Source organism: Pinus tabuliformis, chromosome 5_2 (assembly GCF_031772625.1).
Source record: "Pinus tabuliformis cultivar Carrire ecotype Pingquan chromosome 5_2, CPIR1, whole genome shotgun sequence".
NCBI classification, from domain to species: Eukaryota; Viridiplantae; Streptophyta; class Pinopsida; order Pinales; family Pinaceae; genus Pinus; species Pinus tabuliformis.
In genome coordinates this window covers 937183365-937471722 of record NC_142306.1, presented here as the reverse complement: position 1 = coordinate 937471722, position 288358 = coordinate 937183365, and the positions used below count along the sequence as shown (strand labels likewise).

Below are 288358 nucleotides of genomic sequence, written 5' to 3'. Positions count from 1 at the left end.
TCCTTAGCATTACAACCTCAAATACATTGGTTTTTTCATGTTTCTTTTCCTTTACAACCATTAGTAATAATTGTTTGCACGAATTTATCATTCTTTTCATCTACCCTGAGTTTATGAGAGTATAATTATTCTTGAGCTTATGAGCTCTTACAAAGTATTTGATTCCATCTTTAACAAGTAGATACTTGTTCTCAGCTCTATAGAAAATAGCTTTTCTATCATGCAAGTAAGGGCTCCCAAAAACAATTCCACATATATCCAAAGGAATTATGTCTAACTCAACCTCATCTACAAATGTTGACCCAAAAGAAAACTTGAGTTTGCATTGTCTACTCACTTGTAGTTGTGATTTATCATTCAACCATCCTAATCGGTGTGGTTTCTTGTGAGGTGTAGTTGCTAATCCCAATTTCTTTACAATTGCTTCAGAAATCAAATTTACTTGTGAGCCACTATCAAACAAAGTATCAATCTTTTGATATTTGGAAACAACTCATATATGGAACAACTCATGTCTTTTTCTCTCATGTTTTTCATCAATAATAGATTGAGCAGAATTACTAGTAGATGCTTTAAAATCCTTACCTTTTATACATGTGGCTTCAATGATTGTTTCATCTCCCGAGTCTGATCCCAAATCTTTCTGGATAGCTGCATCAGTCCTCTTCTTCTTGCCCTCGGGCTTCTTACGTCTCAGCTCTGGATGCAGAACCCAATAGTGCTCATCATCATGCCCATCCTTTTTACAGTGAGTGCATGAAGCTTTGCTTTTTTGTGCAGTGTTAGCCTTCCTATCTTTCCACTTTTGCTTTATTTTCTCCTTGCTCTTGCTTGTAGTGGGTTGGGATGGTCCCCCAACTTCTGGATTTCCATTCTTTCCTCTAGCCTCTAGATGAGTAGCTTGTACAGATACCTCATCTATACTAGTGGGATTAAACATGAGGATGGTATGCCTCATGTAGCTATGTAGACCACCAACATACTTCAAAAGATTCTCTGGTGAGTCTAATGAGATCCCTAGAATCAATGCTCTCTTTCTAAATTCTTGAGTGTACCCTTGCACACTTTTCCCTTTCAACTGCCGAAGAGTTTGCCAACTCATCATGGCTTGTTGCATGTAGGCCAATGGATAGAATTGCTTCTTGATGGCAGAAACAAATTCACTCCAGACAGAGATAGTCTTACCATGTCTTTTCATGTCAGCTTGGGTTCTGCCTTCCCACCAAACCAAGGCAGTGCCTCCTAGGCATAGGCTTGCTAGCTGAATTTTGCTCTTGTCTAAGTCGATGTTCTGCACTCTACAATACACATCAATTTGTCTAATCCAATTGTCCAAATTTTTAGCATTTAGCTCTCCATCATATATGGGCAAGTCAAATTTAACATCTAGGTTGATCAAAGATGCTTTCTTATTATGCACAGGGCTATTAGGAGGTGTGAGAAAGTTTTCCTCTTTCCATTTTCCTTTTGAGTGGTCATGGGAATGAGATTCATCTTCTTCTTTATCTTTTTTGGAGCCTGATGAATCTTCATCCTTATGCTTTCTAAAGTCCTTATACATTTCTTCTACCATAGAATTTATAGCTAGGAAACTCTTTATGAATTGGGGGTATGGCCCCATTAAACCTTCCTCTGACATTGTCTTCCGAGGATAGACTCTCCCAATTTCAGGATTAGTTTCGACCAACTCTCCATCTCTTAATTTGAGCTTTGATCTAGTGAGCATTCAACAGCTAAACCAACACAAACTTGTCTAACCTTACAGCTTAAAGATTTGATACCACTTGATCTGATAATCACCCTATGAGTGATCTCATTTAAGAATTATTAAATGGAGGTACTACAGACTCATGTGTTGGTGTGTGTTTAGGTTATTTAAGCAACAGATCGATCAGATTGCAAATACATAGACACTTGAAATGGAAAATAGCAGAGAAACACAGTAAGCAAATATAATAACACAAGAAATTAATAAGGAGTTCACCCTATCCTCCAAGGCTACATCTGTGGTCCAGCTTTCAATGGTGGCCTTCTTTTATTGTGTCTTAAAGCAGAGAATTACAAAGAAGGAGCTCAATATGAGTCTCTTGTCACATGACAGCTTGGCGGGGTGGTTCTTGGATTCCCCAGGCCACTAGAGTACACAAACTCTTATCCTTACCAGCTTTTTGACCTCTCGGGTCTACAATGGAAGGAGCCCAATGTGGTGCTCGGTCCTGATAGATCCCCTTCAGGGATGGCTCAAATTTCTCAAGCCCTCTGGTGCTCGACGCTGCCTTTGGTCAGCTCGACCCTCTGTCTTCTCACTAATTTTTGCTCTCTCTGTCTACTTTCTTTGTTCTTCTGTCGTTTCCTCTGTTGGTTTGTGCATGGCTTTAAAGCCACTCGAGCTCATGGCTATTTGATTCCTCTTCCAACTCCGTCGGATCGCCTGTTGCAGCTTCGCTTGGGGTTCCCTATCTCGGCGTCATCATCAGACTCACAAGGTGCGGCCACTTGTCCTCCTGTGAATTGTTCCAGCTTGCTTCCTCGGTTCGGTTCTTCAGTTACGTCGTGGGGTGAGTCATCCGCCACCTTGGCGGTCAAATCGGACCTCAAATTCTTTTAGATTGCGGCTTAATCCCTCATTAAGTCCGGTCTTATCGTCGAGTGCGATATCAACCGTTAGATCCGAATCCCCCAAATCCAACGCCATCTTCTCATTTCACGCGGTTGACTTGCTTGACCATTAGCGCACGATGAGCGGCGTTTTTCTCTCTCCTCTGCTTGCCACGCATCGGGCGTTGAGTGGAATCGCTACATTTTCACCGAATCTGCTTACCGATCAAGGATGCCCTAATGAATACCACCGGGTTTTTAGAGCGCAGGTCCCGCCTTAGCCTTTAGCCTTTTTCCCCACGGTTTTCCTGGCTCCCATGCGACTGAGCGCTCGAGGCCCCTCCTTTTCGATGGTTTTTGCCCAACGATGCACGATTAGCGCTAAGCACTAATCGTGCATCAAAAACTTCCTCCATTTCCCGATCTGGGCTTCCTAGGGGCTAATTTCGCCTCCTGCGTAGTCTCCATGGGCCTCGGTCAGCGCGCTTTGACCGAGGTCCTTGTCGTTCCACACTGGTTGCTAACTGCCACTGGTTTAGAGGTGTTTTTGATCGCTGCTCTTAATTCTTTGAAGTCTGTCTCGACCTGGTACAACCATGGTTCTTTTGATTATCCTTTATGGATCCAATTCGGATCAGTCATATCAAAGAAATCCTTTTTGAAGGTCTTCTCATCTTCTGTCATGTTTGTAGGTTCTCCTTCATGAGACATGATCTCTAGAGTCTCAACTGCAACTTGAGGTTGAACTGGTGTTGGAGATTGTGGCAATCTTTCTCTTCTTCCCCTTGACCCAACTTCAGGGCTTCCAACTAGCTTTCCTTCACCTCTTTTGAATTTTAACCTTGTTAGCATGACACAAAACTAGCAAACAATACTCCTTTGCACAAACAAATCTAGTAAGAAAAAACCAATGCTCTGATACAAACTTGATCTAAAATGGAGTAGATTAGTAATGTTGTTCTAATTCCCCATTCAGAATAAAACCCAAGATGCTTATCATTTGCTTATCAAGTGCTTAAGGATTCACCATTTTTACGTAATTGACTGATTCCCATGAGAGTTTCTTATGTAAATGTTATAAACAATTTAACATAAAACATATGTTGCACAATAGCAATAACAACAAATAACATCAAAATACAACACACAACACAAATATTTGATGAGGAGTTCACCCCTCCTAGGCTACGTCTCCTTGGTCCAACTTCCAATGCTTGGGCCTCTCTATTATGCTCAAAATTACAAAAAACGTGTGTTTACAATGCTTAAAAATGCCTTTGAAACCTGTCTCAATGAGTTTATAATACTCAAAAACGGTTATCTAACCTCTTTTTGCAACAAATTTGGTGGAAAACTGAAGAAGTTATGTCTTCTGCTAGTCTTTGCACAATTTCCTCCTCCAAATTTGGCTAATTTCCAGTTAAATTCATTGTCCGGAGCTAATGTTGGCAGTTCTGTCGAAATTGGCGGTCCCGCCAACTTCCCCGCCTATCTCGCAGTTAAGGCCGATTGGTCACATGGTGGTTAGGTCCGACGATTAAGGCGACAGTTTCGACAACTCCATCGCAAATTTCAATTGGCAGAGTTATTGTTGAAATGTCGCAACAAGAATATTCCAATTTAAGTTGTCCTTGAATTAAATTGTGAATTAAAATCAAATTTAGTCTTACCAACTACTTGGAAATAGTTAATTAAGCTATTTTGACTTAATTAGTTGGAGAAATTCAAGTTAGAAGTCTTTCTGAAGTCATGCAAGAGTTATCCCTTAAATTAAGGAGATAAGTTGTAAATTAAGGATATAAGATTGAGTTATATTTGAGTTGTAATTAGTTAACTCAGTTTGCTGAGTTAAGTCCAATTAAATTAGTTCCAAACTGTTTGAGGAACTAATAGAGAGTTAACAGTCAGTTGATGCATGCATGCACTCAACTAGTGTACTCCAGTTAACTGAAGATTCCCTCATCAGAAACTCATGCATGTCTATTCTGAGAAAGACCCAGTTGAGATTAAAGTCAAGGACAATGTACTATCAGTTGCATGTGTTTTCTTATAAAGAAAACTCATGCATGCAAAAAAAATCATTCCTTGAGGATTGCGCAGTTCTGACAGTGTGTGAGAGCAGTGTTCCACTTGGTGAGGTGAGAATCATCCCAGAGGAACAACACAAGGAAATAGGAGCTTGGAGGGTAGAGAGGAAGGCTTGTGAGAAGCCAAGATTTCCTGTGAGCATCTGTGAGGATTGTACTGAGAGTTGGCTAGCTGTGAGAGCTAAGGCTTTGTATAATTCCTATGTATTTCCACCTTGTATGATAATACAGATAGTGGGGTTTTTAGCTGAGGCTTTCCCCAAAGTATTTTCATGTGTATTGTGCATTGATTCTTCTTCTTCTGGTTATATGTGTTCAGCTTGATCTTTAAGCTTCCGCAAATTGATAGTAGAAGTAGGTATAGTATTTTTCTTTTGTTATATTGCATTATTGGGTTAACCTACAGTTAGATTTTCTACATGGTATCAGAGCTGGATTTGTAGAAATTTTCTACAGGATATCGGAGCTGTGAACAGTATACTAAGAAGAGAATTTTAAGTTTGAAATTCAGGGTTGCAGGTGCAAATCGAATTCATATCATACTCCAAGGTTGGCCAATGGCGTTCTATGGCTTGAGACTCGAGTATGCCTTGGAAGCTAGCTCGAATTACATAGCATGGAAAGATAGAATGGAGGCGGTATTAGAAGACAATGGCTTGAAGGATTTCATTGATCAAAAAATCCCAAAGCTAGCTTCAACTAATGCACAAGAGTTGGCTGAGTGAAAGAAGTGTGTGTGGCGAAGTTGAGACAGATCATCCTTGAGGGAGTTCGAGACCACATTGTCTCGAGTCTCCATGGGAAGGATACTCCATTTTCAATGTGGAAGACATTGAAGGACCTCTACTAGAACAGTAATGACCAGAGGAAATTGGCGCTCAAGGTTAAGCTTCGAAGAATCAAGATGGAGAAGGGCGACACTATTTCCACATGTCTGAATAAGCTCACCACCTGTGTAGATGAGCTTGGCAGTGTGGGAATAACTACTATCGATGATGATATGGTGAGCCTCGCTCTCCTTGGCCTTCCAAAGAGTGGGAATAGCTACCAGGACTCTGTGAATGGAAGGGAGAAACTACTAGATTGGGAATGACTTTGGTCAGATCTGATGCAGGAGCAGATCAGGAGGAGCACACGAGATGGTTCTTCATCCAAGGATTATGATGAAGAAAATGTGGCCTTAGCAAGTAAGGCAAGGAAAGGGAAGGGGAAGGCTTCCCATTTCAAATCAAATTCTTCTCATGGAGGGAAGAAGGGTGACATGTCTAAAGTGAGATGCTTTAATTGTCACGAGATGGGACATTATGCGACTAATTGCCCATCGAATAAGTCCAAGAAGGTATCCTCAGAAGGATCAGAAGGTGAGGCATTAGCCTCTTAGTTCGAAATGGAATTTACCCTCATTGCATGCATGGTTTCATCGATAATGGGTTGTGTCTGGTATCTTGACAGTGGAGCCTCATTCCACATGACCAATGATAAAAGTTTATTCAGTGCCTTGGAGGAGAAAGACCTCAAGATGCACATAGAAATGGGTGACGATGAAAGGTATAGTGTTTCAGGAGTGGGCATGATTTCTTTTCAGAGGGAACATGGAGCTCCTATCACCTTGACAAATCTGAAGTATGTGCCTGCACTGAAGAAGAACTTGGTATCAGTCGCGATGTTGGAGGACAAAGGCTACGATGTTGTCTTCAGTAAAGGAAAGGCATTCCTAAGACACATAGCCACGGGTCAGACCAAGAGGATAGGGATTTAGGTGAAGAATCTCTATAAACTAGAGGTAGATGATTATGTATCATTGAGTACGAAAGAAGAATTGGTACTAATCCAAGACATTGGCGAGTTGTGGCATAGGAGGTTGGGCCATTTGCATCATGGGGCTTTGAAGATAATGCAGCAGATATCTACAGGACTTCCCAATGGTTAACTTGAGCAAAGTGACACATGCAAAGGTTGTACCTTGGTAAAGTACACTAAGTCTTCCTTTCATGATCGAGAGAGTCGAGCGAAGGCTATCTTATATCAAGTTCATATTGATGTGTGTGGACCATTCTCGACGGCATCCATAATGAAGCAAAGGTATTATGTGATTTTCATTGATGATTATTCTCGTAAATGCTGGATTTATTTCATGTAGAAGAAGGACCAAAACTTCACAAAGTTTTGTGAGTTCAAAGCTTTGGTCGAGAAAGAGTCAGGGAAGAAGATCAAGGCCTTGAGAAGCAACAATGGTGGAGAATATGTCTCTCAATAGTTTAAGTACTTCTGTGCAGTGGAAGGAATTAAACGGGAGTTGACGGCACCTCATAACCCACAATAGAACGAGGTGGCCGAGAGGAAGAACAAAACTATTGTAGGGTCAACACGAGCAATGTTGCATGACCAAGGCCTACCACTTCACTTGTGGACTGAAGCATGCAACACAATGGTCTATTTGCATAATAGAAGCTTGCATCACATACTTGGGATGAAGGCACTAGAGGAAGCTTTCTTTGGTAAGAGACCAGATGTGGGTCACTTCAAGATCTTTGGCTCATCGGTATATTTCCATGTGACAAAGGATGCATGGAAGAAGCTTGAACCAACAACAGAGTTGGGGATACTTGTGGGGTACACTGATACACCTCACAACTATCGGGTGTACTTGCCTACCAGTCGGAGGACAATGGTTCACAGAGATATCAAGTTTGATGAGCAGAAGGGCATGCGAGTTTCCCTTGAGAGGGAGCTCCAACTACAGGTTGTGGAGGAACACTTGGTTCCTAAGGAGGAGGAGCCTCAAACTGATGCTGAGCAGCTGCATGCACGGGTTCTAGGAGTGGAGACATCCACTCAAGCAGAGTCTTCCAGAGATGGACGAAAGCGCACAAGAGAAGCTGACAGATTGTTGGAGGATGCGAGAGAGAATGTGGGAGCACCATTTTCTCAGCACAAACTGAGGAGGTCACCTGATAGGTACATTGGATACATGGCCCTTGTTGTGGAATGTGTTGATACCGAACCATCTTCCTTTGAGGAAGCAGTGCAACAGCCGATTTAGGTTGATGCTATGGTGGATGAGTATGACTCCATAGTTCGTAACAGTGTTTGGGATGTGGTTCCGAGACCGGATTATAAGTCAGATGTGAGTTATCGTTGGCTTTACAAGGTAAAGCAAGTTGTTGATGGTAGTGTGGATAAGCATAAGGCAATATTTGTTGCCCGTGGCTTTTCACAGGTCAAGGGGATTGACTATGATGAGACTTTTCTCCTGTCACAAGGTACTCATCTATTAGATGGACGTTGGCACTATTAGCATAGATGGGTTGGAATATCCATTAGATGGATGTGAAGACTGCATTCCTCAATGGCGAGATTGAGGAAGAGTTGTACATAGAGCAGCCGGAAGGTTTTGAGACCTTCGATCGTGAGTCGCATGTGTGCCAACTCAAGAGAGCGTTGTACAGGCTGAAGCAAGCACCTCATGCTTGGTACACCAGGATAGACAACTACTTCACCGGGTTGGGCTTCATAAAGAGTGAAGTGGATGCGAACCTGTACAACATCGTGGTGAAAGGTAAGTTGTTGATCATCGTACTTTATGTTGATGATCTCATATTAACTGGTGATGATCAATCGTTCATGTCTTGCAAGGCGAACCTTGCAAGAGATTCGAATGAAAGACATGGGTCTCATGCATTACTTCCTTGGCATGGAAGTGTGGTAGAAGGATGGGGAGTTGTTTATGTCTCAGGAAAGTATGCCAACGAGATACTCAGGATATTTCACATGGAGAAGTACAAGCCCATGCAGACTCCTATAGCTGGTAACTGGAGGAAGGAGGATGCTACTTCAGGAGAAGTAGTGGAGGCTACTGTGTATAGGCAGCTTGTGGGTTCACTGATGTACTTAGTGAACACACAACCAGATTTGTGCTATGCGGTGAACCAACTGAGTCAAGCGATGGTTCAGCCTACCAAGATGTTTTGGAAGGTGGAAAAGCATGTATTGAGATACCTCAGAGGCACATCTCAGTATGGATTATGGTACAGACGGACAGAGGGAGTGAAGCTACAGGGCTTCACTGATGCAGATTGGGTAGGGAGTCCATCAGATCGGAAGAGCACATCAAGAGGGATTTTCAACCTTGGGTCAGCGACAGTTTCTTGGTACAACAGGAAACAGAGGTTGGTTGCACTCAGCTCGACAGAGGCAGAATACATGGCTACAAGTTAGGCAGCATGTGAGGCCATTTGGATGCGGAAAATCCTACTTGGTTCACTTGATCAAAGGATGGATCCAACTATAATCTATTGTGATAATCAGAGTTGTATCAAAATCTTTGAGAATCCAGTATTTCATGATAGGTCCAAGCACATTGAAATCCGGTATCATCATCTTAGAGACTGTGTAGCGAGGAGGATCATGTTGCTACAATATATTTTGACAGAGGAGCAAGATGCTGACATTTTGACAAAGGCATTGTCAAAGTGTAAATTCGAGTTTCATAGAGACAGGATCAGGGTGGCAGATAATCCCATTCTTGTTGAGAGGGAGTGTTGAAATGTGGCGACAAGAATATTCCAATTTAGTTTGTCCTTCAATTAACTTGTGAATTAAAATTGAATTTAGTCTTACCAACTACTTGGAAATAATTAATTAAGTTATTTTGACTTAATTAGTTGGAGAAATTCAAGTTAGAAGTCTTTCTGAAGTCATGCAAGATTTATCCCTTAAATTAAGGAGATAAGATTGAGTTATATTTGAGTTGTAATTAGTTAACTCAGTTTACTAAGTTAAGTCCAGTTAAATTAGTTCCAAACTATTTGAGTAAGTAATAGAGAGTTAACAGTCAGTTGATGCATGCATGCACTCAACTAGTGTACTCCAGTTAACTGAAGATTCCCTCATCAGAAACTCATGCATGTCTATTTTGAGAAAGACCCAGTTGAGATTAAAGTTAAGGACAGTGTACTATCAGTTGCATGTGTTTTCTTATAAAGAAAACTCATGCATGCAGAAGGAATCATTCCTTGAGGATTGCGCAGTTCTGATAGTGTGTGAGAGCAGTGTTCCACTTGGTGAGGTGAGAATCATCCCAGAGGAACAACGCAAGGAAATAGGAGCTTGGAGGGCAGAGAGGAAGGCTTGTGAGAAGCCAAGATTTCCTGTGAGAATCTATGAGGATTGTACTAAGAGTTGGCTAGCTGTGAGAGCTAAGGCTTTGTATAATTCCTATGTATTTCCACCTTGTATGATAATACAAATAATGGGGTTTTTAGCTGAGGCTTTCCCCAAAGTATTTTCATGTGTATTGTGCATTAATTCTTCTTCTTCTGGTTATATTTGTTCAGCTCGATCTTTAAGCTTCCGCAAATTGATAGTAGAAGTAGGTTATAGTATTTTTCTTTGGTTATATTGCATTATCGGGTTAACCTACAGTTATGTGGGGTTATAGTCTGTGAACAAGACGGAAATGTGTGATTGCAATATTGGCGGACCCGACAGGACATTAAACTTCAACCTATAACTTATCGCATCCAGATCCTTTCGCTAATCACAATCGTGGAGTACGGACGATCTTATATATATACATGACTTTGCCTTGTTTGTGATATGCGATTGAGATATCGCATTGCAACCTGGTACTTGTCGGGGGCCGATTTTTCGTAACACTAACCCTTCATCGATATTTGATTGTGATATCGCATCACAACCTGATACCTATCGGGGCTGATTTCTGCAACGCATTCCCTGTTGCGAAGTGCGATTGTGATTTATCGCATCGCAACCCTGGCCTTGCTTAGGGCCAATTCTTTAACACGACCTACCCACGACATGTGATTTGCGATATGCGGGGGCTAATGGCAGCCTACCACTTGGCACCTCCTCATTTGCTGAAAGACCTTACCACATCATCCAATCCTGCCATGTAAGCAAGTCAAATCTGAACTTTGACTTGCTCTGACTTCTGCATACGAGATCAGATTTGAGTGTTGTTCACATTGTTGGAATCAGAATGATGAGCTCTTCGATCTGAAGCTACATTTAACGAAATTCTAACACTTTGATTTTTTAGCATAATTTTGAGCACCTAATCAATAGCACAACATGGTTAAACATAATCAACATGGTTAACCATAGCCAACTAAGGTCAAACCATGGTCAATCATTTCCATGGTTTACCATGGTCATAGTCATGGGTAACTATAGTTAACCATGATTAAAAATAGTCAACTACGGACTGTGATGGACATGGTCATGGTCAACCATAGACATGGTCAATGTAAACCATGGTTAAGCATATTCAATCATGGTCAAAATGGCCAAGATTAACCATGATCAACATAACATTGTATTATGACAAACATATCAAACCATAGCAATGTGATGAACATACCTTGAAGTCATAATGCAACATACATAACTTAACATCACAATGTAAACATAGACCAATGTCAATGAGATGGACATAACCTGGTATCATGGTGTGATAGACATAACTTGAAGCCTTAGTGTGACAAACATAATTCAATGTTGTTATGTGACGAGCATTATCCCAATGTCAAAACATGATGAATAAAACTTGACATCCAAACATTGTGATGAGCATATGCCTATGTCATAATATGAAGACCATAACCTAATGTCATACCCTAATGAATAAAATGTAATGTTATAATTTGATGACCATAACTCAACATCATGATGTGAAAAACATAACTTGACATCATAATCTGTCAAATAAAACCCAACATCACAATGTAACAAACATAACCCAACATCAAAATGTGACAATCATTTCCTAATGTCATAATGGAACATAACCCTTCACCAATCACATTGTGGTGCAATGCAACCATAGTAAACTATAGTCAATCATGGTCAACTATGTTCAACATAGTCAACCATGGTCAGCCATAGTCAAACATGGTCACTCATGGTTGTTCAACATAGTCAACCATGGTCAACCATAGTCAAACATGGTCACTCATGGTTAACCATAACCAACCATGGACACACATAGTAAACCAATTTCAATCATAGTCACCCATGGTCAACATAATCTTCCATTTTCAACCATGTTCTACCTTGGTTAACCATATTAATCCATAATCATCATGGTCAACCATAGGCAAACTTGGGAAACTAGGGTCAACATGGGAACCATGGTCACCAATGTCAAATGTTATCAATCAACCATAGCCATTTATAGCCTTTCATGAAGAACAATAGTCAACCACGGTAAAATGTGGTCATAAATGGTTAATCATAATCAACATGGTCAAATGTGGCTAACCATAGTATAACATGGTCACCATTGGTCAACCATAATCAACCATTGTCAAACATAGGCATGGTCTTTCATAGTTGACTATGGTTTACCCCAATGAACATAATCAACCATAGTCAACCTTGGAAAATCTTAAGCTACTGTGGGAAACCATAGTCAAACATGGAAAACCTCAGGCTACCTTGGGCAATGATAGTCAACCATGCTCAATCATGGTTATCATGAGCAAGATGGTCAACCATAGTATATTATAGTCTATTATACTTGAATGTAGACAAGCATAGGTAACCGTATTTAACCATGGTCATCCATAATTGACCATATTTTGACGATACTCAATCCTCATCAACCATAGGAAGCCATAGTCAGCATGGTCAACCATAGTTACATAAGTCAACCATAGTCAATTGTAAGCAACTAGTGGCAACCATGGTCACCATTCTTAGATGTTGTCAACCATGGAAAATCATAGTTAACTATAGCCTGTCATGGGAAATCATGGGAAACCATAGTCAATCATGGTCAAATGTGGCCAAAAATGTTCATACATAGCTTACAAGGTGAAATGTAGTCAACCATAGTTAACATGGTCAAATGTGGTTCACCATAATTAAACATGGTCACCATTATTCAACCATAATTAATCATAGTTACTTAAAATTTGAAATGTGTACTATGAGGATTAGTTTTTCCTTAGATTCTTGTATTTGTTAATTATTTTTTTATGCTTATGAACAATAAATAAAATATAGAAAATAGAGAATAGTGAAACAAAACTCATAAATCATAATGAACACAAGAGATGACCCGGGAAACTCTTATAGGAGAAAATCTAGATGAAAGGTGACGTTTCTTTGCTCTCTATTTCTCTAAATGGAAATGGATGCAAGAATAAAGGAGTGAGACCTGTGGCCCGTGGGATGCTATACTACACAAACCCTCTCTATTTTCTCTCTCTATATCCACTGTCAACTACTCTACTTATCTTTGGAACAAAATGCACTCCAATAGAATGGAACCCCTTTTCCTCCCAGACGCCTGATTATAACACAACCTACTAGCTTACTAGTTAAGTTTCACTCCTTCAACTCTTAACTATAGTTACAATTTCAACTCTGTTATATTCTTCTTCATCATTATCAAGTGGCTAGTCCCTTTTCCATGAATAATCTCACACGACATCCTCTTGAATCATGGTGGTCAAAATAGGAAGGTCAACTTTTGGGTGGCATAACTTTTGCATATGAACTCCAATGGAAGTGATTCTTATGTCATTGGAAAGGTGTTTGTGTGTATAATAGCGCTAGGGGGGGTTTCACTTAAGCACAATTTTTTACCCCTAAGAAACATCATTTAATGCCTAAAATTACTTTTGGAAAGTTTCAAACCCCAATTTGCCAAAATAGGACTCGCCAGTAAAAATGGTATTGTGAGTTGATTCCTCCAATTTTTCCACTCTAAAAGAGTCAACATGAATTAATAAAATCATATAATTATCCAATCCAAATCAATAGGAAACCATAATCAACCATAGTTAGTGATAGTCAACATGGGCAACATGGTCACCATTGTTAAATGTTGTCAACCATGGTCAACCATTGTAAACTATAGATTTTCACAGGAAACCATTGGAAAACTTAGTCAACCATAGTCAAACATGATCAAATATGACCATACATATCCTACATGTTAAAACTTGCTAAAAAATGGTCATACATAGTCTACATGGTAAAACATGGTTAAACATGGCCAACCCTAGTCAAGCTCACCTTTTGGTTAACCATAATCAACTTTCGATGTACATAGTCTACTATGGTCAACAAAGAGCACCCATGGTCAATATGGTCTTCCATAGTTGACCATAGTCTACTCCGTCAACCATAATCAACCATTTACCATATGCAACCATAGTTAACCATGGTCAACAAGTGAAATGTGGTTATCATTGTCATGTTACCAATCATGGCTAGCCATTGTCACTAAATTCTTTCATGGAATTCCATTGACAATCATAGTATCCATGGAACATGGTAAAAATGGTCAACCATATTCACCAATACCAAATGTGGTCAACTATAGTCAAACATGATCACTCTTGGTTAACCATAATTAACCATGGCTAGACATAGTTAACCATGGTCACTCATGGTTGACCATGGTCTATCTCAGTCAACCATATCAACCACATTGAACCATGGTCAGCCATAGGAAACCATGAGAAACCTAGCCAACCATGGTCAACCATGGGAAACCCTAGGAAACCATAGCTAACCATGGTCAACCATAGGTGACCCTAAGAAACCACAACCAACCATGGTCAAACACAGTCAATCATTGTAAACATGGGTAAGATGATCATTGTTGACGAACATTTTCAACCATGGTCAACCATAGCCAATTAAAGCCTTTTATGGGAAACTAGAGGAAACCATAGTCAATGATGGTCAAATGTGGTCAAATATAGTTAAATTCCATCAAACATAGTCAACACAATCAAACATTTTCAACCACATTAATGATGATGATGATGATTAGCATCCGTTAAGACCGATATGGTCTTCATGTTCAAGAATCTTTCCCAACCTCCTTGCTTCTATGAAATAAGTTGTTTCAATTTGTGACTTACATTTTATTTCTTCTTTTCCTATTGACAATGTAGCCTCATCTTTCTGCTCTATTATACTAGTGATTATAATATTGAAGGCTCTTTTATTACGCTCATGATCCAAATCAATTAGTGTGTTCATTTCCTCTTTAACGAGTTTAATGTCTAATTTAGTTTTTGTAATACTGAGAGCCAAGCTATTATTTAATTTTTCTTTTAACTCTTTAATTTCATTTTTTAAGGTGCAATTTTCTTCAACAACTGATTGACTTTTTATTTTCATTTCTTGTAGTCTATCTTCTAGTTTTTGCAAATGAGTTTCGAACCCTAATACTTTATTCTCTAACAATTCAAATTTTATCGAGCATTGTGGCTAATTCTATTTTACGCTTTGCTTCTCTTTCTTCTCTCCTTTTTTCTAATGAATCAATATAATCATTAAGATTTTCTAGGGTGATTTTCGTCCTCCCCTTGCTAGGTTGAGGTTTAGCATATTTAGTAAAGTGATCATAATTAAAAAAAATGTAATAAAATAGATAAAAAATAAAAAGAACATATACACCTAGATTATGAGTAGTTGAATGTATTGTTCCAAAATATATTGCCATAGACTTCTTGCAATATATTGTTGTAGAGTTCTGGCTAGTGTAACGTTGTAAACTACAAAGTATATACCTAACTAGATAAATGTTCACATCACCTTAAATATCTATTCATATAGACATTCCCTAGGATGTAGGCATCAATGCAAATGTCCATTGCAAATAGTTAATTCCCATAAATATACCATAATGTATGACTAGAGAAATTTCCTTGGATATTCACTACAAATAAAATTAATTCATATAAGGATGAATACATGTGCAAATAATTAATTTCCATAGATATGCCACAATGTACAACTAGAGAAATCTCGGCGGATATTTACTACAAATAAAATTAATTCATTGAAGGATGAATAACTACATATATATATATATATATATATATATATATATATATATAATCCATGGTCAACCATGATCAACCATAAACAACTATATTCAACCATAGTCAACTAAAGTAAACTATTATTGACATTATTCTATTTTAGTCAAGGTATAGATAGTCAAACATATGTCAGCCATATTCAACCCCATCAACCATGTTCAATTATAATCAAACATTAGCTGAACATGGTAAATTAAGATTCACTCTACTCAATCATGAACAACCATGTTATTTCTCCCTACCATGAGAGAGAAAACCGTTTCTAGATTAATTTTTTTTTCCAGCATAATCTCCAAAACTAATAACGCTTCAAACACTTTAGAAGAATTCTTGTCGAACAAAAATACAAAACCACAGTTGTGCTACGCAAGATCACCCAATAAGGCCAAGGTAAATTTTATTACTGAGAACAAAAAATTACGTGCAACACTTTATTACTGAACTCTGGACATAACTGTGACCTGACAGTAAAGATGATCTCGACATCCGAGGATGTATCCTTCCTGTAACTTCGTTCCTCAAATAAAATAGTGATCACAAACCCTTTGATCACAAACCCTGGTAGATTCCTGCTCCAATAACAATGTGATTTGAACCTCCTTAAAGCGATCCCTCAAGCCTAGGCAGGAAATTAAATTCGAACAAGGGGGTGACTAGGCCCCTTTCTAACTGCTTCGACCTCTGTTCATTCAGTTGCTACAGGAAATTATGTTGTGCATTAATCTTGACCTCCCATGCATTAATTTGGCCTTTTTTGAGTTTAATACGGTCTTCGTATTGATTCAGCTTCCCAAGAGAATGAATTAGGTCACCTAAAAGACCCCTCAACACAGGAAATAAACCAGAAATGCGTTTTTGTGAAAATTGATTTAGTTATTTACTGAAATTCAATTTTATTGAGTTGAAATGTTTATTCTACAGTATAGTATGATGTGTAACATTGTTCGTCCATCATCAAAGTTGAAATTTGGTAGTCCAGTATGATATGTAACATTATCAGTCCATCATCAATAATAATTATACAAAACATTTAAATAATATCTCTACATTAATCTTAAATCTATATTTAAAATAAATCTTAAATCTATACTATTTTTAATTTAAATACAGTTGATACGTAAATTTTGAACGACCAAGAATTTCACATAGCCCTCATTAATCTAATAAGCAATTCGGCCTGCCACAATTACATGCTACCATGAATACGTCAACCCGTCAGGCAGAACTCAACCCCTAAGCAATTAATACGGTCTCTACAGAATGAGGAACTTGGGCTTCTAATATCAATGCAGCCCAATGTATAAAACTCAACTTCTTGAATAATTTATGCCTCCCGGCAATGGAGTCCTTAGCCTCCTCAATGGGACTCGAACTCTACAATTCTTCGGCCTCTGCAAGCAGTATTTCAGCCTCCTCTACTTATTAGGGAAATTTGTCCTGCACAAATACGTCAACCTTTTAAATTCAATTCCGCCCTCCAGTTGCTGCCATGAATTTAATAGATAAATCGACCTCCTCAAATTACAAAGAACACGTACAACAAGTCGACCTCTTCCCCAGGAAAATTACATAGAAAAAATCGGCCTCAGTTGATGAACTTGGCCTCACCAGAGCAATGCAATAACAACAACAACAAAAAATAAAAAACTAGAAACCTTTGCAATAATAAACACTTCTCTTTAAACTCCCATGATCACAGTGAGACAAATTCTTCAAATGACCTCGGGTGAGGAATCTACGTGATCCCTCCTCTTTGCCTTAGATATGAATCACTATTCAGAGATAAGAAGTGATCCCTCCTCGATGACTGGATAGCGTGTGGATTTCACATCATTGAAACTACCATCAAATACGTATCTATAATGATAACACAATTATGAATGTTTTCACATAAATAAGAAGAAAACATCTTTTGTTTTATATTATGCATAGTTACCAAATTCGAATTCAAATACGGATTCGAATTCGATTCGATACGGAAAAAATTTGGTAATGTAAAATTCAATACGAGAAAAATTCGACAATATACATCTTATAAAGACTAATAATTATTTTTTTGCAAAAAATAAAAAAATGAAATGAATCTTTCCTCACTTGATACGTTGAATAATGTGGTACTTATTTCCAATATTAATCTTTTATGAATATTTAAAATTACCCAATAATGAAAAAAAAATGCATCAAACAAAATTTATTAGTATTGCAAATTTGGAAAAAGTACAAGTCAAATATAATAATATAAGTAACAAAAATTCAAACCTGATATTTAATATAAAAAATTAGATATTGAATATTAAAATTAAGTTTCAAGTTATCAACACAGATTGAGAAACTTATATCTCAATCTCTTTCTTCTTCAAATCCAAATTTATTTAATAATAAATGTGTACAAATAATCTTTATAGTAATAAAAAAAATAAACCCTTTAAATTGAATTTAAATTCCATACCAATAATTGTAATGAACCACTATTATCCAATTTACTAATAACTATCATGTAAATAAAAATGAGAAAAACCATTTAAATTTTTTTTAAATATATAACTTACTCTTCTCTTTTAACTTTTTAATACTAAAAATTTCTATCACATTATTTAATATAAAAATTATTATTTTTCAACCTAAAAAGGGCGGTGCCCTCTTCTCAGGGTCTTTGCTAATAACCACAACGACAACAAGTTGGAAGATAATAAGAACCTGCAAAAACTTTAACTATTGTAAACATAAATTTAATCCATAAACTAAAAACTCTGTAGCGTATTAAATTTACCGTATTAAAACACGAACCGAATCGTACTGACGAATTTGCGAATTTTTTGGGCCGATACGGCCGAACTTGGTAACTATAATATTATGTATAATTGAAAAACATTTTATTTTAGAATGTGAGTCTTTTAAAGACAGGAAAAGTGGAAATAGAAAAACATTTCTTTTTGGAATGTAACACTTTCAAAGACAACATGGAAAGTTATGAAGATACTAACTCTTGGGTTAATTTATCTAGCTAGAAGCTCGTACCATTTATTTTGAAATTTCACAGAAAAAAGGCAGAATACATCAAGCCAATGAAAAAGCAATCTGTCCCATAAAATATCTTTAGCCTTGTGAACAGTTAAAATAACTTCTTTCTATCTTTAACCCGGTGAACAGTTAAAATATTTTCTTTCTATTTATATAAAATACCAACTATTTAAACAAAATAATCAAAATATTATAGAAAAACAAGTTAAAAATAATCACTAAAAATTTATGTGTGAACTTAGAATGGTACCAAATTTTGTAGATTTCCTTTACAAAAATAATGAAAATAAAATCTTTACGATAGCATTATGTATTTTACACTTAATGAAATCTCTCTTTATCATTGGGTTGTTCGTAAAATATCTCCTGATTATTGCATTGTTCATAGTAAAGTTAATGCATGGTAGAGTTTGAATATAATTTTTGGATTATTTATGGGAAAATCAATATATGGTAGAGTTTGAATATAATTTACATAAGGAAAGATCAAAATATTATAAAAGTTTAATTATTTTTTAATCTGAAACAAATATTTTCAACAAATTAATTTCTATTTTTTAATAATTTTAAAAATAAATAAATTAATATACGTTAGTTTTTAGTTTTTTAATAATTATAAAAGGAAAAAATTATATTTTTGAAAATTATAACATAGTTTTTTTTCCAAAATTTATTTGATATGAATGTTTATGTGTACTATTTTTTTTTAGGTTTTTAAAAATTTATTTTTAGAATTCATTGTTAAATTTCTAAAACAAATTTTTGAATTTAGCCATTTTTGTAATAACTCTAGTAAAAAGTTTAAGTAATAAAATTTAATAAAGGCAAAATAAGATTATGGTTAAGAGACATTTATTCCAAGTTGAATGTTGGGCAAAAATATCTTAATGGGCATTATTGCATGTGTTTTTGTCTATGGAAATGGCAAAGGTAAAGGCAAAGGTATTAAAAGGCAAAAATGAATTTTTGGCACATTTATTTATGAAAATAAAAGAAATTAGGAGAAAAGTAAGGTGAAAGGTCACACATTACATATAAAAAATAATGGAAAATGAAGAAAATAGACGTCCCATTAATAAAAAGGCTTCTTAGGATCATTTGGTAATCTTTTGTCAGTTCAAGTTTTGGAGCTCTCTCATTTTTCTCTCTCTCTCACTCTTGGTCACTTAGAGTTTTCTTGGAGCACTCTAGCCTTGGATCAAGGAAAGAAAAGCAAGCAAAGGGAAAGGAAGGAAAGCAAGGATAAGGAAGGAAGAGCGGGATGAGGTAGCTTCAGCAGGAATATTTGCACGTAACATACTGCATGTGTGATTTCCTCACTAGTTTTGATATGCATGGCTTTGCATGTTGGTGTATGGTTCTCTTGTTGTCGATGGCATGGTTTTGCCAAGTTATGACAGTGATTTTTAGCCTAGCCTTCCATTTTCTAGATGTCATGGTATGTTGGGATGTTTATCTCGGTTTTGAGCTTTGGTTTGCTAGATGGATTTCAGAATCTGGGGCAGAGGTGGTCTCAAGGTTCATTCCCAAAGGCCTAGGAATCCCTTGAACGGTTTTGGCAGGATACACAGTAAAGCCTGAAGGAGAAGTCTCAGTTTGGGGCCTAGTGATCCGGGTTTGGATTACGGTAAATCCTAAGAAACTGGTCTCGGTTTAGGGCCTAATGATCCGGGATTGGATTGCGGTAAAGCCTAAGAAACAAGGAAACAGAAAATTCCTCAAGGATAACGATGGATTTCGGATGGCATTCCAAGTTCGGTTTGGTTGTGATCGGAGCATCATTTTTTGTGTGATTACGGTTTGGTGAGAGTCGAGGTAGTTTAACCTTTGGACTCCCTTGGTTGTTTTTGGATTGGTTTATCCATGGGATGCCACATTCATGCTTGGAATATGGCACAGGGGTGATTGGCTGAAAGAAAGATTTGGTTTAGCCATGTCTATGGTCAGGTGGTACGTGGAAGTCCCAAACGTGGTCAGATTTTCCTATGATTAATGAAAGCTAAGTTCTCTTTCTTTTACACTTGTTTATATTTGGATTTAATGGTTTTTGTATCTCTAATATTTACATGGTTTTATGTTGGTTATAAGCCTTGTTAATTGATTGGCTCATGTCATGGTTATTTCATGTATTTACTTGTAATTGTTGAAATGATGGATGCAAGACCTAATTGATGTTATAACAGGTCAATGGAGAAGGTAGTGATCCTTCTTATCATGTTTCATAAGACTTTTCAGTCATTCATGCTCTGTCTTGTATCCTAGACCTGTAGGTTGAATTGATGCCAAGTGTTTGATAGAATGTCAGTCTCGGTTGAGGATGGTCAGGCCTAGTCCTGAGGTTGATTTTTAGTTTAGTAGTCTTGTCATCATTTCTTTGATGGATTTTGAATGTTATAACAAGTTCTGGTTAGTGGTCGGAATTCTGGGCTGGAAAAGTTGCTTGAATTCTGTGTACGTTGGCATAGATCTGCTGGGAAAAGTCCCTGGAAATTGGCTTGCAGGCCTGTGAGAGAATCCCGAGGTCCTTGGACGTTGGCATGCCTATAGTATGAGACCGTCTAGAAGTCAAGAGGTTTAAAAGATCAGTGGGACCCAGGGGCAGGATTTCTGAGTGGTTGAGATGTCTTCCAGGGTGTTGTTGTTGATGTGGAAGAAATGGTTGATGTGTTTCGTCGATTCTATTTGCTTAAGGTCACTGAGGAGGTTGGATCTCTACATAGTGGCCTTCTCGTTGCATGTTTACCCCGGTTGGTCAGTTACTTGGGTAGATGTGGGAGGAGGGTGGTTACAAATTGGTATTAGAGCGTGGTTGCGCTCTCCTTGGGTGAATGTGTTTGTCATGCATTCATGTTGGTTGTACATGTGTCAGTCATTCTTGTGGCCTATGTGCTTGTTGCATATGCATGGTGTTGGTCACGGTTGTCGTGATATCGTCACGGGGATAAGGATGTCGTTGTATAAAGCATGTTGTCATGAGTGTATGATTGGTTACATGTTGTTATATGTTGCTTACATGTGTCATTTTGTATGCTTGGTTATATTATCGTATGTTTGGTTACATTCTTGCATGCTTGGTTACATGTATAATTTTTGTAATTTATGCTTGATCATATGTGTTCATATGTGTGTGTGGTTGATTACGCATTGCTTATACATGCTAATGTTTGCATGTGGTCAAGTATATAGTGGTGTTATGGTTGTTTTTGTCATGCATGTAGTCATGGTATGTGTGTAGTTGATATGGTCATGCATTGATGACTAGACTCTAGCTAGATTGATGGTTACATGGTTATGTTCTTATTTATCATATGTCAATATTTTCTTATGATTATGTTATACATGTATCATGCTGATTTTATAATCTTGTAGGTGAGATATCCTCCCCGAACTATGCTAAGGTACATTTGTTTATTATGATTTAGTTTAGTTGACATAGTATGCCTTGTAGGAAAGAGATCAAATGGCTACCAAGATGGTAGACTACAAAGACTCTTCCTATGAATCGGATGAGCAGTGTGTTGTTGGGTTCTCTTTTGATTTGGCAGATACATTGAGAAGCTTGAAGGAAGAAATAAGGAGTTGTAAGGCCAACAATGACAAAACCATGCAGGCACAAGAGAAACAAGTAGAGGTTAATGCAATACTACTTCAGAGTTTGTTAGAATTGCAACGACAGGGACCACTTCGGATCAACCATGAGCAGGAGGACAAAACTAATGGGGCATATGGTAGCAGGTCTTATGGTGGTCACAGGTCGGATAGAGATGACACGGTCAGAGATGGCAGGTTGTTGGACACTCCGGATAGGAGATGTGATGGACACTAATATTATTCTAGTTCTAGTTCGGACAGGCATCATGCTCGTCATCGTTATCATCCTTATAGGAGTGATAGGGGATACTTGCCAGATCAGTTTAAAAAAGCAAAGCTACCTACCTTTGATGGAGAGATTAAGAAATCACAAGATGTAGAGGCATGGTTTCTTGGTATGAGGAAATTCTTCAAATCACATGATTATTCAGAAAACATGAAAGAAAAGATAACATTAGGGGATTTTTGAGGTCTAAAATGGGCCTCCTAAGAAAATTGTACAACCAAAATAAACTTTATAAGAAATGAGATTCAAGATGATGATGTCAACCATGGGGGATGATTCACCATTTTTGGAGGTAAAAAGTAAAAAGATTAAAAAATAATAAAATAATAAAACTATTTTTTCAACTCGTATTTTCAACTTATCTCCCTAAGGTTTTACTCAAATTTCGAGCAGAAGTACTCATTGGATGCAAAATGTAATTGCTCGTCCAAAGAATACCCATGTTGCATACTTTTGATGGACCATACTACACGAAAAATGAGAAATACATGAAAAAACGTGATTGCAATCACGTTTTTTCATGTATTTCTCATTTTTCGTGTAATAGGGTCCATCAAAAGTATGAAACATGGGTACTCCTTGGATGAGGAATAAAATTTTGCATCCAACAAATGTTTCCGCTCGAAATTTGAGTTGAAAAAAAAAGTTTTTCTTTTCTCCCTATAAAATTTGATGATGTAATCTAATCTTATTTTATTATTTCCAAGATTATTTTATAATTTCCTTAGGAGACCCATTTTAGACCTCAAAATTCCCCTAATTTCACTTTCAGCTTCAAAGGTAAAGCATATATTTGGTGGAAAGATGTGAAGAATGTTAAAGGTATACATGAGGATTATTTGACTTGGCATGAGTTTGAGAGACTCTTCAAGAAGAAGTATTTGTCAGAAAGATACTTTGATGACATCGCTAAGGATTTTTATGAGTTGCAGATAGGTTCCATGACAGATGATGAGTATACTAGCAGGTTCTTGGAGTTGTTGAGATATGTGCCTTACCTCAAGGAGGAGAAGGCCAAGGTTCATAGATTCATCAGTGGACCACCAGTAGCATAAAGAGATCGGATTGAGTTTGATGAGCCTAGATCATTGAAGGAGGCAATCCAAAAGTTGAAACATTGTTATGAGCAGTGAAAGTGCAAAGTTGAGCCTAAGGATGACTTGAAAAGAAATGAGAAAGCTAAAGGAAAATGGCCGCCAAAGCGAGGAACAACTGAAGATGCAACTGAGAAATAAAATGTAGTTCCTTGCAAGAGGTTCAATACAACTGAGAAAGGACATGGAGAGCAACAGGCTAGAGGCAGGGGTAGGGAACCATTACAGTGTTGGATTTATGGTAAGGATCGTCATAAGTGGGATTATCCACGGTATCAGAGTGGTGGTAGACCCCATATCTACAGTGCTTAGGAGGTGCATACAGTTGGTGATGTTGGTCATAACATTCTTCGTATTTATGCAATTGTGGAAAATAGGCAGGTGGATCATCAGGCATCTATCATTGAGATGGACAGTAAGCTTTGTGATCAAGTTGTTTCTATTTTGATTGGTCTTGAATCTAACTGTTGAGCCCTAAAATTACCTCTCTTCTACATACTTTCCTAAACCTTTTTTCCCCTCACCAATGCCTCATAAGCTATCAAAGATCATTACATATTGATTATAAAAGTGCATTTAAGTGGTTTTCTAACTATATTTTTGTGTTTGCTATTTGATTTAAATTGTGTTCATCAGCTGCGGAATGCAGCCACTTTCCGTAGCTGACTCGTGATTCCACAACTATTTTTATTGATCTATAGGTTACAGGTGTTGGCAAGTAAAACGAGGCACGTGGGCAGTTCAGGAATGATCTGGACATGGACCAGGTCCTATCTGTTCAGCCAAATTCGTAAAGGAAAGCCTTGGTCAAACAACAGTCAAATAAGGAGTCCTACAGCAAACAGGTCTCTGTTTTCAGCACGTGAAAGATCTGAGACCGTTCCTAGATCTGTGGATCCCTTTTGACAGCTGTAGACCGTCTCCACGACGCAAATCCAACATCCACCTTTTGTAGATTGAATGATCATGGCAACCAAGACGCTAAGCTCACGGGTTCTGTCTTTTTACGTGTCCTCTGCTAAAGGTTTTTCATAGAAAAACAGTTATGTAATTTCCTCTATAAATAATGCGTTTGAAAACGCATGTAGCTAGTTTTTGAGATAGCTTCACTGTCAGTTTATACACTGTTGCCATAGCATTAGTCCTGCTATTGTAATGAGAGGATACTTCCTCTATTTTTCAGTATAAAGAATTTGTTTTTTTTATGACTGTGTGAGCGTAATTTCGAATTGACAGCGTGTTAACCAAGGTCGTGCAGAGGGCCCTTGCTAGCTGAGGTTTTGTTTCTTTATTTCTGTAAAGTCTTCATGTATTGTTTTCTTATTTTCATTGTAGATATTTCATAGATTGTCCACCTGTATATATATTTCATAATTCAATTATGGTGTTAATGTTTCATTTCTGTACATGATTTTCCAGCATTGTATATTTTTTCTAACACTGATCAATGTGTTTCAGGATAGGTTATGCTCGAGTGTTTTCATATAATTTTTGCATTAAATAGTGACATGAGATTGGCCTCTCTGCTGACTTTGTTTTTTTTTAGCTTTTCAATTTCAGTTATGCTTTGATTTCAGTCTTATTTATTTGCTGTTGTTAGTTAGTTTAGATATCAAATTCTTCATGTCATTTGACGTTATCTCCAGAGCCATGGCTTAACCCCGAAAAGCTACTTGGCGAGCTATCAGATTATGAGTGAAGTGATTTGATTTTACTTTCATTTCTGCAATTAGATATCAGGTTCTTCATGTCATTTGACGTTATCTCCTGAGCCATGGCTTAACCCCGAAAAGCTACTTGGCAATCAGATTATGAGTGAAGTGATTTGATTTTACTTTCATTTCTGCAGTTAGATATCAGGTTCTTCATGTTATTGAAATTATCTCCAGAGCCATGGCTTAACCCCGAAAAGCTACTTGGAGATCTAGCGGATTATAAGTGGAGTGACTTGATTTTACTTTCATTTGCAAGTAGGTAATTTAGATATCAATTCTTCATGATATTTGACGTTATCTCCGGAGCCATGGCTTAACCCCGAAAAGCTACTTGGCGAGCTATCAGATTATAGGTGAAGTCAATTGATCTTACTTTCATTAGTCTGCAATTTTTGGTTTGTTTGAGTGCAATAGTTTAACTTTTATTTCTGTATTTAGATGAGCAGCAGAGACATTGATTTCATGATCAATATTTCATCATTGTTTGATTTGAATAGCTGCACATTTACATTTCTGTTCAAGTACTCATTTTATCACTAGTATGTTTTGAGATCCTTTGAAGTGTTAAGCTTTGGAAGTTATCATCAGGGACATAAAACCTTGTCTTAAATCTATATCCATACTTGCCTTCTAAAGTATTCTTAAAACTTAGGAATAGGATTTCCATTGGCATTAGGAGACAAACAAAGACAGAACCCCAAAACAAAATAAAATTGAAAATAATAAAAAGTAAGAAAGAGGTTGTCTTGCACATATAGTGCGTCACACTTCATCCGTTTACGACTCCCGGATTGATAATTAATGTAGCAATTTAGGACATACTAAATTGACTAAACACTAACTATATTTATATTAATCCTGACCTGATGGATAAGTGTGGTTTGAGAAAAGAAGTGCATGCAAAATCTTGGTTAGTGCAGTTGGCTACAGGTACAAAAAAGAGAGTTCACCATTGGGTGAGAGCTCGTGAATTTGAGTTAAATGGTATGCCTATAGTAGCACATTTTAATGTACTACCATTGGGTTCATATAGTATTCTTTTGGGTATGGATTGGTTGTACCTTCACATGACTAATGTGGATTGTTTCGACAAGGCCATTGAGTGGGTGGATCATAGTGGGGAAAAGAGAACCTTGCAAGGGAAGAAGAATCCTACATCAGTGAGGATGGTTACCGCTATGCAGGCTAAGCATAGTTGCAAAAAAGGTTGTGTGATGTTTGCAGTGCACATTTCTAGTGACAGAGTTAAGGAAGTTAGGGATGCATATGTTTTGAACAGAGACTCAGTTCTACAATAGTTTCAGAATGTATTTCCTAAGGATATTACAGAGTTTCCACCTCACAGGGAGGTAGACTTCTCTATTGAGTTGGTACCAGGGGCAACTCCAACATCAAAGGCACCTTACTGGATGAGCACACATGAGTTGGTAGAGTTGAAGTTGTAGTTAAAGGAGATGCTTGACAAGGGATACATTAGGCCAAGTGTATCACCTTGGGGTGCACCAGTGTTTTTCGTAAAGAAGAAAGATGGTACTCGATGATTCTGCATTGACTACAGAAAGTTGAACAAGGTAACGATCAATAATAGGTACCCACTACCGAGGATTGATGATTTGTTTGATCAATTGAAGCGAGCAACAATGTTCTCTAAGAACAACTTGAGATCGGGATACCATCAGGTACGCATCAAGGAATAGGATATCTTTAAGACTGTATTCAGGACCATGTATGGGAATTATGAGTTTGTTGTAGTTCCATTCAGTTTGACTAATGCTCCAACTACATTCATGTGTTTGATGAATCGCGTGTTGTGTCCTTATCTGGACAAGTTTGTTATTGTATTCATTGATGACATACTGGTATATTCTAAAAATGAGGAAGAACATGTCGAGAATTTAGCAGTAGCGTTGAGATTGGTAAGAGAGCATTAGTTGTATGCGAAGCTTAGCAAGTGCAGCTTCTTTCAGACAGAGGTGCATTACATGGGACATGTCGTTTCCAAGGAAGGCATAGCAGTAGATCCAGAAAAGATAAGGACCATCATGGATTGGGAAGCTCCTAAGAATGTGGATGAGGTGAGATCATTTATGGGGTTGGAAGGCTACTATAGGAGGTTCATCAGGAAATTCTCACCCATTGCATATCCTATCACATCATTACAGAAGAAAGGTAAGAAATTTGAATGGACAGAAGAATGTGCAACTAGTTTTGAACAACTCAAGCAGTTGTTGACACATGCACCAATGCTAAAGATTGCAGATCCGAACAAGCAGTTTGTAGTGTGTACATATTCTTGCAAGAGAGGACTTGGTGGAGTTCTCATCCAAGAAGGATAGGTAGTGTGTTATGAGTCACATAAATTGAATGAGCACGAACAGAACTATCTGATGCATGATCTTGAGCTAGCAGCGATCATACATGCATTGAAGATGTGGAGGTATTATCTTCTTGGTAGGAGTTTGTTCTGATGAGTGATCACAGTGGGTTGAGGTATTTGTTTGACCAGTTGAATCTGAATGCTAGGAAAGCTAGATGGTTGGCCATCCTTAGTGAGTTTCGAGATCAGATACATCAAAGGGAAGGAGAACTGGGTTGCATATGCCCTTAGCAGGAAGGTACAGGTAAATCATATAGTAGCTATGAGCTCGTATGGGACAGAGTTACAAGATAGGATCTTGCAGGAAGGACATTAGGATGACAAGTACATGGAGATCATGCACAAGTTACAACAGAGTACAAGTACAGATGCATGTATAGATACAGGCACAGGTGTGGGTGTAGGTATAGGTACTTGCACAGGCACAGGTGCAGGTATAGGTACAGGAACAGGTGTGGGTGTACAAGTACAGGCATAGGTACAGGTACAGATATTGGTATAGGTACAGGTATAGGTGATGTGGATGCAGATTATTATCTCACGACAGAGGGTTTGGTGAGATTCAGGGATAGGATCTATGTACCAAATTGCAGTGAGCTTAAGAAGCTTATCTTGAGGGAGTTTCACGTCAAGAAGACATTGACGGTGGTGAAGAAGTTCTACTATTGGCCGAATCTAAAGAAGGAAGTGGTAGAGTTCATGGCTAGATGTTTAGATTGTTAGTAGGTAAAGGAAAAATGTAAGCATCCAGGTGGCCTACTACAAACTATTGTGATTCCAGAATGGAAATGGGACGTCATTTCCATGGATTTCATTACAGGTCTTCTGAGGACAGTGAGACAACATGATTCAATTATGGTCGTTATACTGGTCGACATGCTGAGCAAGGTAGCTCACTTCATTCCAGTGAAGACTACATATTTAGCTAGTGAGGTAGCATAGGTTTTCATCAGAGAGATAGTGATATTACATTGTGTTTTGAAGAAATTTGTGTCGGAAAGGGATGCAAAGTTCACTTCCGAGTTCTGGAAGGAGTTACTTGCAAGTTTGGGTATAGAATTGGCCTTCAGTACAACTTATCATCCATAGACAGATGGACAGAGAGAGAGGTTCAAAAGGATCTTTGAAGATATTCTGAGTATGTATGTGATGCACCAACAAAGGAGATGGGAGGAGTATCTTCCATTGGTTGAGTTTTCATACAACAATGGTTATCAAAAGTCATTGAGGATGAGTCCTTTCGAGGCATTGTATGGGAAGAGTTGTAATTCTCCCATCAGCTGGAGTGATCCAGTGAACATGGTACTTGTTGGACCAGATGTGTTGGCAGACATGGAACAAGAAATGTGGGTTATAAAGAAGAATCTAAAGGCAACACAATATAGACAGAAGAGTTATGTGGATCAACACAAGGTGTTCAAGGAGTTTCAAGTTGGGGAGCATGTATATTTGTGCATCAAGCCCAAGAAGATCTCTTTGAGGATTCGATCATGTTCCAAGTTGGCACCATGGTATTGTGGGCCTTTTGAGATCCTTGAGAGGATTGGACCAGTGGCTTATCGACTTGCACTATCTTCAACAATGAAATTCCATGATGTTTTCCATATTTCATTGCTTAAGATGTATCTAAAGGATGTTGATCATGTTATTGATTGGTTTGTATTGCAGGTGGAGTAAAAAGGAGAGTTCCAGCCGGAGCTTCAGTGCATATTGTAGTGGAAGCACCTCATGCTCAGGAATAGAGCCATAGAGTGAGTTAAAGTGCAGTGGAAGCACTTTGGGCTTGACGAAGCTACATGGGAGATGGTGGATCAGATGCGGGCCCTGTATCCTTCATTGTTTTCCGATTGAGGCAAAGCAGTTTTGGTTTGATGTTGTTATATGTTTGGCATATTTTTTGTTGATATGTATATATGTATATGGATGTAAATACTGCCATGAGCTAAGTGATAAAGCTCCAATAAGTGGTATGGTTGTTATCTTGTCACGTTGTCATGATGTTTTGCTTTTGAGCAGGTCTTTCAATGTAAATACTGCAACGAGCTAAGTTATAAAGTTCCATGGGTAGTATATTTTCTTTTCAATGGCTTTGTTGAGGCCTTGGTGTGGTTTAACACCGATGACGGTGTTCCCCAAGGGGGAGGGTTTTGTAATAGCCCTGGTGAAAAGTTCATGTAATAAAATTTAATAAAGGAAAAATAAGACAACGGTTAAAGGACACTTATTCCAAGTTGAATGTTGGGCAAATATATTCTAGTGGGCATCATTGGATGTGTTTTTGAGTAAGGAAATTTGCAAAGGAATTAAAAGGAAAAAAGGCATTTTTGGCACATTTATTTATGAAAATAAAGGAAATTGGGAGAAAAGTAGGGTGAAAGGTCACAAGTTGCATGTGAGGAGGAAAATTAAGGAAAATAATGGAAAATGAAGAAAATAGAGGTCTCATTAATAAAAATGCTTCTGAGAATCAGTTCGCAACCTTTTGTCAGTTCAAGTTTTGGAGCTCTCACATTATTCTCTCTCTCTCACTCTTGGTCACTTAGAGTTTTCTTGAAGCACTCTAGATTTGTATCGAGGAAGAAAAAGCGAGCAAAGGGAAAGGAAGGAAAGAAAGGATCAAGGAAGGAAGAGCAGGATCAGACAACTTCAACATGAATACTTCCGGGTAACATATTGCATGTGTGATTTTCTCACTAGTTTTGACATGCATGGCTTTGCATGTTGGTGTATGGTTCTCTTGTTGTCGGTGGCATGTTTTTGTTGAGTTATGACAGTGGTTTTTAGCCTAGCCTTGCCTTTTTTGAATGTCATGGTATGTTGGGATGTTTATCTCGGTTTTGAGCTTTGGTTTCCCTTATGGATTTCAGAATCCGGGGCGGAGGTGGTCTCAAGGTTCATTTCCAAAGGCCTAGGAATCCCTTAACCCGTTTTGGCGAGATACACTATAAAGCTTGAGGGAGAAGTCTCAGTTTAGGGCCTAGTGATCTGGGTTTGGATTGGAGTAATGCCTGAGAGATTGGTATCAGTTTAGGGCCTAGTGATCCGAGATTGGATTCCGGTAAAGCCTGAGAGACAAGGAGACATAAAATTCCTCAAGGATAGTGATGGATTTTAAATGACATTCCAAGTTTGGTTTGGTTGTGATCAGAGCATCGGTTTTGGTGTGATCACGGTTTGGTGAGGGTGGAGGTGGTTTAACCTCTAGATTCCCTTGGTTTTTTTTTGGATTGGTTTATCCATGAGATCTCACATTAATGCTTGAATATGGCACAGGGGTGGCTGGATGAAAGAAATATTTGGTTCAACCATGTTTACGGTTGGGTGGTACGTGGAAGTCCTGAATGTGGTCGGATTTTCCTATGATTAATGAAAGCTAAGTTCTTTTGATTTTGCATTTGTTTATATGTGGATTTAATGGTTTTGATATCTCTGATATTTACATGGTTTTACGCTAGTTATAAGCTTGGTTAATTGAATGGTTCACTTCATAAGATATTCATTGCTTGTGCACTTAGCCCTCTAATCTTCTCATCCTTATATACTTAGATCCTTTATCAATACCTTGGATCAAAACCATTTAGGACCAATACCTTGGACCAAATACCTCGGACCAAAACTTGGTTTTCCAACATGTACGCTCTTTTCCTCCTTTGGGAGTGCGTGTATACGTATACGCTCCTTTTGTTCTGTGGACCAGAATGTATACACTGTTTTGACTAAGTGGACCTATGTATACTTCTTAAACTGCTTTACATCAACCTTTTCCTTTACCTTCTTTATTCTGATCAGTAGACCTTAGTTCCATCTTCCCATTCTTATGTACCATTGCCCTGTTACCTCTGAATATACATGTTGTATTGTGAGTTGCCTTTTACCAAAACTGAATTGACCTATGAGTGAGTTGCCATCAAGGACAACACTTGTACCATAATGCCAACAATAGTTTGCGAAAATTCAAATTTAGAGTGTGTGTGCATGTGAAGTTATTTTAGGTGAGTCGCTAGTTGAAAAAGGTTTAAATACCCATCATCGGGGTCGTTGTAAGAATAAAGTTTGCTTAATAATAGAAGAGAAACAACTCCTATGTGTCAATTTTTATCTTTTATTCCTTGTTGTCGCACAAAGTGTCCAGGCACCATGACAACACTCAAAGTAAGGGTTGTCACTCTAATCCTTACTCACTCTGTTTAGACTCTCTCCTAGACAAGTTAGGAGGGGTAGTCCCTAGGGGTAAATGAATGAGGAAAACCTATGGAACATAGGCTCTAGGAGACTTAAGGTTGAATACTTAATGAAAATGAGACAAGTTCTGATGAACTGAGTTATTTATATATATCAACTGATATGAATAAGACACAACCACAAGATAGAAATGATTTTTAAACAAGTGCCTTAGATGCTCAATAAATCATGAACCTACTTGAAGAAACAAAATCAAGCTATTCAGAAGAGAATTAGAGATGAAATAGAAACAACGTCTTAGCATGCAAAATATTCTAGGAATTAAATTCTGAAAGATCTAAATACCATGAAGAGCCATGAAATTGAAATGCTATGCAATTCAAAATCCTAGAATTAAAATGATTTTTATTTAATGACCAAGATCTTGAAAAAAAAATCGTTCTCCTATAGTCAATCTTTAGAGATAATTTAAAATATTTTTTAAGTGTGCTTGACTATAGAGATAAAAATGTCAATACCACAAAATCTTCCCTTTAAATTTTACGCTTAACACAAAAAGAGGCCAAGAAGGAACTTTAGATTTTAAAATTCAATTATTCCTTAGGCAAATTTTTAATGTGTTAAGCTTATGAAACAAATTTAATGTGGTAAATGATCAATTAAATTTTTTAATGTGACAAATGTAAAAGATTAAAAATGAAAGAAAAATGGACTTAATGAATTAAATTTTTAATGGGCCAAAGGCCACATAAAAATTTAAAAATTTTAATGTGAAAGCGCAAAGTCTTTTGATTTAAATCAAAGTCATATAAAGTGAAATTGAAAAAAGTTTAAGTTTTTGGTTTTCGTTTTTTATTTTAAACAAAATCAAAAGGGCATATATATATATATATATATATATATATATAAAAAAGCATATAATATATATAAATATATGAAACAAAAAATAAAAAGTGAAAGAAAAAATGAAAACAAAAACAAAACAAAATTTTTTAGATTTTTTTTTTTTAAAGAACAAAACAAAAATAAAATAAAAAATATCAAAACCAAAGTTAAAACGAAAATTAATCTAAAAAAAAAAAAATGAATTCTGAAAACCCTATGAAACTAAAACCAAAAGTAAAACAAATGAAATTATATGGGCTTACAGTATTTTGGTTTCGCAAGCTCGATGATAGCGAAAACGAAGGAGATCGACAGTAAGCCAGTGAGGGGATAGAGGACGGAGGGATTTGCAGTGATGGAGAAGAGGAAAGGACGCAGGAGAAGGATGCAAGCTCGGGAGCGGGGATAGAAGTCGCGGAGCGTGGAGGTAGGATAAGGCATACAAAGGAAGGGAGCTCGAGGAGTGAAGAGGAATGGATGACGTGGAAGAAATGGTAGCGGGAGAGAGAAATTTCGAGGGAGTGGCTGAGGTTAGGAGCTGCAATCTGGTAGATGCATGGAGCAACAAGAGAATGACAGGGGTTAGTTGCGACTAAGGAAGGTCGTGACAGTCGTAGGGAGATGGGAGATAAGGCAGCAAAGGAGGAAAGATTGTTTCCAAACCGTTCCTTCAAAGAAAAAAATTGCAATTTTTTTGAAATTTTTAAAATGTGCCAAAGAAAAACCCTTGGAGAAATATGCTAACAAACCCCATAGATCCAGATCTTATCCTCTAGGGCCTAGATCTGGACTCTACATAAATTTTCTCCTCAGATATGCAGTTACACACTAAGAAAGAGAACACTTTAGGGGTCTCTACAATTAGACATGTCATACGCCACCATATCTATTTTTGGATAGCCAAAGAAGCTATATAGAGAAACTTTAATGAAGTATGTAGTGAGTAGTCAGGAGAGACCTCAAAACTTTCCTATTTACTCAGTGCACTCTGACATGGATTCCTTTATTCTCTATAATGCAAAAACTGATCCAGAAAATATTCCAAATGGTATAGCAGCAGAACCAAAAGAAATTAAAAAATCTAAAGATATAGCAACATAACCAAAAGAAATTGTAAAAGAAAAGTCAACTGTCCAAATTCAAGAGATATCAGATGGAAAAGAAAATCCAGATGCCTTAGCTAAAAAATATTCCACTACCTCAGATGAAAACTATGAACATGAAATTTTATGGCATTTAGAGTTTGATGGTTCAGTAAACAAACTAGGTGCAGGGGTAGGGGTATGGATATATAACTTAGAGAATGATCATGCAGAGGGACATGCCTATAGGTTAAATTTCAAATGTACAAACAATATGGCAGAATATGAAGCACTCCTGCTAGGCCTCAAGCTAGTCAAAGGATTAGGAGCTATAAGGGTATCAATCATGGGAGATTCTGAACTAATAGTTAAACAGATTAATGGAGTTTACATAACCAGAGACCCTAGATTAGGACTTTACAGAGGTACAGTTGTAGAAATCCTTAACACTTTTTTAGAAACCAAGCTTGCAACCATTCCTAGAAAACATAACATGCAAGCTCATAGCCTCGTTATGTTTTCCAGCACCTGAAATTGCCTTTTTAGTCCAACCACTAGTATACTGCTGAGGTTAGGCACATGCCAGCTATACCTAATAATCTTAAGAACTGGCAAGTTTTTGAAAACGATAAGTAGATTAATCACTTTCTGACATTAGATGAAGAATTTGCTAGCATTAATATAGATGTATGCATAGTTTCAAATTTTGATCACACTAATGAGTTAGACATTAACATATTGGAAGAAAATTCAATAAACCTGCTTCACCCTACTAAATTCATAAAAATAGATATTCAAGACTTAAAGCAAATGGATATTGATGAAATAATTGATGATGAAACTGAAGTCATAAATCTCAAATATAACCAGTTACCCAAGGCATTGACTCCTTCGGAGGACTTATTTGACTCCGATGATATTCCTAAAAAACCTAAGATGGAGCCCTTGAAAGCAGACATTGAAGAATGCAACATAGGAACTGAAGAGAATCCTAAGCTGATAAAATTGTCTAAATCATTACCCCTAGATGAAAAGATGAAATATATTGAGCTAATGAAAGAATTCCACGATGTTTTTCCCTGGAGTTACGAAGACTTAAAATCCTATGATACCAGTATTATTTAACACACTATCCCTTTGAAAGAAGATCAAAAACCTTTTAGGCAAAAGCTAAGATGAATTAATCCTGTTTTATTACCTTTCATTGAAAAGGAGATCAAACGAATGTATGAAGCAGGAATCATTGCCCCCATTAGGTTTTCAGATTGGGTGTCTAATCTTGTCCCTACAAGAAAGAAAATAGGAGAAATCAGACTGTGTGTTGACCTTAGAAATTTGAACAAAGTCTCACTCAAAGACAACTATCCCTTACCTAAAATGGATCACATACTGCAAAGGGTAGTAGGTTCTACAAGGATTTCACTTTTAGATGGATTCTCGGGTTACAACCAAATTTTAGTCCATCCTGATGACCAAGCAAAAACTGCATTCACAACACCATGGGGCACCTTCATGTATGTCAAAAATGCCCTTTGGATTGAAAAATGCAGGGGCCACCTTTCAAAGGGCAATGGATATTGCCTTTGCAAAGGAAATCCATGACTTCTTGGTTATATACCTTGATGATATTACAATGTTTTCTAAATCAGATCAACAACACCTAGATCATCTTAGGCAAGTTTTTCTTAAATGTAGAAAATATGGCATTTCTTTGAACCCAAAGAAGTCTTTATTTGGGTTGGAAGAAGGAAAACTGTTAGGCCACATTATCTCTAAAGATGGAATCTAGATTGACCCAACCAGGATTGAAGCTATCTTGCAAATACCTCACCCAAGAAACATTAAAGAACTTCAGGCAATTTTAGGAAAAATAATTTTTTTAAGAAGATTCATCTCTAGCTTAGATGAACTAATTAAATTATTGAATAATATGTTGAAAAATGATTCGTCTATTAATGGGACAGTAGAGGCTAAAAAATCATTCGAAGAAATAAAATTGGCCTTAACTCGAACACCAGTCCTTACAAGCCCAAAATTTGACAGAGACTTCATTATCTTTTCCTTTGCATCAAAACACACAATAGCTTCAGTCTTACTAGAAAAGGATGATCAAGGATGTGAAAAACCAATAGCATTTTTTAGTAAATCTCTTAGAGATGCCTCATCAAAGTATAAAATAATGGAGAAACAAGCTTTTCCTTTGGTAAAATCTATTAAGGATTTCAGAGTGTATATTTTGTATTCTCATGTAATAGCTTATGTTTCCAACGCTGTAGTCAAAGATATCCTCACACGGGATGGAGTTGATGGCAAGAGGGGAAAATGGATAGATACTATTTTAGAATATGATATAGAGATAAAACCTACCAAGTTAATTAAAGGTCAGGGGTTGGCCAAACTTATGGCAGAAACAAATTTCCAAGCCCTAGACATAAATCTCATTGCAGAACTGGATAACTAACAGGAGATGGCGACTCCACAGATCGGCCAGCCCTTTCTAGATTCCCCCTGGTATGCTGATATTATATATGTTCTACAAAACATGCAGGCTCCTCCAGGGTTATCCAGAACTAAAAGTGGGTTTTTGAAAATGAAAGCTTCGAAATTTTGCATTATGGATAATACTTTGTTTTGGAAAAATCATGAAGGTATTTTGTTGAACTGTTTATTAAAAGAAGAATCTGACAAAGTACTCCAAGAATTTCATGCAGGGGATTGTGGTAGACAACTCTACTGGAAGTCAACTGCTGACAAAATTCTAAGAGCTGGATTTTACTGGTTAACAATGTTTTCAGATGTTAAAAAATTTGTAACTTCCTGCCATAAATGCTAGATCTTCAAAGGCAAAAGAAAACTTTTACCCTTGCCTTTGAAACCTATTTCCACAGAAAAACCTTTTCAACAATGGGGTCTTGACTTCATTGGAGAAATCCATCCACCCTCTTCTACTCAGCATAAATGGATACTCACTGCAATTGATTACTTTACCAAATGGATAGAAGTTATTCCCTCTAGACATGCCACTGATATTGTAATAATAGGTTTTCTAGAGACTAATATTCTGTCTAGGTTTGGTTGTCCTAACAAAATCATCACAGATAATGTTGCAGCCTTGAAGTCAAAGAAAATGATTGATTTTTGTCACAAGTATCATATAACACTTGGTCATTCCACAGCTTACTATCCTCAAGGGAATGGACTTGCAGAATCCTCTAATAAAAGTCTAATGAATATTATCAAAAAAATATTGGAAGAAAATAAGAAAACTTGGAACAAGAAATTAACCAATGCTTTGTGGGCAGATAGGCTTACAACTAAGAAATCCATTAGAACCAGTCCCTATGAGCTAGTGTATGGAATGGAGGCAGTTTTCCCCTCATCTTTAGGAGTTCCAGTCATGAAATTACTTCAAGAAGCTCAAGTAGAACCAAATGATATACAAAGGATAATTAACCAGACTATCAATTTACAGCGAACCAGAGAGGAAGTATACAACATAACCCAAGTACTGCAAGAAAAACTTAAGAAGATTTTTGGCAAAAGGACCAAAGCAGAAGACTTCTATCTGGGAGACAACATGTTAAAGTGGGATTCAAGAAGAGAGGACAAAGGGAAACATGGGAAGTTTGACTTCCTATGGAAAGGTCCATACATAATATATGCCTTTAGAGGAAATAATTCATATTTTCTTAAAGAATTGGATGGTGCAGAGATCGAAGGAGGACCAATCAATGGTCGAATGTTAAAGCACTACATTGATCCTAGTTTCTAATCTTACCAGGTTTTTAAACTATATATATTATATCCTTTTACAGTTCAGTGTTGATTGGATGGTAAAAGTTTTGAAGTTGAAGCCCAAAGAGAAGGCCCTAAGCTTCAGAAGTATTACTGTTATACATACAAATAAAGCAACAGGGAAAAGGAGATTTGCAGAGCACAATCAAAGTCTTGCAAAGGCCATTGATCTACAGTTCTTGACTTTCCACCAGGAAAAGCCATCCCCAAGTGGAGCCACTGTTATGTTCCTATACCAATAGGTGTCATATATCATGATTGACTTGGTTTAGCTCTGAAATATGTACATATCTTTGTTTGTTGCAAATGTTTTCCATATTTGTAAAAAATTAAAAAATGTAAAGAGGGTATGTCCTAGAAAAAGAATAAAAGGACAAAAAAAATGAAAAGGTCAGAAAAAAATAAAAAATGAACCCCAAGAAAAATAAAAAGACCATGAAAGTGTGCTAGTCAAAATACCACTACTATTTCACTTTTTGTATAAATGATTGTGTGCAACTTGTTATTTGTGCCACAAGCCATGGTAACCAAACAGTTTAATCTTGGTTATTCCATGTTTTGAATTTCATGCTTAGAGATAGAGAATAAAATCTAACCAAACTATTTAATCTTGGCAGATAAGTAGATAGGTAGAGTGAATAAAAGGATGCTCAACATTTTAATATGAGCCCTTGGATGTAATAAGGTTAGACTTAGTTAAAACACTATTGTAAAAGAAAAGAAAAAGTTTTGATAAGGGTTTCCAGTTTAAGTGCACCCTAATAAAAGAAGAAAAAATGGTAGGATGTGTAGGTGGGTAAGTAGATGATTGGTTGCAGAATTATGTATGATGAATGATTATCCAAATATCAAGTCATATACTTTCATCATCAAAAGCACTTAAAGATATGGATGACAATGAAGACATTTACATCATAGACAAAAGTCAAACTAATTAACCTCCTCACTCATTTTTCCCTAAATTTTACTAATTTCCCATAAGTACTAAAGGCACCAACAACCTGAAAGATAAAGGGGCTCAGAGCATTTCTCTGACTTCTGGAGGGACCGGACCCTCGGCCCAATAACTTGTAAGGTCTAAGTGCTAAAGCCCCTTCATCAAAATTCACCCCCTTCATAATTCATTCATTCCCTTCAAATCCTTTTCCCAAAGTAAAATCACTTTTTTACTTAGGAAAAATAAAAGGTTCTTTATAACCCCCCCCCCCCAAACACATTTTAGCCTAAGTCATAATGTTGGATGATGAATGTATTTTCGGAAACATTTACTTAGCACATTTTCTTTTCCCATGGTCATATTAACTTTTAATTCTTATTATTTATTTAACCCCCGAAACAAATTATCATTTCCCGTATTATTAATAAAAATCCCAAAATGAATAAATATCTTGTCCCGATGGTTTCGAAAATAAACCATAATAAAGTTAATTAAGTTGGATTAATTAATCGAACTGCGATTAAGTAAGAGCCAAAACCCCCAAAGTGTTAAAAGGGATTAATTAGTCACTTGGATTAATTAATGGTCTCTCCTCCAATACAATCATTCCCGATATAATTAAAGTCATTTTAATTATGTTGATTATGCCATCGGGCCCCCTCCATTAACTCTCTAATACTTGTCGTTGTCAACTACCGTTCGATCTACCTTCCCTCACCCAACGACTCTTGCTTACCGCCGATGCTACGTGTCATTCAATTTGTGGCATCGCGCAACCCTCTGCCAAAACCACCAACTTCTCAAAAGTTGTGTGATGAAAACAATTACCGCTCCCGCTTACCACCTCTGCTAAACGACAAAGTGTCCCATCGGTTAGTTGACACCAACTGTCGTTTTCCCATTCACCCGCCAAAAGTCATTGACTTTATGCATAAAAACAAAAATATTCATTGTTTTCCCTTTTTACTGAGAAAAGAAACTTATGTATTCCATGCACGTACAGAGTACGTCCAGACCAGCAACTTTCTCCCAACTGCCAACCACCATCAGTTGCTGAACTCCAGGCCACTGCAGACTACTGTGTGCACCCAAAAAAGCATTCACCACAGCCATTTGTCCCTTCAGTCAACCATAACCAGGTATTTACCGCATTTCCTTCTCAGAAACCCTATTTTTGTACTAAAACCTCCACCAAATACTCTAAACTCAAGTAATCCATGACAATTAAGCTATTTCTCAGCCCCAAGGCTTCCCCAAGCACCTTGTTTATCTAAAATCCTTGAAAACCCCAACTTTCTTCCTTGAATACACAAGAACCAAGGATGGAAGCTCTTGTCTCCCTAAATGTCACGCCAATCACTACTCCCCACAGGGATTTGGATCACTTTCCCTTGGTCGATAAAGATTTTCAAATCAAGGACCTTACTTTTGATGAAACCCCCTTGAAGATATACTACAGGTATCAGGACAATTATCTGAACAATGTTGATAAAATAGGTCTTTAGGAATCAAACCTACCTAAATATCAATTCCCCACTGTCCATATTTTCCAAGATATTGTCCACCAATGCCATGTAAACTACGACCCCAATATGAGAGTTGTAATGTCCCCTGACCAGAAATTCCTTTTCACCATTAAAGATGATTCTATAAATGAAATGTTGCAATTACAGCTTGGCCAGGACCTCACTCCCCTTTCCATTGCTGATTTACTTAAAAAATCTTCAAGGTTGTCCAGTGTCGAAATTAACCAAGTCAGTCAGACTTTCATTGAAGAAAAATACAAATCAAAATACCCCCCTCCTTACATGCCATGCGCCTTTACTAGTCTGGGCAGGGATATTGTCACCATGTTTGCTTGCATTATGGGTTTTACCACTAGTGAGTATGTAGATTAAATGACCTTTACCTACATGTCTATTTTCACCCCTGGCCAACCTCCTGCAGCCAAATTGGACTATGTTGCATTCATTGCTGGTAAGATGCATGACCAATTCATGACATTAGAGAACGAGAGAGTATTTAAATATTCTTCAGTCCTGTATCATCTTTTCCTCTATTACCAAACTGATAAACTCCCTTTCTCTGTACAAAAGCTTGACACCAAAGGAACCCTAGGTCAGTCATCTTTTGGACTTCCATTTTTCACTATTCGCATTCTTCTCCCCATCCTTATACAGATTTTATTGATCAATTTTTGCATCCAGTAACTACCATGTTGAGAGGAAGCCCCCCTCCCAAAATCAATGATGATATTAAGAGAATTCTTCAGTTATCCAAGCAATACAAGGTTGGGGACTGGTACTTATACCAGAACCATACCGAGATCAGAATTTATGGGTGTGAGCTGCCTCCCTTTAAACTGCCCAAATACCTCCCCATGCGATTATTTTCCCTAGAGTACTACAGGCAAATGATCAATTCTGATGAAATCCACTTTATGAAGACTAAGAAGAAAGCTCAGCTAAGGATAAAGGATCACCTAGGCCCATTTATTTGCAACAACAGAAAATTAGGGAAAGAGGCAGAGGAAATCATTGAGAGATTGAGATTGAAAAAGAGTTTCATCTAGCCTTATGATCCTCATTGCTTCATCTGTAATAGAAGGCAGAAGCATAAACTATCCCCCTGCATCCATCATAGAATTACAGAGATAGAACAATATGCAAATCAAAATGAATGGGTGGAGGGAACACTTATAGAACAAGATAGTACACAAGTTGAAGTAGAAAATGTTATGAAAGATTTGGAAAGAATACTTGATCTGGATTCCTTTGTACAGGTGCCTGGATAATCTTCACAGAGACCAACACAGGAGCATAGTGCACAAACATCAGGACAACGAGAGACTTCAGGATAGGGAAAAGATTCAAGGTCACAAAGCATTTCTAAGGAGTTGACCCAGACTGATACAAACATGGGAAACCCTCCAATATTGCAAACCCCTCTTAATGAGGAGAGAATTCAAAAAAGAAGTAGGAATGAGGCTAGCCCCTCTACAGTGCCATTGGACTAGGTATATGTAAAGAGGCAGAGATTGAATCCTCTGTCTGAACAGGAATATGAAGAGACAAGAAGTGACACAGTGCAAACAACACTAGCAGGGGAGACACCATCTACCTCTCAAACACAAGCACTAAGCAGGCAGCCAAGTGTAGAAGTGTCATCACTAAGGACATCTCCAAAGCAGAGCTAAGATTTGAAAGAAAAGTACAAAGAAATTAAAGCTAGGAATGAGAAGCTCAAAGCTCAAACTTATGCCCAATATCTGAAAATGGCTCCTACAAATCAGACAAGGTTGATGTCAGCCTTTGACATCAAAGAGGGAAAGATGCATATGAGATTTTTGAAGCCAACAGTACAACAGCCAAAGTCCATGGCTAATTATTTAAAAACAAATTTTGAAGTTCTTGCTAAAGACATCCACCCAATTGATCAGATCGAGATCCATAAGCAAACGGGTGAGATGGTCTATTCCACATTGACCAGTAAAGCCATCACTGCACATCAGTTGTAGAATTCTCTGAGTAATACTACAACACAGTTACAGTTGGAAAAAGCCTCTTCTTAGGCTAAGGACACCAGGATAAAATCATTAGAAGACCTGGTGATTGAGTTGGGACATGATCCCAAAGATGTTAAAGCAGCTGAAAGATTGATAAAGAAAAAGAATGAGGACATTGTTGCACTCAGGAAACAACTCAAACTCCCTCCCCTCATACATCCACAAACTGCAGAAGTAATTGAGAAACAAAACGAGGAAGAACTTATGGACTTGGTCCTTAAGTTGAATGAGCAGTTGAAAGAAATAGAGCAAGAACTAGGAAAATCTTTGCAGTCCAAACAGGGCGAGCCGACCACCATTCCTCAAACTGTAATACCCATAATTTCTACAGCAGTGCCATCTACTATTGCAACATCTTTGGCACCCAACATTCCCCTAGCAACAGCTCTGCCAGTAACAACAACAGCAAGTACATCAGAAGCAGCAATAACTTCAACAAAGAAAACAGAAGATTTAATAAAGTCCATGGAGAAAATGAAAATCCAAGCAACTGAAATAAAGAAACTAAAAGAAATGGTTTCCATCTTGGAAAACAAGTATGAGCTATCACAGATTAATTACATTGAAGAAGAGAGAAATATAAAAGGATGACTGAAAGAATCAAGACATTAGAGAATGACTTAACATTGGAAAAGCCTTTGAGAGATATTAGAGAGATTTTATGGACCAATATCATTGATTCCATCAATGATATTTGGTCTTCTATTCAGATCATTTTTTAACAGACTGAGTTAGTTAAACTAGCTACAGAGGCTATACAGAAGACCAGGGAAGAATTGGGAGAGAAACCTGAAGAGGCAACCCAATTGATCAATTTCTTGAATAGCAAAAGCAAGCACCAGCTGGAACAATGGGATATCGAGGATCGAACTGGTACTATCCTCGAAATTAAGAAAGTTCTTCCTAAAAATAAATTGATTCTTAACCTGGAAAAAAGATGTCAAAGTATTCAAGAGGACATAGATGATTTTATGTTAAAATATGACATTCTAAGGGATAAAGGACTTCCAAGCCCACTGGTCATAAATGACAAGTTGATGACTCATGATGACTACATTGAGAAACCGCACAAGCAAGCCAGAAATCAGGCCAGCTCTTCCACAATGAAAGCACTACCTACAGGAAAAGTGTTGTATGATGGTTTTGAAAATCTTTTCTATATTGAGCATGAAGTGAAACACCTGTTTAACTTCCAGCCCAATTTTGCTAAGTACATTGAAGCTGACGAAATATACAGGAAATTGATCAGGATGAAGATACCAAATGAAGAATGGTGCACCAATATGACCGATATCCTATAATTTACTATGGTAACTCTAAGGTAAATAGAAAATATTTACTGAGGTAAAGTCTGGTGAACAGGTAAAGAGTATCAGTAGGGAAAAGTAAGCAAAGATCCAGCACACAATTACTAAAGCAACAACAAAAGGCAAATCCGAGTTTCAGCCTCCAGCTCATTCATAAATAAAGGGACAGCACAGTTTTCCATCTGTCTCTATCTTTTTGTAAAAGATATTTTGTATTCCATATAATAAATCTCATATGGTTATGAGATATTTTTAATGTAATACTTCTCCATTCGAAGTATTGGGGGTGGATTCTATAACATCTCTGTAAATATATGCTATCAAGCTGAGAAAGCTTTTGTACTCAAATTTGGATTTTTGCTGGAAAACGAATGAAAGTTGATGACATTTCATCAAATTCTTGTGCAGTATAATTACAAATAATTATTCTATCCTTGTGATTTTATGTGCTTTCTATGTGTTTCAATGTTTCATGTATCTTAAATTTAAATGGTAAAATAGTCAAAGTATATTAGAATTAACTTTATTGCTCTCTGCTATCAACAGTCTACCATTTCTATGTTTTCTTCTAAACTATTTCGATAAAGGAATTCTTAACTGCTCCTCTATCCTGTAGCTTTTCTCTAATAAGTCCCTGGTATAGGATTCTTAAGTGCCCTCTGCTAGTTGACCTATCTTCCTTTCCTCTTTCTAATCCTAACTTGAGGATTCTTGATTGCCCTTTAGTTTTGAGCAAAATTATCATCCATTTAAGCCCCAAAGTTTGTTTTTACTCTATTATCCTACTTATCGAGCTCATACCTCAGCAATTTGACTTAATCTAGTGAATTATCCCTAATTGACTCCATAGCCTAATGGCTTAAAATCCTAGTTTGCCCATTTGTTTCAGAACTCCACCACTCTCAAACAAAACAATCTCACTAAACATTAATACTAGCCTAAAATCTTTCCAAACATAGCTAAATCATAAAGAGAGAGCCCTCTCTGGACTTAGGTGGGCTAGCACCTGAGTCTAAAAGTTGGTTTGTAGTTACCTTGGATCCTTTCCTTATTTTAATAAATTCTAAGGAAAATCTGAGTGATAACAGGTGGAAATCGGTAAATTTGCGCAGGTCTATCGTGTCCGAGGTGCGCAATTGGGAAATTTGCACAAGTCTACCATGTCGAGGATGCGCAAATCCTATGAGGAAGCATAAAGTTAAAAATTTTGTGACCAAGTACAAAATTAATAAAACATTTTTTCAAAGGTCGTGTGGGTTGTGTGTTTTTTTACTTATAAAAAATTTGCTCGAATACGTGACCATCCATTTTAAAGAAAAGTAATTCTTATTACATGCAAAAGTAATAAAGATTTCTACAAGGATTTTGAAAGTTCTTGAAAGCCTTTAAATAAGGGTTTTTTCAAAGGTTTTGTTATAAATATTTTTTATTAGAAGGGGTTCCTAAAGGATAAAGAGGCTTTATAAAATTTCTTCTATAAAGTTTTTACATGAGTTATAAAGGGTTTTGAAGCATAGAGGTTTTAAAAGGATTTTTTATCAAATATTATAGAAAGGGTTTTGTTGAAATTTTTTTATTGGAAAAAAGAGTTTAGGGCTTAGCAAAGTCCATGAGTCTATAAAACTATTTGGTGTTTTGTTAAGCATGACAGTTTTTTGTGTGAATATTGTGCCTTACGAGGCCGCATATTAAAAATTATATTTTGTTTTTGAGGGCGATATGGAAGATAACCTCATGCAATCAAGAAAGCAGCTATAAGACATAAAAAAAACAATAGTTATGGGTCACAAAGTGTGACTGAGGAAGACTAAGAAAAGGAAACGAAAAGAAGAGGCAAAGATTGTTGTTGTATTTAGAGAGGTTCATGTCGCAACCGAGGAACTAAGAAGTCTAGAGAAGATAAAGAAGAAATCGAGGTTGATTGTTGTAGCATGGATCTACTACCACCTCCTATGTGTATTGATGCCCTAGTTGTTGGGTTGTGTTATATTCTTTCCATGACTAGCAAGGGGGTCGTGGGGGGACGGCAACCCCCTTGTCAAGGGGTATGCAGGGGTTTCGCACATGGTTTTTGGCGCGATGGTTTTCGGTCCAAGGTATTATGTGGATCCGATTAAGGGAACTACGGTTATGTTCTAATCCAGGGTTAATGGATTAGGGTTTATGGATGCTTAGGCATGTATATATATGTACTATAACATTGAGAGGAACATAATGCAAAATCAATCTGGTAGTCCTAGTTTTGGGATCCAGGGGAAAATCTCTGTGTATATGTGTTTTATGTGTTATTCTCTCGCCATTGTTTATTTTATGTTCTTAGAATTTGTATGAAGGATATTTTTGTACAGGGTTAAAACCTACACTAGCTTTGGGTCTCATTCAGCAAGCAATGGATGAAACAGTTATGTGCAAGGTAGAAAAAATTACAACTTCCAAGGAAGCATGGAAGATCTTGGAAGAAGAATTTGGTGCAAGGGGGAGTCACATGCAGCAGCAAGATGTGTCATAATTTGTTGATTCAGTCGTAGATCTGGGAGTAGATGAGCGAGACTATCAGAGGAAAACATAGCTTGGAGAATCCCACTGTTAGGTCCCTATAATACTAGTGTATCCCCTTCTTATAATTAGTGCAACCCCATTATTGTATTGTTGTGTCCATGTAGTCCCCATGTTATTATTGTGCCCCATAGAAGCCCACTATTGTTATTGTTGTGCCCCTACAATATTATTGTTATGTAGGCTCTGATTATATTGGGACCACTTAGACTCCTATATATAGAAAGGAGCTATTGTCATTTGTATCATCGAAGAATTGTTCATTTGTGTGATTTAAAGGAGGTTTTCCCCTCGAAGGGGCTGATTTTGAAGTTGTTGATCTATCTTTTCTATTTTTTTGTGAGCTAGTTTCATAATATTTGGTATCAGAGCTTTGGATTCTAGGATTTCGCTGCTCCAAATAGGTCATCATGGAATTTTCGCTATAACGTTTTCGCTACTAATTTTCAGAAGCTAAAAAAAAAAAAATTGAGCCAAAATCGTTCTGAACGTCGGGTCCGAATTTCAGATCTTGTCTTGCTATATTTTCGGAGATATGATCTTAGGAAGTTAGGGTTTTTGCAAGCTCCAGAATTCCATCGTAAACAAGTCATGGTGGAATTTTCGCTACAATTGTTTTTCTATGAAGGTTCAAACTCTGACATTAAAACCCATTTGAGCCTAAATCTTGATAAAGCTTGGGTCTGAATTTCAGATCTGTTTCGCTATATTTTTGGAGATATGATCCAAGGAAGTTGGGGTTTTTGCAAGCTCCCAGATTACATCCCAAATAGGTGACCTGGGGAAAATCATCATAACTCTCTCTAAGCATCGGATTGAAATTTCATAAGAAGTGACAGACAAAGGACGATGTTTATCTTTCTGTGTGTTGATTTCAGGTCCAAAGGTCGAAATCGTGAGATGTGGCAAGTCGTACAAGTTCGCTCTACTAAACCAGCCTATAATCAGGTCATCGCAGGAGATTTGGCATAGCTCTTTATTAAAGAATCCAATATTGATCAGAGTGGTGAAGTTAGAAAGAGGAATCAGAGGGCTAACACAAGAAGAAATTGTAGAACTTGAGGATCTGAAATTACAGAGTTACAGTAATTTAAATATAGAGATCCTAAAAGCAAGAAAAATAATGACTTGAATCAAGAAATTAGCAGAGTCGTTAAGAAGTAAGAATATGGTCGGCTTACTTCTCACTGACCTTCTACTTGATGATGGTTGTAAAGACCATAAAATTATCAGAGTCAGTAAGAAGTAATCCCACCTTCTTCACTCGGCCTATTTCTTATTGGATCTGCTGCCTCCATGGATCTTCTGATCCTTCCTCGTCTCTAACACCAATTTGTTGGAAAGAACTATCAAGTTCCAACGAGTTAGAGTTAGCCCGTCAAGAAGTCAAATTTTGTGTTAGGCTGGGAAATGTCAGTTGATAAGTTGTTTCTAAAGAATTAACATGCAACCCATAAAATATTTGAGAATGGTCATTCGGAAGAAAAAAAAAGAGCATATCTAAATGACTAAGTGAAATTTTTTTATTGGAAAGAGAGTTTAGGGATTTGTAAAGTCCTTCAATCTACAAAATTATTTGGTGTTTTTTCAAGTATGATATTTTTTTTGGTGAAGAGTTTGCCTTATGGGAGCGCGTATTAAAAAAAAAAAAATCGGGGGCGACATGAAAGATAGTCCCATGCAATCAGGCAAGTAGCTATAATACAGAGGAAGGACAGTAGTCATGGGTTGCAAAGCGTGATTGAAGAAGACTAAGAAAATGAAATGAAAAGAAGAGGTAGAGATTGTTGTCATGTCTAGAGAGGTTCAGGACACAATTGAAGAACTAATAAGTCTAGTAGAAGGCAAAGAAGAAATTGAGGTTGATTGGTGGAGCATGGATCTGCTACCACCTCCTATGTTTACTGATGCCCTAGCTTTGAGTCTCATTCAGGAATCAATGTATGAAACTGTTATGTGCAAGGTAGAAAAAACTACAACTTCCAAGGAAGCATGGAAGATCTTGGAAGAATAATTTGGTGCAAAGGGGAGTAACATGCAGCAGCAAGATGTGTCACAATTTGTTCAGTCAGTCGCAGATCTGAGAGTAGATGAGAAAGACTCTGAGAGGACAACAGAGCTTGGATAATCCCACTCAAAAGTCGATGATGGTTGTCAAGATCATAAAATTGAAACCTATTATGCAAGCATGCATATGGATGAAGAATATGCAACAAGGATTGTAGAGAGAGAAGTAGAAGCCTCTGTATGTGAAACAAAGAAAGAACATATAAATGCTCAAGGACTCCATTGTAATGTGGATGATGCAATTTGTTAGTTTCAGTCTTTCCAGCCTTCCTCCAGTGATCAAATATGCTCTTACAAAGTGGTCTTAGAGTGTCAAGGTCAAATTTTGTCATTTCAGTGAGTCTTCAAGTAAAATTTGGTCACTAGGCATTAGGTCTAGGGTTTGTTTTCACTCTTTTCAAAGTTGTCCAAATGGCAGTCCATGTCATCAGTCAGCTGAGTGTATCATCATTCAGAGGGTTGTCATCATAATGTCAAGTTCCATTGGGTCATTTTACAGCTTATTCATGCTTCAGTTGTGCCTTGGTAAGGTCCATTTCCCTCTCCTAGGGTTTTGGAGGTAATTTCTATTGGACGGTCAAATCATCGGCAAAACTTGTATCCTGATGTTCATATGCCTTCCCCTATCCTTAAAGTACCTTATCAAATGCTTCCCCTCACTGAGATTCCCCAAATTCCTCATTTTTCCACAAACCCTAGTTTCTTGCTACAACTTGGCAATTTTCTAGGTTGGGCCTGTGTTTTGCCCTTTTAGACCCCTTCCCCTCACTCGATCTCTAATATTTCACTTTCCCCTGCTTCATAACATCCCTCCCTACTTCCAAAAATTTTCCCAAGAATTTAGAAGCCCCTCATCCCCTTCATTTCGCTTCATTTCCACAAAATTCCTTGTTTCACACATCGAGATAAGTTTCACTCAAAAGATGTTTCAGAGCAATCAAAGATGAATTTTGGAAAACTGAGAGAGGTTTTTGTTCACAATAGGCCAAGGAAGAAAAACCTCCTTCACTTTTTACACAGGTGTCATGGTTTTAGAGAAATTTCAAAAATATCGTTGCCTCAGGAGAATCGAATGCACCTCTGAAGTGACCTTGGGAAAATCAAGTTTTCTCCTAGCTTGGTTGGCCAAATGACTTTCTTGATGAGTTAAATGATAACTAGACACAAATATCTTTCCAATGAGCTATCATGAGCATAATTGGGAGTTGAGGAAGGCATACCAAAGTTGACTGCAACAGCACTCTGCCTTGAGGAAGCCTCATTTGGCACATTTTGACCAGTCTTGTGAGATTTGATTTTTGACAAAGCAAATGAGCTCCAAATTGAAAAATTCAAATCTGGTTGGAAATTAGACTCAAATACCTTTCCAACGAGCTATCCTGCACTTGATTTCGACACCGGGAAGGCCTCCAAAAGCCTCCTACCAAATGCACTATGTAGCTGAGTGCGCGCTACGCATCAACAGAGGCGCGCTACGCACCCAGGGCACGCTACGCATCAGCGCGATTTTCTCAGTGTAATTTTGCTCAAACGCTACGCACCAGTGGTGCGCTACGCGTTGGGCAAGGTGCGCTACGCGTTGGGTTTTTCGCCCTGTAACTTGCCAGCAAGCACACAAATCCTCTCTTAACTCAAGCAAAATACAAGTAAGCTCCTTTTCCATGGCTGGTTTTGTTTTTTGCAAGATGAATGTGAAAGAAATATGATAAATATGCCATGAAAATTAAAAGCAAAAAACCCTAAGTTGCTGTGTGAATTTAAAGGCCAAGTTTGCTAGGGTTTCAAAGTGATATGCTGCCCAAGGTTTTCCCATTTTGATCCTTCTTTTTCCCCCCATATTCACCAGCATTTCCCTTCAAATTTCCCATAAAATTCTATAATATCCCTCCACAAAATCCCAAACCCTACTTAATCCCAAAACCTACTTCACCCCAAAACCCTACAATATCATAATTTCCTATGCCCTTTCCCTTCCATAAATTCCTTGTTTATTTTCATCGCCCCTAATTCCCTCATGTTTCCCTTTCCCTAACAATTCCCTTGTATTTATGTCCCCTTGGTAACAGCATTTGAAAAAGTCAAACGACAATCAATTGTGTGCACAGTCAGCATATACATTTCAGCCATCCGTCTTCAAAACTATGTCAGAAACCGAATCAGATTATGAGCAGAGTTATGACAGTGATTCAACACCAGAGATAGAAGTGCCAAGGAGGCATCACAAGGGTGGTAAAGGTGGTCGGCATGTCAGGGAGGAGCCCACTTCTTTGGCTCATTTGCAAGCTTGTCCACTTGCAATGAACTGTTTTCAGTACCAATCATGTTTTGGATATTGTGAGCGGATCTCACAAATTCAACATCACAGAGAACTAGCTCACTTGTTTGTCCTACATTTGTAGAATGGTCATGTGAACCTTGTAGGAGTGGACTTCACCCTATCTCCCGAGATTGTTACTCAAGCCACCGGGATACCAAATGTAGGGGAGGAATGGAATAAGCGCCAGCAGTTAGACAGATTTCACTATGAGCCATATATCAAACCCGGGTGTATGAGACACTTAACTGCTGTTTTTCCTTTCAGATTCCTAAGGGATGAGTATGCACCGTTGATGAGACTCATTATTCGCTATTTCACTTGTGAGGGCAGATTTTCACATCTCTATTCGTACCATATTCGTTTGTTGATGCATTTCACAAGGGTACGGATGATGAACATTCCTTTTTTCATGTCTCGCAATATAGAAAGGATGGTGCCCTTGGTACAAAGGAAGAGCCCAGCACAGCAGCACAAGAGTATTTATCATTATGCACTGATTAAAATCATAATGATGCATCAGTTGGCACAACAGGGTATTGCTTGGGAGGATTTCATTTCTCGCGACTTTTTCACGGTGCCACAACCACCTCTTGAGATTGTCCATGATGAGGGAGGGCTTTCACATCAGTTTGACATTCCAGAGCCCGAGCATGTCAGCACTCCAGCATGTATTACATATCAGAGAGGCCACAGGGCCTTATTTGCATCTGCACGACGAGTATTATCTCCACATCAGGTGGAAGGGGTCTCGCCTTCTTCATCAGCACATCGAGTGTTATCTCCACTTCGTGTGGAAGGGGCCTCACTTTCGACAGCAGCACATGTACAGGTACAGGACAGAGGCAAGCAACCCATGTTTGATGAGGGACCATCAAGAGATCCGGACATAGATATTATCGACCTTGACATCAGCTCTCCTAGTTCGGAGCTAAAGGAGATCATTCAGCAACAGAAGGCTGAAAATCGCTTGTTGCAACAAAAATTGGAAACGGCCAATTGGACAATCAACTACTTAGAGCAGCGTAACAAGCAGCTAGAAGATGAACACACTCTTGATGAGTTGCGGCGAATCCGAGAAGACCGAAACTTGGCAAGCAAGAGACCCGGTGATTTCACACCTATTGAGCAAGGGTCTATGCTCATTCGAGTGAACACTCATTTAGAGAAATTGTTAGCCAAGGCAAACAGAGACAAAGATATGCTCCACCATATGAAGAATCATTATTGGGCCCGCATGCATGTTTGCAAAGCGAAAATGAAGATCCTTAAGAGGCAATTGAGCAAGGCATTAAAACGGCGAAAAAGGCCCGATCCACTCCAAATTTTGGCCGAAGCCTCCTTGAAGGAGCATGGTACTTGATGATACACCCTCAGCTCAAATCTCAAAAAATTTGGAGAAGTTTTGGTCAATTTTGAAATCTTTGTATTCAAAACAGGTTTTTGCCCTCAATGCGTAGCGCGCCGCGCGCTACCCTGAAGATGGGGAGGCCCAATTCAAGAAAGGTTTGAATTTTTGGATTTGTCATGATAAAATACACCTGCTCAGCCACTGCCAAGACATTTCATCAAGTTTTGGGCCCCCAAAAGGTCAAAAAACATGCAAAAAATGACCTTCTGCCCCTTTTTGGACACACAGGAAGCAGTCTTGGGAGAATTCATTTTTGGAGGGGAAAATGGGCACGAAATTGAGAAATTCCACTTGGGTTGGAAAGTAGACATCCAGACCTTTCCAACAAGCCCACCTGAGCCTCATTTGGATGCCGGGAAGTGCCCCAAAAGTGGGCTGAAAGGCGCGATACGCGTAGAGATTTGGCGCGCTACGCATCAGGGAAATTTTCCAGTTTTTCATCTACAGCACAGGACAACGCAACTATTTGACCAGTTTTGACTTTTTATGGGATTTTTCACCCTATTTGATGTAATTAATGTAATTTTATGTTGACTTGACACTTATTTACTTATTCTAGATGATTCATTCATGAAATGGCAAAAAATTAATGAATGAATTGGTTTCCTAGCTTATAGAGGCAAGTTGTTTTGATTGCCTAGATTGTAGTGCTCAGTTTAGAATTGGTTGAAACAGCTCCTAGGATGATGAGCTCGACCCCTAGAGGCAAGGAAATGTGTTAGCTTGCCTATATTATGTATCTTCTTAGTCATTTTCATGGTTGGAATCTTGAGGGATAAGCTTAGACTATATTACACTTTGTATCTCTGCAATTTTGGCAAAGGAAAGACCAGGGTTTTGCAGCACTATTTGGGATTCCTGTGGTTATTTGTGTTGATGGTGTGTTACTCTCATGTACTTGTAAGTTTTTTATGTGTATCATTTTCCTACTATTCTCTTTTGCAAATTAAGCAAATGAAGTGTTAAGGTAGAATTCATGGTTTTCTATGCTCTGCCTTTAAGTTTGCTTAATATCTATGTTTTCATCTGTTTAAGGAGAACTCCTGAAAGTTTCTTGCTCTCCTTAGCTCCTCACCAGTCATACCTATCCATTCAATTCCTTTAAAGGCATCAAAAAAATCACCTACCTTGCCCCAAAAAGACCTCTGCAAAAACTTTGTCTCATCCCCACACCCAAAATTGCCTTGCCCTGTTGTCCAACAAAACCCTAAAAATTTGAAATCGAACTTTCCCTATCAATTTACTAGCCTAAAATCAGTATTCTTTATTGGTCATCTCAGCCCCTTTGAAGACCTTTTGCCGAGATAGACCCGGAGAGAGCCCTCTCCTGTTCTCGTAGGGCTAGCTACGAGGCTGAGCTTGGTTTGATGTTGCCTTGAGTTTTGCCTTCCTCAGCCTGAGGCAAGATTTGAGCGCTAACACAATTGATGGTGAATCCCATTGCGACAAAACATGTTATGATGACTGCAAAGTGATATGTGCATTGGTGAATCCAACCACAGCTAATGGATTTGGTGAAGTTGAAATTGTCAATAAAATTGACAATGAGCACATGTATGCTCAGATAACCCACCATAGGGTGGATGAAAATTATGTTGATATTATGTGTGGTTTCTTTTTTGAAACAAGGATTGGTTGTGGGAATGTGGTATGTGCCATGTTTGATAAGGAATTGAATGTTGAAGTAGCCACTGTAGAAGCAATATATGAAGTAGTTGGAACTTCTCATGAAGGAGTATGTGATCTAGCAGCAGCTAATGATCAAGAAGAGGATAAAGTGATTGAAAAGTTTTTGATGAGAATATCCATTGCTAAAACCATTTTTTATAAGATCATAAAATCGAAACCCATTATGTAAGCATGCATATGAATGAAGAATATGCAACAAAGAATGCAAAGGGAGAAGTAGAAGCCTCTATATGTGAAATAGAGCAAGAGCATATAAATGCTAAAGGAATCCATTGAAACGTGGATGGTGCAGATAATGGTGAATCCCACTATGACAACACTGTAACACCCTCCTCCCATATCTACTAACCGGCCAATCGAGGTAAACATGTGACGAGAAGCTACTATGATATGATTCAACCTCCTACTTGACCTTAAGGAAGTGGAATTGATAGAAACACAACAACCATACTTTCCACATCAGCAACAACACTCCCAGGATCCATCCCAACCACTAAAGTATCATGCCCCTGGATCCCACTAATTTTTTAAGTTATTAAACCTCTGGACGTTCCCATGCTATGGGCATGCCAGCATCCAGAGAGCTCTAGATGCTTCCACAAGCCTACATGCCTGCGTCCAAGGAATATTTCCAACAAACCTATGCCAGAGTCCACGGGATTTAAGGCACTTTTCAAGCCCAAAATTCCGACCACTGCGCAAAACTTGTTGTAACTTTCGAAATCAATTAAACACGTGATTAAAATACTAATAAACCAAAAACTAACTCTGGGACTAAGCCTGACCATCCCCAACTAGAATTGACATTCTTTCAAACACTTGGAATCAATACAATATATAGGTTTAGGATACAAGACAGAGCATGAATAATTAAAAACTCTTATGAGACATGACAAGAAGGATCACCACCTTCTCCTTTTAACTCTTATGACATCAATTATACCTTTGATCCATCATTTTAACAATTAAAAGTAAATACATGAAATAACTATGACATGAACCAGTTAATTAGCCATGCTTCTAACCAACATAAAACCATGAAAACAATAGCGAGATAATAGCCATTAAATCCACATATAAATAAGTACAAAAGCAAGAAAACTTAGATTTTATTAAACATAGGCAAATCCAACTAGGTTTGGGACTTCCATGTACCACCAGTCCGTAGACATGGTTGAACCAAATATTTCTTTCAGCTAGTCACCCCGGTGCGATATTCCAAGCATGAATGTGGGATCTCATGGATAAACCAATCCAAAAAAAACCACGGTAATCCAGAGGTTAAACCACCTCCACCCTCACCAAACTGTGATCACACCAAAACCGATGCTTTGAACACAAAATCGAACCGAACTTGGAATGCCATCTGGAATCCATCATTGTCCTTGAGGAATTTTTTGTCTCCTTGTCTCTCAGGCTTTACCACAATCCAATCCTGGATCACTAGGCCCTAAATTGAGACACCTCCCTCAGGATTTACCGTGTATCCCACCAAAACAGGTCTACATATTCCTAGGCCTTTTGAAATGAACCTTGAGACCACCTCTACCCAAAAATTTTGAAATCCATCCCGCAATTCCAAAGCTCAAAACTGAGATCAACATCCCAACACACCATGGGATCCAAAAAAAGGCAAGGCTAGGATGATAACGACTACCATAACCTGGCAAAACCATGCCACCGAAAGAAATAGAACCATACACTAACATGCAAAGCCATGCATGTCAAAACCAACTAGGAAATAATACATGTAATATGTTACCTGCAAGTATTCTTGTTAAAGTTGCTCGATCCTGCTCTTCCTTGCTTAATCCTTTCTTTCCTTGCTTTCCTTCCTTTCATTTTCTTGTTTTTCCTTCCTTGCTCCAAAGCTAGAGTGCTCCAAGAGAATTCTAAGTGTCCAAGAGTGAGAGAGAGAGAGAATAATGAGAGAGCTCCAAAAACAAACTGACCAAGCATTCATGGCCAAGCCTACCAACTGATCTTCAGAAGCATTTTTATCAATTAGGCCTCTATTTTCTTCATTTTCCAGTGTTTTCCTTCAATTTCCTCCTCACATGCAACATGTGACCTTTCACCTTCGTTTAATCCTAATTTATTTTATTTTCATAAATAAGTGTACCAAAATACCTTTTTTTCCTTTTTAATCCTTTTTCCATTGCCTTTGCCAATTTACTTTAGCCATAACACATCCAGTGATGCCCACTACGATATATTTTCCTAACATTCAGTTTGGAATACGTGTCCCTTAACTGTGATCTTATTTTTCTTTTATTAACTTTTATTACATGAAGTTTTCCCCAGGGCTGTTACAGAACCCTCCCCCTTGGGGAACATCGTCCTCGATGTTAAACCACATCATGACCTCAACAAAACCGATGAAAAGAAAACATACTTCCCATGGAGCTTTATACTTAGCTCGTTGCAATATTTGCAATGAAATACATGCTCAAAAGAAAAACATCATGACAACATGACAAGATAACAACCATACCGCTTACTAGAGCTTTATAACATAGCTCATTATGGTATTTACAATAACCACATATACACTTATGCACATTTTCTAGACCAACAAATAAAAGGATATGATGCATGCATCAGTAACAAGGGAATCCAAAGGCTCACACCTCCACCATCAAAGTATTATTAGGATTCACCTCCTTCTCAGGAAGTCTAGAATCCACTGGCACAGTCAAACTGCATCCAATTTCCAACATTATAATTCTATGCCACTTGTCCTCTCAACGAACGGTTATCGGCTCATTTTTCTAGGGCACACTCCCAATGTGTATTTGATTCCATCTAGAAATGTTAATGACCAAAACAAATATATCCCCGACCTTCCCTTCCCTGCTACATAGTCACTCGAGAAATCTGGTCACCCCTTCCATGTAGTCACTTATCTTCTAAGTTCCCTGACATCCCCTATCCTGAGTGATCCATCCCTTAGCAAGGCTTCCCTGCATCAGAAATTCAAACAACCAAGGCATATAGCTGCCTCAACCCATCATGTCGGTCATAGCGTGCTCATGGAAATAAATGGAAACTATTGGGTACCAGTGTCACACAATAGCCCTACTCCTGAAGTGCTTTACCAGCATATTGTCGCATGTTCCAATTCCTTTTGTCTTTGCTACTAATGGTTGCAGTCGATTTCAACCTCCCAAACGGGCATTTTTGTGCTTCTTGTACCAAGCACGTAACATCAATTAGATTAAATCAAATTTAAATAACTTCAAATCATACCTCATTGGTAGCTCGTCAATAAAGTACACTTGTAATCTTGTTTACTTCCTGTCACAACAAGTCAAACTAGCATCTTTGACCAACTCATCATGCATAAATATGTCACACCAGGTTAGCTCAAAACACAACCATCATAGGTCAAAATCATAAATCACATGTAACCATCATAAACTAGAATCATAATTCACACGCATAATAAAACTGAAATAAAATATTGATACTTATCCTTTAATCAATCCTTAGCTTCTACTTTTGTCTTTATTTCGTATGCACTCTAGATCGATTTCCACACCCGAAAAACACCCAGTGCCTTCTCCTCAACCGTATACACATACACGAAGTGTGCATCACACACATACAACCACACTTGACATACAACACCATGCAATACATACACCTACACCTAATATACAACACAACACATACATCTATACCCAATGTGTAACACTACACAATACATGTACCTACATAGAGTACAACACAACAAGTACACATGTCATGATACAATGACTACACCATGCACATACATAATACTACATGTACACAACCCAACATGTACTACATGCACATAATACTACATGTACAACATGTATACAGTACCACCTATACATAGCACCACCTGCATAATGTGTACACAAGATCATATGTACACGGAACCACCTGTACAACGTGTACACAACATCGCATGTACATTGTACCACTTGTATAGTGTGTACACAATGCTGGACATACACAACACCATATGCACAACATGTACATAGTATAACCATATGCACGACATGTATAGAACACCACCTACACACAGCATCATATGTACAACATGTACACAACACCACATGCTCACAGCACCACTTGTACAATCATGCACACAACATCTTATGTACATAGCACCACATGTATAACATGCACGCAACACCACTTGTACATAGCACTGCATATCCAACATGTACATAACATCATATGTACACAACACTACATATCCAACATACACACAACATCATATGTACACAACGTTGCATATCCAACTTGTACATAGCACCATCTATGCAATATTCACACAACACTATTTGTACCACCTTGTACATAATATTGCATAAAAACATGTACACACACTATATACACAACACCACATGTGCACAACATCACAGATGCAACATGTAAAACATATACAATATATGCACAATAGTAGTACCACACATCTATAAACATTGTCTCTACCAAGCAACCTAGCTTCCAGTGTTTCTCCATCATCCATGTTTATCCTAGCATGTCACGCATCACAATGTTTTCATTTCGCTGATGTATATATCAACAGTAGTCTATCCATAACATAAACATAGTATAATCACATAATATAAATTCATATCCACATGATACTGACTTCAGAGATCTGTCAGGCTACTTTCCCACTTGATTCCTAGTGAACTAGGAATCTCGTCATGTCATTAACCCGCATAAGCAATCATTCGTTCACAAGAATTATTCCTGATGACCCTGTCAGACAGTGACATAGATACATAGATACATACATATATATAACATTAGCAAAAAATAGTCATGATCTAGTCAGAAAATGACATACCTACATGCATACATGTATACATATATATACATCGACACAATCATGATCACAACATAATTCCCAGATATCATAAGGTCAAGGTTAAGAGAACTTCTTTTATTCGTGCAACATGTGTACAACATAAGAACAATAATTACCAACATAACTAAGGCATTTGATGCCTCAAATCTATTTACTTTACCTTTCCTGGTTACGTTTCTCATGATTGTTCCGCCATCGTCCATTTACACCAGTGGACCCAACGAATCCAACTAGTTGTTATATGCTTGCCTTCCATTTCCCTTATACATGCACTGAGCTTCATCCAAGCCTTACATCACCTGTTGGGTTTCATTCAACTCTCCCTATGCCCAATTAACTTTCATCTTTCCCAACCAATTCCCCAGACCCCAAACATAAAAGGCAAGACAAGAAACAAACAAGAAGAAAATCATGGAAAACCAACAACAATATGACGCCAAAACAAAAAGTGGCATGGCCATGCACAAGATGCAAATGAAACTGTAATCAAGCACAACATATCACCAAAATACCAAAATCAAACGACTAACAATATACATCGTGACTTAATCCCCATGGTTCCTAGTGCTTCCAAGGGAAAGCTCAAGTTGAGCCTTCTTTAAGATTCCATGGAAATTTCCTTTCCATGTAATCCCTTGCATCATACTGCCATCAACACATAGTTGGCATTTCTTAAATAAACATACCAATACATTGGTTACCTTACCTTGTTGTGCCAATAACATTGCCTTCAACTGAACACATCCATGCCATCTCTCAAAGGACTCCAATTCCCTTGACAGATCTACCTATAACTAGAGACCAACTAATATACTTGTCAAATACAAGTTCATGAATCTAGCACATATCCACATATTGTCAAACAAAATCAATGTTAAGAATACTTCCTGTATGTAAAGCACTCATTCGTTTGGAATTAGGGTTTCCAGACATAGTCAAAGGAATTCTTTCCCAATTCTTTTCTTTTACATTTTTCCTTGTTGCAATCGAGTCTTACTATGTATTTTCACATCACCCAACTATTAGTTATGTAAACATATCAATTGTTACCTTATCAAGCTAAAACCATGCATGTTTCCTACATTGTTTACACATCTCAAACACACGTTCCAAATATCAAGACAATCGTATCTATCAATTTGAAATCAACCTTTACCAAGACTAGCAATCATGTCATAATTCATAGTCAACTCATAGTCATTAGAAATAATTCTACAACTGTCACCTATTACACTAAAGTACATGTTAGCTATCTCAACACATATGTGTTAGTACAATCATCTGAAAACAAGATCGTTCATTCAGGAAATCTTACAAACACATACTCATATCATGCAAGTAATCAAACATTCAAACAACAGATAGGCGGAATAATAGACACCAAAACTCAAACACTAATTAAACGACACAATCAAACCTTCAAGCACAAAGTAGATGACATAAGAAATCTCATACCTTAATGTATCTTAGGGGATTCTATCTTGTCTGCACAATCATTTCAGATTAGCATGATATAACTTCACAACATATCAACTCAAAAATAAATAAGGTCATGATATCCATAAAAGTCACTAGCTAACATGTTCACATCATAAACTCATAAACATTTGTCATTTATGCATTGCAACCACATATGTACGATCAGTCTAGATTAGTACAACACAATCTCACAAATAAGTCAAGTCATATCTTAATGTCATAACCCTAACCATATGCATAAGCCAATCCAATTAAGATCTTAATGTAATAACCCTAATCATCAAGTTACTAGCATATAACAACAACAAGTTATATATCATGCTCATAACAACATATAACCTAATCATCAAGCTAACTATCATATAACAAGAAGAAGTTAACCTACAACATACTCATCAACAACATATAACATAATCATCAAGTTATCTAACATAAAACAACAAGAAAAATGCATACAACCACATGTTACTACCACTCATGACTATCTAACGCATGTGCATATGACTACACTAATCAGCTAGCATACATCATGTATGTAACCATAACATCAATAGACATGTACGTAAACCTAATGTATATAACCCTAATGCATATAACAATCCATTAACTAAAATACCTTCATGCCCAACATCTAAACATGTATGACGACATGCTCTTGCCTCGAGGTCCAATGCTACAACTTCACTTTAATGATATGCATCTCTAGCTCTATCTCAGCAAACACATCAACATCATAAAAACCAACAACATCATGATGACCTAATTACATACAATGACCTCACAATGCATGTTCGACCTGCCATACATGCATAAAAAATGCATATGCAATCATACACTCATGACTACACATCCCACAACAACATCCTCAACCTTTACATGGCGACATCACTACAACCATGTCATAGAAATCAAGAGAGCCATGCACTAGCACGGAAAGCCATGCATGTCAAAACCAGCTAGGAAATCACACATGAAATATGTTACCTGCAAGTATTCCTGCTAAAGCTGCTTGATCCTACTCTTCCTTGCTTGATCCTTTCCATTTGTTTTTTTTTCCTTCCTTGCTCCAAAGCTAGAGTGCTCCAAGAAAATTCTAAGTGTCCAAGAGTGAGAGAGAAAGAGAGAGAGAGAATAATGAGAGAGCTCCAAAACTGAATTGACCAAGCTTGCCAACTAATTCTTAGAAGCCTTTTTATTAATTAGGCCTCTATTTTATTCATTTTCCATTATTTTCCTTCAATTTCCTCCTCACATGCAACCCATAACCTTTCACCTTCATTTTCTCCTGATTTTTTTTATTTTCATAAACAAGTGTGCCAAAACACATTTTTGCCTTTTTAATTCCTTTTCCATTGTCTTTGCTAAATTCCTTTAGCCATAACACATCCAGTGATTCCCACTGAGATATATTTTCCCAGCATTCAGCTTGGAATACGTGTCCGTTAATCGTGGTCTTATTTTACGTTTATTAACTTTTATTACATGAGATTTTCACTAGGGCGCCATGTTTGATAAAGAATTGAATGTTGAAGTTGCCAATGTAGTAGCAAGATATGAAGCAGCTGGAATTGCTCATGAAGCGGTATGTGATCTAGCGGCAGCGAATGATCAAGAAGAGGATAAAGTGATTGAAGAGTGTTTTATGAGAATATCCTTGACAAGACCATTTTTTATAATACCATAAAATTGAAACCCATTATGCAAGCATGCATATGGACGAAGAATATGCAACAAATATTACAAAGAGAGAAGTAGAAGCCTCTATATGTGAAATAGGGCAAGAGCATATAAATGCTCAAGGAATCCACTGTAACGTGGATGGTGCAGATCATGATGAATCCCACTATGACAAAACATGTGGATGATGACAGCAAAGTGATATGTGCATTGGTGAATCCAGCCGTAGTTGATGGATTGGTGAAGTTGAAATTGTCAATGAAATTGACAATGAGCACATGCATGCTTGGATAACCCACCATAGGGTGGATGAACATTATGTTGATATTATGCGTGGTTTCATTTTTGAAACAGGGATTGATTGTGACAATATGGCAAGTTCCATGTTTGATGAAGAAATGAAGGTTGAAGATGCCATTGTAGTAGCAAGATATGAAGCAGTTGGAATTTCTCATGAAGTAGTCCATGATCTAGCAGTAGTTGATGATGAAGAAGAGGATAAAGTGGTTGAAGAGTTTTTTATGAAATTATCTACTAACAACAATAAATGGAAACGCAAAGGAAAAGAAGGCAGAAAAGGAAGAGGTAGAGAAGGAATCTCTCACTAAAGAGCATAATAAAGATGTTTTTAACATAGCTTTTGACTATGCAGGTGTTCAAAATAACATAGGAGAAAAAATTGAAAGCAGGATTGTTAATAATTTTGACGCAGATTTGAAGATCATTGAAGAATGGCTTCAGAAACCTATTGAACAAATTCATGTGAGTCTTAAAGCAACAGTTGTAATAAAAGAATTGAATGAAATGGTGAATAATAATCTTGAGTGTGCATATTACAGAAAGAAAGCAACGATACCTGATGATGAAAGTGAAGAGAATGATATGGAAGTTTCTAAAAACAGAGAAGAATGTATTAAAACCATTTTTCAACAATGGATTCAAGAAGAGATAAGATTGTTCTATCAAGAAATATAGCAGAAAGAAACACATGAATATGAAGCACAAACAAGAGGGAAGAAGATAGTTTGAAGATGCAATGTTGTGGCAGTTGTCCATGTTTGAACGAATATTTGAAAAGGAAGGTGTAGGAGACAAGATTAGATTGTGTTTCAGCACAAATTCAAGAAAAGTCAAAGAAAAATTGCCAAGTAAAGAAATATGGAGTCTATAACAAGAAAGCGCAACTAAGAATGAAGCAGTTTCGAGAATATAGAATTTGGAATCAAAGAAAAAGAAAATGCAAAATTGTCAAAGTTTTTAGTCATTGTAGGCCTAGCTGATAATTGAGTCAATTTCTATTGTGAGCGTAGGAGACATAGTCGAGTCATGTTTGAGTTATGTTGAGTCATACGGTCGTAATTAAAGGGGAATGTTAGAAATTGTAATTAATCTTACATGTAAGAATTAGCTAAATTTGGAGAGTGGTTTAACTGAGTCAAGTTGAGCGAGTTCAAGTTAAGTTATAGTTTGGGAAAACTCAAATTTAGAATGTGTACATATGAAACTATTTTAAACGAAAAAAAATTAAATACCCGTCACCGAGTTCATTATAAAAATAAAATTTGCTTAATCAATAAAAAAACAACAACGGTCAAATTTTATATTTTGCTCTCACAATATTTCCAACCGTGTCGGCCTCACAAGGCCACGTTCATTGTCATATGAATAAGACCTTTGAGTGCCCAACGATTGGATTAAACGGAGTTATTTTTTCAATTCTGCATTGTGAGAGCTCCGGTATCACAACAAACTAGCATTTTCGGGTCCCACAAAGTTTCTTGTGCGGCCCATAAAAGCCCAATTTCGGAACATCCACATCGCAACGTTCAAAATTCCAATTTGGTCTTTTGTCTGTGACAGTACAATCCTCCCTTGCTTTTTGTTGGCTCGCATTATTGCGATGAGGACAAGATGGAATTCAACCCCTTTTATATGTTTGGCACTGATAGAGATCCATTTCCACAAAGAAGAACGCAGAAACAACACTCATCAGCAATCTTCCGAACAGCCAAACACCACAAATGCAAGAGAACAGCTCGTGGGGCTGGCCTTTCGAGGTTCCGGCCACGGATTACCCAATGATCCCAAACCAAATGCAAACGCAAATTATGGGCGGGACTCCACTCCTCCTCCTCCTTCCAAGCCAACTACAAGTAGAAAGGGGAGAGTCATTCCTCCTCCTCCTCCTCCTCCTCCCAAGCCACCTACAACTACAAGTAGAAAGGGGAGAGTCATTTCGATTCCCGTTTATGATGGCAACGAATCACCATCTGTGTCTGTGAAACCAAAGGTGGCGACTACCAGGATGGACCAGGGTGTTTCTGCTGTGAAAATACAGTCCAAGTTCAGAGAGTTTTGTGTTCGGAATTCAAAGTCATTGAGAAGCTGAGCATTATAGGCCAAGTGAAGTCAGACGCTGATGAAATAGGGAGGTGTCTTACAGAATCTGCAAGATAAACTCAGTTGACACGTGGAAATGAGGACGAGTGCCTAAAACTAAAACTTGACCACCCGATCACGTCTCTGTTGCTCAATTGAGGTATTTAATTTGACTGCTTTTATGGGGCATGAAAACTTATTACACAAGATTTACCATTATGTTTAACTAAATAATATATGATTCTCATTCTCACTCTAACCGAAACGAAACAATGGTACTCTAGAATTATCAGAAAGGAAACCTCAGAAAGAAGAGGTTATGAGAAAGTCAGAGAATGAAGATAATTGCACGCCCTTGTTGTAGATTGCGAAAGGGATACCTGCAAAGAACTAAAGCACTGAAATCACTCCTCCTTGGACACAGTTCCAACGAATGAACAAATGGGAAAACATACAGTGTGATGCAGCATGTGATGGCCATGGCATATGGAAAGGACGAGCAGTGGACAAAATAGAGAATGAAACACTCGAGAAGGTGTTGCCACATCTCTGCAGGAAAGTTGAATCCGGTGATAAATTAATCAGTGATTTAAGTTAGAGTCGCTCAACTAGAATGATAGATATCCGAAAACGATGGCAAGGACACATAAAAGTAAAACTCATTCATAATTATCATCCCGGTGGTACAGCCAAAATTGTATTTCTGATTGGCATTTTCGTATACTTCCCAAAAATTGTTAATGGAATTTGAGGATTTTAAATAGAAATATAGTTTATATGGTATGAACTTTGTATTTCGATATTAATTTGAGTAATAAAATGTATTACCAATTGAAAATAAAATATTAGTTTTTTTCATTTTAATTCTAGAATAGAAGTATGAAAACAAAATAATTGTAATTAGTTTTTTCATTTTAATTCTAGGATAGAAGTATGATAGAGATTTAGATAGTTATAAATATATTTAATCATGGGTTATCTAAATATATATAATGTTTATTATTTTACATTTAGAATACAAAATAAAATTGATTACTAAATACAAATATAATTTATATGGTATGAACTTTGTATCTCAATATTAATTTTGGCGATAAAATATGTCATAAGTTGAAATCAAAATAATTAATTTTTTTTCATTTTAATTCTCGTATAAAAGTATGATACAGATTTAGATGGTTATAAATGTATTTGGAGTTGTTTATAATGTTACTTTTTAGAGATTCCGGTACGGAAGAAATTGAGGTTAAATCTTGATTTATTGCAGTTAAAATGGTTTTCTAACTGCATATTTAGATTCAGCACCCTCGAAAACCCCTGGGACGCTTTCATTGTGCAGAAACTAGCATTGTGTAGAAACTAGCGATTCAGCACCCTCGAAAACCCGTGGGACGCTTTCATTGTGCAGAAACTAGCATTGTGTAGAAACTAGCGATTCAGCACCCTCGAAAACCCCTGGGACGCTTTCATTGTGCAGAAACTAGCATTGTGCAGAAACGGAGTTGTCTATAATGCGACTTTTTGGAGATTCTGGTGACAGAATCCGGCGGAAGAAATTGAGGCTAAATCTTGATTTGTTGCAGTTAAAATGGTTTTTTAACTGCATATTTGGATTCAGCACCCTGGAAAACCCTGGGACGCTTTCATTGTGGAGAAACTAGCTATAAACTTGCGATTCCAATAAATTCCTGCTGGATTTCGACCGGAAAAACCCGCCGGAAAGACTTTCAAAAAGTCGCCTTATAGACAACTGCTGCAGAAACTAGCTATCAAACTTGCGATTCCAATAAATTCCTGCCGGATTTCAACCAGAAAAACCGCCGAAAAGACTTTCAAAAAGTCGCGTTATAGACAACTGCAATATATTTAACCATGGGTTATCTAAATATATATAACGTTAATTATTTCATTATTTTAAATTTAGGAATATAAAATAAAATTTTAATATAAATAAAATTGATTACTAATTAGAAATACAACCAGCAACTATTTTACTGATTGACAATGTAATAGTTTCCTAGCTTCTTTTGGCCTCATTTTTCTGACAAATAATAGACCCATTTCCCCATTTCCTCTACTCGCTTTTATAATATTGCTAATTGTTATAATAATATTTGTGTAATTCATAAATATATTTTTCCAAATATTAGGTTGTAGTAATTGCATATAAATTTAACAATTTAATATATAAAAATAAATAGAATTTTATTGATATGGTGAAGGAATTTCATAAAATTTATTGATAACTTTCAAGTATTTGAATAAAAATAAATTAATTTAAAAAGCTTGAGCACACTTTGATAGATTTGAGGTAAATATAGAGTTAAAATAGATTTATGCAAGTTTTGAAAAACACACTCATAAAATGTTTTAATTATAAGAATTTTTTTTCACTTATTTTATATAATATATGCACATTAAATGTCAATACAACCTTCCTTATATTTGAAAGTAGAAAACATACACCCATAACATTAGAGTCTTTTTGTTGTTAATATTTTTTAAAATGTTATATTTCTATCTATTCATACATAGAATTAGTTTTGTTATTAATATTTTTTTAAATATTACATAAAAGCAGATATTGCAACATATTCACAACTAGTTGAAGGCCTTATAGTGGGGGATTTCAATGCTAGGACTACAAGTGAGCAAGCTGGCATTCTTTGTTGTAAGATGATTGTGACTCTATTTGGGTTACAGAAGAAAGTAATCATCAGTGGGAAAGAATTTCAGAGGACAAGTGTTGCAATCTGTTTGGTGAACAATTGCTTACTCTATGTAGGGCCTTTGATTTAATCATTTGTAATGGCTTGACTAGATGGACAAAGTCTGGTAATTTCACTTGCAATACTTACAATGGAGCAAGTGTGGTAGATTATGTAATTTGATTGCATGGTTTGTGTGAGAAAATGGAGGAAGTTTTGATTGGAGATCAACTATGGGACTTGAAATTGGATCACAAGCCAATTTATTTGTGTTTCTCTTGGAATGGAAAGAAACAATTAGAGTCAAAAATTCAGCATGTCCAACAAAATCTCCCACAAGGCAGAATTCTTTTGACCCCAAAAAATTGTAATACCTTCAAAATGACGCTAGAGAGGCTCTTTGAGAAGGAGAAAATTACAATTCACAACCTTCATAGTCATGAATTACACATTTAATTCAATGCGCACTTGCAAAGAGGAAAAATTAAGAAGTTTGAAACAAATTTCTTTCCAGTTAATGCTTGGTTTGATGAGGAGTGCAAAAAGGCAAGGAGAATGTGGAAAGAGTCAAACAAGGATAACATAAAGCTAAAAGCTTACAAGCAATTATTAAGCAAGAAAAAGGCTGATTTCATGGTTTCAAAGAGGGAAGAACTAATATTCCTTGGGAAAAATAATCCCAAATTATATTGGAAGGAGCTCCAACTGAAAAAGATATAAATTGGAAATGATATTACAACTTATAAATGGTTTGACTATGTAAGACAAATCTATGAACAGGTTCCCAAGGTTGAACCTCCCCCCTTGGTCAACACTAATACTGAACTCCTCACGGTACAAGAGGAAGAGATGGGTATCAAGAAGTTAGGTGTTGGAAAAGCAAAAGACTTAGTTGAACTCCAAGCAAAATATCTAAAGTGGGGCTCAAACATTCTTGCACCTCACATTACAAAAATCTTCAACAACATCATACAACAAGGGCTCCCCACAGATTGGATAACTAGTATGGTAATACCTCTTTTCAAGAGCGATGACATCAATAATCCCTTCAATTATAGGACCATCATGATAAACCCTTTGTTTGCAAAGCTATTTGGAAGCATGCAAGAAAACAAAATTAGCAAGTGGGTAGAAGAAAGAGATTAGCGTGCTAAAGGGCAAGCAGGTTTTAGACCTAAACATTCCACAGTTGATCATTGTATAACTTTAAGCCACATCGTTGAAAAAGTTTGGGAGAAAAAGGAAGAAGTCTTTTGTTGCTTTGTTGATTCAGAAAAGTGTTTGACTCGGTTCCTAGGGATAAGCTTTGGCACAAAATCGAGGAACTTGGGGTTCCTAAACATTTGAGAGCAATTGTGCATAGGCTGTATGAAGAGGTGAAAGTCAAAATTAGAACTTCAACAAGCATTTTTGAAAGTTTTAGAAGCGATATCAGGGTCAAGCAAGGGCCCACTGTCTTCTACCATTTTTTGTTTATATATCGACAAGCTTGAGGAGTGGTTAAATTCACAAGGGGGTGATAGTATCTATTTGGGCAAGTTTGTTATAAGGTTTCTTTTGTATGCAGATGACCTTATTCTTATTTCTAAATCAACTCTTTCTTTGCAAGAGCACTTGCTATCCCTTGAGCATTTTTGTAGAAGTGTGGGGATGCAATTAAATATCAACAAAACAAAAGTAGTGATCTTCTCTAAGAAAATAAAACATAACCAGCATAAGTTCTACTTTGAAGGCAACATTCTGGAAGAAGTTGCGGATTACAAATACCTCGGAATTGACTTCAACAAAAATCTAATTTGGAATGGTTGTAGAAAGAAAAGAATTTTGGGGGGTTGGAAAGCATTTTATGATTTTCAAAATAGGTGTAGAGAGGCAGGGTTATGGGACTGGAAACCCAGTTAAACTCTTTTTGGGCTTCTAGTGATTCTGGTGATTCTGGTGATTCTCTATGGTTTTGAACTATGGGCCAACAGTACATCCGACATGCAGTGGAGAAAAATTGAGAAAACTCAAAATCATTTGATTACAAACAAATTTAAGATTAAAAGTGCAGTTCCTTATGATATCTTGTTAAGTCAAATAGGGACCACTCCTATTGAAGCAATTTCTATGGTGCGAGTCATAAGGTATTTAAAAAAAAAATAGCAAATGGAAGAGGGTAGATGGCCTAAGGTTGTCTTTAATGATAGATTGTGCAAGAGAAAAGAAAAACTTGGATGCAACAAAATAACAAATGGTTTAGTAAATGGGGTATTTGCTTGAACGTGTGTCCCATAAACAACAAAGAGATAAAATCTTTGTTTTGGAAAAGTTCCACAAGCATACTTGGGATAAGGAGCTAGGAAGAAATAAAATTACTATATTGAAGTGTTTAATCCCACTCATAGTCATCAACCAAAAGCATACATAGAGGCCAATATCTCTTGGAGAGCCAAAATTATTATTGCTCAATTAAGGACTAATTCTCATCAAGTCCGTTGTGAAACAGGGCGCTAGAAAAGGCCAAAGGAAGTGTGGGAGGAAAGAGTGAATTTTTTGTTCTTTCGGAAAAGTGGAAATAGAAAAACATTTCATTTTAGAATGTGATGCCTTCAAAGACAACAAGGAAAGTTATGCAGATATGCTAGCAGCTAGCTCTTGGGATAAACTATTTAACGAGGGGTTTGTCGAGAATCTAGGAGCATTTATTTTGAAGCTTCACAGAACAAGGACCAAATACATCAAGCAGATGAAGAATAAATTTGTCCCATAGGCTATCTTTAGCCTCATGGACGTTAAAATAATTTCTTTCTTTCTTTCTTTCTCTAAACTAGGTTTCAAAAGTTGAAAGAATGACAAGTCTCACAAGAAACAACTATTTTATTTGCTCACAATGTAATAGTTTCCTTGCCTCATCTTGTCTCCTTCCTAAATATATTTTTCTCAAATACGAGTTTGTAGTTATTGCATATAAATTTAACATAGAATTTAGGAAAACAAATATAATTTTATTGATATGGTGAAAGAATTTAATATAAATAAATTTGAAAATAATAATAATTTAATATCAATAATAGATGCGTGATTTCATATTTTTAAATAGCCAGAACTCTCCCAAGCAACTCAAGAGGGATCAAATCTCTTAGAATGCAAACTTGCTTTTGAGCTCACCTCAACAGATTTGATTCCTCTTGAGTCTTGGTAAATCTGGAGTTATGATGGATCTATGCAGGTGTTAAAAAACACACTCATAAAATGATTTAACTATAAGATTTTTTTTAATTTTTACTTATTTTATATAATATATGTATAGTTGACATTGAAATATTTTTTTAATGATTTAAATTTCGCACATTAAAATGTTAATACAAACCTCCTTATATTCTGAAATAGAAAACATACATCCATAGGATACAATCTTTTTGTTGTTAATATTTTTTTTAAAGTTACATGTTTGTCTATCCATATATAGAATTACTTTTATTATTAATATTTTCTAAAATATTACATGTCAACTTTATTTTAAACGATGAACAAATAACAAATATCCCTTGTATGAGAGTGTTTATTAATAGAATGAAATATCTCTCTCTCTCATTGGTGTTAAAATATTTTACTCAACATGCAAAATGAAATATTTGATTTATAACACACATTAAACCTTGTTCTCTATTAATATTTTTTAGATGTTATATATGGAATCCTTATTAATAGTGGAAATAAATTATACAATCTCCCTCATATTGGAAAGTCAAAATATAAGAAAACGTTAAATTTTTTTATTATTTTTTATATAGTCGACATAAACCCCCGATGGGGGTGTTAATGTGCATTTAATAGGGTCGTAAAAGGTTGCACCCTCTACCCCATAGTTCCATTAAGCATTTATGGGGGCAAGCCATGACCTCCCTTCTCATGCATGCACTTGTAGTTAACAGATAATGAAGTGTGTCTATTTAATGGCATGGATGGGTAGGACATTAGCTAATGGGGAATGGAGAGGAGCTGATGAAAACAACATTTTGAGGTTCTACTTTTTGACAACATTTGAGTATGTAATCCTATTTATATTGTGGTTGATATATGGTTTTGAAAACCTGGGAGGTGGATGTGCTTGTCTGCGTAAGCCTAGTCAAAAGACATCAAAATTCTTGGTCATTTGTTCTTGAGCTTTGTCACTATATGTTTTCTTTGGAGGACGGTCATGTTTGGTGTTATGTTTATTTTGTGGAGTGAATTATTAGGTTCTATATCAATTTCTCCTAGTCTATTTCTTATGGTGGTCAATTGTGTTTGGTCTGATAGTCTTAGGTTATGAAGCCTTGGATTTGATTAGCTCTTCGGTGGTAGTATACTTTGGAGTTTGGTATCAATTTTCTTTTAAATTTTGATCAGTGGTCCACGTCCAAGTCATAAGCCTGGGGTTGGGAGTTTTTCTTCAAAGAAATCCTCTAGTGCTTTGCATGGTTTGATACAGTCCTAGGGGGGTAGGCTCTAGTGTATCAAACTTAGTGGGTGGTTGTGCTACTTTAGTTTATGTATTGTGTTAGTCCTTGCTTTGTTATTTTTTGGTTCGATGGTAAGTGGAGAGAAATCAATGGAGGAGGTAGTTGCTCCTATTTACATTTTTTAGTCAGGATCAAGTGCCTGGAGTTATTATGACAACTTATCATGTTGGTTTCTTGGTCGTGTTGCTATTGTGTTTAATTTGGTATTATGTTCTTTTGAAGGTAGAGGCTCTCATAACAATTTTTGAAAAATTGATCTTGATTTGGTCACACCACCAAGACAGAGGGAAAGGAGAAGACAGAGGGGTGGTGGTTATGCCTAGCAGGGGAAACATGGTTCTCATCCTTTTGCCCAAAATTTGACCACCACTTTTTCGTTGCTGTTCTGCTACAAACAAGTAGAGAAATCCATAAGCTTGAGACACATGCAGGGTTGAAAGACAAGCACTGTTAGATTCAAAACTCATGGAGGACATGTTGACTTAGGTCCCTAACCGTGGGAACACTAGGGGTAGGAAGAAATAATACCTTAATTATGTGGCTCTTCGTTGGAAAATTAATACCCTTCTAGGCCCAGTATCGAGGGATAAGAAAGTGGATAAGTACAAGACTCTGAGAGAATGCTCAAGAACCAGTGGTTTTATTCAGATAGAATTAAATCTCATATAGCTCATATAGAAATCCAAATAGTGTGTGAATTTAATGAGGGGAGCTAAAGGATCCTCCTTGCTCTAGTTTAAGGGATTTGGAAAACAATTGTTCTTTTAATAATGATTAGAGACCATAGTGGGTTGAGGTACAATTTAATGGTTCTTTGCATCAACAAGGTATATATGATGTATTGTTGCAAATATTGGATGGCAAGGTAAGCCCTAAGGTATGAAGGAAATATCACCTTCATGAATGACTCATATTGCATATGAAAGTAAGTTTGAATCATGCTACTTATGATGAGATGGTGCACTTGGTATTAGACAAGTATCTTACATTCTATTAAGTCATGACGAAGCTACCTAGAAACATTGATTTTTGATATACTGGGATACTTGATATTTGGAAAGAATCTCTCATTTTAGACATGATGGATTTCCTAGATGCATTGAATTTGGTACTATTGATAGTGTTTTTATAAGCATGTTACCATGATGATAAAAGTGTAACAATAAGATTATTGCTCAATATCTCCTTGTTGACCTTGGCTTAGTAATTTTGACAATGTAGTAATCTAGATGACCTGACTTGATGGACTAAGCTATGCAAGTGATATTGTGTTCATGATCTTTGAGGTATGATGATACACCTGTCAGTTGCCCTAATCATAAGACTCTAACCCTTGATGAAATTTTGATGCCATGTTCATGTGTGATCATGAAGTAGTTGATGTTAACATGTTATGGATGTGATGGATATATGTTATAGAGCCCTATATAGTTTGATTTCTTGATCTAACAGTTATGTTGATGCATGACAGTATTATGATAGACAAATTGGTGTTTTGAATAATGATGAATGAAGAAACTTCCCATTCAGAGGGAGAAACTCTCCATTGCATCCGTGCACCTAATATAATTTGCATTAGATGTATAAACGATAATTTATTATTGAAATTTTCTAACATAAATAAACAAATATCTGACATTTTTAGTCTACATAATGTTCTGGTCTGAGAAGAGAGGATTTCCCTTAGTTTGAGCCCCAACTACATGGAAGTAATCTTATCAGTGTGGTTATAAGCCTCACAACCACACAGAAGAAGGTCTGTGGGTGTGGTTATTCCAGTAGATCATAAAAACTGAAGCCTTATGCATGAGATCAGAAGTGCACCTGAAGTATGACAGTCCTACAGACATGGAGCAGAATATCCTATGAGCAAGGAAGTTTTGACTTACTATAGAGAATGTGAATATGTTGACTAAACTTTTGTTTAGAGGGGACCAGAATATGCATATCATTATGGTATTTTGATCAGATAATTGAAGTTAGTATATGACAATATTTGATAACGATTGCAAGGGTTTGACAAGATTTGGCTTATTGGCATAGATGATTGAGGATTCTTTAGAACTTTGACTTGAAGAATTATATTCCATAAATATGTTTTGGATTATGGATTGATTGAACTCACTACGATAATAATAAAAATAAAAAATAAAATAAAATAAAATAAAATAAATAAAAATAAATAAAATAAAAATAAAAATAAATTAAAATTAAATTAAAAATTAAAAATTAAAAATTAAAAAAAAATTAAAAAATTAAAAAAAAAATTAGGGTTTTGATTTGATATCTGATGGTTTTCCTTGATGACAGTGCTATGTGGGCATACTGACTTTCAAAGATTAATGTAGACATTAACTCTATATTGACTTCATTGGAATAAGCACATTAGTTGTAGTACAAATTGTTGAAGTATGCAATGATCTCACCATGAATACCTGAAACTTATATGACTTATCCTGGGTGTATGCATTTGCATTTAGTGACAAAAATGATTCATGTTATGATCATAAGGATGGCTTGATAAAGATTGATTGGGTAGTTCTTGCTATATAAAGGTTGTTGTAACTTGATATTTGGATGTGAGCTCTACCTAATATTTTGTCACATTGATAATTCATAGAAACTCTTATAATTTTGATATTAGTTTTAATTTGGCATCTAAGGCTTGATAAGTTTACTTACTTGATTTGATTACATAGTGTTGATTTTTATGAGGCTGAGCATATTGGTTTGGTTAAGTGTTATGTTTGCAAAAAGAAAGCTCCCTGAACTTTGCATATCCGTGTTGACAGTTTCCTGGTGAAGTGAGGAAGATGTGTCAATCCAAACCTTTACTTCAAAAATGGTTTTATATAATGATGGTCTATTCTTGACAGATAATGAGCCTTTGATTATCAAAGTAAGAGGGAGTTGGCCTCTGAATTTTGAAATGAAGAATCATGGCATGATGAATTACTTTCTGAAGCTTGGAAAAGAAAAAATATATCATGAATTTATTGAAGAGTTCTTGGAAATTGGAAATGCAAATCCTTGGACACTCCAATTGAATTATGCACAGATATTGTTGGACCTGCCTTGGAAAATGACAGTTGATTGAAGCATTGATGTTTTGTGTGAACACTCGTCCGTATATTCATATGTTTTTCATCGAATCTAAGTCAATTCATGATTGAACCTCTTCATACACATTGATTTTCCATCGAGCACACTTTGAGATATTTGCATGGGATGATCAATTTTTGGTCTGGGACATTCTTCCTGTGATATGTGACTGCATGGATATATTGATGCTATTTGGAATCGTTATTGATGAGATGAGCACATCTGGGTGTTTCCTTAGTATGATATCTTCCATGATATTTTTGGATGAGAAGTTTGTAGCTTTAAGCATGGCCGAGATTGAATACGATGATGTTGGCATGGCTTAGAGCTATGAGATAGGTTGAAGAAGCTATTTGGAGAGTTGTTTGAGCAGGTTCTGGATATGACATGGATACATTATGATAATATTGAGTGGGATTTGATTGGAAAAGAAACTCGTATATAATTGTGACTAAGATATATTCAGTCGATGTTGTTGTAAGAGACAAGCATAAGCTTGTGGTTGTTGCGTCTGTGAGAGGGAGGATGAATAAGGAGACTACTGTTATAGAGACATGATGATTACCATATATGAGAACGATGATATGTTTCTGATCTATAAAGAGCAGGACTGATCGAGAACACTGAGCCAACTCTACCCCCTTGTCTGATCTCCCAGGGTGAGGAATTGATATGGAGGGCTCTTGGAGTTGATGGATCTGTCGACAATAGGGTCGTAGATGTTGCTCCCCTATCTGTCACCCATAAGGTGTGTGTGATCCTTACCTATTTTGACAAGTCGGGTATCTCCTATCTTTTTCTATGCAGAAAATACCCTAGTTGGCATCATACCCACAATTTGGGCTTGTTCAGCTTGTCCCTCCTTGTGTGGAAAAGAGGTTGAGGAGGCTTGGGGGTGTCTCATCCTTACCTTTGGTAAGTCAAGTATCTCTCCCAAGCTCAGATTATGATGTAGGTGTTATACCACATGACTCTTGAGGGTCATTGTTGGGAAGATCAGTGGTCAATAGGATGGGTTGAGATGTGCTCCCTTATATCACCTATCGCTCGATATGGGGTTGAAGATGTTTTTCTCCCCCATGATATTCTAGGTTGATATGTGCTCCCCAATGTGATTTTTGGGTTGAGATATTCTCCCCTATACAGTTCCAGGTTGATACTAAGCTCCCTGATGAGGTTTCAGGTTGAGATGTGCTCTCTAAAATGATAGAGGGTGGTAGCTTAAGCTCCCCTCCAATGTCAAATTCATATTTTAGATTCAATAATGTTCAACATATGATCATGAACAATCAAGAGATAAGAAGAAATGAGAAGATATGAGCAATGATGACTTTTGATAACAAGATACTTGAGATTGTATATGATTTGATGAAAGGATTCTTGCGATAATTACATGATGTAGTTGGAATTTCTCCCTAGTTGAGTGGGAGTTTTAATTTGTAAGTTCGGTGACAAATTCCAACCATGTGACAAGATTCCTTTTTTTGAGAGGACCAATTTTGACTATTGAAGCACTTAATTTGGACAAGGAAAAGTGTACTTTTAAATTAAATCCCACATGTGCATATTTGATCAAGTCGACTCTAAAGAAAATTGGACACCCTTGGAAGGCTATAAATACAAGTGACCTCAACCTCATTTGCAAAATTATCTTGGATTGTTCTTCTACTTAACTTCCTTGGTTTTGGCTTGCACAGGTATGACGTAGGTCCGTGGACAATGGGCTCGCACAAAGGTGAAATTGCAGGGTCTGTAGCTCGTATCTCTGTTTTTAGGGTTTTGGGTCACAACCGGAGGCATGTCACGAAGAAATATCGGTTGCAACCACATGCAAGACATCTCATCCATGCAATTGAATCCTTTCATATGCATGCACAATGCCTTCCCTATGGTTGGAAAGTAGGGTTTGTTTTTCGTCAATTGTAGCAGATGACTAAAGTTGACTACGGTCTGATGAAGTGATATCTAATCAGTACTCTTGTTGGAATCGTCTTTTGGATCTTGTTATATTTATTTTGTTGGGATCATCTTCATCGATATTGTATAGTTGTATGGATGAATATATGGATCAGTGTACTCTCATTTGTTGGATCATTCAATTACAATCTAATGAGAAGAATAATTTGAAAGGGTTTTCCCCATAGTGGGTTTTTCCCCGATCTCTGACCAATCCTGGTGTCCCTATGTGTGAATTCTTTTCTTCTATTGTTCCTTTATGTTTTGCTGCATTGATGATGATGTTTTTCTTTCTACATAATTGCATATGTTGCCGAATAATGTTGTAAAATTGAATAATGATATGATGTTATGGGGTGAATTTAATGTGTAAATGAAGAAATTCAATTATCATAGCAAAGAAAAATATATCCCTAAGAAAAATTAACACAAGATGCTTAGGAGGACATCTGGCTGACCTATGTGTTAATGTCTAGATCTCGAAGTAGGGAGGGTGGCATTGCTCATGGAGCTCCAACCTTGGATACACAACTATATCTTTGGGTTGGTGTTAGAGATTAAAACCCTGATGGCACCTAAAGTGGCTAAAGCTTGAGCACACCTTAGTCCCACCTGATTAGAGTGCCCTAGTCAAGTATCTGTTCGCTTTGCTGTATAAAAGAATCAAAAATGGATTCAAACACTCTCAAAGGCTGAAAACAAACTTATAATCATGCCAAAGGACCCATTGATGCTGTTCAAATTCTCAAATCATGGCTAAAAGTCTTCCACCGATCGAAAAAATTGCAAGGGGAAATCCCTTTGGAGGGCAGAAATACACTATCAGGAGGCGGAAATACCCCAAAAACTATGTAAAAACCAAGATTACAGGCTTAAGGCTCTGCTTCAATCTCAGTCGTTGGATCTGGCCGATCAACGGTCTAGATCGCGTCAGCATTTCGCTATCGGCGATTACAAAGGGGCAGGCTTTAACATAAATCATGTTCTGACCCGATAAGCCGGACCCGATGGCCATAAACACTCCATTTTATATCATTTCGGGTCCGCGGCAGTATCGCTATCGGCAGGGGCTTTACCATATGTTATATTGCGGGCCGACGGGCCAGACCCGATATATGCACAGTGCTCCATTTCATAACTTTTCAAATCCGCGCCCTTCACATTTTCATTGTTTTTTATGTATTTTCTTAATATAAAGAAAATACAAGGGATGCCTGGGCAGCTGCCGATTGCGATGGGTCTCGGATCCGAAAGGGTTCGGAAGTAAAATATATATATTATTCAAATCCGCCAAAGCCATTTTTCGTGATTTTGCAGCAGTTTTATGAGTATTTTCAAATATAAAGGAAACAGAGGATCGGCCAGCTTAAGATATGCATTGCAACCCAAATGACGGATCCGATAAATTATTAAGCCATGAATGAACCTTGTGGAGTCCAAGTGAAGCATTAATGGGCGGGAATGAGCAGTTTGATAGTATTTCACTGTTTAATAAGCAAAACAGTCATGATGGAGCCATTTTAATGTTCGGCGACTGCATTTAATCAACAGTATGGCCGAGGAGGAAGCGGGACGCTTCTTATCTGATCAGAGCATTCAATGGTTATGGTTCCATTGGTATTTCACACCATAAGAGGACTGCAGAGCAATAGAGAGGTCAAATCCGTTTACAGCACAGCCAGATTTGTATCAGCGGCCCATTCCTGAATGTAAATATGGTTGGTGGCCATTTATGGGCTCCTCCACACATGGTTTAATAGAGATGATTTGTATTATAACACTATATATACTCAGAACAAAAATGTAACAGGTTGATGAGTGTTTGATGAACGAGAGCTTATTGTATCCTTTTAACTTCTGGAGACTGTTAATACTATGAGACCTGCAGCTTCTGGACTTGATTTCCACTAATACAAGCTTCTTTTGCTATCACCTGCTCGCTTTTCACTTCTTCTATGTTCTAGGCTGTGCCTGCTTGTGTTTATTTGATGTGATGTGGATTTTTAATTTCAGAGGGGTTGTCATCCCACCTCTGTATTATAATTTAGTGGTTCATTGAAATTGCTTGCAGATTGCTGTTGTTTGATATCAGGGAGCTGTCACCCTGCCTGTGTGTTAAACAATAGTTTCACAGATCTTCTAGCTGGTTGCAGCTGGCCATCACAGGGTCCTGTGCATCTGCTGGTGTAATTAGTCTTCTCCATCATCACTTTTACTTTAAGCTGTGAGTTTGGGGGTCTTCACCCATGTCTGGGGTAAATCATAGTAGGAGTGGTTATCTAGCTTAAAGGTGTTGCACATCTTCCATTTATCCATCATTTTATCCAATAAAACTGTTGAATATTTAATGTTCCTGAGAATCATTGATATACAACCTAGGTGAGTTTCTTGGGGTGATAACATTAATTAACGTCGTTGCCGGGGAGAGGAGAATTGGAGCTCAAGCTTCCATGGGAGAACGACATAGTTTCAAGATTTGATGACAGACAAGGTTTGAACACAGTATTGGTTGTAATCTTCTGTCTGGCGACTCCATTGGTGGAAGACCATCCTTTGGTGACTCCACTTTGAAGTTCTAGCTCAGTTTGTGAGGCATACTAGAAGAAATTCGCACAAGTCTCCAGCTGTTCCAGTGCTTGACCCTAAAAAGATTGTTAACCCGAAGAAAACATCACAGAAAGGAGCATCAAGATCAGGTAAGCCCAAGAAATCTTATTTGTCTCTGCATGAGAAGGTTTTAGTTGAGGATACATAGTTTGAAGATTTAGAGCCTAGTATTGCTAAGGAAGAAATACCTGCAGAGATTCATAAATCTCCTTGTCCATTTAGTTCCCCTTTGAATCTTAGTCCAAAGAAAGCTTCCCATACTGTCCAAAACATCCCAATATCTTTCCCATCCATTCCATTATTTCCTACTGCTCCATCTGTTAGTATTCTTCCACATATTCCAAACATGGCAGGACAGCAAGCACCTACTAGGATTGAAAGGATTTTTGCTGCTAGATATGGACCTTTGGTCTTGCCTGCACCTTTAAATTCCATGCCTATAGGAGAATATAAAAAATATATGCCCAAATTTACTGGAACGGAGGGAGTGACAGCATAATAACATCTTGAAGCTTTTTATATTTATGCTGACAATTTGGATATCAGTGAGAATGATGTATGGATGAGATTTTTTGTCCAGAGTCTTGACGGAGAGGCTAGGAAGTGGTTTAGAGAATTACCCCAGGGATCTATAACAGATATTGAAGCATTAGATGAGGCATTTTTGAAGCAATGGGGAGATAAGAAGGACTTGTTGTATTATCATACAGATTGTGGAAACTTGAAAAGAGAAAAGGGTGAGTCTTTGCCTGACTTCAATAAAAGATTTAATAGAATGTATAGTAAGATACCAGCTGAGGTAAAGCCTACCCCCACTGCTGCTAAACTCACATATGCCAATGCTTTTGACTCTGATTTCTACTTATTGTTGAGAGAAAGACGATGTGCTACTCTGGGTGATATGCAAGAGGCAGCCTTGGAGGTCGAATCCAATATTTTGGCAGCACAGAAGTTAAAGAGTCAAGTTGATAGAAGAAATCCGAGAGGTGAGACTTCCTCTTCCCCTGCATCAACTTCAGAGCCTAAATTAGACAAAATGACTAAGATGATTGAGTCATTGGCTGCTGAAATTTCTAAGCTAAAAGTGGAGCAGACTTAAGGCAAAACAAGGCAGCAAAACACGTTTTCTCCAAGAAATCCAAGCCCATTTAGAAAAGCAAATGAGCGGCTACAAATTATGCAAAGGGGTGAAGAATCAAAAGAAGATCATAAAGTAAAAGCTCCCTTTCAGAATGCAGTCATGGAGGAGGAACAATTTGAAGAAGATGAGGATGAAATTCACTGCTTGGAGGATAAAGGCAACGCTGCGTTTTTAACATTGGCCGAATATGAAGAGTCATTACTGCAAGAGAAAAACAGTCAGAGGTGGGACAATGGTGTTGTTCTGCAATCTAGTGAGCAGCAACAAAGATATAATCTAAGATCCAATGCAAAGAATTTCAAAGAAAATGTTGCACAAGAAGCAGCTGCTCAAATAATGCCACATAATAGTAGGCAAAGAAGACCAGCAGCTGATCCTATCACCCTCAAAGCTCCAGTTCAAGAGGTAAAAACTGCTGATAAAGCATCCTCTTCTTTTAGTTTTGAGTCAGAAATTCAGAAATTGAAAATATCCATACCTCTGGTTGAGTTGGTGAAGAGTGAATTATTTAGAAAACCCATCCTTGAGGCCCTTGAACTAGAGCCTAAAAAAACCTCCATTGACTCTGTCAATTTGCAAGATGACAAGCCTGCTATTGTGTTTAGTCCCATGATTGAACCTGCTGATAATAGTTCTCCATCTTTCTATGTTTCATTAACTATCCATGATAAAATCCTCCACAATTACCTGCTAGACACAGGGGCCAGCCACAATCTAATGCCTAAAACTGTCATGGAAGAGTTAGGCCTTGATATCGCTAGACCTTATCATGATTTGTTCTCTTTTGATTCAAGGAAGGTAAAATGCCTTGGATTAATTAAGGATATGGCCATTACCTTAACCCAGTTGCCCATGAAAAGTATGATGATGGATATAGTGGTGGCGATGTTCCTCCTAAGTTTGGTATGTTGTTGTCTAGAGGGTGGATTAAGAGGCTAGGAGGGACATTGCAGAATGATTTATCTTATGCAACTGTTCCAGTGTTTGGAGGAGAAAGCAGGAGGTTGTATAGAGAAGCACAACTGGCATATATCATTAGTGATGAGAAGAATCCTACAAACCATCCCATATATGCAGTGGACACTGATTTTGGAGCTTGCATTCTCCAAATAGAAGAATCTCAGAAGGTTGCATTGCAGATCAGGAAACCAACAGCTCAGGTTGAGCATGATACAGGTGGTCAGATTTGGGAGATGTTCTTTGATGGAGCATGTACCAAAGGGACTGCAGGAGCAGGGGTGGTGCTAGTATCTCCACAACAAGAAACAATTCAATTGTCTCTGAAGCTGGTTTTTCAGGTGACAAACAACATAGCAGAATATGAAGCATTGTTGTTGGGCCTTCATGAAGCCAAAGATAGAGGAATAAAAAATCTGAAGGTGTTCGGAGATGCTGATCTAATAATTCAACAAGTAAATAAAACATTCCAAGCAAAGCACCCAAGGCTGAGAGCTTACAGAAATGAGGTATGGAGAGTCAAAGAGTTCTTTGATTTTTCCTGCATTTCATATATTCCTAGAGCCAAAAATCAACTTGCTGATTCCCTTGTTGTCTCTGCTAGTTTGTTCATCCCTCCATCGCCTCCCAAACTAGTTTATGAGGTACAAATAAAATATAGACCCTCTGTGCCTGATAATGTCCACCATTGCAAGGTTTTTGATGATGATGATGAGTTAAATAGGTTCCTTCAAGTCATTGATGAGTTCTCTGAAATGAAAATTGACCAAAATAATGATGCTTTGTTAGAAGATCCCAAGTCCCAGCTTAGAAATAAGATTGGCAAGAATAGCATAGTCCAGCTTCCTAGTAACCATATCCCTAAGGGTCTAATTCCTCTTGAGAGATTGTTTGACCACAATGATGTGCCTTACAAAGCTGCCCAAAAAGAAGATCAATCTGCAGTTTGCAAGCATAATATAGGAGGTCCAGGTCAGCCCAAAGTTATAAATCTGTCTACTAATCTATCTGCTGACCAGAGTGTTGAATACTGCAAATTAATGAGACAGTTTGCTGATGTGTTCACTTGGGAGTACAGTGATCTGAAAACATATGACAAGAATATAATTCAGCATAAAATTCCGCTTGAGAAAGACACTACTCCTTTCAAACAGAAGCTGAGACCAATGAATCCTATGCTCCTTCCTCTGGTGGAGAAAGAAATTAAAAAGTTGTTGGCTGCTAAAATAATAGTGCCTCTCAGATATTCTAAATGGGTGGCAAATCTGGTTGTTGTGAGGAAGAAGAATGGAGAAATCAGATTGTGTGTCGATTTCAGGAATCTAAATAAATGCTCCAAAAAGGATAATTATCCTCTACCAAAAATGGAGCATTTGTTGCAGCAAGTCTCAGGTGCCAAAGTAATGTCTTTTATAGATGGATTTTCAGGCTTTAATCAAATCGTTGTGCATCCAGATGATCAAGAAAAGACAGCATTTACCACTCCTTGGGGAACGTTCATGTATGCAAAAATGCCATTTGGGCTGATGAATGTTGGAGCCACCTTTCAGCGCGCTATGGATATTGCTTTTGTGGGTGAAAAGGATAAATTCGTGGTGATATATCTTGATGAGATAACTGTTTATTCTGGCAGCCATCATGATCATCTACATCATTTAAAAAGGGTGTTTTTAAAATGCAGGAAATTTGGAATTTCACTCAATCCAAAACAGTCCCAATTTGCTTTGGAAGAAGGGAAACCGGTGGGGCATGTAGTGTCTGCTGCAGGTGTTCAGATTGACCCAGAAAGAGTCAAAGCGATTCAGGCCTTGACTCTTCCAAGATCAAAGAAAGATATACAGTCGTTTCTTGGAAAAATTAACTTTGTAAGGAGGTTCATTCCTAATTTTGTTGAGCTGGTTAAGCACATAACCTCCATGTTAAAAAAGGGAGTAGAGGTGAAGTGGACTGATGCGGCTAGAAGATCTTTTGAGTCCATTAAGATGGCTATTGTAGAAGCTCCTACTTTAATAAGCCCTGATTATAGCAAGGAGTTTCATCTATTCTCATTTGCCTCTAAGGATACCATTGCAGTTGTTCTGTTGCAGCAAGACGAAGCAGATCAAGAGCATCCAGTGGCCTTTTTTAGCAAGAATTTGAGGGATGCTGAACTAAGGTATGATATTATTGAAAAGCAGGCTTATTCTCTTATCAATTCTTTAAAGGCTTTCAGAGTATACATCTTGCATTCCAAAATAGTTGCATATGTGCCTTTTGCTGCAATAAAGGATGTCTTAACATAGCCTGATGCTGATGGAAAAAGAGCAAAATGGATTGCAAAAAAGTTATAATTCAACATAGATCTGAAGCCCACCAAGCTGGTAAGAGGTCAGGGGCTTGCTAAACTGTTGGCTGAAGAAAATTGCAGGTCTTTGGACATTGATTTCTTGTTCAATGTAGCAGAAAATGGTCAGATAGAAGAGCATGAAACAGCTGAAACACAGAGAGAACAGTCAGTGGCCGAGAACCTAGCTTCATGTAGCTGGTATGTTGCAATAATTAATTTCCTGCTAAAGCTAGAAGTTCCTTCAGAATTTTCTCAAAGTCAAGAAAGAACGTTAAAGCTCAAGGCAATGAAATATTGCATCAATGGTAGCTTGCTTTATTGTAGGGATCCATCTGGAGTGCTTTTAAGATGCCTGGATAAACAGCAATCAATAGAAGTTATGCAGCAGTTCCATGACAGCATGTGTGGAGGACATCATTATTGGAGAACTACAGCCCAAAAGATTCTCAGAGCCGGGTACTATTGGCCCTCTTTATTTTCTGATGTATTTGCTTTTGTTAAATCTTGTGACAGGTGCCAGAGATTTGAAGGTAAGCAGCAGTTGAAATCCCTGCCCCTAAAGCCAATAATTGCAAAAGGACCTTTTTAGCAGTGGGGCTTAGATTTCATTGGTGAAATCAACCCACATTCCAGTGGCCAGCACAGGTGGATATTAGTTGCCACTGATTATTTTACAAAATGGATTGAAGCAATCCCAACAAGGAAGGCTAATCATAATGTGGTAATGAAATTTTTATCAGAAAATGTTTTCAGCAGATTCGGTCACCCACATAAGCTTATAACAGATAATGCAGCAACCTTCAAGGCAAAAGAGTTGGTGGAAATGTGTGATTCAATGGGCATTAAACTTCTCCATTCCACCTCCTATTACCCCCAAGGGAATGGTCTAGCAGAATCCTCTAATAAAAGTCTGATCGGGATTATTAAGAAGCTGTTAGAGGATAATAAGAAGAATTGGGATGCCAAGCTGAAGTATGCACTTTGGGCGGACAGAGTGACCATTAAGAGATCTACAGGCTGCTCTCCTTTCAAGCTGGTATATGGTACTGATGCTATTTTTCCCATTCAGCTTACCCTTCCTGTGGCAAAGCTGCTTCAGACAGCGCAGAATGAAGAAGATGATATGGCCAACAGAATCACTGATTTAACATAATTATATCATACCAGAGAGAAGCTGATTGAAAAAGCTACAGCACATAAACAAAAGGTCAAGGAAGCCTTTGACAAGAAGACAAAAAGAAACAATTTCCAGGTTGGGGATTTGGTCATGAAATGGGATGCTTTTAAAGAAAAGAAAGGCAATCATGGGAAGTTTGATGCTCTCTGGACAGGCCCTTTCATCATTTCACATATTCAAGGGAACAATACCTTCATACTGAAAAGTATTGGAGGAGAACCAGTCTTTGATGGCCCAGTTAATGAGCAGTTTCTGAAGAAATATGTGATTTAAGGTCTTTTGGCCTTAAAAGCTGTAAATATTCTGCTGTTAATAGTTTTTAGTGTAGCTGTAGTAGACTCCATGCCCAATGGAACCCTAGGAATTTTGGCTAATTTGTTTGTTACTGGAAAGGCATTGATCTGCAGGTTCTTGAGACCTCACAGGGAGGATCACATCCCCAGAAGGAGCCAGTGTTAGCTTTGCTGTACAAAAGAATCAAAAATGGATTCAAACACTCTCAAAGGCTGCAAACACACTTATAATCATGCCAAAGGACCCATTGATGCTATTCAAATTCTCAAATCATGGCTAAAAGTCTTCCACCGATCGAAAAAATTGCAAGGGGAAAGCCCTTTGGAGGGCAAAAATACACTATCGAGAGGCAGAAATACCCCAAAAACTATGTAAAAACCAAGATTACAGGCTTAAGACTCCGCTTCAATCTCAGCCGTTGGATCTGGCCGATCAACGGTCCAGATCGCGTCGGCATTTCGCTATCGGCGATTACAAAGGGGTAGGCTTTAACATAAATCATGTTCCGACCCGATAAGCCGGACCCGATGGCCATACAACACTCCATTTTATATCATTTCAGGTCCGCGGCAGTATCGCTATCGGTAGGGGTTTTACCATATGTTATGTTGCGGGTCAACGGGCCGGACCCGATATATGCACAGTGCTCCATTTCATAATTTTTCAAATCCGCGCCCTTCGCATTTTCATTGTTTTTTATGTATTTTCTTAATATAAAGAATATAAAAGGGATGCCTGGACAGCTGCCGATTGCGATGGGTCTCGGATCCGAAAAGGTTCTGAAGTAAAATATATATATTATTCAAATATGCCAAAGCCATTTTTTGTGATTTTGCAGCAGTTTTATGAGTATTTTCAAATATAAAAGAAACAGAGGATCGGCCAGCTTAAGATATGCATTGCAGCCCAAATGACGGACCCGATAAATGATTAAGCCATGAATGAACCTTGTGGAGTCCAAGTGAAGCATTAATGGGCGGGAATGAGCAGTTTGACAGTATTTCACTGTTTAATAAGCAAAACAGTCATGATGGAGCCATTTTAATGTTCGGCGACTGCATTTAATCAACAGTATGGCCGAGGAGGAAGCAGGACGTCGCTTATTTGATCAGAGCATTCAATGGTTATGGTTCCATTGGTATTTCACGCCATAAGAGGACTGCAGAGCAACAGAGAGGTCAAATCCATTTACAGCACAGCCAGATTTGTATCAGCGGCCCATTCCTGAATGTAAATATGGTTGGTGACCATTTATGGGCTCCTCCACGCATGGTTTGAAAAAGATGATTTGTATTATAACACTATATATACTCAGAACAAAAATGTAACGGGTTGATGAGTGTTTGATGAATGAGAGCTTATTGTAGCCTTTTAACTTCTGGAGATTGTTAATACTATGAGACCTACAGCTTCTAGTCTTGATTTCCACTAATACAAGCTTCTTTTGCTATCACCTGCTCGCTTTTCACTTCTTCTATGTTCTAGGCTGTGCCTGCTTGCGTTTATTTGATGTGCTGTGGATTTTTAGTATCATAGGGGCTGTCATCCCACCTCTGTATTATAATTTAGTGGTTCATTGAAATTGCTTGCAGATTGCTATTGTTTGATATCAGGGAGTTGTCACCCTACCTGTGTGTTAAACAATAGTTTCACAGATCTTCTAGCTGGTTGTAGCTGGCCATCACAGGGTCCTGTGCATCTGCTGGTGTAATTAGTATTCTCCATCATCACTTTTACTTTAAGTTGTGAGTAGTTGGTGGTTGAAAGCCTTGTAGTTTGGGGGTCTTCACCCATGTCTGGGGTAAATCATAGTAGGAGTGGTTATCTGGCTTAAAGGTGCTGCACATCTTCCATTTATCCATCATTTTATCCAACAAAACTGTTGAATTTTTAATGTTCCTGAGCATCACTGATATACAACCTAGGTGAGTTTCTTGGGGTGATAACAGTATCTAATTTGTAGCACTACGTGTGTTGTGACTCTTTATAAAGCATATCATTTTGAGATCTTTCATGTACCTCTGTATATATGTGTAATTATGAATGCCTCCCTAGTTAAGAGGGAGCGTTGAAAAATGTAACTAGTTTCGGCCTTCATAATGTAACTTAGTCATGATGTAATGTATTTGTGAAAAGAAAGAAAAAATAAATTTTGTTATAAAATAAATTGACTTATTAAAGCATGGGTTTCATGCTTTGTTCAATGGTTTTTAGATCAAAGCCTCCATTGTAGGCTCTTAGGTTTCATGTCAAGTGTCCTTGTATTTGTCAATATGTAAAAGACCCTTCTTGGGCTTCATCTATCAAGAAAGAAATTTATTTTAATGTAAAAATAGGTATTTTAGGTATCCTCCACCAAGTTGGCCTCAAGAAGGACAAGTTGGCATCATGAAGGGAATTCAGCCTCCAAATTCACTATATAAGGACAACAACTTGACCTCATTTGAAGCACATCCTCAACAAGTTTCATTTGTAACTGCTGGAGGCAAAAAAGAGTGTGAAATTCAAGGAAGAGGAAGGAAACCCTAGTGAAGGAGAAGGAAGTCTTTGTCAAGAATACAAAGTCAATTTTTTCTCTCTCTTTGTCTTACATGTGTGAATCTGTTGGGCTATTGGAAGGGCCAAAATTCTTGTGTAGTTGGGTCAAAATTCTAGAGTAGTTGAGCTGAAATTATGGATGTTGTTAGGTTGTAGCCGCTAGAAAATAATATAATATTGAAGGTTGTTGAATCATATTGGAAGGTTGACTTGGTGGATGAGGAAGGTCTATTGGTCAAGTATAAGGTCTTGGTCTATCTCAATTTGATTAGTGGAACAATTTGACGGGGTTTTCCCCTAGCGATGGGTTTTAGCCCTAGCTAAGTGCCTACATCGGGTGTTGTTGATATTCATGTTTTGATTTGATGATTGCTTGATGAAAAGAATATAAAAAGAAAATAAAAAGTATACAAGAATAACACAAGTAATTATCAACATAATAAAATCTTTCTGCCTTTATAATTTTCTAACAAGCAAAGGAGGTTAAAGAGTTGGAGAGTATGTGAGCTAATTTGAGTTGTTTATTACCTGGCACATACAAAACAGATGGGAAGCATACTTGAGGAGAAGAAGAAGAAAAAAAATATGGATGTATGTAGATTTCTAGACTAGGTAACCAACACATTGTTGTTTTCGTTATGTATCAAGGGATTGTAGTCTCCTTTCAAGTTGTAACTTGATAAATAATAGGTTGGAGTGTATTGAGGTAGGAGCCTCTTGTGAGTTGTAGCCTACAGAAAAATTATGGGATTTGGAGATTACCTACATGTTTTAGTTTGTAGAAAATTTGAGTTAGTAGCCTCTTGTAGGTTGGAACCTACAGAAAATCAAATAGGAGTTTGCCTTGCATCACAATAATAACAAAATTGTAGTTTTTGTTAATTTTTGAAACTTTGGTAAAATTCCACCTTAAACACCTCAAGTGACCAAACTAATTATTTCATTAGATTCCTCTTTTCGAGAGGACTAAAATCGACCTAAAGATCACCCAATTTTGTTAAGAAAAAGTTGAGTTATGAATTATTTTATTCATACATATATTATGGAATGGGTTGGCCCTAACCACATGAGTAACTTCTTGGGTCAGCCTTAACCCCAATTGAACCCTCAGGAAAACCTATAAGTATAAGATACCTCAAGATCATTTGGACACATCTTCTCTTCTCTTTTTTTCTTGGATTGCACAGGTTTGACGGAAGGAGTTCACTTAAGGGTCTGAAATCAGGGTTCAAACCTATAAATATAAGATACCTCAAGATCATTTGGACACATCTTCTCTTCTCTTTTTTCTTGGTTCACACAAGTTTGACGGAAGGAGTTCGCTCAAGGGTCCAAAAGCATAGGCGAAACATTCGCTCTAGGTTAGGGTCTTCCGGATCTCGGTCAATAGCACGGAACATAAGTTTTATGTCCACGGTCACAGGCACAAAGTAGACAAGAGAGCATCTCTGGATCTTTGGTCGCTCGGAGATAGTTCAGTGAGAGTGACTCTAGGTTCAGAAGTAGATCGAAAGGTTCTAATCCCTGGTCTCTCACACATAGTAGCCCTAGGAGAAATCCTGACATCTCGTTCGCTCACACAACAACGGTAAGGGAGTGACTTTGGGTTTTAGTTGTTTAGTGCCACAAATGCCTGCATCACGACCTCCTGAGAGAGACCATGCAGTCACAGTAGCTCGCATACAGTGACAGAGAGAGGGAACAAGGAGTTATAGTCACACACAGTCAATCGTGATGAGGGCGGCCATAGTTCAGATCTAAGATATGACATCTTGGATTCAGTTGACTTCAGTGATCTGGTAGATTTTGGTTTCTCTTTGTTTTCATAACAGATATGTAGATATGTAGATCTAATTTGTTAGTTTTCGCTGCAAACATATGTATTGGGCCCATTGACAGTGACAACAGTGCTCAACAGTGTTCAGCACAGTGACAGGAATAGACAATAGTTGACATTAGTTTGTGACAACACATTACAACCATCAGTATAAGGGTGAAGATTTCTAGCATGATTAGATTTGTTTCATAGATATCATTATTATTTTGTTGCATAAACAAAGTTACGGATCAATGTAATCTGTTTTTCTGCATCATTTGATGATGATCTAAGAAGAAGAATATTTCAAGGGTTTTCCCCATAGTGGCTTTTTCCCTAGTCTTGGACCAATCCTGGTGTCTCTATGTGTGTGCATGTTTTTCTTCTACAATTCCTTTTATGTTTCGTTGCATTCATGATGTTGGTGATGTTGTTTCTTTCTATGTAATTGCATATGTTGATGTATTATGGTGTAGATCTGAATAATGCAATGATGATATGGGGTGAACTTAATGTATTAATGATGAAATGCAACTATCATAGCAAAGAACAATGTCGCCCTACGAAAATTTAACATGGTATCAGAGTTGGGATGATTAAAATCCATGGAGATCACCCTAATGATGACACCATTGATGGAAGCAAGAAGAATATGGTGGAGACCTAAAAGAATTCTAGGGTTTGGAGAAAACCCTAGGTAACTTTATTATTAGGGTTTTATGGATTATATGAGGTTGGGGTTGAAGAGAAAACCTTGGTTTATGGAAATTATATGAGATATAGTATGGTCAATGAGAAGATTCTCAAGCACTTGTGGGAGATTTAATGAATCCCTATATTGGATAATCCCTAGCAGATCTATTTGGATACCTTAAGGCAACATTGGTATATGGACCATGGACATTGATGGCTCTTGAAGATTGGTTCAAGAGGGAGAGGATAACCTCTCATTGAAGATAAGTATTTCTTTACTTACGATGCTTCATACTTGTTAGACTTATGGATCTAATGATTATGTTTATTACTTCCTGCACATGTATTTGAGTATATGGATGTTTCTAACCTCCTTGATGAGATGAGATGTATAGATCCTTCTTGAGGATCATTTTGAGATGCAGATATGGAAACATATAAAGATGTACTTGATGAAAAGATGACAAAGTGCTTCAAGCATCCTATGACTAATGAGTAGGTGCTCAGGTATTTGAATACCACAAGATATGCATGGTATGTTATGTTTCAGCTATTGGATCGGTAAGCCCTAAGGTATGATGAGAATGCCTCTTTCTTTAACAGCTCATACATGCATATGAAAGTGACTTGGATATATGTCTCCTATGATGAAATCATGCACTTGGTGTTGAACATTTTGACCTTCTTGAACTCTATGAGGCTATTTAATGTTGATACATTGATACACTTGATGTTTGGCTAACATCTATGAACTATATGTTAGATATCTTGATCCTATAAAGAAGGCTAGCAGCTTGGCTCTAGAAAGTGGTACTCTTGATACTTGTCATGATGGATTTCATATAGGAGGATAGCTCATTGACTACTATACATGATGGTAATGTTTGTGATAACAATGATGAAATCATATGGAAAGAGTGATTGACACTCTTGTTGTTTTGATAAAGCTTTATTGAATGACCTAATTTGATATCATTGGTCATGAAGAGCATGATAACCTTGATGTGAGAAGTATAAGTGTCAGATTGATATTCTAGACCTTTTGCTTCTTATGTCTTGTCTTGATGGCATATGGTTAAATTGAATGTTCTAACTTGATGGAATGGCTTAATAGAAAATGCTATTGTGTTCATAATCTCTGAGATATGATGTTGCATATAAATGTTGTTTTGAGTCTAACTTTTGATGAAAGATTGATGTCATGATGTTGATAGCCATATGTTTATTATATAACAGATCTACTGTTGCATGAATCTACTAGATATAGGTTGCTTACATGAATGAAAATGAATGATGCAGATCCTCAGTCAAAGAGAGAATATATTTTCAAGATTCTTACCCATATTACTATTATTATTCTATGTTGTTGAAGCATGATTTATGTGCATCTAATAGTATTTATCTCCAGCGAAGTCTTAGATCTAAGGCCTAGACAACGCCCAGGCAGCTAAAGTCTCTCTCATGCTAACCTGAAGAGAGCGACCAGGGGTTTGACTATTGTTGACCATCATCTGAAGCTTTTTGAAGTTATCTGGACTTTGAATCATGATGTCCCTAACATATTTTGCCATTGTTAACAGATTTCTGAATTTTTTGAGTTAAATTGTTGGTCATATAATGAAGTATTGTGCAGGAAATCAAATCATCACCTAGAAGATGTCAGTACCACAAATGTATTGCGGATAACAGCAAGATCTGCTAGAAGGAAAAGCTTTAATGTTTTCCATAACATGAACATGCAGGTTGACCTTGTGTTTGCAAGTGACTGGGACATACATATAGATATGTCACTATGTTTGTGCTACAAGCGGTTGGCATGATTTGGCATTACTGGTATATATGAAAATTGTTTTGTCATGATGCTTGACAATAACTTTGAATTGACGATTGAGATGTGCTTTGACTATAAATCTCTCTAAGATAGCATTTGGACTTGACTTGATGTCTAGTGATCTGATTTGATGATTGTCAATTTTCCCTGATATTGATACTATGTGGGCATGATGACGTATGTGGAAATTGGCCTCCTTGTTCTTAGCACAATGGTTGAAGTAATGATAGTTGTGATTTGGCATGAAAAATGGAACCTGCATGATGCATCCTTGATGTATGCATTTTCACCTAGTGACAGGATGACTTGTATTATGATTATGAGAATGACTTAATCAAGTTTGGATTGATAATGCATGACTTGTTGGCATGATGAAGTCATGATTTGATATGAGCTCCACCTGTCTCCTGGTTGAAAGTATTAATACTATGATAATGATGACTTTGATAATGGTCGTGATCTGGCTTCTAAACTCTGATGAGTTGATTTTGTTGTTGATGGTACAACATTGAGTTATGTAAGGATGATTATGTTGGCTTAGCAAGACATTATGCTTAGAGCATTGCAATCCAGATATGTCTAGATTTGTTAGTTATTTGATGAAACCAGAAATATGAATTCCAAGGTATAGCTTTGATATTGATTATGGTTTTGGTTTTATATCCACTTGTGTCAGGTGATGAGCCTTTGATGATCTAAATCATAGGGATATGGCTTATGAAGCCCAAAATAATATATCATGGCATGATGAATCGATTTCTCGAATTTGGGAAAGAAATTTCATATTGCAAAGCTATTGAAAAATGTTTTTGAATAATGAAATTACAAATCCTTGGATACTCTGATCTGAAGTTCAAGATGTTGTTGAACTTGACATGGCATCTGATGGTTGAAGCATTGATGTTCCATTTTGAACATCCATCTATATATGTATGATGTACATAGAACCTGAATAAATTCATGAGTGAGTTGCTTCACCTACATAGAGTTTCCACCAAGCGTGCTTTGAAATATCTACATGAGGTATTCTATTTTGAGAATGAGATATTTCTCCTGTGATATGTATCTGCATAGATGTATTGTTGATAAGCACATTTGGATGTTGCTTTAGTATGCAATATGCCATGATATCTTAGATGAGAGGTCCATAGCATGACTGAGGTTGACCATGATGTTGCTAGCATGGCTAGCTATGAGGTAGGATACAGAAGATCCTTAGAGAGTTGTTTGAGCATGATCTGGATATGACATGGATACATTGTGATGATTTGATTGGCAATAAGTCCCATATTTATAGTTGAGACCAAGATACTCTCATATATTGAGACAGTGATGTTTGAAACAAGCTCAAGCTTGTGGTTGGCACCTCCTTGAGAGGGAGGATGATTATGGTATCCTTTTGTGATTCATATGATTATATATGATCTGACATGATATTTGATTTGATGTTCTGTATGAACAAGAAACAATTTCTATTGAGACAAGCTAATGATGAGAGCAACGTTGATCGAGGACACTGAGCAAACTCTTCCTACCCTGCTCGAGCTCCCAGGGTGAGGAATTGAGATAGAGGGATCCTGGGGTTGAGGAAACTCTGGAAAATAGGGCATTACCCTTATTTGTTACCCAAGGTTGAAGAATGCTTCTCCCCTATCATTATAGGGTCGGAGAATGTTGCTCCCCTACTTTGTCTTTGCAGAGTATACCCTATTTGGCATCATACCCTCAAGCAAGCTAGCTTTATGGGATCGCTCATCGTTTGGCCAACAATTAGAGAGTGTACTTGGGGAACCCAAGTCAATTATGATGCAGGTTTTCTACCACGTGACTATTTTGGGTCATCGATGGGAATATTAGTATGCAATAGGATGGGTTGAGATAAACTGATATGATTATGGGTTGAGGGTAATCTCCCCGATAAAATTCTAGGGTCAAGGGTGTACTCCCCTATGTGATGATTTATCCTATTGCTTTGTATGGGTATAAGCTACCACTCCTCGAAGTAGTTCCAGGTTGAGACGTGATCCTTGATGATATGCTCTCCAATGACAATTGATGATAATATTCCAGGAAGTAGCCCACCGACAGAGATTATAGATAGTAGCCTGATTGGATAAAGGGTGGTAGCTTAATCTCCCGTCCGGTAACAAATTCTTCTTCTTCTAGATCGGAGAATGTTCAACATACGAGCAGGAATAATCAAGTGACAAGCAGGAATAAGAAAAGGATAGATTGAGATGTTAAATGATGATTTGTGATGATGAGACACTTGAGATGGACATGGAACGATGACTACATGACAGAGATGATCCATGACGATATGCGACAAAACTCGAAGATTCCAGAATGGCATATTGTTCGATGGACAAATATAGGTAGGTGGAATTATCCTTATTTGAGAGGGAGTGTTAATTTTTGAAACTGTTGTAAAATTCCACCTTGGACAGCTCAAATGACCTAGATAATGATTTCACTATATTCCTCTTTTCAAGAGGACCAAAATCGCCCTAAAGATCACCCAATTTTGTTAAGCTGAAGTTGAGTTATGAATTATTTTATTCATACATATATTATGGAATGGGTCGGCCCTAACCACATGAGTAACTACTTGGGTCAGCCTTAACCCCAAGCAAACCCTCAGGAAAACCTATAAATAGAATATACCTCAAGATCATTTGGACACATCTTCTCTTTTTCTTGGTTCACACAAGTTCAACGCAAGGAGTTCGCTCAGGGGTCTAAAATCACAGGCGAACAATTCACTCTAGGTTAGGGTCTCTAGATCTCGGTCGCTGGCACTAAACAAAAGTTTTGTGTCCACAGTCGTAGGCACAGAGTAGGCAAGAGAGCGATTTTGGCTCTCTAGTTGCTCAAAGACAATTCAGTGAGAGCAACTTTGGGTTCAGAGGCAGATCAAAAGGTTTTGATGCCCATTCGCTCACACAAAGTAGCCCTGGGAGCGACCCTGACATCTCAGTCGTTCACACAACAATGGTAAGGGGGTGACTTTGGGTTTTAGTTGTTCAGTTCCATAATCACTCGCATCAATACCTCTTGAGAGCGGCCCTGCAGTCACAGTCGCTCGCATACAATGATAGAGAGAGCGAACAAGAAGCTCGAGTCGCACATAATCAGTCATGATGAGGACGACCAGATTTCAGATCTAAGATATGACATCTTGGATTTAGTTGACTTCAATGATCTGTAGATTTTGATTTCTCTTTGATGTCATAATAGATTTGTAGATCTGATTTGTTAGTTTCCGCTGCAAACATATGTATTGGGCTCATTGACAGTGACAACAGTGCTCAACAGTGTTCAGCATAGTGACAACAATATACAACAGTTGACATTAGTTTGTGGTAGCACATTACATCCATCAGTATGAGGATTCTGATTCCGAGCATGACTAGATATGTTTCATAAATATCATTATTATTTTGTTGCATAGACAAAGTTATGGATCATTGTACTCTCTTTTGCTGCATCATTTGAGGACGGTCTAAGAAGAAGAAGATTTGCAAGGGTTTTCCCCATAGTGGGTTTTGCCCTAGCCTGACTAATCCTAGTGTCTCTATATGTGTGCATTCTTTTCTTCTATTGTTCCTTTTATGTTCTGTTGTGTTGATGATGTTAGTGATGTTGTTTCTTTCTATGTAATTGCATAAGTTGATGTATTATGGTGTAGATCTAAATAATGCAACGATGATATGGGGGGAACTTAATGTATTAATGATGAAATGAAACTATCATAGAAATGAACAATGTTGCCCTAAGAAAATTTAATAGTTTTATCTCTTTATGGGTTTCCACTTATATTTGGTGTCCATATGTGTTGTTTTAATGTGCTTACGTGATGTTTTGGTTTACTTATTACTTTTTGTTTGCATACTAAATTTTTTGTTCATTATGCATTAAGTTGCTCATTTAAAAAGTTTAGTTAATGAGTTTAAAGAAAATCAAATTAATGTATTAAATTGATTCATCCCCCCCAGTTTAGTCGATTTTTCATCACCTCTCATATCTATCACTGGTGACCTTTAAACGAGAAACTTCCCACTGGTGAAGATCCATAAGGAGGAAGGGATAGTGGTTGTAGTGCAATGGGCCACACCCCATTGTTGTCACTTAGTCTAGTTTCTACCTTTTAGGTTTCTTCCTTACTAGGCCAACTAGATTTTGAGGAAACATTTTTGTCGTCGTTAGCCGGGAGGATTTGTCTCAACCTCCTCGTTATCTGAAGTTAGAGCCTCATTTTCTTGATTGGGCTTGTTCCATAGAGAAGGATAAATATGCTCACTCGGCGACTCCATTGGAATAATGAAGCCCTACTTCTTCATTGAGCTTCAATGTTTCAATGCTTGTAGGGTGAAGCAATCATCTTTAAGGCCTTTTAATGTCACCCTGGAAACTCCACATTTGGTTGTTATGCAAAACTCAAGGAGATGGCTCCTTGGGATCTACATGAAATGTACCCTACTTTGGATGTCAACAATATTCCAAGATATCCAAATCGATGGGATACAAGTGCTATGACAAATGTCCTAAAGTTCGATGGTGATCCTTCTTTAGTCGTGGATCAGGTTGCCAAACTTATCAAATATACTTTAGAGTTAAACATGGTTCATGAGGATACTCTAATGAGGTTTTTCATTAATTACTTTGGGGGTGATCAAAGAGACTGGCTTAGATGTTCTTGAAGACCTAAAAGCATCCCTTCCATTAAGGTATTCATTGAATAATTTCTCTAAGTATTTTGGACCGATGTGTCATTTTGAAGTTATCCTTCAAGGCTTGACCATATCTCTCTAAGAGAAGGGCCTCCTAAATTATGTTGAAGAAGTTTAAGAAGATATTTCCATCCAAAAAAACACTGCCCCTGAAAATCATAATTCTTCTATTGATGAAAGAAATCAGGGTTAAGTTAGAGAAAAATACCATGTGCAAAAGGAAGAATCATTTCTAGATCATCAAGATGAACTCATTGAAAGTGATCTTGAAAAGGGAGCATGGTGATGATAAAGATGACACTTTCGCAAATGAAGTTAAGGAAAGCTCCACCTTTTTCATTGATGTTAAGTTTGATGATATACTTCCTAAAAATCTTGAAAAAGGTGTTCCCATCCATTCCCTAGAGGTTAAAATTTGTGATTTCCAGCATATAAAAGGGAAGTGGGATATGAATACCTATCATTTTGACAAGGTTCCAATCTTTGATATTATGATAATGTTAACAATGACCTTGTCTTGTCTTACACTTATATAATCATGAAGACATGATTATTGATGTATTTGAGCCATCCTTAGATCTTCCTTTTGTCATCCCTCAATCATATATAGGGTGCGTAAATTTTTAACATAATGAACAAACATTGGTTGACCCTCTTGAATTTAATTGTTGTGACAAGTAGCCTAGGTGTAAAGATCTTGTCCTCCAACCATATATCTCCTCCTGTTAATCAAAGCATGTGTCTAAGGACTTTAGAGGCAATTGTATGCTTGAGAAATCTCAAGTTAAAATTCTTGAGTTTGATCATTGATATCTCCATTTTCAAGATGCAAGAAATGATCCAATGGTGCAAGTTGGACTCCTATTTTCCCACTTCATCCATAACTCTTCATGATCCATGGCCTATTTATTTTCCCACCTCCCACACTTCTAATCTGACATGTAAGTATTATAATTATTATGATTATTCTTGGGTTTATCCTATATAGGGGAAAGAGGTGTGACATTGATCTAATAATATGATGGTTGCATTGGTTATATGACTATACTTAGGTCATGCATTATATGCTAGCATAGGTTAGTTAGTTTGTTTTGCATATTGTTTTCATCCTAAAGTCATGCATTTCATTTTATGTTTCATGGTAGATTTGACTGTATTTAGAATAAATTTTATTTTTCTGTACGAATTTATGTTTTCATATAAAACACGGGTGATACCCTACACCCAATGCACATGCTCCCAAACCAGTTGATTGGTATGTGCATGTTACAAATCTGTGATCCCATGGATTGCTAGAGTTTCCAAAAACTCCTTGTTAGAGCTATTGGATCATGTGCTCTCCGGTGAGCTCATGTCCTAGAGCTATTGGATCATGTGCTCTCCGGTGAGCTCATGTCCTTGAGTTGGATCCAGATGTTACCCACGAAAATGGTTAACCCCATAAGATAACTTTTCTCCTGCATTTGAAATCCAATTGGTCAGCCAGATAGACAACAACCCCAGACATCCACCAGTAGTTGATGATATGCCATATATCTTCGCCACTTGCAACGATAATTTTCTTCTCACCCATCTGGCATAAGCACATGGATGAAGGTGGGCTTCCAATCAAAATGTATTTTGGTCATTTTGCAATCGAGATCTTATGATTCTTTGTTCTTGGGAATTTAATACAGATTATGAGCTGATTTGGAAGAATGATGGACTTTGATTGTGGTTGTGTTCTCTCACCTTACTTGGGAGGTTAATCATTTATCCTAGTCTAGTGGGATCTACCTTAAGGCCCTTTGAGTATAGGAGGGCACTACTTGGGAAGCCCTAGTTGAGATAACATAGTTCCATCTTTCCGTATGTCATACTTAACATTTTCCATCTTACATTACAAGCCCATATCTCACCTCCATTCCTCAGGTTGAAATAACCATTGGTTCTTTGGGATTTAGCACTCGTATGTGCACATACTTGGGTAGAGCCCAAAAGTTTTTCCCTGGGAGGTTGATGCAGCAAAAAGAAACAAAAAACACATATCATGGCCACATCAAAACTAAATAAAGAAAAAACAAAATAAAAATGATGGTCAGGGACATAAGATTAGCACATGGGAAAAAACCTAGCATGAGCTCTACCTCACTCATGTGGCCATCAACTGGTTCTTGGGCATTCATTGCTCCACATTGAAGGGAGGAACCCTTGCATGTCCCAATCTCACTGAGTGATAAACTAACTCATCATTAAGGGGTAATACAACTACTACATCATTCAAAGCAAGCTCTAACCCTTAAACTATAAGCAATAATACAAAGAAAAATCAAGAAGTTAAAAACACATAAGACGGGTCGATAAGCAAAGGCCTAGTTGGTAACTCATGCATCCACGAATGCTCCCTCCTCACATCTATACTCTTAGGATGTCGAAGCCCCCATAATTTGGCCCCTTCAACCATGGCACTTAGCAATGAAGTCATATCCCCTCTGTGACCACACTATCATTCACTAAATGTTGAGAAATGTAACTAGTTTTGGTCTTCATAATTGTTGTACTCATTTCAATATGTATCCTATGTAATAAACAAGAAAACTAAAAGAAAAAATATTATTATTAAAACATGGGTTTCACGCTCATTATTGATGGTGTTTTAGGTAAAAGCATGTTCTTAGTTATTCTAGGGTTTCTTAGGTCTTATGATTTATTGTCATGAGTCAGAGGAGTCAACATCATGTTTATAAGACCCTCCGAACAATTTGCAATTGCAAAAAGAATTGTTTTTTAAGTCTAGAAAGTCTTGGAATCTCCAAGAGTACAAGTCGGCCCTGGGATCCTCAAGTCAGCCTAAAGGAGGGAATTCAACCCTTTAAGAAGGCTATATAAAGAGCAACTGACTTCATTTGGGGACACTAACATACAATTTCGATCATCATCAAAGAGTTCGATCTCTAGCTAGGGAGAAGCAGAAAAGGAGAGTGAAGATTTGGAAGTTGGAAGGCCAAAACATCTTATCTTTGGGCTATATCTCTCTCACATGTGTGTAATTCTATGGTTTCTAGCTTGTAGGAATAGGTCGAAGTTGCAGGACCGAGTTGTAGTAGGACGAAGTGCAACATCTTGTAGCTGGGAGGAAGGAAACTCTGTCTATACCTCTCTAACCTTAGGAAGAGATGTCTTGCTCTTTGAAGGACCCAAAAGGAGGTTGAGTTAGGGTTTCTTCAGGAACTACAAGGCTGAAATTGCAGGGTCAAAGTTGTACGTCAAGTAGCAGTATTGTAGCTAGCAGATCGAGTTGCAATGTATAACAATCTGGTGTAAATTCAAGAAGGATTTGAGGAAGGGATGACTTGGTACTGGGATAAGGACTTGGTTTAGGGATTGGGTCTTGTATCTCATTTGAAGCAGATTCTAAGAAGAGAAGGGTTTCCAAGTATTCCCTTGGAGGGGTTTTTCCCTAGCTGAGAGCCTACATTTGTGTCCTCTTTTGTTGTTATTGCTTCTTGATATTGTTTGATGAACATGTCTAATTAAAAGAACATAAAGAAGATAACTAAGATTCATAAGCAAGTATCAAGGTCAAAGAAAATAAATTTCATAAGATGCCACATTACATTTTCTAACACTAACACCTATCAATTGAAAGGTGGACCAAGGAAATGCCACTCCCCCTTAGGGGCTGGAAACACCCAATAAGATTTACCTTTAACCACTCCTACCTAGGGAGAAAACACCATTACGAGATTAGGGTCCTAATTTTGGAAGGGGATTATTACTTGAAGTATTAAATAGCCCATGACATTCAAGTTCAGTTCACTTAGATGCACTAATGTTTTTGTCCCTGACGACTGGTTTCTTTCACTATACTTCATATGGTTTCTTGTCAGGTGGTTCAACAACCCAAGTCATGGTCACCTTCTCCATAGGTACCCAATCCATTCAGAGATGTATATTGGCACAAACAAGTGAAGCATCAAGACTCTTAGGCCTCCTATCAGTATCATCAAATGACATGTTCCATGACACCTCTTGCACCGAGGATGTTGCATCGCTTTGTACTGGATTTGATGATTCTTCAAGATTACACACATGGACCCAACATGCCCTTAGGTCGTCCTTGACACCAATTAATTGATGGCAGTTGATTCAGAGCCCAAATGACGTTGGTCTCACCTCGAGAGACCACGAAAGCTAATTGCACTTGAGAAGCCCTCAACACTAGAGTAGAGGAGGCCACTTTGAGCAACTGGAACCCATGGAGACGACTTTGTGGTTCCCTAGCTAGATCTTTGGACCCCACAAGAGGCATTGAGGTGGATTTGAGGGCCAACCCTCAAATCATGGACTTGACAGGGTTATACATTATCTTAGACACTTCATCACACTTGGACATGCCATTTGGAGCACATTTATTGCATGATGTTAGCTCTAGAGAGCTAGCGGCTCACACATGTGAGCTAATTAGGGCATATTTTTATGAAAAGCTAGTGGGTTGGCTTGTAACCCAAGGTTATGTTGTCATCAAACTTGTTTTAGGGGTGTTATTAGGCTAATTTTAGGTCCTACTCATATAAATAGAGGAGAGGCTCATTGTAGCAAATCATCATCACTTGTGACTTGAATTCAACCTCTTAAAGATTTCAGCCTTCGTCGTTTCTTGTGATGTGCTTCTATGGACCATTATTGTATATTGGAGCTATTTCTTGGCATTGGAGAAGTTATCTTAGATCAATAAAGGATTGTCCATGCATTTTGTCTTGTAAGTAAGCCTTGTATTTGATAAATTTTTAATCTTATGTCAAATGTATGGAATGTGTTCATTATCTAGGGTTTTTTTACTGTGCTATTTATTATTGAAGATCTATTGTATATAATCTAGATATCATCATTGCATGCATTACTCACGTATGGAATGTGAATGGCAACCCTCTTGGTGAAAATTTAAACTAGTTATCCCAAGTGGCCTTGATCCTTCACAAAGATAATAACTAGGGTTTTATGGCAAGGCATCAAAAATATCCTTACTCCTTTCGAAGATTTAGCACGTCTTTCACATCCATAGACTCCATCATCCCAAGGACTAGGCATCGGCCTTCTCAAATTGGTGTTCACACATAATTCATCCCCAAACTTGAATTCTTCTCCCTATTTCTAATTTCAGCACTCTCGACGACAAATGGCCAATTAGGGCTTGGCGCGAATTGACTTAGGAGAGTTGTGACTTGTGGAAAGGTTCAACATTGAGGGAAGACTTGGTTGCCTCAAAATCAACCTCCCTTGGTGGCCAATCTTTCAATTTCAAGCCCTAATTCTCTTGCCCTAAGTAGATTTGCGCTAGGAAAATCCTAATTTGCAAAGCCTCAACTTGTGGACATATTGAAGGTTCCTTGATGCATTTGTTTGTTGGTATTCTTCATTGGGAAAACTTTTCTTAGCCTATTGACTCGAGGCTAATCCACTTGGCTTGTCATCTCTCAAGCCCTAGGTCAATTGTGCCCTAATTTGGCCTTGTTAGAGGATGAGAGTTGCCATTTTTTTTATTAATGAACCTTTTCCTTAAGAAGAGTCATCCTATTGATTTTTTGGGTAGCTGCAATCGATATTCCCAGCTACTCCAAGTCCGTGCATAAAAGAAATATAAAAGAATAATTTTTGAACTACCTCCAAAAGTCAAGTCAACCCCAGCCAACAAACACACCAATTTGGGCTCATCAAATCACTATACAATGCAAATCAACTTCCTCACTTGAAGACCAATTCGGATCAATCAAATTCCTTTGTTTTTTTATCCACATGTGCAAAGGGGAGAGAGAGAGAAGACCAACAAAGTTTGACTTGCGGTGACTGAGGTTTTTTGGGTAAGTTGATCAAATTTCTACGATAGTTGCAAATGTTGAAATTCAGCCAAGTCGCAGGAGGCTAAAAATGAGGTCTATTCGACCAGGTTTGACTCATTGGATATTGAGGTTAAATAAAATTGTATCTATTGTTGAATTGGAGAATTTCTCTAAGAAAAGGTTGTTGGGTTTTTCTATAGTTAGGCTTTTCCCAGGGTAGAAAAATTTGTGTCATGTGACTATCTCTTCATGATCCTATTGTCATTATTGTTTTACTATTCAGATTTTTTAGAATTGCTTAATGGTGTATGTGACTCAAGATGAATTAATAAAGAAATCATTGGAAGTAATTATCAAATTAGAAAGTCATGAAAAATCAGTGCATCCTCTATAAATCATTTGTTACTTTGAACCTTAAACCTAGCATATCTATCATAGGTGACCTTTAAACGAAAAGCCTCTCATTGGTGAAAATTCATAAAGAGCAAGGGGGTAGTGGTTGTGGTGACAATGGGCCACACCCCATTGTTGTCACTTATTCTAATTTTTTCCTCGTAGGTTTCCCCTTAAAAGGTCTGCTATATTTTGAGGCAATGCTTTGCACATTTTAATTTAAAGTATTAAATCCAAACACTTCAATATGGATTTTTCATTTTCCCCATATAGGGCATATAATAGTGGGTGAAATGGTACATTGTTAGGGTACTCCTTTTTGCATAATGGACACCAGTTCAAAACCTCATGGGTATCACAATTGACTATCTCTTAACTAGAGGTCATTGTGTTAACAACCACCATAGATTCATCTTAAGTACAAATCAAACATGAGCCGAGAGGGATCAATTTTCTTCGCGTGCAAACTTTTTTAGAGTGCAAAAGATAATGTGTTATTTTTCATTGCTTAAATTGTATTGTTGAATGATAAATAGAGTATATATAGGACCAAAAAAAAATTAACCATAAAAACTTTTTTTCTAAATATAGATATATATGAAGTTGATATGGACATAAATTAGTTAACATAGATCTTCAAATAGTTTATTTAAATTTATTGTTGAAATATTTTTGAAGAGTGCTTCACACATTTTTTTTTTACTTCTAATTACTTTATAGCATTTTTTTTATTATACCCGACATTATTTTTCTATTTAGAACATCATTTTTATTTTTTATGTTTATTTTAAAGTACACAGGGACGGACAAACTTACACATCCCCTCATACTAGGTTGTAGAATGAGCTTCTCGGCTTAATCAGAATCGACCCCATGACACAAATATAAAACCAACCTATTTACTGATTCCTTTAGTCATTAGTATAAAAACACACATTTTTTGAAAAAAGACTCTTCAAATTGAAATTCAAATCAGTCCTTTAATTTTAACCATTAATTGATAAATCCTTGTTTGAACATCATTGCCCTAATTGATACATCCTTGTTTGAACATCATTGTGGGCATAATTCTGTACACCTGACAAATCCTTAGCTAGAGGTCATTATGTTAAGAGTCAGAATTGACCCATATCACATAAGTACAAACCCAATTTATTTACTGATCATTATGTTAAGAGTCAGAATTGACCCATGTCACATAAATACAAACCCAATTTATTTACTGATTCCTTCCGTTCAAAAAAACCAACCAACAAAAAAATACTCTTAGCTAGAGGTCATTATGTTATTTTTTTTTTTTGAGAAAAACTCTTAGCGAGAGGTCATTATGTTAAAGAGTCAGAATTGAACCATGTCACATAAATACAAACCCAATTTACTGATTCCTTCCGTCCGAAAAAACAACAAACAAAAAAATTACGAAGTTATGAATTTTTTTGAGAAAAACTATTCAAATAGAAATTCGAATCAGTCCTTCAATTTTGGCAATAATTTGCTATATCCTTTTGAACATCATTGCAGGAAGGACTCCGTCCATTTCTAAGCTTTTGTCCACATTCATAGTATTGGCAGAGCAACATACGTCATTGGATAGATTGTTATCCCAAACAATGGAACAAAATTTTAGAATTAGTTGGTTTGATTTTAATAATTTCATAATTTATGAGTTTTAATAAATATAATTAAGAAGGCATCACAGAGATGATAAGCATTTTGATTTTTAATGATCTTACAAGTTCTTTCAATTAAGAGGCATCACAGAGCCAGCAATCACAACGAAACACACAAATCACGCAGACACCTACTCTCTTGGATATATAAACAAAGAAATTAAGACAATAGTGTGATCCTCAATTTAAACGAAGTCAATGTGATGTATGATATCTGTCCTTTATTCCCAGTCCCATTTCAAGCATAAATACCTTGCTTCAGCCTCTCTGATCCATTAGTAAACTTAAATTATTCCATAGACATTCTTCAGATTGTGTTCATGCCAAAGGTGAATGAATGAGATTAATTACCCTGCAGCAGATGTTAGCATGCAATTACCGAATAAATGAAGACGTACAATACGGTAACTTGTCAGACATTAGGAGCATAATTTGCGAGAAGAATATAAGATTCAGATTACTCTTGTCAATGCAAATCAAGATTTTCCTACAAAATGGACTACAATGTTTAAATATTCACTTATAAAGTCGATCCACAAAGATTCCAGTCCATGGACCCCTTCTGGTAGAACTCTCCTTTGTATAGGAGGCAGAGATGGGGAACGAATTGAATCATGGATAATTGTGCACCAAATAACAAACGTTATTGTTGATCTGATGAAGAATAATCAGTACCTCCCATAGGCTTTAGCTTTTGTTTTGCTGAGAGATGAGATCTTCAAGCTCATGAACCACAGCATCATAGCAAAAGATGTATTGATCCTGGATGCAGTTAATCAAGATAAAGAAGAACTATCGTCGAGTGTAAAACAAATTCCTAAAATGGGAAAGTGAAATTGTAAGTAATTTAAATTACTTCTTTGTTAAAGACTTATTTACCTGGGTCTGAACCATGCCTAAGCGCTGGTTTCTGAATTGACGTATTGTTGCGCTGATATCCAGGGCAGATACATCACCTTCCAGAATTCTGTGAATGGTGTGACTTATGGTACAAAATGCACCAGTTCTTCCTATGCCAGCACTGTAAACACCGCCAAACAATCAAATTATACATCTGTCCACACGAATATGTATATAGTTAATATGCATAAGAGATTTCAGCAATAGATACTCAACCTGCAATGTACAACAAATGGACCCAACTTTGGAGGTATCAAATATAGCCTTTTAATAAGTTCACGGACTGATTGAGTAGTGTTAGGAACTCCATGGTCTGGCCAGTCAGGATACTGAAGATGAAGAACAGACAAGGGGGGCTCCTCTGACTGCATTGAGAAGAAGCAAAGCCGTTACATTTAGACAACTTTGCCAAATCAGTGGAACGTCCACGGCTGAAACTTAATGCACAATGGAATAAAATAAAACATTTAAAGGATATATTAGATAACTCAGAAGAATATAAAGGTAACTTCCCTCGTGATCCCAAGAACCTCTAAGATCCTAGTTGAGGAGAAGAAGAGTTAACAGAAAAACTTTATTATTTTAAACCTTACTGATGTATTATAACATAAATGGAATTCCCACAGTGCATTATGCCTAAAACTCGACCAAGCTACTGTGGACTTTTCTATGGAATGCTCTGACTCGTGAGCATCTGAACTTTCAGGCAAGAGCAGCTCTCCAATACTATGAGTGAAGAAATAATAAAGCAGGTTAATGTTGAGTTATTTCAGAGATCATTGGGCTTAATTCATAGCATGAGTGCATAGCTTGGGTAAACTTAGACAATCTCTCCAAGGTTAACACCCAACTAATTTTCGATAGTCTAGCTCCTTCCTGACTGGTTTCTTTAAATAATAGTGTATGGATGTTTTCCTTGTCGGTGCTTCGAAGGCAAACCTATGCATGACTCATGTATTTTTGTTCCCGAGTCTTATATTACCAAATCACAAAAACACATCATGTACAATTGAGAATTTGCTCCTTCCAACCGCCATAGAAGAGCTATTATATCAGACTGAGCCCCATGATCCGAGTCCTAAATATAGTTTCTAACATATAGTGAATCCAATTATGTAAATTGTGTTTATGGAGGATCATGTCCTTTAGCACAAAGTGGGCCCTTTAGAATGGTCATATTGCATGTGTTCTATACATATGACAATGTTCTTGAGTACGCATCATCATTGTATCATTCGAACATTTATTTATCACATTCTTTTCTTCCAACATTATGGATTTACGCCATTTTCTGTGATGGTGGAGCATTCAACTCGGTAATCGACATAAATATATATTTTTAATGATGAATGATGATCTTTACATAGAAGGGCAAGGCCCCTGGCTTATATATTGCCTCAGGTCCCTGTTGGTGAAAGGGCAAAAGGGCATGATCTTTTGATTACAACTTATTAGATTTTTACATAACATTGTTCTCCTCATGAAAAGATGCTTTGTCCTAACGAAATGCTTTTGTCTCCCAACAGGGTTTTTCAGGTTCTTCCACTTGATAACGTACTCTTTAATTATTCGAGACTGTAATTTTTTTTCCCTGGTGGTAACAATTCCTTCTGGTTCTAAAACAAACTTGCCTTCATCATCTAAATATCAGAAGCATTGTTTGTGCTGATTGGTATTTGCCCAATGCCTTTTTAAGACAAGATACACGGAAAGCATTGTGAACTCGATTATTATCTGGAAGACTTAAGTTGTATGCTACTTCGCTGATCTTTTTGTTAATCTGGTACAATCCATAAAACTTTGGCACCAATTTGTTTTTCCCTTTCCGCTTTAGGGATAATTGCTTGTAAGGCTGAAGTTTAACAAATACCCATTCTCCAACTTCAAATTCTCTCTGTGTTCTATGTTGGTCGGCTTGCTGCTTCATTTGATTTCTCGCAATACTTGATTTTCTTTTAACACTTGAAAGATTTTTGAGTTTCTTCTAACTAATCCTTGACTGCTGGAACTTTTGTCTCGGTGATGGCTAAGTCCTTCCATTTAGGAGGTTCATATCCGTACAGAGCTTGAAATGGGGTCATTTTTGCAGAAGTGTGATAAGTTGAATTGTACTACCATTCAGCGAGTTGTAACCATTGAGCCCACTTACTTTGTTTGTTTGCTGCATAACAACGAAGGTAAACTTCTAAATGTGTATTGACAGTTTCTGTTTGAGGATGATATGCAGAACTCATATTGAGGTACGTTCCGATATGTTTGAAAAACTCCTTTCAAAAATTCCCTTTACATTTAGTGTCTCTATCACTAACAATGACCTTGTGAAATCCACGTAATTTGTAGATATTTTTGCAAAATATCCCAGCAATCTCTTAAACTGAATCTGATTTCTTCATTCCAATGAAGTGTGCATATTTAGTGACTCTGTCAACTACTACGAGAATATTGTCCTTGCCATTAGACACGGGTAACCCTTCGATAAAATGCATTGATATTTCCTCCCATTTTTGATTTGGAATGTTTAAGGGATGGAGCAATCTGGGTGTCCTAATGTTTTCATTTTTATTTCTCTGGCATTTATTGCAATCTGCTACTCATTATTCATTCCCTTCCAGAAAGAAAAAAAAAAAAAAAAAAAAAAAAAAAAAAAAACTGACGTGCATTATTATAGGTTTTAAAGAACCCTACATGTCCGGTTGATAGTGAGTCATGGGACACTTTGAGAACTTTGGCTTTAAATTTAGAATTTGGACTTAGGTAAATTCTCCCCTTGTACCACAGAATATCGTTTTTCCATTCAAATCTTGAATTCTAAGGAAGTTTATTGATTATAACACTTGTTTCTGGATCTTTTGCATACTCACTTCGAATTTCATTAAGCCATTATGGGATAGCAACTGAAATTGTCAGTAATGACGATTCTTCGTCTTTTCTGGACAGAGCATCAGCTACTACGTTGTCCTTCCCTTTCTTATGTAATATATCCATGTCGAAGGTGGCAATTTTTTCGATCCACTTTTGTTGTTCTGTAGATAGTGTTTTTTGTTGGAGGAGGTGTTGAAGACTATTATGGTTTGTTCGTATTAAGAACTTACTTCCCAAGAGATATTGTCTCCACTTGGCTAATGTGTGCATAATGGCAAGCATTTCTTTGTTATATGTAGACTTGAGATATTCTTTCTTGTTGAGCTCACTGCTTTCAAACGCGATTGGGTGACCTTCCTGCATTAATACTACTCCTATGCCAAAACCTTAAGCATCACATTCAATTACAAACGGCTTTGAAAAATATGGATTTGTTAATACAAGTGCATTGGACATAATTTCCTTCAAATATTTAAAACACCCTTTTGCTTTATCATCCCATCGAAATGAGTTCTTCTTTAGAAGTTTCGTTATGGGTGCGGTTACATGGTCATAGTTTTTAATAAACCTTCGATAGTACCCAGTCAATCCTAAAAATCCTCTTAACTTGGAGATGTTAACTGGTTTGGGCCATTCTTTTATAGCCTTGATCTTATTAGGATCTACTTTTACTCCTTCCTTGGATATTATGTGTCTGAGGTACTCTACTTCTTTTCCGAAGGTGCACTTGGACATCTTTGCATAGAACTGATGTTCTTCTAATATAGTGAGAACTTGCTCCAGATGTTGTAGATGTTCCTTCCATGTTTTGCTATAGATTAGAATATCGTCAAAGAACACTAACACAAACTTCCTTAAATATGGACAAAATACCTCATTCATGGTGGCATTATTTAATCTGAAGGGAATTACCTTAAATTCTTAATGACCTTCGTGTGTTTGAAACGCAGTTTTTGCTATGTCTTCCAACCTTATCCTTATTTGGTAATACCCTGATCTCAAATCTAATTTTGAAAAGTATTTAGCTCCATGTAGTTCATCCAGCATTTCATCGATAAAAGGAATTGGAAATTTGTTCTTAATCATTATCTTGTTTAGCCCTTGATAATCTACGCATAGTCTAAATGATCCATCTTTTTTTCGAACTAATACAACTGGAGCAGCATATGGACTTCTAATTTTTGTGATAATACCACATTTTAAAAGATTTTAGACTAATCTCTCGGTTTCAATTTTTTGATGATGTGGATATTGATATGGTTTGATGTTGACGAGATTTGATCCTGATTTAACTTTTATTGTGTGCTCAATTTCTCTTTTAGGAGGCATCTTCATTGGAAGATCTTGGAACACTTTTTGTGCTTTTGAACTAGTTCTTGAACTTCAAGTGACTCTTCATTAACTAGATTTGAAGTTAGCATCTCTAATTGATGACACTACACTAAATAAGTTGGTGTTCCCTTTCGAATCATTTTCATCATCTGGGATGATGATAAAATTTGATTCTTTGAGGGTTGGAACCCATCTAACTTGTATTTCTGCCCTTCCCATTTAAATTCTATAAATTGCTTTTGATGGTTGGCAGAGTAACTGCCTACGATTTGTAAACATTGGATACCTAGGACCACATCAACTCCTAATGGTACAGTGTAGAACGGAGACTGTAGACTATAGTCTTGAATCAGTGATTTGAATTTATGGAATTTCCCTACTTTTTCAATTTTCTTACCGTCCGCTACCATAACTTTCATGTTGAGCATAAGAAACGCGAAAAAGTTGAACCTTTTCGCCATAGTTGAGTCGAAAAAGTTGTGGGTGCTACCGGTATTGATTAGAACCATTACATTGCTCTTTTTTATATGACCTTTTAACTTTAATGTATGGGGCTGAGATATACCAGTCATGGTCGATAATGACACTTGCGGAATATTCTCGTTATCTGGTTTTAGAGCAAATTGTGGAGAATCTTCAATCTCTTCTATGTCTAATTCTTCACTGTCTGAATCATTGGTTGCTTCACATGTATACAGGTTCTTGGTTTCTTTTCCTTTAGCATATCTATGCTTAGGGTCCCATTTTTTGCCACAACATTTGCACTTACCTTCTTTCATTCTTTGCATTTCCAAATTAGTTTTTTCTCCTTCACGAAGATGTGGTGGAACATATTTTGTATTATCCACGTTCGTAGTTTGGGGAAACCTTTGTCTCGAATATACTCTTTCAACTTTTGGCCATTACATCTTTCGTGCTTCTTTTCAACAACTTGTGAATTTGTCTTCTTCCTCTATAGAAGGGATTTCATGAAGCTCAAGCACCGCCTGGAGATGGGGTTTAAGTCTCGTGATGTATGATTGAATGAGACGAGTTTCTGATAATCCAGGTACTCGTGTAGCTAAGGTTTCCCATTTTTGAGTGTATTCGTCCACATTTACTTTTTGTTGTAGTCTAGTGAGTGCTGAGAAGAACTCTTCTTTCTTGACACCTTGGAACCTCTTAAAGAATGCATTTTTGAATTTCTTCCAACTGATAGAAAGCGTCGTCTTCTTCCACCACATATACCAATTATATGCTTCGCCTTCCATTTGCATGGATGCATGCTTGATCTTCTCATCATCATTGTCAATACCGTAAATCTCGAAATACTCTTCTGCTTTATTGAACCATGCAACACTGCATTTCTTGTTACCGTCAAATTTGGAGAGCTCAAGTTTTGCTCTTCATTGATATGTAGTAATTGGTGGAGTGAAGAAGGGGTATTGATTCGAGAACTGCATATTTGAGTATTGATTCCAGAGCTACATATTTTGAAAATTCGTGTTACTATTTTGTTGATTAGGTATGGAAGATGTTTTTGGAGACTCAGGGGTTTCATGTGAGTCTGATGAGTTTGATGTACTCGAAGAATTTGGATGTTGAGTACCTTCGTTATTTTGGGGTGTTTGATCAAGTGTAATTTTCAACTTGTCACAAATACAGGTCAACATCACCATTGCTTGTTCATGAGCTATTGAGGCTGCATTATGATTTCGGTCAACCTTATTTGAAAAGATCATATGATCCTTTTAAAATTTGTTATGATTTTGCTCGAGCTGACTCTCTATTCTCTTCGTTGTATCCTGGAGTTCCTCAATTTTTTCGGCATGTCCGTTGACCTTAGTTTCAAGATCTATCATTTTTTTGTTAAAATCGGCCATCGACATTGATGAAAACATTGATCGGGTTTGTGGTGGAGTATATTTATCCAGCTTAACTATTTTTTTTTACTTAACCCTCATTTTTTTATTAACTATGGTGGTAATCTTTTATATATATATATATATATATATATATATATATATATATATTATTTTTTAAATCACTTCATAAATATTAATTAATATATATGGTTATTATATATTAATAAATTATATAGTTATAAATCATATAATAAATTAATATTACAACTATATAGGCACTAATATAACTATAGCGTGACTCGTTGAATTATTATTTTTTTGAATCGGCCGAAATAGTTGATGTGTAGTTAGGCAAGCAGTTGAGCCATAGGAGGTAGGTAGGCGGCGCGTTACGGTGGATGTGTTGGCTGTCAGCGTGGACAAGGGTGGGTCAGACAGCAAGTGAAACTAGACGCGACAGACAGCGAATGAGACAGCGGGGCTAAACAGCGAGTGAGACAGCGGGGCTAGACGAAGAATATATGGACAGTGGAACAAAGGTGGCGAATCGGGAATGGCGGTCGAGAAAGAGGGGACACGAGAAAAGCAGCAGAGGAGATGAGAGCAGAGCGGTGGGGTCTGTGGTGAAATACCAGGGTAACAAGGAACAAAGACAACGACGGTTGGATGGGTGAATCAGAAAGAGTGGAATATAGCAGAGAGAAAAACAGTGACAACAACATGACTGGAGCAGCAGGTAACCGAGGAGCGACCCGCTCTAATACTAAATGGAGCATACGAGTCAGTAATAGACATAAGTATATATTTTAATTGATGAATGATGATCTTTACATAGAAGGGCCCCTACTTATATATTGCCTTGGGTTGCCTCTTGGCAAAAGGGCACGATCGAAAGCCTAATTAATCTATGATTGCAACTTACTAAATTTTTACATAACAAATGGATATGGTACTCAATTGTTTGGTTCAATACAACTGGTGTCAGAGCTAGTTCGAACCTCTCTAACCTATGGCCAAACTAGTTGTTGATGACAGCAAAACTTCACAACACTAGCCAAATTCATTAGTCATTTGACTCTTAGCCCTACAGCCCATCCTTTACTGCCAGATCGCTTGCTTATGCTCATATGAGTTAAACATTCAACTGGCTTATAGACTTTGCAACCTTCACAATTGAACAGACATATCACGACTTTCGGATCATTTGTTTATGCTCATACGCGTTAAACATTCAACTGGCTTACAGACTACGCAACCTTCACAATTAAGGATTGACAGTATAGACTTTGAATAACCTAAGAGTCCCATAACTTTAGACTCTCAAATGCACTCTTATGCACCTACGCAGGCACGCATAACTCTACCTAAGATAACCCAATGATCCGAGTTAACTCAACTCCCGGATTTAACCAAGATCTTTTACTTCCGTGATGTTGTTAGAATTGCATTTAAACGAGCATAAAAGAACATCTATGCATGTTGTAAAGAAGGAACATGACAAGAATCAACAACATAAAACACAAGATGTTGAAAATGGAGTTCGTCCAGGAGGGACTACGTCTCCAGGTGATCCAGGTGGATCTTCAGATACAATGGCATGGAAAACCTGAAAATCAAAGTGCTCAAAATGAAGTCGACCCAAGACCAAAGCGTATATCTCATCGTCCTGATTCCAACGGCGCGAACAACATTTCAATCCGAATCCGAATGATGAAGTTATCGCGAAAAGAAGGTTGCTTTGTTCCTTAGGAAAATGAGGCATTTTCCTTTAAAAATGGACTTTTAAGCTTTAAAAGGCAAAATCGCAATCGGCACATCGAAAGGGGTGGACTTAAGGAGCACAGCGGAATCCCCCGATCAGCGATCTCCAATTAGATCGGATCAACAGAATCAGTATCGGCGATATCGAGGTAATCAACATTGGCGATTGGAGGTGCGATCGGCCGATGTCGATATCGGCGATCGGGGGTGCGATCGGCCGACGCCGATATCAGTGATTGGCGATCGGAAGGTGGCAAAGTTGGCCTTGGACCTCAGCAACTTGCGATTGCGATATCGGGCCCGGACCCGATAATTTTTGAAATCCGGGTAAACAGTTTTTGGTCGGGTTTTAGTGTTTTACGGGGTTTTTAGTGTATTATCGCTTCAATGATAAAAAGACTATTTTGAAGGCTTCGTTGCACCCACCGACCCTTCCATTCAAATGGCCTCTATTTTATGCCAAACAACCCCAATTTAAGAGGGATTTGTCCTAACAGAGGCACTATAAAGTCCGATGATTGGAAAAAGCAAGTGGGGAGAGGATTTTTAGCACATTGTTTAAGGCAGGAGACCTTTCCGGTGGCCGATAGTGCATTTTGTCTGTTTTGGACAAGTTTTAGATGTTTTCAGCCCCTCTCAACGCCACAAACACATTGGTGTTGCCCACTTCTCCATCTGAGTTCTTCTGTTCTCAGCCATCTTTCAGAATGGAGGTATAAGCCTCTTTTGATGTATCAAATGATTGCATTCTCTTCTTTTTATGCCATTTAATATAAAGGCCTCCCCATTGACCGAGCAGGGCCCGAAGACGTAGTCCAAGTTGGACGAACTCCGTTATCAAGTCTTTGTGTCTTCCTTCATGCTTTTTATGCGTTTCTTCTTCTTTTCTTGTGTGCACATTATAATTCTGTGTTAAGCTGCAATTTTTACATGTGATTCTTTTCATACATCTATAAGTGAAAGTATCCTGGATCAAGTGGTATCAGAGTAGGTCTTTTTAGATGTGAATTGCATGTTTGTATGCTAACAAGAGATAGACTCCGAAGAGGCGAAGGGGAATTAGAGCCTTTCGATCCCGAAGCGGGGCGTGCACATCGAAGGAGAAACATGGCAAAAGATGAAGCTCATCTTGAAGAGGAGCGCAATTTCCGTAAGACTTTCTATTTAATGGCAGAGAATATCAGTCAGCTAGTTTTAAGGCTGGAGAAAGCAGAGGAGAGAAACCCAGAAGGACAAGGTTCAGCACATGGGAATGGTGGAGAAGAACCGCCTCCTCCTTCTGGGAGTTAAGGTTCTCCTTCCTCTCACCACCATAATCCAGTCAATATTGCTTATTCCGGTGTTTATCAGTGGTGGTATACAATTGGCTTACGCACTAACGAATATCTTTATGTTGGAGCTCTTTTCTTGCTATTTCTTTCTGTCATCTTTTTAATACCGGGTAGGTTACATCTACAACCTGAATGGAGACCAAGTCAAAGGATGCATCTAAGAAGCCTTTCTTTAAATTAGATGTTAAATTTGATCTTCCTATGTTTAATGGTGAAAGCAATGCAGAAAAGCTTAATAATTGGATTAGGCATATTGAGGTCTACTGCAGGATTCAGCAAATCGTGGAGGATGAGGCAAAGATTCAACTGGCTTCTCTACGGCTGAGTAGCACAGCTCTCGTTTGGTGGGAGAGCAGATTACAGAGCAGTAAGAATGTGGGTAAACTCTTTTCCTCATAGCTTGATTTTATTTCTGCGTTAAAGGAATAGTTTTATCCCTTAGGATACAAACAAAAAGCTTTAATGAATTGGCAGTATTTAAGGCAAGGCAAAGGTCAGGATGTTCAGAGTTTTACAGAGGAGTTTAGAAAGCAAGCATTGCAATTAGGTATTGCACTTGATACACCTGAAGTTGTAACTAAGTATATTGGCTCATTGCACAGTTATATTAGGCATTCATTGTTGTTGTTTGAACCAACCACTATTGACTCAGCCAGTGTAAAGGCAATTCATATTGAGAACAGGGGCAAAAATGAAAGAGATGATCATTCCAGAAAACCACCGTTCAAACCTCCCAATGACAAATCTAAAGTGAAATGGAAGGGAAAGGAGAAGAAAACAGCAGCAGCCAAAGAAGGAGAACGGTCGTATTGCAATCACTGCAAAAAGGAAGGCCATGATGACGATCACTATTGGAAGCAGCACCCAGAAAAGCGTCCAAAGAAGTATGGAGGAAAAGGGAAGCAGAAGACAGTGGCAACAGCGCAGCAAGACCTTGGATCGAATTCGGGAGATGAAGCATTGATCACAACAGTAGGAACAAAAGGTACTCTTACACCTCATGTCAATTCTGAATCGCATGAAGGCACCAGTTCTGTAAATGAGTCCCTTCCTAGTGACCGAAAGAGAATTGAACTGTTTCATATCAGAGTTGTAAATCATACTAAAGTTGAAACTATGTTTGATACTGGGCCCCAAGCAAACTTAATTACAAGATCCTTGGTAAAGAAACTTGGCTTCGAAACAAAACCACACCCGAAACCTTACCCGCTTGGATGGATACATGATAAAGCAAAACTGAATGTAACTAAACAATGTAAGGTCAAATTTGTAATTGCTTCTAAGCTAGTAGACGAAGTAGAACTCGATGTAATACCACTAGATATATGTGGCATGGTGTTAGGGAGCCCATACCTGTATGATAGAAACGCAGTCTTCTTTCGTCATGAAAACAAATACCAAATAACAAAAGATGGGGTAGAATATATCGTAAGGGCTCATCAAAATAAAATCAATGTCAGCCTTGTAAGCGCTAGACAAATGAAAAAACTGGTGAATTCTGGTAAAGGTTGCATGCTTATGGTTGTAAGGGAAAAAGAGGTAGAATTCAATGATGCTTTCCAAGGTTGCGATCAGGAACATAAACGGGAATTATCTGAACTAATTTCTAATTATGATGAGCTGTTTCAAAAACCTAAGGGATTACCTCCAAAGAGAGAAATCCAACATGAAATCCATTTGCAACATGACGCTCCTTTGCCAAATATTGGCATGTACAAGATGTCGACTATTGAGATGGAGGAAATCAACAAACAAGTGCAGGAATCGCTGGACCAAGGGGTCATCAGGCCGAGCACCTCTCCGTGTGTGGCTCACCGATTGTTTTAGTGCCAAAGAAAGACGACACATGGAGGATGTGCGTGGATTACCACGCGCTAAACAAAATTACGATGAAAAATCGCTACCCCCTTCCACTCATAGATGATTTATTAGATCAATTAAAAAATGTTGTTTATTTCACCAAGTTGGATTTGCGCAGTGGTTATCACCAGGTCCGAATCGTAGAACAGGACATGTGGAAAACCGCCTTCAAGACCAAACAGGGGTTGTTCGAATGGATGGTGATGCCATTCGGACTTTGCAACGCTCCAGCCACTTTTATGAGGGTCATGAATGATCTCTTTCGGCCTTTCATTGATGAATTTGTTCTTGTATATTTAGATGATATACTTATCTTTAGTAAGAGTTGGGCTGAGCATGTGTGTCATGTAAAGAAAGTGCTTGATGTACTGAAAAAAGAAAAACTCTTTGTAAAATTGTCAAAGTGTGAGTTCGGGAAAACCTCTTTGGGTTACCTAGGTCATATTGTTGGTCATGGTCAGTAAAAATTGATCCCTCTAAAGTTGAAGCAATTGTAAATTGGCCTAAGCCTACTAATGTAACCGAGGTCCGTAGCTTTTTAGGTGAAATCCAGTATTGGAGGAGATTTATTGCTAATTTCTCTGTTATTGCAGCACCTTTGCACACATTGACAAGTGTGAAACAGGGCTTCCAATGGGGAGGAAGACAGCAGAGGTCCTTCAAAACATTGAAGGAAAAGATCAGCACTGCGCCAGTCTTAGCATTACCCAATCTCCAACAGCAATTCGAGATTGAAACCGATGCTAGCGGTTATGCCATGGGAGCTGTATTGATGCAGCGAAAGAAGCCGATTTGTTACCATTCTGAGAAGTTTTCTCAAGCTGTGATAAACTATCCCACATATGACAAGGAGCTTTATGCCTTGGTGCAGAGTGTGAAAAAGTGGAAACACTACCTGATCGGAAAGGAGACCATCATCCATACGAATCATCAGCCCTTGCAGTACCTTCAGTCACAAACCAAGTGACAGCAATCTCGTATTTCAGGTGGATGGGTTTTCTTCAACAGTTTCATCTGGTAATAAAATATAAGAAGGGCACTAGCAATAAAGTGGTCGATATGCTATCTCACCCTCCTATTTCTACTTTTGTTATTTTGCATAATGCTTCATTATCTTGTGAGAGTTATGCTGAACAATATGCTAACGATGATGACTTTAAGGAAATTTATGCAAAACTAACCCATGGTCCACAGGTGGACAACTATCACTTGCAGGAGAAATTGTTGTATCACCTTGGTAAATTGTGTATTCCCACAGGGGAAAGAGTACATGTAATTCGAGAGGCCCACACCTCTCTTGTGTCTGGACACTTTGGTGACAAAAATACTTTATGTCATGTACAAAGATTTTGTTTTTGGCCTCATATGAAAAACATTGTGACTCGCTATGTAAAAGGGTGTGTGATGTGTTCTATTTCAAAGCCCTCTAATAGAAAACTCAGGCTCTACACACCACTCCCTATTCCAAGTCGTCCATGGGAAAGTGTGTCAATGGACTTTGTAGGAGGTTTACCTTTGTCTAAAAAGAGTCACGACTATTTGTATGTTGTCGTTGACCATTTTAGCAAGATGTGTATTCTTATGCCTTGTAAAAAGCAGATTACTGCAGAGCAGACTGCTTCTCTTTTCTTTCAGCATGTTTGGGTCCATTTTGGATTACCCACATCTATTGTGTCAGATTGGGACTCGCTTTCTCGGAGAGTTTTGGACCAGTTTGTGGAAGAGGATGGACACCAAATTGAAAAGAAGCATGGCATTTCATCTGCAGACTGACGGACAGACAGAGGTTGTAAACCGTACCGTGGTACACTTGTTACGAGGCTATTGTGGGAAACATCCCAAGTTGTGGGATGAACATCTCCCCTATGTACATCATTCCTACAACCGAGCAATGCATTCATCTACGTAGTGTTCACCGTTTGAGACATGCTTTGGTTACCTGCCAAAGGACCCTTTTGATATGGTCTTTGGAAGGGAAGATGGCTCCAGTGGACGTAATGATAGGGACAAAGCTCAACAGTTCATTCAACGAATCTAATTGATTCACCAAGCAGTACAAGAGCAGTTGGAGAAAAGTCAAGCCTGTTACAAGGCTCAACATGACCAACACCGAGTCAACCACCAATTCCAAGTGGGCGACAAAGTATGGTTCCACATCAGCAAGGACAGGATGAAGGGAGAAGGGAAGAAGTTGCAACCCATCCGATATAGTCCATTCACCATATTGGAAAAGATTGGAAACAATGCCTTTCATCTTGATTTGCCGGTATATATGCAGATGTACTCAGTAGTGAATGTACAAAACCTAAAGCTGTATGAACCACCATTGATCATGGACACAGATGAGGTGGGCACAGTTCCTACAGTCGATGATTTTGCACCAGAATATCTCGATGAGTTACTGGAGGACATCATCCTTAACAGAAGGACTAGGACTTCACAACGAGGAGATGTGGAATACCTTCGAGTGGGTTTTAAGGGAATGCACCCCAGCAAGGCCAAATGGCTGGAGAAGGAAAAGGTGAGGGAACAATTCCCTCACTTGCCAATTGACTAGTGAAAGCTTTTGGCGGTCCAAAAGCTCCTCAATGGGGAGGATTGATCCAGGTGGATCTTCAAATACAATGGCATGGAAAACCTCAAAATCAAAGTGCTCAAAATGAAGTCGACCCAAGACTAGAGCGTAGATCTCGTCGTCCTGATTCCAACGGTGCGAACGACACTTCAATCCGAGTCTGGATGATGAAGTTATCGCGAAAAGAAGGTTGCTTTGTTCCTTAGGAAAATGAGGCATTTTCCTTTAAAAATGGACTTTTAAGCTTTAAAAGGCAAAATCGCAATTGGCACATCCAAAGGGGCGGACTTAAGGAGAGCAGCAGAATCCTCCGATCAGCGATCTCCGATTATCGGCGATCGGATCGGCGGAATCAGTGTCGGCGATATCGGGGTAATCGGCATCGGCGATCAGAGGTGTGATCGGCCGACGCCAATATCGGCGATCGGGAGTGCGATCGGCCAACGCCGACATCGGCGACCTAATTAGTCATGGCTAATTAGAATATTCGATTTTGCTCAATTTTGCCTTCTATAGTTATTTGTAAATAAAAGCCTGAGGAAAAGGGGACATAACTCACTTTTCGAATAAAAGTCACTTCCTAGCAGCACAACGTTGTGACTTAAAGAGGAGCCAAGGGGGGCCAAAGGACCACGCAGAGATGGGGCCCACGCAGACACTTGGAGGGACTGCGTAGATGGAAAAGGAACACATGGCAAGAGGGGATTACATTGGAGAAGGTGAGCCTTGGGATTGGGAGAGGCCAATGCTATAAAGGAGAGAGGAGCCCCCTCATTTTGTCCTTCAATTATGAGCATTTGAGCTAGTCACTTGAACTTGGAGCAAGCTGGCTGTTTAGCCTGTCTGCAACACTGTTTAGTGCACTGAGTGTCTTCGTTCGGAGATCTCACCCTTAGCCCCAGGGGACTTTGAGTGCCTACTTGGGCAAGGTATTTTCAGCAGTCTTTTTGCAGTAGTTTTGATCTTTGGCATTGAGGTGGAGCTGAGCATTGGAAGACTGCGCAGTCTTGAGAGAGAGGGACGCAGTTCTTCTGGGAGCAGTTCCGGATTGAGGATTTGTGGAGGAGTTGAGCTGGGATATTGAGCAAGGGATCAGCTCTTGCATATTGGAGTGGTTTGGCAGAGTTTCAGGCAGTATTTTGGAGGATTCTACTCAGTGGCAGCGCAGGGCCTTGAGGGATTGCGTGATTCCCCAAGGGGGCGATTTTTGGGGGTCGACCATTTCAGAAAAGCTTTCTGGGTTTTTCTGGGTTTTCTGAGTAGGGGCGGATTCCAAAGTTTCAGCATTTTCTGAGGAGGGGAACAGCCCCAAATCCACATTTGATTTCCAGCAGTAGCAACAGCACGGCAGTTTTCCAGCAGCATCCACGCAGAGGCCATTCCTTTGTTATTCTGAGTGTATTTCTTCACTTGCCTGGTGCAAGTCGAGGTGCCATCCTTCTGATCACCTCTTGTACTCATTCCATTACTCAATATAATAAAATGGCTTAGCATTTCTCTCTGCATTTCTCGAGTATCTACTTATATTATTACATGTTACACCACGGTTATTTTTATCATTTTGAGTTTCCCAGTTATTATATTATTTGTGCGTATTTGGTTGGAGTTTACTGGGGTTTTGGGGAAAATCTTTGAAACGAGATATTACAAGCGAGCGGAAAAGTTCCCCGATATACAGGGCCTTGGACCTCAGCGACTTGCGATTGCGATATCGGGCCCGGACCCGATAAGTATATATGCCCAATTTAATAATTTTTAAAATCCGGGTAATCAATTTTTGGTCAGGTTTTAGTGTTTTACGGGGTTTTTAGTGTATTATCGCTTCAACGATTAAAAGACTATTTTGAAGGCTTCGTTGCACCCGCCAACCCTTCCATTCAAATGGCCTCTATTTTATGCCAAACAACCCTAATTTAAGAGGGATTTGTCCTAACAAAGGCACTATAAAGTTCGATGATTGGAAAAAGAAGGGGGAGAGAATTTTCAGCACACTGTTCGAGGAAGGAGATCTTTCAGGTGGCCGATAGTGCATTTTGTCTGTTTTGGACAAGTTTTAAATGCTTTCAGCCCCTCTCACCCACTTCTCCATCTGAGTTCTTCTATTCTCAGCCATCTTTCAGAATGGAGGTATAAGCCTCTTTTGATGTATCAGATGATTGCATTCTCTTCTTTTTATGCCATTTAATATAAAGGCCTCCCCATTGACCGAGTAGGGCCCGGAGACGTAGTCCGAGTTGGACGAACTCCGTTATCAAGTCTTTGTGTCTTCCTTCATGCTTTTTATGTGTTTCTTCTTCTTTTCTTGTGTGCACATTATAATTCTATGTTAAGCTGCAATTTTTACATGTGATTCTTTTCATACATCTATAAGCGAAAGTATCTTGGATCACCAGACCCCGGTGTCAAGATGGTGTAGGCCGCTGCATTAAGTGCTGGAAAGGGTGATGATGTACATGCATGTGTTTTCTCTATCATACAAGGAATATGCCTTCACGCAAGAGTGGCTCCAAGAGATGTTCCACTGCAGGAACTCATTTAAAAAAGGACTCCTATCAACATGACGTATGTTAATAATGAGCATCCCGCCAACATGGCATCAAAGGGATCTCAATCCAAACATACATGGCGACAACATGAGTATCCCGTCAACATGTCGACAAAGGGATCTCAATCAAAACATGAAAATAAGTACATCTCACATCAAGAACAAAACAAGATCCCACATCAAACATCAAACAGGGATCTATACAGCACAATGCATCTCAAGCAAGAAACAAAGAAGTACATGATCACACTGCATATACCTCACATCAAGGAGTTATCTAGAGAAGAGGATGATAAACTGTTGGGTCAACATTTTTTGGCATCATTTGGATCTTTTCATCACCTTATCTTTCGTCATATCAGCAATTACTCTTCAGTGCGTTTCTTGTTTGGGTGGAGACTCCATTTTTTTTCATTTATTTTTCCTAGACAAGAAGCCTCCCTCATATCTACTTGTTTGTTGCTTTTTGGATCCTAGAATTAGATTCATTGTTCAAGTGGCGACTCCACCTATTTCATCTCTTGATTTTCTTGAGCAGAGATCTCTCTCTACCATCCATTTGGTCCCTCATTATTCATCATGGATTATTCGTTTAAACCATCATCAAATAGGGATCTATACAGCACAATGCATCTCAAGCAAGAAACAAAGAAGTACATGATCACACTGCATATACCTCACATCAAGGAGTTATCTAGAGAAGAGGATGGTAAACTGTTGGGTCAACATTTTTTGGCATCATTTGGATCTTTTCATCACCTTATCTTTCGTCATATCAGCAATTACTCTTCAGTGCGTTTCTTGTTTGGGTGGCGACTCCATTTATTTTCATTTATTTTTCCTAGACAAGAAGCCTCCCTCATATCTACTTGTTTGTTGCTTTCTGGATCCTAGAATTAGATTCATTGTTCAAGTGGCGACTCCACCTATTTCATCTCTTGATTTTCTTGAGCAAAGATCTCTCTCTACCATCCATTTGGTCCCTCGTTATTCATCATGGATTATTCGTTTAAACCATGTCATTTTACTGATGATCTCCATGATTTACCGGAAGTGGCCATTTCTAATTTACCTTTGTTCTCGGGTGGTGGTTCAGTCGTTGTTAGAAGGCATTTATGGAGTTTTTATTGAATAACGGTCATGTATTGTAGACTTCCTCAATATGATCATGAAGATGTCAAAATGCATCTATTTGTCCTTTCTTTAGAGGGTGATGCTTTGAATTGTTTAATAATTGTCCTAAAGACTCTTTCACTTCTTTACAAGACATTTACAATGTTTTTAAAGATAGATATGGTGATCCAGATAGCTCGCCTTGTGCCCCTAAAATTGTGCAACAGAATGAAAGTAATCTTATAAAAGGTCCAGCTGTCGATGAAAGATTTCAAGACAATTCTTCATATCAAAATGTGCCATCCACCTGTACCATTGCAGATCAAATCCATGATAGTGGAAAAGCAAGGACAAATTACAAAATCAGTGTCGACAATGAAAAGGAAGATCAGAAGCAAATTATACAAGAACTAATGCGGCTGGTAAAAAATATGGAGATCAATCAAACTAATTACACCAATGATGTGAGAACTTTATGCACCCACCTGGAAAAACGTAATAAGGAGATGGAGATCATGCAAAATCAGCATGCTGAGGAAATTGAGGCCATGAAAACTAATCATGACACAGAAATTAGTTTTGTGCAAAGCAAGTTATTAGGCTTAGAGGAAAATATGACGACCATGAAAACTAATCATGATAGGGAAATTAATTTTATGCAAAACAAGTTATTAACTATGGATGAAGAAATGACTATCATGACATTCAATCATAATAATCAGTTGGCTACCATGCAAGCAAATCATAAGAAAGAGATAAACTCTATGCAGCATTGTTTGATGACCATAAATGAAAAGAACGATAAAGTAATAAAAGATATGGAAGAAAACCATGCCAGGGAAATCAGTGTTATGAAAGTTGAACACTCTAGCCAGATAGATGACATTACAACACAAGTACATAAATTTCAACAGCGGTTAGAGGATGAAAGAAACCAGGAAACATCAATAGATCAGGAGCCTCCTCATTTGTTGCAACAAGCTCCATCTTATTATGAGGAGGTCATTGGTTCGATTGAAAGGTGGTTAATTGAAGGTGATCCAGATAAAATTAAAAACGATAAAGATCAGATGCAAGATGAAGAAAGACATGTCATGCATATCTTACATATTTCATCTAAAGCAGAAAGTTCCACGTCATCAGTAATACAGCCTGCCACGAAGAAAAAGAGCAAGAGAAGGAAAATGAGAAGAAGATTTGACTCATCAGATGGCCGCGAGCAGCTTGATTTTCGGATAGGGAAAAGCCCTACCATATGCAGAATTGGACATGGCACATCCGACAAGCAGCCGACAGATTTGCCTGAAAGCAGGCAAATGCTCAGTATACACTACATTGAACACATCTGATGCCATGAGGCATCCTCTGTATTTCTAACCCTACTCCTTGTTTTTTCAGCGTTTTCATTTATGTTTTAGGATTAGATTTACTTTTCATGTTACTAGATAGTTAATAAATGAAGAGCTTATATATTTCATGTGGTTAATGTTATATGATGAATTTTGGATGGACGCTACTTATGTTTTATTGTGTGTTGTGTGGATGCAGATTCTGAATTCTCACATTCCTACAATGCAGCAACGTGTCCCCAAGTAGAGCCAGATGTTGACCACTATGTGTCAACTACCCATAGCAGTACACCCCCTTTTTCGCAAAAGGGATAGCGCTTGATCGATATGTCTGTGCCATTCGATTGTCATAATCAACCCAATCATGTTATGCTGTAAACCCAGTCTGCATGTGTAAATTGTAAATAATCTTAGCAGATCTGAGTCATGTATGTAAATTGCCTAGGAAAACCTAATTTTCTAGTGATAATCTACGTTCCGGAAGGTTTTTTGTCTCACCGATCCATGATCGGCAGAGTTTTCCTTCAACCTAACCCCAAAGCCCAAATGGATTTTGTCATTAGAATCTTAGGGGAATCCTAGTGTGCTAGGTCGAGTTTATGTAAAATTAATTTGGAAATAATCCTAACTATTTGGTTAGGTTATTACAAATTGCTTGATCTGCTAGATTATATTTGTGTCACAGAGCTGGGTGGTCTATGAGGGTCTATGTCAAATGGGTTTTCCCCTTTGAGATGTAAAATTGTAAAAGTCATGATGTAAAGTGTCTTGAGGGTTAGAAAATGTTTTATCCCTTCATAAGTCCTAAGTCCTAGGTCCTAGGTGATTTTTACAAAGGATCCAAAAATAAAAAATAAAAATATAAATAAAAAAAATTAAAAATAAAATAAAAAAATTAAAAATAACTAAAAGATAAAAAATAAATTTAAAAAAAAAAGTAATAAATAAAAATAATAATAATAAGAAGTCAAAGTTTTGAGAAAATAAATGCAAAGTTTTAATTTTTTTAATATATTAAAATGCATTTAAAATTTCGACGGATGAGATTAAAAGGGACTTTGATCCTCATCGACGGTCGAAATTAGTTTGACATGGATCACTCGAACTAGCCGTTGGGAAATTTTCCTTCAAATAGGGTGTTAGGGGTCATTTGAGATCAGATTAGATCTGAGATTCTGGTGCTAAAGAAAGCTCTATTGTAGTCATTTTTTGTGCAATAAAGAAAAACTTTGGGGTTGAAATCTTGCTAGTGTTACTCTTCTGGAAGTGTTGTAAGATGATTTATTTTTCTGCATAATTTAATTTTCAGCCATTGATAATAGCTTGATGAAGATTGATTTAGGCACAGGTATCTTGTATGATCTCTGGGGTTTGAATGATAGTTTAGATTCTGAAATATAATGGCGGGTATCTCCATTTGATCTAGATTTCACTATTGTTTTCTCCCTCTATGTTAATGGTTGATTTTAAGTTGTGCAAGAAATCTTAGTTTTGAGTTTACCAGGCATTAGGGGAAGTTCTCCGCTGAACCAGCCAACTCCCGGATTGCATTTTCTGAAAGAGCCCAACCAGTTTTGATCCCGGGCTTATTATTTGAAATTTTTTTTTATGAATGCATGAAGGTTTTTCTGAAGTATTCTGAAAATATCACTATGGATTATTGACAAATTTGGCTGCTTAAGAGTCGAAAATCTGTAAATATTGTAACTTTTTAGTTGGTTTTAGGGCCTTCAGTTTTGATTCTTGCACATATTGTTTCTGGGTATTTTGTTTTGCCATTGCAGGTTACAGATCTGGAGAATTTTTTGTGGGGTTTTCAACAGGCAAATCTGAAGCAAAAGGATCTAAAATTTTTTAATCAATTTTTCTAGAGAATTTTGTCATCTGTCTGCCGCTGCCTGGGGTTTCGTTTTCATTGAAAAATTTTGAATTTTTTTTAGGGCATGCAATTTTTTTGCTGCTGCCACACACGTGGCTTCCTCCTCACGCTGCCCCAGTTTCTTCTATCCTCAAGCAACGTCATAGCTGCTCAGCGCCTTCCTCCTGTCCGCGGTCTTACCTGCTCCATTCTCACACTTTTGCAACTCCGTCCTCCTGCAACCATTCTCCCCTCATTCCGCAGCCTTCTCCAGCATTTTCTACCGGCATCCTCACATAAATTTCTCCATTGTTTTATCCTCTTCTCCTTGCGTGTTGCCTCAGAACTCCATGATACTCATCGAACCTACGCAGCTCGCCTCGTCCACCTTCACGTGTTGCCTCTTCCGGTTTCTCCAAACATTGCCAACGCGTTTTCTCCCCCATTCTCACGCAGCTCTTTCCATTAAAACCCTCCTTAACCCTCACGCTGGTTCTGAAACCCATATCCCTCAGAGCTTTCCTTCAGCAAACCTGCAGTAGAACCTGCACTTCCTCCGCACGCAAGCCTCCACACTGCTCCAAACCTACACACTCATTCTTCAAAACCTTCAACCCTCTCTACCTGCGTGCATCCCTCCCATCCTCGACGTTCAGATCAACCCCGCAGCTCCATCGTTTCTCATTCACCCATTGCCATTTCTACCCTTCTCTGTCCACCTGCAAAACACACATAAAAAAAAAATCACACATTTTCAAACGCTGCTCCTTTCCGTCGTCAAATTTCATTCGTCCAGCAGCACATTAAAACATGTTTTCATCTCTTCACTTTTGTATATCAAAGTTAGGGTTAGCGTAGTTTGTTTTTCTTATTTTGATATATGCGTTTTAGTTAGGATGTATATGATTTGCTAAATTTTCAACTTAGGCTAAATTCCCCATTCATTTTAATATCAAAAAAAAAATTGTATATTTTTTTTTAGTTCATGAATTTAACTTAGGGTTTAGTTCTAGAATTAGAATTAAGTTTCATTTTGTATGGTTTTAAATCAAACCAAAATCAATAAAAAATATAAAAAATCACAAATGGTTTAAAAAAACTAAAGGTTCCTTTTCTTCTTTTTTTAAGTTTAGAATAGATTTTAGTTTTGTTTTATTTAGATTTTAGTTTTAGGAATTAAATCTTTACGTTAGCTTAGTTTAGCTTTAAACTCGTTAAATTTTTGTTTTAGTTTTTTTTAGATTTATATTAGATTTAATTTTAGGCTGGCTTTTAGTTTAATTTAGTTTAATCTTTATTTTTAATTTAGTTTTGTTTAAAAAATTTAAAATCCTAAAAAATAAAAAATAAAAATCATAAAAAGTTTTAATTTTTAGATTCTAATGGGTTGATATTTTGTTTTATTTTTTTTAGATTTATTTGATTTTAGGATTTAATTTTAATAATTTTGAGTTTCATTTAGTTTAGTTTAATTTTGTTTTATTTATATAAAAATAGAAAAATTAAAAAAAATATTTTGAAAAAGCTTAACAAAAAATTGAAAATTCATTTTTGGTGTCTTTCATGGTATCTATGTTCCACTTTTCTATAGTCAAATGCACCTAAATGTTTATTTAAAGTTAGCCATGTGAAAGTGGTAATTGGTTAGCATTTAAATTTCGTGGTTTAATGTATTCAATCTTTATAAATTTAATTACTGGATCATTGTTAAAGCATTGTACATTTATCGAATATCTTGCATTGCTTGGGTTATTTGATGATAAGTGATCGTTTTACAATGTTCATATTACTACAACATCTAACAAATAATCATTTAATCATTAACTCCATAAGGCACTGGTTTATTAATTTCTAAAATTAATCAAGTGCTAAATTGCCTTGTTGTGTCTCCCAACCCAACTAGTTCGCAGATGGTCTTCCTTTGTCCCATAGGGTCTACCCCCTTTAGCCTCGGGAGACGGCTTAAACGGAGAGATCGGGGATCAGGGTGACAGCCCCCGGTCTGAGCGTTGTCGTGACAATCTGTGCGACAACACACGCTTGCAATTCACATCCACGCAAAGGCTGCTCTAATACCAAACTTGATCAGAGTTCACTCAACTCCCAGATTTAACCAAGATCTTTTACTTTCGTGATGTTGTTAGAATTGCATTTAAAAGAGCATAAAGGAACATATATGCATGTTGTAAAGAAGAAGGAACATGACAAGAATCAGCAACATAAAACACAAAACGTTGATAACGGAGTTCGTCCTGGAGGGACTACGTCTCCAAGCCCCGGTGTTAAGATGGCGTAGGTTGTTGCATTAAGTGTTGGAAAGGGTGATGATGTACATGCATGTGTTTTCTCTACTATACAAGGAATATGCCCTCACGCAGGAGTGGCTCCAAGAAATGTTCCGCTCCAGTAACCCTCATTTAAAAAAGGACTCCTATCAGCATGACATAATTTCATGTATGTTAATAATGAGCATCCCGCCAACATGGCATCAAAAGGATCTCAATCCAAACATACATGGCGACAACATGAGTATCTCGTCAACATGGCGATAAAGGGATCTCAATGAAAACATGAAAATAAGTACATCTCACATCAAGAACAAAAAAAGATCCCACATCAAACATCAAACAAGGATCTATACAACACAATGCATCTCAAACAAGAGACAAATAAGTACATGATCACACTGCATATACCTCACATCAAGGAGTTATCTGAAGAAGAGGATGATAAACTGTTGGGTCTGGCTGCACCATCAATCTCGTGGCGTCGAATCTCATGGAAATCACTGCTCACACATTGAACGCTAACACCTGCACTCCACTTTGAAAAGTGGCCGAAAAATGGGAAAATCTGATTGCACCATCAAATTCGTGTCATCAAATAGTGTAAAATCGATTGTCAAATTTCTGAATTCTAACAAAGTGAAAATATGGGGCTACAAGAATCTTGTAGATTCCCCCTAGATTCCTCAAAGATTCCCTCCTCCGAGCCATCTGAAGATCTGCTGCTCAAATCAAAATTCTATTTGCGCCATCAAGTTCCTTACGAAATTCTGAGAAAAATGAGTATGAAGTTGGCTACATTTTGACTCTAGCGAATTTCAGCGTCCAAGGGACCTGGAAGATTCCCTTAAGATTCTTGAAGATTCTCCTCTAATGGGAATCTGCAAATCTGCTGCTCAAAAAGCAAATTCGACCTCGCCATATCGTTCCCTGCGAAAATCTGAGAAAATTAACTTTAAACTTGGTTACATTCTGATAAAATGAATTTTTACCTCCCAGGGAATCTTTTATATTCCTCTCTACATCAAGGAATATTTTGTCTCGAAATGCGTGTCAAGGTTTCGCCTCCTGGAACTGCGTCATGGTTCCACCTGGGAGTGATTCCACTACATGGAACTTTGTTTCCGTCCTCTGTTCCATCGTTCTATCCTTACATACTCCGTCGAATGAGAAAAAAAGGCATGATTTATGTTTTTTTTCTTGCGGAGTTTACCAAGGACGCAGTTTGGAACATTGGTAAAATCGTAAATTGGTTGAGGAGAGGTTGGGGGATCAAATCCCGACCCCTCCAAAAATAAGCGCGCATATATATTTTTGTAAGTCGGTTTTTGTATGACCGTTGGTGTGATGGCGCGGTGATGGGTTTGGTGTCGTTTTATGGTAACGTTTTTGTTACGTTGATGTTGTGTGGGCGCCCGAGTGGTGGGCCAACCATTCCGGCCGAGCGGGTTCAAACCCTGCCGCCCATGTTTTGTATTAACGTATGAGGTATGGTGCGGGCATGGGCCAGGTCCACTAGAGGTGGACCGCCTAACCCATAATATCATATGGTTTTTTGTGTGTTGGTTGGGGCCGGTGGGGGTCATGGCCTATCGGCCATTTTTTAAAATAAAATTTGTTATATGTTGTGGTTTGGGAGGACAGGTGGCGAGGGTCATGGCTCGCCACCAACATATATATTTTTTTTATTTTTTCTATTAAATGAGATATTTTTCGATTTTGTCTAATATAAGGGTTATTAGACAAATTAAAGAGGCAACAATCTTGCCTGCTCTCGAGAGCTAGGTTCCCACACTGGTTGATGGTGAATTTGTGGGACACTTAAACCTGGCCCACAGCGTAACTTTGACCAAAACTTTGATTGGCTCTTTCTCCCTCATACGAGCTCAGATTTGATTGTCGTCTGCACCGTTGGAATCAGGGCGATGAGCACTTCGATCTGGTGCTAGTTTGGGAGCAATCTGACCACTTTGAATTTTGACCCTTTCTGAGTCCTCTGGGACTTCTGCCTGTGTCTGGAGCCCCTAGATCACCCAAACCAGACTATTAAGAGCTTTTCTTTTGATGAAAGCAGATCACACAAGGCATAATTACAAAGCATGCACAAACTCTACACTCACTCACTCTGAATGAGGAGAATGGACTTCCTCCTTATTTATCGATCTTTGTGTTGAAGAATGTAACTAGTGTTGATCTTCATAATTATTTTTGAGTCATGATGTAATGTATTTGTCAAAAGAAAGAAAAAGAAATTTTATTAGGAAAGAAATATTATTTATTATTTTATTTCTAGGTCAAAACCTCCATTACAAGCTTCTAGGGTTTAGGTCAAGAGTCCTAGTTTTTGTCATCATTTAGTAGACCCTTCTTGGGCTTTTCGAGTCAAGAAATAAATTTATTTTTGTGTCAAATGTCATTGCCCTAAAGTAGAAAAATCGACCCCATTGAAGGAATTTGAACCCACAAACAAGAGTATAAATACAATGCAATTCAACCTATTTGCTCACTCACTCATCCAACAAGTTCCATCTAAAAGAAGAGTGAAGGAGCCTAGAAGAAAAGGAAACCTAAAGCAAAGAGGAGGGAAGCATTTGTCAAGCAGAAGTAACCGAGAATCTATTCTATTCTCCCACGTGTGAATTTCAGAAGCGCAGGCAAGGCATAGGCAGGCCAAAAATTTCAGAAGTGCAAGCAGGCCAAAATTTCTAAAGCACAAGCAGGGCAAAATTTTGTTGCTGGATAGTTGAAATTTTGTCTCTACTATAGTTTTGATGCAGTGTTGAAGCAGTGTTGTTCCAGTAACTTTTGAAGTTCAAAATTCATTGTGAAGGCTAACTTGGTGGAGTGAGGAAGTTCTTTTGGTTCATTCTAAGGTCTTGGTTTGTCTCAATTTGATTTGGATCTATTAGTGGAAGAGTTTGACCGAGTTTTCCCCTGCATAAGGGTTTTAGCCCTAGCTGAGTACCTACATCTGGTGTCATTGATCTTCATGTTTTAATTTAATGATTTCTTGATCAGAAGAAGATAAAGAAGAATATAAAGAAAGTTAATAAGAATATCACAAGTAATTGTCAACACAAGAAAATCTTTCTGCCTTTTTGATTTTCCAACATGTTTTCAGAGCCAAGCTATAGGAAGAGAAGGAAAAAGGCAAATTGAAGATCTATTTAAGGAAAGGTCAAGAAAAGTTTCAGGAAGATCATAAAGAGTAAAATAAAAAGCTATTATCTACATCTAATAAGGGAGACATTGTAAAATTTATGGCAACTTCAATGAAGACAGAAAACAAGCTAGAAGGAGACACCAACTATAGAGCATGGAAGAAGAGGATAGATCTCATCCTTGCGAAACACAAAGTATTGGATTTGGTACTAGGAAAAGTTAAGGAACCAACAGACGATGGAGTAAATGACAACCTAATCCCCTACATCCAATATAGATATTGCTCAAGGGATGTATGAAATCCTCTCCAAATTATTTACCATCAAAAACATTAGACAAGTGGCTAGTCTAAAAAATGAACTAAGAACAACAAAGATGACATTGTATCTTCATATTTTGTGAGGATCTCCCGAATATGAGATGAGCCCAAGCTATTGATGAAATCATACCAGATAAAGAACTTGTTATTGTTGCACTACTAGGTCTACCAAAATCTTGGAGTTCCTTTGCATCAGGTATTAGCAGGTGGATAGAAACTCCATCCTTTGAAGAAATGTGGAATGCATACAGTCAAGAAGAAGCTTGCATCTCATTAGCTAGTAATAAGGAAGAAGAAGAGGACAACACTTCAAATGCTTACACTGCTCACCACAAGAAGAAAGGAGGATACAAGAATTTTAAGGGACCAAAGAAGAAGATTGACCTATCCAAAATTGAATGTTTTCATGGGACATTTCAAGAATCAATGTCCTGATAATCCTAGGAACAAGAAGAGAGAAAAAGAACATGCTACAATTGCAAATGAAGCTCCAGCCAAGAAGAACAAGGTTGAAGAATCCAAAGTCAAAGACTTATTTTCTCAAGTCTTTTAGGGACACTATCCCTTGCATATCCTTCTACTTAATCTATTTTTTTTGTAAAGTTTTTCTTTTATGTTTTGATTTCTAGGGTTCATAGATCTAATATCTCTTGTGAGAAATCTTGATGAGTTGAAGGTATCCTTCAAAAAGATTAAAGTGATGTAAATTAAGAGGGAGCCTCCACCATTTTACCAAATACAAGTATCTTGTACTTTGTTTCCTATTTCATGTTTTGATTTCCTCCATACATTTAGATTTGTTTGTATTACATACTCGTAATCCTTTCTTTGTATTTTCCTTGGTAGGAAATCTTGCAAAAATATATAAGGATTACGGCTAGATTAAGAGGGAGACTTCAAAAGAAAGATTTGAATCGTGAAAGAAGCCTTGTTGCAGAGAAAGCCCTTTCAAGAAGATGATACCCTACAAGGTTTGTTAAAGAACAACTCAAGGTATGTTTTAGATTACAAGATTTGTTGCAAAATCTTCTTTATATAAGGAGGTATGATCATTCTTCATTTAAAAATTTGCTTTGTATTACTAAGTCTCTTATGTCTAGGGTTTTGAATCATCAAGATTCTTGGTTAAGCTAATTAACCTTTAGATTATATCAACCTTTGTTATACTCTCTATCTTTTACTTTAGTAAAACCCTAACCTTTAGGGTTCGCTACAAAACCCTATCCTTTTGGTTCTTAGGGTATGTTAATAATGAAACGCTAGTCTTCTTAGGGTTTAGAACTCGATGAAATCCTATTCTCTTAATGTTTGTTCATTTTGTTAAAACCCGTTTATAAAAACCCTAACCTTTTGATATTTTGGGTTTATTGTTGAAACCCTAGTCTTTTTAGGATTTGTTGTTGATGTCTAAGTTATATGATGTAACCCTATATCTTTAGGGTTTATGGCAAAACCCTTGTAATAGTCAATATAAAATCACAGGAATGAAACCCTAGGTAGTGCTTCTATACGCCTAAAACCCTTGTTTGATCAATTTATCTAACAATAACGTTTTATGCATCTAGGGTTCACAATAAAACCCTAGTAAAGATTGAAATTAGATTCTAGGGTATGATAGTAAAAACCCTAGAAGTATAATGCTTTCGATATGATTAAAATGCTAACTTGGTTATTGGTATGATTTAGTTTTGATGATGAAATCTAGTGTTTGTGACGACACTCCAGCAAATGTTGTTGCAAGAAGTCTAATGAATGTAACTATAAAACCTAACTAGGTTTAGGTCTTGAATGTCTTAAATCTGATTTATTATGCTCCTATTATAATGACATGCTAACCCTATATTGATAAAGTTAACTTCATGCTCTTGTACATATATATTTGTGTTTGGTTGTACTTGTTGATGAAGGTTTACAGGTACATAGTCTTCAAGATGATGAAGATGCTTACCTCATATTTGATGATGATGTTGAGCATGATGGAAAGAGGGAGTTGTGAGAACCTCGATGACATTAATGTTTACATTAAAGTTCAATAGATGACCTTGTTGCCATGTGAAGGAATGATGAAGTTTTGGAAGGTCTAAATTCTCCGATGAATTGTTGATGCAAAAGAAAGAGCCTATGTGACTGGAAGAATAAGATAGTTGATGGACTTGTCCCCTAGTTACTTGGATAAAGGAAAGTGTATATCTCCCTAGTTGAGAGGGAGCTTGAAGAAAAGTGAATGATTTGATGAAAAGGCCATGAGGATGTTTGAGATCGAACAAGAGCTGAAGCACTATTGATGGTTATTTGAGATTAATAAAGTTGTGAACAAGAATTCGATGTTTTTGGAAGAAGTGTTGAGGTTGAGTTTGGTGCTAATGATGGTTATTTTCAAAAGTGTAGGCAGGCTGAGATTTTAGAAGTGCAGACAGGTCGAAATTTTAGAAGTACAGGCAAGCCAAAATTATGTTGTTGGAGGGTCGAAATTATGTCTCTAATGTAGTTTTGATGCAGTATTGAAGCAGTGATGTTGCAGTAACTTTTGAAGTTTAGGAACTCATCTTGAAGGCTGACTTGGAGTGAGGAAGGTCTTTTGGTTCAGTCTAAGGTCTTGATTTGTCTCAATTTTATTTGAATCTATTAGTGAAAGAGTTTGACCGGGTTTTCCCCTACATAGGGACTTTAGCCTTGGCTCGCTGAGTGCCTACATCTGGTGTCATTGATCTTCATGTTTTGATTTGATGATTTCTTGATGAGAAGAACATAAAGAAAGCTAATAAGAATATAAGAATATCACAAGTAAATAGTCAACACAAGAAAATATTTTTGCCTTTTTGACTTTCCAACACTTCGGGGGAGTGTAAGGCATCTCCTCATATTATTACACCTTAACAAATTACACAAGAATCGTACTAAAATTAAACATCACAAATCATACTTTCTGTAGATTCTTTGAAATGTGGGTCAAACCACACCTGAAGTTGGAGAAGTGCTCCAAGCTTCAGAGAGTCGACCGGGAAAATCTTACAAAATGGATATTTTTAGGAATCCCACGAAATCTAAAGTAAAACAAAGTGGATACTCGAGAATAGGTTGGCTCCACATTAGTTGGCCAGTACGACAAGATAGTAGATACATGATTACTAGTCATCAATAAAGCAAACACACATGGCTTGTCCACATGAACATTCCTTAGGTATGTCTGAGTTACGAAAATAATCTTTTGTATGGCTGACTCGAGTACTTGGTCCTAGAAAATCTTTGTTCATGAGCTCCATCTTACTGTGTTGGATTGAATAGAGATTTTGTTAAATTATGGCATGTTCTATGCTTAAAGAAATTTACTTCAATTTCTTCTTATTAACCCAATGTCAATTCTCAGTATAGCAATCACATTAACATATAAGTAAAACGTTGACAGAACATAAATAAAATCGACAGAAGACAAGCCAAGACAAGAGACACAAGATGTGGCAGCTAGCCAGGGACAAACCCCAATGCGGGGAAATCCTTTGATCAATTCTTCTATATTCTTCAATAATTCAGCAGAGAGAGATAATACAATATCAAAAATTTGTGAATTTATATCAGCAATAATACAACAACAACCAGTGAAGTAAAAGCTGGTCAAACAACGCCAATTTGACCTTAAGTTAACCTTCAAGAACTCGGTCTTCAACAGCAAACATAGGCAGCCCAAAACAACCCTCGGTCAACAGTCAAACAGCAGTGAACGAACAGCAGCCTACGGTCAGCCCTAACCAGTGAATGTTTTGGTCAACGATGGTCAACGTGGCACCTAAAAAAGAAATGCGCAGATCATATTTGGTCAATGCATTCCTCAGCAACACGGTCAATGGTCAGCAGCCCTGCACCTTGGTCAAGCAGCGCTGAAAGTCAACACAGCCTTAAAAACAAAAATCTGTCCTCCTAGCACGTGTGAGAGATCAGTTGCTCCTACGCTTGCCCAATCAGATTAGAAGAGAGAAGATCAAAAGATGAGTGATGGTGAAATCCAAGAAAAATATCAGTTGCCATAAATAAGATGATCCACATGGAGTTTGGCCCTAGTTGCCAATTTTAACGCTCCCTCTCAACTAGGGAGAACTCCATCTGCTAATCCATCTGTTTGTCGGTACTATCTCTGCCATCAAATGCACTGCCCTGCACTACTCAGCTCTACTCTGCTTTGCTGAACTATGAAGAAGAAGAAATGATCGAGGATGTATCATACCATCCTCTACTGACCTGAATTCAGTCCCAGATAAAAGAGAGTGCTCAATAACGCTCTTACTGACCTGAAGTCGGTCCCAATGAAGAGAGTGTGCCATACCACTCTTACTTATCCCAGATCAATTCCAAAATAGAGTGAGTTATCTCACTCTCACTGACCCGAAGTCAGTTCCAATTGATCCCAGATCAATGTCATCCTAGCATGAGTACGGTAGATACACGATGCGTCATGTTGACCATTGGAGTGGAACCTAATGATTATATGAAGACTCCATGCCCAAGGATGATCCAGAGGACACCTGTACCATCAGATGTCATCAATCAACAGAGTTTATTAACTCTACTTCTATCTTCTCATCATCTTTCTTGTACTCAGATTCCACACCCTACGGGGAATTGTAATAAGTGATACTAGTAATGATGAGTTTTTTTAGTCTGTAACAAGCCTAAGATGATGGGACTCGACGAGCAAATGAGTACACCTTTGAGTGTTTTTTTTATCCGGTTAATTATCCCTTCTTTTTCAGAGGCGAATAGTTTTCTGGGTTTTGTCACTCATTTTTTACCCCAAAGCCAGGGTGACGGTTTGAAGGTTGAACCCCTAACACATCTTAGTGTCTAGAGTCGAGGTATATTAGCATACTAGATCACAAACAAAAAATTGTGGAATTTGGCTAGGTCTAAGTAGAATTTTTTAATAATTAAAAATTTCCCGCAAAACGATATTTTTTAATTATTTTCTATGTAATGGTGTAAATTAATGCCTTAGGAAATGTCTAGGGCATGTGACTACTCGAAATTCATTCTCAGAGACCTAACATTATCTTAGGACCAACTTTGGGGGTCAAAAAACAACTTATAGTCTCTCAAAAACCAATTTTCCTAATGTTAGTAGAAATAATGAGGAAAAAATTCAAAAAATGAATAATTGGAAAAATTTAGAAATTTTTCCAAAGTCAAAATAAGGCAAACAAGTGACAAGGAAAATTGAGGGGAAGTCAAATGGAAGTCAAAAGTACCACGTTGGTTGAATGAAATGTCACATATGGCTAAAAGTTCACCTTCGATAAAATTCAAATATTATGGATTACAATTTGATGGGGCATAGTCTAAGTCTAAACTTTAATAAAGTGGGTGGAGATTGGACCCCACTTCACTCCTCATATAAGCTACATAGGAGGAAATCCAAACAGCAATTACACCATGCCCATTTGAAATATTATGGATTACAATTTGATGGGGCATAGTCTACGTCTAAACTTTAATAGAGTGGGTGGAGATTGGACCCCACTTCATTCCTCATATAAGCTACATAGGAGGAAATCCAAACAGCAATACACACATGCCCATTCGAACTTCCCAGCATGAAGTCCACACTGCCATGTGACTGGTCAAAGGTTAATAAATTGAGTTTTTATTAAAGTTTATTTCCACGCTGTTTGCACATGTTATGCTGGCAGTCTCCACTTGTACATTTCAGCTGCACGCAGTCACTCCAATCAACACTTCAGCAGCACGTTGGAATCAATTTCACATGGGAATTAAACTCCACTTGTCTCAACTTATCATCAGCTTATACACACAGTCAATGAATGGACAAATTTACACGTGTTTGGAGGACTGTGGGTACGTGGGACAGCATTGATCTAATGGTTCATATGTTTCGGTTAGAAGCTCGTTGAGTGGGATATTTCTCCTACTTAGTCTAGCAGTTGTCTCATGAAAATAATAAACATATCAGTCAAGGGAACTCGCTGCCAGCAAAGAGAAGAACTTGTTGCCACTTCACAGCAGTCTACAAAAAGTATGAACAACAGTTTGTTGTTTCAAATTGCAAGGTGTCACACCATGTTTTTTTTCTTATTACAAATTCATTGGGAATGTAAGGAGTTGTCTCCCCATTCCACCAGCATTCATACACATGGCAGCAGTGAGACACACAGGTTACCAATGGATGAACGCTGATTCTCAAGGGAGATATACACAGCCAGTTAGGGAGCAGTTTACAACAGTGATCTCCAGCACTTGGACAGTTCTTGCAGCCACTTGCAAATTCGTTTTTTGCTTTGGGATCTTCACCCTTCCACTTGTCACTTGCACTCACATTGGGATTGGCTCCCATTTGCCTATTTAAATGAGCTTTGGCTCTCATCTTTGTATCTTTAGAACAAGTTGTTGGGCTTGCGGAGACTCTGCTGGATTTTGTATTCATCTTTCATATAATAAAAGAGACTTTGGGGTACTATTGTGTTGGTGTTCTCCTTCCATTTCTTGAGGTGATGTTATTTCAATTTTTGTGCTTTACATTCTACATGTATGTTGGATTATGCTAGTTATCATTTTGCCACTTGTTTGGATTAACATATGCAAGCTATCTTGTATGGTTTTTGGGTTAGAGAAATACTCTAGGAAGAGGAGCACTAGAAGATTTTTGGTGAAATCTCTAGCCTTCTCCTCCATTGTATAATCTAATCCCTTATGATTGCTGACATCTTTTTCCAAGTGTGTAGAGATCTTTAGATTTTGTTGAAGGATTTACTTGGGTGTGGGGTAGCTCTCCAATAGACGAATTAACTCCCAAGATCAAGAATAGGAGGACCCAATCAATTTGCCTCAAGGATCTCATCAAACGATTTTGAAAGAGGGAGTTGCATTTCCTCTAGCTTATTAAGATCACATAAGTTTAAATTAAATATTTTTCTTGATCAATATCTTGTGCTTTCAAGGATTTTATTGCTACCTAGAACATTGTTTTAACTAGACAAGTATGGAGTTCTACTTGCATGTCTTGATCTAGTTCTTGTACACTAATTGTAGATTATCATTTTGACTATTTCATGTCATCTTTGTCTCCATTTCAAGGTTGCTTTGCTTTCAATTTTTGAAGCATTCTACTTTTGTTTTAAGCAAAATACAATTTCATTTCTTAAAGAGCAAATACTTGGAAGGCACTGGTTGTTTATATATTTCACGCTTATCTTATGATGGTTATTGCTCATATCAGTTTTTGTTTATAAATCTTAAAGAAATAATCTATTTAACTCTAACATTTCTCCTAGAAACTCACATCTCTTTTTTCACTTAACTTTTCATTAGGGACCACCCCCCTTAGCTATCCTAGAAGATAGCTTCAACAAAGAGAGAAGGGATTCAGTGTCACAACCCCTTCTCTGAGTTCCCTGCCACCAACCACATCTTGTGCGGTTGAAGGCTTTTCTCACTGACTTGTAGGTAGGTGTAGGCGGCAGGGTCAACACGTCCATCGGTACTACTATGGTCCCTATCCTCATTTCCCTACTCATTGGCCAGATGAGAGGTACTTCCCATGAGTCCCAGACTGCATTGGTAGGATGTCTCGACAGGAGAAGGATGAATCACTCATCCTGTCTACATGTCGCCACGGGGTATCACAGGGGAAGGTTGAACCATTCACCTTGTACACAACGCACCGCTAGGGGAGGATGAGTCACCCTATGGTCGCTCATTGCTCCAAGAAGTACCCCAAGCCCCCCCGAGCTCCCAGAGCACAATGTATGCATCATACAAGACCCTCATAAGAGGGTCTCTCAACGACTCTTAGTCGTTCTCAGAAAGTCAAGAATTTGACCTTTCCCAGGGGCTTCGTCAGAATGTCAGCGACCTGCTCATCTGTACCGATATGATGGAGCCTTATTGCTCATCGTTGTACCATATCCCGAATAAAGTGGTACCTAATATCGATGTGCTTGGAGCGATCATGAAATACGGGATTCTCGGATAAACGAATCCCACTCTGGTTGTCACAAAGGATCACAGTAGTATCCAATGTATGTCCAAATAGCTCACTAAAGAGCTTCCTCAACTAGACAGCCTCATAGGAGGCCATACTCACTGCAATGTACTGTGCCTCAGCGGTGCTCAAAGCCACCGACTTCTGCTCCCTGCTCATCCAGAACATCGAGGCAAAACCCAAAGAGAAACAGCACCCAAAAGTTCTCTTTCAGTCCACCACACTGCCTGCCCAATCAACATCAGAATATCCATGTAGCCTCACATCTCTGGCAGTGTATCTCAACCCATGACTGATTATGCCCCGCATAAGATTCTTGGCACCAATCCAATGTGAATGATGAGGCTCAACCATATACTGGCTCAACGTGTTGACTGCAAAACATATATCCGGACGGGAGTTCACTAAGAACATCAATGCTCCTATTAGTTAACGATACTCGGTAGCATTTCCCAAAGCAGGTCCGGCAACACTACTGCATAACTTCTTGAAGTTAAGCTCCATCGGGGTAGTCACGGACTTGTAGTCCACCATACCAAATCTCTCCAATATCTTCACCACGTATTTTCCTTTAGATAGGAAAATCTCTCCTGGCTTCTACCAGACTTCCAGCCCTAGGAAATAGTGCATCAACCCTAGGTCCTTCATCTCAAATTCGGAAGCCAACTCCCTCTTACATTTGTGAATGAGAGGGTCTGCACTTGTCAGAAAGAGGTCGTCAACATACAGCACCAGTATGAGAGGCTTATCATCCTCAACCTTAAAGTAAAGGTTTGGATCAGCTTTACTCCTAGTAAATCCCAACTTCATTAAGTAGCTATTGATCCTCTCATACCAAGGTCGAGGTGCTTGCTTCAACCCATAGAGGGATTTCTTCAACCTGCATACGTGAGATTCCCGATTATGACTCTCAAACCCCTCGAGTTGTTCCACATAGACTTCCTCTTTGATCAAACCATGCAAGAACGCAGTTTTGACATCCATCTGATGTAGGTTCCATCCTTGCAAAGCAGCAAGGGCTATGATCGAGTGGATGGTCGTGTATCGAGCAACAGGTGCAAATATCTCATCATAGTCTATACCTTCCTTTTGAGAGAAGCCACGAGCGACAAAGCAAGCCTTATACTTTTCAGCACTCCCATCAGCTCCATGCTTTATTTTGTAAAGCCACTTCGAGGTGACAACTGTTTTGTCCTGGGGTCTGGGGACCACATCCCAGACATCGTTCTTCATGATGGACTCGTATTCCTCATTCATAGCATCCTTCCATACTTAATGCTTCACGACTTCTTCGAACGATGAAGGCTTATTTTGAATAATGGTGCTCATAATGGTCAAGCATCCCTGATACCTGGTCGGCTTCTTACTTTCACGGAAAGTCCCTCTGGGTGTAATATGTCCTTCGGCATCATCAAGTGTCCACCTAAGCCATGAGGACATCTTCCTAGAAGAGGAAGGCTCTTGTGGAGGGGGATCAATAGGATCCATTGGTTCTTCCACATCAGGCATCGTCTCATCTTCCTTCTCATCTGACTTCTTGGTGTCAGCTTCTTTATCTTTTCTCAGAATAGGAAGATTGTCAACCTTGCTAAGAGCCATATCTTCGTCAAAGGTTACATCATGACTTATCTCGACTTCCCTTTGACCAGCCACATAGATTCTATAGCCCTTAGAAGTTTCGCTATAGCCCACGAAGATTCCCTTCTTTCGAGATGCAACCAATTTGTTCCTTTTCTCTTTAGCACATGAAAATATATGGGACTTTCAAAAATTCTAAAATGAGATACATCAGGTTTCTCACCAGTGAACATCTCTTCGGGAGTCTTGGAATCCAATGCTTGATAAGGGCATCGATTTTGAACATATATGGCGGTATTCACAACTTCGGCCCATAGAAACTTTGAAAGCCTTTGATCATGGAGCATGGAACAAACAGCTTCCAAAATCGTACAGTTCTTCCTTTCCGCCACACCATTCTGCTCAAGAGTGTATGGTGTTGTGGTCTCCCTCTTAATGCCAACTTCCTTGCAAAAGTCATGAAACTCATTGGATTCATACTCGGTCCTTAAGATCTTGATCCTCTTCTTGGTTTGATTCTCGATCAAGGCTTTGAAGTGACAAAACCAAGAGAACACTTCATCCTTCTTTTTCAAGAAGTATATCCAAGTCTTGCGAGAATAATCATTTGTAAACTTGAGATAATATAAATATTCTCCCAAAGAGTTCACAGGCATCATACCAGATATGTCGGAGTGAACCAACTGCAAAATTTCGAAGGTCTTGTTGTGGCTTGAAGGGAATGGTATCCTTTTGAGTTTTCCTTCGGCACACCCCGGACATACACCTTCTTGCTCTACATTAAACTCAGGCATCCTGGTCACCATCTGTCTCACATCGAGTAGAGCCTTATAATGAAGGTGGGCAAACCTCTGATGCCATAGTTCAGACTGAAGAGTTGTGTTGCAAGACATGACTGCCAACAAACTTCCTCCAACTTGATATAAAGAGTCAACTTGAAACCCAAGAGTGAAAGCATCTTTAAAATTCTTTTTCCACACATGTACCTTGCCATTGATGAAGGCCACCTTATAGCCTTTGTCTTCCATTGCCGAAATGGACACCAAATTCTTCTTGAGATCAGGTACATATAGGACTTCTTGCAAATGAATTGTGTTACCCTGATTTAATTGAAAAGTAACATTCCCTACGCCCTTTACGGGATAGGTGGAATTCTCGCCAAGAATAATCTCCAAGTTTGTCTCCTTCTCTATCAGATTAGAGATAGCTTCCTTGTAACTATTGAAGTGCCTAGAGGCGCCACTATCAATAAGCCAATTGCCCAACGAGTCCGGAGGAGAGGTAGTGGAGAGGGCCGATATCAAATAATATTCATCTTGCTTATTGTTAACAACATTTGATTCATACCTGGAGTTCCTTGCTTTCTTGGAGGGTTGACCACTTCCTTGATTTCCGACATTCCTCATTCCTTTGCCATTGAACTCTGCCACTCCTTTGATTGTGGTTGAAGTTGCCCCAGTAGTGATTTTGATCATCGTCATGAGATGTGTCCTTCCTATTTGGACACTCCCTCGCATTGTGGCCAAATTTATTGCAAGCGAAGCATCTTCCCTTTCTTCCACCCTTCGATCTGGCCTTTCCTTTGAATTTAGACCCAGAATTATTTCTCCTTTTAGCATGAGAGGAGAAAGCAGTGGGGTTGCCTTTGAATGATGGCATTTCTTGCTCTGCCATCCTTGTCTCTTCTTGAATGCATCTCGCTATCAATTCCTCAAATCCCGAAATTCAATCATTGTTGAGAAGAGTGGTTCTAAATACATACCATTCGGATGGGAGCCCTCCAAGAGTAGTGATAGTCAGTTCCTTGTCAGCAATGACTTCTCCAATCGATAGGAGATCATTCTTGATCTTAGTGATTCTTAAGAAGTAGGATTGAATATCCTTGTCTTTGTCGTTCTTAATATCCTTCAGCTTATTCTTGAGGAACAAAACTTGATTTGCATCACTAACTTTAAACAAGCTTACCAGTCTATCGTAGATCTCCTTAGACGTGTTCAGCTCGAAAATGTAGGCCACCGGGTGCTTGTCAATAGAGTCCCGTATGATCTTCTTCACTTTGACTTCACCCTTAGTGTACTTGTTCCTGTTGGAATTTCTAAGTCTAACTGTTAGAAATCCTTTATGTACTTTCTGATTTATTTCTACCTACTTGTTCTATTTAATTAACAAGTTATTTATCATGTAAATACTGAAAATAAATACAAGTACATTCTCAACACATTACAGATCATCAACTGAAAGTAAAACAAGCACACAAGTGACACCGTTGTTTTTGGACTAATGTCCCCGAAAAAACCCAATGCGGGAAAACCAGTGCAGCTATCTGAGGGTTTTATTATTACGCAGTTTCAGAATACAATCTGGGTGCCAAACTGGCTCACCCAACAGAGAGTGATCTCGGCAATAGTACCTCTCAATCGAAGACAGATATTCCGGCTAGAACCTCGGATGAACAATCCCATAGCTCTTAGCTCCAATCTGCCCCACGAAATCTCAAGTGTCTGCCTCTAGGGACTGCGTCAGCCTCTCTGGCCCAGCGTCACCCCAACTCGCCCTGCGTTAGACTCTGGAGGCACTGCGTCAGCCTCTAGAGCCTCTGTGTCACCCATACTGGCTCTCTTTGGCACTGCGTAGTTCCTGACAGCCTTTGTGTGGGCCCTGATTGGCTCTGCATGGCCTCTAGCTGGCTCGGCATCCCTCTCTCCTGGCTTCTGCACTGATGCTCCCCGTACCCTCTTTGCCTCTCTGCTTCTGTATTCATCGCCCCTCAGCTACAACTCTGATCACTCCTCTGATTTCCTCAGTAAGCCCTGGCCCAAAAAATCGAATTCTTGATCAAGTCGGTGTGTTCTCCAAGTGACCCTCAAGCCTCCTCTTATACTTTTCTCATTGACAATTCAACAGCCGAGATTAAGTCCCTAATCAATGTTCTCCAAGTGACCCTCAAGCCTCCTCTTATACTTTTCTCATTGACAATTCAACAGCCGAGATTAAGTCCCTAATCAATGACTAAGATTAACTCTGCCTTGATCCATGACTTTTGGACCCTTCTAACACAGTTTTATAATAATTCACACTAATATTTTATTTTCCCTAAGTTTAGACTTAGGGACTCCATTAAAAATATTAATTATTTTAATATCTCCCAAACTATTTAGAATCAAACCAAACCATTTCTGGGTATTGTAGATCTCATGTGCATTAGCCTCTCCACCAATTTTTGTGGCTAGAGCACACGCTACCCCAAATCAACACTCCCTCTTAGCGAGGACTGTGCTCTAGTAATACTCCTCACCGAGCATCACCCTGATCATCCGGCATCGGTCCTTGTCAATGTTACCAAACTCGAAATCGGCAATAAATTGGCGAGGCAAAAGAGCGAACAGTTTTAATTGGATCGGCAAAAAATAGGCAAAAAATTGGCGAATTCATTAAATAAAAATATACACATATATTGAATTAAAAAAACATTTTTCATTAATAATCGGTAAAGGCATGTCCAAACAATGCATAATATCAATAGATGTCCATAATATCATGAATGAATAAGTATCTCATATATGTTGAGTCCAAACATGATCCAAAGTACTAAGTCTTGACTCCTAACCAGTGACTACATAGAACCAGAAGCATATGCTTCTAAAAGTTTACAAAAAATTGCATACTAATCAGAAACTAAGAGTCTAAGACTCTTAAGAGTGAGAACTAGAAGCGATTCCTCCGACTCCTTCGCTTGCTTGACTCTCAAAGTTCTCCAAGTCATGAAGGCTTAAAAGAGGAGCCTCCTCTAATTGGACCCAGTCTGTTGCATTTGTAGTTTGCAAATCTCTCTTCAAGGTCGATTGGTGAATGATCCAAACCTGTCATTATCATGAGACATTGAAATGTGAATTAAAGTTTCACTTTGAAGTTTGAAGTTTGAACTTTAAAGTACGAACTAGATTATGAAGCCTTCAAATTCAAGCTCTCGAGTCTCACCTAGTATTTGTTTGTTGCGAAGTCGTAGATTGCAATGGAAAAATACAAGGTCATTTAAGCATTTTTGTGTCAATCAGTTGCGCATCTTAGAATGTATTTTCTCAAACATGCTCCAATTGCACTCACAACCTGAAGCACTGCATGCTTGGTTTAAGATTCGAATGGCAAATCTCTTCAAATCTGGCGTATCACTACCAAAGTTTTGCCACCAAAGACCTAGCAAGTGGCAAGGGTTTGTGAGTAGAAGTACTAAATACTAAATAGTAAAAACTTAAAAAGACAAGAAAATTTAATAAAACATTTAACATACAAAATAAAGTTTAAACAAATTTAATGAATTGATGAAGCCTTCAAGCTGGGTACCTGGCAACATCTTAGACCTTTCTCTTATAGCACTAGTATAGGCAAACAATTTAGATGGCGCCCTATAATCTTGTAGTTGGGAAAAGACACGACTTTGAAATTTTGGATCAGGGAAGCACCTTTCCATGCATGTCATAAGTCCTCTGCCAACCTCCCCATCCTCATTAAATTTGCTCTTATCATAAAAATATTGTGAGTTTAAGAAGTACCCAACAACATGTAAGGGGGAATGCAATTGCCTATCCCAACGTGCATCTATAATGTCCCAAAGAGGCATATACTTTGTCTCACCATCCCCATATATTCTTTTGATGGCCTCCTTTGCGAGATCCATCACCTCATAAATGTAACCCATAGCGGGTTTGTCACCATCAACCATCCTGAAAGTTCAAGCATTCAAATTTAAAGAAATATGAAACATTGTAAATAAAAAGAAGCTTGAAATGAAATTTAAAAAATGAAAAAGTTAAAAGACTTTAAGTACCTGAAGCAATAATCTCTTCGGCATCTTTCCAGAAACCATCATTAAACACAAGTGCAACAATTTCAATGCCTTCAAGGGTCTTGGAATGTTTAGATGCCGTCCACTCAGGTCCCAAGAACATCCTCTTCAGATTTATCTTTTGCTCAACCACAAATTGCAAAGATATGAAATTTGTTGCAAATCTTCACTACAGGTCGAACAATTTCTTTACCTTCAGTGTATTTTCTCATCGTGTTTAGGACAATAGTGTGGTTGTATAGGTATTTGGTTATGGATTTTGCCTTCTCCACAACCTCATGTATCCAATGAAGCTTACCAACGTCCTCAAGCATTAAATCTATGCAATGGGCAGCACAAGAGGTCCAAAAAATAGTGGGGTGCCTAATCTCAAAAAGTCTACCAGCAGCCATATAATTAGTTGCATTATCGGTGACAATTTGTACAACATGTTGTTCTCCCACTTCTTGAATGACTTCCTCCATCATTTCACAGATAAGTTGGGCAATCTTAACCTTGTCTGAAGCATCCACTGATTTGAGAAACATTGTGCCCGCGGGACAAGATACAAGGAAATTTATTAAAGTTCTATTCCTCTAATATGTCCATCCATCACTCATGATGGTGCACGTTGTTTCTACCCATGATGAACAAAACTTAGCTAGCACAATCATGACATCTTCAACACTCTCTAAAAACAAATTTGTCCTAAGGGTCTCTGATGTAGGGGCTTTGAACCCTGGACCTACAACATCAACTGCATCAATCATAGCTTGCCAATAAGGACTTCTGTCACAGTGGAAAGGTATGTCAGAATAGTACCAAAAGTTAGCAATGGCCTTCCTTGCCTGACTATGGATATTTTTTTTCCAACTAGTGGCATCCAAGGTAGGTTGGGAACCGGGTTTTGTGTGGGGAGAAAAAAAGGTGTTTATGTTTCCACCTCCAGTGTTGAAGGAAGGACTCATTTGGCCTTGAGTTTGACTTGGACTTGGAGGCATGTGTGGGAAACTTGGGAACGGCATTGAGGATTCAACAAAGGGCGGTAACAAGGGGGTAGTGGAAGAAAAACCGTCAACTCCAAGAGTTCATATTTCACTATTTTTCTTTGCTTTCTTGGCATTATGCTGACGTAACATATCAATGGCCAAGGTTGCTTGGTGTTTAACATTATCGTCAACCTTGTTGCAAAGACCTATATCAAGGCCAAGGATTTGTGCAAGGTGGAACTTGAATCTATAAATGCCTCCACTACATTTCGCTTTGCAAAATTTACAAAGGAGCTTAGGGTCTCGAGGAATCTTGTCACAATAAGCCCAAGCAAAGTCCTTCTCCCTCGGCATTGTTGTTGTTTTGGACTTGTATTTAATTTGTGGCTTCTGTTAAGATTTGGAGTCGTGGCTTCTATTTAATTTGTGGCTCCTGTTAAAGACAATAAAAAATAAAATTTAAAAATGATCCAAAAATTTAAAATATGCTAGAAATCTGTCCTTCCTTCAACACTGGAAGATATGTCAGATATTTCAAAAGTAATTTCTCAAGAAGGTATGGAACATTCAGTAACACCAGAAGATATGTTAGATATTTCAAAAGTAATTTCTCAAGAAGGAAAAAAAGTATTACAAAATATGCAAAATGAAATTGACAAAATCATTGTTGACAAAAATGAAGAAGTTTCTCGACTTAAAAACCACAGTGAAAAATTACTGACGCAAATTAAGAAACTTAAGAAGGATAAGAAGTCATTAGAAAACAAGGTACAACAACTTATCGAGAAGGAAGCATCAACTGTAGGAATTCAAGTTGATGACAAACAACAAATATCGATCCAATGAATGTCACAACTCAGGAAGAAGACAAGCAAGTTGAAGAAAAGACGCGCTTGGATGTTGCAGTTCAGAAAATGAACTTCCCAAGTGAATGTTCCATAACCAACTCAACAACATCTTCGCCAAAAAATATATATATATATATAAATTGCCACATGCCCAATAAGGGAAAATCAAACCAAAAAAGTTCCCTATCGGCATCCAAATCATGAGAATAGACAACTCAACCAAGCTACGTATCGCGACCATTCAAACCAGAGACAACAAATTAATGTTTTAGAGAATAATGGCGTAAAATCAATCCCGTCTTACGCTGACAAGTCGTTACAAAATCCCAGTGATCAGAGTACTACACAAAAGATTAATCTAGGATGGTTTGATCCCTTCTCAGTGCAACAGTTTTGTTTGTCACTTAGAAGATCATATCAGCTTGTATCGACGAAGATGATTGTTCCGAGACAGAAAGACGTTCGACGCTGAAAAAAGATCAAGCCTTTTTTCGACAAGCTTTGAGGACAAAGCTTTTTGAGGAAGGCGACAATGTTACGAATAAAATATATATAAATAATGTAAAATAATGTAAACCATAATAATCATAAATAATGATTAGTTAAACTAGTAATTAGGTTGAAGAGGCATGTCTAAATGAGACATGACTCTCCATGAAGAGACACTTGCCTAATATATAAACAAGCCTCTCGTTCTCATTGTAATTCATTCTCATTCTTATTCATACATTTAATATACAATATTTGTATCCTCATGGATATCTTGATAGTCCAAGTCTTTTGGAGTAATTAATCTGAAGAAAGAACTTTGTTCGCTTCAAAATCTAAAAAATTAGATGAAATCCGTTTTTGCTTAGTTATAAGAGGGTGCTCTGTCTATATTAAAAACCAATGAGGCATTTTAATTGTTTCCTTTGTCTACTTTACATAATAGAGGGAGTTCAAAGATTATTTCCCCTAACAGTCTGTTTTATTTTTATTGTATCCAACTTCGCCAATGCTTGGTGAGGCTCCTACCACAAACCCAATCACCCTAGAGGCCACTAATATCATACACCCAATAAATCATCATCCAATTATGAACCAGTCTCAGCCTATCGCTTCTATTGCCTACCGAAGCACACTTCGACTCTTTGTCCTTTAGACCCCTAACTCAATTTCACTTCCAACTTATTAGAGGAAAAACTAGTAAGAAGTTGCCAACTTTACTTAGTAACTTGACTAGGAAGGGGTAGATCCCCCAACAGGGATGAAAACAAAGAAGCTACCCACAGAACCTATAGACCTATATCCCACTTTGAAATAGAAGTTACCTAGATAGAGCTGACGGAGGATTTTCCGCGACTTCCTGGACCGCTCAGGAAATTTCCATTTTGAAGCCCACTCCTTCGCCAAGAACCTATGTGGTGCTACATGCATGCTTCAGATAAGTTGTTTTCTCATGAAGATGGAGGATTACTAGACTAGGGCTATCCCACGGTTCACAGTGGAAACTGGAAAACCCGTCTATCAACAAAGTGAATTGCGGCTTCTTTGCCCGTCTGTCTGGAAAGCGAACTGCGGCGTCTGTCTGGAAAGCGAATTGCAGCGTCGTGGAATGTGGCTTCTCTGCAGCAGCAAAGTGAACAATGAAATCGGAAACTAGCGGCAGCGAAGTGAAAACCCAATGAAGTGACAATCCTAAACCGGTGGGACTTGGGAAAAAACGCAAAAATCAGCCCAATCGCAGACTCGCGAGTCAAACTCGCGTTAACCACTAGTCAAACTTGATCAACACGATTTGACTCGCAGAGTTTTGACTCTGCTCGTTTGAAGGCTGAGCCGATTTTAACTCGCGAGTACTCAGCGATTCCTGTTACACTGGTCCTTGTGCTCATGCTAGGCATGTTGCCCAACATCCTCTACACTGCTGCATCATGTATTGCTACCCGTGGCCCTGCCACTGCCACTGTTGCATATGTACAGCAGCTCCCTCTGCATCCGTGTTGTTGCCCATGGCCCTGCCACTGCCACTGTTGCATCTGCATTGTAATCCCTCTCATCATGTTGCATCGTGTTGCCCATAGCACTGCCACTGCTAACTGTTGCACTGCAACTCAATCACTGAGAAGTAAGCAACTTATCTCCCAACTCTAACATCTCCGTCTATTCTGCTACTCCTCTTCGGGGCTCCCGTAGCAAGGTATAATCCAAGAGGTTGGGTACCTCAAGGATCCTGCCCCTCATCACCTGTAATCTGTCTGACTACAGCTCTATGTCTCCCCACTTCCTCTCACGAGGTACATGAGCACTCATGGCATAGTCATCATCTGTCTCCACTTCTTTCTCCACCCTTGCTGGTGCAGCCTTGGTCTCAGAAGCCTCTCCCTTACTAATCTTCCTCGAACACTGGCTCGCATAATGACCCAGTTCTCCACAATGGAAGCATTTGACCTTGCAGAGGTCCTTCTTTCGTTTCTCCTGCTTTCCCTCAGATGCTAGGGCAGCGTCCTCCTCTTCCTCCTTCTTGATTCTGACCCCCTTGCCACTGCTTCCTGCCTTGGTTAGCCTTCTTATCTCTTCCTGACAAAAAGCTACCCACAGTTCCTCCCAATCTGGAAGGGTCGATCTGCCCAGTATGCTCTAGACAAATACCTCCCAGTCCTATGAAACTACGTTCAATGCGGTCCTCACCATTAATTCCTGATCCGACGTGGCCCCTATGGAAGTCAATTGATCCCGGATCTCCTTCAATCCACCGAGGAAGATCTCGATTTGTTCTCCTTTCTGCATCTGATATGACCGCAGTTGATTTTCTAGTAACATCTTCCTCTGCACGGAAGTATGTTGATACAATTTCATCAGGGCCTCCCACATTGCATTTGTCGTGTCCTTTTCGGAAATATGTGGTATTACATGGTCCTTGACCCTGTCAAGGATGATGCTCTTGGCCCTCGCCATTGCCTCCTCGTACTTATCGTTCTCAACTAGGTCAACTGGGACCGCTATCGTTTTCAAGGCGAAGTCCTTGAGACGATTCCTATCTAGAACGGGCAAGATTTTGGCCTTCCAGACTACGAAGTTTGAGGCTCCGTCCAGTCTGTCCTGATCTCTTACCCCGTTCACTGCTATTTCGCTGCTCCTCTACTTCCCTCCTGGAAGTTCTCGGTGTGACTCCCTCTAAGCCTCGATTTCCTTCCTGGAAACCCCTATGCCAATGTCAAGATGCCCCCACTCCAATCGCTATTGCAGCTGCACCACTGATCCAAATTTCTTGGCTAGAAATCCTTGGCAGCAACTCCCTCCTCCTTGGTCTTGCCCCATTAGGTACTGTTCTGACCACAGTACCCCACCACCTTCACTCCGCAACTCACCCACAGCCTCCTATGCCTCAGCAAACTGAAGGTTAGAGCTTCTAGGCTTTGTGCAATCCCGGCACCAACAAAATCCACACCTCCTGGCGTCAATCCTTCCTGACTGAGAAAGATGACTAGGGACTGCGTAGGTCAGGTCTGCTCCCTTCTACCACTACGTTGATCCTCCTGCCGACTCAAACTTGATGACACAGGGACTACGTCACCCCTTGTTGCTTCTCTGCTAGGAATAGCTTTTGTCACTCAGGACAACTATTTCTGTTGCTGCTGCTCTGCTCGGCTGATGCCCTTAGTTCTCCTATGATCTACAACCACACTCTGATACCATGTTGGAATTTCTAAGTCTAATTGTTAGAAATCCTTCATGTACTTTCTGATTTATTTCTTCCTTCTTTTCTTTAAGTAGATTTAGCTTAATGCTTCAACCTTGTAGATGCCTTTCCTTTATGAGTGTTCTTGAGTTGCCCTTTCCTTGATGTGTCACCTTAGCTCTGATACCATGTTGAAGAATCTAGGGCAATTAGGTGTATTGTGATTCTTCTTTGACTTGATAACAATTTGTGGAGTCTTCTTACTTTTCTTGTAAGCTTAATCTTCTTCTTCTTATTAATGCATGTGTGTGTACTTTATCAAACTGCTACCAAAAACATAAGAACAAGAACACAAGATGTTGGCTCTCTGCCAAGGCCAAAACCTCTCTTCTCTTGAGAGGAAAACCCTTGAGTAACTCTCTTATTGAAGCTTCTTATTGATCAATGCCAAACTCTATACCTTTGACAAGAATATCCTCCAAGCACAAGTCAAGTCCTTCCTCCTTTCTACACTTTGTTCCCCAACACTTCCTACTTTCGACACTTCGTTTCATCCTCCCATGTGGAATCTTCAGCCAGCAACTTCTTCCACTTGATGAGATACTCTAAAATTGATCGATTTCGTAGCTGTCAATTTCTTGTTTTTGTGACTGCTTCAGATTCCAATATGATTTTTCCTTCCTCGTCAAGTTCTGGCAATATTGTTTGAACTGGGGTCTTCTCACCTATAACATTCTTTAAGAATGAAACATAGAAAATTGGGTGCACTCAGGAAGATGCAGGAAGCTCCAATTTGTATGCCATAGTACCAATCTTTTGTAACACCTTGTACGGACCATAATACTTTGGTGATAATTTATTATCCTTCGTATCTTGTTTGAGGGACATTTGTTTGTATGGTTGTAGCCGTAGAAATATCCAATCACCTACACCAAAACTTCTTTCGCTACGATGTTGATATGCCTGTTGTTTCATTCTATTCTACACCAAAGTGAGGTTATCCTCTAAGAGTTTGAGAACTTGTTGTTGATGTTCAATGTGTTCTTCCACTGCTTGAACCTTAGAATTTTCTTTTAAAGATGATGTGATGGACAGAGGATGATATCCATAAAGTGCCATAAATGGGGTAATTTTTGCTGCAGTGTGGAATACCACCATTCATCCAGAGGCAACCATTTGACCCATTGTGTTTGTTTATCAGATACAAAGCAACGAAGATATCCTTCCAAACATTTGTCTACTATCTCAGTTTGCCCATTAGATTGAGGATGATAAGATGAGCTATGAGCCAACTGAGTACCCAGACAAGAAAATAATTATGTCCAAAAATTTCCAGTGAAAATGGGATCTCTGTCGCTTAATAGTTTTTGGGTTTCCATGTAGCTTTTGAATTGTTTCCATAAATGTAGTAGCAACTGTATTGGCTTTAAATGGATGAAATAATGCACAAAAGTGTGCATACTTGGTAAGTCTATCAACTACCAGTGACCACCATGATGACACACTTTCCTTCGAACTTCGGTAAACCTATGATAAAATCCATTGAAACTTCCTCCCAATGTTCACTTGGAATGGATAAAGGTTGTAACAAACATGGGGTCTTAATTGTCTCAACTTTATTTTGCTGGTAAACCAAACATTCTGCCACAAACTTTTGAATATCAGATTTGAGGCCATCCCAAAAAAACTCATTCTTAACCCTATGGTAAGTTTTTAAAGATCCTGAGTGCCCTCCTAAGGGAAAGGTGTGCAATTCTAGAAGAATCTTTTGTTTGAGTTGGAAATTCTCACAAAGGTATAAACGATCTTTGTACCATAACGAATCATTTTTCCAGTTAAATGTATTAGATCTACTGGGATCTTGCTGCAACTTTTGAATGAGTGTCCACACTTCTTCGTCACTCTTCCATTCATCCCTTGCTTCGTTTATCTAATCTAGTTGGATAATAGAAATGGCACAAAACAATGCTTCCACATCCTCATCCTTTCTTGAGAGTGCATCTGCAACAACATTTTGCTTCCCTTTTTTTTAAATGATTTCAAAGTCATAACACAACATCTTTGTGATCCATTTTTGTTGTTCTTATGAAGATAATCTTTGTTCTAAAAAGTATTTAAGACTATCATGATCCATTTTTACCTTGAAGTATCTTCCCATTAGGTAAGGTCGTCATTTCTTAAGTGCATGTAGTATTGCCAACATTTCCTTTTCATAAATAGCTTTGCGTAAATACTTTCCTTTGATTTGACGACTTTCAAAAGCAATGGGTCTTTCTTCTTGCATTAAAACAACACCAATTCCATTTCTTGAGGTATCACATTCCACAATAAAGGATTTTGTGAAGTTTAGCGTAGCTAAGACTGGTGCTTGGCACAATGCCTCTTTAACATGTTCAAAAGCCTTCATTGCTTCTGGAGTCCAAGAAAATGCATGTTTCTTTAGTAATGTTGTTAGAGGTGCTGCTATTCTCCCATAATTCTTAACAAACTTGTGATAATACCCTATCAACCCGAGAAATCCTCGCAGATGCTTTATAGATGTGGGAATTTTTCATTCCTTAATGGCTTTAATTTTGCTAGGGTCTACCTTAACACATTCATGAGATACAATATGACCCAAATATTCCACCTCTTGTACTCCAAAGAAACATTTGGAGTTTTTTGCATATAATTGTTTCTCCTCCAATAGTTTGAGCACCCTGTCAACATGTTGAACATGATCCTTCCAAGACTTGTAGATTAGTATATCATCAAAAAATACTAACACTAATTTTCTAAGGAAGGTTTTGAAGATGGAATTCATCAAACCTTGAAATGTAGAGGGTGCATTGGTAAGGCCAAAAGGCATGACCAAAAATTCATAATGACCCTCATGAGTTCTAAATGTTGTTTTTGGAATGTCTTCAGTCTTCATTCTGATTTGATGATATAAGATCCAACTTAGTGAAGTAAATTGCTCCATGTAATTCATCCAATAATTCATCAATGACAAGAATGGGAAATTTATCTTTAATAGTAAGCTTGTTGAGCTCCCTATAATCTAGACACATGTGCCATGATCCATCCTTCTTGTGTACCAATACCACTGGAGCAGAGAAAGAACTTTGACTAGGTCGAATTATACCAACCTCTAGCATTTCTGAAACCATACGTTCAATTTCACTCTTTTGGGCATATAGATATCTGTAAGGCCTGATGTTTGGGGGAACACTTCCTGGAATCAAATGAATAGCATGATCATGATCACGAATAGGTAGGAGGCCTTTGGGAGTCTCAAATACCTTGGAATGATTGTCCAAAACTTTTTGGAGATCTGGAGAATTAGATGATTTCGATGTGGGAACCTCTAGTGAACATAATTGTGCAATTACGCCCCATTGTTCTTGCTTTAGAAGTTTTGTCATGCTATTAGAGCTGATTATCCTTCCTGGTTTCCATGTGATACCCCTTAATTCAACTTCCTTTCCTTCCCAAAAAAATTTCAAGAAAAGTTCTTCAAATTTAAAAGCTATCGTACCCAAAGATTGTAGCCATTGGTCTCCTAGTACAACATCAGTGCCACCCATTGGAATGGAAAGCGTCGACCTATTCATTACATATTCTCCCTTGAATAGCTTGATATTATGGCACGTTCCAAAGCAATTTATGGTTCCTCCATTTGCAACCATCACTTGACACTTTGGTGTTGGATATAGGAAGCAATTTAATTCCTTGGCTATCTTACAATGAATAAAATTATGGGTACTACCCAAATCAATCAACACTATTACCTTTTTCTTCTTGATATGTCATCCTATCTTGAGAGTTTAAGGAGTGGTAATTCCTGCCAATGCATTACAAGATATGGTCAGATTCATTTCTTCTTTCTCTAGGGTTAGTTCCTGGTGTATATCCTCTTCTTTTGATGTTTCTTGTTCCTTTTCTTCCTCCTCTTCACAATCCATGTAGAAGCATTCATTTTCAACACACTTATGACCTTTAGTATATTTGCTATCACAACTGTAACAAAGCCCTTTTACTCTTTTTACTTCCAATTGTTGTGGTGTCAACCTTGTAGGTTGTGGAAGGCTAGGGGAAGCAACACTTCCATCTTTATAGTTTTGAGTGGTAGGCTTCCTTGTTGCCATAATTTTTCTTTCAATTTTTCTTGCCAACCTGAATTCCTTCTCCAGTGAATTAGGGTCCCAAAGGCAAACTTCATGTTGGATGTTATCTATTAAAGTCCCTATGAACACATCAATTCTATGCTCTTCTGGAATATCTTTTACCCTTATATTGAATTTTTGGAATTCCTCAATGTGCTCCACCACTGAACCCTTTTGTTTGAAATTTATCAATTGGTTAAAGAAGGTGTTGTTTTTTGTATCCTCATAATGTGCTATCATTTCCTCCATAAAAATTGACCAAGTGACAATTTGTTTACGAGAGCAAAGCCATCAATACCATAAAAACTGATTGGGTTCTAAATATAAAGTTTCAATGTGTACCTTTTGTGTGTTTTGCACATTATGAAGATCGAAATATTGCTCCATCTATAATATCCATGTTACGGGATCCTTGCCATCAAACTTTCTCATAACGATCTTTGGAACATGGTGGGTCTTCAATCCAACATTAGATTCTATGGAATCATGATTAACGTTTCTTTTGTTCTCATCATGAGTTTTCTCTACTACCTTTTTGCCATTCGGAACATTTCCTTAAGCAACTTTGACAAACCTCCTTTCAAACCTTCCATGTCTTTCTTCAAATCTTCAATGTTTACTTCTAAACCATACATCTTAGATTCCACGTCATCGATCTTAGCTTCCATGTCATTCATCTTAGCTTCCATGCCATTCATATTAGCTTCCACACTTTTCTTTAAACCATCCATCTTAGCTTTTGTTACTTTTTGTGAGAGTGAAATTTGTTGCATTTGGTCTTGTAATTTTGATATATCATGTTGCATTTATTCCTCTTCTTCATGAGTCATGGTAGAGCTTTCAGGTTGCTTACTAGGTGTTTCCATTTTCTTTCTTCGAGGCATCAATTAATTATAATTATGCTTCACTATGCCCTTTCAATTACTTCAAACTAATTTTTCAAACCAAACTTATGCAAAATTTTAAAAAGACTACACACTGTTTTTCGCTTTGTAGGAGCTCAATATTGAATCTGTTGTATCTCTGTAATTTCAGATCTCCGACGTCTGAAATTCGTCTTGTGGTAGCCCTTTGAGTCCTCTTTCCAGCCCCACAAGTCTGACCAAGATTGGATTCTCCAAGAAAGATTTATTTCAAATATCCCACAATAGCCTGATTATAGACTTGTTCAGTAGAGCGAATTTGTATGAAGTGCCACGTGTCAATGTTTCGACTTTCGGACCTAGAAACAATACACAAAAAACTACAGTCTGTCCTCTTTCTATAACTTTTTACGAAAGTGCAATCTGATGCTCAAAGAGAAAGCTATGACGATTTTCCCCAGGTCACATGTTTGAGATATAATTCGGGAGCCTGCAAAAACCCTAACTTCCTCGGATCATATCTCCGAAAATATAGTGAGACAAGATTTGAAATTTGGTCCTGAGGTTCATCAAGCTTTAGGCTCAAATGGGTTTTTATTTCATCTTTTGAAACTTGGTAGAAAAAAAAGTTATAACGCAAATGCCACGATGACCTGTTTGAAGCAGCAAAACCCTAGAATCCAAAGCTCTGATACAAAATGTTATGCAACCAACTCACAAAACAGAAGAAAAGATAGATCAACGACTTCAAAATCAGCCTCTTCCAGGGGGCCATCTCCTTTACATTACACAAATGAACAATTTTTGGATGATACAAATGACAAGACCTCCTTTCTATATATAGGAGTCTAAGAGGTCCCAATACAATCAAAGCCTACATAACAATTTTAGGGGCACAACAATAACAATAGTGGGCTTCTATGGGGCACAATAATAACAACATGGGGACTATATGGGCACAATAATACAATAAGGGGGTTGCACTAATAACAATAAGGGGTTACATTAGTAGTATAGGGACCTAACACCATTTGATTGAAACCCTAGCTTGGTCTAGGCCAAGTATATGTCTAAGGTATTAATGATGTCTGACATATGATATGCTAATGAATTCCTAGATATATGTGTTGACCTAATTGTTAATGGTCATGAGTCCTAGGGTTTGGAAACAAGCCCTAGTCAACGTTTGATGATTCTAGGATGATGATATTTGGAAATCTAGGGTTTTGGAGCTAAACCCTAGTAGTAGTTAAATTCTCTGGTATGTATGACAATCTAGAATCTATAAATTTATATAGTGATTGCTGAGAATTTGTAAATGGAAATCTAGGGTTTACATCAAACTCTAGTAGATGCTAGTCATGATGTCGATTAAGTTGTGATTGGTTTTGATTGTTGAAGCTCATGTATGAAATCTAGGATATGTATGAAATCTTAGTGAAGAGTCTAACATATGAATTTTGAAAGTTGTTAGATTCATTGATTTGATTTTCTTCTAGGGTTTGCTATATGAAGGAACTTGTCATTGAAAGAATATTGAAACCCTAGATATAATGAGCTTAATATCTTGATGAGTTGTGGATGTGATTTAGGGTTTGTAACAAAACCTGGGCAAGAAGTTGAAGTATTGAAGTATAGTCTCTTGCTAATTATGTTTGTAAATGCTTCTGTTATTATAATATTTGAATGTGGCTAACTTCATGCTTCTATAGTTGGTTGTACTTGTTATCTAAGTGGTGCAGGTACACAATCTTCAAGATGGTGAAGATGTTCGTTGATATGATAAGCATGATGTGAATAGTGATAACTCTGATGAGATGATTGGAAGCCACGAAAGATTCTTCGATGACGAAAAGAAGAAATTGATCTCCCTAAGTTAAGAGGGAGCCTGGATAGAAGAAATCTCCCTGAGTTAAGAGGGAGCCTAGATAAAAGAAATCTCCCTGGTTGGGAGGGAAAGCATAGTTTTGATTGGAGAATGAAGGAAACGTTGTTGCATGTGAAGTAGGAAAGGAAAGTGTATGATTAAGGAATATTATATCAAAGATTTGATTGACAGTCCTACTATGAAAAATTGAGAAGCAACATTAAGTTGTCAAGAAAACCCCAAAGGTTTGTATTTGATTATGTACATGTGAAAGTGTATTAATGATTGGGGTTGTGTTTGTACAGGTAAATCTCTCGAAGGATTTTGATAACGTGTTGGTTACCAATCAGTTTGATTGGGAAAGATTTGTTGTCCTTGATCGACTGGATCAAGGAGTGTTGAGGCTTTGTGAGTGAAGCATTGCCTGGGAGGACATCTGGCCAACACTTTATGTTGATGTCTAGGTCCTAAAGTTGGAAAGGTGGCGTTGGTCATTGAGCTCTGACACGCACCTGGATTTCTGGTTTGATGGTTTGCAAGTAAGCTTGATGGTACCTAGAGACGCTGAAAGCTTGAGTCCATCTTAGTCCTACCCAGATAGATTGCCCTGGTCAAGAATCTAGTCCTTGGCATTGCGGTGCCTAAATTACTGAGAGACCAATGGATAGATTGCCTTGGTCAGGAATCTAGTCCATGGCATTGCGGTGCCTAAACTTCTTCATAGATGATGTGTTGAGATCTTCCATGTACCTCCTTGATTATATGTAAATATGAATACCTCCCTAGTTAAGAGGGAGTGTTGGAAAATGTAACTAGGTTCAGTCTTCATTATTGCACTTGAAGTCAAAATGTAATTTATTTGTCAAAAGAAAGTGAAAATAATTTTATTATTAAATTGAATTGACTTATTAAAGCATGGGTTTCATGCTTGGGTCAATTATAGGTCAAGCCTCCATTGTAGGCTTTAGGTTATTGTCAAAGTCATTGTTTGACTCCTCCATCAAGTCATCCTCTTCAGCAAAGTCATCTACTCATCAAAGTCTTCAAGACAACCTCTTCAAAGTCGGCCTCAAAAGAATTATTATCAAAAGAACACATGTCGGCTCAATTCAAAGACACATCTCTTCATGATACATGTCGACTCATTTAGGATGGACGAACCACTATATATACCAGCCTAGGATCTTCATATTACACCAACTCAGAGCTCGCAATTTCAAAGAGAAATTTTGATAATCATAGAAAAGAAGTTTCGATGCATCTCAGAAGATGGCTCGGATTTCAAAGAAGCAAATTCGATGCTAGAACAGAGGATAATAAGCTCACATTTATATCTGAAGACAACTTCAGTTAATACAGTAAGAAAGATTCGCTATCACAAGAGTGAAGGCTTTCTCTTTGGATAGTTTCGGTGGCACCACAGTGAGTAGTTCGGATTACAGAGAAGGTGTCTCACTATCACAATAAGGAGCTCAAAAACGATGTTTCAGGAGCTCAGATTAGGCACAGGAATGAACTCGGTGCTACCACAGTGATGATATCTCGGTGCTACCGCAGTGATGATGACTCGGTGCTCTCACGGTTACAAGGATGACTTGATGGAGGATGTCTTGGGTCTAGATTGCAAGGGCCTTGGTCATCTCATCTTAAATCTAATGAAGGAAGAATTGTGTGACTGGGTTTTCCCTTCGAGGGGAGTTTTGCCCTGGCAACATGCCTATATCTTGTGTTCTTCTATTTGTTGCTTGGCATTAATCTTGGTGATAAGAAAATATAATTAAGAGATCTAATACTAATAATGAAAACATCACAAGTTAAAGTCATTAATAAGGGAAATTGTCTAACTGCCAACTCCTTGGATTTCCCAACAATACACCCATGTGTGGACTTCCCTCATTATTGTTGCCCTTGTACCATGGCATGTGGCTTGGACCCTCTCCCCCTAATGCCCCAATGAGTTCCATCATCATGTCACATGAAACCTGCCATTTAAAGGATGTACCATGGACCTGTCACTCCCTTGGACGCTGAAACCACCTAATGGGTTCCTTGATTAACCTTTTTCTTGCACCTAGTGACACCTGTACATTCTAAAGTTCATTATGGAAGGGCATGCCAGTATGAAGTGTCCACTTGGTTCCATGGTTTGTAAGTTCATTTCCTCAATTTCTCTAATGAACTATTGAGCAGGAAGGTGAGGAGATGAATTGGATCTTATACAGGATTGTAGGTGGGTCTTCATCTTGGGGTTTGGTCTCCCTATACGGGATCCAAGGCCTCCAGAGGATCATGATGGCATTTATAGGGTGAGTGTTGAGAGCCATGGGCTTCCTCTGCAACAGAGAGCAGATAGCCACGCCATGGGATCCTTCAGCACTACCTATTGCGTGTTCATGCCCTAGTTATTCAATGATGATGATGCATTTGGACCACATTGCCCAGTCGGCTACATACTTGCACCACACACTTGGCAGTTGATCCAAAGCCCAAATGTGGTGTTATCTCACCTAGGGAGACAAGGGAGGACTTGTGTCATCATTCCAACCCTTATTGATGCAGCATAGACGTGTTCAATCTAGTTGGTGACACACGAGACCATTCCTGTGCCCCTACATCCACTTGGGAGCACTACAAGTTGCTTGGAGATTAAGGGGCCACCACCCTTATCACTGTTATTGGAGCCCTCCTATTCTGTTTTGGCACATGAGGGACTTGATTTGGCCTTCCAACAGCCTTTCTAGCTATTGTTTTATCATTTCGGCCCTTTTGAGAGGCTAATTATCCATGATTTAGAGCCATTTGGTGGGCTTGTCACCAATTATTATTGTTATTTTGCACATTATACTATTCTAGGGGCATCATTAGGCTAAATTAGGCCATTCGAATTCCTTAGAGGATTGTATAAATATGAGAGACGCACTCTTATTCATTCATCATCACTTGAATTGGGTTTCTTCTCTCGAAAGGAATTCAAACCTACAATCGATAGGCGAATTGGATGATTCTTGATGCATTTGGATGTTTGGGTTATTGTCATCTTATCTTGGAGCTACATGTTTGCAAATGTGATGTATGGATATACTCTTTTTGTCATGTAAGTGCTTTTTCATGCAAACTTTTCTTGTGATTTAGGTCTAATGTATGGAACTCTATATCATGATTTACTTGTGCCGTAATAATTAATGCAAAATTGTCAAACACATGAAATCTTGATTCATTGCATATGTTATTCATCTTGGCAACAAGAGCAAATGTTCCTAGGGGTGGGTTATGCACCTTAGACCTTGAAACTCCATCAAACCTTGCAAATCGAAGTGTAAATTCCTCTTGTGACCTAACTAGTGCCTCTCTAGGCTAGCGAAGCTGCAAGGACTCCTTTGTAGAGCAAGAATCACAAAAATTAAATTCAATCTTGACTCCACTCATCCCAATTGGCTAGGCATTGACCCTTGTCCTTGGTCATCACTTCAAAACCTATCTTTACCTTCTTCCAAAAATTTCGGCCCTAACCCTAGACGACCTAGCTAGGGCATCTAGCGAAATCCATTTGAGTCATCCTCTTGTAGAGTGAGTTCGTGAGGAACTGCGTTAGGGTGTCTCCTACTAGCCCTCCAAGTTTGAAGCCAATCCCACAGTCAATTTGTGGGAAACACCAAGCCCTAGCTCCAAAATTGTTTTGGCTTAGGTCTTTCTTGGTTAGCATCCTTTCAAAGGGTCTAGTGTGCTTGAAAACTCAATGGAAGTTCATCTATTATTGATCCCTCCTTTCACCCTTACTTGACCTAGACATTTGGTTGAAGATCACCCTAAACCCCAGGCCTTGTTTGGGTGTCCTTGGTCTCTTTGTGGTCCCATTCATTGTATGACAAATCATCTTACAAAAACTACAATAGAGATCATTCTCCTTTCCTCGGGAAGCCTTGATCTAGGCATAGCCATCATATTGATCCATCTTTACCTACGTCTTGACATTCCCCAATTAGCCTTTCTAGGAGAGCCCTTTAACTTGATTTTGAAGCAACCAAGCTTGTTATTTGAGCCTCTCCTATGAATGGGCCTTAGGAATCACTACATATCCTATCATTCATCTCATCCTCCTTAGCGATTTCCCCCTCACTAGGACTCCTCTTGTCGATGAAAATCTAAGAAGGGGACATAGGCTGTGGTGACAATGGGCCTTTGTCCCAAATTGTTGTTGTGCCCTCTAGCTTTAGCTTATTCTCTAGGCCTGCTAGTTTGTGCGGCAACAAGGCTTTTGCCAAATTTCCAATCCCAAATAGTAATGCATAAGGCCAAGATCTTTCATCTCAAATTCAGAAATCAGCGCCCTCTTACATTGGACAATGAGAACCTCAGCTCCTGTCAGAAATAGATCATCTACATATAGTAGCAAAATTAAGGGTCACCTTCAACAACGTTGAAGTACAAATTTGGATTGGCATCCCTTTTTTTGAAACCAAGACTCAACAAATAGCGATAAATACGAAAGTACCATGCACAAGGAGGTTGCTTAAGCCCATACAAGGTTTTCTTCAATTTATAAACATGTGTCTCTCTATCATGAATCTCAAAGCCTTGAGGTTGCCCAATATAAACTTCCTCTTCAATGACTCCATACAAAAAAGTAGTCTTGACATCCATTTGATGCAATTTCCAATCTACAATAGAAGCAAGAGCAATAATGGATCTAATAAAAGAAGACCTGGCAACGGGAGCAAATGTGTCTTCAAAATCCCCTCCCTCTTTCTGGGAGAATCCACAGGCTACAAATCTTGCCTTGTACTTCTTAATGCTTCCATTAGTCGCATGCTTGATTTTGTAGATCCATTTGGAAGACAAAATATTTCCCTTCAAGCCTTGGCACAATTTCCCATACATCATTCTTCAATATGGACCAGTACCCTTTAATCATAGCATATTTCCAAACTTCATGTTCAATTGCTTCTTCAGAGGTGGATGGCTTGAATTCAATGATCTTGCTCATCAATGTTGCATAACTTGAATATTTCTTCAACCTCTTGCTTTCCCTGAAGTCCCATGAGGTGTTGCATGTCCTTCAATTTCCTTCAAATTTCTTTCAAGCTAGCATGTCTCTTTCTAGTCTCAAGTACAGTGACTCTTGGTGAGTCAACAAATTCATGTGGATCATCAAACTCTTCTTGAGGATCTTGTTCCATAGGTTCAAGTTCTTTAGATTTCGATTCCACATTCTTAGGAGCCACCTACATTTCATCATTAGAGTCCAAGTGTGATCCCTTAGACTTCCAAAAAGCAACATCCTCATAAAAAATGACATCCCTGCAAGTTTCAATAGAACGTTGTCTTGGTACATAGACCCTGAAGGCCTTTGAATTTTCATTGTAGCCAACAAAAGTTCCCTTTCTTCCCAGAAGGTTCCAACTTCGTCCTTTTCTCCTTGGGCACATGAACATAAACAGGACAACTAAAGATTCTTAAATGTTCAACATTGGGTCTCTCACCTGTGAAAACTTCTTCAGGAGTCTTATAATCCAAGATTTGGTGTGGACATCTATTTTGAACATAAACATTTTTCCTTGAAGCTTCTCCTGATACAAATATTGGCAACTCTTGATCATGAAGCATGGATTTTGCAACTTCGATAATAGTTTTGTTCTACCTTTCGACAATTCCATTTTGTTGAGGATAATAGGGAATATCAGCTCCCTATTAATTCCAACATCCCTGCAAAAAGAAATCAGCGCCTTGGATACATACTCTCCTCACTTGTCAGATATTAAAGTCTTGATCCTTCTTCCTGTAGCATTTTCAACCTGTGCCTTGAATTCTTGAAACTTTTCAAACATCTCATCCTTGGATTTCAAGAAAGAAATCCATGTTTTACAAGAGTAATCATCAATTAAAGTGACATTGTACAAATGAACACCCAAGGATTTGTTAGACATGGGCCCACAAACATCAAAATGCACAAGATCCAAGATTCCTTTGGATCTACTAACACCACTAGTACATCGTCCTTTGACATTCTTCCTAAGAGCACATCCATTGCAAACTCCATCATGTTTAATCTTGATTTCAGATACACCTTTAACAAAACCCTTCATTCTAGACAAAGCTTTATAATGAAAATAAGCATACCTTCGATGCCATAGTTCACAAAGATCAATGGTGTTGTGTATCAATGCTTGAATTGAGTGTCAAGGAGACAGTATAGGCCTCCAATTTGTACACCAATTACTTTGGTAGATTCAAAGGAGGAATCCTTCTTCCATATTAGAACTTGTCCATCAACGAATGCAATTTTATACCCTTTATCTTCAAGAGAGAAATGGACAATAAATTCTTCTTTAAACCAGGGACATATAAGATATTATTACTAGAGACATGACCTCTTGAATCCAATTGGAAGGACGATGAACCAATGCCTTTGACTTCGTACATGTCATTATCTCCAAGCTCAACCCTTTGAGTTATCTTCTTTTCAACCAATTCAGAGAAATTCTCACGACTTCCAATCATGCGCCTAAAGGCACCACTATCCACCAACCAAATTTCATAATGACCTACAATGGAACCTGTAAAAGTAGAATAAAAAGAATATTCATCATCAAAATCACTCTTTCTAGGCCTCCTCTTACGTTAGGGTACCTTAAGGTGAGATACAGAAGCATGTTGCTTCACTTTCCTTTTTCGATCATCATCCCTTTGAGGATCATTCCTTTGAGGACACCTATTTTGATAATCACCATATGCTTGGCAATGATAACATTGAACATTTGTTGTGTCTTCTTTCTTGAGAGGGAGAAGGAGGTCTTCTTTGTGGAGCAGGTCCTCTTCTTGGAGCAGGTCTTGAATTAGGTCTTCTACCTGTACTTCTTTGAAATCTTCCAAAATTTCTTCTACCTTTGTTATTCTTTGAGTGGGCTGCAAAAGCTTGAGAATCTTCACCTGGATTTGAAATCTTTCCTCTAGATAGGAGCCTTGATTCTTCTTGAGTGCAAGCAGCCCATAGCTTATCAAAGGAAGGTGGATTTTCTCTGCCACTAATACTTGTTGCAAAAGAGTCCCAAGATTTAGGCAAACCACCCATTGCCACAGCTACCAATTCTTTGTCGAATACTTGTTCATCAATAGCTTTGAGTTGATCTCTTATTTGAGATATTCTTACAAAGTATGATGCCACAGTATCATTCTTTGTCATCTTAACATCATGAAGTTGACCCCTTAGACTTATAGATTGATTGATGTTGTTGATGGTGTACAATCCAATGAGGGCATCATACATCTCCTTGGAAGATTTGTGATCAACAATATAAGGAATCAAATGATCCCTAACAAATTCCACAATGATGCTCATGGCCAAGATGTCATCTTCCTAAAACTTCTCTTTTCCTACTTCATCAACTAGTTCAGTAACTTTTCCCAAAACAATACCCAAGGCCTTATGTCTTGCAAGCACTAGGTCAACCCTAGTCTTCCATGCCTTGAAGTTTGTAACTCCTTCAAGCTTGTTCTCTGTCTTCATGAAGGAATTCATGATGAAGATGATTAATCAAAACAAAAGATGTATAATCCAAATGCTCTTCAAGGTGCACACAATGCTCTTCAAGGTGATCTCAATGCTCTTTCCTTTCACCAAAGCTCTAATACCATGTTGATTTTCTAGTGCAATCAAGACTAGTACAATTTTTCAAACTGATAACTACTTCTAATGATATAATTAGACTTCTTTGGAGCATTCCAATCATTAAGCAATTATACATGAAAAATTTTAACCATTAACTTCTTTAATAAAGCAATAGAGATCACAATAAACAATGAGACAAGAGATACCAAAATTTAGGTCAATGACCAGGGCAAAACCCACAAGGGGAAAACCTAGAAATTTTTCCTTATAAGAGAGTTCAATTCATCAAAATGCACATTAGAATATTCCAATCAAAATTCCAACTTCTAACCTCAATAAATGCAAAGTCAAACCAATCAAATGAGAGAGAAATAGTCAACGTTGATCCAAGTCAAAGTCTACAACAAAGGGGCCGAATTTCCGCCTGAGGCACCTAGTCAAAGGGTTGAATTCAGCCTGTAATACCATAGTGAAAGTTTGATCAAAACATAGAAGTTGGCCTGCGATCAACCCTCAGTCAATGAGCCAAAACAGGAGTAAAACTTCGGTCAATCAAAGAGAACGAATCACTGGAACTTTCAACCTCCAAGATTAGTCAAGAACTCGGTCAAACAAAGAAGAATGAACCAAATTCAACGTTGGTCAAACAGAAGTCAAGAGAGTTGGTCAATGCAGAAATAATCTTCTTCTTTCTCCTTCGAACGTGTGGATAGATCTCCTTATTTTAGATCAAATGGATAATGCGAGTGAGGTGCCAAATGAGGTCATTTGAACTCCATTTTATATGGTCGACTTGTGCAAATGAGGCCAACTTGGTCAACATGAAAAGTACAAATTTTCTCCTTTGATTTGCTAATGAAAATACCAACGAAAGCTGCCAATTTTCAATGTCCTAGCCCCTTCTTCCCACAATAGTGTGAGTTAAGGACCTTTTTAAGATACATGTAATAGTTAACCCTAAAGAAAGGACAACATAATGGGAGGCAATGGAATGAATATGGAAAGGATATGGGTATGTTACCCCCTTAAGGCCCCCCAATAGTACCCCTCTCCCCAAGAGTTACTATGGTGTCCACCAAGGTGAAACAAAGTAACAAGAATAACTTCCAAGCATCATGATTCATTATCTAATTTCAGCCCATGGTCCTAACTTAAATGACAAGTACTTTAAACTTAACACTTCGTATGAAACAATGGCTAAAGTACTTCATATATGTTGGGTCACCATCATCAAATGAGTGAATTGATTAGGCAAGTGGGCTAAGCATGATATATAAGAGGCATATGTAGGCTATTGTAAGTGGAGAATGTTGGTCATCATCCCTGGATCACTATCTAAAATGTGGATCATCAAAGAAAAATATCCTCTAGTTACCCTAGATGAGAGGGGATATCAACTCCATCTATGCTTGCCTACATAGATATGCCACCCTTAACCTTTCACTTCTTCCCTTTAACTCCATGCATCCACCATTCATGAAGTGTTTTCATGGAGCTATTATGGGAGTGTGGGAGGTTTATTGCAAGTGCCTGTGTTATTTAGGGAGATGGATGTTAAGATTCTAGTGCAATTAGGGTTAGCACAATATTTCTAAAATTTTGATAATTACCTTTGATGTAGATCTTTTAACTTATTCCAATATATCATTCAACAATTATACTTCAAAAATCCAACAACAAAGAATAGTAGAACAGTAGAAATCACAATGCACAAAAGAGAGACGAGATTTACCCTAGGAAAACCCACTACAGGGAAAAACCCAACAACCTTTTCAATAGAGAAATTATTCTTGTTCAATGAGAGACACACCTAAACCTATGGTCAAACCTAGTTTACTCCTCCAAGTCAAGTACCCAAACTGATCTTGCACTTTGCTCTTAATCCTGCACTTCTAGAATTTTTGCCCACTGTAATAATCAGTTGCCCCAGAATTTCAGCCCCGCAACAATTGCCCTAGTAACCCAGAAAATTTCGTCCCCCTGCAACAGTTGCCCCAAAAAATGCAGACCACAAAGAGAGAGATCACTTCACACATGCGAAATGTTAGAGAGAGAGAGAGAGAGTAGAGAGAAAACTCAACCTTCTTTTCGTCCTTCGTTCACTTGCCTAGAAATCGTCATGTGTGTGGAATGCGAAATTGTCCAAATGAGGAGGTCGAGACTCGAGTTATCTTTATATAGCAATCTGTCTAAGGTGAATGGATGTGTCCCTTGGCCACGACCGACTTGACTTGGAGGGAAGCCGACTTGTCACTTTTGGAGCCAAAAAATACATTTCAAAAAATCAAATTTACATATTTTAAAAGTCGCAATGGGGCTTGTTGCCACACAGAATGTCTAGGCACCACGACAATGGCTTAGATCGGGGGTTGTCACCCTGATCCCCAATCTCTCTGTTTAAGCTATCTCCCTAGAGCATGCTAAGGGGGGTAGACCCTATTGAAAAGTGGAATGAAGAAGAACTAGTTGAGAACCAACCAGTTCGGGAGACACAGTGAAGCGATCAAGTACCTCATTAAGATTTAGCAAGAATTATAGGATTTGATTAGATTTTAAACGATTGATACTAGTGCCTTTTGGAGTCAACGATCTTGCTAGGGAAATGAAGACCAAGTAATCGATTAGCAACTACTGCTTAGATGAATGACTATCTTATATGAAATGCAGACCCTAAAACTAATGTGAGATGTAAAAATCTTGGTTAATTTTAGTTAAATGCCTATTTAAATGTGAATCATTTAATCATTTCTATGTTGAGCCTGATTTCATAGTAATTGGTAGAGAGAAGAGAAGGAGAAGCACACTAAGGTGTGATTAACGGTACCTCTCTTGAAATTCTAACATACGTAGTGCCTTCGGCGCTGCAAAGAACTGTGGCTCTGACGACTACAAGGTCACTGTTTTAAGTACTATTAAATCAGGCTTCCCAAGCAAAGATTGATGGATACCTATCTCTCTATCGACCAAGCTTATGCTTGGAAGTAAATTTTATCTATGCAAAGTTAACTTATATGCAAATGCAGCGGAAGATGAGATGAAGTTAGACTCGAGGATGGGAAAATGCTTATGTCACAGAAACTTCCAATACCCAAATGAAATGTTCGCTTTTTTAAATGAAGACTCAAAATTAAACCCCTGAAAATATTACAATTAGAACACAAGCTTATTTCAAATCTTTCTGATACAGTTATAGCCCAAAAAGAACAAAAACTTCTTTGCAATTAATATCAACAAATGCTCAAAAATACTCAATTTATGAAACAAAAGATATGCATTTATCACAATTCCATGACAGAGTACTTAATTTTCAGAAATTAGTTTTTAGGACAGCAATAAGAAAAACTTTATGATAGCAACAATATGACAATGAAAATAGTAAGCTATCAATGATATATTTATGCCAAAAATTTACCGAAATTTTTCCAAGTTTGCCCACATGAATTATCAAAAATTTTCAACATGTTATGATGTGATTTCCGGAATTATATCAGATCTGATATACTTATTACAGTCAGCAATTAAAACATGAAATAAGCCTAATGATAAATGCCCAACTCAAGAAATTAATTCCTTAATGTATTAAACAACTTAAGAATTGATTTTCGGCTAACCCACATGAAATTTTACCATTGTTATATTTCAGACTTCAAAAACAGAATTATTCAGAGATAACAGTCACTCAAAATGTAGATCTTGGCCAAAATTTTTATACCCATCAAACATAAATGACTTATTAATGTATTTAGCAATTTTTTTAGTTAATTTCAAACCACTTAGAGGTGGTTTTTACCACTATTAGAAAGGTACATGACTGCTATAGCAAACAGTGAGGAAAAAAATGGTTTAGAGATCAAACCCTTAGGCCCTAGGCCTTGAAGATCACTTGCCCAAGTTGCTAAAAAAACTTCAATATCTGAAACACAAAATTTTACCAAATTTTCTGCAAAAACCCACCAATGATTATCTTCAGAAAATCAAATATTCAAAACAGAAATGGAGCAAAAGAATCTAGGGCCAATGAAAGCTAGCACTAGGTCAAATAGAACTAGCGTTGGGCTAGGAGAAGGCATATCTGGGCTTAGGAGCCCCAAAACTTGAAACCCTTGTTCTGAAAAAATTATTTTGCTTAAGATCTTCAGATTTATTGCAAAATCTTTAATGGATGGCCTTGTAAAAAGATTTGGGATAAGATATTGCCCTCCAGGGCCTAGATCTGTCTCAAAACCCCCAGATCTGCTTGAAAAATCTCAAATCTGAAGATTTACTTGGCTGATTTCTCAAAACTATTCCTGCAAACAATCTTTGAGCCCAGATCTTGCCCTCCAAGGTTTATATCTAGCTCAGATCTGAAGATTTTCTTGGCTGATTTCTCAGATCTATCCCTGCACAAGTGAAAAGAGAAAAACCCAATACCCAATATGTACAAAAATAGAGAAAATCTGAAAAAACCAAAGTGTTAAAATTCAAAATTATGTTACAAAATTTTAGATCTATACAAATAATTTACAGATCTATCAGATCTGAGGAGTATGAGTCCAACTCCGCCTCCAGATCTGATAATCTAAGGCTCTTAATAGCCACATCTATCAAAATTTCCACAAAATATTTAAAAACATTGAAATTTTAGAGAGGTACTAGCCCAAAAACACCCTGCAGAAAAAAGATTATCATTAGATAAATCCTGAGGCTTATATGAAGTAGGCTCTTCAGAAAATATGTGTTGAGAGTTGGCTGGTCCAACCGAGGACCATCCCAAACGCTAAATAAAAACCTGAGAGATCTTCTGCAAACACTAGATCAACCATCAAATCAAGTAGAGAAATAAAACAACAATAAAATTTTGAAAAAATAGAGATACCTGCTACTTCAATCAAAATTAAAAATGTTACCCTAGATCCAACAAACTGAATAAGATACATGTAATCAGATTATTCTAAGAGAGCTATTGATTGATAATTTTCACATAATATTAAGCAGAAATTAAAACAATGTTACCATAAATTCATGAAGAGGAACACTACAGCACGTTGAAACCCCAAAGACTTTTGCATTAATTCAAAAAAGTATACAAGAGAGCTTGAGAGCTTAGTACATGATCTAGAGATCGGATGATCTTGATTGGCAAATGACCTCCTATTTAAAGATAAATCCTCCAACGGCTAGTTCGAGTGATCCTCATCAAAGAAATCTCGACCGTTGATGAGGATCAAAATTTCTTTTAATCTCATCCGTCGAAATTTTAAATTATTGAAAAAATTCGAGTTTTTCAATTAAAAGTGTTTTAATTAATTCAAAAATTAAATTTTTGAATTAATTTCCTCAAAATTTTGACTTTGACTTAACCCCAGGGACCAAATGCTTAACATTTAGCAAAATAATTAACTTACTTTAGTCCTAAAAGAATGTTGAATGAATTAATTCAAAATGAGCAAACAGCTCAATGATAATACAGAGATATTTACAATAATAGAAACATCAGGTTTCTATGTTGAATATGGAAACACTCAGTTTCGTCTAAGAAACTGCTTAAAAGAAAAAATAGCAACATCTAAAAGACTGAGTATTAAATACTAAATAGGAATATTCTAATACCCTCCCTTAATACTCAATCTATTTACAACACCAATAGACCCTCTGAGTTTTACAAATTTATCAGGACCAAGAGGCTTGGTGAAGATGTCGGCGGGCTGCTCTGTTGTGGGAACATATTGCAACTGAACTGAGTCGTCTTCAACAAGCTGGCGAATGTAGTGGCAATGAGTTTCCACATGCTTTGTTCGTTCATGAAAGACTGGATTCTTGGCAAGTTTGAGCACTCCCTGATTATCACAAAACAAAGAAGTAGGCCCTGTCTGGGAAACATGCATATCTGCCAGCATACGTCGAAGCCAAACTGCCTCACAGGATGCCTTAACTGCTCCCCGATACTCTGCTTCTGTTGAGGAGAGAGCCACTGCCTGTTGCTTCTTACTAGTCCAAGTAACAGCACCGGATCCTAGATTAAACACATACCCAGCTGTAGATTTACGGTCATCAACCGAACCGGCCCAGTCAGAATCAGTGTAACCACTGAGTATAGGATTGGAACTTCGAGTGTATAGGAGGCCATAATCAGAATTGCCACGCACATATCGTAGCACACGCTTTGCTGCTTGCCAATGATCAGCTTTAGGAGCGGACATGAAGCGAGAAATGTAGCTTACTGCAAAACTGATGTCAGGTTTGGTAGCAGTAAGATAGATGAGACTGCCCACTAATTGCCTGAATAAAGTTTCATCCACAAGGGGAGAGGATGACTGAGCTGAAAGTTTGAGCCCTGGTTCCATAGGAGTCGTGGCCGGTTTGCAATCCTGCATTCTGAACCTATCCACAAGATTTTTGGCATACTTGGACTGAGAGAGAAAGATCTGATTTTCAGTCTGCCAAACTTCAACCCCCAGACAGTAATGAAGAAGTCCCAAGTCTGTCATCTCAAAAGTTCTGCATAAATCTTGTTTGATCCCATGGATCAAATGTGCAGAGCTGCCAGTAATGATAAGATCATCCACATAGACAACCACAAACAAGATATCATCACCAGTATGCTTGATGTACAGGTTTGCATCAGAAGGGCTCCGCTGAAAACCCTGCTCTGTCAGGTACTGATCAATTTTCATGTACCAAGCCCGAGGAGCTTGTTTCAATCCATAGATTGCTTTAGCTAACCGACACACTTTCTGTTCTTGACCAGCAACCTTGAATCCTGGAGGCTGCGTCATGTACACTTCTTCTTGGAGATTACCATTTAGGAAAGCACTTTTTATATCCATCTGATGAACTTTCCAATTGAACTGAGTTGCTAGGGCAAGGACAAGCCTTATGGTACTCATCTTGGCTGTAGGAGCAAAAGTCTCCTCATAGTCGATGCCTTCCTTCTGTGAGAACCCTCGAGCCACAAGCCGAGCTTTATACTTGTCTATGGTTCCATCAGCTTTGTATTTCACTTTATACACCCATTTGCAGCCTATGGGCTTTTTCCCTGCAGGAAGATCAGAAAGTGTCCATGTGTGATTCTTCTGAAGACTCTGGAATTCGGCTTCCATAGCCTGTTCCCACTCAGATGTACCCTTAGCCTCTGAATAGGTTTGAGGCTCAAAAATACTGTGTAAGTTAGCCATAAGAGCAAAATTGACTGTAGACTGTTGTCTGTTCTTATGTCTAGAAGTTCTACCTTCAAGGAGCTCATCATCCCGGAGATCACCAATGGTTTTAGCCCACCATTTAGGCCGAAGAGTAGAAGAACCAATATCAGGAGTAGAGGAACCAATATCAGGAGGAGGTGGAGAAGACTCAAGAGCAATAGGGGCCGCAAGAGGAGGGTTATTTTCTGGAGGAAGCTCAGATAGAGTAGTATCAAATACTGATGCTACATCATCCCTCCCATCAGGTGGACCGACCGGAAGACGAACACTGTGAGGCGGATCCTCAGAACACTGCTCAGAAGAAGAAGACTGAAAGAATCCTCTGTCTTCATCAAATACTACATCCCGACTGAAGCTAAGACGACCAGTGGCTATATCTATCAGCCTATAGGCCTTATGATGATCACTGTACCCTGTCATCATGAGTTTCTGGCTTTTGGAATCCAATTTAGAGCGCTTAGCAGCTGGAATCCAAACATATGCAACTGAGCCAAATACTTTGAGATGACTGATCTTAGGCTTACGGCCAGACCAAACCTCTTCAGGAGTCTTCCCTGTAACAGCCTGAGTGGGTGATCGGTTAAGAAGGTAAACAGCAGTAAATACTGCTTCAGCCCAGAATATGTTTGGAACACTCCTGTGTTGTAACATGGAACGAGCCATTTCAACAACCGTGCGGTTGCGACGCTCGACAACACTGTTCTGCTGGGGAGTGTAAGGTGTGGTTAATTGACGTTTGATGCCATGAATATCACAGAAGTTGGCAAAAGCTGAGGAACAAAATTCCCCCCCATTGTCGGTCCTAAGGGTCATGATATTACAACCAGATTCTTTTTCAACTAAGGTTTTAAACTTTTGAAAGGTACTAAAAGCATCAGATTTATTTTTTAGAAAATACACCCACATCTTTCTACTGAAATCATCTACAATAAGTAAAAAAATATTTGCAAGCAGTGATAGAAGTTGTATTCATAGGACCACAAATATCAGCATGAAGTAACTGAAGTACCTTAGATGCGCGCCAAGATTCTCCATCTTTGAATGAAGACCGATGTTGCTTTCCCGCTTGACAGGCGTTGCATACCCCCAACTGCTGAGTCTGAATATCAAGTAATCCTGACACAAGTCCCTCCCGAGAGAGCTGAGAGAGATACTGCATATTTAGATGCCCATATCGCTGATGCCATAGAGTGCTGATGGGAGAGACACGTGCTGCTAGAGCCACTTCTGGAGAGTCACCGGTATCAAGTAGCCTGTATAGACCATGGTCCTCTAGGCCAACAGCAACTGTTAGATTGGTCTCCCTGTCAATGATGGAGCACTTGTGTGCACTAAACACAACATCAAGCTGAGGAAAATTCCTCATAATCTGGCTGACAGATAGCAGATTAATTTCCATACCAGGAACATAGTATACATTCAGAAATATGAGTGTGCGTCCACCAGACTGAATTTGAACTGTACCTCTGCCAGCTACTGTGTACTTCTCACCTCCGCCAAATACCACAGAATCACTGAAAGGTGAGAAGTCAATAAACCAGTCACGCCTGTGAGAGAAATGGCGTGATGCACCAGAATCAATGTACCATGCAGAGGAAGGAACATGATCTGAAGACCTTTTAGCCATAAAGGCGTAAAAGGCAGACTCTGTCTGCTCGGAATGTTCTGCAACATTTGCTGTCTGATGTGGCCCTCCCTGTTTCTTCTGTTCAGAAGCAATCCTCTGTCGGCAATCTTTCTTCATGTGACCGAACCTATGACAGTAATTACACTGCACACTTTTCTTCCTAGCAGGATCAAAAGGCTGAGAAGAGCCTTTCTGCTGAAAGGACTGAGAGGACTGATATTTTGCAGCAAATGCATTTTCCGAGGACACTGATGAAGCACTACTACCAAACTGTTGTTTCCACCGATCCTGTTGCAGAAGTTTGGTACATAATTCTGGAAACTTCAGATCAACATTTGTGGTGGTAATGTTGAGTGTTTCGATGAAGTGTTCATAAGATTTCGGTAGACTTTTCAAAGTAATGACTACCATATCTTCTTCCTCCATGGTCCGACCAATGGCTTCGAGCTGATCTCGAATGTCTTTAATTTTGTTGAGATGTTCCTGTAAAGACATATGTTCGTCCATCATGATGGAGAACAACTGATTTTTGAGAAAAAAAGCTCTGCTTTTGTCCGATGTCTCGTGCAGTTCTTTCAACTGTTGCCAGATTTCGGCAGTTGTCTTGCCAGAAGGAATTTGTGGTAACTGATCATCAACGACAGAGAGCTTGAGAAGCATAACAGCCTCTCGATTTCGATCATCAAATTTATCTTGATCGGTACCAGCTGTACCGGGACGAAGCTCTTTGCCCAAAATGAGCTGATCAAGACGCCTGTATTCAAAAATGGTCAACATTCTTTGTTTCCAAATGTTATAGTTGCTGCCATTAAAGCGTTGATTTCCTTCTAACATCAGATTGGTGAGCGTGGCCATTTTCCCAAAGAAAATACAGAAGTCTGACACACAAAAAAAATGTAGCTGCCTGCTTATCCTGGTGTAAATCAAAACAGACTTTGTTCTGCTAGAAAAAATATTTACCCAGCAAAAATATATCTCCCCAGTCTAAAAAAATAGCAATAGAGCAGGTTCCACTGCTGTAGCTGTACCCTTCTTTTAAATTTTACAATAAATATTCACGATGGAAAAAAAATCCGCTGACTTGTATATGATACGGTTGTATTCAATAGATTGGAGCGATCATCTGAAATATCCCTAATTGGAAAAACTGCCGGCAGACAAGACCGTTGATGTTAAAACAAATACGTAGATTGAACCCACGTGAGCCGTCGAATGCCGTCAAGGCTTCACGTCTCTGCCAAAAAATTGCACAAGAATCTTGAAAATATAATCGAACGTCTACAATCAATGTCGAGTTCGATTCCCAATGAGCCAGCGGGAGCTTCTGTGCTTTGTCGAATCAAAGCCTGCCAAGAAATTATTTTTCGGCCCAATAAAATATGCAAGGTCATTCACGGGACAGAAAGAGTTCCAAAGTCTCCATGCCACGTCAGAAAGCCTTGATAGGACGGAAGATGAACGACGAATATCACAAATTTCCAGCGACTACTCTGAAAATCTTACAGACTCCTTTCATATCCCGATCCCTGCTTCACAGTAATTATTTATCGGTCTTCTTGCTGGATCTCTGATACAAAAACGCTGCTGCTTCACAGTAATTAATTATCGGTCTTCAATGGCAAAATGACGTATCACGATGAGACCAATAGAAAATACGAGAGCCACGATGAGATGACAGGGGTTCAAAAAACAAAATAGACTGCTGCCCATAACACGCAGAGCGTATTTTCAGACCAGACGAACCATGCAACCCGGGAATAGCGATAGCTCGATCACCAATCCAAAATAATTACACGACTCCGATTTTCAAAACAAATGAGATTTGAATGAGAAGAAACACCTGGGTCACCTTTGCCGAAGAAATAGCCGGATTCGAAATGTCGGATTTTAATTTCAAGGCGATTTCACAATTCCAAGCCGGAAAGCCAAAATGACTTTCACGATTCCGAGCAAACTGGCCCGCCAAAAAAACAAATCCCCTCCCATGAAACGGTCACAGCCACAAAGTTAATTCCTCAGAAAAATAATCATGCAGGAGAAGAATCCATTTCTGTATCGAGATGGACGACTGTAAGCTTTTATCACAGCGAGCAAAGCTGAGGCTAAGACTCAGTGAAGGCTACCTGGCTTACAGAGGGCTCGACCTTAGAAAGGACTCAAGAGATTAAGATGCAGAGACAATAACTGTTTAAGAAATCTCTTAACCTCGCTCTGATACCATAAAAGAATGTTGAATGAATTAATTCAGAATGAGCAAACAGCTCAATGATAATACAGAGATATTTACAATAATAGAAACATCAGGTTTCTATGTTGAATATGGAAACACTCAGTTTCGTCTAAGAAACTGCTTAAAAGAAAAAATAGCAACATCTAAAAGACTGAGTATTAAATACTAAATAGGAATATTCTAATAAGTCCCTATGCCTCTTAAAATTTAATTTTTAAGGACCAACGAATTTTTCCTTCGGAGAATTTAAATTTACCTAGGACCTAGAATTAATCAAATTTCTAGCTTAAGATTTTAATTAATTTTGGCCAGAAAATTTAATTAATTAACCTATGAGAGGATAAATTATTTTTCCAACCCTCAGGACACTTTACATTATGATTTTCACATTTTTTACATCACAAGGGGGAAAACCCATCTGAAAAGGACCCTCACAAACTACCCAATTCTGTGACACAAATATAATCTAACATATCAAGCAATTTGTAATAAAATAACCTAACCAAATAGTTAGGATTATTCCCAAATCACTTTTACATAAACTCGATCTAGAAAACTAGGACTCCCCTAAGATCCCAGTGACAAAATCCATTCCAGCTTTGGGGTCAGGCTGAAGGAAAACTCTGTCGACCATCCAAGAATGGATCGGTGAGACAAAAACCTCCCGAAATGTAGATCGTCACCAGAAAAGTAGGTTTACCTAGGTGATTACATACACGACACGGATCTGCTGAGATTATTTACATTACACACATGCAGAAAGGATTTACAATATAACATGATGATCAGGCTGATGATGATAATTGAACGGCACGGACAAGTCGATCAGGCGCTGTCCCTTAATTGAAAAAAGGGGGTGTATTGTTATGGGTCGTTGACACGTAGTGGTCAACAGGGCTTTGACTCAAAATCAATTTTCTTTTGACTCGAGCATTTATAAATATGATTTAAATGACCAATTTTCTTTTTCAAATTTATCATATAATTGCATCAACTGACCAAATGTACATTCTAAAGACCAACCATAATTACAAATTCAACAATGGAGGCTTTTGTTGGACACTATTTTTGGCAGTTCCACTTATTATATACATGCATGGGCTATCTCTAGAGAGATAGGAGACACTTATGGAGCCTTTCTAAGCATATTCATGAGTTATTTCTTCCCTTGGAGATGGGGTGCTTCATCTTGAGACCTTTCGGGGTTTAGTTTTGGACATTTTGCTTGGCTTCATTATTAGATATTATGCTAGTGTTGGTCTCGTCTATCTTTAGTCCACTTCTATTATTATTTCTCTCTTTCCCTATAAATCATTGTACAAGCAATGGAAGAACAAAACAGTTCTTTCTTCTTTCCCTCCTTGCTTCATTATTTCCCCTAGAGAGTTTGTGATTGAGAGTTAGCAGTAGAGTGCAAGAACTAGCTGAATAACTCTGCAGTTAAAGATGTCATTGTTTCCAACCCCATGTGATCTGGAGGAGTCGAAGAATATTGGTTTTCCTGATATTCTTGCAGAGTGACTGTTTTGTTCCTATTTATCCAGGAACCTGTTTGTTCTAGAACCCTTGGCAATCAATATCTATCAAGTACTCATTTGGCTTACCATTTTATGTGCCGTTCAATCACGCAAAGAATTCTATAGTTCAAATATTTTTATTTGTTCATGTTGCATTCTTGATAGGAAATTTAGTAGAAAACAAATAACTTTCGTTCGCCATCCTTGCTTTCATTCATTTTCAACTCCATATAAGGCATCAGTCAATTTACGTGGTTGTTTACATGCATATAGAAATATCTAAAACCCAAAAATAGCATTTAACTAGGAAAGAACAGTTTGCTATTTATCACTGTATTTACATGGAAATTATCATTTTTTCATCTTATTTGCAATTGTTTGTGTGCCTACCTTTAGTGAGCATATATTGCATCAATTTTAGTGTGTTTCCCACAGTTTTGGAATATTTTCTGCTTCTTGTCCTGCACTATTTTAGCACAGAAACACAAGTACATTTTCCTTTAGATTGATTTTAAATACATACAATAGTTTGAATAAATTAATCTGCTTTTCACAAGTTTTTACAAGACAGCAGCAATTTTTTCCTTTGGATTGATTTTAAATACAGACCATAATCTGCATCATTTTTTATGCACATTAGACTGCTGTTCACTTTTTCTGTTCACTAGTGTTTACAGGACAGAAGCATATTACTACTAGTTTGAGGTCGTACATATCCTACCTTGGAATATTTTGGGAAGCACCCATGGTAGGAAGGTACCAACTACCCACCCAAAGCAAGAAAGATTCAGAATGAGGTGACAATGGCTATGCACATATTACTTATCTGAACACCTTGACTTTTGCAGGAAAGACTTTCCAGGTTTGAATCATTTTTAGTGCAGATTAATCTGCTGTTCACAAGTTTTTACAAGACAGCAGCAATTTTTTCATTTGGATTGATTTTAAATACAGACCATAGTTTGCATCATTTTATACACTTTAGACTGCTGTCCACTTTTTCCGTTCACTAGTTTTTGCAGGACAGAAGCGTATTACTACTAGTTTGAGTTTGTACTTATCCTACCTTGGAATATTTTGGGAAGCACCCATGGTTGGAAGGTACCAACTATCAACCCAAAGCAAAAAAGATTCAGAATGAGGTGACAATGGCTCTGCACATATTACTTATCTGAACACCTTGACTTTTTGCAGGAAGGAATTTCCAGGTGATATAACAAAGAACCTTTTGAAAACATAAGAACCCTATCTTCTCCTTATATAATTAAAGGAACTCAGCTTTGCCTCCCCCTTTTTAATAAACAAGGTTTTGTCTTACAACATGGACACTTTTGACCTTGTCCAAGATCCTCAATCTCCAATTGGGTTATGGTAACCTTCCTAAAGTCCAATTTAACGAAGTCTCTGTCATAGGCTCCGCACTTCTACTTCCTCTGATAATATGTAAAATTTCATATGGTTGTATTAGTATACTACTATACATAACACAATAATGAACAAACACAATTGAAGAGAACAATAAATATGTCACATATATTAATGATGATGCAACAAGAACGTCTGCAGTAGCTTGAGGTATGCTACCCACAATACATATACACTTTCATGTAATCATTTCTCAATACATCCTTATAGTATTACATTGTAGCATACCCCATCACAACACATTATAATATTACATCATTTAATCATTACATATACTCTTAACTTCAACATTATAACATTACGTAGTTCACATGTCACTAACTTATAATGTGACCATATTATATACACCTATTTCATATTATATTCCACCAAGGAGGAGACAAGTTGTGGGCAATTTGAAAGGGTCCGGTAAGCAGTTCAGATCATCATTGAGAGACATTCAATACATCGTTATTCAGAACCCTTGGTTATGAAGGTGTAACCACCTAACCTTGACATTAGAATATTTTGCTGTTCACATGTCACTAACTTATAATGTGACCATATTACATACACTTATTTTTGCAGTATACTCTAACAAGGAGAGGCACTGTACTCAATGCCAGGTTTGGTTTTTTGTGTTAAATGGAGGAGGTAAATGGCTCATATGACCATATTGTTGCTGTTTGTAGCTTGGGCAGGTACTTCTACACAGGCCTAAGTGTCTAGGTGTGCAGAAGTCGCCCAAAGTCTCCTTCGGACACTTACTCAAGTATGAGTAAGTTGCTATTGTACCTTTAGCCTAAGTCTAACTTAGAGAGAAGCACATAATTAATTATCTTTGCTATTGAGCTAAAACACTTAGGAAAAGTAAAGTATTTACTTTAGTGATTATGTTTTAATCTCAACCATTGATCTCAAGTGAGGCGAGATCTAATCTCGATCATCAATCACTTTGGAGATTAATGTTAGGGATTTAGCTCAATGTAAAGTTATAAAAGAAAGTTTAAAGAGAGGAGAAACACGCCTGACACCAACACAAGACATTGGGACAGGCATCTCAGTGTTGAGAGGAGAATGACTTCCATTTTAGCGTGCTGGATCTAAGGAAGGCACAGGGGTGTAGCATAGGAGATCCAAATCAGCGAAGACATCAAGGATAGATCTAGGGTCTGATCAGCTGGATCAGATCCAGGGTATATTATAACTATAAATTTCTAAGTTGGGCCAGTATCTCAAGACAAGAGCCCAACTTCCAAGTAGATTTTGACTAAGTTTCAATGAAGAACTGATTTGATTGGGCAGAATTTGTATGTGTCCCATGTGACTAAGATTAGTTATAATTTTGTTTCACTTGAATAATTGTGTTAAGAACCTAATTGTGCATTTATTCAGTAGATCTGTGATAAATATGCTGGGAACTCATTGCCAGGTGCTAGGTTCAGGATATTAACACACAGGATTTTAATGTTACTATCATGTCACCATTTATAGGTTGGAGATCAAGTAATGATAATGGTGAGTGTTATAACATGCGACAAATATGAAACATCGAATGATAAGGTTACAGCTAGATGGATAAACTACCATAACTTCCTTAGAGCACCCTAAATATGTAACTTGAGATGATATATGTGAATAAATGTGATGTAAATAGGCAGCCTGCCTTGAGCTAGCCCAAAGATGTATATTTGTTGCAGCATTAATATAATGCTCTCCATTGAGTTAGTTGTGTTCATATGTATACATGTGTTGCTCTTTCAAAAATCAACAAAAAATAATCAGCAAATTCTACAAACAGTGAACAATATATAGCTCTACAACATAGCTTGTTACTTTGCATCTTTACCTCTATATATTTCACCTCCAAAAATCGTAGTGCTATTGAATTTTGACTTATCTTCAAACTTTTGTTTGCCACAAATATTCTTCCAAATATTCTAGACTCCTCCTCTGCTGGAAAGTAATCAGCACACTTTACCGTCTGTCATTGCAAGTTGTCCAGGTTAGAGAAATGGACTGTAATAAAACATCAATAATGCAAAGGAACGTTGCATAATTTATATATTTTGATCATAATCTGAGATATGAAAGTCCCTTCATTTTCTTTATCTTTCCTTTTCCCCTTTAGTATTTTTGACAAGGGAGAAATCAAACTCTAACAAAAAGTAAATTTTTCAGGTAAGTTATTCTGACATAGATGAATATAGAGAAATTCATTGTTCTTAAAAGGAGATTTACATATACTCTAACAAATATGCAAGTCTACTTTCAAATAAAGTTTTCATCCAATAACCAAGTAAAATTCCTATATATACAAATTATGCCTCCGCTGCATAAAAACCAGCATCAACTATTTATCCAAACAAAAGCAAACGTTTTTCAATGAATTTTGCACCAAGGGCCAAGAACCTCTCCACATAAATCTAGAAATAATGATCTTCGTTGTGTACTTAATCCCAACACTTTTATCATGCATTAAACACTATGTACACAAGCTATTTTGTATTTAAACTCAGTTGCGACTCAATGTAATGACATAAGGCAATTTTTTGCCATAGGGTTCCTTATTCTAACTAGGGCTTCCAACAGAATTTCATTCATTTATACACCAAGCTCCCCACCCACCAAGCTCGACCAACAAGCCAGACCACGTAATAAATCCTAGCGAGGCAGCAGTTATAATCTACAAATCAGTCACAGTAGACAGGTATGAATAATCTAGTCAACAGCAGAATGTGATTCCTCAAATCCAAAATAATTAGACTGATTGTGCAATAAACCAGGAATGAACACAGACAATACTTCACCAAATACAATACTGTCTGCAATTGTAAATAACCACATCCATTATTTAAGCCAATTTAACTGAATTATACTAACAACTATTTACCCTACTCTTCTGCACAGTACCTGGACTGTCGTTAATTTGTTGATCTGGGAGAGTAATCACAGTAAGCTTGTGTTAGTTTTTGGCAGCTCGGACAGGTGTTTTAGTCTCTATTGCTGTCTAAGACGCTAAGGAACACAGGAGGATAACTATCTCCAAGACCCCGAAAAAGTTTGTAAGGAAAATGCCTTTAATTAGATTAATTAGCCAATTATATTTTCCTAAGTGTAACTTGGGAAAACTGGTTAAATAAATCAGATTAATTGAGGTGAATCGCCTTTGGTCTAGATACTTGCAGAAAAGTCACTTGATGGGGTCAGGATGATCAGTCATTGATTGTGATTAGATCATGGCCGTTGATTCAACAATGAGAGATTATAAAAGCAAATCGATGGGTCAGTCGGAGACAAATCTAGGAGTTTGAATAACCCAGTTTGCAGTGATAGCAAGGGTGCAGTTTGAAAGAGGGAGACATGGACAGGGGTTTCGGTAGAGAGGATTTTATGAGAAATTTTTCTTAGTAATTTCCAGTTTCCGGAAAGAGGAAGGAAGGCCGTATTATTCTGCAGTGAGCCCATACCAGTGTGAATTAGCCAGTGTGCATAGCTGGGCAGCAGTTCGATTTTAGTAGCCGGAGATAGGTATTGGAGGAGGTGCAAGTTGCTCAGTTGAGTTGCAGGAGGCCAAGATCATCACCAAAACTAATTTCCGAAGGCAGTGCGGGTTCCAGAGAGGGTCATACGCATTCCATATTTTCTAGTGCAAGTTGTAGGTAAGAGGTGCGAGTTGCAAGCAAGAGGTCATGTGGTTTCGCTAAAGGGAAACTTGTGTTTCCAGATCGATTTTGCCAGTGGAGAAAATATTTGTCGAAACTCTACCAGTGAGAGGCAAGCAAATTGTAATTCTCATTTTTGCTAAAGAATAAGAATAAAACACTCATCTGCAGAACTGGTTCTCCCTTCGGGGATTTCCAGGGACAATTTGTCCAAAAATACTGGTGTCAATTATTTTGAATGCGTGCATTATTTCTCAGTTCCTGTTATTATTTGTGAAGATTGCAGTAGTGATTTAATAGTTATTTCTCGTAATTAAATTTTGAAGACAAATAATCTCTAGTAGATAGAAGATTAAATTCCATTTGGTGCAATTAAGGAAATTTCAGATGGTATCAGGGCAGCATTCCCAAGAAGTGACAATAGAGCTAGTGGTTTGCTTCAATTAATATAATCAAATATTTGTGACCCGTTGTCTACCAGATCACTCAGGGGTTATGAGTATTTCGTAACCTTCATCGATAACTTCTCCAAGAAAACTTGGATCTATTTTTGCATAACAAAGGACGAGACCTTCAGTGGCTTCCAAGAGTTCAAGGCTTTTGTGGAGAACATGATGGGAAAAAAGATCAAGGTACTTCGTACGAACAATGGAGGCAAGTACACAGATAAGGCTTGTTACCCACTACCTGTGGGTAGTGCATATAGGAGAAAAAATTTCTCTTAGATGGTCCTCAGTCGGCAACTAGCAACCCCTTGTAGGCCCCAGATAGATCGATGTGCCATTTTCTCTGCCACCAGAGCCAGCCATGTGGTCCCTCGCCCATCTGTTATGAAGGTGGGCCTCCAGACCCCCAAGGTATGGCTTTTCATTGGTATAGTTGAGTAAGTTTCCTTACTTGTCATGGGCACTTTTGGGCATGAATTGGTGGGGAGATTCGGCGGAAAGAGTGGGTTAGGCTTGTATTCTTGTCTCCACCGCCCAATTTCGTGGTTACCCTTGTAGCCTTGTCCCATGGGATCTCCTTTAATGACCATTTGGATTTTGGGTTGGCACTACATGGGAATTCCCGATTTTGGTTATGTGGTCCCACTTCCCGATACCACATACATCACTCCCGTTCCACTCATTTTAGCCCCATTCATTTAATTTCCCATCCGGGTCCACGTAGGGTTAGCCTCCCCGTCCCCCTATCCACACCTTGGGTCGGGCCTGGAACGATGCCCCAGAGGTTGATGATGCAGCTAAAAAGGAAAGAAAAAGCATAATTTGGCCACTCTTAACAGGAAATGTACCACAAAATGCAAAAGATGGTTGGGACATATAAATTTAATGCATGGGAAAAAGCCAAACATGAGCTCTACCCCTTATCCATGGCCATCACCTTGGTTCCTATGGGCCCTGTTACCCGCTATTTTGTGGATGATATCCCTAGGAGAAAAAAATTCTCCAAGATGGTCCTCAGCCGGCAACCCCTTGCAGCCACCAACTAACTTGTTGTGTCATTTCTCCGCCACCAAAGCCAGCCATGTGGTCCCTCACCCATCTGTCATGATCGTACGTTTGAAGGTGAGCTTCCCAAACCTAAAAGTATGCCTTGTCATTTGATAATTGAGTATTGTAGTTTGTTTATCATGGACACTTTTGGGCATGGATTAATGGGGGTATTCGGAGGAAAGAGTGGGCTAGGTCTATGCTCTTGACCCCTAGACCTCTTTGGGATGTTAACCTTGGACCCTAGTCCTGTGGGATCTTTATTACTGACCCTTGGGCTTTAGGGATGGTACTACATGGGAAACCCAAATTTTGGTTGTGGTCCCGCTCCCCCATCCATATATATTACTCCCCTTCCACTCATTATAACCCCATTCGTCATTTCTCCCACCTGGGTCCATATTCCTCCACGAGGTCCACATAGGGTTAGTCTTCCCCTTCCTCTCGCCCACACCTTGGGCCAGGCTTGGAATGATGCCCAGAGGTTGATGCAGCTAAAAAGAAACGTAAAAGCATAATTTGCCACATTCAACAGGAAAATGTAGCACAAAATGCAAAAGATGGTCGGGACAAACACATTTAGCATGTGGGAAAAAGCCAATACATGAGCTCTACCCCATCATGATGGCCATCACCCTAGTTCCTAAGGGCCCTAGATGAGCCTCCTTTATTATTTAGGAACCCATGATTGTCTCAACCCCTAGTGGAAAATGAACCACTATATCTCACACATCATGCTCTCACCCCTTGAGCCTCGAGCAGTCAATTAAAGAAAAATCATGAAAGGCAAAAGGCGCATAAAGAAGGGTGGAAAAATCAATATCGAGGCACCTCATGTACCACAATTGCTCCCTCCTATATATTATATACCCAAGTGTGAGCTCCCCTTGTATTAGCTACCCTTGTACCCCAGCGTGTGACCCTGGGCTGCCCCTTTCATTCCCTATTTCATTCATCTCTTTATCACATGCCACCACCTTTTAAAGGATGTACCTTGGACATACTATCCCCTTTAGAAGTGGAAACCACCTAATAGGATACTTTGTTAACCCCATTTGGAGCTTGGAGACATTAGCACATGCCAAAGCCCACTATGGAAGGGCATGCCATTATGAAGTCCCCACTTGTTCTCCATGGCTTGTAAGCTCTTTTACTCGATTTCCTTGATGACTTGTTGTACTGGAAGGTTAGGGGACATATTGGATCTTATGCAAGATTGCAAGTGGTCTTTGTTTTGGTTTTGGTCTCCTTATATGGGATCCTAACCCTCCAGAGGGCTACATTAGCACACGTAGAATGTGTGCTGAGAGCCATGGGCCTCCACAGCATTAGGCAACACTCCATGGATCCCCAGAGATGTTTAGAGATTGCTTGAGGTTCACATATTGGACGAGGAAGATGCACCTAGTTCACCTTTGCCCAGCCGACCCCACAATTTTACCATACACTTGGCAAATGACCCAGGACTTGTATGTTGATGTGGCATCACTTACTCCATCAATTGAACCCTTACAGATGGTCTACAAGCATCTTCGACTTACTTGGAGATCCATGAGGTCTCACTTGCGTGTCGTCACACCCATTGGGAGCACCATAGGTTTATTATGTGGAGAACAAGGGACCAACCCCTTGTCCATTACTTTTGGAAGTCTTATTCATCATTATGGCACTTATGGACTTGATTAGGCTTCTTAAAGGGCCCAACGATATGCATTATTGATCATTCGACATCTTGAGAGGTTTCTTATTTTGTTTATGAGCTAGTTTGGTGGGCCTGTCACCTAAAGTTAGTTATTTGCACATTATTTTTATTTTAGGGGCTAATGTAGGCTCAAGTAGCTAAATCGAACTCATTAGGAGTGTATAAATGCAAATGGTGAGAGTTATTTCTCATCATCACTTTTTGGACTTGTATCTCTCTTGAGATTTTCACTATTCCTTCTTGGTGAGCGAAATTTTGGCACATGGATGAATTTTGATGTATAAATTGTCTTTTCTTATCATGGAGTTTCATCATTGACAATTTTATTAGTGGTTGGATATATTTTCTTACATGTAAGTAGAAATTTAATGCTATTTATTCTTTTACTTTGTCACATGCATTGATGATGAGATTTTCGCTATACTAGGGCTAGTTGTTACATGCATTTACTACAAAATTGTGGAATTATGTTTCTATATAGCATATCTCCATGTATGGACCATGTATGTTGAACGAATTCACCCAGGGATAATTCTATGATTGAATTTATCTAGACAAGCCACCTCTTGCAAAACGAAGTATAAAAGCATTTAAGGTCACTCTCCTTTGCCCTAATGACAAGCGAAGTTGATCTTAGAGCCTCCTTGACCTAGAAACGAAGTCCATTTTCATATTCTTCTTGACTCCAATCTCCCCAAAGGATTAGGCACTGGTCTACCATAAGGTGATCACTTAAATAATTATTTTTCTCTGCCTCTCCTTCTTTATTCTAGGTCAAGCCACATTAGGGCTCCTAGGGCATCATTTTCCCGACAAACCATCCATAGATAAACTTTGATCTCTTGGCCTCTACTGCTGGTGTCTCTCCTAGGCCTCTTACAAATTTGAGGGAATTCCGATGTTGTGGTTGTGATATATCCCAAGCCCTAGCCTTGAGATTGGTTTTTGCCCTAAGTTTCCCTAGGCTAGTTCCTCATAGGAATCATTTTGTACCTTTGAGTGAAAATCACTTCTTAGATCCTCTTCTCCTCCTTGTTTAGGCCAAATCTATCATTGGTTGCTAGACTCCCGCTTGACCTAACCTGGGTCCACTTGGTCCTGTGTGGGTCCCATACCTTTGAAAAGCCGACTCTTCAAAAACCACTTAGGAAACCAAGTTCAACAAGGATTTTAGGGTTTTGGAAGCTACTTTACAATTCACACTCCTTAAACCTAGCCCTTAAATCCTCATCCCCTTCTCCCAGAAAGCCTTGTACCTTGCTTAAGAAGCAAGCAAGTCCCATTCTTGAGCCTCCCTTGGGGAAGGGACCCCGAGATCACTTCACACCCATCTTAGTTGATCTATCCTTCATATGTGATTCTCTATATAACGGGTCTCCTCCCATTGGTGAAAGTTCATAAAGAGTAGGAAGCTTTAGCTGTGGTGACAATGGGCTTTACCTTCATTGTTGCTCTTGACCTAGCAAGTGCCCCTCTAGGACCCCCTACTAGTTTGAGCGGTAACATTTTGGTGTCATTGTCGGGGTCACGAAGCATGTGTTTTGTTCCCCATACGACATATTGACATATCATTATTGGTGACTCCGTTGGAAGAACGAAGCCCTAGTTCTTCATTAAGCTTCAAAGTTAATGCTTGTGGGGTGAAGCAAGCATTTATCAAGGCACTTTAATTCACCCTGGCGACTCCATTTTAATCCTAATATGCAAAATCATAGAAAATGGACTATCGTAAAAGAGAGATTAATCTTGGTCCTACATTTGCAAAACTCACTGACCAAGACATTCAAGAACTGCAAAAGAATGGGGATAAATATGCAGAATCTTATCAAAATGTATTGGAAGGTATGGATATGGAACTCATGCTCAGGTTTTATAGATCACAACAAGTACAACTCGACATGATGAAGGACTCCTATGAAAGGGATCCTAGTCGCCTCTTTGACCCAACGCGCCTAACTTATGCTTTGAATATTCTAACTGACCTAATCAACAACAAATGTCATAGTCAACCAAAGGGTAATCAATTGGATGACATTGAAGAGAGCTCAAGTGCAGGTGAGGATGATGAGCAAGCATTGGTTATAGAATTGGAAGACAATGACAATGAGAAAGGGAATATCTCCTCTGATGATTGTGAAGAGTTGGATCTTGTAAGCCTTCAAATCATGCAAGAGAGAATGGATGAATATAGTAGGTCATGCAGGGGATTAGTAGGGGGATGTAATTATAGTGAAGTATTCTTCCATTTGCACGAAGAAGTAAAGCTTCATAAGATGAAAGGTTAATATAATGAGAACCCTACTAGCGCTCTCCTCCTAGAAGCATATTACAAAATCATGTGACAAATACCTTAGCCATTGTTCTTCAAGAGAAGAAGGAAAAGAAATGTCCCACTTGTCAACCAACAAAGATGAAGATAACCTTAAGGATCTCGATGATGAACAGGAAGATGAGCCCTCGTTAGGTCCGTAGGATGAGCAGGATGATTTTGAGAGCACATGTGTTGAGGAGGATGAGGCTATGGAAATAAAAGTCGAGACTGACCTTACCTTTCTCGAGGGTGTCACTCATGATAACTCTCCTTTTGAGAAAAATCTGAGTACAATCTGGATGCTTGAAACTGGCAATCCACAGCAAGAAAATATGGGCAAAAAACTGAAGGGAATTTCCCTTCTCCCACAAGTAATCTCTAGCACGACTTTCCTTCAGCAAACTGGTCGTCCAAACCCCAGCGTGAGACCTTCTGCGCTGTCTCCCACACGTGTGGCTCGAAACTACCTCTTATGAAGTCATTCTACCTCCAACTACTGAGGAAATCGTCTCTCCACCAGTCTGGAACTTTTGCCTAGCTTCTGGAACTAAGAATGATTTTTCTCACTAGTAAATCGATCTACCTTGCTGAAGCTATTGCGCAAAACCTCCGCACTGCCTCTCTAGGATAACTCAACCCTCTTGTTGTTGCCTCTCCGGATCTGGAAATCTTTCCTCCAAACTCACTGTCCCTGCCCCTCTCACACTGCTTCGATCTCTCTTCTCTCTCCGGCAACTAACTGTTGCTACTCTGGAAATCAATCTACTCAGAAATTGGATCTCTCAAGTGTCTTCTCAAGCACCACATCGACCTCCTCCTATAATCCTTTGTTGGAGCTCCAATGGCCTAGATTAAAACTTAACCAATGGCTAGGATCATCTCTAGATCGATCCATGTGAGTTTCTAGATGATTTTCGCCTTGACTTAATTAATACTGATTAATTAACCATATTCCCTAAGTTTAGACTTAGGAAATATTTAAAAACTGGTTAATAATCTAATTAAGTCATTTCTAGGTGGAATTTCTAGAAACAATTTATGGGTTTTGGAGATTTCATGTGTTCTAGCCTCTCCACAAAATTTCAAGGCTAGAACACATCTAATGCTACAAAAACTAACACTCCCTATTAGCGAAGAATGCGTTATAGTGCTACTGCACACCCTGTAGCAGGACCTTGTCTCTGCATCCTATCACGTTGTTGATATCTGGCCATACTGCCCACCAACCACTACACAACTCTGATATACACTGCATCTGTGTTGCTATTGAACTGTTGCCAACACTGCATTTGCACTGCAAGTCCCTCGCACAAATAAATAACACAGAAAATTTCAAAAATACATACACATAAACCAAAAATTTCTGCAAATCCCCAAACTAGCCAAAATTTATCAATAATATCTGTTGCGGTACAATTAGTTGCAGAAATTGCACCTGGGCTTGCACAAGGCAAGCTACAAGTACATGGTGATGAGTACGAGAAAGCCAAATGGTTGTATTAATCAACACCTCTAGAAAACTGTGTTGTTGCTCCAAAACTACACTATTGCCTGACTTCGCCCCTTGATTTGCCCACTCTAGATTGCCCAGAAAATTCCTTGCCCAAAACCCAAAAAAACGTTTCCTTAGTTCCAACATTCGAAATTTGACCCTTCACAGCTTAGCCCTCCACCAAATTCAAATTTTGCTACTGTGGCTACTCCTATCAATCTCTTCTCTTCAAACTCTAGCAATCCTCCTCAAATTGCCCTCTCAATGATTTCCCAGCACCCCAATTCCAAAGTCCCCCAGATGATGCGGCCCCAAAAGAGTCTCACTCCAATGACTGCATAGTGATGGAGGAGATGATGCAGTCCTGTGTATGATAAAGTGAGAGTTGTGTGTCGGTTGGTCCTCTTGGTTGTAACTGCCCTCCACACTCATGAAAATGATCAAAGAACAATGTAGCTTCTTCGGTCAATTCCCCAACAGCCCAACTCCACAAATAAGCAATGGATCCTCCCTCTGTGCAGTGGTGGCTCCCAGACTGCGTACTCTACTCCAGAAATGCGTGGGACCTGTAGTTGATGCCTCTTCTAGTCTCAGTGATGAAGGAAAGTCTTCCTAGGGTGGCACTCAAAGTCCACCGAAGAAAGGTTGAGCTTCTCTCCTTGGGAAGCTCTTGTGCTAAACAACACAATATTGGCTCAGTTGAACAGCTAAGGCAAATTCAATTTTCAAATAGACAAAAAACCCCTATTGCTACCTCATTCTTTCCTTTTATAATTGTTGGCCATGCAGTGCTTGTGGGTCCCTCCACCAATTCGATTTGCCTCAAGGAATTTAAATTTTCTTCCCCAAGTGTGTACTTTATGTGGGCCCCATATTCCACTATCAATTTAATCTTTCGTTTTCTCAATGTTGGTGGCCTCCATTACCCCAAAAATTAAGTGGGGACTCCCTCCACCCACATTTCCTAGGTTTACATGCCAAAATATTTCCCAACACCTAATTGCCAAATAGAAATTCATCTTAGCAAAATTAATTTAATTGGGAACATTACACATCTTTTGGCGCTACAACTGCAACATCTGCAATCGAAAAGCATCCAAAATACTGAATCCACTGTAATCAGTGTTGTCGCGCAAAGTATTTAGGCACCACAACAACGCTCAGAGTAAGGGTTGTCACTCTTAAATCCTTACTCACTCCGTTTAGACTCTCTCCTAGACAAGTCAAGGGGGAGTAATCCCTAGGTAAATGGATGAAATAACCTGTGAAACACAGGCTCTAGGAGATTTTAATGATGGACAACTTGATGAATGTAAACGAATCTCGATTGACTTAGATGAATAGATCAAGCGCTAATGTAACTAAGACACAACCACAAGATATAAATAATTATAGTCCTCCTCTCCTCATTTCTATTTATCCCTCTAATAAGCTCTTCTTCTATCAAAGCATTCAAGTTGTCCTGATGATGGATCCCATTTGGGATTTGAAACATTGGCAAAAAATGGTTCTTACTGTGGATTCTCCGGTAACTCATTCAAAAATAATAAACCACAAAGGCCTTAAATCCATAATCATGTCCCTACACGGAGGGGAGACCTGGAGTGAAATCATTTTACTCGAAAATACTAGAGCTAAGATAGCAAGAAGAGCCGTTGACCTACAGTTTCTTAAGAACTATCGTGATAACAACCTTATTCCCCCTTTCGCTCAAATTAAGCATAAATTGCATAACTGGTATAATAAAAGGGCTTTTTTCCAACTCAGCCTGTCTCTAATAAGGGCAGAAATTAAAAAGGTTAGGGCTTCTCTAGATGATCTTGGTCGCTTAGCGCTCTCAACTCACCTAAAGCTAGCCAGCATCATTAACAATAATCTCTGGTCTGTTATTGATGCTAGGGCCGCTCTAAAAAGTATTAATGAAGGGCAAGCTACTGAAAGACGACAACGCAAGAAATTGGCCAATTTACTTCATAAATCGCAGTATAAGGGCTATGATTCATCTGGAGGCTCTGACAGCGCCGAGGACAATAGAATCATTATGAATAGCGGTTTAAATTTGGGTTGTGTAACCAAAAATCTCCGGACAATTAACGCATGGAGCCTGGGCAATAATAACAATGAGGACTGCATCGATACCCAAACCAATTTTGTAAATCCTGAGCATAATCTATTAAACAACAAGCATGCGGTTGATCCATTGAAGGTTAAGCAATCAAAGGTTTCGGAAGGCTCGGACAGCGCAGGTGACAACAGCAACACAGATTCGATTTGCAGCAGATATCTGATGAACAGCGGTAGCTGGAGCAATAAACCAATCATAACGCAGATCAATAACCTTAATTCCCATAGCGCTATGAAGCCTGCGCAGAGAAAAGCTGAATATAACGGCTTGGATATCGACTTTAAAACCAGCAATCTCCAGGCGATTGACAGAACGCAGAACGCAGGTAACCCGGGAAACATTGACATTGATGACTACAACGATTCCCACATCGCTTTGATGAAACCTGCGCAGAAACGATTCGACAATCATGGCTTAGATCCAAAGAATGTTCAGCAAGTAAAGGTTTCTGAAGGCTCAGACAGCGCAGTTGGCAGCGGCATCATGAATCCGATTTGCAACGTTAATGACCTCACAAAGAACGAAGGCAGAATGTTGATAAACAACTGTAGCCTGAACAATGATCTAATTATAACGCAGGCTGAATTTAACGGTTCAAATATCGACTTTGGAACCAGCGTTCTCCGGTCAATTGATAGAACATGGTACGCAAGGAACCTGGAAACAATAACAATGAGGATACCCACAACGCTTTGATGGAACCTGCGCAGGAACGATTTAACAACAATAGCAGGTTAAATCCATTAAATGTTCAGCAATCGGAGGTTTCCGAAGACTCGGACAGCGCCGGTGGCCACAGCTCGATTTGCAGCGTTAATGACGATGCTAAGAACGTAGGCAGATATTCATTGAACAGCTGTAGCTGGAACATGGAACCGATCATAACGCAGATTGATATTCTTAACCACAGCGCTGTGAAACCTGGACATGAAAGAGCTGAATGTATCTCGATTGAAAGAAGGAAATCGCCAGAACCTGCGCAGTATCAAAGTGAATGTATGGCCCAATATGATGTTGAGAACAAGGAACCAGCGCAGACCAATAATCTTAATAATGGCAGCAAATATTCGCTAGAACCTGGGCTGAATCAAAGTGAATGTACAGAAAGCAAATATTCGCAAGTGGCTGTTGTGAGCTTGAAAGAACCTGCGCAGGAACAAAATTTAACTATCTTAAGTAACTCCGTTGGCAAAGATAGGTATGCGGTGACCGGCATTCGGAATATAGACAATCATGATGCGCACATTCAGGTGGACAGAGGTAATTCACATAACTCGGGTAAAAGCATAATTATCAGCAATCAAGAGTTTGATAGCACTGATATAATCAATATTAACAACAATTTAATGAAGGATGAAACTTCTTCGGTCAACCCCTCGGAATCAAAATTAAAAAGGAAGGTTGTAAATCTGTCTTCTCAAGATTTAGAACCCGAGATCATTAATGTCCTCAAAAAAGGCCTTGGATTTGCTGTGACTCCAAAAAACCTTCCTTTTGAGAATATGATATGCAACATTGAGGATGGGATCAGCAACCTTCCTTTGGAAGACAAGGAAGCATTAAGACAAGAGTGCTCTCTTATTATGAGAAAGGCCAAAGCCCCCAAAAGTAATTTGAGTAAAGCAGAACAAAAGGCCTTCAAATCTCTGCGTAATAATGAGAAAATTGTGGTTCTAAAGGCTGATAAGGGAGGAGCAGCTGTGATATTGGATAAAGAAGATTATATATTCAAAATGAACGAGCACCTCAGATGTGGTAGTTATAAGAAACTCAGCAAAAACCCCATACCCAAGATTATGAAAGATGTGAAAAAGGCAATTTTGGAGTCCAACCTTGAGGATAAAATAAAAAAGAAATTAATCCCCTCAAGTGAATGCATCCCCAGGATTTATGGGTTACCCAAGATTCATAAAGATGGAATTCCTCTGAGACCAATTGTCAATACCATTGGATCCCCAACCTATGAGCTTGCGAAGTATGTTGCTAAAGTCCTCAAGCCCCTCGTCGGAAATACTGATTCTTTCATCAAAGACTCCCATGACTTTGTGAATCTCATTAAGAAGGAGAAGTTAGAACGTGATGACATCCTTGTGAGCTTTGACGTGGTTTCCTTATTCACCAAGATTCCTCTTGAAGAAGCCATTCAGGTTATAAAAGAAGTTACTGATCCCGTGACTGCAAGGTTGGCCGAAATCTGCTTGCGATCAACAGTTTTCACCTTCCAAGGAACTTATTATGAGCAAACTTCCGGAGTGGCAATGGGATCCCCCCTTTCGCCGATCGTGGCCAACTTATACATGGAATTCTTTGAAAAGAAGGCACTGGAATCTTACCCCCTGAAACCAGCATGGTGGAAGCGGTTCGTCGATGATACTAATATAAAGTGGACCCATGGTAAAGCAGAGCTTGACAAGTTTTTTATTCACCTAAATTCCATCTCCTCAGAAATAAAATTCACTATGGAACTTGAAGAAAACATGAGCATTCCTTTTTTAGACATCCTCATCATAAGGAAAGAGGATGGCTCCATAGGGCATAAAGTCTTCAGAAAGTCAACCCATACAGAAAACTACCTCCACGCTGATTCCCACCATCATCCTGCCCAGAAACTTGGCGTTCTTAACACTCTTGCTGTCAGGGCCCTCCAAATCTCTGACGCTGATCATCTGAATGAAGAAAAGAAGCATTTAGTCTCAACCTTTAAGAGTATAGGCTACAAAGAAAACGAGATAAAAAGAGCAATTCAGAAAGCCGAGAAAAGGGTGTTATCTCATGAACCTAGGTCCCGGGATCAACCTGAAGGTGGTAGGGTTTTTCTACCTTACATTCATGGAGTTACAGATAAGATTGCGAAAATCCTAAGAAAGAAAAACATTAGCATGCAATTCTTAGCCCCTGGAACCATTGTTTTACAACCCGGCGGATTCAACTCGGAAACGGCCGAGTCATACAGAGCCATTAAAAAATTTTATGACCCGGCCAGCAACCCGGCTCGGGAGACCGAGTCATAGTTGACTCGGTCAACCCGGCCGGGTCCGTATTGACTCGGCCGAGTCAATGAAACGACGGCTGGGCACGTAAATCATGAAATTTATTCACTTTTTTTTGGATTTTTGGTAAAGTTAAAATCAGTTTATGGATTCCAAAGGGTTTAGGTAAATTGTTAAGTGCTTTTGGGGTCCATTTCCCCCTCCCAAACCCTATTTAAGACAGCCAAATGCTCTCATTCACTCACAGCAGTCTTATGCATTTGAGTGAGAGTCTTCTTTGAGGATTAGTGAGCAGTTCTTGAGCTTGTTTTGGAGCAGCAGTGAGGAGTCTTGGAGGAGCATTGTAGCTGGAGTGAGGAGCTTCTTGGGCAGCAATTTGGAGCAGCATTGAGGAGCTGATTTTTGGAGCAAGCTTGAGGAGGCATTTTGTGCCTGGAGGTATTTTTTTCCACCTCTATAAATCTGTTTTTGCTTAGTAAATTTTAGGTGCATATCAAGAAAGCTTAGAGAGTGTTTTTAGTCAAATAAATGAACATTGAATCAATTTTTTTATTTTTTTTTCATTTTCAGATTGTTTTCATAGTCAAAAAATGGCACCTAGAGCAAAAGATCCTGCTTGGGCATATGTTGAAATGGTTGATAGTCAGATGTGTTGCAAGTTTTGCCATAGGAAAATTAAGGCAGGTCCTGGGGGGATTAATAGGCTGAAACAACACTTGGCAGGGATTAAAGGCCAAATTACCCCATGTCCCTCTGATGAAATTGAGGAGATTAGAAAGAATTTGTTGGCCAGCTTTGAAAAATTTAAAGAAGATAAGGCTAGGCAACAAGAGATACAGGCTGAGATTGGGAGGAAGAGGGAGATACAAAGAATGATGGTTACCAACCCCCACTATGATTTTGAGGGTTCTTCCTCTATCCCTCAAACTAAGGCATCCAACCCTTTCCGTTATGTTCCTCCCTCTTTTGGCTCTGTTCAAGATAAGGGAAAGGGTAGAATGAAGGGTGATGTGACTATCAAAAGTTATTTCACTCCCTCCTCTCCATCAGATGCACATGGTCCTGAAGTTAGTAAAGGTCAAATTCAGCCCACTTTAGATGACCATTGGAAGAAAGAATTGAGGGAGACTGCTTGTGACTACATAGCTAGATGGTGGTATGATGCTGATATCCCCTTTAATGCTGCTCGTTCACCATATTATGAGCCTATGTTTGATGCCATACATGCTGCTGGAAAAGGCTTCAAAGGCCCTACTATGCAAGAGCTAAGGGGGTTTCGTTTGCAGAAAGAAATTCAATCCATTAATGAGTATTTGCAAGAGTTCAGGGACTCATGGGCAAGAACAGGGTGTACCATCATGTCAGATGGATGGACTGATCAAAGAAACCGTACCATCATAAACTTTCTTGTCTTCTGCCCACAGGGAACCATGTTTTTAAAATCAGTTGATGCATCTGATAAGGTAAAAGATGGCCACTTGTTGTTTCAGCTATTGGATGAGGTTATTGAGGATGTGGGGGTGGCTAATGTTGTTCAAATCATCACAGACAATGCCTCTAACTATGTTCTTGCTGGTAAACTGTTAGAGGAAAAACACAAGACCATCTTTTGGACCCCATGCGCTGCACATTGCATAGACCTCATGCTTGAGGATATTGGAAAACTAGATTGGGTCAAAAACATTGTAGATAATGCCAAAAGCATAACAAAATTTATCTACAATCATACACTGGTTTTGAGTCTCATGAGGAAACACACTGGAGGCAAGGATATTATTAGGCCTGCCATCACTAGATTTGCTACACATTTTTTGACATTGCAATCTATGCTTTCCCAACATAGAAACTTGCAAAAGATGTTTTCCAGTGGTGAATGGAATCAAACCAATTGGTCTAACAAACCAGAAGGTAGAGAATTGAAAAGGAAAGTCCATGATGAAACTTTTTGGAGAAAGGCAGCAGAGATTGTGAAGCTTGCTGAGCCACTAGTTAAGGTGTTGCAGTTGGTGGATGGGGAAAGGTTGGCTATGGGCTTCATTTATGAGGCTATGGATCAAACAAAGGAGCAAATAAAGACAGCATACAAGGATAGAGTGGCAAAGTATGGGCCCATTTGGGCAATCATTGATGAAAGATGGAACAATCAACTCCATCGCCCTATACATGCAGCTGGGTATTTTTTGAACCCACGGTATCATTATAGAGCTAAGGAGTCAGGAGCTTTGAGGGGGGAGGTCAGAGATGGACTGGTTGATTGCATTGAACGCATGATCCCATCGGAGTCTGATCAGCTGCAGATACATCAACAGGTCACATCCTTCTGCAATGCAACAGGTACCTTTGGGAAGAACCTAGCAAAGATTGCAAGAGAAGCAGATGAGCCAGGTAAACAAAAATTTCAATTTTCAATTTCTTAATGGTTTTACAGTTTTACTTTTTTTATTAAAGACTAAAGTTTGTTAAATCATTTATAATTTGAAAGTTAGATATAATTTGTAATTGTAATTTTGTTGAGCTTCAGCCTTCATCTAACTCATAATTCATTACACTCCTATGTTTTTTGCAGCACAATGGTGGGAGGCCTTTGGTGGCCAGTGCCCTCAATTGCAATAGTTTGCAATTCGTATTTTGAGTCAAACTTGCAGTGCATCTGGGTGTGAGCGCAATTGGTCTGTCTTTGAGAGGATTCACACAAAGAAGAGAAACCGTTTGGAGCAAAAACGGTTGAATGATCTAGTTTTTGTCCAATACAACCTTCGGCTCAGACGGAACCAATTGTTGAACAAAAGACCTGATTCAGATCCCATTGTGTTGGAAGACATTGATCCAACATCAGATTGGGTAGTGGAGAGTCGTGCACCAGAGTTTGATCCTGATGAGGATCTTGATGAACTTGAACTGGAACATCCACTTCAGCCTGTTCAGTTGAATGCAGATCCCGATCCACCAGCCTCAGTCTCACAGCCAGCAAGGACTACGAGGAGTAGGACTCCAGTTGTAGGTGCTTCCTCTGCTCAACCACGACAGAAGCGCAGCCGCATATCTACTCTATCTCAGCTTGCATCTGTTGCACAGCCTGCTAGTGGTACTGGCACCACTTCTACAGTTGCAGTTGGAGACGATGATGATGAGGAGGAGGCATGGGGCCCCTTGTCTGACTCTGATGATGATGATGAGTTTGATCCAGAGATTGGTCGAGATGATCTTGGCTCCTCTGGCAGTAGCTACTAGCCAGTAGTACTAGTATTGGAGTCTGGTCAGCATCACAGTTTACTTTTGTTGTAGAGGCCATTTCTAGCCTCCTTGGTTATTTGTATTTTGTTTTGAGTCTTTGATCATGTATGACAGTTGACTATGTATTGCCATTGGGTACCATTTTGATATAATGGATTGGTTCATGAGCCTACTTTGATCATATGTTGTCTTCCATCTATATTTTAATGCTATGTGTTTGGAAACATGAATGAAAATCTTTAAAATTATGTTTAAAATATTTAAAATTATGTTTTTTAATAATAAAAAATAAATATTTAATGTACTTTTTACAACGACCGAGTCATTGAAATCGAGTCGGCCGAGTCATTACCGAGTCGGAGTCGGAGTCGGAGTCGATCCTCGGCCGAGTCGGAGTCGGAGTCGGAGTCGTAAAACATTGCCTGGAACTATCAGACAAGGCATGAGATCTGTCAAAGATAATGTTGATAAACATCAACTTAAAGGGGTCTACAAAATTGACTGCTCATGTGGAAAAAGTTACATCGGTGAAACAGGTCGCTCCCTACAAACAAGGCTAAAGGAACATGGTGCTGACATTAAGAATGAAAGATCTCGTACTTCCGCCCTAGCTGAAAACTCCTCAAAAACTAAGCACCAGGTCTGCTTGGAAAGCGCCTCTATTATTGCTAAGGAAGAGCAACACCATAAGCGAAAGATCAGAGAAGCTCTTGAAATTATCAAACACCCGCATAATCTCAACAGAGACAACGGTATGGAAATTAGTGGTAGCTGGCTCCCCCTAATCAGAAAAATTAACCCGGTATCAGTATGATTACAAGAATATTAATAATATTAATAAATAGCTAACTCCTATTAAGCAATCTCATTCTAATTTCTTTGATTATTAGTACTAATTACTAATTATTATATGAATAATAATAATTAATGATATGATCATTTTAATTTCACTATCATTAATTATTATGTTTCGAATTAGTAATTAGTATATTAATAATAATAATTTTTAATAATATTAATATCAATTTCCATCATACTATTGGTATCTAATTAATCATTCTCAATATTATTTATTATTTGAATTATGGATTAATATAATAAATTAATATTAAGAATGATTTGATCATTTTTATATCATCTCTTTGTCATTATTATTAAATTTCTAGTTATTAATTAGTATTTTAATAATAATAATTATTATTAATATTAATAATAATATTAATAATAATAATTATGAATAATACTAATATTTATTTCTATCATACTAAAGGTATTTAATCATTCTTTATATTAATTTATTGGATTATGATCTAAGTCACCAGGTTCGAGTTCGAGTTCGAGTTCGAGGACCATGAAATTCGAATAAAGTTCGGCAACTCAAATTTTGTCGATAAAATTCGACATAAAATTCGACATATAGAAATTCGAAAAAAAAATGTATATTAAAGATAGATATATAAATCTATATAAATCTCACTTTTATATTTAAAATAAAAAGATTTTTAAAATTGAGTAAATCATTTTATTTTAACTATATAAAGGTAGAAATAAAATGATTTTTAAAATTAAATAAATCATTTTATTTTAATTTTTATTTGATTTTATTTTTGACACAAAGATAATAATTTATTTATATTTTTTTTCGCTGTTGACTTATATTAGAAGAATTGTTTTACTCTAACAATCATATTTAATATTCTAACATATATATTTTTATTTATCTATTCAAATCTAGCCCTTATATTCTAACCGTTAAAATTGATGGTCTCTACGTTGCTCTCTCTATTTAATCGTATACTCAGATCTCATTCTCCATCAATGAACCACATTAGATGGTTCAAATCTTGTTATGATGATGAATTACACTAAATGGTTCAAAAGACCTCAACAAAACATCTCCTATAGATTATTGCCAAAAAAAAATCTCAATTATTGAAATGTTTTTCATTCTCTTAATATTACAAACCTAATAAACTAATTAACATTTTAATATTTTTAAAATATTATATGTAAAATAATTATACAACATCCTTATAAAATGTTAAAAACATATAATATGCTAAAAATCTATATTGTTTTTTAATTATTTTTTATATTAAAAAATTATATAAAAATAAAGAGTGAAGTATTTAATTTATTAACGCATTGAAATGTTATTTCTATTATTCCTAACTTTTTAATTAATGAATGTGAATTTCATATTGAACATGGAAAAATACAAAATTAGGGTATAATAACAACCAAAAAAATGGATGAGTATATTGAATGATGAGAGAATATTATCATCTTACAGTGTAACCAGGACTTCCTATTCCACTCTTCGACCTGCTTATTATTCTTTCGACAAACCGTACACTCAGAGCTCTCCATGGATTCGAACAACTGTGGACACGAAAGTCACAAATGCACCTTGAAAAGTGTCACCTAAAAAATGTATATTAGAGATAGAAATATAAATCTATATAAATCTCACGCCTCTCGGCCTGGTAAACACTCAAGCGGCAAGCCTTTACGAATCACGATCCAGTCTGGAGTATTTGGAGTCAAAGGGAATCACGATGCGTCTGTAATGACCAGCGGCGGCAATGAAAGTCGAAAACAACCCGAGTCAATGAAACCTAACTAAAACCCGCGGGCGCGAAAAAAAACACGAATTTAATCAGCTGCAGGCGAATTTAAACGTATCGAAACGAATTTAATCGCGATTTTATTCGGCTGAAATTCGAATTCGTCATGAAATTCGAGTTCGCCGAATTTAATGGCGAACTCGAACGAATATGTTCGTTTGACCTTCAAATTCGCCGAATTTCGAATTTTATGCATAAAAAACGGCGAATCCGGTGACTTAGATTATGATTGGTTGTTTCTTTTTATTAATTTTTATATTAATTATAATAATTAATGATATAATCATTAGAATATCATTTTATCATTAATTATTATAATGCTAATTATTAGTTAGTATCTGAATAATAATTTAAAAAAAAAAATAATAATAATAATAATAATAATAATTAATAAATAAATAATTAAATAAATAAGTCAGCTGACTCTCATCTATTTTTTCAGAGCCGGCATTCATCCTCCTCTCCTCATTTCTATTTATCCTTCTAATAAGCTCTTCTTCTATCAAAGCATTCAAATTGTCCTGATGATGGATCCCATTTGGGATTTGAAACGTTGGCAAAAAATGGTTCTTACTGTGGATTCTCCGGTAACTCATTCAAAAATAATTATAGTGCCTTTAATATTTGAATTAACCATCAACTAAAGAAAACAAGCTATCCAGAACGATTTTCAATATGTGACGAATAGTGCAATCATAAATAATCCATATAAATGCCCAACACTGTATCACGCAAGATATTCCAGATTTAAGATGATTATCATTAATGACCAAGATCTAGAATTAATTTTCTCCAATAGTCACTATAACTTCAAAACGTTTATCGTACTTTGACCATAGGAAAATCATAAAAATGCATTTAATGAACAAATAACAATAAGGAACTTTAAGTTAAAAAAATTTAATTATTCCTTAGGAACTTAATTTAATGTGAAAAACAAATCAAAGGGTTAAAATATCGAAATTTTTAATGGGTCATGAGCCACATTAAAAATTTTGATGGCTAAGCACAAATCCTTTAATTTATTTCGTTCTTAAATTCGACACCAAAATTTTAAAATTTTTAGATTTTTTTTAATTTTTAGGATTTTGAGGATTTTTAATGTTTTTAGGATTTTTAAAATTTTTAATTTTTAGGATTTTAGAATTTTTTAAGTTGAGATTTTAATTTTTTTTAGAGTTTTTTTGTTTTGTTTTTTATTTAGATATTCTTAGATTTTTTAACCTTTTTAAATGTTTTTAGACTTTTAATGTAAAATTGAAATCATAAATAAAATTGGAAATAAAAACTAAATCAATTTTTTTTTTTTTTATTAAAATCTTAATGAAATCTAACTAAAGAAAATAATGAAAATTAAAAAAGGGAAATATTAAATCTAAACTAACCCTAATCGAATATGCAAATGAAATTAAAAAAATAAATAAAAAACTAAACTAACACGTACATAAGAAAATCAATAGACCAAATCTAAACTAAACGAAAAATGAAAATGAAACGAGTTTTTTGTTGTTGTGCTTTGCGGCTGCAGGTCCACAGAAGTGAATGGAGCAACTCGACGGAGGGTTCAGCTTCTTATTTGCAGGTTGAAAGCAAGGATGGCAACATGGAGATGGTTGAGGGTGGACAGAGGTCCAAGGGGCATCAGTTAGAATGCAAGGGAAAGCCGAGGAGAGGGAAGGAAGCAGCGAAAGGATATGGAAATCGACGGCAGAAAGGAAAAAAAAATTGCAGGTTTGGCAACTCGACAGACTTGAGGGATGGACGTGGGGTTTGTATGGTGAATCGATGGAGGGAGCAGTAGATTGCAAATCAAGGAAGGGAGAGGAGGTAACGAAAGGAGGGCACACTAGCAGCTCGATGGTGGTAAAGGTTTGGTGATGGAGGAAGGAGATAGGGATACGTGAGGATTTTGCAGGTGAGAGCTTATCGATGGCAACACAGATGGAAGAAAACACATGTACAGCAGAGGATAGCGGAGAATGAGAGAAACTGGACAGTGTGGATGAGTGAAACAGCTACGCGTAGAGGACAGGCAGCGGAGGGAGCCGTAGGAGTCACGGCTTGCAGGTTGCGGGCTTAGTGTGAAGGGAATGGAGCTTCGTGGAGGGAAAGAGCAGAGATTTGGCAACAATGGAGGGTCGTGTGAGGAGAGATTAAAAAAATGCAAGTAGAAAGCAGAGACTTGACAACCAGACGAAAAAGGAGTTGCGTGAGGACTTTTGCAAGTATATGGCAGTGGAAGAGGGCTTTGAAGATCTGGAGAACGTTGTAGGAAGATTAGACAGCAAATAATGTTTGCAAGATGAGAGAAAGGCAGCAACGCTGAGGCCTTCTAAAAATAAATCGAAATTTACACAGTAAACGCCAAAACCAGGCAGCCAATCAATCTACAAAATGGTGGCCCAGAACTTCCACCAGAACCTCTAAATTTTTTTCCAGAAATCTTAATTAAAATTCTAAATCGCCCTGCTTGAGATTTCTTTGAAACCCTTATAAAATTTCCAGATTTGGAAATAAACAAATTCAAACCCTTGGACTGCAAGCTCTGGATATGATCCCTGGAAAAAACGATGCTGATGAAACCCAGAGATCCGGATCTTACCCTCCAAGGCCTAGATCTGGACTCTACATAGTTTTCTGCTTCAGGTTTGTAGCTACAAGACAACAAGAAACACCCAAACGATATAGACAATGACCCAAAAAACTAAAACCCCGAAAACCAAGTTAGAAAACTGAAAATAATTTTACAAATCTATGTATATAAATGGCAGATCTATCAGATCTGGGAGCTCTGACTCTGAGTGTGAGTCTGACTCTGCTCCCAGATCTGATGATCGAGGCTCTCAATAGCCAAATCAATCGATTTAGCATAGAAAAAATTAAATTTTTTGAATTTTAGAGGAGCTCAAAACTCTCTATGCATCACCCATAAAAATATCGTATGATAAGCCCGGGATCAAATTTATGTTGGGCTCTTCACAAAACACAAATCGGGAGTCGGTTGGTTCAACCGAGAACTTCCCTGAACACCCGATGATCTAATAATCAAGGATTCCCTGCAAAAAACTCAATTTAACCCTCAGTGTAGAGCGAGAAAACGATAATAAAATTCAGATTTAATAGAGATACCTGCTATTATATTCAAAACTTAAATTATCATTTAAACCCCAGCGACTGAGCAAGATACCTGTACTCAAATCACTCTTCAAAAAGCTATCATCAATGGTTAAAAAGAAATCTATGCATGAAAATGACACATCTTACAGTACTTCCACGAAGAGTAACACCAACAAAAATTAACCCCAAAGTCTTTCTTTATTGCTCATAAAAGGATTACAAGAGAGCTTTTCACTTAACACACGATCAAAAGACCGGATGATACTGACTGACAAATTACCTCCTATTTAAAGATAAGTCCTCCAACGGCTAGTTCAAGTGATCCTTGTTAAAGCAATATCGACCGTTGATAAGGATCAAAATTTCTTTTAATCTCATCTGTCGAAATTTTAAATATTGAGGAAATTTCGAATTTTTCAATTAAATGCATTTTAATTAATTCAAAAATTAAATTTTTGAATTAATTTCCTCAAACTTTTGACTTTGACTTAATACCAAGGACCAAAGGCTTAAAATTTAGCAAAGTAATCAATTAACGTTAGTCCTTGAACCTCTTAAAATTTAATTTTTAAAGGACCCACGAATTTTGCCTTTCGAAAATTTAAATTTACCAGGACCTATAATTAATTAAATTTCTGGCTTAGGATTTTATTTAATTTTGTCCAGAAAATTTAATTAATTAACCTATGAGGGGATAAATTATTTTTATAACCCTCAAGACGCTTTATATCATGATTTTTTACATCAAGGAGAAAAACCCATTTACAAAAGACCCTCACAGACTACCCAGTTCTGTGACACAAATATAATCTAGCAGATCAAGCAATTTGTAATAAAATAACCTAACCAAATAGTTAGGATTATTCCCAAATCACTTTTACATAGACTCGATCCCCTGAGATCCCAGTGACAATCCATTCCGGCTTTGGGGTAAGGCTGAAGGAAAACTTTGTTGACCATCCGAGAATGGATCGGTGAAACAAAAAACCTCCCAGAATGTAGATCGTCACCATAAAAGTAGGTTTACCTAGGTGATTACATACACGACACGGATCTGCTAAGATTATTTACATTATACACATGCAGACTGGGTTTACATTATAAGATGATCCTCAGACTGATGATGATAGCTGGATGGCAGGAACACATCGATCAAGCGCTATCCCTTTTGTGAAAAAAGGGGGTGTACTACTATGGGTCGTTGACATGTAGTGGTCAACATTTGGCTCTACTTGGGGACATGTTGTTTCATTGGGGGAATGTGAGAATCCAGAATCTGCATCCACGCAACACACAATAAAATATAAGTAGCGTCCATCCAAAAATCATCATAGAACGTTAAGCACAAGAAAGATATAAGCTCTTCGTTTATTAACTAGTCTAACAACGTGAAAAACCAAATCTAACTACAAAATGAAATACTGAAATAACAGGGCATAAGGTAATACAATACAAGGATGCCCCATGGCATCGGATGCGTTCAATACAGTGCATACTGAGCATTTACCTGCTTTCAGGCAAGTCCGTCGGTTGTTTCTCAGATGTTCCATGTCCAATCCTTCATACGGTAGGACTTTTTCCTATCCGAAAATCAAGTTCCTTGCGACCATCTGATGCATCAAATCGCTTTCTCATTTTCTTTCTCTTGCACTTTTTCTTTGTGGCGAGCTGTATTACTGACGATGTGGAACATTCTGTTTCAAAACTCTCTGATGAAATATGTAAGATATGCATGACATGTCTCTCTTCATTCTACATCTGCTCTATCAAGAATGCAGAATGAAGAGAGACATGTCATGAGTTATAACTTGATCTCCTATGACTGGTGGATTAATTGTGTGAGCATCAACCTGATTATTAATTTCCATTTTATCCAGGTCACCTTCAATTAGCCACTTTTCAATGGAACAAAGGACCTCATAATAAGATGGAGCTTGCTGCAGCAGATAGGGAGGCTTATGATCTGTTGACGTTTCCTTGTTTCTTTCATCCTCTGACTGATGCTGAAGTTTCTGTACCTATATTGTTATGGCATCCATCTGGTTAGAGTGTTCAACCTTCATAGCATTGACTTCCTTGGCATGGTCTTCCTCCATGCTCAATAACTTATTCTGAAGACATATCTGACTAGCTTCCATATCTTTTATTACTTTGTCATTATCTGCTTTTATGGTCATCAAGCAATGTTGCATAGAGTTTATCTCTTTCTCATGATTTGCTTGTATGATAGCTAACTGATTATTATAATCAAACCTCATGATGGTCATTTCTTCATCCATAGTTGACAATCTGTTCTGAATCAAACTTATTTCTTCTTGATAACTTGTTTCCATGGCAATCACGTGATTTGAATGATTAAATTCCATGAACGTCATATTTTCCTCTAGGGCTAATAACTTGCTTTGCATAGAATTAATTTCTCTGCCATGATTAGCTTTCATGGTTTCCATTTCCTTCTGCATGTCAGTCCTCATATCCTCCATATTCTGAGCACACTTTTCTACTACGGTGGTTACGTGATCAGAGTGTTTAATTTTCATGATTTCCATCTCCTTATCACGTTTTTCTAGGTGGGTGTATAAAGTTCTCATATCCTTGATGTAATCAATTACAAATTTTTCTTGATTAAGCTCCATATTTTTTACCATCCGCATTAGTTCTTCTATAATTTTATTATCATTTTCCCTTTCATTGTCGACACCGTTTTGATAACTTGTCCCTGTTTTCCCACTATCATGGATTTGATCTGCAACGGTACAAGTGGATGGCACATTCTGATATGGAGAATTGTCTTGAAACCTTTCATCGATAGCTATACCCTTCACAAGATCACTTTCATTCTGTTGCATATTTTAGGGGCACAAGGCGATATCTCTTGATAACCATATCTATCTTTAAAATCATTGATGATGTCTTGTAAAGAAGCGAAAGAATCTTCAAGACAATTATTAAACCAATTCAAAGCATCACCCTCTAAAGAAAAGAAAAATAGACGCATTTTGACATCTTCATGATCATATTGGGGAGATCGACAATATCTGAGTATTGTATGAGTAAACTTGCATAGATGCTTTCTAATAGCGACTGAATCACCACCCGAGAACAAAGACAATTTGTGAATGGCCACTTCCAGAATATCATGGAGAACGTCAATAAAATGACACGAGGTAAATGAATCATCCCTGATGAATTGCCTGAATGAATAATGAGGGACCAAATGGATGATAAAGAGAGACCCCTGCTCAAGAAAATCAAGAGATCCACAAGAAGCGAGCTTCTAATAGAAATACTTGTAAAAAATGAAAGAAGTGGAGTTGCCATTTGAACATGAATCTAGCTTTAAGATCCAAAAGGCAAACCACTGGATACAAGGGAGGGTTTCTTGTCTGAGAAATAATAAACGGAAGAAGTGGAGTCGCCACCCAAACAAGAAATGAACCAAAATGTCCAGGTGCTAAAAGTGTAGATGAAATGATTAATGAGATGACGAAAGATAAAGCAATGAAAAGATAAAATGACGCCACGAAATTTTGTGTCGCTTGACCGGCTAATGAACGACGAAAAAGATGAGATGATTGAAATGATGAATGATGAGGAAATGTCGTTGAAACACCGAGAATAAAATGTCCCCAGCAACGACGCCCAAAAATGTTGTCGTTGTCGGTTGAAATGAAAAGATGGGAAATGAGAATAATGGAGATAAAATGTCATTGAAACGCCGAGAATAAAATGTCCCCGGCAACGGCGCCAAAAATGTTGTGCGAAATTGTGTCTAGGCACCGCGACAACGCTCAAAGTAAAGGCTATCACTCTTAAATCCTTACTCACTCCGTTTAGACTCTCTCCTAGACAAGTCAAGGGGGGTAGTCCCTAAGTAAATGGATGAAATAACATGTGAAAAACAGGCTCTAGGAGATTTTAATGATGGACAACTTGATAAATGTAAACGAATCTCGATTGACTTAGATGAATAGATCAAGCGCTAATGTAACCAAGACACAACCACAAGATAAAAATAATTATAGACCTGTGCCTTTAATATTTGAATTAACCATCAACTAAATAAAACAAGCTATCCAAAACGATTTTCAATATGTGACGAATAGTGACAATCATAAATAATCCATATAAATGCCCAACACTATATCACACAAGATATTCCAGATTTAAGATGATTATTGTTAACGACCAAGATCTAGAATTAATTTTCTCCAATAGTCACTCTAACTTCAAAATGTTTATCGTACTTTGACAATAGGAAAATCATAAAAATGCATTTAATGACCAAATAACACTAAGGAACTTTAGGTTAAATATTTTTAATTATTCCTTAAGAACTTAATTTAATGTGAAAAACAAATCAAAGGGTTAAAATATCGAAATTTTTAATGGCCCATGAGCCACATTAAAAATTTTGATGTCTACGCGCAAATTGTTTAATTTATTTCGTTCTTAAATTCGACACCAAAATTTTAAAATTTTTAGACTTTTTTAAATTTTTAGGATTTTGAGGATTTTTTAAATTTTTAATTTTTAGGATTTTAGAATTTTTCAAGTATTGAGATTTTAATTTTTTTTTAGATTTTTTTTTGGTAGATAGTTTTAGAATTTTAAACCTTTTTAAATGTTTTTAGACTTTTAATGTAAAATTGAAATCATAAATAAAATTAAAAATAAAAAAGTGGAAATAAAAACTAAATCGAATTTTTTTTTATTTATTAAAATCTTAATGAAATATAACTAAAGCAAATAATGAAAATTAAAAAAGGGAAATATTAAAATCTAAACTAACCCTAATCAAATATGCAAATGAAATTAAAAAAGAAAGAAAATAAATAACTAAACTAACACGTACATAAGAAAATCAATAGACCAAATCTAAACTACAAAAAATGAAAATCGAATGAGTTTTTTGTTGTTGTGCTTTGCAGCTGCAGGTCCGTGGAAGTGAATGGAGCAACTCGATGGAGGGTTCAGCTTCTTATTTGCAGGTTGAAAGCAAGAATGGCAGCGTGGAGATGGTTGAGGGTAGACGGAGGTCCAAGGGGTATCAGTTAGAATGCAAGGGAAAGCCGAGGAGAGGGAAGGAAGCAGCAGAAGGATGAGGAAATCGACGGCAGAAAGGAAAAAAAATCGCAAGTTTGGCAGCTCGACAGACCTGAGGGATGGACGCGGGGTTTGTATGGTGAATCGATGGAGGGAGCAGCAGATTGCAGGTCAAGGAAGGGAGAGGAGGTAACGGAAGGAGGGCACATTGGTAGCTCAATGGTGGTAAAGGTTTGGTGATGGAGGAAGGAGATAGGGATACGTGAGGATTTTGCAGGTGCGAGCTTATCGATGGCAGCGCAGATGGAAGAAAACGCAGGTACAACAGGGGATAGGGGAGAATGAGAGAAACTGGACAGCGTGGATGAATGAAACAGCTACGCATAGAGGACAGGCAGCGAAGGGAGCCATAGGAGTCACAGTTTGCAGGCTACAGGCTTAGTGTGAAGGGAATGGAGCTGCGTGGAGGGAAAGAGTAGAGATCTAGCAACAACAGAGGGCCATGTGAGGAGAGATAAAAAAACGACGGTAGAAAGCAGAGACTTGATAGCCAAACGAGAGAGAAGCTGTGAGAGGGCTTTTGTAGGTATATGGCAGCAGCAGAGGGCTTTGAAGATCTAGAGAACACTATAGGAAGATTAGACAACAGACAACGTTTGCAGGATGAGAGAAAGGCAGCAAGGCTGGGGCCTTCTAAAAAAAATTCAAAATTTGCACAGTAAACACCAAAACCAGGCAGCCATTCAATCTGCAAAATGGTGGCCCAGAACTTCCACCAGAACCTCTAAATTTTTTTTCCAGAAATCTTAATTAAAATTTTAAATCGCCCTGCTTCAGATTTCTTTGAAACCCTTATAAAATTTCCAGATCTGAAAATAAATAAATTCAAACCCTTGGACTGCAAACTCTGGATATGATCCTTGCAAAAAACGATGCTGATGAAACCCCGAGATCCAGATCTTACCCTCCAGGGCCTAGATCTGGACTCTGCACAGTTTTTTGCTTCAGGTTTGTAGTTGCAAGACAACAAGAAACACCCAAACAATATATTCAATGACCCACAAAACTAAAACCCCGAAAACCCAAGTTAGAAAACTGAAAATAATTTTACAGATCTATGTACATAAATGGCAGATCTATCAGATCTAGGGAGTGTGAGTCCGACTCCGCTCCCAGATCTGATGATCTGAGGCTCTCAACTGACAGATCTATCGGTTTAGCACAGAAAAAATAAAAAAATTTGAATTTTAGAGGAGGTATTGAGCTCAAAACCCTCTATGAATCACCCATAAAAATATCGTATGATAAGCCCGGGATCAAATTTATGTTGAGCTCTTCAAAAAACACAGATCGGGAGTCGGCTGGTTCAGTAGAGAAATTCCTCGAACGCCCGATGATCTAATAATCAAGGATTCTCTGCAAAAAGCTCTATTTAACCATCAACGTAGAGTGAAAAAACGATAATAAAATTCAGATTTAATAGAGATACTTGCTATTTTATTCAAAATTTAAATTATCATTTAAACCCCAGCGACTGAGCAAGATACCTGTATTCAAATCACTCTTCAGAAAGCTATCATCAATGGCTAAAAAGAAATCTATGCATGAAAATGACACATCTTACAGTACTTCCACGAAGAGTAACACCAACAAAAATTAACCCCAAGTCTTTCTTTATTGCTCATAAAAGGATTACAAGAGAGCTTTTCGCTTAGCACACAATCAAAAGATCGGATGATACTGACTGATAAATAACCTCCTATTTAAAGATAAATCCTCCAACGGCTAGCTCGAGTGATCCTTGTCAAAGCAAACTCGACCGTTGATGAGGATCAAAATTTCTTTTAATCTCATCCGTCGAAATTTTAAATATTGAGGAAATTTCGAATTTTTCAATTAAATGCATTTTAATTAATTCAAAAATTAAATTTTTGAATTAATTTCCTCAAAAGTTTGACTTTGACTTAACCCCAAGTACCAAAGGCTTAAAATTTAGCAAAAAAATCAATTAACCTTAGTCCTTGGACCTTTTAAAATTTAATTTTTAAAGGACCCACGAATTTTGCCTTTGGAAAATTTAAATTTACCTAGACCCTATAATTAATTAAATTTTTGGCTTAGGATTTTAATTAATTTTGTCTAGAAAATTTAATTAATTAACCTATGAGGGGATAAATTATTTTATAACCCTCAAGACACTATATATCGTGATTTTTAACATCTCAAGGGGAAAAACCCCATTTACAAAAGACCCTCATAGATTACCCAGTTCTGCGACACAAATATAATCTAGTAGATCAAGCAATTTGTAATAAAATAACCTAACCAAATAGTTAGGATTATTCTTAAATCACTTTTACATAGACTCGATCTAGAACACTAGGACTCCCCTAAGATCCCAATGACAAAATCCATTCCGGCTTTGGGGTAAGGTTGAAGGAAAACTATGCCGAACATCCGAGAATGGATTGGTGAGACAAAAAACCTCCCGGAATGTAGATCGTCACCAAAAAAGTAAGTCTACCTAGGTGATTACATACACAACATAGATCTTTTGAGGTTATTTACATTATACACATGTAGACTGGGTTTACATTATAAGATGATCCTCAAGCTAATGATGATAGCTGAATAGCAGGAATACATCAACCAAGCGCTATCCCTTTTGTAAAAAAAATGGGTTGTACTACTATGGGTCGTTGACACGTAGTGGTCAAAAATCAGTATAATGCATTTGTCCCCTGAGTCTCTAACTACTGCTAGGATCTGCATTGTCACTAAATAATCTGCGCCGCTGCTGACTCTACACTCTGCCAACTCAACACTGTGCTCCCCAACATCTTACTGCTACTAGTCTCTGCAATTATCACTCTGGTATCTGATTGTATCAACTGTCACTAATCCATCCTGCTACTGAAAACTTGTGGGCCCCCGTAGCAAGGTATTGATTCATGAGTTGGACTCCTCAAGGATCCTGCCCATCTGTAGCGCTCTGGGGCTACAACACCAAGTCACCCCACCTCACTCCTGGAGGTATATCAACGAACATGGTGAAGACTTCCTTGAGCCTGGAGGACAACCTATCAATCTCTATTGAAGCTACTTGTTGGTCCTACTTCTCCTCCTTGTCCTTCTTCCTGAGAGGACATTGGGTACTATAGCAACCAAGCTCGCCACATTTAAAGCACTTGACCTTCGACAAGTCCTTCTTCTTCCTCTGCTCCCACTGTCCCTAACTGGGACCCTTAGATGCGAGGGCCACATTCTCCTCCACCTTCACCTGCTTCGATCCGCTTTTACTACCACTGATGGAACTCTTCAATAGAGCTCATCTCAACTCCTCCTACTGCAAATCGGCCCACATCATGTCCCACCTTGGCAAGGTATCTCTACCCAAGATACTTTGGACCAGTGTTGCACGAAGCGCCCCCCCCCCACGGTTCCAAGCCCCGAAGCGCGTCCCGTACGGAAGCACCTAAGAAGCTTGGTCGGAAGCGACGCTTCCGAATTCGGAAGCGTCGCTTCTGCATTTTTTGCCGCTTCCTGGACTTTTCGGAAGCGTGGCGCTTCCGAAGCGCGCTTCGTACGGCGCTTCGAAGGGGGAAGCATACGCTTTCCGTACAGTTCTGGAAAAGCTTCCGAAAAAGCGATTAGAAAATCATTTTTTTCAATTTTTATTTTTATTTTTGGTGAGTTTGCTTGTTGAGGGTGGGTCCACCTTGGGTTAGGGTGACGAATGAAGGCAAAAAAATATATAAATATAGTAGATGCTCCCTCATAGTAATGTTAAATTCTTAAAGTAAAAGTGAAATAAAGGAGAATGTGACTTTTACTTAAATTTTTAACATTACCATGAAATGACTCAGGATGTTTGAGAGTGGTTCCAGCCTCATTGGACTTCATATGGAGAAAATAGAATTTCATATCCTATTCAAAATTCCCAGCAAACTTAATAGTTTTCAGGAATTCAGGATCAATGGGATTGTGGCATTTCATTAGATTATATCAAGTATGAAGGTATGCGATTAGCATTTAATCAAGAGCACCAAGCCCTATATGTACCTAGTGTTGGTGGTGTTAATTGTTGAACTCCTTTGTCACGTGGCACGCCCTTAGCAAAAAATTACCTTTCAATCAAGTCAAAATCATCGATCAAGCATCTTAAGCTTTTTCTACCATATTTTAAGTCTTGAGTTAGGTAGTTTGATCAAAATTGGGCAATGTTGACTAATATCCCTAGACAATCGAGGTAGAGGCAAAGGCTAGACAAGAGGAGAAGAATCTAGATTCTAAATGGTTGATGCTCGAATAATTAATCATTAATGTACAATGGATGCCATATCTATCTTGATTTATGCAAAAATATGCATGTTTTCATGTCTTCTACAATTAATTTGGTATTTGGGATGTTTGTTTTGAGTATAAATGCAAAATATATATATATATATAGCAGACGCTTCCGCGGACGCTTCGCTTCCTAGATTTTTGGAAAATGACGCTTCAGCATCCCCGCTTCCAAAAAACGCTTCCGCTTCGTGCAACATTGCTTTGGACGAATACCTGCCACTCCTCTAAGACACTATTTAGTGCTAATCGCACTAGCTATGTGGATTGAGACACTGCCCCAACAGTTGATAATTGGTCTCGGACCTCCTAAATCCTAGTGAGGAAAGGATCTATGCCTTCCCCCTTCTGCATCGTGATGCATCTCAGCTTCTCCTCTTAGTACATATTTTGTTGCTCAGAAGTACCTTGCTATAGCGTGGAGAGAGTCTCATCTCCTTTCTGTACTCTTTCAGCTAATCTGCATCTGTGGAAATTACTACCATTGCATCAATATAGGCTTTCATGCCATATTCATCTAGAAGAAAGACATCCTTGCCTTCCAGATGATGTAGTTGGAAGCTCCATCCAACCTGTCCCGATCACAAAGCCCCGCAATGGCCACCTCAATGAACTGTCGAAAACTTCCTCTTTCTTTCTGCTCAATTGCTGCTCTGCTATTTGCACTCCCTTCTGGAATGAGAAGATCTGCTCACAACGACAGTTGATCTGCAAAGAAAAATCAAACTTCTTGAGATTAGAAGTTCCCTGAGAAAAATTTCCCCTCTATGTGCGCTCTTGTCCCTTCCATCCAGATGTTGGCTCCGCTCTAACGAACTGCTGCAAAAAACACTACGTCCAGCTAGAGATCTACTCAACAAAAAATCTGAGCTTCTCCCTCTGTCTCTAAAATCACTCGATCTAGTAGGATTGAATTTTTTTCCCCACTAGGAAAAATCGAACCTCCATAAATAACTTGGCCTCCTGGCATAATGACTGCGTTGCCCTTAGGAATTTCAGCCTGCTGCCCACACTGAGTAGCGAAATTCCTTCCTTTCGCCTGTGAGCTCTCCCGCTGATCAACTGCCCTCTAAGACCATTTGAAAATTCCAAACATGTATCCTATTGTAGCAACTAGAAATTATTCTCCTAATTGTTAATTTAATTTAACAATTTATTTGTTGTTTGCTACGACAAATACTGAATAAATCACACTGCAATCTACACAAATAAAACTACGGAAGAATAAACGTTGGAAGAAATGTTAGGACACATACGTAAAAAAATAACACAATTATTTTTGGACAAAAGTCCCTGAAAAAATCCAACTTGGGAAAACCAATGCAGCAAATGAAGGTTTTAATATTATGCAATAGTGAAAAATCTGAGTACAATCTGGATGCTTGAAACTAGAAATCCACAAGAAGAAAATTTGGCAAAGTACTGAAGGGAATTTCCCTTCTCCCACATGAAATCTCTGGCATGACTTGCCTTCAGCAAATTGGCCATCCAAACCCCAGCGTGAGCCCTTATGCGTTGTCTCCCATACGTGTGGCTCGAAACTACCTCTTATGAAGTCGTTCTGCCTCCAGCTGCTGAGGAAATCGTCTCTCTGGCCTTCTGGAACTTCTGCCTAGCCTCTGGAACTAATAACGATTTTTCTCTCGAGCAAATCGATCTACCTTGCTGAAGCTACTACGCAGAGCCTCTGCACTACCTCTCTAGGGTAACTCAACCCTCTTGTTACTGCCTTTCCGGATCTAGAAATATTTCCTCCGAACTCATAGTCCCTGCAACTCTCACACTGCTTCGATCTCTAGCTCTCCCTCCGACAACTGACCGTTGCTACTCTGAAAATCAATCTGCTCAGAAATCAAACCTCTCAAGTGTCTTCTCCATCACCACATCGACCTCCTCTTATAATCCTCTGTTGGAGCACCAACGGCCAAGAATAAAACGTAATCAATGGCTAGGATCATCTCTGGATCGATTCGTGTGAGTTTCTAGACGATTCTCGCCTTGACTTAATTAATACTGATCAATTAACCATATTCCCTAAGTTTAGACTTAGGAAATATTTAAAAACTAGTTAATAATCTAATTAAAGTCATTTCTAGGCAGAATTTCCAAAAACACTTTTTGGGTTTTGGATATCTTATGTATTCCACAAAATTTCAAGGCTAGAACACATTTGATGCTACAAAAACTAATACTCTTGAGAGGCTTGTTATTTTGTTTATGAGCTAGTTTTGAGCCTACATTATTTTTATTTTAGGGGCTAATGTAGGCTCAAGTAGCTAAATCAAACTCATTAGAGGTGTATAAATGCAAATGATGAGAGTTCATTTCTCATTATCACTTGGTTTGGACTTGTATCTCTCTTGAGATTTTCACTATTCCTTCTTGGTGGACAAAATTTTGGAGCATGGATGAATTTCGATGTATGGACTGTCTTTTCTTATCTTAGAGATTCATGATTGGCAAGTTTATTAGTGATTCGATATATTCTCATACATGTAAGTACAAATTTAATGCTATTTATTCCTTTACTTTGTCACATGGATTAATGATGAGATTTTCGCTATACTAGGGCTAGCAGTTGCATGCATTTACTGCGAAAATGTGGAATTATGTTTCTATATAGCATATCTCCATGTATGGGCCATGTATGTTGAACGAATTCTCTTAGGGATAATTCTATGATTGAATTTATCTTGACAAGCCACCTTACCTTGTAAAACGAAGTATAAATCTTTTAAGATCTCTCTCCTTTGCTCTAATGACATGCGAAATTGATCTTAGAGCCTCCTTGACCTAGAAACAAAGTCCATTTTCATATTCGTCTTGACTCCAATCTGCCCAAAGGATTAGGCACTGGTATACTATAAGTTGATCACTTAAAGAATTATTTTTCTTCACCTCTCCTTTATTTTAGGTCTAGCCACATTAGGGCTCCTAAGGCATCATCTTCCCAACAAACCACCCATAGAAAAACTCACTGTTTTAAAAACCCTTTTCAAAAACCGGTTACCGGTCAAACCGGCCGGTTAGCAAGCTGGCCGGTCCGAACCGGCCAAAAAACCCGGTTTGGAAGGCAGTTTCTCCAATTTTTGGCCCTAACCGGTGAAAACCGACCGGTTTAGGACGGAACCGGCCGTTTGTATCAAACCGGTCGGTTCCGTCCTAAACCGGTCGGTTTTAGGCATGTCCACCATAACTTGAAAAAAAGCGGATTTCTAACTATGGTTTTGGGGTTTTGGGGGGGAACTAAGGGTGTTTTCCCTCCAAAAACACCCTCTCCAAGCTATAAGAGGCCCCTCTCACTCTCATTTGTCTCACACAACTGATTTGGAGTGTTTGTGAGTTTGTTTGTGAGCTTGGAGAGTGTTGAGTTTTTGCTGAAGTAGTCATCTTGGAGTTGTTGGAGCTATTTTGGAGATAGTGTGTAGCTGTCAGTGGAGTTTCCATCTTCAAGAGGAGGCTAAGGAAGCTAATTTGCATTTCCAGGTAAGGATTTGCACTTGAAAATTCCTTATTTGACTGTTGTCCATGAATTAATTTTTTTATGTGTTATAAACTTCTCACTTCTATGATCTACCATCCAGGGAGTCATCATGCCTTCAAAAGCCAGAGATACTGCATGGGCTCATTGTGATATGATTGATGGCAAAATGAACTGCAAATATTGCCAAAAATCCATTCAAGGAGGGGGTATTAACAGGTTCAAGCAACACTTGGCTGGGATAGGAGGCCATGTAAAGCCATGTGGAGCACCAAATGAAATAATAGGGCATATTAGGGCAGAATACCTTCAGAAGTTTGAGACTCAAGTCACTGAACCAATAGAGAAGTTTGTGACTGCAAAGTTTGGGAGTCGAGACTCAACCAACTGAGTTTGATCATGATGACTTGAGACACATGAGAAGTTTCAACTTCAAGTGATAATGTTGATCACTATTATAGTATTTACTATTATCATATATGTAGAGTCTAGACTGAAGTCTTGTAGTAGGCCACTGGCCCCATAGTTTGTAGGCTTTGTTTTTGCACTCTAGAGGCCATTTAGAGCCTCATTGCTTATGTATTTTGTCGATGATATGTATTGCACTCGGTGCCATTTTGATATATTCACCTTTACATGGTATATAAATGAGCAATCTTTGCATATTTTGTCTCTATTGGCTTGGAATCATGGTTTTAAATCTTAAAAATAGTTTTTTACATTAAAAAATAATTATTTAATGTATTTTTCTAAAACCGGTTCGTTTAGACCAAACCAGTCCCGGTTAGACTGGTTCCGGTCGGTAAACCGATTCATTAGGTGGACCGGTCCGGTCACTGGTTCCGGTTTTAAAAACATTGGAAAAACTTTGATCTCTTGGCCTCTACTGTGTTGGTGTCTCTCCTAGACCTCCTCCATATTTGAGGGAATTCCAACAGTGGTGTTGTGAGATATCTCAAGCCCTAGCCTCGAGATTGGTTTTTGCCCTAAGTTTCCCTAGGCTAGTTCCTCATAGGGATCATTTTGCATCTTTGAGTGAAAATCACTTCTTTGATCCTCTTCTCCTTGTTTAGGTCACAAATCTATCATTGGTTGCTAGACTCCTTCCTCTTGACCTAACCCCGATCCACTTGGTCTCGTGTGGTCCCATACCTTTGAAAAGTCAACTCTTCAAAAACCACGATGGAAACCAAGTTCAACAAGGATTTTAGAGTTTTGGAAGCTCCTTTACAATTCACACTCCTTAAACCTAGCCCTTAAATCCTCATCCCCTTCTCCTGGAAAGAATTGTACCTTGCTTAAGAAGCAAGCAAGTCCCATTCTTTAGCCTCCCCTAGGAAAGGGTCCCCGAGATCACTTCACACCCATCTTAGTTGATCTATCCTTCATAATTGATTCTCTATATAATAGGTCTCCTCCCATCAGTGAAAGTCTGTAAAGAGTAGGAAGCTTTAGCTGTGTTGACAGTGGGCTTTAGCTTCATTGTTTCTCTTGACCTAGCAAGTGCCCCTCTAGGACCCCCTGCTAGTTTGAGCGGTAATAGGTCCTAGATGAGCCCCCCTCTATCATTAAGGAACCCATGATTGTCCCAACCCCTGGTGGACGATGAACCGCCCCACCTTGGTATCCACTGCTACATATTACACATCAAGCTTTCATCTCCTGGAGAGCAGTTATGAAGAAAAATTAATAAAAGGCAAAAGGCATATGAAGAAGGGTGGAAAAACAAAGGTCGGGGTAAATCATGTACCACGATTTGCTCCCTCTTACACTCACATACCCAGGTGTGGGTTTCCCTTATTATAGTTGCCAATGAACCTTGACATGTGGTCTAGATGATTCCCCTAATCCCCACTCCATTCCATTATTATATCATTTGCCACCTACCACTTAAAGGTTATACCATGGACATATCACCCTCTCTATACGTCGAAACCACCTAATAGGGTCCTTGGTTAACCCCCTATTGAGCTTAGAGGCACTTGTACATGCCAAAGCCCACAATTGAAGGGCATGTGACCATGAAGTGCCCCATTGATCCCATGACTTGTAAGCGTTATTACTTGAGTATTCTAATGACTTGTTGTATTGGAGGGAAAGGGGACGCATTGGATCTTATGCAGGATTGCAGGTGGGTCTTCATTTGGGGCTTGGTCTCCCTATACGAGATCCTATCCCTCCAGAGGGCCACTTTGGCACTTGTAGGGTGAGCGTTGAAAAACATGGGCCTCCGTCATAGCAGATATTACTTCATGGATCCCCAACACTGATCATTGATTGCTCGTGTTCCACCTTTTTGGATGAGGATGATGCACTTGGTTCACCATGCCCAGTCGGCTCCACACTTGCACCATACACTTGGCAGATGTTCCAAGGTCTAGAGGATGTCTCTCATAGCAGAGGGAGGTCTTACATTACCATCTTGGCCCTTACAGATGGTCTACAGGCATTTTCAATCCACTTGGAGACCCATGAGGATGTTCTTGTGCCCCCACACCCACTTAGGAGCACCACAGGTTCTTGCTTGGAAGAACAAGGGGTCAACCCCTTGTCCACTATGTTGGGAGTACATTTCTACATCATTGCACCCCTTGGACTTCATTAGGCCTCCTCAAGGGCCCAACGACTCACTTTACTCATCATTTGGTCCTCTTAAGAGGCTTATTCATTTATAATCAAGCTATTTCGTGGGCTTGTCACCAAAAGTATTGTTTTTATGCACATTATTTTATTTTAAAGGCTCAATTAGGCCAATTTCGCTAAATCAAATTCATTAGAGTGTGTGTAAATAGAAGTGAGATGATTCATTTTGATCATCATCACTTGGATTGGGTTATTTGCTCTTATGAGATTTTCGCTATCTCTTTTGGAGGATGAATTTGGATGTTATGGATGAATTTGGATGTTTGGATATCTGATCTTCATTATTAGCATAATTTGATAATTGGTTATACTCTTTTGTACATGTAAGTTCTCTTTTCATGCTTATTATTGTTATCTACTTTGTCACATGAATGTTGCTGGAATTTTTGCTATAAAAATCTGAAAATTTACTGCTTTTCTATACGAATTAGTGGAAATTGTGATCTTTTATAGCGTTGCATCATGTCATGGGCCATGTAAGAATGGGTGAATGTTCCTAGAGATAATTTGTGATAAATGTATCTCTATAAGTCATCAATTCTTGCAAATCGAAGTATAAAGTCCTTGAAGCAACTACTCTCATGCCCTAATGCCATGCGAAGTTGTTTTAAGGCCTCATTGATTGGGTGAACTCTTTTCAAACCATAAATTATCCTTGACTCCATCTCTCCAAAAAGGACAAGGCACTAATCCTCCATAGGTGATCAATTTCATCGCTTATTCTTTTCACCTCCCTCTTTTTCTAGGCCTAGCCTACATAGGTCAACTAGGGTATCAATTATCTCACAATCTAGCCATCCAAACACTTCAATTTTTGGTCCACAACTGTGTTGATGTTTGCTCTAGAAGCCCTCCAAATTTGAAGCAAACCCAACGGTGGGATCTCCCGATATATCAAGCCCTAGCTCAAGGACCATTTTTTTGCCCTAATTTCCACTTGGCTAGTGTCCTCATTAAAATCAATGAATTCAAACCTAAAAGAAAATTTGTCCTTTGATCCTCTTCTCCTCCCTAATTAGGTCAAGTCCGTCATTGGGTAATCAACACCATACCCTTGACCTAATTTTGGGTTTGCTTGGTCCCGTGTGGTCCCACAACCTATTGAAGTTAATTTCACAAAGACAACTTGGAAACCAAGTTTTCACGAGGACTTCTAGGACTAGGTATCTTCCTTAAAAGTCTTATCCTCAAATCCTAGCCCTTGAAATCCCCTTGGCCCTTCCTAGGGAGCCTTATACCTTGCTTCTCAAGTAAACAAACCATACAATTGAGTCTCTCTTGTGAATAGGCCTTAGGAATCACTCCTCATCCTTTCATTGGCTCATTCATCTAGTGATTCCCTTTATATCGGGTCTCCTCCCATCGGTGAAAATCTGCAAATAGTAACGAGCCTTAGCTGAGGTGACAGTGGGCTATCGCTCCATTATTGCCCTTGACCTAGCAGTTGCCCTTTTAGGATCCCATCTTAGGAACCCTGCTAGTTAGAGTGGTAACATTTTGGCATTGTTGCTAGGGACACAAGACACGTGTCTTGTTCTCCATATGAAAATATTGAGATATCATTCTTAGCAACTCCATTGGAGGAACGACGCCCTAGTTCTTCATTGCTATCTAAGGTAAATGCTTGTAGGGTGAAGCAAGCATTTGTCAAGGAAATTTCATTCACTCTAGCAACATGTTGACCACATATATTCCCGCCATAGATATGACAGGGATCCCAAGATATCCCTCATTGGAATCCATGAAGAATATGCCAACGTTCGATGGGGATCCACATTCCGTAGCCAATCACATGGTAAGGTTTACTTTCAAAGAAAAATATAACTCAACCCTGTGACCAAATGGAATTGTTTGTCCTATCCATTGCCCCCAATATCGATCGGCTTGAGTCATGCGAACCTAAAATCATTCCTTCTCTTCTAATGTTGGTTGTGCACTTCTTGTTGCACGAAGGGCTGGGTTTCCAATCTCATGAAGACATATGCCAAATGTTGGACATGGCCCTTCAAGAGGAGGAAGTTATTGAATATGGTTTTATGCTTGAGGAAGAGTATTTTGATCCTTCTCCAAATCATCAAGATTAAGTGATTGATGCATACATTGAGGATTGTGCTGAAAAGGAGACCCATGAATCGGAAGGCATATCCTCCAAGGATGATAAAGAAGACCTAGATCTCGAAAGCCTTCAAGTGTTGCAAGAAATGATGATGGAATATGAAAAGTCCGACAAGCAGTTGATCGCTACATATAACTCCAAAGATATTTTCTCCTACTATTATGAGCAATCAAAAAGGCTCCATAACATGAAATGTTAATATAGCAAGAGCCCTACCAATGACCTTCTTCTTGAAGCATTCTATCAAAATCATGTAGTAAAAACTTTAGATAGCATTCTTTGAGAAAGAATGAGGGAAGAACAGTCCTCACTACCTAACAAAGAAGAAAATGAATTGCAGCTTAGCCAACATCAAATATATAATGAAGAACGGGATGTTTCTAGGGGAAATCATAATCATCAAATAAGTGAAGAAACTATGAGTGATGTTTGGGTTGTTGATAGGGGAATTGGGTAGGATTGTAAAAATGAAGATGCCATGCTATCCCAAATCCATAAAAATAAGCCCAAGGAAGAAGAAAATGCTCCACCCCTTATGAATGACAATGTTGGCCCTTATGAATTCCCTCCTAATGATTGGAAGGGTCTCTTCTTTATGTTCAAGATGATCCAATCAAAGAAGAGTCTTCCAAAATTGTGGGTAATTCTGATGATTCTAATGTAAAAGAGATTGAGGAAAATGCTTCCTTTGGCCATATCACAGACAAAGGGTTTTTCTTCATGTTTGAGCATTCCTCCCCTTGTTATATCCCTATCCCAAAAATCGATGTTTGTGATGAATTTCATCCCCCTAGTTTTGACGAAGAACCAGTTTCCCCTATGAAAAACTAGGAATCATGTTTTTCCCCAAATATGATGATGATCCCACCTCATGTTTTCCCAATAACCAAGATAATACCATCCTAAATATGTCTGAGTCATTTACTCCTTACCCTGAGGATGATAGGCCCGAGATAGTTCTTCATCAAACATTCATATACTTGATCATTGACATTTCCATCTCCTGGTTAGATGATCAAATTCAATCCTCTCAGTTGGTGTCTTTCCCTTCTTCTAGGGTTCCTTTCTATGGCATATGGGTCTCTTCTTTTCCCACATCCCACCCTCGTAACCCCTCATATTATTGTTCCCATTTATGTATTTAGATCCATTGAAAGCATAAGCACATAAACATGTATCCTTGTATTGATCAATTGACATGTTGGTTGCATTGGATCTATGATTATAATTAGCACTTGCATGATGTGATATGCATGTTAGGATAGGATGCATTGCATGCTAATTTTCTCATTAGAGCTAACATCATATGATATTATCATGATAAATTAGTTGTGTTTAGATTAAATTTGCATGGAAAATGATCTTACTTTCCTATTGATTTGTATGGCCTAATACTAAGCATGGGTGATCATAAGACACCACAAGAACATGTTGCCTCGTGTGCTTGGCCTTTGATATGTGCAGGTAACAGGCCTACGTTACCAAGATATTGTTGGTGTTCTCATGACCTCTCGTTCGAGTAGTAGCTTTGCACACCTTTCCCAGAGCTCATGTCCCGGTTGGAGCCAAATGTTACCCACCACCTGTGGGTAGTGCATATATGAAAAAAAAAATCTCCTAGATGGTCCTCAGCCTACAGCCCCTAGATAGCTCAATGTGCCATTTTCTCCACCACCTGAGCCAACCATGTGGTCCCTCGCCCATCTAGGGACCACATGGTTGGCTCAGAGAGGAGACCTCTACCTTGTACTGACCAATCTCTTCTTCAAGTTTGTTCAAGCTCTTGTGCCTTTGTTCAAGTTGACTTGACAAGGTATCTTCCTGTTTCTTTGCTTTATCCAATTGATTTGTCATGGATATGACTTCTTCATTATGTTTCCTTTGCTTTGATGAAATTCCTTCTTAAGCTTGGCAAGCTCTTCATCCCTTTCTTGTACTTGAAGACAAGGTCAACTTTCTCCCTTGTTTGATCTTGGTCACCAGCTAGTGCTATTTTCTTAAGTTCCTCATTTTCCTTTTTCAAATTGTTAATCTCTTCCATGGCAGCCATAAGTTGAGCGAGGAGATCTTCTACAAAATCTTTTTCATTCTCTTCATCTTCTAGGTATGCCTTAGCCTTGATGTCATCATTCTCATTTTCAGCTCCAATGATGAGTTCTGGATTTCCTTCTTGATTTCCATCATCTTCTTGATTGATGGTCATGGTCAATGCTCCTTTTGAGTGAAGGTCATGAAGTTTGTCCAATATACCCTTTGCTGATGAATATTTTCCTAGATTGTTCTTTATGAAATCAAGTAGCCCATTCAAGATTGCCTTCATTGCTTTTGCATTGTACTCCTTGAATTCTCCATCCATCCTGCTATCAACAATCACTGATTTCCAGATTTCAATGCCTTGAGTCTGTAAGAAATTCCTAATTCTTGCTTCCCATATGTTAAAGTTTCCATTGAACCATGGAGCCTCCTCAAATTGATTGTCTTCTATTTTAGTGGTAGAGGGAGACACATCCTTAGGAGGATTGGAGACTTTCTTCCTTGACTTCGCCATTTGTGTTCTAAAGATCAACCTTCAAGCTGTTAGGCTTTGAATGAAGGTACTGGCTCTGATACCAATTGTTGGAAATACTGAGGGGGGGGTGAATCAATATTTCTTTTTCAACTATTATTTTACCAGTTAAAACATTTACATTCAGAACACAAGATGAACAACAAGAATAAATGCTTTTATTAATATCATCTTTGCAGTAAAATAGATACAATATATATATAGTTCCAATCTGTTGCCAAGCACCAACTTGGACTTTTGTGAGGCTCCAACCTCCAGAGCACCAACTCTGTTTTGTCAAGGCACCAACCTTGGACTTAGGAGCACCAACTCCCAGGACACCAATCCTTCCAGTTCCTGAGGCACCAATCCCAAGGACTTAGGAGCACCAACTCCCAAGGACTCCAATCCTTCCAACTTCTAAGGCACCAACCCCAAGGGCTCCGACCCAATCTTGTCAAGGCATGTTTGATAGTAATGTTCTGCTCTCAGAACTCTTCTTTATTGAGTTCTGTCTGTTTACAGCTTCACTATAGTCTCCATGCTATAGCATCAATGGCAACCAGTCTTCTTATGAAGGAGTCTTTACAACTCTTCATACTGTCCACACAGAGTCTGCAATAGCCTTCATGATCTCTGATAATGTCTCCACACAGCTTTAGTGAGTCTACTATTAGTTGCACTAAGCTCTGCACAAGAACCAACTTTCTGTTCAAGCATCTGTTCTAACTGTCACTGTGAATGCTTCAGCGTGACTGATTCTCTGCTGGCTACTTCTCCCTTCAAACAATGTCAGATAAAACTTTATTTATTGAATTTAGACTTCTGTGATCCATATCAAATTTTTGAAGATTCTTCGGCGAAAATCACATAGAGAAACTTTTGACGACGCGTTTCGAACCAACCAGTGTGGTTCATCGTCAGGACAAGTTGAATGAGCAGATCTCGCTTTGCACATTAAATAGACAAGGCAGAATATCCCATGACCAATTTTCCAGACAAGGTAACGGCTAAAATGACAACAGCTAGATGTCGAAGAATCTTCAAAAACTTTATTTATTACATCACAGAATAGTTCTTCAGACTGCATTGTGTACTTGATTAATTCATCACAGGTCTGAGTCTTTCACAGGGTAACATGATCAACAAAGATGCTCGTCCTTCGAATGCCTCTTGTCCTGTTGGACCTTCAGCCCTGTTCTGTTCTGTTGGACCTATGGTTGCCTTTGTTTCTTCCAGTTTTTCAACAACCTTAAACTTTCCTTGTTCTCTATTTTTATATGCCTGATGCGCCTGACCTTTTGGCTTCCTCCTTGCTCGCTTGAGTTTCTGTTTCCTCAACGCTCGTTCGACCTTTTGGCTTCCCTCCTCGGTCGCTGTAGTTTCCTTTGCGCTCACTTGCTTCTTCAGCTTTCCCGATCCTTCAGTCGCTTTAGCTTCCTCTGCGCTCGCTTGTCCTTCGGCTTCTCGGCTTTCAGCTTCCTCTATCTCTTCGAGTTCACCAATACTCCAAGGACACGTTAATTCAGAAGAGAGGGCCGAAATACAAAGAAAAAATGTTGCATATTAAAACTATAACAGAGAGGCCCTTTTTTCAATAATAATATTCATACACTGGACTTTATTGTTTACGGAGAGACTGTACCAATCAGGGAGGCCCCACATGCCACGTCACAATCACAATTGCAATCGTTCAGGCCCACTGAACTATCGGAAGCATTTATTTATGCATTTGGCCTTAAGAACCCCGGGCAATACATTTATTGGAATACACAGGAATACATGGAAAAACCCGACCAAACGCTTAAGACCAGACTTCAAATGCATTACGCCCACATCTATAACTTCATCAGGTCCGCTCCTCCACAACGTTATCGCAATTGGCAGATTGTAGCGCCATCCCTTTAAGACTTGTGATTGTTGCGGATGCAATATGATATTAAGCTGTAGTTGATAAACCCTTCGGGTCCGTGTGTAATCGCAATCACAATTTATAGCGCCATCCCTTTATAACTTGCAATGGATAACTTCCGACATGGCGGACGCGATATAGCATTAGGGTGTGTTACAATAGGACCATCGGGTCCGCAACATATATCGCAATCAGCGCTTTCGGGGGTGACAACCCTTTATAACTTGCAATTACCATGGATGCAATAGATCAATAGGGCATTTTATAATGTTGCAGCGAGTCCGCATACGTATTGCAATATATATGTGTGTGTGTGTGTGTGTGTGTGTGTGTGTGTGGGGGGCAAGGCTTAGAGCTGGAATACAAGGATACATATGAAATACACTGAAAATCCCACTTCGAAACACTTAGCCGGACTTCAACTGTTTATACACCCAGACATATATATCGTCGGGTCCGCACATGTATATCGCAGTCGGGGGTTTCAGGTAGTGGCACATAATAGAACCCCCCAATATGATTTCTTAGATATATATGTACTCTACCTCCGATAGTATATATTGCTCCGCCTCTGCTTCTATGTCCTCTGCTCTTTGTACTCTTCCGCTCTTCCTCTATGCTCCTCTGATCGGTCTTCCTTTGGATTCCGATAGTTCTTCTTTGGCATATATTACTCCCGATACTCCCGATATGGCTCCTCCAACGTTACTCCTCCTCAATCTTCCACTCCGATAGCTCTATTTATGCTCCTCTGATAGCTCTGTTTTGCTTTGATATTCTGCAATACTCCTCTGATGCGTTAACTCCTCTTTTGATGAATTCCTCCGCCTCCGATAGTCTCTCCAATGGCTTGACTGTCTTGGCTTTCCTCTGGTTTCTCCTCTAGTTTCTTTGCTCCTAGAATATTGCCATATTGACATACTCTTGTTGCTTCATGGATCTACTCTACTTGGCTTCATATCATCATTTACTTGTCCAGAATATTGCCATATTGACATCAATGACAACCTAGGTTAACAGTTAGAACTCTAGGGTAGGTATTGTTAATGAGGCCTTAACCTTCTTACCCTGGACTTCTTTCTACAACCCTGTGCGAGACTTGCTTCAAAACAATTGAGGTGAAGGCTCTCATTTAGATTAAGCATCTAACTAAAATAAACCAAGATCATGCACTTCACATCTAGATTAGTATCTGCATTTCATCTAGGATAGATATTGCATATCATCCTTGCAACATTTGTCTATCCTTTAGCTTGACATATTAATCATTGTTGTGCATGTATTTCTCAATTCTAAGGCACTGGTTTATCACTGATATATCTCAAATAATCTAATTGTTGGTGCTCATTAATCTTACTTACCATATAATTTGAATCAAGTTGCTAGGATATTCATTTGTATCTCCTAAAACTTGTTGATCCTCAACAAGTCCTCATCCATTTCACCTTTAAGGACTATCCCCCTTAGCCTACTTCCAGGAGATAGCTTAAATGGAGTGAGTAGGGATCAGAGTGACAGCCCCTACTCTGAATGTAAACAACAGATCTCTTTGGTTTATTTCCAAAGCATATATTTAATTCTAGAAGTTAAAAATACCAGTGATATTATTTTTTGGTGATTTAGTGTTTATTTGGGTAAATAAATAAATTGGGGATAAAATAAATTGTTGTGAGAAAATAAATTTGGTTGGTATTAGAAATTTAACAAGAGCAAACACCTTGTCTCAAAGGCCCAAGTCTCTGAATACGGCTTCAAAACTGTTGAAGTTTCAAGAATGGAAACTTTGTCTTTCCAAGGCCCAAGACTCTTGATGTGTCTTCAAAAACATTGAAGTTGCAAGAGTTAAAACCTTGTCTTTCAAAGGCTCAAAACTCTTGAGACGGCTTTGAAAATGCTGGGCTCTAATACCATATAATGATATCAGAGATTATTGATATCATATAGTGATAACACAAACACATAAAGAGAACAAAGATTGCATTAATAATGAGAAAGCACAAGCTTTCTTATAAAGGGTTACAACAGCAAGTTTCAAGAATGGAAACTTTGTCTTTCCAAGGCCCAAGACTCTTGATGTGTCTTCAAAAACATTGAAGTTGCAAGAGTTAAAACCTTGTCTTTCAAAGGCTCAAAACTCTTGAGACGGCTTTGAAAATGCTGGGCTCTAATACCATATAATGATATCAGAGATTATTGATATCATATAGTGATAACACAAACACATAAAGAGAACAAAGATTGCATTAATAATGAGAAAGCACAAGCTTTCTTATAAAGGGTTACAACAGCAAGCTAGTTGAGTCACTCCACATTCCACTTTATGAATGTGGGATAAACCAAAAAGAACACTAAAGTAAAATAGAACATAAAATAATCTAAAGACCAAGGGACTTTATTAATCCCTTTAAGTGACCATTATAATCTAATATTTACTTTAGCATTTATAGCATCCCTAAGGCTGAAAATTCAGAGAGCTAAGATACAGGAAACCTTTAAGATAGAGGTGAGATATTTAGTTTGCAATAAAACTCCTGGAATGAAGAAATTTCGACACTAACTACAGTATTGAATTAACCTCATACGATGAAATACCTTGTAGTTGTCAATCAACCGAGTGAGCATAACAATTACAGGACAACGATGCTGAATTATCATCTCCCAAAAGTCTTCTGTTGTCTCTTGTAAAGGACCCTGTGTGGCTATAAACTTTGGAATATTTTCACTTGCAGAGCTCTAGATCACAAATTATAGATGCTGTCAGAATGCTTTAAATTTCTTGACTCCAGAAGAAACTCTCAGTTGCAAATAGTTATATTAATTGAATAAACTGCATAAATAATAACATACAAAAAAAAAATGCAACAACTACTGCCTCAATCCCCTGTAATATTCTCTAATCCTGCATATCAGTCTGACCAAATATGCTTCCATACCACAATGTAGCTGGCATTGATGTAGTCATTCCCTGCAAATGGGCTTCCTTTATTATAATTTAGCACAACCCGTGTGTCATCAACTGAATGAGAGTCAAGCCTGAACAAATTCCCTTGCTAAAAAATCCCAGAAAGGCAACCGAGAGACGAACTTCTATGACTGTGCAAAGACAAATACAATGTCCTTTGTAACTCCCTAACAATTTATGAAATCGATCTTTAAAAAAGCATGTACATTCTTATGATGACTATGCTTTAATTAAAATTAATTGTTCCAAATGGAACATACTAGAATGCTACTCTAATATTCTTCTCAACTTTCAATATGCTTAAGGATACAAGGTATAACATCTGGGTAACGATTTTTGTATATATTGCCATTTTGACGTGCAACCAAAGTCCTTCTCATAAGCTCTGCCCCCTTTGCTCTGCGCGACTATAAAATAACAGAAAACTGAGTCAAACTAATTAGCCCAACATTTTCTTCTCATAAACAGGTTTATTTTGATATTAGTAGACACAATCTTGAAAATGTAAACATAAATAATAATATAGAAGATAAATGGCACATGCAAACACTGGAACATAAACAAGAAGCCTTCAACACACCCTTGAATATATAACACATTCCTTAGTAAAGTTGAAAGTGAAATCAATCAATGACAAGAGCTAAAAATTTCGATAAATATATGAGGTGTCTCATAATCAAGATTCTAGAAGTACACTGGGTTTTAAAACGTTTTTGGGCATTTTTTGCAAAAAGGAGTCCCCATTAGTATAACAGTTTTTCCCCATCTTTGAATTCACTACTGAAGACTCCTGCTTGTCCACATTAGGGAACATAGAAAGGCTAGTCCTTTGAGGGTAATATAGGCATTGTAATTAACACATTTTGGTCATTAAACAACATCGATATAATTACTTTTATTCTTTCAGAAGGTTTCTCATAAAGTTACTTAATTTTTCAGGTATGGTGCACTTATTCTCTATGGTTTCAACAAATTTTTGGGAGCCTGAAAAGAACTTCTTCATTAGCTCCTATGATATTCCACATACAGCCTACAGAATAAGTGCTTCATATATTACTATAAGTCACTTCACTCTGGCTAGTTAATCAACTAAGTTTGCTTAAGAACATGTTGACCATGTACATATCAACAGTCCAAGAAGCAGAGTATAAATAAAATAAAAAATTTGAGTCAGTATCAACATTGTAAACCCAAATTCTGCTTTTGTATTGTAACAATAATTCTATTATCACTACTAAGCCATGTAACAACACCTAGGTAAGCCTATGATTCTTCTCAAAGGGTTTCACTCTAGGGAGTTTTTTAACCTCCCTAAATTGTCTGTGTTTGTAAACACAAATAATTGGAAAAGTTTTTCTCCTAGATATACCCCAGAGCTAGGGTGGAGCTCGTTGACAAGGTCTTAGGTGAGTCTTAAGGTTATCAAGTCTATGTATTTTATCATACTAGCATATGTCTTGTGTCACAGAATTTGGTTGAGTCTTAAGAGGTTTGTGTCTATGTGTAATTTCCCCTTCTAAGGGTTGAATTATTTGTAATATTTTGTTGTAAAAGTGTCTAGAAATATTTTTGGTGAATGGTTCCTCATAATTAGAAGTTAGAACACCATTACTAAAATATTTTTTAGATACTTATAAAGGGTGGAAAAATATTTAATCCCCTATTGAGTCTGTTAATTTTATTTTCTGGCAAAAATAAATAATAAAATTAGCCACAAATTGTCTAAAAAATAAAATGAAGGGAAAAATTAATTACCCTCCAAGTGGAAAAATTATTTGAGGCTATTTTCAAAGGAAAAATCAAAGTCAAAGATAAAAACCTCATATCCAAAGCAGAAGGACCAAGTGCAGAAATTCGTTGGGCCAGAGAAGACTATTTCCCAACAAATCAAAATTTTTGGACCAAGAAGTTGAATATTTTGCACAAGTAACGATAATTTGATTTTTTGAAGGTCCTCCAGTGGTCCAAAAGTGAAAGGTTGACCCTCCAGCACAGTGAACAAGGAAGATCGAGTTCTTTTAGAGTTTTGTGCCAGCTAATCAAGGGTTCGAATTTTCTGTGATAAGGATCAAGCCGTGGATCGATGCAACTAGTTGTTATTTTCCACTTGGAAGGGTTGATCCCTCTCATTTTCTATATAAGGAAACATTTTGCTCCTCATTTGATTATCAAAAAATTTTGTTCTGAGCTAAGGTCTGCTGAAATATTTTTAATAAATGTCTTTGGAGTTTCAATTCAAGATGTCTCTCACTCGATGATTCATGGTATGTGTTGAATTGGTTTTAATGCTCTAATTGTCTTTATCTAAAGATTATTGTTTCATAGCCAATGGTTGGATTATCTATTAGCATAGGTATCTTGCTTTAGGTATTGGACTAGAGTAAACACATTGAGGCTACCAAATCTAGCAGGTATCTCTAGATTAGTTTTCTTGTGTGATTAGAACCCCTCTGAAACTAATAGTTCTTCTTTTGTGTAGAAATCTTCAGATATTCATCCCTTGGGTACTCCCCCAAGTACATGGACTTTGAGGTGACCACACCTTGTTTCAACACCGAGCTTATCTAACGATTTCATGATGCAGGATACCTTAATCAAAATTATCTCTATCAATTATTTTCAAATTTTTATTTGGTCTAAAAACATTTATTTGCTAATTAGAGCTTGGATTTAATTGTAAATAGCGTGAATAATTTGTAAATATTTTCCTACTAACCCTTGTATATTACTTTTCTTATTTTGTAAAAATATTTTGGGGTTTTTATTTTAGAATTTTCTAAATCTTGTGCCTTGGCCCTATTTATTTGACTTACAAGTGCCAAAGGATCAAATTTTCAAAGAAAAATTCAAATGTGAAGATCATAGTTCTAACCTAGCCTAGACGGCTAGGGTTTGAGGTAGTATTCAGCCTTTGGAAGGGGTCGTCTAGCCTAAAGAAGGAGGTCGTTCAGCTTTTGGAGGTGGATTTATGGTCTAGAGGTCCCGATCTACAAGATCTAACTCCCATATTCTCAATGCCTAGACTCTAAGAGGGCGTCGCTAGCCCTAGAGGGCATGTTTGCTGTTGCAACTAGGGTTTGTCAATAGAATTTGTCACTGAAAGACTTGGCAAGCTAATTTTTGTGGAGAAAATGAATTTTTTGTGGCTCATTCTCATCCATTTGCTTCATTTAGGGTAGTCACAGGCCTAGGAGGCCTTTTTGACCTAGCCGTTGGGGATTTGAGGCCTTTTTGGCTTGGCCACAAGGGTTTCTAGGGCCTTTAGCCTTAGCCGCAACCCCTAAAAGGCATCTTGGACTAGGCCACAGGCCTAGTTGGGCTTGAATTTTGTATTTCAATTAATTTTTGGCACTAATATTTTGTGATTGCAGGCCTAATATTATTTTTGCAAAGGGTTTTGAGGTAATCTTTCCATTGAAAATTTATCATTGCCTTGGATTTCTTGTCTAGTAGGCTAATTACTTGTTTTGCAAGGCTAACATTCACTTTGGAAGGGGTTTTGTGGGCCAAATAAGCTTTCTAGCCCTAGCCGTTAGGGCTACGACCACTCTCTCACTTGGCCACTAACTCTAGGAGGCCTTGTTACCTACTACCTGAGGGTGATATCATGGTCCTCAACGGGCAACCAGTAGCCTCTTGCAACCACCAGATAGCTCGATGTGCCACCATCTTGACCACTTGAGCCAACTATTATGCTCCCTCACCCATCTATTATGATCGTTTGTTTGAAGGTGGACCTTCCAACCCCGAAGGTATAGCCTTTCATTATGTAGTTGGGTATTTTGGCTTACTTATCATGGACACTTTTGGGCATGGATTAGTGGGGGGGGTCAGAGGAAAGAACGGGCTTGGTTTGTACTCTTGTCTCCTTTGTCCAACTTGGTGGTTAACCTTGTATCTTAATCTCGTGGGATCTCCTTTATTGGCTACTAGATTTAGGAATGGCAAATCCTTATTTTGGTTGTGTGGTCCTATTTCCCAACACCACATACATCACTCCCCTCCACTCATTACAACCCCTTCAACCATATTTCCCATCTGGGTCCACATTTGTCCATTGTGTCCACAAGGAGTTAGCCTCCCCCTCCCCTTGTCCACACTTTGAATTGGGCCTGAAACGATGCCTCGGAGGTTGATGCAGCAAAAAAGAAAGTAAAAAGCATAATTTGGCTACTCTCAACAGGAAATGTACCATAAGATACAAAAGTTTCTTGGGACATACAAATTTAGCACGTGGGCAAAAGCCAACATGAGCTCTACCCTCTATCATTATGGCCATCACCCTGGTTCATAGGGCCCCTATATGAGCCCCCCGCATCATTAAGGAACCCATGATTGTCCCAACCCTGGTGAGCGATGAATTGCCCAACCTTAAGGGGGTATTCTCTGCTACATCATTCACACCATGCTCTCATCCCCTGGAGCAATGAACAGTTATATAAGAAAAATCAATAAAAAGCCAAAGGCATATGAAGAAGGGTGGAAAAACAAAGGCCAGGGTAACTCATGTACCACGATTGCTCCCTCCTACATTCATACACCCAAGTGTGGGCTTCCCTCATCATGGCTACCTTTGTACTATCGCATGTGACTTGGAGCCTTCCCCTAAAGTCCCACTCTATTCCATCATTATATCACGTGACATCTGCCACTTAAGGGATGTACCATGACCTGTCGCTCCCTTAGAGGTTGAAACCACTTAATAGGGTCCTTGATTAATCTCCTTCTTGAACTTGGAGACACTTGTATGTTCTAAAGCCCATTATGGAAGGGCATGCCACTGTGAAGTGTCCACTTGGTTCCATGATTTATAAGCTCATTTACTCAATTACACTGATGATTTGTTGTACTGGAAGGTGAGGAGATGCATTGGATCTTATACAAGATTACAGGGGGGTCTTTTTCTTAGGGTTTGGTCTCCCTATACGGGGTCCAAGCCCTCCAGAGGGTCATATTAGCATTTGTAGGGTGAGCATAGAGAGCCATGGCCTCCACTATAGCAAAAAGCAAATAGCCACATCATGGGATCCTTCAGCTCCACTCAATGCTCGCTTGTGTTCCATTTATTTGACGATGATGATGTACCTAGACCACCTTGTGTAGCCGGCTACACACTTGCACCACACACTTGGCAGTTATTCAAGGGCCCAATTGAGGATGTGTCTCACCATGGGAGACAAAGGGAGGGCTTGCATCATTGTTCCAACCCTTACAGATGGGATACAGGCTTGTTCGATCCACTTGGAGACCCATGAGGATGTTTTTGTGCCCCCACTTGGGAGCACCACAGGTCATTTGCTTGGAGATCAAGGGGCCACCCCCTTCATCACTATTTTTGGAGCCCTTCCATCCATTTTGGCACATGTTGGACTTCACTAGGCCTTCCAACGGCCCTCCTAGCTATTGTATTATCATTTCGACCCTCCTGAGAGGCTTATTTTTCATGTTATGGAGCTATTTGGTGGGCTTGTCACCAATTAGGGTGTTATTTTGCACATTAGAGACACTTTTAGGGGTTTGTTAGGCTAATTAGACCCATTGAACTATTAGAGGCTCATATAAATACAAGTGAGGCCTCATTTGTAACTCATCATCACTTGGATTTGGATCATTGTTTCTTTTGGAATTTCGCTATATCTATTGAAGGACGAATTAGAGATTCTTTAATGCATTTTGATGTTTGGGTTAATAATGCTATCCTATTTTGGAGCTTCTCTCTTGCAAATTTGATGGATGGATATACTTTTTCTACCATGTAAGCTTCTCTTTTATGTGAAATTTTCATTATATGATTAATGTATGGAAAACTGCATCATGATGTTGATTGTGCTCTAAACTATGCGAAAATCTTGAATCACTTTGGTAGTCTTGATCTATTGCATGCATTATTCATTGGGCAAGAAAAAAGAAATGTTCTTAGGGGTTGTCTTTGAAAACCAAACCCTAAAACTCCACTATTTGACAAGTCAAAGTATAAATCCTTGTTGTAGCTAAGTAGTTGCTTCATTAGGTCATGTGAAGCTACAATTAAGCTCCTTGATAAAACAAAACCCTAAATCAATCTTATTCTTGACTCCATTCTCCCAATAGACTAGTCACTAGTCCTAGATCCTTGGTGATCACATTAACTTAACGAAATATTATTCTTTCACCTCTTTTCTTCCTCTTTTCTTGGTCCCCTATGAATAAGGAGATTTTTTAGGGCTTGGTGCAAACTTTTAGGGAGGAGGAATTTTAGGATTATGTTTGGACAAGTTTCTTCATTTATGCCTCCTCTAGGCATCCTCTAGTTTTGAACGAATTCTAACAGTGGAATTACAAATAAATTGATGCCCTAGCTATCACACTAAGAGGGAACCCTTGAAGCTCCTTTGACTTGGAGATTTCTTGAAGGTTTGCACTTTGCAATTCATCATTCAAAACCTTTTGTCATAACTATAGGTGATCATTGGATGAGCCTTTACCACGGTATATATCTCAACTCTTAGTCTTTTATAGTATTTCTCTCAAGGGGTTTTTCGTGGAAAGTCACCCTAGATTCTCCCAAAGCTCACACTTTAATTGAATCTTTCCATTGAATGAGCCATCCTTGCCTCACTTTGAACCCTAGTATAAACACATCAATCACAAGTGAGGGATTTTGGAAGTTTTGATCTTAGGCATTCATCATTTTTTAATATTCCTAAACCCGAGGTCATCCTTCCCTCAAGCCTTTCTTGGAGAGCCCTTCTTTTGCTTCTAAAACAAACAACCTATTATCTGAGCCTCTCCTTTGAATGGGCATTGGAAATCACATTGTGCATCGTTATTGACCTCATCATTCTAGTGATTTCCCTATACCGAGACTCCTCCCATCGGTGAAAGTCTGTAAAGAGCAAGGGACATTGACTGAGGTGACAATGGATCCTTGTCCCATTGTTGCCACTTGATCTAGTAGTAGTCCCTTTGGAACCCCTCCTAGGACCCCTGCTAAATTAAGCGGTAACAGACCTACTTGCCATCCATAAGTGAGTCAAAGTGATGAAATCGTGGCGTAGAAGGGTCGTTGGAAGGTTGAGTTGAGTCCTAAAGGTGCCATAGTGAGGGAGAGGGCTCCATGAATTACAAATGGGGATGGCCCCTAATCTCTATGTAAATCATCATGTTGTGCTCCAAAGTGACTCTAGGGCACAAGTATTGGTCTCATGGGCCTTCTAATGAAAATAAGCCTGTAAACTGCTCCAAATGAGGGCTCTCAAGATGGTGCTTGCCCTCCCATGTCTCAAGAATGAGACAAACCTCCTCTGGGCCTCAGATTAGCTGCCAAACCCTGTATAAAATGCTAAGCCGATTGGGGGCACTACTAGTCCAAGTGCATCATCTCGTATATAATGCAAGGCAATGAACAATCTGTTTAAAGTGTTGAGGCTGCCCATGGCATAAGATAATGCTCTGTCACATGATGGACACCCATGGATCTCAACACTTTCCCTACAAGTGTCAATACGATCCTCTTGTGGGCTTGGATATCGTATAGGGAGGCCAAGACCAAAGCAAAACCACCTGCCAATCCTGTATAAGATCCAATGCATCTCCTCGCCTTTAGATACAACAATTCATTAGTGCAATTGAGTGAATGGGCTTGTTAATCAAGCGCAGAAATGGACACTTCATATTGGGTTTCCCTTCCAGATTTGGGGCTTTGAGAATGTAATGGTGTTACCTCACTAGGTAGGAGTGGCTAATAAACAACTCTATTAGGTGTTCCCAACCCCTAAAGGAAAGGACATGTCCAAGGTACATCCTTCGAGTGGTAGGTGTCATGTGGATAATGATGAGGTGGATAGGGACACAAGGGTCTCAAGGTCAAATGACATGGGCTCCAGGGTGGTAATGATGAGGGATGCCCACATATTTGGGTATATGAATGTACAATGGAGCAATTGTGGTACATAAGTTACCCCAACCTTTTTTTTTCCACCCTTCTTCATTTGCATTTTGCCTTTTATTGATTTTTTTTTATTTTACTACTCAGGGCTCCAAGGGATGAGAGTATGATGTGTATGATATAGCAGTGATTACCCCCTTAAGGTAGGGCAGTTCATCACCCACCAAGGCTTGGGACATACATGGGTTCCTTAATGATGCAAGGCGCACTCATAGGGGCCCTAGGAACTAGAGTGACGGCCATAATGATAAGGGTTAGAGCTCATGCTTGGCTTTTGCCCAGGCGCTAAATTTTATTGTCCAAGCCATCTTTCGCATTTTGTGGTACATTTCCTATTGTAAGTGGCCATATTATGCTTTTATCTTTTTTTTAGCTACATCAACCTTCAAGGCATCGTTCTAGGCCTGACCCAAACATGTGGACAAGGGGAGAGAGAGTACTAGAGCCTTATGGACCCAGTAGTCATTTGAACCCAGAAAGGGAAGATGATGAAATAGGGCAAGTAATGTGTGGAGGGGGGTGAAAAATATGAAACAAGAAACGAGACCCCACTACCAAAATCAGGGTTTCCCAAGTAGTACCCATCCTGAAGCTATGAGCCAATAGGGAGATCCTGCGGGACTAGAGTTGAGGAATAACCCCCGATTTAAGGTGAGGGAACAAGACTACAGTCAAAAACCTTCCTCCTTCCAAGTCACCCAGTAATCTATACCTAAGTGTGCCCAAGAAAAACAAGCATAAACACTCAGTTACATAATGAAAAATCATACATCTAGGATTTGATGGCCCACCTTCAAACATACGATCTCAACAGATGGGTGAGGGGACATATGACTAGCTTAGGTAGCAGAGACATCTGGCACAACATCTACTATAGGGGTAGCTGTCAAAGGGCTGTTGGCTGAAGAAAAATCTAGAAGAAAAATTCTCCCATGAGATCACCCACGGTTGTGGGTAACAAGACCGTGACAGGTGTTCCAGAAGTAAGCAGGAAACATGATGACGTGTGCAGAAAGTGTGGACTTGGGAAGTTTGCAAAGGCCACATTTCCAAGGAGTGACAATAGAGCCAAGGGTGTGCTAGATCTGATACATTCTGATATTTGTGGTCCATTGTCCACTAAGTCCCTCAATGGTTGAGTATTTTGTGACCTTTATTGATGACTTCTCCAGGAAGACCTGGATTTACTTCTTGAAGACAAGGGATGAAGTCTTCAGTCACTTCCAAGAGTTTAAGGCTCTTGTGGAGAACTAAACAAGAAAGAAGATAAAGGCTCTTTGGATAGATAATGGAGGTGAGTACATCGATAAAGTCTTCAAGGTTTTCTGTACGAAGGAGGGAATCAAAAGGGGATGGACAGCTCTATACAACCCGCAGCAGAATGGGGTTGCAAAAAGAAATAATAGGATGACAGTTGGACTAACAAAGGCCATGTTATATGATCAGGATATGCCTAAGAATCTTTGCGTAGAGGCATGTAGCACAATACTTTACATTTAGAATGGGGTCTTGCATAAGGTGTTGGGTAAGATGACACATGAGGAGACATTTACAGGAAAGAAGATAGAAGTCAGACATTTCAAGATATTTTGCAGTAACACATATTGTCATGTTCCAAGTGAAAAGCGCACAAAACTAGATGCAACTGCAAAAAAGGGATTTTCCATTGGGTACAGTGAAACGTCCAAGGCATGCAGGATCTATATTCCAAGGAGTAGGAAGATCATCATGAGACAGGATGTAAAGTTCCACGAGGAGAAATCCTTCAAGAGATCTCGCAAGTTGCCAGTAGTTGATCAGAGTCAAGTAGAAGCCCCAAGTGCTGAACAAGAATCATAGGCTCAGGGCACGAGTACCAATACAGTGACTAGTATGGGCATAGGTACAAGTGGTGAGGAAAGTTCGCAGCTTGTGGAGAAGCAACAAGATGAAAATCTTGAAGCTCGACCCACCACAAGTGGGAGAAGGTGTTAAAATTTGGCAGCTTCGGGACGAATTCCCTTAAGGGAAACCCTAAGTCCCCAAGGACAAACCCTTGTGTCCCATGAGAATCAAAATTATTAATTAAACAAGTAATTATTAGAAGGGGAATATATTTGGAGCGAAATTCAAATTTCACAATTATGATTCCCGCCATGAGAATTCACAACCAAGATTTCAATGTCAGCTCCCCTCAAAGTCCATGGAAACAACTATATAAACCCTATGGTGTTGATCTCTAAAATGCAACTTCAGAAAACACACATCTATTATGAAATCTCCGGATGGATCTCATCTCTATCTTTCGCAAGGGTCAAGGACTGAGGCATTTGGCAAGGGTTATGATTTTAGGTTTAGCTGGATTACTCTTTCGCTATATCTACTTATGCTCAAGCTACAGGTCTATTCTCGCTCATGCTACAGGACAATTATACTCTCACTATGCACTCATTCATGCTATAGGTCTATGCTGGCACTAGTTACTAACTTGGATCCATCACTATTCTTCTACAGGTCTATACTCTCTATACTCTCTCGCTCTGTCTATAAGACTCACTTGGCCACAACACTCTGACACAGGACTCTCGCTCTAGGTATAACATATAATGTCACTCTTGGTATGACTAGAATGGCATGGGACTCTTGCTCTCGGGCACTCACATAATGGTCTGACATTTCACTGTATTGAAACGATCTCCATCACTTGACATGATCTCCCTCTTGCAATGTTGTGACTCTATATCCACATGATTTTCATAGCATTGAACTTGCTTTCTACACTGTTGTGTGAAAGCCCTAGTTTTACATTTTAACAATAAATGAAGTTTTCTGCACAAATTTATGAATTAACCAGACAATCTTAAATATTAACAAATCATTTGCAAGTACTTACCTAAAAACTTCGTTTGGAGGTGTTCCTGGTCTGTTGCTGCTCCCGCTCCTGCTACCAAACCAACCATTTTCCTCCTAGCCTATATGGGATCGACCTATCCGGTTCCCAGATCCAGAAGACTTCAAAATGAAGGTCTTCTGGCCCCTGTGCCCAAAACCCCAAGAACAATTGCTCAAATTCCCCAAATTTGCAGGCTCACTCCACAATTGTGTAACCTTCCTCTCCCCCTCCTCCCTCCTTCATCTCCCTTCTCTCCTTATATTTCCCCCCCGAAGTTGTTCTCCCCCCCCCAATTGCCTCTCCATCGAATCCTCTCCCATCTCAGTCGGTTGCCTGTCGATTAATCTCTTGCTGGCCTTGTCAGGAGGATAAGGTATTTATGATTAGAGGTGGTGGTCCATCCTAAGATGACAAGTTTACAACCTCATTTTTGAAACATGAGCGTATAATATCAATCACCCTCCTTAAATACTAATGGTGTAGTGTGCCTTCATTATTTGGTTTGGGTTAGATAAGATACAACACATTATATTTTATTTTTGCTTTACCTAATACACTTTTATTTAATTTTGTATAACATACTTACTTTCATTGTATACCATACATAATATCCTTTTTTTTAAATGATAATTTGCTTTATTTATAATTCCCTTTTCATTTTATTTTGTATAAATTATATTTCCATTTTAATTTGTATAATTTATAGCATTAACCTTTTATTTTGAATAATATTCTATGGTTACTTATTATGATGACGACACACACATAAATAACTACTTTAATGTATTCAATGTATTCTTGTGAGTTAGGTATTTATTTAACATTTTCAATAATTACGTCTTTTATTCTATGCTTGGAAATTCTTCATAATTTAATATGGATACTAGTGTAGTGCATGTGTGCATGCATATGTAGCTATTATATGCATGCTAATACTCCTATTCTACGCGTAGTTCGAGATGGGTTGCTTCATATTGCACGGTGATGGCATATGGTCTCACATCATAGGGCCTCGATCGAGCATCAATCTATTACATGATATCTCTGCGATATACACAATTCCTCTGTGTTACATGTATGGCATCTATGCACAGTTCCTTGACGTATGGTATCTCTATAATATAGTTGGTTCTTTGTATGTTTAGTATCTCTGCAATATAATTGCAATCATCACACTCCATGCATGGCATCATTGTTCCTCTATAGATACTTTGTCTTGAATATACATGTGGCATTATTTCTTTACAATATGTCTTGTGGCATTGGCTCAATGGCATCAACTGTACTATGGATTGCATTCTTCTCTGGCTCGATAAGTTGTTGTGAAAACTCGTATTATTTTTGGCTCACTATGTTGTGACTGTACCTCGAATCTATATTCTTCTTATTGACAGCATAGCAGCGATACCATGGGAGTAATGAAGTCTTGGAGATTAATATAACTATGGTCTGGGGCCAATGTTTTGATGATAGAAGGTAGCAGTGCTCATATGATTGGTTCTATTGATAACAGAGATTTCCCATGACCAAATTCTCTAGCTACAATTATATGATATCAATGACCTTTCACAGGGATGATGATACAGTTGCAACAACCTCGTTCCACGATCTTTGACTTCGCAATTATTGACAGCAATATTTTATGACCAGTATTGACAATGAATCTTGTTCACAAGCGACGTTGTGAACAAGTCATGTATAGGCCCTTGGTAGCCTAATGTATGTCTCATGATATTGGTACTTTGTATCTCAGCTGAACAATTGATGAAATCTAATAGAAGGAGGAGAACTGAATTTCAGGTTTTGCCCTAGTCTCCGACCACTCCTTAGTGTCTCTAGTTCTGCATATTTTTCTTCTCATGTTCCTTTTAGTGTTCCGCTGCATTGTTGTTGATATTGTTCTTTCTACATAATTGCTAATGATGTGATGATGTTTTGGGGTGAATGCATATGTAAATGATGTAAAGTATAAAATTGCAATTATCTAAAGCAAAGAACAATATAGCCCTAAGAAAATTAACAAAAGGAATCGCGAGGTGCTTCAAACATTGAGAGATGTGTAGGAGTTTGCAGGAACTCCTAGATCAAGCACCAGGGACAGGAGACCACCAGCGAGATATTCAGGGTACAAGCCAAAGAAGGACTTGAGCAAGCTTAAGTGTTTCAGTTGTCACGTATATGGTCATTATTCGACGAAGTGTCCGAGGAAGAAGGGAGATAATGAGAAGAAGGGGAAGGAGATAGCAAGTGTCGCTACTTCTTCCGACCTGGATGACCTCTCGAGAAGATTGGAGGGCAAGGATTTTGCTCTGGTTTCTCATTTTTCCAAGAGTACCATCGATGAGACTACATGGTACGTAGAAAATGGTGCATTGAAGCATGTGACAAGTTCGCGTGATGTGTTTGAGACTCTAACTGAATGGGACTCGAAGTTGCACATGGGAATGGCAACAAGAGTCGAAAAGAGATCAAAGGATTAGGTGTCGTGCCATTCAAGATAGAGTCAGGTCAATTGTTGCAAGTTCAAGATGTACTATCAGTACCAAAGCTCAAATACAAAGTATTGTATGTCTCAGTGATTTAGGCAAAGGGGTTTGAAATGATTTTCTAGGATGGGAAAGCAAGACTCAAGCCCAAAGACTCTAACTCTGTTGGAGTTTCCATTAGAGTTAAAGAGCATGGTCTATATCGGCTTGAGAAGAAGTAGGTGCAGGTTCTAAAGGCTCAAAGGGAGCCAAGTTCTAACAGGAGTATGCAAGTTCAGAGGGAGAATCCACAACCCAAGAAGAGCGTGTGGTAAGTGGGAAGTAAGGGGACTTCTACAGCTAGCAAGAAGGAACTGTGGGATGGCATGAAGGCCTGTCAAGAAAAGAGGAATAAGCGGGAGGCTTCTCGTGGCAGACACTACCAAGAAGAGTATGGTTCATTCTACAGGGTATGTTGCAGTAGTGAACGCCAATAAGTTGGGCTAGTGTCACTAGTAGTGATGATGATGACGAGATACTTCCAAGTGGTGGAAGTACCTCCCTCGCTAAGAGGGAGTGTTGATTTATGTAGCTTGGTAGGTACTCCCACATGCTAAAGTAAAGGATTTGGGAGAAAATGACCCAGGAGGACTTCTGTGGGCAAAGTACCCAAGTAGTGGATATTGCACCCAAAGATGTAGGCACAAAACCAAGTGGTGTTTTGGATGATTCGATCATTGAGGGCATGTGGGGCACCCTTGAAGGACTAAGGAGCACCAAAGGCACCAATGATGTGGCGTTGAAAGAATGAAAAGAAATTTTTTCATGTGATTTTATGGAGTTTTAACATTTTGTTAAGGTTGGTTTTGATGTTATATGGTGACCCTTGGTGGCTAGTAAATCCCACCTTGAACTCTATAGAAAGGAGACGATGTGACCTCATTCACATCACATCCAAGTGCAACGCATCATAGGAGAAATACATTTGAGGAGTCGCAGGCCTATAGGAGCCTTTCCCAAGTGAAGAAGAGGTCGAAGTTCTCACCTCTTTATGTGTTTGGACAGGGCCGAGTTAGGCAACTTGCTTGTTGAAAATGCAACAAGATGATGGAGCTTAGTGGAAAGGAGTCGCCTTCACTAAGTGGGCCCGCAGGCTATTTTTGGCGCAAAGTCTATTTTTAGACATATGGATCATGGTCTATGAGTTGCAGGATGCTATTTGTGGATGATTGGTCATGTTGGTAAAAATAGATGGACTTCTATTTTTAGACATATGGGCGGAGTCTATTTTTAGACTGCCAGGCTAAAAATAGAACAGTCGAATATTATTAGCTCTTAATAATATTTAGACTATAAACATTATTTTATCCTCTTGGAGCACTTCAGTTCGAGCTACAGATGTGGCACATGCAACTGCCAGAAGGAAATACGTTTTTCTTATGGGTCAGTTGTGCTATTGCATGATGGACTTCAGTTAGAACTCAAGTGATTGAGTTTGGTGGAGTTGATTGAGGAGTTGATGGAGTTGTGTTCAGTTTGACTTAGTTGAACTAGTTGTATTTAGTCTAACTGCAGAATACACTAGTGATGAGTGATGTGAATTAATTATTAATTAATTCACTAGTTATTAACTCATAAAGCAACTAAAGAATACATCAGTTAACTCAGTGCATGGACAGTTCAGTGGAGACAGGTGTTAGAGGTGGAGACTACTATCAGTTGTGACTATAGTTGTGCATGAGATTTGCACAATCAGTGATTGAGATTGCCAATGAGGATTTCGCAGTACAAGCCAAGGAAAACAAGCTTGGATCATTCCTATTCTTGCTTTGGATTGCGCAGTAGAGGTAGGCAAACAGAGGAGATTTGAACCTGTGACTTGATTCAGATCTGAGCTAGTTTGTGTGTAGCAGGTGGAGATAGTACTGAGTACTTGTGAGGAGTATTGTACTATGTATTGTTACATGTTCTCTATCATTATAATATACAGATAGTTGGGGGTTTTCAGCTGTATGCTTTCCCTAGTACATACTGTGTTGATATGTGTGATTGATGTTTCAATGTGCGCATGCGATTGTTTCTTAATTCTGCAAAATTGATGATCAACGTAGAGGAGGTTATGTATTATGCATGCATTCCGCAAATAGTGTATAATCAGGATAATCTCTGTGAATAAGTGTTATATTATTCAAAATTTCTACATGGTATCAGAGCAGAGTTGATCATCAGATCTATTATTCAGAAAGTGGTTACATTTTATTTCTTCAGGCAGAGTCTGTAATCGGGCCAGGTAGCCTCTGGATTCATCCTTCTTTTGGAAGGTGAGATATCCGGTAAAAGCCCATACAGTCAATCTCTGTACGAGAAATACTTTGTTCTCACGAATTTTAGATCAAAAGCGGTTGAGTTTTGAGCTGGTGGAATTCGAATTTGCAGCAGTGTTTTCTTGGTGTCAAAGTTGAAATGTCTTTCAACGGATTGCGATTGGAGTATGCCCTTGAAGGCAGCTCGAATTATATTGCATGGAAAGACAGGATGGAGGCGGTGTTAGATAACAATGGGCTAAAGGAGTTCATAGAGGCTGAGGTCCCAAAGCCTACTAATGCTGCTCACGTTGAGGTTTGGCAAAAGAAGACAGCAAAGTGTCGAAGGATTCTGTTGGAGGGCGTGAAGGATCACATTGTATCCAGCCTGGATGGAAAGGCTTCTCCATACTTGATGTGGAAAGCGTTGACAGATCTATTCCAAAGCAAGAGCGACCAGAGGAAGTTGGCGCTCAAGGATAAACTCAGAAACATTAAGTGTGAGAAAGGAGACAGTATGCCCAAGTATCTCACGAAGTTCACCCAATGCAGGGATGAGCTGGGAAGTGTGGGGGTGACTGTCGATGATGAGGACTTGGTGAGCTTGACTCTCCTTGGTCTTCCGAAGAGTTGGCATTCCTATCAAGACTCTGTCAATGGTCGGGAGAAATTGCCAGGATGGGAGAGACTTTGGTCAGATCTTGTGCAAGAGGAGATCAGGCGGAATACCAGGGACGGATCTTCATCAAAGGCACCTGATGAAGAAAATTGTGCTTTAGCTGCCAAAACAAAGAAGGGGAAGAATAAGAAAGCTTCTCATTCCGGTGCGAAAGGCAAGAAGCAGGACATGTCCAAGGTGAAGTGCTTTCACTGTCACCAGCACGGACATTATGCCACAAATTGTCCGCAGAAGAAGAAAAATAAGCAAGATGTTGGATCTGCAGCGGAAGAGGCCTTAGCCTCGCAGTTTGAGCTAGATTTTTCGTTGATCGCATGCTTGGTATCAAGTGTGATGGGATCGGTATGGTTCTTGGATAGTGGTGCATCTTTTCACATGACAGGAGATCGAGATTTGTTTTTTGATCTGGAGGAGAAAGATCTTGGAGTGCACATCGAGATGGGCGATGATGGTAGATACAGTGCGACCGGTATCGGTACCATTTCCTTTGAGAGGGAGTCTGGTAAACCCTTCGTATTGAAGGAAGTGATGCATGTTCGAGGATTGAAGAAGAATCTTATCTCTGTGGCGATGTTAGAAGACAAGGGATATGATGTTGTTTTCAGCGAGGGAAAGGCTTTCCTGCGCAGTAAGACAACTGGAGAAACCCGAAAGATAGGGGTTCGAGTCAGGAACCTTTATCAGTTGCATGTAGATGGCTGCGCAGCAATGGCATGCAAGGCAGAAGGATTGGTGAGCCAGGATGATGGCGAGCTGTGGCACAGGAGATTGGGCCACCTTCACCATGGAGCCTTGAAGATACTGCAGCAGATTACTACTGGGCTTCCTAAAGGCACTCTTGCGCAGTCAGATCAGTGCAAGGGGTGTACTTTGGGAAAATTTGTGAAAGCCACCTTTCACGAGAAGGATAGTCGCGCCATGACAATCCTTGAGAGAATTCACACAGACGTGTGTGGACCTTTCTCAGTAGCTTCGACAGCAAAGCACAGGTACTATGTGATCTTTGTTGATGATTTCTCTCGAAAGTGTTGGATCTTCTTCATGCAGAAGAGGAGCGAGACATACTCAAAGTTCTGTGAATTCAAAGCACTGGTCGAGAAGGAATCAGGGAAGAAGGTGAAGGCTCTTAGGAGTGACAATGGTGGTGAATTCATCTCTGGCGAGTTCAAGGACTTCTGCAGCGCAAAAGGGATTCGAAGAGAGCTCGTAGCTCCCCATAACCCACAGCAGAACGGGGTTGCTGAGCGGAAGAACAAAACGATTGTGGATGCTACACGGGCGATGTTGCATGATCAAGGCCTACCCCTTCACTTGTGGGCGGAGGCATGCAATACTGCAGTATATGTGCAGAACCGTTGTCCTCACAGGATACTTGGCATGAGTACACCCGAGGAAGCTTATTCTGGTAAGAGGTCTGATATTTCCCATTTGAGGATTTTTGGTTCTAACGTTTACATGCATGTGACGAAGGATGCCAGGAAGAAGCTGGAGCCGACCGCAGAGGTTGGGATATTTGTGGGGTACACTGATACGCCCCACAACTATCGTGTGTATTTGCCAGACAGTCACAAGACTGTTGTGCGACGGGATATCAAATTTCAAGAGGAGAAAGCCATGAAGTGTTCGCTTGAGAGGGAGCCACACTTGCATGCAGATGAGGAGCTATTAGTTCCTAAGGATGAGCTTCAGGACGTGGATCAGCCACAAGATGAAGTTCATGGAGTGGAAGAGACCACTCATGCAGCGCCAACCATCAGAGGGCGAAAGCGCACTACAGAAGCTGACTCACTGGCTCAAGATGCAGAGAAGGTTGTAGGACCACCTACAGGACAACGCAGACAGAGACAATCACCTGATCGGTACACTGGATACATGGCTCTTGTGAGCAAATGTGTTGTGACTGAGCCATCCTTTTTCGAGGAAGTTGTGGAGGATCCCGCATGGGTAGATGCCATGGTGGAAGAGTATGATTCGATTGTCAGAAACAGTGCATGGGAGATTGTCCCAAGACCGGAAGGGAAATCAGTGGTGGGTTCGAGATGGATCTACAAAGTGAAGCAAGCAACTGATGGCAGTGTGGAGAAGTACAAGGCAAGATTTGTTGCCCGAGGCTTCTCACAGATAGAGGGAATCAATTATGAGGAGACCTTTACACCTGTCGCAAGGTATTCTTCCATATGGACGATTCTTGCTCTCTCAGCGCAGATGGGGTGGCACATTCATCAGATGGATGTGAAGACTACGTTCCTCAATGGAATCATTGAGGAGGAGGTGTACATAGAGCAGCCCGAAGGTTTCGAGATCTTCAGCAGCGAGTCGCATGTGTGCAAGCTCAAGAGAGCGTTGTATGGGTTGAAACAAGCACCACGTGCTTGGTACACACGGATAGACAGTTATTTCACCAGACTCGGATTCTCCAAGAGTGAGGCGGATCCTAACCTATACCAGATTGTGGTGGAGGGTAAGTTGCTTATCATTGTACTTTATGTAGATGATTTGATTTTGACAGGAGATGAGCTGTTGATACTTTCATGCAAGGATGATCTTGCTAGACAGTTTGAGATGAAGGACTTGGGCCTCCTTCATTATTTCCTGGGATTGGAAATTTGGCAGCGCAGTGATGGACTATTTGTTTCTCAGGGTAAGTATGTTCGGGAGATACTGGAGAAGTTCAACATGCATGGCTACAAGCCTGTTGATACTCCTCTTCCTGGAGGTTGGAGGAAGGAGGATGCTACTTCAGTGGAGGTAGTGGACGCCACTGTTTATCGACAGTTGGTGGGGTCGCTTATGTATCTGGTCAATACACGACCCGATATATGCTATGCTGTTAACCAGCTTTCATAAGTTATGGTTAAGCCAACCAAGCTCTTCTGGAAGGCAGGCAAGCATGTATTGCGTTATCTCAAAGGCACATCGGGATATGGATTGTGGTACAGAAAGGAGGATGAGGTGAAGCTATGTGGCTTCACAGATGCAGATTGGGCAGGGAGCCCAACGGACAGAAAGAGCACATCTGGAGGGATTTTCAATATCAAGTCGACAGCAGTTTCTTGGTACAGCAGGAAGCAGAGATCCGTGGCACTCAGTTCAGCAGTCGAGTATATGGCAGCAAGTTTGGCTGCGTGCGAGGCTATATGGATGAGGAAGATCCTGGTCGGGTTGTTCGGGTTACACTTGGAGCCTACAGTGATTTATTGTGATAACCAGAGTTGCATTAAACTCTCAGCTAATCCAGTATTTCATGATAGATCCAAGCACATTGACATCAGGTACCATCATATCAGAGATTGTGTGCAGCAGAGAATCATCTTACTTTCATACATTCCAACGGAGGATCAGGATGCTGATACCTTGACGAAGGCGCTCACCAGGAGAAAATTCGAATACCACCGAGGCAGGATAGGGGTTGCAGATAATCAATATCTTGTTGAGAGGGAGTGTTGAAAATGCAACAAGATGATGGAGCTTAGTGGAAAGGAGTCGCCTTCACTAAGTGAGCCCGCAGGCTATTTTTGGCGCAAAGTCTATTTTTAGACATATGGATCATGGTCTATGAGTTGCAAGATGCTATTTGTGGATGATTGGTCATGTTGGTAAAAATAGATGGACTTCTATTTTTAGACATATGGGCGGAGTCTATTTTTAGACTACCAGACTAAAAATAGAACAGTTGAATATTATTAGCTCTTAATAATATTTGGACTATAAACATTATTTTATCCTCTTGGAGCACTTCAGTTCGAGCTACGGATGTGGCACATGCAACTGCCAGAAGGAAATACGCTTTTCTTATGGGTCAGTTGAGCTATTGCACGATGGACTTCAGTTAGAACTCAAGTGATTGAGTTTGGTGGAGTTGATTGAGGAGTTGATGGAATTGTGTTCAGTTTGACTTAGTTGAACTAGTTGTATTTAGTCTAACTGCAGAATACACTAGTGATGAGTGATGTGAATTAATTATTAATTAATTCACTAGTTATTAACTCATAAAGCAACTAAATAATACATCAATTAACTCAGTGCATGGACAGTTCAATGGAGACAAATGTTAGAGGTGGAGACTACTATCAGTTGTGACCATAGTTGTGCCTGAGATTTGCACAATCAGTGATTGAGATTGCCAATGAGGATTGCGCAGTACAAGCCAAGGAAAACGAGCTTGGATCATTCATATTCTTGCTTTGGATTGCGCAGTAGAGGCAGGCAAACAGAGGAGGAGATTTGAACCTGTGACTTGATTCAGATCTGAGCTAGTTTGTGTGTAGTAGGTGGAGATAGTACTGAGTACTTGTGAGGAGTATTGTACTATGTATTGTTACATGTTCTCTATCATTATAATATAAAGATAGTTGGGGGTTTTCAGTTGTATGCTTTCCCCAGTACATACTGTGTTGATATGTGTGATTGATGTTTCAATGTGTGCATGCGATTGTTTCTTAATTCTGCAAAATTGATGATCAACGTAGAGGAGGTTATGTATTATGCATGCATTCCGCAAATAGTGTATAATCAGGATAATCTCTGTGAATAAGTGTTATATTATTCAAAATTTCTACATTGCTAGCCGAGTTGGAGGGAAGTTTTGTGCACGTTTTGATGGTGTAATTCTTTGCAAAACAAGCCGAAATTTTTGTGTCTTTTGGAGGTAGGTTTGAGCCCTTGTAATAGTTGTTCAAGAGGGCCAAAAGGCCTGTTTGGAGGGCCTCTTACCCACCACCAGTGGGTGACCTTGTAGGAGAAAAAAATCTCTTAGATTTGTCTTCAGCCACCAGCCTATTAGTTTTTGTAGTATCAGATGTGTTCTAGCCACAAAATTTGGTGGAGAGGCTAGAATACATGAGATCTCTAAAACCTAGAAATCGTTTCTGGAAACTCCGCGTAGAATATGGTTAATTAATCAGTATTAATTAAGTCAAGGCGTGAGTCATCTAGAAACTCACACAGATCGATCCAGAGAAGATCCTAGCCATCGATTATGTTTTAATCTTGGTCGTTGGTGCCCCAACAAAGGATTATAAGAGGAGGTCGATGTGGTGATGGAGAATACACTTGAGCAGTTCAATTTCTTGGCAGATCGAATTCCAAAGTAGCAACAGCCAGTTGTCGGATAGAGCTAGAGATCGAAGCAGTGAGAGGGGCAGATACAATAAGGCTAGAGGAGGCTTTCAGATCCAGCGAGTGCATTTGCAGAGAGGCAGAAGAGCCATAGAGAGGCTAACGTTGGGGCAATGCAGCAGCCTCTAGAGGCAAGATCGATTTGTTGAGAGGGAGAGACGTTTTCAGTACCAAAGGCTGGGAAGGAGTCCCAGAGTGTCGGAGAAGCATCTTTCCAGCCAGCACAAGGCAAAACGACTTCATCAAAGACCAATCCGAGGCTAGACGTCCAACAAGCTATGCAGCGCAACGTAGAGGCTGACGCAAAGGGTCAAAGGGCCGAATTTTTGAAGGCAAGACGTGTCAGGAGTTTCTTTGTGGGGTGAGGAAAATTCCTCACTAGATTTCTGCAAGTATATTTCTCTGTAGGATTGCCATATTTTGGCATCTAGTTATACTCAGATTTTCTCTCTGTTGCTTGATGATAAAACCCTCAGTTGTTGCACCGATTTTCCCAAGTTGGGTTTTTCCAGGGACTTCGTCCAAAAACAATTGTGTTATTTTTTTTGTGTGTGCTAGCATTTCTCAGTTTCCAACGCATTATTTTTCCGCAGTATTTTATTTGTGAAGGTTGCAGCGTATTTATTTCGATATTTGTCGTAGCAGATAAATTGTTAATTAATTCACAATTGGGAGAAATAATATCAGTTGCTACAATAGGATTCCAGTTGTGGAATTTTCACATGGTATCAAAGCGTAGTTGATCAGCCGGAGAGCTCAGAAAAAACAAAGGAAAGGAATTTCCATAGTAAAATTATTGTGTTAATGTGTGTGTTTTCCATTGCATCTTTTCTATTTTTATTAATAATCTGTTTGCAACAATTAACCATACAAGGTTAAAACCTACATTTGGTATCAAAGCAGTATTGTCTTCAAGGGGATGCTTTTGTGGCTAAAGAGTTTTGCTCGGGCTTGTGGTAGACCCTATTACAGTAGGAGATATGTGAAATAAATTCTTGTGGTGAAAGGAAATGGCGAGCAGTTCAAAGATAGAGATTGAGAAATTCACTGAGAAGAGCTTTGAGCTATAAAAGCTCAAAATGAAAGATTTGTTGGTGGACATAGATCAGTGGATACCTGTGGATCTCGGCACTACACCAACAAGGATGTCGACAAAAGACTAGACCATGTGGGATTGAAAGGAAAAGAGCACAATATGACTATGTCTCTCAAATTCAATGTTATTGAATGTTTCAAGAGAAGTTATAGCAAAGGCATTATGGAACAAGTTGGGGACTTTGTATCAGTCTAAGTCCCCTAGTGAACAAATTGTTCCTACAGAAAATGTTGTATAACCTAAGGATGAGGGATAGAGACTCGATGGCAAAGGATCTAAATGCCTTCAATATTGTGGTAAGTTAACTATTATATATTAATATTAAAATTTCAAATGAAGATAAGTGTATAAGTTTATTGTGTTATTTACCAGAATCATGGGATAGTTTGGTTGTTGCCATAGGTAGTAATTCAACTACTTTTAATTTCGATGATATAGTATCCTCTTTGTCATTGGAGGAGATGAGGCAAAAAAATATGGGAATTCAGAACATAGATGCCTTGTTTGTAAAAGGACGCTCCCATCATAGAAATAAAAATAAATCCTCAATTGGGAGATCTAAATCTAGAGGAAGATCTAAATCTCCAAGAGAATTTGTAAAGGTATGTTGGAGATGCAAAAAAATAGGGCATTACAAGAAAGACTGTAAATCCAAAATTGTTGAGAAAGGAAAGGGATCTAATGATTCTCCTTCCACAGAAGCAAAAACATCCTCAGATGAAGGAAGGGATATGTATTTGGCTTCTTCAAGAACACATGTAGATCATGAGGCATTATTGGTTGATTTGGGTGCATCCTTTCATATGACTCCTCACAAAGAGTAGTATTGCGAACATGAAAGATATGATGGTGTTGATGTTTTCACTGGAGATGACTTGACAACTTGAATAATAGGACAAGGAAAGGTCGAGTTGAAGCCCATGGGTGGAAGAATTAGAACATTTCCTGGTCTTCTACACATCCAAGGATTGGCTAGAAATTTGATTTATGTAAGTAAGATAGGCGATGCATGTGTAAAAACAGTGTGAAAAAGATATTTATAGGATATTTAGAGAAGCAAAGGTATTGTTGAGGGGAGTTCAAATTGGAACTCTCGTATAAGTTGTTGGGAAGCACTATTAGTGATGGGTATAACATTTCCATGATCCCTGAGAGTGGAGTAAAAAAAGGAAAAACTCCTACAGCCTCTCGAGAAAAGACTTTGCTATGGCATCAAAGGCTGGGAGATTATTGGAGGGAAGGGCCTTCGAGTACTACATGGTAATGGTATGGTAGAAGGGTATGTCAACTTCTCAAATACCCATTTGCTTCCAATGGGATTCCTTCCAACCAACAACTCCAATAGATCCTAAGATTTATTCTTGTATAAGGATGCCATTTCTTCAACCATGGCCTTTTTCCAAAGTTTGTCATTCTTTGAACCCACTACCTCCTTAACAATTGTAGGATCGTCATCAGTGATAAAGAAAGAAAAATTTGAACAGAAATTGGAAGGAGTATACATTTCTAGCTTCCTTCTTTTCTGAACCAGTCTCCTCAATATTGGAGTATGCAATTCTTTTTTTCTGATTCATGTTCTTCTATAGAGTTGATTCATCATCCTGCAACTGAAACTTTGTTTTTGACAACATTTTTGACTTCTCTAAATACTACATTTCGATTATACACTACCTTCTTAGTTTCTAGGTATCAAAGCTTATAACCTTTCAAACCATCTTTATATCCAATAAAGACACATTTGCCAACTTTCTTATCTAGCTTACTCTTATTCTCCTTTGGAACATACACATAGGCATCACAGCCAAATACCTTAAGATGTTTAAGAGAAGGTTCCTTACCAATCCATACCTCATGTGGAGTCTTATCATCAAACACCAATGATGGTGATCTATTTACCAGGTAACATGAAGTGTGCACTGCCATTGCCCAAAAGTTTCTTCTATAGAGTTGATTCATCATCCTGCAACTGAAACTTTGTTTTTGACAACATTTTTGACTTCTCTAAATACTACATTTCTATTATACACTACCTTCTTAGTTTCTAGGTATCAAAGCTTATAACCTTTCAAACCATCTTTATATCCAATAAAGACACATTTGCCAACTTTCTTATCTAGCTTACTCTTATTCTCCTTTGGAACATACACATAGGCATCACAGCCAAATACCTTAAGATGTTTAAGAGAAGGTTCCTTACCAATCCATACCTCATGTGGAGTCTTATCATCAAACACCAATGATGGTGATCTATTTACCAGGTAACATGAAGTGTGCACTGCCACTGCCCAAAAGTTCATGTCCTAACCAGGCACCATTGAGCATGCTCCTTGCTTTCTCCATCAGTGTCTTGTTCATCCTTTCTGCAACTCCATTTTGCACAGGTAGGTACTTTTGCACAGGCCTAAGTGTGTCTAAGCATATGCAGAAGTCATCCAGAGTCTCTTAGACACTTACTTAATGTGAGAAAGTTACTAAGTTATAGTTAACAAAAGCACATAATTATTACATCAACTTATTGTGCTAAAGTAAACTTAGGAAAAGTAAATTAATTACTTTAGTAATTATGTTTTAATCTCAACCCTTGATCTCAAATGAGGTGAGAGGCTAAAGAGAGGGGTAAGGCACACCATGCAGCAGCACAAGATTGAAAGAGGCATCTCAGTGAGTGTGTTGGGTCTGAGGGAAGAAACAACAAGGAGATCCAAATCAGCCAAGGAGGGCTGATCAGCTAGATTAGATTCAATTGTTATAAGTATTTTTTCAGTTGGGCGAGGGCTGATCAGCTAGATTAGATTCAATTGTTATAAGTATTTCTTCAGTTGGGCGAGGGCTGATCAGCTAGATTAGATTCAATTGTTATAAGTATTTCTTCAGTTGGGCCATTTTTCCAAGATAGGAGCCCAAGTAAGTTCTAAACGTAAATGAATAATTGTGATTGGGTAGAATCTAGTGTCATATATTTCGTGATTGAGATTGGTATATTTTGCTTCCACTGAATTTATTGTGTTAGGAACCTAGATGTGTAATTAATCAACAGATATGTAATCTAATCTATTAGGCATTAAGTGCCTAGTGCTAGGTTTGGAGGAAAATATAACATACATATATATAGTATTGTAATACTATAAAGAATAATATATTGAAAATATTTTTGGTTTTCTCAATTTTGGGTTTCCAAGGTAAAGTCTATGTGTTAATGTGTGTGTTTGCCATTACGTCTTTTTTGTTTTTGTTTTAGCAATTAACTATGCAGGGTTAAAACCTACACTAAATATAACATACATAGATACATACATATATATAGTATTGTAATAATATAAAGAATAATATATTGAAAATATTTTTGGTTTTCTCAATTTTGGGTTTCCAAGGTAAAGTCTATGTGTGTTAATGTGTGTGTTTTTTGTTTCAGCAATTAACTATGCAGGGTTAAAATCTACACTAAATATAACATACATAGATACATACATATATATAGTATTGTAATACTATAAAGAATAATATATTGAAAATATTTTTGGTTTTCTCAATTTTGGGTTTCCAAGGTAAAGTCTATGTCTATGTGTTAATGTGTGTGTTTGCCATTACATCTTTTTTGTTTAAGCAATTAACTAAAACCAAAAGAAGTTTAGATGTATATGTAAAAGCTTGGATAAAAAAACACCCCAAAAATCTAGTAGCAAAAGAAATTTTCTAGGATGGTAAATTGGAAGAGGTCCAATCTCAATTGGAGAACACTGAGTATGCCTCTAAAGAAGAATACTTCCTTGGATGACTATCTAATCCAACCTAAAGGAAAGATCTTTAAGAGGACTTAATTGCAGGAAAGGAAAGATCTTTAAGAGGACTTAATTGCAGGAATTTAGGTGCGTGCACATCATAAACAAATATACATATAGGGATAATAATAAATGTCTTTACATACCAATACCACAATAAATATATCCACAAACGAAAGATCCCAAAATACACACCAACCATCCCAAAATAGACAACCAATGTATATCTAGCACTCTCTAATCCTTACATAATGTCTTATTGTTATATTTATGACAAATCTTAAGTAGTTATGATTGCTTAACCACCTACACGTACTAGTCTCTCATCTTTACATAATGTCTCATCGTTATATTTATAACAAACATAATTGGTTACGATGGTTTAACCACTTAAGCCTCACCTTTTCAAATTTTTTTCAAAAAGATGATTTCGATCATCACTGCAACAGGTGTCCCCTTTCATTTCCACTCTAGCAGTATCAAAATAAAATATAGTTGTTCGACAAAACTCAAAAGATTACCTCCACTTGAAACATCATGTGCAAGAGCTTCTATTTCACCAAGGACTGACTTGCACCTAACCTCAATCACCTAAAGGACTTGCACATAACCTCAACCACATAGGTAAGGGCATCTATTCCGCTAAAGACTTGCACCTAACCTCAATCACATTAAATGAGTTGTTTGCATAAGTAAGACAGCACATAGGGGGCAAAATCTGTCTCAAGGAGATTTAAACCTCGCTAGGTTATAAAACATCCGACATTTTAAGATGTAATGAAGACCAGTTGACCTTAACTATCTCATTTGGTCCCATGTCCTACAGACATCAAAACATAAAGTTTACATCATACTAGAAAAAGTGAAACTTTTTTCTCAGCCTGTTGATTTTTTTCAATGTTCCACCAAGTCTCCGGGACGGGGAGACGTGGGTGCGGGGAGACGCACAAAGGGGACGTGTGGGAGAACCCTGAAATTTTAGGGAAATTTAGGGGAGACGGGGAGACGTTGAGGTATATATAATATAATTTTTAATTATATATATTATAAATTTATATATATATATATATGTATATAATTTTGAAATTTTCATGTTCATATTCATTGTTCAATAATGCTAATTCATCAAGATTCAATACCATAAGATTCAATAATAAAATTCAATATGAAATTCAAATATTCAAATACAATGTACATTGATCCATATCATTCATCAATCATCATTCTATAATTTACATTGAAAACCAAAATAATAACTGAAACTAACATATATTCCAAACAGTTGTTTCTATATGATTAAATCAAAAAGTTATAAATAAATTCTAACTTCTAATGTATCTGACCAACCTCCGCTATTTCGCTTTGGTTTTCACTAAAAGAATGACGATAGATGAACCACATACTGTAATCTTACAATGCTCTTAATTTGTTCACAGTCTAGAGGTTGGAAAACAATATACTCATCAATATGATTCATGAAATTACGGCGGAATGTCGTTTGAGCCACTTCCATAACCCTGTTCTTCATTCTCTCATACAGTTCCTCTTTTGAGCCAGGTTCATCATCAAGCCTACTTTGAATGTACTGAGAACCAATGTTTGAAGTCATAATAATCACAGTGTTGGTGAAGCTTACAGTTCGACCCTAAGAATCAGTGACCCTTCCGTCATCTAAAATCTGAAGTAGAATATTGAAGGCATCTGTATGTGCCTTCTCAATTTCATCAAACAGAATAACTGCATAAGGCCTTCCACGTATAGACTCAGTCAACTATCCCCCTTCTTCATAACCCACATACCCTGGTGGTGCTCCAATCAACCTTGAAACTGCATGCTTCTCCATCTATTCACTCATGTCAATCCTCACTAGAGCTTCATCAGTATTAAATAAATAGGATGCAAGAGCCTTAGCTAATTCTGTTTTGCCAACACCTGTTGGGCAACGACTGCTAAGTGCTAACAGCAAGCCGCTGCGTGAGGATGCGTTGAAGCTCTCGTGGGCGCAGTGAGAGCAGATGGAAGAAAAAAATGCGTTGAGGTAAGAGCATAATGAATGGCGGCAGAATGAAAACTTCAAAAGTGGAGTTAACCCTAACTTGTTCATGTAATTTTTTATTTGTAATTGTTAATTTAGTTTATTTTTATTTTTTATGTTTTTTTAATAAATTAATTTTCATTTTTTTTATTTTTTTTTTTGGTTTATAAAGGGTAATTAGACAAAAATGAAGGGGGGACGCCCAGAAGAACCCCATTTTCGGGGGGACGCCCAGAAGAACCCCATTTTTGGGGGGACGCCCAGAAGAACCCCATTTTTGGGGGGGACGCCCAGAAGTACCCCTTTCGGGGAGTCGAGTCTCCCACATTGGGGAAACGCACCCCCTTGCGTCTCCCCGAGTCTCCCCAAAAGGGGGCCGTGGGGAAACGCACCCCCGAGAGTCTCCCCGTCCCGGGTGCGTGGGGTGCGAGGGGTGCGTGCACCCCACCCTGGGGGACGCGTCCCCGTGGAACACTGATTTTTTTAAGTACTTCTTTTTTCCCTGGTGTGACATCTAACCAAGACCAGTTTACATATCTTACAAATATTAACATAAAGTTTACATAAAAACCTTTTTTGGGGTATTTGTAAAGGCTTCTGTTTTTCTCAAGAAAGTTCCACAGCATTAACACGGTACAAATTGAATTACATTATATTTCTCAGCCATGTCCTTCATTTGTTAAACGTTAGCCTCATCATTTAAACATGTCCTTCATCATCAATTTAAACATGGATCTTTAAAGAAGTCGTGCCTTTCACAAATTCATCTTATTATAAAATAAAATCCTTATTTAATCTTTTCCTTTCTTAAATAATTAAAATTTTCTTATTTGGTTTTTTTTGGCCTCTTATGAAAGAAAGAGCTGAGGACGGAGGAAGGCGAAAATGGTTGAACCCTAGCTAGGGTTTGTTACAGATCTTCTTCCCATGGCGGATTACTGGCACAGCATCCGGGTTTTGGGTGTAATGTCGGTTGTTTGAGGCATTATTATCGTAACTCGCGGCGGTTTTTTTGTCACTTTCTGCGGTCCCCCCGGTGAACGCTCTGCCGCACTGTCTTTCCCTTACACCTCGCAGACGGACCCCCGTTCGAATCCCTCTACGCCTACTACTGACCGTTCAATATGGGTGACGAGGAGTTGGTTGATTACGAGGCGGACCCCATGCCGCATCAGGATATATGGGCACATACAAGGCGGCCCCAAATGATTCCAAGAAGCGTTGCGCTGGGTATTGCGACAGGTGCACAGTCTCAGCTTCCACAGTTGGCTTCATCAGGTAAAAACAAAGAGCCGGTTCCTTCGCCCGCGGACGCCTCGCCCCTTGACTGCCCTCCTCTCTCCCCAGCGACGGCACAGCTCTTAGGCACTTGCCTTCTTAGCTCTCCATTTTCCGACGCCCCGCTTCCGTTTCATGCCCGCCCTGGTTTACCTCCGCCTCCTCCGCCTCCGCCCCCATCGAGCTCCCATTCTCCTTCTGTATCCTTTATGCCGCAAGCTCATCTGCCATACATCCACCCCTCTGCATCCTACTTCCCCGGCACCAGCTCTACGACACCTTGCACTCCGATACATTCAGGCTGTTTCACTACCCCGCCTCTTCCGGTGCGCTCAGCTGCTTCCGCTCAGCATAGTACCTCTGACCCGTGTCGCAATTTGCTAAAGAGCATCCCTTTTGGAAAACGCTCTGAGAAGGTGACCAAAGGCCGCTGCCTCCGGTCCATTGATCCTGACTACAACATCAATTTGGGGCCTGAAGCTCCGCTCCCGGACGTTATGGACGCCGCTAAGAAAGTTCTGGTGGGACGGGTCAGGGGACGAACTTACACAGCGGATCGACTAAAGCTTTGGGTGGATGAGATATGGGGGTCTTTCTTCAAAGAACTCCCCGAGGTTATGGTACTTACAAGAGGCTGGTTTGCCTTGCATTTTCAGCGTCCCGAATACACACAGTGGGTCCTTACCCAATATTGGCACATCGAGCTCGCCCCGGTCTTGCTCAAGAGGTGGGATCCCCTTTTCGACCCAGAACGAGAACAACTGGGGGAAGGACCCATTTGGGTTCGCCTTCCTGGGCTACCATGGCAATTCTGGAATCAGTATACCTTCAAAAAAATTGGGGACACTCTTGGCACTTACCTGGAACACGATAGGTCATACGAGAAGTCAGGTACTAGGACCATGGCGCGAATTCTAGTTCATATGGATATCAGGCCCGGACTGGTGGAAAAGATCACCCTGCACCATAATCATGTTTCGCGCAAGCAGCCTCTGGATTATGAGGGCGTTCCATACCGCTGCAGGAGGTGCCACAAAGTTGGGCACCTCTACAAAGATTGCCCTCTGAATTCAAGGGTGGTTTCTGAGGAGGCCAAGGGACCCCGTCAACAGGCCACGGTGAATCAAAATGTTGGTGATAACATTCCTACGGATGGCGCTCAGAATCTACAGGAGAACCTTTCCATGAAGAAGGGTGTCAGCGCTACAAATATTGCTCGCAGTAAGGACTCGGCTGCACCTGGACCGCCGCGAACCCGATCGAAGACCGCTGTGAAGGCATCAAAACCGTCCGAGACTGCACCGGCTCGAACGGGTAATGACTCCATTTCCCCTCTCGCTCAATCTTACTCTATTGATTTGCAATCTATTGTTCATACTTCTATACATGCTCCTCAATCTGAATTTGTGCCTATCCCTTCCATACTCTGCACCATCGCCCCTCCTCCGCCCACCATATCTACCACCCCTCCCTCGCACAATCTGAATCTGGGAGATCCTGACATCCCATCTTCGCCGGATGTTTCTGGTTCTCATCCTTACCATCTGAGACCTCGAGCTCGGCCCCGTATTTTAGGGTTGGGCTCTTCCCCCGGGCGCCATCGTAAACAGAAGCGTGGCAGACCCTCCCATATCTCCTCGGCTAAGTTAAATGCGGTCGCTGATGTTGCCATGGGGAGACAAGCTACTATTGAACGGGCACTTAGAGCTATCGAGCCCATGTCCTGTGGTGATCCATGATCTGGCTCTCCTTCAATTGCAGGGGATTAGCCAACCCCAAAAAACGTCTGGCTCTTAAAAGACTCCTCCATGTTTCTAGATGTGATATTATTTTTCTTCAAGAAACCTTATGCTCTGCTGAAGTGGCGGTGAGATGTCTTCATGCTTTGCTTCCGGGATGGATTCTGCATGGTCTGGATGCCTGTGGTCGTTCAGGTGGTTTACTCATTGGTATTAACCCAAGGAAATGTAGGCCTCTCTCTGCCTGGGGGGGCAGAGGGTTCCTCGGAATGGATATTATTGTTGGTGACCTGGGTATACCTATCAGAATTATCAATATATACGGACCTAACCAGAACCGTCTCCCCTTCTGGCAAGATTTTCTCTCTGGTGACCATATCACCCAGAGTACTGTGATTGGGGGGGACTTCAATTTTTCATTGGGAGCTGGTGAATCCTGGGGACATAATGCACAGTGGGATCCCATTATGGATCAAATGAAACTGCTCCTAGACTCACATCACCTTGTGGATATCCCGATGAACAAGAAACTACCTACTTGGCACAATCAGCGCACTGGGGAGGCTGCTTTGGGGAGGCGACTGGACAGGTTTATGATGCATCAGGAACTAATTCAGATATGCCCATTGTACAGACAGTGGGTTGGCACAGGGGGACTATCCGATCATCAACCGATTTTTCTTCAAATGAGTGATAACAACCCTAAGCCGCGGGCCCCTTTCAAATTTTTTGCTGGTTATCTCCAGGATCCGGATTATATCAAGATGGTTACGGATTTTTGGGCATCACAGGTCCCTATGCGGGAGCAGAGGAAAGCATTGGATTTCTGTGAGCGGCTCAAAAAACTTAAAGGATTAACAGAGATTTGGGCGACAAACAAGCGGAACAGAGATGAACAGATTCTGAAGGAGACTGAAGCACAAATAGCTTCAATGACTGATGACAAAGGGTCGGGCTATATTAATGACGACTCCAAAGCTCTACTCAACCAACTGATTGGGCAACAAGCAAAAATTTTACAAGAAAAGGAGGAGCAGTGGAGGCTTAAAAGTAGAGCCATTTGGCTCAAAGCGGGGGACTGTAATACTAAATTCTTTCATAACCTTGCCAACGGCAGGAAGGCATCGAACACTATATGGCGACTACCTAGGGAGCCAGACGGATGGGCTACTACACACCAGCAATTGGCTAGTCTCGGGGTATCCCATTTCAAGGGTCTCTTCACAGCTCCACCTGATGTTAACCTTCCTGATATCATTAGAGTGGCAGAAAAGTTTCCCCGGTTTGTTGCACAGGATGATATTGAAGACCTCACAAACCCAGTCACTACTCAGGAGCTTGAAAGTACACTTAAATGGTTCAAGAAAGACAAGAGCCCGGGACCAGATGGATGGCCTGTGGAATTCTATCTGGCATTTTATGATCTGCTGGGAGAGGATCTGCTTGCTGTTGTGGAGGAAAGCCGGATCTCGGGACACATCCATCCTCCTATGAATCAGTCCTATATTGCCCTGATCCCCAAATCCGATGAACCCTCATCTTTTAATGATTTTCGTCCTATCTCCCTTTGTAATTGTCTATACAAAATCATTGCCAAGATCATAGCCAATCGTATTAAGCCTATTCTTTCCTCCCATATTTCAGCTGAACAATTTGCATTCCTCCGTAATCGCCATATCCAAGAAGCTATTGGCACTGCCCAGGAGACTCTTCATTCTATCAAGTTGAAGAACCTGAAAGGGGTATCCTTAAAAATAGACCTTGCTAAGGCATTTGACAAAGTGAACTGGCTATATCTCAAAATGATCCTTATCCACCTGGGGTTTCCTCATCAATTAATAAATTGGATTATGGGATGTGTTTCTTCTGTCTCCTTTGCCATCCTCATCAATGGTGCAGCTTCGGATCGTTTTAACATCAACAGGGGTATCAGACAAGGCTGCCCTCTCTCCCCACTACTCTTTCTCATTGTCATGGAAGGTCTAAGCAGACTTATTGCGGATGCAAAAAGGAATGGGGAGCTGAGTGGTCTCAAAATTTCTGATCAAATTTCCATTACCCACCTCTTGTTTGTTGATGACATACTCATCTTCCTCAATGGTAGTGTCAGAGATAGCACTACTTTACATAATATCCTTCTCCTCTTCAGTAAAGCTACGGGTATGGAAATCAACAGGAACAAATCCACCAGATCATTGACGAGATGTTCGCAGCAAGAAACTCTGTTGGCGGTTCAGTTCTTTCCATTTCTGGAAATTAATCTTCTGGAAGGTATTAAGTATCTTGGATTCAGATTAAGGCCGGATGGATACAAATCGGAACACTGGCTGTGGCTCATTAACAAAATTGAGAATAGGATCAACTGCTGGCACCACCGCTTACTATCAAAAGCTGGTAGATTACAGCTGATCAAATCTGTGCTTGAGGCCACACCAGTTTATTGGATGTCCCTCACATGGATTCCGAAGGGCATTTTACAAAGAATACAACAAATCTGCAACAGATTCCTGTGGAATGGCAACAAAAAGGGAAGGATTTTTGCATGGACAAGATGGTCCCTTGTCTCCCTGCCTAAAAAATGGGGTGGGTGGGGATTAAAATCCATCTCAGATTTCGCACAAGCCTTAACAGCAAAGCAGGGTTGGTCTCTACTCAAGATGGATAGTCTATGGGCCGAAGTTATACATAAAAAATACATTTGGCCTTCCAATATCACAGACTGGCTTCGCAGATCTACATGGAACCAACAGGGCGTTTCTGTGATCTGGAGAGCTACGCTTAGAGCTATGCCTCTCATCAAGGATAACCTATTATGGAAAATAGGTAATGGTATACAAGTTCGCATAGGGCTGGACCCTTGGCCTGGGTCAGGGAATGCCCATCTTTTGCCAGAAGACATGATTCGACACCTCAACAATAAGGGCATCAAACATCTAGCACAGGTTGGTGACCCACAACGATCAACCATTTTCACTCAGGCTTGGATATCGGATCAACAGTGGCAGCTGACTGAAGAATGGGCGGATCATTGGCATCGATACATACAGGCTCTTACTGAAACCCATATTAAGCTACATGAGCACGAAGATGAACTCATCTGGGCTCCAGCTAAAACAGGCATATATACACCAAAGCTGGGTTACTTAAAGCTCATAGAGGACAAGAAGCCTGATATACTTAAAAATTGGTGGTCGGACATCTGGCAGCTACAAGCTCAGCCAAGGACCAGACTCCTTATGTGGAACATTTTGGCGAATAAAATTCCAACAGGGGAAAACCTTAAAAGAAGAACTTTTGCAGGACCCACCTGGTGTGTACTCTGCAATAAGGCGGAGGAAACTACTTCTCATCTTTTCCTCACCTGCGAAGTCACCATCAGGATCTGGCAGCAGGTCAAACACTCCCTTAACATCACTACCGACTGGCACGCAGATGATATCCTCACAGCCTGGGCACATTGGTGGTCTGCTGTGTCTGAGGAAAAAGCAAGAAATCTTCCATTAGTTGTTTCCGCGTACATCTGGTTCAAACGCAACGACATCATCTTTTCAGCTGGCAGGCGCAACTGGCAAATTATTCCGCCTTCCATCTGTGCAGCCTACACAGAAATCCCTTTCGAAGACAAAACCAATACACACAGGCACATTATTCCTGAAAATATAGACAGGGATTTGCCCTGGGCCTATTTCGATGGTGCCGCTTCGGCTCAGGGATGTGGAGGGGGAATACTTTTTCACTTAACTGATACACATTTCTTCCATCTGAGACTGGGTCTTGGTCTGGGTACCAACAATCATGCAGAGATTATCACTTTGAGACACCTTCTTTACTTTGCACTATCTAAAAATTGCCGTCAAATTCAAATTTTTGGGGACTCTAAGATTGTGATTGATTGGGCAAACAATAAATCAGTCTGTCATACTTATTCATTGAAACATATCTTGGAAGAAATTGTTTTTTTCAAAACATTTTTTGACCGGATCACTGTTTCTCATATCTACAGGGAAAGAAATACAACTGCTGACCGGCTCTCGAAAGAAGCGGCGGATCGGCCTCTAGGCGATTGGATGATTGATGAATACAGTCCGGATGGGGTGCACAGATACTACCACCGCCCCTACATCGATGGCCTACATCAAGGGGACATCCTCCCCTTATGAATTTTTGATACACTTGTCTCTTATTGTATAAATCGGCATGGCTTTGATAGACGCTATTTTGTTTAGTACTTGAACAGAGGTTCACCTCTATATTATGCATAATTTTGAACTTCTATGTAATACTGTTTATTTTTTGTAATGGATACAGCCCCATCGTATCCATAGAGACACCAACAGGACAGATATTGTAACTTTCAGATCAGTGGTTTACCACTCTATGGCATATGCCTTGGCATCTACAGCATGTAATATCTATTATACCTCTTAATAGAAATTACGAACTCTATTTTCCCCGGAAAAAAAAAATTAAAATTTTCTTATTTGGTCTCTAAATTTGTTTTTACTGAAAATTCATTTCATTTAATACAAAAGGAAAGCAAAATTCCTTACCTGTAGCATCTCGAATTCTTTAGAAACTTTTCTGGGGATGTTACGGATCTTCTTGAGAATGCTCAGAGACTCAGAGCAAGCGTTAAGCTGAGCGAGCGTAAGAGCCACGCGCAGATCATTGTTCAGATCGGAGGCCTGCGTCAGAATTGCGTTCCTGTCAGTCAACTTCAGGGCGCTGGGAATGCTGATTGTTTTGTTGTTGCGAGAGCCAGCTGGTGTTGTTGCCGGTCCCGAAGAAGACCTGCTACAAGCCATGGCGTTCCCCGTCTTGGAAACCCTGAGTCCTTGCCTTGATTACTTCGTTGGGAAGGGCGAGCTTGTCCAGATTCGATGGGGGCTTGAGCTCAGTAGAAATTCTTTCCGCGATTAGGCCGTTGGTGAGGTCGTTACTTGCAAAAGTGGAACTTCCTCATTAGCAACTGTTCCTGCAATGATATAATGATTACAGACGAGTTTTCAATGTTCAGTTAGGCATCTCAATTATTTTCTTTCTAGTAAAGATTCTTGAAAAAAGAAATTGAATCCCAATATCTAGTTAGCCATCTCAATTATTTTCTTTCCACTATAAGATTCTTGAAAATAAATTGAATGCTAATATCTAGTACCTTGTGGTTCTTCAATCTTATGGGTGATTTTGCCATACGTCTATTGTAATAACTTGCCTTAAATTGTTCTTTATTTTCATGTTATTTGTAATTTATTCATCTCAATTATTTTCTTTCCACTAAAGATTATTGAAAATAAATTGAATCTTAATATCTGGTACCTCGTGGTTCTTCAATTTTAGGGGTGATTTTGAAGTATCGTGGAAAAGAGGTTGTAATCGTAGGTTTTAACCAATACAAATTACCTATATACAAATGCAGAAAATAAACAAAAGGCAAAACATAACCTATAAAATAAATATATATAGATATTTTTTCTGGGATCCCAAAACTGGGACTACTAAATTGATTTTTCATTATGTACCTATATATATATATATATATATATATATATGCCAAAGCATCCAATACCATAGACAAAAAACCATCAGGCCCAAAACCATGTACGAAATCCATGCACAAAACTTAGCCCACTTAATATAGGGTCCCCTGCGCATCACCACCCCCCTCTAACCCCCCAATTTAACTACTAGGGGTGGAGAGAATATAACGCAACCCAGCAGTAATGCCTCGAAATCCATGCACAAAACTTAGCCCACTTAATAACCCCCCAATTTAACTACGGGGGTGGAAAGAATATAACACAACCCAGCAGTAATGCCTCAAAATCCATGCACAAAACTTAGCCCACTTAATATAGGGTCCCCGGCTGTGCATCACCACCCCCCTCTAACGTCCCAATTTAACTAATGGGGGTGGGGGTGGAAAGAATATAACACAACCCAGCAGTAATGCCTCAAAATCCATGCACAAAACTTAGCCCACTTAATATAGGGTCATGCCTCAAAATCCATGCACAAAACTTAGCCCACTTAATATAGGGTCATGCCTCAAAATCCATGCACAAAACTTAGCCCACTTAATATAGGGTGTGCATCACCACCCCCCTCTAACACCCCAATTTAACTAATGGGGGTGGGGGTGGAAAGAATATAACACAACCCAGCAGTAATGCCTCAAAATCCATGCACAAAACTTAGCCCACTTAATATAGGGTCCCCGGCTGCGCATCACCACCCCCCTCTAACCCCCCAATTTAACTAATGGGGGTGGAAAGAATATAACACAACCCAGCAGTAATAACATTTTGACTCGATCAAATTTCATAAAAACACAAATAAAATAAAATTTAAAAACTCTTCAAGCTAATATAAGAAAAATATAATCTTTAACATTTTGACTCTCATGAAATTGCATAAAAACATAATAAAATTAAAATTTAATAAACAAAATAAAATTTAAAAGTTAATGATTGTAATTATTAATAAAACTTTTGACTCCATATGATTACATAAAAATAAAATAAGAAAACAAGAAATAAACACAAAATTATAGGTAGGTTCGTCCACCTAATAGACTCGATCAAATTTCATAAAAATACAAATAAAATAAAATTTAAAAACTCTTCAAGCTAATATGAGAAAAATGTAATCTTTAACATTTTGACTCTGATGAAATTGCATAAAAACATAATAAAATTAAAATTTAATAAACAAAATAAAATTTAAAAGTTAATGATTGTAATTATTAATAAAACCTTTGACTCCATATAATTACATAAAACTAAAATAAGAAAACAAGAAATAAACACAAAATTATAGGTAGGTTCGTCCACCTAATATAGGGTTCCCATCGGCGGCCCCCCCTCTAACCCCCCGATTTAACTACTCGGGTGGAAAGTATATAACACAACCCAGCAGTAATGCCTTATCCTATTTAACATTTTACTCAATCAAATTTCATAAAAATACAAATAAAATAAAATTTAAAAACTCTTCAAGCTAATATGAGAAAAGTGTAATCTTTAACATTTTGACTCTAATGAAATTAAATAAAAACATAATAAAATTAAAATTTAATCAACAAAATAAAATTTAAAAGTTAATGATTGTAATTATTAATAAAACCTTTGACTCCATATAATTACATCAAAATAAAATAAGAAAACAAGAAATAAACCAAAAAAAAAATAATATACAAATAAAATAGAGTAAATAAAATAAAATTATTTAATTGAAATAAAATAGTCAATTTAATTTGACTCATAAGCTTGGAGCTCAAAAACCACCAGTAACTTGACTAGTCAAGTTTACCTTAATACCCAACAAAAATTAATTTGTCTTTAGTGTGACTATCTGGACTTTCATGTGTAAGCGGAAAAATTTGTGGTGAAATCTTGATTTGTGCTCTTTAAATTGGATTTTTTACTGCATATATGGATTCCAAAATGTCGCACTAAAGACAACTTGGAATTTTTATTTTAAGATAAGGTTTTTTTTTTCAAATTTCCCTTAACTACCCAACAAAAAAATTATAAAAAAATAAAAATAAAATGTAGAATTTTTATTTTAACACAAGGTTATTTTATTTTTATTTTTTTGACCGAGTCAAAAAGTTTACATGACAACATCTTTTACTTGGTTGGAGAGGGGGTGCAATAAAAAAATGAAATATTATTTACTTAAAATAAAATAGTTAATTTATTATTATATAAACATTTTGACTTGATTTCATAACTTATGTTTATTTTTTATTTCTTTTTTAATCATATTTTAAATCTTTTATGAATGATTTGTGTAAATAAAAGAAAAAATTTAGCCCAAAAATACCACTATTTTTATATGAGAGTTTCTTATAGGTAAAATTAAAAATAAATAAATAGGGAATCCCATTTCAATCATTTTATTTATGTATGTATAACCTTCATGACTGGAAAATGAGGCTTTACTTTTGTATAATTAATGTTGTTCTCCATATGGGAGTGTCTTGTGGGCAAAGTTTTTTTAAAAGTTTAGGGAAAATTTTGATAAAAACATTTTTCATTATATTTTTTTAATTTAAAAAATCAAAAGAAAGGTTATTTTCTTTTTATATAGTTTCAATGATTTTGCTTCATGTATCTATAGTCCTTATGTCTAAAAAGTTAGGCTTTATTTTTGTATGGGCCTTTTCTTTTGTATCATAGTGCCTTATAGGCAAAGTTTCTAGAAAAAAAAATTGGGAATCTCATTTCAATGATTTTGATTTATGTATCTATAGTCCTTAAGTCTGAAAAAATAGGCTTTACTTTTGTATAATTATTGTTGTCCTCGAGCAATAGAGTGTTTGTAGGCAACCAAGCATCAATTTGTTGTGTCAAATTTGAGATTTGAATCACTTTGTGTTAGAGCTATATACAGACATAGAAGATTCACAAAGTGATTTTGGGATTGGGACCTTGAGTTATTGGTAAAGGTAAGTCTTCCCCGCACAACACCAAATTAGGCTTTATTTTTGTATGAGAGTCTCACATAGGCAAAGTTTAAAAAATATATATGGAAAATAATTGTTTTCTATATAATTTCTTATTTTAAATATAAAAATAAAACAAGAGTTATTTTCTCTTTATTTTTATTTTTATTTTTAAATTATATTTTAAATCTTTTTGTGAATGGTTTGTGTAAAATGATTATTTTTATGAAAGTGTATTAACTTCTTCCTTTCAAGCTTTTGTGCATGGTCCTTATGTTTAAGATGTTAGGGTTTGTTTTTGTATTAGTGTCTTATAGGCAAAGTTTTCAAAAAAATTATGGAACCTCATTTAAATGATTTTGATTCATGTATTTATAGTCCTTACCTCTCAAATTTTATACTTTATTTTTGTATAATTATCTATTATGTAAACCAACATATATCCATCTTAATTGTGGATCTATCAAGCACCAAGAGGGATCAAATCTCTCGAGGCGCAAACCTTTCCTCAAGTTCAATTTTTAAACCTCTTTTTTGAGTGCAAAACTTGCAACTCGAGAGATTTGATCCCTCTCGGCACTTTAGATCCAGAGTTAAGATTAATCTTAATAATTTGACATTTATTCATATCTCTTATTTAGTGAAGTTGTGACCTCTTGTTAACGTATTTTAATCCTTCCTCCTCTATGTAGTGTAGTATGTATTGGTCAAATTTTCCATTCCTCTTTTGTGTATGATTTATAAATGTGTGAAAGATAAGGTAATAGTTGAATATATTTATGTGTGGCGTTTTGGATTATTTTAATTATTATGAAAGTCTATATTATTTTATTTTAGACTGGTTGTTAATGATAAAAACATTTCAATATATTATAGTCATTATTCTAATGATGAAGTTCATAAAGGTAGTGGTCCTCCCATCAACATTAGTTGATTAGTTATGGGGTTGATATGTGTGTTTACTCAACCTTCTCTTCATGGCTCATGTGGGTGTGAGAATAATAACATAACATTGAGATATGTTTATTTGTGGCATTTTATAATTATTTATATGACTATAAAATCTCCTATCATTTATTCCATACTAAAAGTGATATTTAATGTATGATAGCATGAAGGCTCTAACATGCCATGACCTTATGACGATGAGGGCATCCATAGAGGTAGTGGCCCTTCCACTAACATAATGGTTGATTGGTTATTGGGTTGAATTGTTGATATATCCCTCCTTTGTGTGTCATGTCCATGTGTAACTGAATAATTGCATAACAATTATATATGTTTTCTTGTTGCATCTTGGTGTCCCACATTAGATGTGAGGCTGAGTTTATGGAAACATAAAGGCCCAAATATGTCATGATCATTACACCTATGTAGAGTTTATAAAGGTAGTGATCCTCCTATTAACATAATAGTTGGCTTATTATGGGGTTGATATGATGTGTGCCTTGACCTTTTCCTTTCTCTTCTCAATGTCTTTTGTGTGCGTGTGTGGACGAGGGGGAATCGTGGTGCAATAATAACATGATAGTAAGATATGCTAATTTTTGTTATATTAGAATTGCTCTATGACTATAAAATCTCCTCTCCTCTTATCTCGTATTGGTTATGAAGCTTGGTCTACCATAATACAAAGGCACTAATACGCCATGACCTTATGCAACAACATTCATAGCAACAATTTCCCTCCTACTAATGTAATGGTTGATGGATATGCCTAACTACGACATCGTGGAGATATTTCTTGAATTATAAAATATAAAATATCATATTCTCTCTCCTATAACCAAAGAAGGATAACACCCCAAATGTGGTGACTATAATAACCTGTAGTTGGCACTAACTCTTCCAGTGTTGGGCTGGATGAAAGGACGTCAAGCTAAGAAGGTAGGCAGCATTACGTGTGTGAAGGGGATGGCAACAATGTTGAGCATGTTGGTAATAACTCATATAGGGGACTTTGAAGCCCAGATTGAGGTTAGCAAGGAGGTGTTAAGGGGAAGAGGGACAAGCAGACCTTCGGAGAATTACAAAGTGAAAAAGCACTTCTCACAGGAGATTGTTGGGCCACAGAAGAATGGTGTCAGGTATTGGTAGTAGGGTTTAGGCTAGTAAATCTCGCTCCCAAAGAGCGAGTGGATTTGGGAAGCAACCTCGAGACACAGTTAGAATGCACATTGCCTAGCCTTCAAATGACGAAGTAGGCTCCTAAATGGCGCATTACTATGTGGCTTGGGCAACTAAGGTGAAATTCCCTCTTGTATCGTCTAAGTCATTGTTATGCATTGTTATACATGAGGTAGAGCCAAACATTATATAGGAAACCATTATACATGTAATTGTTATACATGAGGTAGAGCTAACTAGTATATGCAGACAATATACTTGTACTAGCATATGAATTTCCTCTTAAGATGCACATTATTGGATAGTTAGGAGTCTAAGAGGGACCTGCTACATACTTTGGATCATATGCATGTGCACTAGAAACACTATGATTGCAGGTTGGCAAGGATTGAACAACATCTCAACATCCCTCCATATCAACATGAGTTACCCCAACCTTTGTTTTTCCACCCTTCTTCATTTGTCTTTTGCCATTTTATTTTTACCTTTTTTTTCATTTTACTACTCGGGGCTTCAGGGGATGAGAGCATGTTGTGTATGATATAGTAGTGAATTACCCCCTTGAGGTGGGGCATTTCATCACCCAGTAGGGGTTGGTACATGCATGGGTTCCTTAATTATGCAAGGGGTGCTCATAGGGTCCCTAGGAACCAGGGTGATGGCCATAATGATAAGGGGTAGAGCTCATGTTTGTATTTTGCCCACGTGCTAAATTTTATTGTCTCGAGCCATTCATGTGGACAAGGGAAGGGGAGTACCAGAGCCTTGTGGACTCAGTGGTCATGTGGACTGAGAGGGGGAAGATAATGAAATAGGGCATGTAATGTATGGAGTTGAGTGACAAATGTGGAACGAGAAAATGGGAGTGTGCTACCAAAATCAGGGTTTCCCAAGTAGTGCCCATCCTAAAGCTATAATCCAGTAGGGGAGATCCCACAAGACTATGGTTGAGTATTAACCCCCCATTTAAGGTGAGGGAACAAGACTACAATCAAAACCCTTCCTCCTTCCAAGTCACCCAATAATTTGTACCCAAGTGTGCCCAAGAAAAACAAGCATAAGCACCTGATTGCATAATGAAGGACATACCTTTGGGATTGGATGGCCCACCTTCAAACATACAATCTCGACAGATGGGTGAGGGGACATATGACTGGCTCAAGCAGCGAAGATCAACTAGCACAATATCGACTACACTAGTGGTTGTCTGGGTTGCCAACTATCGACTGAAGACAAATCTAGAAGAAAAAAATCCCCTATGGGGTCACCCACTAATAGTTAACAATAACTATATGCAAAAAAATGGTTTTATACTTTCAAAAAATTTATGCTCAAATATAATAATATCACAAAAAAAAAACTCACCCTTTTGAGAAAATGAGAGTACAAAAATACTATACATTATTTAGGCATATAAAAAATCAATAAATTCAAGGTCAATAAAGATTTTTTTCTACTCATTCTTTTTCAGGTGGGGTTATAGTACCATAATGTTATAGATTTGGTAGTATTTAATTGATCTCCCCCTTTTTTTCAGTTTGATTTTTTCTTTAATAATATATGAGTTATATATATATAATGTTTTATTTAATGATTAAAATAAAAGTAAATGATATTAACAATATTCTTTCATTTTTCAAATTATTATAATGTTTTATTTAATGATTACATCAAAATTAAATTATATTACAATATTGTTTTATTGAAAAATTTGTAAGTGATGGTAAAATTGGCAAAAAAACATATTGGCAAGACTTTGTGATTCCAAGTGATCGAAAATTCAATCCCATTGAGCATGTCTCACGAGTTGAACCTAAAATAAATATTGTTTTATTAAAAAATAAAAATAAAAATAAAACATTATCAATATTAATCACCCTTTTATTTTTTTATAAAAATAAGACCACAAACACCTCATAGAGATTCCTACACCAAACTTCATTAAAACCCTATCTACCTTCCACTTTTCTTCCTCTTTCCTTTCATCTCATTTATCTTCGCACCCCTTTTCCCAACCACCATAATTCCTTTCCCTTCATTCTACTTTCCTCGACCATATGTCATATTACCTTAATTTTACCTTTCCCCACTGCTTTAGTACCCTATAAAAGTAAAAATATAAAACAAAAATTATACATAAAATTTAAACAAAACTTTATATATATAAAATTGAAACTTTAAAAGCAAATCTTTCTCTAATAAATAAAATAAAGCTTAACAAAAATAAAATCGATGGTCATGATATTTGTCATCCCTCGTGACCAAAGAAAAGTTGGTATGATATAAAAGAGGAAATAGGTTAAATATTTTCATAATGTCATTTTTATATTAACATAGAATGGAAATGAAAATTTAAATTTAAAGTTTATTAGTGTGGTTATGATATTTATCATTTTTAATGACAAAATCCGTTTGTATGAAACATAAAAGGTTAAATATTTTCATAATGTCATTTTTATATTAACATAGGATGGAACTGAATTTGCATTGATCTGTGCACGAACCCTCTGTGGAAACCTAGTCGTTGTTGCTACCTTTTGCAGCTCCCCAACTCGGCAGCCCCTGTTGCTGAGCCTTCTCAGGCCCTGCTTGACTCCTAAAGGGACCAGTTCGATCATATGAAATTCTCGAGCGTCCTTATCCCCAACCTTCGCAACCATACACAGTCCCTTTCCTTGGCAGCCTCTTGTTGTTGAGGTCTCTAAAACCATGCATCCCTCGTCAGAGGGAGACCCACATTCCTTCGCTCAACAAGGGATCGATGAAAATGAAGCAGCATTTGCATCACTGATAACAGAAAATGGAGCTCCAAGAATCAGGCCATCAGTTAACAAATTTGTGAAGAAACTTGCGGACATTCCTGAGATATCTCTACCGCCTACTCTCCCAAGAAGAGTTGCCATTTCCTTAGCAGAACGAGGTCTTGTGGGACAGTTTACAGGACTTTGGCCTTCCCCCAAATCGGTTCAGAAATGGGTGGAAAGAAATTGGAACGCAAATACACAGGGGAAGATAGCTATTCGATTTTGTGGGAGGGGGTACTATACCTGCTTATTTGAAACAAAGGAAGACAGAGACTTAATATTCAGAAATAGACCCTATTTCATGGACTCGGGAGGACTATACCTGAACAGATGGACTCCAGACTTCGCTCCAGAGATGGACATTCCAAGTGCGGTTCCAGTGTGGGTCAGGCTACCGCATCTTCCCCTTCACTGCTGAGATGATGACTCGGTAAGAGCTATTGGAAATGCAGTTGGAAAATATATTGACAGGTGTGAACCCAAAGACAATATGTATGCTTGTGCAAGAATATGCATGGAAATAGATCTAGGCAAGGGTCTCCCAGAGGCGATAAGGATCAAGGTGGACCAATGGACCCATATTCAGCAACTGGACTACAAGCAAATTCCGTTCAAATGCAAGATATGTCATGAATATGGTCATTTTGCAAATAGATGTAGTAAAAAAGAAGAAGCTGAAAGTGTGGAAGTTCAAGAAGACACATGGGAACAAGTTAAAATAAAGAAGCCTCTCAATAAACAGAACACATCGACCTCCTCACAGCCTCAAGAGAACAATGAAACAACTCCATTACCACCAATAAATATCGCACCTCCAGTCATTACATCCCCAAATCCCTTTGAACCGTTGGGGGAAGATTTGCCCTCCCCGAGATCCCCTTCACCATCCAACGCATTAGCTCTCATTTCTTCCCCTAACCATATTCCATCCCCCCCACCGCCCTCTGTGGACCGAATTCTAACTCGAAACAAAGCAAAAGAAAACCCCCAAGTATGGGACCAGCCCAAAAAAGTGGGAAGAAAATCTAATAAAGAAATAAGGGATGAGGTTGCAGCAAAGGAAATGGCCATAGGAACACAACAGCCAATGGACTCTTACCTTGGTAAATAGACAGGAAGCAACGAAAAACATCAGCATAGAGTAAAGAGAGGGACACATCAAAAAAATAGTAAGTAATGATTACGGTCTCTTGGAATTGTAGGGGTCTTGGAACCGCCTTTAAAATCAATGCAGTTAGAGACATAATAAAGCAGGAGCAGACAGACATCTTCATGATCCAAGAGACCAAAGTAAGCAAGCAAGAAAATCAAAAAATGATCCAACAACAAAAAGAATATGAAGGAATAGCTCTAGAATCTAATGGAGCTTCAGGCAGAATATGCACTATTTGGAACAAAAGGAAATGGGACTTAGTCAACCAAAAAATCAGCACTCACTCGATAAGAATAGACCTGAAAAACAACACAACTAAGGAGGAATATTGCATTATAAACATTTACTCCCCCAACCATTACAGAGACAAGGAGCATTGTTGGAAGTCAGTGAAAGAAGAAGCAACAGAAAGACAAAGAGGCAATCTAATTTTGGGAGGAGATTTAAATCTGATCAGAAACATAGACGAGAAGTTTGGTGGAAGATACTACAATGATCCATCAAGAGCAGCGTTGGAAGAATTATTAAAGAACAAAAATTAATTGACATCCCTCCAAGTAATGGAAAGTTCACTTGGAGCAACAAAAGAACAGGAAAACACAACATAAAGGAAAGACTGGATAGAATACTCATCCATGAAAATATAGCAGCAACATTCACCATTGTGAAAAGCAAAATTGTTCATGCGTCAGCTTCAGATCATAAGCCAATGGTCATGGCCTTGGGGAGGTTGGAAAACCAAGGACCCCTCCCCTTCAAATATAATAAAATATGGGACAACAAAGAGGATTTTGGCAAACAAATCAAAGATAGTTGGAAAACAAATGTAACGGGCTCTCTAATCCAGGTGGATGTTGGTGGCCACCCACCAACCCATTTGGACCCCCACAACTGTCTCTCTCAGCATTTTCAGTTTCCTTAATTGTAGCACAACTTACTATTTTTAGCAGTTTTTCGGGTCCTGAACTTCCGGAGCCGTTTTGAGGCCCTAAACGACGTTTTTTTGGGAATCTGGGGGCAACATGGGTCTATAGACCAATGTTGTGGTAGTTCTCGGATAGATCTTTCTAACGAGCTATCGTACGCGTCAAACGGAGATCGTATGCCAAAGTTACGACCCCGGGAAATTGATGTACCAATTTACCCAAACGGGGCCCACAATTTGGCGTTTCATCTTCTAGGGTTAGGTTTCGGGATGTGAAGGGTTTTCCATTGTTTCTCAACAATAAATAGGCCTTCGAGCCTCATTGTAACACAGTTCGGAACAGTTCAGAGGCATGTAGCCGCACATCTCTTCTCAGAGATAAGCTACCATCGCCCTAGCTAGTTTCTTTCCATTTCTGGTTGTAAGTAGATTTCAGTATTTTCCATTAATGAAATGAAGCATTATTTCCGCTGCATCTATGTGTTTATGGTTATTGCATCTCTGTATTTATGGTTATCTCTGTAATCTATTGCGTTCCCGTTTAAATCCGGATCAGTGGTATCAGAGCAGTCTGCTTTTTCTCTGTTTTTCTTTGCATGTCCCCAACGAGGTCGGGATATAAGGAGTTAGGGCTTGAACTGGTCGAACCTTTGCAAGACCAGCCTCGCAAATCCCGACGGCCTCCCATGGCGGATGAGAAGAAAGACGAGGGGGCAGGAGATCCTATCAAAATCTTGCTCGAAGAAGCGCTCGAGCGGCAAAGGAACGCGATGATGGATAGCTTTGCGCAGATCCTTCAGCGGCTACCCAGAGGCGACGCATCGGCTTCCAACAACAACTCTGGAAACGCCACGCCGTTTAAGGTACAAGTTAATTTTGAAATCCCCATCTTCGAGGGTCAAATAGATGCAGATGCCGTAGATAAATGGTTAAATCTGCTAGATGGGTATTTTTCTGTTCACGAATTTTCAAGTCGGGAAAAGATTGTTTTCGCCCTTCTCAAAGCAGCCCCCCACGTCAAGGACTGGTGGGAAACCTACTGCGAGCAGAAGGATGAAAGTACAGGCTCACTATTTTCAGCCGCACCCACTTGGAATGACTTCCGGGATGCCATCAAGGAGCAGTACTACCCTGTCGGAAGCTATGAGGACAAATACATCAAATGGACCACACTGCGGCAGGGACGAGACCAAGATGTGCCGGAGTTCACAAACATTTTTCATACCCTTCGCACACAGTTGGGTATCAAAGATTCTGAGCTGCATCTGGTACTCAAATACCGTGGCTGCCTGCACAAGTACATCCAGGAAGAGATGGTGTTCTTGAACATCTCCTCACTCGGCACAGCATACCGATACGCTGTCAAAATCGAGCAAAAGTTCAAACAGAAGAAGCGAGACTTTGGATCTGCAAATCCGAAGCCCAAAGGACAAAGCCAAGGCGGGGTGACCCAAGACAACCCGTCAAAGCCGCAAGAAAAGAACAACACCATGAAGCCGAAGAAGGACACGGGAAAGTGGTGTGAGTTCCACAAGAGTCCCACTCATAACACAAGTGAGTGTCGGACCAAGCAGTCGCTGGTGGCTGAGTTGAAGGTTTCCGAATCAGATGCATGTTCCGACCCTGAGCCAGAACCCGACAAGGGGAATGGCAAAGGGAAGCAGATCATTGATGCGGATCCCAGCGCCACTGTTGCCACCGCCAAGATCAAGAAAAATGAGCCCGAAGATCCAGAGGAGGGGGAGCGCCTTTTCCACTCACAGATGTGGGTGAAGGGTTCACCGCTGCGATTCATTGTCGACAGTGGTAGCCAAAAGAACCTGGTTTCAGCAGAGGTCGTGAAGCGGTTGGGCCTACCGACTACACCACACCCACAGCCGTACAGTATCGGGTGGCTTCATGAAGGACGAGATCTCAAAGTTCGCCAGCAGTGTCGCCTTCCCTACAGCATCAAGCCCTTCACTGACGAGGTATTGTGTGATGTTACACCTCTGGATGTTTGTGATGTACTATTAGGCCAGCCATACTTGTGGAGGCGACATGCTGTGTATGAGTCCAGGCCTCGTGCTGTCATTATTTCTTTGAATAATTCATTATACAGGATACCGGAGGTAGCGCCACCTACCGCCACATCCTTGATCACTACCAAGAAAGGCAGCAAGCTCATATCACAGACCAGGAAATTCATCTGTCTAGTTCACTCCCAAAGTAAGGGGAAGATCGTTGCTACATCCATGACCCCTGCAAAGGGTTCCTCCACGCAGCAGCAGCAGCAAAGGGATACGGTCATGACAGAACACAGGAACAACTTCTCCTCATCCACAGGGGTACCACACAAGTTTCAGGTGGGCGACAAAGTTTGGTTACATCTGCAAAAAGAACGCCTTACAAGAGCCCATCAGCAGCTCCGACCACTCCGACATGGTCCTCACAGCAGTACCAAGGCTATGGGAAACAATGCTTTGAAGCACAGCATTCCTCCATTCCTTCGCTTGCACCGAGTATCCAATGTAGACCATCGTCGACCATGCTTTCCACCATTTCTGGACACATCAGAGATTGCAGAACAGCTCACCAGAGAACCAACTCAGCAGAAGCTTCCTCGTCTCAGGGAGGAACTCAACGCAATGGGGACCATTGCTTCCTAAGGGGGGAGGAATGATCCAGGTGGATGTTGGTGGCCACCCACCAACCCATTTGGACCCCCACAACTGTCTCTCTCAGCATTTTCAGTTTCCTTAATTGTAGCACAACTTACTATTTTTAGCAGTTTTTCGGGTCCTGAACTTCCGGAGCCGTTTTGAGGCCCTAAACGACGTTTTTTTGGGAATCTGGGGGCAACATGGGTCTATAGATCGATGTTGCCCTTCCCAAAGTGGTAGTTCTCGGATAGATCTTTCTAACGAGCTATCGTACGCGTCAAACGGAGATCGTATGCCAAAGTTACGACCCCGGGAAATTGATGTACCAATTTACCCAAACGGGGCCCACAATTTGGCGTTTCATCTTCTAGGGTTAGGTTTCGGGATGTGAAGGGTTTTCCATTGTTTCTCAACAATAAATAGGCCTTCGAGCCTCATTGTAACACAGTTCGGAACAGTTCAGAGGCATGTAGCCGCACATCTCTTCTCAGAGATAAGCTACCATCGCCCTAGCTAGTTTCTTTCCATTTCTGGTTGTAAGCAGATTTCAGTATTTTCCATTAATGAAATGAAGCATTATTTCCGCTGCATCTATGTGTTTATGGTTATTGCATCTCTGTATTTATGGTGATCTCTGTAATCTATTGCGTTCCCGTTTAAATCCGGATCACTCTCCTCAGTATGTGTGGGAAACGAAGCTAAAAAATTTAAGACTTCACTTAAAAGCTTAGGAAAGAGAAAATGAGCTCAGAGAGAAGGCAAACAAAATAGAACTTCAAAGAAAAATGGATAATATCAGTAAGGAAAGAGAGGGCAAACAAGATTGTGAGCAAGATCATGCACAAGAAGAATATATATTTTTGGAATTATACAAGCAAAATCGGCGAGAGGAAGAAGAAAGCAGGCACAAATCACGTTGTTTATGGTTGAAAGCGGGTGATAAAAACACTGCTTTTTTCACAACATAATGAAAATAAGGAGAGCTAGAAATCAGATTGAAAAAATACAAGTAGAAGGCCAAGAAATAAAAGGAATAGAATAAATTAAGCAGGCAGCACATAACCACTACAAAAGTCTTCTTTTAGCTAGTGAACCACAGATGGATAGTGAGGATTTTTTACAGCAAATTAAAACAAAAAAATTAGCGAAAAACAAAATTGAGAATTGGATAAAGATGTCACTAAGGAGAAAATCAGAGAGGTAGTGTGTAGTCTACACCCAGAAAAATCCTCAGGACCGGACGGATTCACTATTGCTATCTACAGGAATCATTGGGAAAGTATCATGAAAGATTTGATGAGAATGATCAAAAATGTCTTCAAAAAAAATAAAGTTGGGAGAAGTACAAAAACCTCCTTTTTGGCTCTCATCCCCAAAGAGCCAAACTCAACTTCCTTTTACAGATATAGGCCTATCTCTTTGTGCAACTCTTCATACAAAATAATCACAAAATTTTTGGCAAATAGAATAAAAAAATTCTGCCAACCATCATTTCAGAGAACCAAGGTGGTTTTGTACAAAAAATACAAATCACAGACAATGTAATAATTATACAGGAAGCCATACACAATAGTGTCCAAAGAAAAGAAAAGGGAATGGTCATCAAGCTAGATATGGCCAATGCCTTTGATAGAGTGAATCACAAATTTCTTGTAGCGGTTCTCAAAAAGTTTGGCTTTTCAACGAAGTCCATAGACACCATTATGGCTTGTATTGCCAACCCCTAGATTGCTCCTCTGATTAATGGAAGGCCAAGTAAGTTTTTCCAAAGTTCTATAGGATTAAGACAAGGATGTCCTCTCTTCCTCTTCCTTTACATTATTATGGCAGAATCATTAAGTGTACAATTAGAACATCAGAAAGAGAAAAAAATAACAAACATTTAAATCTCAGGAGGAGTCAAAGAGATAAATCATTCTCTTTTTGAAGACGATACCCTCCTCATAGGGGGAGCATCTTGTATTATTGCAAAATGTTTTAAAAAAGTTTTAGATGATTTTCTTCTTGTCTCATGAGGGCTTTTAAACAACATCAAATGTAGAATATACAACTGGAATATTTCTATAAACACAATGCAGAGAATTTCCCACATAATGGAAATACTGGTACAAATAAAATGGAGTCACTTCATATAGCTTGGAATCCCATTAGTGAAGGAAATGATAACCACCCGGGCCAAAAATGTCTACCTCAACATTGGGGGATAACCACCTGGTCCGGACCTTAAAGCAGCTTCTTTTCCATTTGGATTAGTGGCTCTGACTGGTTTAACTAGGTCCAGTTACCTTCTCCCTATCGCTATTGGTTTACGATGTATCTTTGACTACCAATAGATAGGGATATCAGAGCACTTATTCTTACTGATCAAGCAAGAGAATGATCCTTAAGCTGATTTGAGTTCAGCCAAGCCACAACTAAAATTTTTCCTCTTTGAGAAGAGGACTTAAAAGAATGTAGAACTTAATCTAAATGCAAGCTTATTCTATAAGCAAAAAGAAACTAATCTTAATCCTATTTTAATTAGGCAGATATAGATCTAACCCAACTAAGAGCAAGATAATTAAAGTATTGGGATTTAAATATGTCTTGTTTATAATAAACATCAAGTTAATAAAGTAGTTCAATTAATTGACATTATGGATACCAAAACACATCCTATTGAGACCTCTTAACTGAAATAATTAATCAACAACACTCAGGAAGAAATTCACAAAAATGATATTGATTGTCATTTCAGTAAATCCAATAATTAAACAATAATATGCAGAAATAGTTCATAGCACAACACTATTTAATAGATCAATTTTATAAGACAACTTTCTGAATAAATAGTTACTCAAAAATCAGAATTTAATCCATAGGAACATAGATACATAATAACAATATTGAGACAAATTACCCATATCAACACAAGTGCACAAACATAAATAAAATGTCACATTCTTGTTATCATAAAAATGAAATTGATATTTGAAATAGTAGTATTAGAAATACCAATTTATTGCATCCATTTCTCTGACCCTGGTCTCCAACAGTTCTTTACATTGCTTGAACTTCTGTTTTCAAAGCTAGAGCCCCAATAGTGCAAACTCTGCCCATCATACATAATTCAAGATACAAAGGAACAATCCTCAATAATCCCTAAATCTGAAATTTTCTCTACTTCCTCCTACGACTTTAAATTCCTATTACAAAAGTGCTTTTAGAAGTCCAAAATTGTAGAGGAGAACATCCCTTATTACATTATGCAATCTATTATTTATAACATTTGTAAAGGAATTCTTGAGAGAAAAGTTTGTTGAAGGTAACTCTGCCCAATCCAATTTTATTTGCTCAAAAATTTCAATCTTTAATTGTTGAAGCCTTCTCATTGATTGAAATCTTTTTCTCCATATCTCTTCTACTGTTTTCCTGCAAAAAGAAATCAAAACAAATTAAGATGCAACAATAAAATCAAAATATCATTTCTGGCATTGAAATAAATCCAATCAAATTTAATTTAAATAAATAATTGAAAATAAAATATAAGCTCTCTATTGATGTCTGAGATGATTTAATTGGCCAAGGACATCATTGACGAATGGATCTGCATTCAGAAGAGGCTTGGACAAATGAAAATGCAAAAAATAAAACTCAGAAAATTGAATTTGTTTTAAAAATTCGTAGCTTGATCTTCTGCCTGATTTTTGACCCAATAAATGACCAAATCTGTTAGTGAAACCTCTTCAGTAATGTTCTCTTTGATTTTATCTTTCCAATGAGTTGTCCTAGGCCTCATTTGGCCAAGTAAAACTCAATCTATGAGTTTCCAAAGTTGATGAGTCAAATCTGGCATAATTCTGAAATTTCTGTCGCTGGGCTAAAAAAATAGAATTTTAATTAAAAATTTAATCATAAATTAAATTCTAATCTGATAATTAATTCTAATTAAATTGTTAATTATGAACTAAACTAATTATTTAATAAATTGTTATTTTCTTCTTCTTTTTTTCACAAGAACGGCTATGGATTATATTAGTTGATTGGCCTAATTTCTAGAGTTCTAATTACAATGGGAGTTGTCCAGGTCCATAATAGAACTGACCTCCTGAAGTATTGAATTTGTGTTCCTCTTCCAGCTCTTTTTGGGCTCTACAATGGAGTTGATTTCTGTATTTTGTCCAAGCTTGAAAATGCAAACAAACTGATTTAGAATCAGATAATAAAACATAACTGCTGAAGTGATTATGGTATTGGATCCCAAGTTTCTATCCCGTCCCTTATCATTGCCCCTGCGGAGAGAAGAGCGGCCTTATTTGCTTCACGATCTGCTTCTTTATTATTTTCTCTTAGTACATGGAAATATTTCAGATTTTGGAACAACTTTCCCAGGCTTCGAATTCTTTGAATCTGCCTTGCTAATCTTAAGTCCCGGAGGGCTGTGTTGGTTACCATGAGCTTTATGATCACTTGAGAGTCACCTAGAATGATTGCCTCCTTGATTTCCAGGCTCAATAGCAGTTTGAGACCTTGATACAGGGCCAATGCTTCTGCTTGAATGCTGGAATTGAACCCCAGCCCCCAGGCAAAGCTGTGAATCAGAGTGCCTTCCGTGCTATTAACAGTTCCTCCTGCCCCAGCCTTGCCAGGATTTCCTTTTGCTGCCCCATCGAAAAAGAGAGAATGAACCTTATGATTGGAGATCCAGGCTCGAAACTCTTCCTTATTTATGCCTCTTGCCATTCCTCAACCGGAATAATGCTTCTGTTGGCTTGGCGTAATTGAAGATTTAAAGAAGCCCCCCATATAATGTCAAGTTGACTAAGATTCGAATCGTCTTTAAAATCCTCCAGGCATTCTTTTAGCTGGGTTTTTATTTTAGCCACTACCACTTTTACATCGTGCTGGGTATTTCTGAATATTCTACTGTTCCTCTCTAGCCAGATTTGCCAACAACAAATTTTGAGAAGAGAGGACCAGGCGACCTTTATCTTTTTATTTTTAGGCGGGGGAGCTGGATATCTATTCTGCCAGTTAGTGAAGAGTTCGGATATGGAGGCAGGCAGAACGAAATTTGGATTCCATTGCTCCATCAGCTCTCTCCAAACCTGCTCTGAAAAATTGCAGTTTAATATCAGACGGGTGACACACTCTGCCTTCTCTCTGCATAACGAGCATCTCGACGGGCCATTAATGCCATGCCTCTGCAGGTTCTCATTAATAAACTGTTATTAATCAATCTAGCTAATTAATATTAATCTAAATAATATTTAAATTTTAATTTAATTAAATTAATTAAATTTTATATTTAAATTAATTAATATAAAATTTATTATTTAAATTAATAAATATTAAAACTAATATAAAATAAACTAAACTACCTTACTTCACTCGTATGGTAACGTACTTATTATACCATTTCAAAACAACGGATTAATGGATGAGCCCAAAGTGAAAGTCAACGTTTGACTCATCGCATTGGAGGTAATGTTGAGTCGGGTTCATAAAGCTTGTATAAGTTGAGGACTCCCGATGTGATGGAGTGATCGCATTGAAACTTAAACATATGGTATTTTAAACTTTGATTAATGCTTGAAGAGCCATTGCATATCGACAATCAGGGAAATGTGGTGTCAGGGGCTTTTGTTAAACAGGTTGCAATTAAATCCTCCAATCCGATCAAAAGCCTCGATGCGATCGGAACAATTTTTTATTATATATATTTTTTGTTATTTTATATATATTATTTTATTTTATTGGTTTTATTTTTTAATGAAGTGTTTAAATTAAGTTGTGAAATTATCTAAATTACAGCTACTTTGAAAATAAATAAAAAAAATAAACTTCAACCATTTTGTCATTTTGATTTTTCGAGATTAGTAATTTTTTTGAAAATAGAAAATTGGAATAAATTACTGAAATCCCAATGCTCCATAATTTTGTTGTATAAGTAAAAAAATAAAAAATGTTAATAATAACTAACAAGGGGTTGATATATAAAATAAATGCATCATTGAACTAATTTATTTACAAAAATAGAATATTATACATTTTACACATTTTTAACCTAAGCAACATAAATGATTAGACTTCAAAGGAGTGACGTTTACAAATTAATTGACCAAATGAGGCGAAACAAGTGTCAATGGACAGCTTATAAAAAAATCGATTTTAACAAAACAATCAAAACAAGAATCCAAAGAAAATGAAAAATTGACAAAAGCGTAGGATAATCAACTAAATAAAAATCCTAAAAGGTGTTTAACCAAAATTTTTATAGAAAGGGTCCCCATTATTTGAAGTGAACAAATCAATAATGGGGAGTTGTGTTTTTACCACAACAATGGCAACACACGGGAGAAGAACTAGTTATCTCTGTTTGATATGAATGAGATTTTCCTAAAATTAAAGTAAAAATAATTTAAGAAGAGAAAATTATTTTTTGAAATGCTTGACTAGGTTTATTAATCTGAATAAAAACAAGAATCATACTGTAATTTTTCTCAAAATTTCTCATGAATTAAAATATTTCAAGACTCTATATTAGTCCTTAATTAGTTGTAAAGATAAAGCACGGGTCACTTTACAGCTTAGCTTTTAAAATATACTTACTTGTCACAAGTAGAGCCACTGCTGCTAGCAAACATCTATAGTCTCAACAGGGTTACCTTTTAATCATAAATGATTCAGAATCTCATCTATTTAAGAGTTATTGATCTAGAGATAAATCCATTTATATATGTTTATTTTCTTTATTTTCTTTATTTTTATTTTTATATTCTTAAAAGCTATTGTCCTGGTTTGGTAACCAGATAGTTTACAATGTCATTCACTAGTTATAATTAGATTGAACAAGCTGGCTCGTGATGAGACCCTTTGTCTTATAATTGTTTGCAATCATAAGCCATTACCCTGGTTTGTTTAGCAGTGTTAGTAATGTCAGCCTATTATTCCCCTATGATCTTAGTAATTAGGCTCATGATGAGACCTCTTATCTTTTAATTTTAAATATATTTCTGGATTACACTCTAGAAAAATAAGACTCTTTGGACAGAGAGAATCATTGAGTCTTTAAGAGTTAAGAATGACAATCAGAGTTAAAGGTGTTTTGTTATAAAGTGTCTTTACTTGGTTAAAAATAACTTTCCTTGACTGATAATAAAACTTTGAAAAATCTTAATAAAATATTGAAATCTCAAAAAGAATACAATTTTGATGAAAAATAAATTTCAGATTTTATGATACTTTGTCAACTTCTCTTGATTGGTAATCTCTTCAAGTATGTCTACCTTTATAATTAAGAAAATCACACTTTATTAGGAGAGTTTTTGAAAAAAAGCTAATAGGTGACTATTAATAATTTTTCCCTATGTATGCCGACCATTGTTAGGTAACAAGAAGGCATTCCATATAAATCATGCCAACGCACCAAAATTAAAACTGAAAACCAAAAGAAAATAATTCTTAAGCCAAAGTGAAAAAATAAATCAGCAAACAAAAATAAAAATGAAGAAATTTGAAAAGTGAAAGGAAAATCCAAGTTTTAAAACACAAACTTTGACAAGAATGGTTATACCAATGTCTCAACAACATGAAGTAAAAGAAAATAATCATGTAATCATTCTTTCTTATGTTGAGATTCGGAAAGATTATACCTTGCAAGGTTGTAAATGTTTCAGGCTTTAGATAGCAGTGATGATAAAATTCAGCCACAATGAAAAATTTCTGTTTGATGTCAATCTCTTTGTTTCAAAGCATCATCTTAATCATTTTCTAATAAAATGAATGCTTTAAAGAAACAAACTAAAGGTTCAGAAACTTCTAAGTGTCGTTGTTTCAACAAAGATTATCGCTGCTTCTTGAAATAAAACCAGGAGAAGAGTATAGGACTTCCAAAATATGATCTAGTGGAGGATTGGAAGCTTTTATGAAGAGCTGAAAAACAGATTTTTATATCAGCATAATTTAAAAAAAAAAAATGAAACTAAAGTAACGAAATGGAAATTAATGAAAGTGGGTATATGAATCTTACCATTGGATAATTGCTTTTGATCTTACCTGAAAGGTATCAGTTTCTCCAAACTAGCTAACTTTTAATTTTAATTAACATTAAAAACATGAAAAAGTCAAACTAACCAAAAGCCTATAACCCAAAATCATTATTTATTTTATTTAAACTAAAGCAAACAGTGAAATGTAAAAATGGAATGTTTCGTGTTCAAGGGAATTGAAAGTAATACAAATGCATAAAAAATGAGAATGAGAATTTGCAGTAATGAATGTTCTCAAAATATTATAAGTTTCCTATAAACTCCATGATTTTTATAAATTGTCCAGAATTAAGATCGAATCCAAGATAATAAAATTTAAATATGAAGATAGAAAGGTCTTGAATTTCTTATTAAATTCTGGAATTATATATTTAAAACTAAAATATATGAGAAATCAAAATGATTTGAATATGCTGCAAATTTGTCATCAATCGCTTTCTTACCATAATGGTTACCCAAGATTGCTTTAAATTAACACAATGCCTTATCCGATGATCCACATTGCATGTTTCTTCACTATGCTTAAAATTCGATCTACCAAAATTTCACCTTTTGTTGATATGCCATATATCAATTAAATTTTAATGGCATAGAGGCATGCGTTGGAGTCTAGCGCATCGGAGGTTGCAATAGCAAATTACTAATATGAGATCATGCGAAAAGAATATGTGCGATGAGATGGAGCGATCACACCATTGAAGAAATGCTATATTGAGGATCGGGGAATAGCCACATTGTGCTTTGCACGTTGCACATCGCACATTGTAGATTCGGAATTGTGATGCAAGCATAAATAAAAATGTGATGAAGCGATTGTGATATCAGTGTATTGAGATATTAGAAAGTAGTCATGTCGGAAATGCCAATATGATTCTTGCGATAACGAGAATGCGATGGATGATGTGGCTCTCGGCGATCGACAAACTTTAAGTACATGATGTAATACAATATGATTCTTGTGATGCCGATATGCGATGAATGATGGGGCTCTTAGGTGGGACCGGCTTTGGACCTCAAAAGAAATCGGCGATCGGCAAAATTAAGTACCCGATGTAACATTCTTGATACGCCGATATGCGATGAAAAATGGACCCGATGGATTTATTATGACCATTTAATATCATATCGGATCCGAGACATCGGTACTTTTAAAATTATGCCTCTACCATTATTGCGATTGAATAGACACGATATTTCTTATGAACTTGATTTAAATTTCATATCGGGTCTAGAATTATGTGTACATCACAATATTGGTAAGTCGATTATCGGAGATCGGTGATTCAAGATAACTGAAAATATATTCAATTGAAAAACTCTTATATGTGAAACACGATATGGAATTTTATGAGAAACTGAATGAAGTAGCACATCGGAGGTTTTGTATAAGCAATTTTTTATCGGTAAACACTAAGAGTCGCTTTCGATGGGATATTGCGAATATATATCCATTGTAGTATCAACAATATGAAAATCAAGTTGAAACGTTTCAGACATGAATTTTGCGATACTGTTTTAAATTTCAATTGGGTTTTCTAATGAATGAAAGCAAAGTTAAAGAATGCTCAAATTCTAATGAATCACAAATAAAATTTCCCTGAACCTGTTGCAAATTTGGAATGGGTTTGCTGCTTACTTCAAGTTTTGAA

The 288358-nt window shown here is 38.3% G+C and overlaps 1 protein-coding gene across 1 annotated transcript; it reads right to left on the bottom strand.

Moving 5' to 3' along the window:
• Window positions 1-104396: 104396 nt before the first annotated feature.
• LOC149162351 (protein-tyrosine-phosphatase PTP1-like) lies at window positions 104397-265755 on the bottom strand. The gene is made up of 9 exons (XM_089437227.1): window positions 265738-265755; window positions 265133-265557; window positions 229602-229698; window positions 229263-229345; window positions 228922-229062; window positions 181336-181470; window positions 105179-105327; window positions 104942-105083; window positions 104397-104824 (listed from the first exon to the last, which is right to left on the bottom strand). Exons 2-9 carry the CDS (start codon window positions 265385-265387, stop codon window positions 104750-104752), a joined length of 1077 nt encoding a protein of 358 aa, XP_089293353.1. The 5' UTR covers window positions 265388-265557; window positions 265738-265755; the 3' UTR covers window positions 104397-104749.
• Between the last annotated feature and the right edge of the window lie 22603 nt (window positions 265756-288358).

Bases quoted from the DNA above. Each gene is read 5' to 3' on its own strand.
- LOC149162351 (XM_089437227.1), bottom strand. From the start codon at position 265,387: ATGGCTTGTAGCAGGTCTTCTTCGGGACCGGCAACAACACCAGCTGGC. The intron at 229,346-229,601 runs GTATCCTTAAGC...ACTCTCATTCAG, and splicing joins TTACCCAGATGTTATACCTT to TTGATGACACACGGGTTGTG. The intron at 181,471-228,921 runs GTATTTCATCGT...TTGCAATGACAG, and splicing joins GGTTGATTGACAACTACAAG to ACGGTAAAGTGTGCTGATTA.